Below are 288358 nucleotides of genomic sequence, written 5' to 3' on the forward strand. Positions count from 1 at the left end.
CCTGTCCTCGGAAGTCCAGTGCCGGGAGGGGAAAATGTGTGTTTTGCAAGCAGAAGGAGTTTGTACTCACTTTACCTCAAATAGAGATGAATATACACACAACTGTCAAGCTGCATTGGCCGGGAATCGGACCCAGGCCCCCCGCGTGGCAGGTGAGAACTCTACCACTGAACCATCAATGTTTGGTATGGTGTCTCCTGCACTTTGACTACATTCCAATGCTCTCGAATGCATTTTCTGTCAAATGGCTGTCCGTTGTCGCACTCGTGCGGCTCCAACTCCCAGAGACAAATTCCTTGTGTTTTTGACATACTCGACAAAAAAAGATGATTCTGATTTTGATTCTGCTGATTCTGATTAAATTTACTCTACCTAATCTACTCCGATTTATACTTCCATTCACTCCACTGTAATGTATTCCTCAGAAGTGGTTCGGGTTCATAAACCGTGGCTTTGGGGACACACAATAATGTGCAATAATTACGTATCATTTAAAAATCCATACCTTTGTATCCTTAGCCTCGAGCCAATTAAAAGCACTGATGTGATAACATTGTGCTGTATCACGTGATAATTTAAATATATATATATATATATATATATATATATATATATATATCACCCCCAGTGCACTCTGCATTCTTTTCACAGTCCCCTCATATCGGTGCATCACCTGACAGGAAGGTGTCCTGTGACTGTTGCGGCTCTGCGTGCTCGCAGATCAAATGTTCTGACTTGGCAAAAGACGGGACAGATTGAGAACGATCAAAAGAAAAATACTTTTGCTTGGTTGCTTCACCACCCTCACACATGACACTGCGACTTAACAGACAGCACAACAATTACGTTCAAGTACTGTTCCAGATTCATGTTACAAAATCACAATTCTGTGAATTTTCTGTGTGGTCACCTTTAGAATTGTATATTACGAGAACAACCCCAGATCCGAGTTTCAGAAGATACGTTATGAAGAGAGAGTTGCCAGAATTGCTTCGAAAGTGGTACATACGAAATACAGTACTGAATCTCGGTGTAAAATCTGATCTGTAGACCTGTATCTGGAAAGGTAAACGGAATAAAGGGAACAACTCTTTGTAATTTTGGTGGAAAAACCCTTGAACACCCCAGGCCTTTGACACAAATGAGATGCTTCCTTCTCTGTGGTGTGTTGAATTTACATGCCATTTTTTGGGCTTTAAAAGCAATTCAATTCTTTTCAATGGGGAAAATGGATTTGAGATAGAAGTAAATTGAGTTCCTCTTATTGTTGGAAGCGTATTTTATTATGATCACATATACCGCGCACTTTCGAGTTTACCACGAATGGTCACAGCTTCTTGACAGTCTAGTTCAATCAATCATTCATTTATTTGATATGGACATCACTAAATTATTGGGAAACAAGGCATCCCCTCTCCTTGAGCCGTCACCTTATTGCGGTGGAGGGGTTTGTGTGTCCCAATGATCCAAGGAGCTAAGTTGTCTGGGGCTTCACGCCCCTGGTAGGGTCACCCATGGCAAACAGGTCCTCGGTGAGGGACCAGACAAAGCACGGCTCCAAAAACCCTATGACGAACAAAATATATGGATCAAGGTTTCCCTTGCCTGGACGCGGGTCACTGGGGCCCCTCTCTGGAGCCAGGCCTGGAGGTGGGTGATGAAGGCGAGCGCATGGTGGCCGGGCCCCATGGGCCGGGCACAGCCTGAAAGGGTAACGTTTCCATGGGGTCACCACCTGAGGGAGGGGCCATAGGGGTCGTGGTGCAGTGTGAGCTGGGCGGTGGCCACAGGCGGTGGCCGCAGGCGGGGACCTTGGCGATCCAATCCCCGGCTACAGACGGTGGCTCCAGATGAAGACGAATCACCTTTTATTGTGATGAACATGCATGCATGGACACGAAATTTGTTCTCTGCATTTAACCCATCACAGTGAACATATACACATGTTAGTGGAACACACTGGAGCAGGGGCCAGGGGGCCCCACGGTGGCAGGCGATGATCCTAACCATGGGCCACGGCTGCCACAGAATGTCACCTCTCTGACAGGGAAGGAGCCCGAGCTGGTGTCTGAGGTTGAGAAGTTCCGACTCGATGTAGTCGGACTCGCCTCCACGCACAGCTTCGGCTCTGCTACCAGTCCTATCGAGAGGGGTTGGACTCTCTTCCACTCTGGAGTTGCCCACGGTGAGAGGCGCTGAGCAGGTGTGGATATACTTATTGCCCCCCGGCTCAGCGCCTGTACGTTGGGGTTCACCCCGGTGGACGAGAGGGTAGCCTCCCTCCGCCTTCGGGTGGGGGGATGGGTCCTGAACATGCATGCTGTGTGAAACACAGCATCCACCAAACAGCAGTTCAGATCACCCACCCTTTTTGGAGTCCTTAGAGGGGGTGCTGGAAGCGCTCACGCTGGTGACTCCATTGTTCTGCTGGGGGACTTCAATGCTCACGTGGGCAATGACAGTGAGACCTGGAAGGGCGTGATTGGGAAGAACGCCCCCCCCCCGATCAGAACCCGAGTGTTGTTCTGTTATTGGACTTCTGTGCTCACCATGGATTGTCCATAACAAACACCATGTTCAAGCATAAGGGTGTCAACAAGTGCACTTGGCACCAGGACACCCTCGGTCGCCGTTCGATGATAGACTTTGTGGTCGTGTCATCGGACTTACGGCCGCATGTCTTGGACACTCGGGTGAAGCGCGGCGCTGAGCTGTTAACTGATCACAACCTGGTGGTGAGTTAGCTCCGATGGTGGGGAAGATGCCGGTCCGACGTGGCAGGCCCAAACGTATTGTGAGGGTCTGCTGGGAACGTCTGGCAGAATCCCCTGTCAGAAGGAGTTTCAACTCCCACCTCCGGCAGAACTTCACCCATGTCCTGGGGGAGGCGGGCGAAATTGAGTCCGAGTGGCCCATGTTCCGCGCCTCTATTGCCGAGGCAGCCGACCGAAGCTGTGGCCGTAAGGTAGTCGATGCCTGTCGTGGCGGCAATCCCCGAACCCGTTGGTAAAAACCAGCGGTGAGGGATGCCGTCAAGCTGAAGAAGGCCTGTCAGGCCTTTTTGGACTGTGGGACTCCTGAGGCAGCTGATCGGTATCGGCTGGCCAAGCGAAATGCGGCTTTGGTGGATGCTGAGGCAAACATTCGGGCATGGGTGGAGTTTGGTGAGGCCATGGAGAACGACTTCCGGACGGCGTCTTTGTGTGTCTTTTTAAGCTTCCGTTTTCAAAATATTTACTGAATTGTTTTCCAAACACTCCAATATCATCTGATTAAAGGTCTGATTAAAGAGTGGCCGAGACGCAACTTTTGATACCTCATTTGTGCGTAGAAAATTGTTATTTACGATCCTTTATGTTTGCATGTGCGTGCAGAATAAAATAGCATTTATTATTATTATTATTATTATTATTATTATTATTATTATTATTATTAGTAGTAGTAGTAGTAGTAGTAGTAGTAGTAGTAGTAGTAGTAGTAGTAGTAGTAGTAGTAGGTGGCACGGTGGCCCGACTGGTTAGAGCGTCAGCCTCACAGTTCTGAGGACCCGGGTTCAATCCCCTGCCCCGCCTGTGTGGAGTTTGCATGTTCTCCCGTGCCTGCGTGGGTTTTCTCCGGGCACTCTGGATTCCTCCCACATCCCAAAAACATGCATGGTTGGTTAATTGACTACTCTAAATTACCCTTAGGTGTGAATGTGAGTGCAAGGAGTCGCCTCCTTGATGGTTAGCAGGTCTCCCCTTGTGTAAGTGAGTCGTATAAGGTCTCCAAAGATGGACGAAAAACACAAAAACAAAGACAATACTGGAGAGCGCGTTACGAAGGCGACCACACTGGTAGGCGCCATCTTGGAAACACATATGTATGTGTATGTGTGACTGCACCTCAGTGAACCTGACTGTCAAGCTCCTGAAGTTTGCAGATGACACCACTGTCATCGGCCTCATCAAGGACGGTGACGAGTCGACAGGAAGCGGAGCGGCTGGAGCTGTGGTGCGGCCGACACAACCTGGACCTGAACACGCTCAAGACTGTAGAGATGATCGTGGACTTCAGGAGGCATCCTTCGCCACAGCTGCCCCTCACATTGTCCAGCTGCCTTGTGTCAACCGTCGAGACCTTCAAGTTCCTGGGAATTACAATCTCTCAGGACCTGAAGTGGGCGACCAACATCAACTCCATCCTCAAAAAGGCCCAGAGGATGTACTTCCTGCGGCCTCTGAGAAAGCACGGCCTGCCACCTGAGCTGCTGAGACAGTTCTACACAGCGGTCATCGAATCAGTCCTGTGTTCTTCCATCACAGTCTGGTTTGGTGCTGCTACAAAAAAGGACAAACTCCGACTGCAACGGACAATCAAAACTGCTGAAAGGATTGTCAGTACCCCCCTACCCACCATTGAGGACTTGCACGCTGCCAGAACTAAGACAAGGGCGTGCAAAATCCTCTCGGACCGTCTGCACCCCGGTCACCAGCTCTTCCAGCTCCTTCCCTGAGGTAGGCGCTACCGATCAACGCAAACTAGAACTAGTAGACATTCCAACAGCTTCTTCCCTCTTGCGATCGACTTCTTAAACACCTAATCTATAATTCCATTACAACAAGCTGGAAATTTTTTGACTTGAGTTCGTTGTCACATTTCTGTGGGGCCAATTATGTATTACTCGTGCACTCACTGTAGTTGTCTCGCCATGCTGCACTATTTGCATATACTGGCCACTCATGCCAGAGTAGCATCTGCTCCATTTGCACACTGATTGAGGAGTATGTTACAGATACTCCTCATTTGCACAACCATCATTGTCCCAGATGATCGCACGACTCGTCACTTTAAACCGCATACACTCCTTGAAGTCTCAGCGCCCTTTGCACAATGGTCACTGCACCGGACTATTGCAATATTCGTCATTCGAACTGCTCTAAGTGCTAGAGGACTCTGCATCTTTTTGCACAGTTGTTTTTTGTCAATGTCTTTATCTCTCCAAAGTGTTCTGTAAATTGACTGTCTGTTGTACTAGAGTGGCTCCAACTACCGGAGACAAATTCCTTGTGTGTTTTGGACATACTTGGCAAATAAAGATGATTCTGATTCTGATTCTGAATGGTTGTTTGTTTGTATGTGCCCTGCGATTGGCTGGCAACCAGTTCAGGGTATACTCCGCCTCCTGCCCGATGATAGCTGGGATAGGCTCCAGCACGCCCGTGGCCCGAGTGAGGAGAAGCGGCTCAGAAAATGGATGGATGGATTATTATTATTATATTTTTTGCCATTTTGACAGCCTTTTCTGCCAGCAAGTTGAATTTGCTTCTGAAATGGAGCAGCTGAATATTTGAAGCTGAAATGTTTGGATTGGATATTTTGATGTTAAAAGTAAAATTCAAATTGAGTGTGAAAAAAAAAAGTGTTAATCAAATTGAGAATCTGGTGACACAGATACACTTCCACACCTACATTTCCTCCAACACACACCTCGATCGACAATTCTACTTCCTAAGGCCCGGGACACACAAAAGGATTTTTCCAATCTTAAAAGAGTTTCCATCTGCTACAGACCCCACGGTTGAACATAAAAAAATCAACCCTTTAACAATTTCTGTCATGTTGTGTGCTCCAATAATCTGTAATGCAAAACAACATACATAAGGATTCTGTTCCACCACGGGTCTGGAAACAAATCTGTAGAATGGCGATGTCATCCATAAGGGACTTTCATCCATCCATCAATTTTCTGAGCCGCTTACCCTCACAAGGGTTGCGGGAGTGCTGGAGCCTATCCCAGCTATCATCGGGCAGGAGGCGGGGTACACCCTGAACCTGTTGCCAGCCAATCGCAGGGCACATATAAACAAACAACCATTCGCACTCACATTCACACCTACGGGCAATTTAGAGTCTTCAATCAACCTACCATGCATTTTTTTGGATGTGGGAGGAAACCGAAGTGCCCGGAGAAAACCCACGAAGGCACGGGGAGAACATGCAAACTCCACACAAGCGTAGTAGGGGATTGAACCCCTGACCTCAGAACTGTGACACAGACGCTCCAACCAGTCGGCCTCCGTGCCGCCATAAGGGACTTGCTTTCGAAAATACTTTTTGCTGTCTGGGCAACCCACCCAAAAAAAACATGACATCGGGTAAGAAGTTTGTTTTCATTTGCAGTTGTTTCCTTGTTCCTGAGTCAGAGCGCTATTTGATCGGCTACTTTCTGTTTCACGTCACAATTCACGACGTCATGACTGGGGGAGACGTTGGCTTCCACACGTGGAGATTTTGTAAGAGTCGTAAATATTTTTAGGCCCCGACCCATATCGGTCCCTATATTCTGAACAAATTCACTCTTGACACATCTCAGATTTAAAGCAAAGCAAATTTATATCAGCCATTGCAATTCAAATCCGTCTTTCATGCCAACGACTCTATATGAGATGTATGGATGTTAGGAATGTGTTGCAGTTCTACCTATTTGATGAATGGGCTATCGTCGTTTTCAACTCCTGTGATCGTTATCACCGGTATGAGTTGTCTGCCGGAAACTAACAACCGAGATAACCCCAAAAAGAAGCACTTATGAAAACATAAAACATGGATGTTTCCATTTGAGAAGTCATCACAATAGGACTTCATCAGCATTTCTCAAAATGTGTCAGTCATGCAAAAGCAGCAAACAAGTAGCAATCAGTGAATACAACATTTAGCCCTTGCTCATGTACTGGTAATGAAAATGACATCCTCAACCTCATGACAAACTCAACTGGGGATTGAGTGCTGACAATTTGTGAACAAGCAGGACCAGATCTTGGCACAGCAAAACTGCCACAACAAGTAGCACTTACTGCTAAAATGGGCAGCACCAGATTTGGGTGCAGCAACACTACCCCAACAAGTAGCACTTACTGCTTTAAGAACACAAGTCAGTGCTTCTGTTTGAGTAATCTTGATGACAAATTCGCCCATTCATCTTGGTTGCTGTCAAACACGACTGCACAGAAAAACACCTCCAGAATAACGAAAGAATCTTCGAAACATGCCATTTAACACAACCCCTACAAAAAGCACTTACTGCACAGAAATTTCAAGTCAGTGCATTTGTTTGCGATTTGTTCATGACAAATCTAGAGTGAGAAAAGAATGCGACCACAAATGGATGCTGAAAATCTCATGCTCGTGGCAAGTCAAAAGAGAAAAGCACGTCGAACAGTAAAATGATCAACGATTCTATATGAGGTGATCATACTTTGAGGTCATTGACATTTACCAAATGTAGTATGAAAGCCATAAGAACTACCCCAACAAGTAGCACTTACTGCTTTCAGAAAAAGTCTGTGCTTATGTTTGAGTAATCTTGCTGACAAATTAGGCGATTCAATTCATTGTTGCAAAACATTGGATCGGAGAGAGAAGCGATCGTTGTCAAACATTGGATTGTATTGGAAAACAGCTCCAGAAAAATGAAAGAAACTAACATACCATTCCAAACTACCCCAACAAAAAAGCACTTCCTGCAGGAAAAATTCAAGTCAGTAATTTGTTCTGGGTTGTGTTCATGACAAATCTGGAGTGAGAAAAGAATGTGACCACAAATGGATGCTGAAAATCTCTTGCTAGAGGCAACTCTAAAATGGCCAACGATGCTACATGAGGTGATCATAATTGGAGATCATTGACATTTATCAAACGTAGTATGAAAGCCATAAGAACTACCCCAACAAGTAGCACTTACTGCTTTAAGAACACAAGTCAGTGCTTATGTTTGAGTTATCTTACTGACAAATTAGCCGATTCAATTCATTGTTGCAAAACATTGGATAGGAGAGAGAAACGACTGGTGTCAAACATTGGATTGCATTGAAAAACAGCTCCAGAGAAAGGAAAGAAACTAACATACCATTCCAAACTACCCCAACAAAAAGCAATTCCTGCTGGAAAAATTCAAGTCAGTAATTATCTCTGGTTCTGTTCATGACAAAACTCGAGAGAAAGGAATGCCACATAACCATATAACGGCAATGCGTACGCATATCAAGTTGGTCTTTATCGTTATCACCGGTATCAGTTGTCTACTGGAAACTAACAACCGAGATAACCCCAAAAAGAAGCACTTATGAAAACATAAAACATGGATGTTTCCATTTGAGAAGTCATCACAATAGAAATTCATCAGCATCTCAAAATGTGTCAGTCATGCAAAAGCAGCAAACAAGTAGCATTCAGTGAATACAACATTTAGCCCTTGCTCATGTACTGTTAAAGAAAAGGACATTCTCAACCTCATGACAAACTCTACTGAGGGTTGAGTTCTGATTATTTGTGAACAAGCAGGACCAGATCTTGGCACAGGAAAAATGCCACAACAAGTAGCACTGACTGCTGAAATGGGCAGCACAAGATTTGGGTGCAGCAACACTACCCCAACAAGTAGCACTTACTGCTTTAAGAACACAAGTCAGTGCTTCTGTTTGAGTAATCTTGATGACAAATTCGCCCATTCATCTTGGTTGCTGTCAAACACGACTGCACAGAAAAACACCTCCAGAAAAATGAAAGAATCTTCGAAACATGCCATTTAAGACAACCCCTACAAAAAGCACTTACTGCACAAAAATTTAAAGTCAGTGCATTTGTTCGTTTTTGTTCATGACAAAACTAGAGTGAGAAAAGAATGCGACCACAAATGGATGCTGAAAATCTCTTGCTAGAGGCAACTCTAAAATGGCCAACGATGCTACATGAGGTGATCATAATTTGAGGTCATTGACATTTACCAAATGTAGTATGAAAGCCATAAGAACTACCCCAACAAAAAAGCACTTCCTGCAGGAAAAATTCAAGTCAGTAATTAGTTCTGGTTGTGTTCATGACAACAACATTAATCAAACATAGTATAAAAGTCAACAGAACTACCACAACAAAAAGCACTTACTGCTTTTAGAACACAAGTGAGTGCTTATTTTGGAGTAATCTTGCTGATAAATTCGCCAATTCTTCTTCGTTGCTGTCAAACACGACTGCACAGAAAAACGAAAGATCCTTCGAAACATGCCATTAAACACAACGCCAACAAAAAGCTCTTACTGCAAGAAGAATTCAAGTCAGTGCGTTTGTTTGGGTCGAATTTGCCGATTCAAGTCATTGTTCCAAAAGATTGGATAGGAGATAGAAACAACCCATGTTAAACATTGGATTGCAATGAAAAACAGCTCCAGAAAAATGAAAGAAACTAACATACCATTCCAAACTAGAAAGGAATGCGACCCAAAATGAATGCCAGAAATCTCACTTCGGAGGCAACCTAAAAGAGAAAAGCCTTTAGAACAGTTAAATATTAAAAGCTTCCAGTTGAGGTGATCGTAAATTTATATCATCAACATTAATCAAACATAGTATAAAAGTCAACAGAACTACCACAACAAAAAGCACTTACTGCTTTAAGAACACAAGTGAGTGCTTATTTTCGAGGAATCTTGCTGACAAATTAGCACATTCATCTTGGTTGGTGTCACCATGTTGCATTACCTTGAAAAACAACTCAAGCCAGAAAACAGAAGCTTCCAAACTCACAATTAAACAGTTTGTACATTTGAAGTGATCTCGGCAACAGCTATATAACGGCACTGTGTACGCATATCAAGTTAATCTTGTCCGTATGGCTGCCCAAAAAACAGCACTTAGTTTTTCTCAGTCAAACCAAAGCTCAGGTTCGGGTCAATAAAAACGGACTTTTATGGAAGGTCTTTCTTTTCTTGTGTATTTCTGATTTGTCAATGGATTATTCCTTCCTCGCCAGTCTACCTTCTCCTTCGTAAGGTAGAGAAGCTGTGCATCATGCAATGGTAACCACTTTAAATAGAGATTTCAGCCATTGCAATTCAAATCCGTCTTTCATGCCAACGACTCTATATGAGATGTATGGACGTTAGGAATGTGTTGCAGTTCCACCTATTTGATGAATGGGCTATCGTCGTTTTCAACTCCTGTGATCGTTATCACCGGTATCAGTTGTCTGCCGGAAACTAACAACCGAGATAACCCCAAAAAGAAGCACTTATGAAAACATAAAACATGGATGTTTCCATTTGAGAAGTCATCACAATAGAAATTCATCAGCATCTCAAAATGTGTCAGTCATGCAAAAGCAGCAAACAAGTAGCATTCAGTGAATACAACATTTAGCCCTTGCTCATGTACTGTTAAAGAAAAGGACATTCTCAACCTCATGACAAACTCTACTGAGGGTTGAGTTCTGATTATTTGTGAACAAGCAGGACCAGATCTTGGCACAGGAAAAATGCCACAACAAGTAGCACTGACTGCTGAAATGGGCAGCACAAGATTTGGGTGCAGCAACACTACCCCAACAAGTAGCACTTACTGCTTTAAGAACACAAGTCAGTGCTTCTGTTTGAGTAATCTTGATGACAAATTCGCCCATTCATCTTGGTTGCTGTCAAACACGACTGCACAGAAAAACACCTCCAGAAAAATGAAAGAATCTTCGAAACATGCCATTTAAGACAACCCCTACAAAAAGCACTTACTGCACAAAAATTTAAAGTCAGTGCATTTGTTCGTTTTTGTTCATGACAAAACTAGAGTGAGAAAAGAATGCGACCACAAATGGATGCTGAAAATCTCTTGCTAGAGGCAACTCTAAAATGGCCAACGATGCTACATGAGGTGATCATAATTTGAGGTCATTGACATTTACCAAATGTAGTATGAAAGCCATAAGAACTACCCCAACAAAAAAGCACTTCCTGCAGGAAAAATTCAAGTCAGTAATTAGTTCTGGTTGTGTTCATGACAACAACATTAATCAAACATAGTATAAAAGTCAACAGAACTACCACAACAAAAAGCACTTACTGCTTTTAGAACACAAGTGAGTGCTTATTTTGGAGTAATCTTGCTGATAAATTCGCCAATTCTTCTTCGTTGCTGTCAAACACGACTGCACAGAAAAACGAAAGATCCTTCGAAACATGCCATTAAACACAACGCCAACAAAAAGCTCTTACTGCAAGAAGAATTCAAGTCAGTGCGTTTGTTTGGGTCGAATTTGCCGATTCAAGTCATTGTTCCAAAAGATTGGATAGGAGATAGAAACAACCCATGTTAAACATTGGATTGCAATGAAAAACAGCTCCAGAAAAATGAAAGAAACTAACATACCATTCCAAACTAGAAAGGAATGCGACCCAAAATGAATGCCAGAAATCTCACTTTGGAGGCAACCTAAAAGAGAAAAGCCTTTAGAACAGTTAAATATTAAAAGATTCCAGTTGAGGTGATCGTAATTTTATATCATCAACATTAATCAAACATAGTATAAAAGTCAACAGAACTACCACAACAAAAAGCACTTACTGCTTTAAGAACACAATGAGTGCTTATTTTCGAGGAATCTTGCTGACAAATTAACACATTCATCTTGGTTGGTGTCACCATGTTGCATTACCTTGAAAAACAACTCAAGCCAGAAAACAGAAGCTTCCAAACTCACAATTAAACAGTTTGTACATTTGAAGTGATCTCGGCAACAGCTATATAACGGCACTGTGTACGCATATCAAGTTAATCTTGTCCGTATGGCTGCGCAAAAAACAGCACTTAGTTTTTCTCAGTCAAACCAAAGCTCAAGTTCGGGTCAATAAAAACGGACTTTTATGGAAGGTCTTTCTTTTCTTGTGTATTTCTGATTTGTCAATGGATTATTCCTTCCTCGCCAGTCTACCTTCTCCTTCGTAAGGTAAAGAAGCTGTACATCATGCAATGGTAACCACTTTAAATAGAGATTTCAGCCATTGCAATTCAAATCCGTCTTTCATGCCAACGACTCTATATGAGATGTATGGATGTTAGGAATGTGTTGCAGTTCCACCTATTTGATGAATGGGCTATCGTCGTTTTCAACTCCTGTGATCGTTATCACCGGTATCAGTTGTCTGCCGGAAACTAACAACCGAGATAACCCCAAAAAGAAGCACTTATGAAAACATAAAACATGGATGTTTCCATTTGAGAAGTCATCACAATAGGACTTCATCAGCATTTCTCAAAATGTGTCAGTCATGCAAAAGCAGCAAACAAGTAGCACTCAGTGAATACAACATTTAGCCCTTGCTCATGTACTGGTAATGAAAATGACATCCTCAACCTCATGACAAACGCAACTGGGGGTTGAGTTCTGACAATTTGTGAACAAGCAGGACCAGATCTTGGCACAGCAAAACTGCCACAACAAGTAGCGCTTACTGCTAAAATGGGCAGCACCAGATTTGGGTGCAGCAACGCCCGCGACCCGAGTGCGGAGAAGCGGCTCAGGAAATGGATGGTTGGATTGGAAAGGAGAGAGAAACAACCGTTGTCAAGCTTCTAGTTGAGTTGCTCGCAATTTTAAGTATAAAGGTCAACAGAACTACCACAACAAAAAGCACTTACCGCTTTAAGAACACAAGTGAGTGCTTATTTTTGAGTAATATTGCTGACAAATTAGCACATTCATCTTAGTGGGTGTCAACATGTTGGATTACCTTGAAAAACTACTCAAGCCAGAAAACAGAAGCTTCCAAACACACAATTAAACAGTTTGTACATTGAAGTGATCTCGGCAACGGCACTGTGTGCGCATATCAAGTTAATCTTGTCTGTATGACTGCCCCAACAATAAGCACTTACTGTTGCTCAAAGTCAAGCCAATGCTCAAGTTAGGTCAATGAAACAGACTTTTATGGAAGGTCTTCCTTTTCGAGAATATTCCTGATTTGTCAACCTCATGACAGACTCCGCTGGGGGGTGAGTTACTACAATTTCTCAATGGCCAGGACCAGATCATGGCACAGCAACACTACCCCAACAAGTAGCACTTACTGCTTTAAGAACAAGTCAGTGCTTATGTTTGAGTAATGTTGCTGACAAATTCACCCATTCATCTTGGTTGCTGTCAAACATTGGACTGCACAGAAAAACACCTCCAGAAAAACGAAAGAACCTTTGATACATGCCATTAAACACAACCCAATAAAAAGCACTTACTGAGGTATAATTCAAGTCAGTGCGTTTGTTTGGGCTGTGTTCATGACAAATCTAGAGTGAGAAAAGAATGTGACCACAAATGGATGCTGAAAATCTCTTGCTAGAGGCAACTCTAAAATGGCCAACGATGCTACATGAGGTGATCATAATTTGAGATCATTGACATTTATCAAACGTAGTATAAAAGCCATAAGAACTACCCCAACAAGTAGCACTTACTGCTTTAAGAACACAAGTCAGTGCTTATGTTTGAGTTATCTTACTGACAAATTAGCCGATTCAATTCATTGTTGCAAAACATTGGATAGGAGAGAGAAACGACTGGTGTCAAACATTGGATTGCATTGAAAAACAGCTCCAGAGAAAGGAAAGAAACTAACATACCATTCCAAACTACCCCAACAAAAAGCAATTCCTGCTGGAAAAATTAAAGTCAGTAATTTGCTCTGGTTCTGTTCGTGACAAAACTCAAGAGAAAGGAATGACACATAACCATATAACGGCAATGCGTACGCATATCAAGTTGGTCTTTATCGTTGTCACCGGTATCAGTTGTCTGCCGGAAACTAACAACCGAGATAACCCCAAAAAGACGCACTTATGAAAACATAAAACATGGATGTTTCCATTTGAGAAGTCATCACAATAGAAATTCATCAGCATTTCTCAAAATGTGTCAGTCATGCAAAAGCAGCAAACAAGTAGCATTCAGTGAATACAACATTTAGCCCTTGCTCATGTACTGTTAAAGAAAAGGACATTCTCAACCTCATGACAAACTCTACTGAGGGTTGAGTTCTGATTATTTGTGAACAAGCAGGACCAGATCTTGGCACAGCAAAACTGCCCCAACAAGTAGCACTTCCTGCTAAAATGGCCAGCACCAGATTTGGGTGCAGCAACGCCCGCGACCTGAGTGCGGAGAAGCGCCTCAGGAAATGGATGGTTGGATTGGAAAGGAGAGAGAAACAACCGTTGTCAAGCTTCTAGTGGAGTTGCTCGCAATTTTATATCATCAACATTTACCAAACATAGTATAAAAGTCAACAGAATTACCACAACAAGAAGCACTTACTGCTTTTAGAACACAAGTGAGTGCATATTTTGGAGTAATCTTGCTGACAAATTTGCAGATTCATCTTGGTGGTTGTCAACATCTTGGATTACCTTGAAAAACTACTCAAGCCAGAAAACAGAAGCTTCCAAACACACAATTAAACAGTTTGTACATTGAAGTGATCTCGGCAACGGCACTGTGTACGCATATCAAGTTAATCTTGTCTGTATGACTGCCCCAACAAAAAGCACTTACTGTTGCTCAAAGTCAAGCCAATGCCCAAGTTAGGTCAATGAAACAGACTTTTATGGAAGGTCTTCCTTTTCGAGAATATTCCTGATTTGTCAACCTCATGACAGACTCCACTGGGGAGTGAGTTACTACAATTTCTCAATGGCCAGGACCAGATCATGGCACAGCAACACTACCCCAACAAGTAGCACTTACTGCTTTAAGAACAAAAGTCAGTGCTTATGTTTGAGTAATGTTGGTGACAAATTCACCCATTCATCTTGGTTGCTGTCAAACATTGGACTGCACAGAAAAACACCTCCAGAAAAACGATAGAACCTTTGATACATGCCATGAAACACAACCCAATAAAAAGCACTTACTGAGGTAAAATTCAAGTCAGTGCGTTTGTTTGGGCTGTGTTCATGACAAATCTGGAGTGAGAAAAGAATGTGACCACAAATAGATGCTGAAAATCTCTTGCTAGAGGCAACTCTAAAATGGCCAACGATGCTACATGAGGTGATCATAATTTGAGATCATTGACATTTATCAAACGTAGTATGAAAGCCATAAGAACTACCACAACAAAAAGCACTTACTGCTTTAAGAACAAAAGTCAGTGCTTATGTTTGAGTAATGTTGCTGATAAATTCGCCCATTCATCGTGGTTGCTGTCAAACACGACTGCACAGAAAAACGAAAGATCCTTCGAAACATGCCATTAAACACAACGCCAACAAAAAGCTCTTACTGCAAGAAGAATTCAAGTCAGTGCGTTTGTTTGGGTCGAATTTGCCGATTCAAGTCATTGTTCCAAAAGATTGGATAGGAGATAGAAACAACCCATGTTAAACATTGTATTGCAATGAAAAACAGCTCCAGAAAAATGAAAGAAACTAACATACCATTCCAAACTAGAAAGGAATGCGACCCAAAATGAATGCCAGAAATCTCACTTCGGAGGCAACCTAAAAGAGAAAAGCCTTTAGAACAGTTAAATATTAAAAGCTTCCAGTTGAGGTGATCATAAATTTATATCATCAACATTAATCAAACATAGTATAAAAGTCAACAGAACTACCACAACAAAAAGCACTTACTGCTTTAAGAACACAAGTGAGTGCTTATTTTCGAGGAATCTTGCTGACAAATTAGCACATTCATCTTGGTTGGTGTCACCATGTTGCATTACCTTGAAAAACAACTCAAGCCAGAAAACAGAAGCTTCCAAACTCACAATTAAACAGTTTGTACATTTGAAGTGATCTCGGCAACAGCTATATAACGGCACTGTGTACGCATATCAAGTTAATCTTGTCCGTATGGCTGCCCAAAAAACAGCACTTAGTTTTTCTCAGTCAAACCAAAGCTCAGGTTCGGGTCAATAAAAACGGACTTTTATGGAAGGTCTTTCTTTTCTTGTGTATTTCTGATTTGTCAATGGATTATTCCTTCCTCGCCAGTCTACCTTCTCCTTCGTAAGGTAGAGAAGCTGTGCATCATGCAATGGTAACCACTTTAAATAGAGATTTCAGCCATTGCAATTCAAATCCGTCTTTCATGCCAACGACTCTATATGAGATGTATGGCCGTTAGGAATGTGTTGCAGTTCCACCTATTTGATGAATGGGCTATCGTCGTTTTCAACTCCTGTGATCGTTATCACCGGTATCAGTTGTCTGCCGGAAACTAACAACCGAGATAACCCCAAAAAGAAGCACTTATGAAAACATAAAACATGGATGTTTCCATTTGAGAAGTCATCACAATAGGACTTCATCAGCATTTCTCAAAATGTGTCAGTCATGCAAAAGCAGCAAACAAGTAGCATTCAGTGAATACAACATTTAGCCCTTGCTCATGTACTGTTAAAGAAAAGGACATTCTCAACCTCATGACAAACTCTACTGAGGGTTGAGTTCTGATTATTTGTGAACAAGCAGGACCAGATCTTGGCACAGGAAAAATGCCACAACAAGTAGCACTTACTGCTTTAAGAACACAAGTCAGTGCTTCTGTTTGAGTAATCTTGATGACAAATTCGCCCATTCATCTTGGTTGCTGTCAAACACGACTGCACAGAAAAACACCTCCAGAATAACGAAAGAATCTTCGAAACATGCCATTAAACACAACCCCTACAAAAAGCACTTACTGCACAAAAATTTCAAGTCAGTGCATTTGTTTGGGATTTGTTCATGACAAATCTAGAGTGAGAAAAGAATGCGACCACAAATGGATGCTGAAAATCTCATGCTCGTGGCAAGTCAAAAGAGAAAAGCACGTCGAACAGTAAAATGATCAACGATTCTATTTGAGGTGATCATACTATGAGGTCATTGACATTTACCAAATGTAGTATGAAAGCCATAAGAACTACCCCAACAAGTAGCACTTACTGCTTTCAGAAAAAGTCTGTGCTTATGTTTGAGTAATCTTCCTGACAAATTAGGCGATTCAATTCATTGTTGCAAAACATTGGATCGGAGAGAGAAACGATCGTTGTCAAACATTGGATTGTATTGGAAAACAGCTCCAGAAAAACGAAAGAAACTAACATACCATTCCAAACTACCCCAACAAAAAAGCACTTCCTGCAGGAAAAATTCAAGTCAGTAATTTGTTATATGGTTACGTGGCATTCCTTTCTCTTGAGTTTTATCATGAACAGAACCAGAGCAAATTACTGACTTGAATTTTTCCAGCAGGAATTGCTTTTTGTTGGGGTAGTTTGGAATGGTATGTTAGTTTCTTTCCTTTCTCTGGAGCTGTTTTTCAATGCAATCCAATGTTTGACACGAGTCGTTTCTCTCTCCTATCCAATGTTTTGCAACAATGAATTGAATCGGCTAATTTGTCAGTAAGATAACTCAAACATAAGCACTGACTTGTGTTCTTAAAGCAGTAAGTGCTACTTGTTGGGGTAGTTCTTATGGCTTTCATACTACGTTTGAGAAATGTCAATGATCTCAAATTATGATCACCTCATGTAGCATCGTTGGCCATTTTAGAGTTGCCTCTAGCAAGAGATTTTAAGCATCCATTTGTGGTCACATTCTTTTCTCACTCTAGATTTGTCATGAACACAGCCCAAACAAACGCACTGACTTGAATTTTACCTCAGTAAGTGCTTTTTATTGGGTTGTGTTTAATGGCATGTATCAAAGGTTCTTTCGTTTTTCTGGAGGTGTTTTTCTGTGCAGTTCAATGTTTGACAGCAACCAAGATGAATGCGCGAATTTGTCAGCAAGATTCCTCGAAAATAAGCACTCACTTGTGTTCTTAAAGCAGTAAGTGCTTTTTGTTGTGGTAGTTCTGTTGACTTTTATACTATGTTTGATTAATGTTGATGATATAAAATTACGATCACCTCAACTGGAAGCTTTTAATATTTAACTGTTCTAAATGCTTTTCTCTTTTAGGTTGCCTCCGAAGTGAGATTTCTGGCATTCATTTTGGGTCGCATTCCTTTCTAGATTGGAATGGCATGTTAGTTTCTTTCATTTTTCTGGAGCTGTTTTTCATTGCAATCCAATGTTTAACATGGGTTATTTCTATCTCCTATCCAATCTTTTGGAACAATGTCTTGAATCGGCAAATTCGACCCAAACAAACGCACTGACTTGAATTTTTTTTGCAGTAAGAGCTTTTTGTTGGGGTTGTGTTTAATGGCATGTTTCGAAGGATCTTTCGTTTTTCTGTGCAGTCATGTTTGACAGCAACGAAGAAGAATTGGCGAATTTATCAGCAACATTACTCAAACATAAGCACTGACTGTTGTTCTTAAAGCAGTAATGCTACTTGTTGGGGTAGTGTTGCTGTGCCATGATCTGGTCCTGGCCATTGAGAAATTGTAGTAACTCACCCCCCAGTGGAGTCTGTCATGAGGTTGAGGATGTCATTTTCATTACCAGTACATGAGCAAGGGCTAAATGTTGTATTCACCTCAACTGGAAGCTTTTAATGTTTTACTGTTCTAAGCGCTTTTCTCTTTTCGGTTGCCTCCGAAGTGAGATTTTTGGCATTCATTTAGGGTCGCATTCCTTTGTCTCGGGTTTTGTCATGAACCCAACCAGAACAAATTACTGACTTGAATTTTTCCTGCAGGAAGTGCTTTTTTGTTGAGGTAGTTTGGAATGGTATGTTCGTTTCTTTCGTTTTCCTGGAGCTGTTTTCCAATACAATCCAATGTTTGACAACGGTCGTTTCTCTCTCCGATCCAATGTTTTGCAACAATGAATTGAATCGGCTAATTTGTCAGCAAGATTACTCAAACATAAGCACAGACTTTTTCTTAAAGCAGTAAGTGCTACTTGTTGGGGTAGTTCTTATGGCTTTCAAACGACATTTGGTGAATGTCAATGACCTCAAAGTATGATCACCTCATAAAGAATCGTTGATCATTTTGCTGTTCTACGTGCTTTTCTCTTTTGACTTGCCACGAGCATGAGATTTTCAGGATCCATTTGTGGTCGCATTCTTTTCTCACTCTAGTTTTGTCATGAACAAAAACAAACAAATGCACTGACTTGAAATTTTTGTGCAGTAAGTGCTTTTTGTAGGGGTTGTGTTAAATGGCATGTTTCGAAGATTCTTTCATTTTTCTGGAGGTGTTTTTCTGTGCAGTCGTGTTTGACAGCAACCAAGATGAATGGGCGAATTTGTCATCAAGATTACTCAAACAGAAGCACTGACTTTTGTTCTTAAAGCAGTAAGTGCTACTTGTTGGGGTAGTGTTGCTGTGCCATGATCTGGTCCTGGCCATTGAGAAATTGTCGTAACTTACCCCCCAGTGGAGTCTGTCATGAGGTTGACAAATCAGGAATATTCTCGAAAAGGAAGACCTTCCATAAAAGTCTGTTTCATTGACCTAACTTGAGCATTGGCTTGACTTTGAGCAACAGTAAGTGCTTATTGTTGGGGCAGTTATACGGACAAGATCAACTTGATATGCATACACAGTGCCGTTGCCGAGATCACTTCAAATGTACAAACTGTTTAATTGTGTGTTTGGAAGCTGCTGTTTCCTGGCTTGAGTAGTTTTTCAAGGTAATCCAAGATGTTGACAACCACCAAGATGAATCTGCAAATTTGTCAGCAAGATTACTCCAAAATAAGCACTCACTTGTGTTCTAAAAGCAGTAAGTGCTTCTTGTTGTGGTAATTCTGTTGACTTTTATACTATGTTTGGTAAATGTTGATGATATAAAATTGCGAGCAACTCAACTAGAAGCTTGACAACGGTTGTTTCTCTCTCCTTTCCAAACCAACCATCCATTTCCTGAGCCGCTTCTCCGCACTCGGGTCGCGGGCGTTGCTGCACCCAAATCTGGTGCTGGCCATTTTAGCAGGAAGTGCTACTTGTTGGGGCAGTTTTGCTGTGCCAAGATCTGGTCCTGCTTATTCACAAATTGTCAAACTCAACCCCCAGTAGATTTTGTCATGAGGTTGAGGATGTCATTTTCATTACCAGTACATGAGCAAGGGCGAAATGTTGTATTCACCTCAACTGGAAGCTTTTAATGTTTTACTGTTCTAAGCGCTTTTCTCTTTTCGGTTGCCTCCGAAGTGAGATTTTTGGCATTCATTTAGGGTCGGATTCCTTCGCTTTGTCAGGCAGCGTTTCAAAAACTTAAGTCGAGCTTTACCTCCGCTCCCATCCTTACTTTGCCAGATCTCCAACAGCAGTTTGTGGTAGAATTCGATGCGTCTGATGCCGGAATAGGAGCAGTGCTCTCCCAGAAATCTCTCAAGGATGATAAATTACATCTTTGTGCTTTTCTCTCCAAAAAACTGACTCCAGCTGAGAAAAATTATGACATTGGTGACCGTGAACTGCTGGCAGTCAAGGTGGCTTTGATGGAGTGGAGGCACTGGCTAGAGGGGGCACAGACTCCGTTTTTAGTATGGACAGATCACAAGAACCTTGAGTATATTAAGACTGCTAAAAGATTAAATGCGAGGCAGGCTAGATGGGCTCTGTTCTTTACTAGATTTAATTTCACGCTATCCTACCGACCCGGTTCTAAAAATGGTAAGCCAGATGCTTTGTCACAGATTTTCTCCGAAGAGAATTCTTTGTCCGACCCTCAGACTATTTTGCCCAAGTCATGTTTCATTTCCGCTTTTGTTTGGGACATTGAAACTGTGGTTAAAGGGGCTCTGAAAAACACTCCTAGCCCTGAAGATTTCCCTGAAAACAGGCTTTATGTGGTTCCGACCTTAAGGGGAAGAGTCATCCACTGGGCTCACACGAACCGCACTGGATGTCACCCAGGCATTGCCAAGACTCAATCAGTGGTCGAACAGCGCTTTTGGTGGTCTAATGTTAGGAGGGATGTTATCGATTATGTCAATGCTTGCCAGGTATGTGTTGCCAACAAGCCCTCTCATCAACGTCCTTCTGGACGTTGCTCTGTTCCGTTCATGACAGGAGAAGCATACCGCAAGAAAAAAAGGCACACAGAAATGGAAAAACATGATCACTGTCCATTGTGTGAGAATGGCATTTTCAAATGCAAAGGATGCCTGGCCATTGACATTTCAAAAGAGAGCTTGTCGGGGGATTTCAACCCCGGGACCTCTTGCAGTCCTGCTCTTCGTGAGAAGTATAGCCCGAGACCAACAACCCACACAGAAGAGCAGATGACTTCATAACTTGTCACATGGGCAACCATATGACAAGGAAGCCGATAAACACAGATCTTAAAATACACTGTTGAGCTTCTCTAAGCAAGAATCATACCCATCAACCAAAACATGAATCCTCAATGACCCCTTTACCCACATCCCAAAAACATGCATGGTAGGTTAATTGACATCTCTAAATTGCCCGTAGGTGTGAATGTGAATGTGAGTGCGAATTGTTGTTTGTTTGTATGTGCCCTGCGATTGGCTGGCAACCACTTCAGGGTGTACCCCGCCTCCTGCCCAATGATAGCTGGGATAGGCTCCAGCACGCCCGCGACCCTCGTGAGGAGAAGCGGCTCAAATCTTTACATTCCCATTTCAGGGTCAGGTCACAGCCGCATGACCATTTTAATAAGGATGTTATACTCCCTAATCAGTCATGGCAGACCGTGTGTAAAGAAGGTCCAAAATCATGGTTGCACAAAAATGGACACATACTCAGTGCCTTTGAATTCAAGAAGGACTGGGACCATCACACTGTTCTACAACGTGTCAGGGATGGCTTTTGTGGGCAAATTCCAGATGATGTCATGTAAACACAGACAGACAGATAGATAGAGAGAGAGAGAGAGAGAGAGATAAATTTTCTGAAAACATGGGGATACATGAAGAAGGAGTTGATTTAGGAGGACCAAGGAGAGAATTCTTAAAGCTTCTGATGGACAACGTTGCCAGGTCACCCATGTTTGAGGGGAAGGAAAACAGAAAGAACTTGGCACTTTACAGTACAGTGTTAGGGTTAGGGTTAGGCTTCGGGTTAGGGTTAGGGTCAGAAAGCGCCGATTTCTTGATGGACAACTACTCGGCTTCTCTCCGGATTGCAAATTTTACTGACTTCATCCTGCAATAGTTACAAAAATATATATTAGTTCAGAATGCATGTTTGAAGCTGAACAATGAGTACAGTTGCAGAAAAAACCCGTACATACCTTGAATAAAAACACTTTGCATGGGCACAGGCCGTGTCCCATGCAGCCGCACCATCCCAACTGCATGCATCTTATTTGGACCAAATAGACATGAAAATAATACCTGTAATTGTACAGAATATGTGTGTGTGTGTGTGTGTGTGTGTTTGTGCGCTTAACAGAAGTACTAAACTGTGTTTAAGAAAAGTTTAAACAATGACAATACGCAGTTTGAATATTTAACAGTTTGAATATTTAATTGGGATTTTTTTTCCAGAGAGGGAACCCGCACCATTCAACAATTTGAGAACCACTGCTCTATGCTGTTCATTTATACTTAATTGTTGTCCATGTGACCCTTAAGGTACACTTATTGATGCATTTAAAATTGGGGGAGGGGTGGGGGGAGAATCATCTCCACCCCCCCCCCCCACCCCCCACAAAGCAACATTTGTCATTCCCCCACCTTTCACACCAAATATACATAACTGTCTCCAGATGTTAGATCTATCTTACCCAACATTCTAAAAAATAGACACAAAAGGAATGAAGACGCTGGTTTCTTTTTGGCGTATGGGAGATTGTTCAGATAACAGCCTCTCATCACGCTCTCAATCTCTCCTGTCGCTCCTGTATTTATTTGAAAGAGGGAGGTTTTACAAGACATCACGTACTAAGATACAAGACACAACACACTAAGGGAAGGGTTTCAAGGTGAATACATGGGACTAACACCTGCCACGTCCTTGGTCAAGGCGCCTTTCTCTCTGATGATTTCTGCTGAGTCATCTTCTTGAAGGCGAGACATCTTCCTTTTCTCAAAATCGTCTATAATACTAATGCAAGCTATCCATCCATCCATTTTCTGAGCCGCTTCTCCTCACTAGGGTCGCGGGCGTGCTGGAGCCTATCTCAGCTGTTATCGGGCAGGAGGCGGGCTACACTCTGAACTGGTTGCCAGCCAATCGCAGGGCACATACAAACAAACATTCGCACTCACAGTCACATCAACGGGCACTTTAGAGTCTCCAATTATTGCATGTTTTTGGGATGTGGGAGGAAACCGGAGTGCCCAGAGAAAACCCACGCAGGCACGGTGAGAAACATGCAAACTCCACACAGGCGGGGCCGGGGATTGAACCCGGGTCCTCAGAACTGTGAGGCTGACGCTCTAACCAGTCATCCACCGTGCCGCCGAATGCAAGCTAAGCAAATAAATGATAACTTCTACAATATATTTAACATTTCCCTCCTGTTTATCATGTATTTGCACAAATTCTCATATCATTTTACAGTCACTTCATTTTTTAACTGTAGAATAATTTTTATGAAACAAATACATTTAAACTCAGAGTAAACTTGTCATACATGAATGTTGTAGTTTAAACATCGTAATCACCTGGATCAGGAAAAAAATCAGGTAAAACAACATCATCATCATCGTCATCATTATCAATAATAAAGGATACATCTGCTCCATACGGTTCCATGTGGGTAATTGCTGTGGTGATTAATCTACTGATTAAAGCCCGAATGAATGGGATACAACAACATGAACACAATGTCAGAATGGCTGCAAAAACAGCAATTGATATCAATATTGGTGAAATTAGGGTTTTGTATTTACCAAAAACGTCCATCCAGCTGTCCCACAAGGAGTGTTGATTGAGGGTCCGTAGACCATCGATGGCTCTGGTCCAGCTGCCATCTGAAGCAGTATTGTTTGTTCTCCAAACATACCACAAACACCTCCCTCTCTTGCGAGGAGCATGTCGACAGCTATGCGGTTTTGGAACGTCCTTGAGCTGCTCATGCACAGCTTCCAACCCACTCTGAGTCCAATTTCCTAATCTATGTACATTGAAGTGGATATAGTTTATCCCATCAACATTTTTATTTATCGTACACCACCAGCATATGAAGTATTCAAATCCTCCTGCAACTTGGTCAGCTAATTTGTATTGATTAGGAACCCCACAAGGAACACCGATGGCGTCGATGTATGTTTTATGTTGGATAATTTTGCCTCTGCCAGGATGAATCTCTTTTTTGTCTATGTTCTAGATTGGACAAAAACATTGGTGCCCTTTCCATTAAATCTTGAACAGGCATAGGGTATACTGACACATGCAATATCAAAGTGATAATAGCGCACAATCCAGATATATGTTTAGGTAATCTATCAAACAGTCTATCATCTCCGCACCACCACCAGATGTCGCTCCATGATACTGGCATAAACTTTGGTCCGACTTTTAAGGTTACTTTACACTGTGTGTCGTTCAGTGGTCCTAATTTTTTGCCTTTACTAATCATGTTTATACAAGTAAAATTAGTCGGGGCTACTAAAGTAGAAAACATTGGTTTGTGTTTATCTGCTTTTGTTACGAGATATATAGGATCCCATGATTTACACCTGTCAGTTGGTACAGTAGCGTTCACTAATGGAATAATACAATCTTGTGATAATTGTGCCGGAACTATGCGCAACAAAGGCCTGGGACCCATGCAAACCACACAATCTTTTCTCGTTACATTTGCTGCTTATTCCACCAATAGTAACCAATTGTTATTTTGTCCAAAAACTCCTGTGACAACAAGGAACCAATCATCAGTAGTTATGTTGTTAACCATTAAAATTTGTCCACCTTTCTTTGAAGTTTTCAATGGCATTTCTGGTTTAACACGGTTCCCATAACACAATGCTACTCGGAATTGGGGATCTTTTCCGCCAGAATATGCCCACAAGCTCATCATCAAACACACTGGGTGACTTGATTTGTATTTCAATATTAAACTATGGGCCGTTTTGCTCATGTTAAACTTCTTTCTATGTTCTTTTGCTGTTTTTAGTGAACAACTGGACCAATCATAACCTGTTTCACCAATGAGGTGTTCCCATCCAAAGCCTATACTTGCATACCAGTCATATCCAAATCCCCAATTCTGCCCATTCTCTTGAGCATCATTGGTGAAAGCTGCATATGGAATTATGATTAAAGCAGTTTGATTTTGGGGGGGCACAAAATATTAAACCGGTTTGCCGCGTTTGGAGGCCCACAGTTCTGATCATCAGCTGTACTCCTTTTGATAAGAGTTAATAATTCAAAATTTTCCATTATTGGGTTCGTCATATTGGTCCAGCTGGTAGGTGATTTTCTATCAAAAAAATTGGTTGTATCATTTAGGGTGGGACATCCCATGTACCACATAAACAAAACCAACATCATAGTCGCCAAAGTTGCTTCGTAACAACTTATCGAATCTCGTAACCAACGTGGGTCTACCATTCTGCTGAGTTCTCACTAAACGGGTTGGTGTCTTTTTTCTTCACTGACCAGCAAGCGTTTTCAGAATCTATACATCTGCACCCGCTCCGTTATCAGACTTTTGCTCACCTTCCCTATTTGAGTACTCAGCTGAAATGACTCTTTTACAGTGTGTTAGAAGAACCCATGTATTTCTTTCTGCTATTTTTAGGGCTCTTGGAGTTGTCAATAACATTTGATACAGTCCTTCCCACTTTGGTGAATGCCAGTGCTTCTTTTTGATGCTTCGAATTAGGACCCAGTCTCCTGGTCTAACCAACTTGGTTTCCTGCTGGGAAACATGTTTACTTTCAGCAGATACTTTTAAATCATTTTGTTACTCGAACAACTTTCTCATGTAATCAGCTAAGCTTGTTTCGTCATCAAGTTCCCATTTTTTGTTTAAACAACGGAAGTCTGTAAGGTCTTCCAAAAAATGTTTCGTAAGGTGTTAAACCTGTGGTGCTTGTAATGTTGATGTACATTTTAACGAGGCCAAGACACTGTGTCCATGACCTTCCTGTCTCTTCCATACATTTTTTCAGTCTATTTTTTATTGTCCCATTCATTCTTTCCACTAGACCTGCACTCTGAGGGTGGTAAGCACAATGGTTTTTCAAATTGATGTGGAACATGGTTCCTATTTTATTGATTATTTGATTTACAAAATGAGTCCCATTATGGCTGTAAATGGTTTCAGGTATGCCATATCTTGGAATGATGTCTTTACATAGTGCTTTTACATAGTGCTCTGGTGGTGCTCTGACGGTCTCTACCGGTCGATTTATTACTGCTTCCTGTTCTATTCTCTTCCTTCTCCCCCAATAAGACCACCACATCTTCCTCCTCCTTCTTGTTCTCCAAGACCAACACCACCTCTTCACTGCCACCATGGGGTCACCCAGTCCCTCAATAACCCCTCTGCTAGTGACCTCAACCCCTGATGCTGCTAATCATAACAAAACAATAATAATCATAGCAAGAGTTTTGTTATTAATACATAAAGGCAATCCGTGTAATAAAATGCCATAAATTACACACACACCCAATTGGAGGGTTTACGCTTTATTTTATCAAAGTAAACCTGCTCATTTGTTCACATATCAAATAATATGTAAGTATCCCTTAATTGCTGAAAGTGTAAATCACAGAGTCAGGTCACAGAAACAACAAGAGTCAAAGATGCTTGCAATACATAAGGACGAAAGTATTTCACAATTTTGTATCGCAAATTATTTGGATAACAAATGCATGCTCTGCAAGGTGCAATAGATGGAAAGATTCCCTGACGGGGAGTTGAGTTAATGTGCTCTTTCGCTTTTGGTGGGGCTCTTCTTTGCAAACAAAAAAGCCCATCAGCCTCGTTTCCAAAGAGGGACCTTACGCGTTTGGCGAACATAATCACTACACGACTGAAATTGTTACGCTCATCCTATGTGTTCGCAGAACCAGCAAACTGGCTCGTGAGCTGGCATTGCCGATGCGTTCAGTTGAATTGATGCGCTCGGCATTCGGTGAATGCAGTACAAGGGACTCCTCGTCAGTATCGAGGGTATGCACTTATATCACATTCCCACTGGAAAACGCCCCCTCATTGAGGTGTCACTCGGACTGAGTGGCAAAACATGCCTGTGTTCAACACATTCTTTTGTAGTTGCTGAGGAAATTGAAAAATTTGACCCATCACTTCTACATTTAAGTTTCAAAAGGTAAGTAAATACCAAGAAGAAAGTAAGTTCGCATACTGTTCTATGATGCACCAGAGAGAAGAGAGTACTTTTCATTAAATTATGTTATTTGTGTGTCTCATTGCTCTCAGGCATTTTGTGTCGAAAGAATACAGTACTCTAAAGTATGACAAAAAAAATTAATTCATTTCTGTACATTTGCATTCAAATTGTCAAAATGAAAGCATTTAAAATGATGTTAGGAGTGGGATTTGAACCCATGCCTGAATTCAGAGACCAGAAACCCCATTTAGAAGTTGCTGAACCTTGAGTCTGGCACCTTATACCGCTCAGCCATCCTGACACATGGATTGTGTGGGTTTTCTCCGGGCACTACGGTTTGCTCCCACATCCCAAAACCGCATTGGAGACTCTAAATTGGCCGCAAGTGTAAATGTGAGTGCGAATGGTTGTTTGTTTGTATGTGCCCTGCAATTGGCTGGGAACCAGTTCAGGGTGTACCCCGCCTCCTGCCCGATGATAGCTGGGATAGGCTCCAGCACGCCCGCGACCCTAACGAGGAGAAGCGGCTCAGAAAATGGATGGATGGATGGATGGAAGTTCATTTTATGTATTTTTTGCTCAAGAAAATTAAATTGGCAGTCATTTCCCATAATATCCAAATGTATTGGAGCAATTGGTACATAACAAATTCCGTTTGGAACGCCGCTTTTTCCTCGCATGTATACTATAAAGTGGCAGTAATTAGTCATATTTTATATGTCGTAGCTGTCAGGTGGAATCCCCTCACCTTCAAAATAGCAACTTTTCAAGGAAAAAAAAAAAGAAAATGTTTCCAAACACCACTTTATTAAAATTGGTATGACTATATATCTTATATTGCTGTCATATACTGTATCATTGCATCACATGAAGAACAGTTAGTACTCCAAAATTGTTCCATCACTAATTTAATGTGCTGAAAAATTGCTGATTTATTAAAATGTCATCATTAAAGTGACACAAACAGAGCGAGAGAGTGCCACATCCTTGCAAGCCTCATGCATGAACCCAATAAAAGTAGCTTAATATCCAAAAACTGTATGTGGACATCTTTACTCTGAAAATATGACAACAATCAGTCCATTTTTTTAGATTTTATGGATGAGATTGAGGTGGATTTTTTCGCCTGTGGTTCCGAGTCGGAGGTCACCCGGGAGACCTGCGGATTTCCGTTGAGCATGGGATGAATGAAGACTCCGAGACACTTGCCGTTTGGGATAATTCAATTTATTGAAAAAGTCTGAGTGTCATAACAGCTGCTTACATTGCCAGAACAACGAAAAAGCCCCCGAAAACTCCTGAATCTCAGTTTTTCAAGGTTTAATTCTGTGGGCGTGGAATTAGCCCCTCCCTGGGTGCACCCAGCAGGTGGCCGTTCCTCATGACCATATTTGGAATCACACCCGCCTGCTGGCACCTCACCTTCTAGCTACGCTCACACCCAGTTCCCTGATCTTATAAGATGCAAAACAATCCTCTTTGCAGACCGGGACGCCTGTTGTGAACCCAAGACATGTTACTGTCTGGGCGGAGAATGAAAACCCTAATAAATATACAAATGGTTGAAGGAAGTCCTTTGATGTAGAACTTCAAAGAAAAGATGGTTGGCTTGAATACAGATCTCCAAACATTTGGTCCTTGCAAAGGAACTCGTACTATTGAAATATTCTACAAGATCAAATCAGATCAGCTGCAGTTTTGGGATATTAACCGACGTAACGCGTTTGGCCGGGAGACCCTCGTCATGCGTCAGCTGACATTATGACAAACTCCACGTCTGTCATAAAATGCCACCTCCAGAAACGCCTTTGTGATCTATATGTACATATATACACACACACATATACTATGCATCTGTGGTGCAATCAATTTGAAATTGAGCTGATGTACCGTATAAGGAAATGAATCTGCAACAATGACTTCATGTGGGATGACGTGTGTTGCGGACATGCTTCCCGCAAACTGAGGTGACATAGTGACTCCCCACGGCTCGATAAACGGCATTCTTCAAAGCCGCCCTGCTGTGAGACTGCCCCAAGGAGACGCCTCGTGGACCATAAACTAATTGACATCTACCCTTCAAGTCTGAACTCCCAAGCATCAAAGGCCCCCACCGGACCACCTGTCTCTGAATTGGAACACATGCTGGAACAAGGCGACACCCGCTGGCGTTGAAAGGAACTGCAATCCGTGAACTCTCATTTGATGTTTCACCAAGGATAAATGTCTGTTTTGATATTTGACAAACGCTGCAGAATTATTCCAAATGTAGTTCTTGATGTCTGTGTCAATGTGTCAACTTTACAAGCGCAATTACGAGATTTTGAGAATTGTTTGTCTCGATTTGACTCCAAGCAGCATGAAATGTGATTTGAAGCACAAGCAGTTGATTTGCCAAGACTAAAGTTTAAACTGTCACTCTATAGGCTTGACCTGTGAGGAAAGAATACAAAGTTGAGCGTATTTTATCTTAAGATATGATCTTTACACCACTTTAATCAAAATTGGAGACGAGATTCAATTTGATGGGTGTGGTCCTGTCTGGTCCTCTTTGACACACCAACGGGGTACTTAACCCCTGACTCCCGCCTTCTCTCACTCTCTCGTGTTATTTCTGCTCTCTTGGTTCTTCACTCGTCTTGCGATCAGCTCCCCGGCTACAAACCTTCCAACACATTTCACTATCAGTATTTTCATTCATTACTGTTCAAAAAATTCACCCAGACTTTCAATATGACCAAAAATTACACCATAGAAAACATAGTTCAATGATCAAATTGAATTGGCTCTTGCTCGTTATGTGTCATGTGACTATGATGGCTGAAAGTTAAATATTTAAATATTTAATCAGAAAATGATTCTAAAATTACTATTTTTTTCTGAAGACATCATTTATGAGTCCAGAACTATGGAATTAATGCCCATGTTCTCACCTTTAACTAGTGTTTTGGCACCAGTGCTAATTCTCAACACTCGCCTGCTGGAAGCTTTTAGAAAATATATGGACAAGAAGAAGATACAATAAAAGCTGGTACACAGAATACAAGAATGTAGATTTTTGGAAAGCAGTAACATAGTAATTACTTTTTAGATACAACATTAACATTTTCATTAAAAGCATCTTGATCACTTCTATTCTCACCAGCACACTTTTGTGTCTTAGCCTGACACTTATAAAAGAATCTTTGGCCACAAACTGATCAGGAAAAAGGTTTCTCACCAGTGTGTGTTCTTGTGTGTATTTTTAAGTTTCCCTTCTGAGTGAATTTTTGACCAAAACTGAGCAGGAAAAAGGTTTCTCACCAGTATGTGTTCTTGTGTTTTTTTTAAAAAAATCTCCCTTCTAAGTGAATCTTTTCTGCAAACTGAACAAGAAAAATGTTTTTCACCAGTGTGGGTTCTTGTGTGTCTTTTTAGCTTTCCTTCCTAGAAAATCTTACACCACAAACTGAACAGGCAAAAGGTTTTTCTCCAGTGTGTGTTCTCACGTGTTGTTTCAAAATGCTCTTCTTGGCAAATGTTTTCCCACACTGAGAACATTTCCATTGTTTGTTGTCAGTGTGAAATGTAATGCAGCCCTATGGGGGCACAAGTCAGTGCAAACTGTAGGCCGGTCCCAAGCCCGGATAAATGCAGAGGGTTGCGTCAGGAAGGGCATCCGGCTTAAAACCTTGCCAAACAAATATGAGCGTTCATCCAAAGAATTCCATACCGGATCGGTCGTGGCCCGGGTTAACAATGTCCGCCACCGGCGCCGTCAACCTGCAGGGCGCCGTTGGAAATTCAGCTACTGTGGGTCGAAGTCAAAGAAGAAGAAGAAGAGGTGGAAAGCGGGTTCTTTGGCAGAAAGAGAAGAGGAAAACACAGAGCCTAGAACTGAATGTGGGGACTTTGAATGTTGGGACGATGACAGGAAAATCTCGGGAGTTGGTTGACATGATGATTAGGAGAAAGGTTGATACACTGTGTGTCCAGGAGACCAGGTGGAGAGGCAGTAAGTTCTAGACGTTTAGGGGCAGGGTTTAAATTATTTTACCATGGTGTATTATTATTTTAAAAGAAGAGTTGGCTAAGAATGTCTTGGAGGTGAAAAGAGTATCAGATCGAGTGATGAGGCTGAAATTTGAAATTAAGGGTGTTATGTGTAATGTGATTAGTGGCTAAGCCCCACAGGTAGGATGTGACCTAGAGGTGAAAGAGAAATTCTGGAAGGAGCTAGATGATGTAGTTCTGAGCATTCCAGACAGAGAGAGAGTCGTAATTGGTGCAGATTGTAATGGACATGTTGGTGAAGGTAATAGGGGTGATGAAGAAGTGATGGGTAAGTACGGCATCCAGGAAAGGAACTTGGAGGGACAGATGGTGGTAGACTTCGCAACAAGGATGCAAATGGCTGTCGTGAACACATTTTTCCAGAAGAGGCACGAACATAGGGTGACCTACAAGAACGGAGGTAGAAGCAGACAGATGGATTACATCTTGTGCAGACGATGTAATCTGAAGGAGGTTACCAACTGTAAGGTAGTGGTAGGGGAGAGTGTGGCTAGACAGCATAGGATGGTGGTGTGTAAGATGACTCTGGTGGTGGGGAGGAAAATTAGGAAGACAAAGGCAGAGAAGAGAACCATGTGGTGGAAGCTGAGACAGGACGAGTGTTGTGCAGCTTTTCGGGAAGAGATGATACAGGCTCTCGGTGGACGGGAGGAGCTTCCAGAAGACTGGACCACTGAAGCCAAGGTGATCAGAGAAGCAGGCGGGAGAGTACTTGGTGTATCTTCTGGCAGGAAAGGAGAGAAGGAGACTTGGTGGTGGAACCTCACAGTACAGGAAATCATACAAGGAAAAAGGTTAGCTAAGAAGAAGTGGGACACTGAGAGGACCGAGGAGAGGCGAAAGGAATACATTGAGATCCGACACAGGGCAAAGGTAGAGGTGGCAAAGGCAAAACAAGAGGCATATGATGACATGTATGGCAGGTTGGACACTAAAGAAGGAGAAAATGATCTATACAGGCTGGCCAGACAGAGGGATAGAGATGGGAAGGATGTGCAGCAGGTTAGGGTGATTAAGGATAGAGATGGAAATATGTTGACTGGTGCCAGCAGTGTGCTAGCTAGATGGAAAGAATACTTCGAGGAGTTGATAAATGAGGAAAATGATAGAGAAGGGAGAGTAGAAGAGGCAAGTGTGGTGGACCAGGAAGTGGCAATGATTAGTAAGGGGGAAGTTAGAAAGGCATTAAAGAGAATGAAAAATGGAAAGGCAGTTGGTCCTGATGACATTCCTGTGGAGGTATGGAAGCATCTAGGAGAGGTGGCTGTGGAGTTTTTGACCAGCTTGTTCAATAGAATTCTAGCGGGTGAGAAGATGCCTGAGAAATGGAGGAAAAGCGTCCTGGTGCCCATTTTTAAGAACAAAGGTGATGTGCAGAGTTGTGGCAACTATCGAGGAATAAAGTTGATGAGCCACACAATGTAGTTATGGGAAAGAGTAGTGGAGGCTAGACTCAGGACAGAAGTGAGTATTTGCGAGCAACAGTATGGTTTCATGCCTAGAAAGAGTACCACATGCCTCGAAAGAGTACCCCAGATGCATTATTTGCCTTGAGGATGTTGATGGAAAAGTACAGAGAAGGTCAGAAGGAGCTACATTGTGTCTTTGTAGATCTAGAGAAAGCCTATGACAGAGTACCCAGAGAGGAACTGTGGTCCTGCATGCGGAAGTCTGGAGTGGCAGAGAAGTATGTTAGAATAATACAGGACATGTACGAGGGCGGCAGAACAGCGGTGAGGTGTTCTGTAGGTGTGACAGAAGAATTTAAGTGGACGTGGGACTGCATCAGGGAACAGCCCTGAGCCCCTTCCTTTTTGCAGTGGTGATGTATAGGCTGACAGATGAGGTTAGACTGGAATCCCCATGGACCATGATGTTTGCAGATGACATTGTGATCTGCAGTGAAAGAAGGGAGCAGCTGGAGGAACAGTTAGAAAGATGGAGGCATGCACTGGAAAGGAGAGGAATGAAGATTAGCCGAAGTAAAACAGAATATATGTGCATGAATGAGAGGGGTGGTGGGGGAAGAATGAGGCTACAGGGAAAAGAGATAGCAAGGGTGGAGGACTTCAAATACTTGGGGACAACCATCCAGAGCAATGGTGAGTGTGGTCAGGAAGTGAAGAAACGGGTCCAAGCAGGTTGGAACGGGTGGGGGAAGGTGTCAGGTGTGTTATGTGACAGAAGAGTCTCTGCTCAGATGAAGGGCAAAGTTTATAAAACAGTGGTGAGGCCAGCCATGATGTATGGATTAGAGACAGTGGCACTGAAGAGACAACAGGAAACAGAGCTGGAGGTGGCGGAAATGAAGATGTTGAGGTTCGCTCTTGGAGTGACCAGGTTGGATAAAATTCGAAATGAGCTCATCAGAGGGACAGCCAAGGTTCGATGTTTTGGAGACAAAGTTAGAGAGAGCAGACTTCAATGGTTTGGACACGTCCAGAGGAGAAATAGTGAGTACATTGGTAGAAGGATGATGAGGATGGAGCTGCCAGGCAAGAGAGGTAGAGGAAGACCAAAGAGAAGGTTGATGGATGTCGTGAGGGAAGACATGATGGCAGTTGGTGTTAGAGAGGAGGATGCAGGAGATAGGCTTACATGGAAAAGGATGACGCGCTGTGGTGACCCCTAACGGGACAAGCCGAAAGGAAAAGAAGAAGAAGTTGTCAGTGTGAAATGTCATATAACCTTCCGACTGTTCATCATCATCACTTTCATCAGTGTGAGTATAGTGCGACATCATGTAGTCACTATCTGATTGTGGAGCAAAGAGTCCGTCTGCTTGTGATCCTCCACAGGGGTCTCCATCACCTTCTGTTGTAATGTGTTGACTTTAGCTGCTGCTTGGAGGCTCCACCCCTCTGGTCTCCTCTCTTTGGCCTTCATCTTTAGTCTTCAAAGGGACACCAGTCGAAAGAAACTTGGTGATGTCCTCCTCTACGTCATGTTTGCTATGCGGGTGCTCCTCCGCATTCTCTTTTTCAATGGGAGTGGGCTCCAATTTCTCTTCCTCTTTGATTTGGTGGACCACTTCGTCCTCCATTTCCTTTAATGTGAGGGGACTCTGGCTCCTGCCGCTCAGTACGAAAATCTTCAGTGATGTCTGCAAGACACAAAATGACAAACATACAGTTTGGTAAATCTGTTCTCATGTTGTGTATTCCAGTTAATAGTTATATTTAAGGTTCATATGAAAGACAGATTAGTTTGATATATTGGGAAAAAAATGGACAGGTCAAGAACAACAACAAAATTAGGCTTTACACGATCAGGATTTTGGGGCCGATCACCGATCAGCAAGTTTAAAAAAAACGATAACCGATCACGATCCGATCACAAGATGGAGCAATATGTCTATTTTCATGACTTGTTCATTTATTGTATATACTTGTGTCCTCTATACTGTATCCATCCATCAATCCATGTTATGTTCAGCTTATCCTTGCAGGCGTGCTGGAGCCGTCCCAGCTCAAATCTTTCTCTTGTTTTTTCGACAAAAGTTAAAACACAAATGACCTCTAGGGGGCATTCAAGGATTGGCCACTGACATAAGTTTAGGTCAAATCAACATTACAGGACAGAAATAATGGGTGCTAACTTACTGTAATACATTACTTTAATAAATACCGTTAATGACATGCTTACTGTAACTTTCTCACTGTCACGGCTATATGGAAGGGTTTTGTCCAGAGTTTGAGTCTGACTACGCTCCAACCCCACCCCACCCCAGGCTGCTTTGCTTGAACGCGGCATGCTCCTCGTGTACATTCTTCAGGTGCTCGATCAAATTTGTGTTGAAGCATTTAGATGACATACCCCACGAAGTATTTCAGTTGTGCACAGACTGCAAATAACTTACGTGTGGTTTGTCTGAGACACCGCAAAATAGTCCCACACCGACGATGTGTTTTTTCACCGACAAGATTGAAAAATCTTTATTGGCCGTGTCGAGTAGGTTCCCAAACCACGTGAAGCAATGGAGTGAAAGATAGTGATTGGCTTATGTGGCTGGGTGCATGTTAGTGAGCTCAGCCCCAGTTTGATTCCTGGTTCAACCACCAGAGGTAGCCAAACCAAATTTAGGGCATGATGAGTCGCCAGTTCAAGCAAATGTCTTCTTAACCACGAGAGGTCGCCAAAATCTATGTTCAGGCCATGATTAAGAGTCGCCAGTTCAAACATATGATATCTCAATATCCTTATACTACCAATATCCAATCACAATAAACACACATATTAGAGTCAACAACTTTGAAATCTAATCTGATTAATATTGTTTCCTTAATATACTTTTGATGTATATGTTCTCTGTGATGTACTCCTAAACAAGATCATTTAATACTGAATACATCAAACCTAGAAAGGCTGTTTCACCTTATTTCTACTTCTGTATTACTATTAGACAGATGCTTTGAAACTGCTTTTGTGCAAAGACTGTAACCTGTGTAGAAATGTCACTCTCGAAGCAGAGAGTGACGAAGCAGCACAAGATGTACTACAAAAGACAAGAACAAACCTGTTGAATGCATGAGAGAAATGTATTCACACTAGCCAACGACTTGAATACCTTCTATTGCAGATTTGAAAAGGACACTTTCACACCACACACCCACCCGGCTGCACCCGCGACCACAATCACACCTCTGACTTCTGCGTTAACCATCCATGAACAGGATGTGAGACGCATCTTCAAACAACAGAAGATTAACAAAGCGGCAGGACCGGACCATGTGTCCCCATCCTGCCTCAAAGTCTGCGCGGACCAGCTCGCTCCAGTCTTCACTCAGATCTTCAACAGATCTTTGGAAATGTGCGGAGTTCCATCCTGTTTCAAATGCTCCACCATCATTCCAGTCCCCAAGAAACCTGCAATCTCTGGTCTGAATGACCACAGGCCTGTCGCTTTGACATCTGTGGTCATGAAGTCCTTTGAACGTCTCATGCTGGACCACCTCAAGAGTGTCACAGGTCCCCTGCTGAACCCCCTGCAGTTTGCCTACCAAGCGAACAGGTCTGCGGATGATGCAGTCAACATGGGACTGCACTTCATCCTAGAACACCTCGACAGTGCAGGGACCTACGCGAGGATCCTGTTCGTGGACTTCAGCTCAGCGTTCAACACCATCATCCCTGAACTCCTTTCAACCAAGCTTCTCCAGCTCAGCGTCTCACCTGCCATCTGCCAGTGGATTTACAGCTTTCTGACGGGCAGGACACAGCAGGTCAGGCTGGGGGAGGCCACCTCATCCATACGCAGCATCAGCACTGGGGCGCCCCAAGGTTGTGTCCTCTCTCCGCTGCTCTTCTCTCTCTACACGAATGACTGCACCTCAGCGAACCCGACTGTCAAGCTCCTGAAGTTTGCAGATGACACCACTGTCATCGGCCTCATCAAGGACGGTGACGATTCTGCATATCGACAGGAAGCGGAGCGGCTGGAGCTGTGGTGCGGCCGACACAACCTGGAGCTGAACACGCTCAAGATGGTAGAGATGATCGTGGACTTCAGGAGGCATCCTTCGCCACAGCTGCCCCTCACGTTGTCCAGCTGCCTTGTGTCAACCGTCGAGACCTTCGAGTTCCTGGGAATTACAATCTCTCAGGACCTGAAGTGGGCGACCAACATCAATTCCGTCCTCAAAAAGGCCCAGCAGAGGATGTACTTCCTGCGGCTTCTGAGAAAGCACGGCCTGCCACCGGAGCTGCTGAGACAGTTCTACACAGCGGTCATCGAATCAGTCCTGTGTTCTTCCATCACAGTCTGGTTTGGTGCTGCTACAAAAAAGGACAAACTCCGACTGCAACGGACAATCAAAACTGCTGAAAGGATTGTCGGTACCCCCCTACCCACCATTGAGGACTTGCACGCTGCCAGAACTAAGACAAGGGCGTGCAAAATCCTCTCGGACCGTCTGCACCCCGGTCACCAGCTCTTCCAGCTCCTTCCCTCAGGTCGGCGCTACCGATCAACGCAAACTAGAACTAGCAGACATTCCAACAGCTTCTTACCTCAACGAACTGGCGACGAGAGGGAATGAGACCCGAGGTTAAATACAATCGCTAATTAGGTATGAACGAGGCACAGGTGGTGAAGATGCTCACAGGAGCAGGTGTGTGAGAAACGAGGAAGAGGAAGACAAAACCTGGAACACACACACACACAGACACACACACACACACACACACACACATGAAAATGAAGGCAATGACTGTGGCATCAATCTATCAAAACAGAAACAAATGTGAGCACAATTCATTGACATTTGCACACTTAAATTATGGAGACTGATACCATTGTGTAATGCAATCATAAAATACTGGAGGGGGGATCAGCAGTTGCCCGACGATACAATTCTATCACGATACTTGCGTCACAATTCGATTATTTTTATATGCTCGTATTGCTATACTATTGTTATATTTTGCAATATATCATTTCTATTTTCATTTGTCATGCAATTTATTTTTATTTTATTAACAGAGGGGTAACAACAACTTTATCTGTCAGTACATATACTGTATATGTACAGATAGATCGCTAGATAGACAGATAGATCGATATAGATTACATGCATTATAGGCTAATATTATATAATTATAATATATATAATATTGTCACACAAAATTCTCTGCTGAATGTTACACTGAATGGATTCCCCTCCCCCAACTGAGCGGTGAGTGGTCCTCTGTTTTCACCCAGGGACCCACATTTCATTATTGTTGCAGTCTCAAATGCATCCATCCATCCATTTTCAACACCTGTTATCCTGGTTAGGGTCGCGGGATGCTGGAGCCTATCCCAGCTGATTTCGGGCGAAAGGCGGACTACACCCTGAACTGGTCGCCAGTTGCAGGGCACATATAGACACGGACAGCCATTCGCACTCACATTCACACCGTCACTGAGTGGGAACTGAACCCACACTGCCTGCACCAAAGTCAACCGAGTGTACCACGACACCATCAGTGACAGTCTCAAATCCCACTTTTACAAAATTTAAGACCAAGAAAAGGTATTGTTTAAAAATAGCCTCAGAAAACACATTACATTTTTAAACATAACTATAGTATGCTTTGTTTCATGCTGTGGTGATATTCACATTCTCAAGACGCCATTTCAAAAGAGTTTGACATACCACCTAAAGCATATTGCAAGCCATGATCTCCACTAGCCAGAGGTTGAGCTGCCCTGTGTTTGTTAACGTAGTAAATTAGAGCGTTAGGGTTAGTTAATGGAGGGTTAGGCAGATACGCTTCTCGCCCCATACCTAGAATGTTCTGTCACTCAGTATACGCCTCTGATCAGTACAAAAACATCATCATACAATTTCATTACCGTTACACCCTCAGTCATAGTTTCTGATGCATTCGAAATGTTTTCCAACCTGGGATGCGTGTGAAATAGCTCACTGCACAGGGGGTTACGTGGTCTGTTTCCGACATCGTTCCATTCCGATGTCGGCAACGTAACCTGAATTTGACTATGATTCAGTAGTAAAGTAATTACATAAATTATTTTGACGAAAAACACGTCTAGCCCATAAGGATCAAACGAAAAACAGTAGTGTTATTGAAACTTTTCACGTTATAACATGAAACGTATCATGTTGTAACGTGATAGTGAACCTTTTTTGTGTGGGTGTGGCAGCAATACGCCTCTGTAAAATATACAACAAACTACCGAAAGAAAAAAGCGATTAAAAAAAAACATTTCACAAAGGGAAAAGAAAAAACACAACCTCCTACTATTTCGCCTATTTCACGTATTTCTATTCTAATCCCATGAATTTGTGAGACTGCCTTTAATAGCGGATAAATTGTACCATATAATTAAAACGTTTCCGCCACCCACATTTTATAACATTTTACAGTAAAGGACACACAAATAACAAGAATCTGGTTTTGGATAGAAAAACAGAGGATGATCAAGCATCCCATGCACGGGTACAAGTAAATCAGTGATTCCTATTTCCCTGTATTATAGTCAATCAAAAGATCTGAGCGCACATTTTGTTTCATATTCATATGGGACAGTATTTATATCTTTTTGATATGAAGGGGAACATTAATACAAAACCACATATGTGCCAAAATAATTATATTTTTATCTAGCATACATATAGGAATATTAAAATCCATTCCAGAGTCAGTCCCACACAAGGAAACGCAAGAAAAAAATAAGATACCAGCAGAGGGCGGTAGAGGGTCACGTGCCAGACCCAAACAAATGGGCCAGCAGGTACCCAACAGGTTAAGGTTAAAATCCCAACTATGCCAGTCCATCCTGTCCATTCAACCAAAGTCAATTTAAGATTAGGGCTACAGAGAGCGACTGCATAAAAAGTAGACCTTTGGTTAAGGTTAGAGTAAGATTAGAATAAGGGATATCCCAGTATATTATACCCCTCCAAAAGAAGGGCGCACTAATCATTTGTCCCCTTTTACTTAGGTTTTATTTGATCCTTTAGGTTTCTTTTCAGTTTTAATTTAGTTATGTTTAACCTTTATGTTTAGTTAAACTTTTTAGTTTAGTTTTTGCTTTCCCTTATTTTTTGGTATAGTTGTTTTCCATCCTATGTTTTGACTTACTCTGTTTACCCTTTATTTTGGATTATTTTCATCGTTTTCTTTGGTTTTGTTGATTTAAATTGTCGTTCGGTTTTGTTGATTAAAGTTATCATTTGGAATGTTTAATTTGGCTCATTTGGATCCTTATTTGATTTCTTAATTTTGGTTATTTTTTGCCAAATTTGGTCTCATTTTATCCTTTCAGTCGACTGTCCCATACACAAATTAATGACGCCGTATAAAGAGCGTCATTAATTTATGGTCCGTTCCTCATCTTGTTTGACGAAGACCATAATTTACTGGTTAGAGCGTCAGCCTCACAGTTCTGAGGACCCGGGTTCAATCCCCGGCCCCGCCTGTGTGGAGTTTGCATGTTCTCCCCGTGCCTGCGTGGGTTTTCTCCGGGCACTCCGGTTTCCTCCCACATCCCAAAAACATGCATGTAGGTAGACTAAAGACTCTAAATTGCCCCAAGGTGTGAATGTGAGTATGAATGGTTGTTTGTTTCAACAAACCCGGAGATTGAGATTGGCTGGCAACCAGTTCAGGGTGTACCCCACCTCCTGCCCTGATTATAAAACAAAAAGCAAAAACGACATTTAACGTTTTTGTCATGTTATTAGATAAATATTGATTGTGAACTGTTATATTGCGTTGTATCCACGACAACCTCTTTGGCGGTTTGGAGGTGACGTATTGGAATGTTAAGGTAACTGTGTTTCTTGCTTCAGTAGTAATGGCATTTATCCTCAAATATGGGGAATGCCTCTGTCTCTGCTTTTAATGCCACAAATAGTTGAAGGCACCTTTCAGCATTAATGGTGCCTTGACACATGTGTAAGTTACCCATGCCATTGGCACTAACACGGCCCCATACCATCACAGATGCTGGCTTTTGAACTTTGCGTCCATAAAAGTCCGGATGGTTCTTTTCCTCTTTGGCCCAGAGGACACGACGGCCACAATTTCAGGGGGAGATACTGTCCACTTTTCCATCTTAGACGAGCTCGGGCCCAGAGAAGCTGGCGGCGTTTCTGGGTGTTGTTGATAAATGGCTTTTGCTTTGCAGAAATGTATTTACTGACATTGGATTTCTGACATCGCCACGGTGAATGACTGGTTAGCACATCTGCCTCACAGTTCTGAGGACAAATCCCGGCCCCACCTGTGTGGAGTTTGCATGTTCTCCCCGTGACTGGGTGGGTTTTCTCTGGGCTTTCACATCCCAAAAACATGCGTGGTAGGTTGATTGAAGACTCTAAATTGCCCGTAGGTGTGAATGGTGGTTTGTTTCTATGTGCCATGCGATTGGCTGGCGACCGGTTCAGGGTGTACCCCCCCTCACACCCGAAGATAGCGGGGATAGGCTCCAGCAGCCCGTGACCCGAGTGAGGATAAGCGGTAAAGAAAATGGATGGATGGATGGGTTTTCTGAAGTGTTCCCGAGCCCATGTGGTGATGTCCTTTACACATTGATGTCGGTTTTTGATGCAGTGCCGCCTGAGGGATCGAAGGTCACGGGCATTCAATGTTGGTTTTCGGCCTTGCCGCTAACATGCAGTGATTTCTCCAGATTCTCCGAACCTTTTGATGATATTATGGGCTGTATATGATGAAATCCCCAAATTCCTTCCAATTGTACATTGAGGAACATTGTCCTGAAAGAACACGTCTTTGATGACGCTGTAATGGTTCCGGGCTTCCAACTACACCGAGCGGAACACCAAAGCTAAAACCAAAGGTGGCGGAATATGCTTCTATATCAATGAAAAACGGTGTATCGACGTCTCGGAGCTCAACACACTGCAGCCCAGACTTGGAGTCGCTGTTTTTTTAACTGTAAGCCAGTCTACTCAACCCACGAGTTCGCCTCTTTCATCCTCGCCGGTGTCTACCTTCCTCCCCAGGCTAAACACGAACACTGCACTGCTAACGCTTGCTGAAGAAGTAAACGAACGTGTCCAGCTTTTTTGGAATGTGTTACAGCCATAAAATTCTAAGTTAATGATTATTTGCTAAAAACAATTAAGTTCATCACTTGAACATGAAATATATTGTCTTTGTAGTGTATTCAATTAAATATAGGTTGAACATGGTTTTAAAATCATTGTATTCTGGTTTTATTTATGTTTAACACAACCTCCCAACTTCATTGGAATTGGGGTTGTAGGTCTTGTGGTCCCCACTCCTTACTAGTCGGTAGCGGATAAAAGAACACTTTACCTGACGCTTGATCTCTGCTTAGCGAAGTGTTGATCACAAACGTGTCTCTTTGTTAGCAAGCTAAGCTAAGATAAGCTTAGCTGAGCTAAGCTAGGCCGAGAAGGTTCAACGTGGCAGAGAAGACTCCAACCGGACACGAAGATTGCACAAAAGATGTTTTAGTCCAAAGCAGTGATCAGGGGCGTGCCGCGTCGAGGATTCACAACATTGAGTCCAAATTCCGGCAAATTTGCTGAAGCACGATTGAAGCACGGCAAGAAGGGAAAGGAGATGTATTACCCATGATCATCTTCATCTTCTTCTTCTTTTTCATCTTGTTTATTGGCGGGTGGCATCAAACCTTCAAGATGCATTACCGCCATCTGCTGTGCTGGAGTGTGGGTCAGAATACGTCTATACATATGTATAGTACGAGGGAGCAAAATAAATAAATAAAACCAAATCAACTTTTAGACTATATTCTCTTTCTCAATCCTGTTTCATTAAAAAACTGCCTTTGATCTTAATTTCTTCCGTGTTGAGTACATTTCTAAGATTAAATACGTGAACCCCACTTTACTTCAACTCAACTCTGCGCATCCCTTAACTTATTTCATGCCTTTGACAATAACAAATAACATGTTCAACACTCTCCTCCCTCCTCCACTCCACATTCACACAAACCCGTACAATGCTTCCCAATTAAATGCATTGTCCCATTGAGCCCTGTATGTCCTCATCTTAATCTTCTTATGATTGTGTTTCTCCCCACTGCTTTCATGCCCCCCACCGTCTGCTGAATTTGAGACAAATGCTATCCTGTGTGACCTCCATTCCAAACTGTTTGCCATTCTGTTTTGATTATGTTTTTCACATCAGCCTTGCCTTCACCAATCCCAAAAGATATTCCCAACCGTTCTTCTCGTTTAAGTGCTTGTTTTGCAAACTAATCATCTTTTACATTCACCTTTATTCCTTTATGAGCTGGAACCCACATAAACCTGATGCTCGTCTCTAATTAACTTAATCTATACAATATCTCATCAATCACAAAAAGAAAACATCTGACCTACTTTGCGATACTGTTGGATTTATCTCACCAAACATTATTATGAATAAACACAAAAGGAATGAAGACGTTGGTCATTTTACTCATGAGGAGGGCGCATGGGAGATTGTTCAGGTTACAGCCTCTCAACACGCTCTAAACAATCTCCCCCGTCGCTCCTACATTTATTTGAAAATAGGAGGGTTCTACAAGACATAATGTTCTAAGCATTAAGACACAACACAAAACATAAGACCAGACGACACCTGTCCCGTCCCCGACCACATCCGATCACGTCCTTGGTCAAGGCGCCCTTCCATCAAATGTTGCTGAGTCATCTTCTTGAAGGCGAGACATCTTTCTATCTAAATATTGTCCATAATACTAATGCAAGCTACTAATGCAAAATACTAATGCAAGCTACTAATGCAAAATACTAATGCAAGCTAAGCAAATAAATGATAACTACTAAAATATATCTAACAAATATAATCTTCTTTCGTACAATTTTGATTAAAAAAAATAATTACAACAAATCGAGTTTATATATGTACATTTCAAGATTCCCGTGACCCTTGTGAGGATAAGCGGCACAGAAAATGGATGGATGGATGGATGGATGGATATTTCAAGATGAATTTTAACTATTTATGATTGAATTCGGCGGCACGGTGGCCGACTGGTGAGAGCGTCAGCCTCACAGTTCTGAGGACCCGGGTTCAATCCCCGGCCCGGCCTGTGTGGAGTTTGCATATTCTCCCCGTGCCTGTGTGGGTTTTCTCCGGGCACTCCGGTTTCCTCCCACATCCCAAAAACATGCATTAATTGGAGACTCTAAATTTCCCGAAGGCATGACTGTGAGTGCGAATGGTTGTTTGTTTCTATGTGCCCTGCAATTGGCTGGCAACCAGTTCAGGGTGTACCCCGCCTCCTGCCCGATGACAGCTGGGATAGGCTCCAGCACGCCCGCGACCCTAGTGGTGAGAAGCGGCTCCGATAATGGATGGATGGATATTATTGAATTAGTTTACAGCACGAGGCAGAGTGTGTACTTCAAAGAAAACAGACCAGTAGCGGGGTAAAAAGAAAAAAGTTAAAAAAAAGAAAATAAAAGCTAACTTTGCTACATGCTTTAAATTGGAAACAAGTAACCCATCTGGTAGATAAATGTGAAAAGCCTAAACTTGAAAGTTAGTATCGGACAAACTACAACATGTCCTAGGATTTCTAAAGCGTTAACCTTAGTAATCCATTCATAGCCAACATTCACTCTTGCTTTATTTCTCACCCGTTGCTTTTTTCCTGTGAAAACATTCCAAGTGGTGTGGGGCGGGAGAAAGAGGATTTTTTTTTTCCAGTTGTTGGTGCTCTGTGTGTAAGCTTATCAAGATGCAAGTCATCATTAGGCCAATTATTTGGCTTTGATTTGCAAGTGCAGACTTGAGATATGAGCTCTGTATGGTGGCGGTGAATTTAAATCAATTCACTCCACAATAAGAAGCAGGTTGGCAAATAGCAAACAAGTCATCCAAAAAAGAGGCTTCAAGCAATGAATGCCACTCTCAGTTGATGTTTACTGTCATACTAAACATTAAACAAAGAGGATTACACTTTGTGTATTTAAAACAATTGTTTATGCTAGCTTAATGCCAGCACACAATGCAAAATGCCATGGACAGGCTAACAAATAGCATCAATAGTCGCTATTTCCTTTCACAAAGTTTCCACAAAATAAGCACAAAGAAGACAGTTAAAGTTACTTCTCGCCTCATTGGGTTCTGGGTAAAGGTACAGGGAAACAAAAACTAGCTCTACCATTAATGGCTCTGCTGCGCCTTCCAGAACACTGTCCGACATGCGAGGCGAGTGCAAAGAAGATCAATTGCAGACCAGCTTTCACACACACACAAACTACTGAAAGGCTCTCATAAGGACTACTCAAACACTCTCATATGCACAAGTCTTGCTCTCATTAACACTACTCAAAAGCTCTCATTGATACTACTCAAATGCTCTCATTTACACGACTCAAATGCTCTCATTACCACTACTCAAATGCTCTCATTGACACGACTCAAATGCTCTCATTGACACTACTCAAATGCTCTCATTTACACTACTCAAATGCTCTCATTTACGCTCTCATTTACACTTCTCAAATGCTCTCATTTACACGACTCAAATGCTCTCATACGCACGCGTCTTGCTCTCATCAACACTCCTCAAATGCGTTCACGCGAGCATGTCAATCACATTCTCACACACATCACTGGCATTCACGAGTTCATGTCAATCATGCTCACACATGAATAGTGTCAATCTTTTACTAGGTAGTTAAATTCAAAAAGTGAAATTATAGAGCTGAACTGTACACTGCACGCACTCAGAGTGAAGTATTTCATATTTAAAATATGTATTATTTTGATGATTGCAGCTCATAGCAAACAAAAAAAATTCTCCATATTGAGAAACTAAAATATAACATCAAACGAAATTGTGAATTCATTCAAGAAATAGTGATTTTTCATGTAGAAATTAGGCTGGAATTTGCCCTCTGAAAAGTACTTCAGCGTTTAATCACTATGAGTACTGAAGAAAAACTTTTCAACGATATTCTAATTTATTGAGCGGTACCAATATTAAATAAAGTCATGAAACATTTGACTCTGACTGGAGTGCATAGCTATGATACGAGTTTCACAACGACAATTAAATTCCTTCTTTCTGAAGGGAATATGGAATACTTTATATTCTTATATGTAATTCTATATGTAATAGAATATAAAATAGAGTTTCAGGGTCCAACTAGTTTGGAAGAGGATGTGTATAACAGTATAATCAGATCAGGGGGTAGGATTTTTGTTGCAGGAAACCCCCATCAGGGGTTTTTTGAAACAGATGTCAAAGAAGAAGGAACTGCGGGGAGCCACGATAAACATTGAATGCAGGAATGTGGGCCGGAGTCTGCAGGCGACATCTGGGGGCGACGTCTGGAACCAGATCAGATGGTCATCATTCGACAGAACAACTATGACGTCAGATTAGACCACGGACCAATAAGACGACAGCGATTCCATACTGGCCCGTTTGAAACATTGTATAAGTCTGGGGTAGAATCAGATAGTTTGAGTTCGACTACTTTATCTGTTACGAACCCAGAGCTAGTTACGAACCCAGAGCTCTGCAAATGTTTAGACTCCTCTGTCAGGAATAAATTGGTTGGTTTTTATACATTGTTGTGAACGTAGTTCTTTCACGAAAACGAGCACGCTTGGAACCACGGGAGTAATAGGAGATTTTAAAACACAGGTTCCTTCAAATGGTGACCCTGACATGATCCTGGAAGAACATTAGATAAAAAGACAGAGGAGCGGACAGGAATTCAGTTGGACTGCAAATCTCCCCGGTGCACCGAAATAAAAAAGATGAGCAGAAGCCTGTTTGATTATATCACGAATTCTGCACTTTGGAAATGGCGAAATTTGGGAGACTTGTGGTACAGTTGTTTTGTTGCCAATAGTTAATAAGACGTTGTGTTGTTAAAATTGCATAATTAGAAGTCAGGGTAACAAGGTACCTGACAGACCAGGATCAGAGAAAATCCTGGGAGTAGGGTAACAAGGTACCTACTTGTCCCGTCGTAGACTGACTTGAAATTGGACGCGGTTACAACCAGGTCCGACCCCCAAAAACCGATTTAGAATAAGATGAGTGTGCCACCAAAACTCGGGATTGTGAATTGGACAGTCGAGTGTAGAGGTAATGAATGTAAGTTGTTTCACGTAACAGAGAGGTTATTCTGAAAGGGGAAAAAAAGAGGAAGGAAAAGTTGGATGCTGCAGGGTGGAGAGAGAAAAGAGATTTGAATAAGAAAATAGAAGAGAATGAAAAATTGAGGAGAAAAATTCATGAGATTTGTCTGGTGTGCCCTGCCATGGCAGCCGTTCAGTGGAAAAAAAGAGCGACAAATTCCCCCGCTAAATACAATTGATGGACCTTCCCAAAAACGGCTCCAGTGACGTCACTCTAACCGGCATTGCCGGTCAAGGGAGCTGCTCAAATGGCAGACCAATTGTCGAGGGGAAATAAAACTCCTATCAATTCCGCACAAGCCCACACCCAAAAAGGTGGGTAAATATCCAAAAAATGTCTTTAAAAGATTTTTAGTTTTTACAGAAACGACTGCCCGGACTGGCAGCTGGCGGTGAAATGTGGATTCAAGCGCTGAAGAGGTTGATGGACGGCATGAGCATTTTGGTTCACCAATCGGATGATATTTTGACACGGTCGGGTCTGAATAATGTCGATCCTGAAATTTTATTTGCCCCTTTTGCTCCTATAGTGTTTGCAGTCATCCGCGACATGTTCCTGTCCTCTTCCCCAACAGTGCCGAAGCTTCCGGACTTCAAACCTCTCATGGATCCCAGTTCTCACTTCGAAAATTGCATAAGTATTTGGACAGATAAGACTGGGTCACATCCCTCCCGTTTAAGGGAGGCAAATGTTATTTATAGAATAGCTTTACTTGACACCTTGCCGGTTGAAGTTAGGACTGAACTTTTAAAGACCCTGACCTCATCAAAGGGGGAGATAGCTTCTTTAATTGTCATGTGTCACACCATGTGAAACTTTTTGTCGACAGACAACACAAATCATCAGATGAGGTAAAGGACATGCAGGAACAACTTTTGAAGCTACAATTGGCCCAGGCCCGTAAAGTGGCCATTAAAAAATAAATAAATAAAAAATAAAGGGGTCAACGAGGAGACGAGGCGGGAGTCATGACAGAGTACACCAACAGAGGCAGGGGAAGCCCTTGTCGACCTCCAACGGACCAAGCGTTCTTCAATGGTGGTCAGTATGGACACTGACGATCGCCAATGTACTGTTTACCCAATGATTCAACAGCGACCTCCAGTGGAACCCGGAGAGGCCACACCTCAAAGAGGAGGCTACAAAGCTTCATGAGGGAGAGGTGGTCTCGCCAGTACTACTGCGATGAGGACTGGTCCGAATGCCCAATGAGCCCGGAGCAAGGGGACGGAGGAAAGACAGAGCCTCTTATCCCCGCTAAGGGAGGACGACAACCTTAATGGGCTTTGCAGGGGTGCCCATGAGTCTGCCGATTACAACACCATTAAAGACTGAAATTGCTGGACAGACACATGCACATCAGTTTGTCCTCATGAAAAGTGGGGCTCCAGTGAACCTGATGGGCAGAGATCTGCTTATCAAGACCAGGGCTACCATCCTTTGTAGCCCGGATGGACTGACGATACGGTTCCCCGATGGGACCATGATGAACCTTGGACAGAAGTTGTCCTCCGGATGGAACATGATACAACATGAACTTCCGGAAGCAACTGCTGAGATATATTGGGCCCGACTAAAACCTGAAACAAAGGAGGGAGGCGGCGTCTACTCGGCCTTCCTTCGGTGGAAGCCCTGGATCGACTCTCTTGCCCCCTATCGCCCTCCAATTGATCCCCTCCATCTCACACTGTTTTATGATAAAAATGACGTTTTGGTTTTTAGGGAAGCTTTTGAGTCAATACAGGAAGAAAATTGGAGGCTCAATGGTACCGGTATTTACATAGGAAAACAAGGTGTGGCGGCTGCCTCCACCTTGGCGACAGAGCAGAGTGACTGGTTTATGATGAGCTTGACATCTTTTCCACACATTTCACTTGCACTAGCATTAGGTCATGAGAACTGGGACCCATGGTGAGAAAATGCCATTTGGCAAATGATTGGCCACAAGATCAAATACCCAATGTGTTGTACTCTCCTAGTACTGAATGTTTTTGTATTCAAGGTACCATGGCGGACGGAGGGGTGTTGGAGCATGTGACTTTAGTGCAATTCCATGGCAGAGAGCTCTCGGACCATGAGGACGCCGCACAGCTGTTGAACTCGCTGCCGGACTCACTGTGGTCCGAGTGGCCTGCAGATGGCATCCATGACTCCGGTAACATTCGAGGTAGACCTGACTGCTTTTGTTAACGTGCCGTAGTATCCTTGTAAACAAGAGGCCGTAGAAGATATCGCGGAAACCCAAATTCTGAAATCCCAACGCTTTGGTCCATAAATGAGGTTATGAAACCCTCCGCTCAAGCTGCAGAACTGCTGGCCATTTGCAGGCCACTGGAGGTATCTGAAAGTCAGAGTGTTACTATTTATTAGTGGTGCTGAAAAAAGGACTAATAAATGGATGCTGAAGGAAAATATGTTGTTCAACAGGATCAGTTAACTGACTTTCTCCCTGCAGTAACAGTTGATGTGGTGCGCGACCTCCACGAGGCGGCACCAGATGAAGACAAGCGTAAGTGGCAAAAGACAGGTGCTGAGTATGATGACAAGAACCAGCTGTGGTTTGGCCCGAAAAGAGGACCTAGGAGACTGGTGTTACCTGCAGGGAAGTTCATTCGGTTAATGGTTGAGGAAGCACACGCCCTGACACATGAAAGTTATGTGTCAATGCTGAACAACCTGCACTTTTGGTGGCACCCTGATCTTCTGCGTAAGGTAAAAGATTTTTGTGTTTTTTGTGATATATGTCAAGATTTCAGTGTTTGCCCTACAACAAAGAGGGAATTGCAACACACTGAGATGGGCCGATGCCCGAATGATGTGGTGGTAATGGACAATTCCGACATTGGTGGTCCCAGTCCAAAGCATAAGGTACTTATTAATGATTGTCGACACTTTTTTCTGGATGGCCCAAAGGCTATCCTTGTGCAAAAGAAAACGTGCCGTCTGTCGACAAAGCGCTGGTTAACCATTATATCCCGACGTATGAGTTTCCACGAGTAATCAGATCGGACAAGTGGTTCTACTTGTCCCAAACATGTCCTGCGCAGGCCTCTTTTGCAAAAAAAAAAACGTGGACTAAGTGTGAATGGTATAAATATTCTGTGCGATACGTTTTATAAATTGTGTACACAATATAAAGTAAAGTAAACCTTAGAACGTCGATGAATAAAATTATATGACTATATATGTAAAAATTTATAAAGCGCTTCAAAGGGTACCCATTATATTTATTAACTAAATAAGTAAGGCATACATATTGTATGTATAAATCGGTATGCATATGATATTCTGGAAGATAAATTAAATAATAGATAAATTAAGACGTGTGCCCGGCGGATGTGATCAAGCAAGAGTGCCTGGGATAAAAGCCGGAAAACAGTACGGGAGGTTTTTGGTGTTAGAAAACGCTTCGGAGTTTGAATAAATGACGTGAACGCTGCTATCTGAGCTGGTGAATGGGATTTGATATATATTGCTTCGAGAGTGGCGGCACAGTGGCCGACTGGTGAGAGCGTCATCCTCACAGTTCTGAGAACCCGGGTTCAATCCCCAACCCTGCCTGTGTGGAGTTTGCATGTTCTTCCTATGCATGCGTGGGTTTTCTCCAGGCACTCCGGTGTCCTCCCACATCCCAAAAACATGCATGGTAGATCAATTGGAGACTCTAAATTCCCTGTAGGTGTGACTGTGAGTGCGAATGGTTGTTTGTTTGTATGTGCCCTACGATTGACTAATACGGTATGAGGATTAATCTGTTTGATTGTCTCCCCATATTTAGCACAAGAGCAGGGAGGACAAAGATGATTTTTCCATCTGTCTGGCAAGTAAATTTTGAGGAGGTATATTTATTTGCATTCTGTCTCCGAAGTCAGGATGATTACAACAATTTGTGGACAAACGGAGAACTACTTTTTGAGCAAAAAGGTCATAGCACCATATATAGATTAATAAATACAAGTTAAGTCTTATTGAGGAAATAGCAAACAGAATAATCTGGGATGTCCTTCTGAGACCCAGAGCTCTAAAATTCGCAGGGAATGGGCACCAAATGATTTATGACAGGACACAGGCGTCCTCAGCTGGGGGGGGCCAGCTTTACGACGGGCGTGTGTGAGTTTTACGAGTTTATGGTATTGCAAGGGCCAGGGAGATTTACAATAGGATCGTTTAATTAATGCAATGGATAGAAGCCTGGTCTGTAGTGGTTTAGGTGTTATGGTTCAACCAATAAGTGTGCTGTGTTCAGGTTTGTCTATGTGGTGTATGTGAGAGGACATTCACTCCTGGGTCCAGGTTAATGTTATTGTCTGTGAAGTCTCGCTTGTCTTGTCATGTTAATTGTTTATGTTTTGTGTTTAATGTTTGTGTCGTCTTAATTAAAAGCAGAAATGGAGCACTACTGAGCTGGCTGACAGGAGTAATGAAGGATGTGCTCACCTGAAAGAGACTATAGACCTTTAGTTACCAAGGACAGTGTGACTGACGAGAGAATACGGTCTACAGACTGTTGAATGACTGATTTGTTGAAATAACATTATTTTACAGGACGCCCAGGAGGATGGAGCTTGATAGTGTTATTGTTGTATTGCAGGATGTTGGTGTGCTGACTTAACGCTGATTTTATGTGATTCTTGGTTTATTGAGATTAACACTTTTGTGAGACAAATTCACAATTGGTTGGGGAATAATATCAAGGTTGGGTGACAATTGCCAACTTGTCCCTTCTCTGGAGTATGTATACAGGAATAATGTAGTCCATCCCTTTGGCATGGGTATCTTTTGCAGAGTTGTGATTAATTTATATAAGGGTTTGTTTGCAGGTCTGGTCAGGGGCCCCTCCGACGAAGGAGACGACCTGCTCGTTTGTGTATGGTGTTGTGTGTGGATACTGTGTTTGGGTGTTAAATTAGTCATTTAACAAAGGGGGAAATATGTACATCCTGTATGTCTGATCAACAAAGGTTATAAGCATGACTCTGGTGATCTCCCTGAGTATAGTTACAAGAATCTATTTTGAACCATAGGTTCAAAGCGAACAAGCAGGTGGATTTGTGTTACAGCTGCAAGCAGGTGATTATCCATTCAAACCCGGGATACTGGGAGCCGACGAAGAATAGAAATTGGCGGAGGAAGGACAGGATCAAATTGGAAAGAGGTAGTATGCACTCAGTAACCCCGAGGGACTGACATCCCGTATTGTTGACCTTGTATGATATAACTGGCCCCCGGTGGAGAGAGTGGGGCAAACCAGTAGCGACCTCTGCCAAGATCTGCAGCTGCCGCTGAAAGAGGACGGTGAGACAATGAGCACGCTCGCTGCCTTGATCGACGCCTTTGTATCCCCTTCACAATTTTTTTTTCAATTTGCTGTGTTTAAATTAGGTTTTGCTGAGTATTGTCGTGAAATAGGCTGCAGGTATAGGGGTTGTTGATCTTCTGATTATCAGAAGATCAACTTGGGGGATTGAAGGGAATATAGAATAGTTTATATTCTAATATGTCATTCTATATCTAATAGAATATAATATAGAGTTTCAGGGTCTAACGAGTTTGGAAGAGGATGTGTATTACAGTATAATCAGATAAGGGGGTAAGAGTTTTATTGCAGGAAACCCCCCCCATCAGGGGGTATTTGAAACAGATGTCAAAGAAGAAAGAACTGCTGGGAGCCACTATAAACATTGAATGCAGGAATGTGGGCCGGAGTCTGCAGGCGACATCTGGAGGCGGCGTCTGGAACCAGATCAGATAGTCATCATTCTGCAGAACAACGATGACGTCAGATTAGACCACGGACCAATCAGACGACAGCGATTCCATACTGGCCCGTTTGCAACATTGTATAAGTCTGGGGTAGAATCAGATCGTTTTGAGTTCGACGACTTTATCTGCTAAGGATAAGATAGTTACGAACCCAGAGCTCTGCAAATGTATAAACTCCTCTGTCAGGAATAAATTGGTTAGTTTTTATACATTGTTGTGAACGTAGTTCTTTCACGAAAACGAGCACGCTTGGAACCACGGGAGTAATAGGAGATTTTAAAACACAGGTTCCTTCATTTCCCTTTGGACACATCATGAGGTAAACCGGCGCAGGGGAGTTTAAACCCGACTATCCGGCCATCCTGCCTGCAACGAAAGATTGTAATGCAGCGGTGTTGAAACTCTGCCTTGAGTCAGGAGTAAACACACGTCCACTGCGCTTTAGCCCGAAAGGCACATTTATTCGCCAGAATCCGCGACCGAATAATGGCGTCTCACTCTTGATAGACGAGCCAGCCTTGTACTACGTCATACACGACACGGCTTCTGATTGGCCGACCATTACGTCATATCCGACAGCACTTACACATTAAAAGCACTCATTTTAAATCAATGAGAAAAAGTGTAATTGAAACACAATAATCAACAAGTATACGACATATATACATTATAAATATATATGTATGTACTATACAGTGTAATGCTCTGTAACGCTACTGCTTAAGTTAGGCTTACTATTGCACGTTATCGCTGTTGGTCAATGCCATATTTTATTTTGAAACCACTTTTCAACTCATAAATACACGCTCACATACACGCCTCAAATGTTTGCACACATACACCTCAAACACACTCACATGAACATGTCAGATCTATTCACATACCATCCTCAAATCCATTCATAAAATATACTCAAATCCTTTCACATTTCCATCTCAAATGCTCGCATACATACTTGTGGGAGATTTATTTTAAGATAGGTAGATGGATAGATAGATAGATAGATAGATAGATAGATAGATAGATAGATAGATAGATAGATAGATAGATAGATAGATAGATAGATAGATAGATAGATAGATAGATAGATAGATAGATAGATAGATAGATAGATAGATAGATAGATAGATTGATAGATAGATAGATAGATAGATAGATAGATGTGATCATGGTATGGAAAATATTAACATTGCCCGTTTTATGTTAGAGAAAAGAGGTTTGAACAGTGTTATTACATGTGTATCAGTCCACAACCAAAGGATTGAGAGACGATGGGCAGAGCTCAATAGAGTTGTACCCAGACACTTTATAAATCTCTTTAACTTCATGGAGGAGCATGGGGTACTGGATTCGCTGAATGGACTCCATCTATTTTGCCTGCACTATGTGTGTCAGCCAAGAATTGAAAGAGCAACAACTGAATTTATCAATCAATGGAACAATCATGGCCTCTCTACACAAGGGGGTGGCATGCAGGTGTTATTAACAATGCAGGAATCCATCCAGCCATTAACAGTGTCTTTGATGCTAATAACTACTTTGGCGTTGATGAAGAAGGCCCATTACCTGAACTGCAAACTAATAATAATGTGGTGATTCCAGAAATTAATACAAACATGGATGACATTACTATGAACATGATTCAACAAGTGAACCCACTCAAAAATGATGGTAACCATGGAATAGATATTTTCTGTTCACTTCTGTACTTTGTTCAGTGACTAAACATTGACTATACATCTGTTAAAGAAAACCAAGGGTTTTGTTTTTTTTCGCCCTCTCAAGAGTTTATAGGTCAACTTAATGAAAATTGTCTTATTTTTGTTACAAAAATACTTAAAACAATTTTGTTACTTCTGTAGATTTCTTAGGCATGTGCGTTCACATTTGAGAAAAACATGTTCATGCTCGGCCAAACCCATATGTGTTCCCTAACGCAAAGTCGAACTTCTCCTTAAACAGTTCGTAAGAGGCATATAATGGCAACTTTATGCAATTAATGCACGTGTTGGCAAGAGGGAACAGCGAAAAAGCATCATCATCTCATTGATGAAGGAACGGGACAGAAGGAGTTGGAGTAAAGCCAATAGGTGGTACCACAGATGCTCCTGTTGTGAAGGCCAAGATTTTCTCAAGTTTGGATGGCCCCTCTTCTTCTGTTAGAACAAAACGGTCAGTTCAAGTACTTAAAAATAAATAAAATACACACACACACACACAATAAGGGGGGTGGAATGAATGTGTGTATTTGACCAATAAAGCAAACCTTCTGCATCTAGATAGTAACCACCATCTCCTCAGCAGCTCTCTTGTTGCTCCCTTCTGGGGAGAGACCAATATTGAAAAGATCATCCATCTGGTCAGCAGTCAGTTGGTGTGGCTCGAAGCAGAACAGGGGACGAAAGCCGTCTGGATGTTGTTGAATTTGCTGAAGAACCCCAAGAGTTTTCAGTCCTTCAAAAAATCTGCAAACAATTGCACAAAGCACAACTCTTGTGCAAAGTCAAATCACCCGCTGGTTTCATAGACTTTCATTATATTTTGTGACAGTCGTCTTAAACCGTGCTGGCATACCCGAGAGAGAAAAGTGTACAACAGCTATTACTGCATACCCCTGAAATGGGCCTTGAACCCTGTGAATGACCTGAAACATGACAATGTCATGTACCAGCAGAGCCTTTTCTGTAATCGACTGCATAGGCCTCAAACATCCTGCATTGGCCAAGTAGTCGAGCAAAGGATTTATTTGACTTCTCGAGGTCATCAAGCGTTGTGCTTTCAGATACCTAGCATCACAAGGATAAGCAGAGTGACTTATGGCAGCTTCATACAAGTCTTATTAAATTTTGACAACAGGGCTGGGTGATGTAGCCTTGAGTTTTTATTTTTTAACCCAAAATTCTCCAGACGGGGAGAAAGGCAAAGACATTCAAAACTCTGAAAGTTGCCCTTTAAACGCTACCCTTAAAATTTAAATACTGTGCACAAATTTTCAACAAGAATTTAAATATTCCCTTTAGGATTAATATGTTACTGCAAAACTGTCATTGAATTTAACGAATAAAAGGTGCTGCTTCCAAACAACCTTGTTTCACAAAATGCTTTCCTAACAGCGCACTGTTCCCTTACGTTGCAATAAGTAAAAAGGGAAATGCGCTTTGCTGTCAACACTTGCCAATTCAGCAGTGGTGGCATTCAAAGTAAAAGGTGGGTCGCTTCACCTTTCAAATTGGAAAACGAGAACTTTAAAATGTAAAGTAATTGTAATGCAGTTTAAGATGTAACAACTACCAAATTACCTTTTTTACTTTATCCATGAGTTCGGTGTCAGCTATATCTTCGACATTTGGATTTGCTGAACCATTGACCAAAAGACTAAATAGTACTGGGAAAAGGAAGTTTGGTGGTGGACCTCCATGTACCAAGCTCACTGCAATGGCTCTCCCAGAAAAGTAGTACCAGTCCCCTCTGAGAGCTGCACAATGATCGCAGAAAAGGAAATTTAACATTGAAGAAGAAATAAATTCATCAATTTTTTTTAACCGCTTCTCCTCACTAGGTTCGCGGGCGTGCTGGACTATCCCAGCTATCTTCAGGCGGGAGGCGGGGTACACCCTGAACTAGTCACCAGCCAATTGCAGTACACATAGAAAAACAATCATTGGCACCTACGGGCAATTTAGAGTCTTCGGTGAACCTAGCATGCATGTTTTTGGAATGTGGGAGGAAACCGGAGTAAAGCCAATAGGTGGTACCACAGAAAAGCCATGCAGGCACGGGGGGAACATGCAAACTCCACACAGGCGGGGCCGGGATTTTAACCCCGGTCCCCAGAACTGTGAGGCAGATGTGCTAACCAGTCGACCAACGTGCAGTCAAAACAAATTTTATCCATCCTTCCATCAATTTTCTACCGCTTATCCGAGGTCGGGTCGCGGGGGGCAGTAGCTTTAGCAGGGATGGCCAGACTTCCCTCTCCCCAGCCACTTCATCCAGCTCTTCCGGGGGGATCCCGAGGCGTTACCAGGCCAGCCGAAGGACGTAGTCTCTCCAGCGTGTCCTGGGTTGTCCCCGGGGTCTCCTCCCGGGGGGACATGCTCGGAACACCTCACCAGGGAAGCATCCGGGAGGCATCCGAATCAGATGCCCCAGCCACCTCAGCTGGCTCCTCTCGATGTGGCTCTACTCTGAGATCCTCCCGGATGACCGAGCTTCTCACAATATCTCTAAGGGAGAGTCCTGCGGAGGAAACTCATTTCGGCCGCTTGTATCCGGGATCTTCTTTCGGTCACGAGCTGTGGTTGAGAGTGTCGCCTTTCGGCTTCGCTCCTGCTTTTAGTCCGCATCACTGCAGACCGTGCACCGATCCGCCTGTCGATCTCCCGTTCCATTCTTCCCTCACTCGTGAACAAGACCCCAAGATACTTCAACTCCTCCACTTTTGGCAGAATCTCATCCCCGATCGGGAGAGGGCATGCCACCCTTTTCCGACTGAGGACCACGGTCTCAGATTTTGAGGTGCTGATTCTCATCCCAGCCGCTTCACACTCTGCTGCGAACTGCTCCAGTGAGAGTTGGAGATCATGGCTTGATGAAGCCAACAGAACCACAACATCTGCAAAAAGCAGAGATGCAATGATAATACCGGACCCCTTCTACGCCTTGAAATTCGGTCCATAAAAGTTATGAACAGAATCGGTGACAAAGGGCAGCCTTGGCGGAGTTCAACCCTCACCGGAAACGAGCCCGTATCAGGGGGTTCGGTACCGCATACTCTCGAAGCACCCCCCACAGGACTCCCCGAAGGACACGGTCGAATGGCTTCTCCAAGTCCACAGAACACATGTAGACTTGTTGGGCGAACTCCCATGCACCCTCGTGGACCCTGCCGAGGGTGTAGAGCTGGTCCACTGTTCCATGGCCAGGACGAAAACCACACTGCTCCTCCTGAACCTGAGATTCAACTTCCCGACGGACCCTCCTCTCCAGCACCCCTGAATAGACCTTACCACGGAGGCTGAGGAGTGTGATCCCCCTGTAGTTGGAACACACCCTCGGGTCCCCCTTCTTAAAAAGGGGGACCATCACCCCAGTCTACCAATCCAGAGGCAATGTACCCGATGTCCACGCGATCTTGCAGAGGCGTGTCAACCAGGACAGCCCCACAACATCCAGAGCCTTTAGGAACTCCGGGCGAATCTCATCCAAGCCCGAGGCCTTACCACCGAGGAGCTTTTTAACGACCTCGATGACCTACACCCCAGAGATAGGAGAGCCCACCTCAGAGAACCAGACTCTGCTTCCTCATGGGAAGGCGTGTCGGTGGAATTGAGGAGGTCTTCGAAGTATTCTCCCAATCGACTCACAACGTCCCGAGTCGAGGTCAGCAGCGCCACATCCCCACTAAACACAGTCTTGATGGTGCACAGCTTCCCCTGCCCGAGACGCCGGAGGGTGGACCAGAATTTCCTCGAAGCCGTCCTGAAGTCTTTCTCCATGGCCTCACCGAACTCTTCCCATACCGGAGTTTTTGCTTCAGCGACCACCAAAGCTGCATGCCGCTTGGCCAGCCGGTACCCATCAGCTGCCTCAGGAGTCCCACAGGCCAAAAAGGCCCGATAGGACTCTGTTGGATCTATCTTACCCAACACCTATAAAAATAGACACAAAAGGAATGAAGACGCTGGTTTATTTTGCTCAGGGCGTATGGGAGATTGTTCAGATTACAGCCTCTCATCACGCTCTAAACAATCTCTCCTGTCGCTCCTGTATGTATTTGAAATAGGGAGGTTTTACAAGACATAATGTACTAAGCTACAAGACACAACACACTAAGGGGAGGGTTTCAAGGTGAAGACATAAGACCAACACCTGCCACGTCCCCGGCCACGTCTTTGGTCAAGGCGCCCTTCTATCGGATGATTCCTGCTGAGTCATCTTCTTGAAGGCGAGACATCTTCCTTTCTCAAAATTGTCCATAATACGAATGCAAGCTAAGCAAATAAATGATAACTTCTACAATATATCTAACATTTCCCTCCTGTTTATCATGTATTTGCACAAATTCTCACATCATCTTACAGTTACTTCATTTCGATTTTTAACTGTAGAATCATTTTTATGAAACAAATACATTTACACTCAGAGTAAACTTGTCATACATGAATGTTGTAGTTTAAACATCGTAATCATCTGGATCAGGAAACAAATCAGTTATAGCAAAATCATCATCATCGTCATTATCAACAACCAGGAAAGGATACATCTGCTCCATACGGTTCTCCACGGGGGTAATTGCTGTGGTGATTAATTTACTGATTAAAGCCCGAATGCATAGGATACAACAACATCCACACAATGTCAGAATGGCTGCAAAAACAGCAATTGATATCAATATTGGTGAAATTAGGGTTTTGTATTTACCAAAAACATCCAACCAGCTGTCCCACAAGGAGGTGTCTACACCAGAGTGGTTCTTCATCTTGTGATTGAGGGTCCGTAGACCATCGATGGCTCTGGTCAAGCTGCCATCTGAAGCAGTATTGTTTGGAATGTAGGTACAACATTGTTCTCCAAACATACCGCAAACACCTCCCTCTCTTGCGAGGAGCATGTCGACAGCTAGGTGGTTCTGGAACGTCATTAAAGAGGCAGCCTTGAGCTGCTCATGCACAGCTTCCAATCCACTCTGAGTCCAATTTCCTAATCTCTGTACATTAAAGTGGATATAGTTTATCCTATCAACATTTTTATTAATTATACACCACCAGCATATGAAGGACTCAAATCCTCCTGCAGGCGGCACGGTGACCGACTGGTTAGAGCGTCAGCCTCACAGTTCTGAGGACCCGGGTTCAATCCCCGGCCCCGCCTGTGTGGAGTTTGCACGTTCTCCCCGTGGGTTGCCTGCGTGGGTTTTCTCTGGGCACTCTGGTTTCCTCCCACATCCCAAAAACATGCATGAATTGGAGACTCAAAATTGCCCGTAGGAATGACTGTGAGTGCGAATGGTTGTTTGTTCCTATGTGCCCTGCGATTGGCTGGCAACCAGTTCAGGGTGTACCCCGCCTCCTGCCCGATGACAGCTGGGATAGGCTCCAGCACGCCCGCGACCCTAGTGAGGAGAAGCGGCTCAGAAAATGGATGGATGGATGGAAATCCTCCTGCAACTTGGTCAGCTAATTTGTATTGATTAGGAACCCCACGAGGAACACCTATGGTGTCGATGTATGTTGGATTATTTTGCCCCTGCCAGGACAAATCTCTTTTTTGTCTATGTTCTAGATTGGACAACAACATTGGTGCTTTTTCCATTCAATCTTGAACAGGCATCGGGCATACTGACACATGCAATATCAAAGTGATAATAGCGCACGATCCAGATATATCTTTAGGTAATCTATCAAACAGTCTATCATCTCCACACCACCACCAGATGTCGCTCCGTGATACTGGCATAAACTTTGGTCCGACTTTTAAGGTTACTTTACACTGTGTGTCGTTCAGTGGTCCTAATTTTTTGCCTTTACTCATCATGTTTATACAAGTAAAATTATTCGGTGCTACTAAAGTAGAAAACATTGGTTTGTGTTTATCTGCTTTTGTGACGGGATATATAGGATCCCATGATTTAAACCTCTCAGTTGGTAAGGTAGCATTCATTAATAGAATAATACAATCTTGTGATAATTGTGCCGGAACTATGAGCAACAAAGGCCTTGGGACCCATGCAAACCGCACAATCTTTTCTCGTTACAATTGCTGTTTGTTCCACCAAAAGTAACCAATTGTTATTTTGTCCTGAAACTCCTGTGACAAGGAACCAATCATCAGTAGTTATGTTGTTAACCATTAAAATATGTCCACCTTTCTTTGAAGTTCTCAATGGCATTTCTGGTTTAACACAGTTCCCTTAAAACACAATGCTACTCGGAATTGGGGATCTCTTCCGCCAGAATATGCCGACAAGCTCATCATCAAACACACTGGGTGACTTGATTTGTATTTCAATATTAAACGATGGGCCGTTTTGCTTATGTTAAACTTCTTTCTATGTTCTTTTGCTGTTTTTTGTGACCAACTGGACCAATCATAACCTGTTTCACCAATGAGGTGTTCCCATCCAAAGCCTTTTGTTGCATACCAGTCATATCCAAATCCCCAATTCTGCCCATTCTCTTGAGCATCATTGGTGAGAGCCGCATATGGAATGATGATTAAGGCAGTTCGATTTTGGGGGCCACAAAATATTAAACCGGTTTGCCGCGTTTGGAGGCCATGCCCACAGTTCTAATCATCAGCTGTACTCCTTTTGATACGAGTTAATGATTCAAAACTTTCCATTATTGGGTTCGTCATATTGGTCCAGCTGGTAGGTGATTTTCTATTTAAAAATGTTTTTGTATCATTTAGGGTGGGACGTCCTATGCCATGTATTACATAAACAAAACCAACAACATAGTTACCAAAGTTGCTACGTAACAACTTTGGCTACGATGGTGTTGGTTTTGTTTGTGGTACATGGGACGTCCCACCCTAAATGATACAACCAATTTTTTAGATAGAAAATCACCTACCAGCTGTCTCCCCAATTCTGCCCATTCTCTTGAGCATCATTGGTGAGAGGCGCATATGGAATTATGATTAAAGTATCTTGATTTCGGGGGGCACAAAATATTAACCTGTTTTGCCGCATTTGGAAGCTATTCCCACAGTTCTGATCATCAACTGTACTCCTTTTTTTTTTATTGGGTTGGTCATATTGGTCCAGTTGGTAGGTGATTTCCTATCTAAAAAATGCGTTGTATCATTTAGGGTGGGACGTCCCATGTACCACATAAACAAAACCAACACTATAGTAGCCAAAGTTGCTGCGTAACAGCTTATCGAATCTCGTAACCAACGTGGGTGTGCCATCCTGCTGAGTTCTCACTAAACGGGTTGGTGTATTTTTTCTTCACTGACCAGCAAGCGTTTTCAGAATCTACACATCTGCTCCCGCTCCGTTATCAGACTTTTGCTCACCTTCCCTATTTGAGTACTCAGCTGAAATGACTCTTTTACAGTGTGTTAAATGAACCCACGTATTTCTTTCTGCTATTTTTAGGGTTGTTGGATTTGTCAATAACACTTGATACGGTCCTTCCCACTTTGGTGAATGCCAGTGCTTCTTTTTGATGCTTCGAATTAGGACCCAGTCTCCTGGTCCAACCAACTTGGTTTCCTGCTGGGAAACATGTTTACTTTCAGCAGATACTTTTAAATCATTTTGTTTCTCTAACAACTTTCTCATGTAAGTTTGTTTCGTCATCGAGTTCCCATTTTTTTTTAAACAACGGAAGTCTATAACGTCTTCCAAACAATGTTTCGTAAGGTGTTAAACCTGTGGTGCTTGTAATGTTGATGTACATTTTAACGAGGTCAAGACACTGTGTCCATGACCTTCCTGTCTCTTCCAAACATTTTTTCAGTCTATTTTTTATCGTCCCATTCATTCTTTCCACTAGACCTGCACTCTGAGGGTGGTAAGCACAATGGTTTTTCAAATTCATGTGGAACATCGTTCCTATTTTATTGATTATTTGATTTACAAAATGAGTCCCATTATCGCTGTAAATGGTTTCAGATATGCCATATCTTGGAATGATGTCTTTACATAGTGCTTTTGCCACCGTCAGAGCATCAGGGGATTTTGTTGGGAATAATTCGATCCATTTTGAAAACGCATCTATGATAACCAAACAGTACTTCTTTCCCTCACTTTGACCTAATTCTATGTAATCCATGTGAATGCGTTGGAAATGGTATGTAGGCACTGGGAATTTACTTCTAGTAGGTCGCAATTGCCCTTGCGGATTATGTCGTGCACAGGTCATGCATGCTCTACAATAATTATTTTAATATAAATTGAAACCATAGGTTGTAAAGTGTCGATGTATCTGTGCCACCATCCCTCCGGTTGAGACATGTGACACACCATGGCTCAATATAGCAGCCCATTTGAATAGGTTCTTTGAAGTATTTGTTTCCCTTCTGTGCTAATGTAAATTTCATTTTGTAGTTTTGCACCTTGTTTTTCCCAATAATTGTGTTCTTGTTGTGGACTTTGTTGTTGCATGTCTTTTAGTGTTTGGTCATCTAAGGTTTGTTGTTCAATTTGTTTTTTTAAACCTAAAAATGGTTTATAGGCTGCTTCTTTCGCGGTTTTGTCAGCAAATGCGTTTCCTTTAGAAACCTTGTCAGTGCCAGATGTATGTGCAACACATTTACAAATTGCCACTTTGTGGATGTTGCACTGCGTGTAATAATTGTTAAAGTAATTCAGCATGTGTTACTGGCTTCCCTGTTGACGTAATCATTCCTCTGTTATCCCAATATTGCGCAAACACGTGAACTGTGGAATACGCATATTGGCTATCAGTATAGATTGTAACATCTTTATTTATCATTAGTTTGCATGCCTCGGTTAATGCTACTAATTCAGCAGCTTGGGCAGAGTAATGTGACGGTGGTGACTCAGCTTTTAGCACAATAGTATCAGTTACCACCGCGTATCCTGTTTTTATCTTCCCTCGTTCATCTTTTTTCGAAGAACCATCTCCATATAGAACCTGTCCGTCACTTAACGGTTGATCTTTCAAATCATCTCTACATTTAGCAGTTTGTTCAGCCAATTCCTGACAATCATGCGGCGTGCCTTCATCAGGTCAGGGTGTTAGTGTGGCTGGATTTAAGGTTGTGCATCCCTCAACAGTCAAATGTGGTTGTGACAGCAAGATGGTCATGCAAGATAAATGTCTTGCAGGTGATAAAAACCCCATATTCGTTTGCAATAGGAGAGCAGACACTGTATGTGGGACTTTAAGAGTTAATGGATGAAATAACACAATTGTGGAACTGCTCTCCACTGCCATCGAGGCTGCCACAACTGCTCTTGACACAATGCGGTAATGCACACGTCACACTGTCCAATTTAGTCGAAAAATAAGCTATTGGTCTTAGCTTATCACCGTATTGTTGTGTAAGTACGGAAGTCATGTAATAGCTTTTACAATCTACCATTTGAATGAACGGTTTATTATAATTTGGAATGGCCAGCGGAGTACTGGACACCAAATATTGTTTAATGTCACAGAGGCCGTTTCTGCCTCTGTATTCCATTGAACAGGTGATGTCATTTTAAGGTTGTCTTCATACATTAATTTTGACAATGGTGCAACAATTTCTGCATAGTTTGGAATCCATGCTCTACAATAATTTGTCAGACCTAAAAATGACATCATATGTTTCTTTGTCTGTGGTTTAGGGGCTTTTAAGACTATAGCTTTCCTGTCTTCTAATATAGTCCTTCCTCCTACACTTAAATTTTGGCCTAGATATTTAACTTGCCTTTTACACCATTATTTTTGTTAACTGTATGTCCCTCTTCTGCTAGATGATGCAGTAAGGCCAATGAATCTTTGATGCATGTCTCTCCATCTGGAGATGCCAGGAGAACATCATCTACATTTAGTAAAATTTGGCTCCCTCCTGGGGGAGTGAATTTTGACATGCTTGTTGTCATTACTTGTGAATAAATGGTTGGACTTTCACAGTAACCTTGTGGAAATCTCGTAAATGTATATTTTTTGCCCTCAAATGTGAATGCAAACCAAAATTGACTGTTCTTTTCCACTGGTACAGAAAAGAAGGCATTACTTATGTCCACCACTGCAAACACAGTAGCGTCTGGTCTTAATTAATTTAACAATGTGTGTGGATCTGGTACGCATGCTGCTCTCTGTATTACTGCAGAATTTACTGCCTGTAAATCTTGTACAATTCTCCAACCCACTGAAGGTGGGGCCTTTTTTACAGGGAAAATGGGTGTGTTACATGCTGATTCTGGACACTCCACTATTCTCCTGCCTGAATTAGTGCTTCAATTCCTGGTTTGATTCCTTCACATGCATCTGGTTTTAATGGATATTGACGAATCCCTGGTCTATATTCTGTTTTGGGTCTAATTTGTACTGGTAAAGCCCCTTTAATAAGGCCTACATAAAATGGTCCTGTTGACCATCATTTTTTTTAACTTGTTTTAATATTTCCTCATCATTTTCAGTGAGGATCATTTGGTCTAATCAAACAGGATGCATGTGTTTCCCTTCATCACCCTACATTGTCCAAAACATCGCCTTCCTAATTAGGCCAGTTGATGCACTGTATTCCAGTTTGATTTCTATTTGCTGCCAATCATCTGTCTCCTGTCCTTGTTTTACTAATGTTCCCATATGTTTCCACTGTGACTCATAATCTTTGCACAATGAAATGTGTGGGACACAGTTCCTTTAATTTGTCTGGTAAAATAATTCCTGCCGCGACTTTTGCTTCATTGTCTGAGTACAGATAATCCACAGTAATTTTATCAGGTGTCGCATGTCGTAACTTTTTCTTATATCCATGGTCTTGCCCTGGTGTGTTTTTGTACCACAGAGTTATATGCACCTCATCACCTTTTTTGTTGTCTTCTACTTCCGTTATAAGCTGCAAGGCTGCAGACAACAGGGCTTTTCCCATGTTTAACGGTGGTTTGTCTGAGATATCGATTGTGTCATAGAATGTGATTTCTCTGCTTTCCAGTGTCACATAGAGGTCCTCTCTTTTTAATTCATGTTTTCGTTTCACTACGATATTTCCATTTGATGATGGAATGAGTACAAGTCCTCGTTGGAATAAGCCATCTCTTCCCAACAAATTCACAGGGCACTCCGGGACTTCGAAGATGGGCATTCTACAAGATCTCCCCTGTTGGTCTCTAATCCACACAGGCTCAAGTTCCATGGCAAAAGTAAATTGCCCATTTGCAGATCTAACTATTGCCTTATGTCCCGATAGTTTGGAACCTGGAATCTTTTCTCGACTTGCAGTCCTACATGCTCCTGTATCGCAAAACTTTCTTTCCCATTTCCTAACAAGGTTATTTCAGGTTTTTCAGTGTCCAAACTCAGAATGTCCTGTAAATTGAAATCCACTTCCTCATTCTCTTTAATGATTACACAAGAGGATTTGTTAAATTGGGAAGCAGGCTGGCTTAGTCATGCGGTATTTTGTCCGTATTTTCTTTTATTTCTTTTAGGGCAGTCACGTGCAATGTGACCTTTCTCTCCACAGCACCAACAGCCTGTATTTTCATAACTGCCTCGACCTCTACCATAACTAACTTCCTCTCCCACTGCCTCTGCCGCGTCCTCTAAAATTTGCTCCCCCTCTGCCTTGGTAGTATATTTCTGCTCCTTCGTTGAGGAAGACATCTATCTTCTTTTTTTTTAGTCCAAACACTCTCTGCGTGGAGGGCATGATTAACATATTCCTCCAGAAGGACAGTTGCTAGGTTTATCCAATGTTTATTTACCCATCTTTTAATGTGTTCTCCAGAATTCGCATGTAAGGCATTTTTTAATTGTTGTAGATAAGGGCCCTGGGGATTGGCATTCTCATTCAAGCCGCTGTTTGCTTTAAAACAAGCGGTCATTCTAACCCTATACTCTTCAAAAGGTTCCTCGTCTTTTTGTTTCACCCTACTAATTTCCGTGTAATTTGCCCTTTTGCGGAACCTGGCTGTGGTTCTTTCTATTAAAGCCCTAACTCGATGTTGTAATTCTCTGTCATTATGTGGCATTACAACACCATGGTGTTTTGGGTCCCAATCTCCTCGGCAAAAGTGGCAATCAGACCCCATTGCAGTCATCCAAATTTGTTGAGTTTCTGTTCCATTTAAATGATAGGACTGTCTAAGATTTTCCATTTCCTCAACAAACTTTGTAGGGTGTGATGCCGGCTACGGCCTTTTTCACATCCTCATTAGTCCAGGTCCTATAGGCCAAAATAGTTTATTTGTGGTCCTCTTGTAAGTTTGGATTTACCACCTCAATCATTGGATATAAATCCATGTCTCCCTCGTCTGTGGTTATATTTGTTATTTTGGGAATGGGAGACAATGTTCCTCCCATAGTTTTAGACCAATTCATTTGTGACCCTCCTGATCGTAAAACTCGTTGAGGTTCTGACTCATGAGTTGGAGGAAGTTCATTTGGTGGCAGAAACGGGTACGAGGGTGCTGATGCCTTTTTTCCCTCATTCTTTTCACACCTTTCTTCAACCATCTTTTTCTCGCTAACTCTTACCACTGGTCCTGTCTCGGCATCTTCCTGTCTTTGAAACAACATATCTTTATCCCTACCTGTCTGCCTTTTCTGTTCACTTCCTAAGTCTGTCTTTTTCTTACTTCCTTTTTCTCTTTTCGACACCATGTTTAGCCAGAAGAATAAGTCGTCATATCCCTCTTTTTCTATTTTTGATATTTTATTTTTGTGTCGACATTTTATTTCGTCTCGAAGTTGAACCAATTTTTGCGAATTTAGCTGGCCAGCGAAACCGTATTTGGTTACCCACGTGTTGAAATGTTTTATATTGGAAGGGTTTTGGAGTTGAACATATTTCCAGTCTTTACACGTTAGGCGTTCTTTTGGATCCGTTTTACTGTTATTTTTTCCCATTTTGTGAATTTGGAAGTCAGTTTATTTGCACCTAGAGTGACCTAAATACTGACTTTATTCAAAATGACAGGGTGACAATGAATGTCTGGGTTTTGGTAATCCTCAAGCTTTGGGGATTTTTGCATCTGCTTCCAAACCCAGTTGTCACTTACAATCCTGTCTTATAGATTCATACTTTTACACATTCACACGATACTAGTAACATTTTTACAAACACACGAAAACACGGAATTTAAGTACGTACAGGACTCCGCCGTCCTCGCAGAATTTGTCGGACTCCGCCGTCCCTCTTTTACTTGCCAGTGACTAGTATTACACAAGGTTTATTCTGCCGCAGACTTCTTTGTCACGCAATTCACTCACTCTTTAATCCTTTTTTTTTTTTTTTTTTTTTTAATTTAACTCACCAAAGTCGTCTTCAATCCTGTGTCAATCCTGTCATCAACCTTCAGATCCCAGTTGAGGAGAACGAAGACCAGTCCCGGAAAGGGTCTCACTTGCCGTGGCCACGGTCTCTTAACTGGATGTCGGCTCCACAACTGGAATCCTCGGGTGTATTGACATCCGGCTCGAAGGACCAATTTAATGTTGGATCTATTTTACCCAACACCTATAAAAATAGACACAAAAGGAAAGACGCTGGTTTCTTTTTCTCATGAGGAGGGCGTATGGGAGATTGTTCAGATTACAGCCTCTCATCACGCTCTGAACAATCTCTCCCGTCGCTCCTGTATTTATTTGAAATAGGGAGGTTTTACAAGACATAACGTACTCAGCTACAAGACACAACACACGAAGGGGAGGGTTTCAAGGTGAAGACCTGAGACCAACACCTGCCACGTCTCCGGCCACGTCCTTGGTCAAGGCGCCCTTCTATCGGATGATTCCTGCTGAGTCATCTTGAAGGCGAGACATCTTCCTTTCTCAAAATTGTCCATTATACTAATGCAAGCTAAGCAAATAAATGATAACTTCTACAATATATTTAACAGACTCCTTCTTCAGCTTGACGGCATCCCTCACCAACGGGTTCGGGGGATTGCCGCCACGACAGGCACCGACCACCTTACGGCCACAGCTTCGACCGCCTCAGCAATGGAGGCGCGGAACATGGTCCGCTCGGACTTGATGTCCCCCGCCTAGCCCGGAACATGAGCAAAGTTCTGTCGGAGGTGAGAATTGAAACTCCTTCTGACAGAGGATTCTGCCAGACGTGCCCAGCAGACTATCACAATATGTTTGGGCCTGCCACGTCGGACCGACATTCCACGTACCCTAGAGCCAGCTTCTGTAGCCGGGGGTCGGATTGCCAAGGTCCCTGCCTTCGGCCGCTGCCCAGCTCGCACTGCACCTGACCGATATGGCTCCTCCCACAGTTGGTGAGCCCATGAGAGGTAGAATGAATGCTTTTTGTCTCAAACGTCACCAAGTGTGTCATGCGCAATAGCTCTGAGTAGGTGGCAGTAGCAATTTGAGATGCGCAGCCAACTGTTGGAACCGGAAGTCTTTTTAGTGTCTGACATTCGACTTGACGAATGCATTATTTTTGTCAAGAACAACTTCTAAGTATGTTTACTTTCTATGTTTTTTAATTCGTCCAATCATTTCTCTTAAACCCGAATGGGTGGACTCTGAATTGCCCGTAGACTTGAATGTGAGAGCGAATGGTTGTTTGTTTCTATGAGCCCTGCAATTGGCTGGCGACCGGTTCATGGTGTACCCTGCCTCCCGCCCCGAAGATAGCTGGGATAGGCTCCAGCAGCCCGCGACCCTCGTGAGGAGAAGCGGTAAAGACAATGGATGGATGGAGGGAGGTTTATATGTTTCTTGGTGTTAATGACCTCATTTTCAACTTATTTTATCCTCTCTCGATGCAGCTGTGCATTATTGGTATCCATTTACTGTTTAATCCAATTTAAACTGAAATCCTCAAATAGGAAGCATATTTGTTTATGTATTAGCACACAGTAGCATTTCATCTAGCGTATGTTCCGGCTTGCCCGTTGTGTGTATGGTTGTTCACATGCTCATGATGACACCGTCGCTTGACATAGCGTGCGGGTAAATGACTTGCGTGCTTGCGCCGAGTCCAATTCATACTTACCTGGCAGGGGAGACACCATGATCAAGAAGGTGGTTCACCCAGGGTGAGGCTCAGCCATTGCACTCAGATTGTGCTGACCCCTGCGAATTCTCCAAATGTGGGAATCTCGACTGCATAATTTCTGATAGTGGGGGACTGTGTTCGCGCTCTCCCCTGTTCGTTGGTTGAAAATAATGAGGATGTTGCTCATTATAAAAGCTGGAGTGTGCATCATATGACGCTACGGTACTGCAGTATGAAGTAATTTCTAGCATACATGGGTTTTCCCTGAGTAGTAGAACCAGTTAGTAATGACGAGATGAAGCTTCATAACATCGTAACGCTTCGGTCATTGGTTCGAGTCATGGTGCATTTCTTGATGCTTCATGTGCACACGAAACCACCTGCTGGCCATGTATATAATCACAGGCAACTGTATCTTCGGCCACGTATTATGTGATGCATTGCAATATGGCGTTTGTTGTGGCTCTTGGAAATGACTTATGAATGACAAAAAAAATGTTTGATCAAATATTGTGTCAACATGAAATAATAAAATATTGTTTCAACGTACTCTGTGTGTGTAACTGGTAACGATAGTAATCATATACAGGTAAATCTAAAAAAAATATCGAAAACTCAATTGATTTCAGTACTCATACATATAGAGTCTTTAAACACTTGGCGAAATACTTTTCAGTGGGCAAATTCCTGCCTAAATTCTACATTAAAAATAAATTCTATTGTTTGATAGTAGTTTGTTACGTTATATTCTAGATTCTAGAGGTGGTGAATTTGGAGCTGTTATTAGCTTTAAGATACAATCCTCAAATTATTCATGTATAAAAAAAATTAAATATTTAAATGTGTGTGGTGCATCTATAATATGAGTTTCACTTTTTGAATTGAACTACTTGGTTTGACCTGACTGATTAGAATACATGATATGACTAGAGCGGTGATTTCCAACCTTTCTGGAGCCAAGGAACTTATTATAGAATTCGAAAATCTCACGGCACACCAACAAACAAAAATGTCACAAAAAGTGGATATATTAATTACTGTATGTTTCTTTCTGCCATATAATAGAAGACCATTCATTTGTTCTGTCTGTCACTATGCCTCACTGGCATAAATAGATGAACAAAGATGCATTATTTATTGTAAATATAATTTTTTGAGCATTTAAGTACACAAGTATCAGAATCAGAATCAGAATCATCTTTATTTGTCAAGTATGTCCAAAACACACAAGGAATTTGTCTCCGGTAGTTGGAGCCGCTCTAGTACAACAGACAGTCAATTTACAGAACACTTTGGAGACAAAGACATTGACAAAAAACAATTGTGCAAAAAGATGCAGAGTCCTCTAGCACTTAGAGCAGTTCGAATGACTAATATTGCAATAGACCGGTGCAATGACCATTGTGCAAAGGGCGCTGAGACTTCAAGGAGTGTATGCGGTTTAAAGTGACGAGTACTGCGATCATCTGGGACAATGATGGTTGTGCAAATGTTGCAGATACTCCTCAATCAGTGTGCAAATGGAGCAGATGCTACTCTGGCATGAGTGGCCAGTATATGCAAATAGTGCAGCATGGCGAGACAACTACAGTGAGTGCACGAGTAATACATAATTGGCCCCACAGAAATGTGACAACGAACTCAAGTATATACAGTAAATGAACAGGTCATTTAAATAGACACATTGCTCCATCTTGTGATCGGACCGGTGATCGGTTATCGTTTTTTTAAACCCGCTGATCGGTGATCAGTATGTTTAAGCGCATATGTAATTGTAAATGCCTCTTCTTTTTTTAACAGATATGCGATTAGAGAAAGCAGAAGCGTTGCGAAAATAATGCAGAATTTCAAAGTAAAGAAATCATTCACACCTGACTTTGGAGCAGAGGGTAATGGCAATGCTGTCGTAAAGCAAACTTGTGGTTCAACAGGTTATTGCTGGTAAAAACAACAACCAATATGTTCTTTTTTTTTGACCCTGCAGGCATCTATGGAAGTTTCTTGATTGGGGTGAGGTCAGTGAATGGTCTGGGATTTTATGATTTGGAGAACACCGAACTGATCCGTCGCATTGAGATCCAACCTAAACACGTAAGACTTGTCCGTTTCTCTTTTAATAGGAAACTTGACAAGGTTTTCCAAAAATGACAGTCTTAAATGTCAAGTTTGGTCGGAATGGCCACTTCAACCTGAGTACAGTAAATCAAGAATTTTGAAAGTGGGATGATGGGTTCCGGAAAAATGTAGTTTGTGTCGCAAAAAATTGACTCTTTGGGGAGTGTTTTTGTGTGATATGGCCAATAGAAAAGCTGGCCAAAAACACCTTCAAATTAGAGTGAAACAGTATGACTTTATTAGTTCTCAACATATGACCTGGACACTTTCGTTTCGTCAGCTACTTCGGGAACCCCTTCTCCGGTTGGCCAACAAGTTTTTGTTTAAAATATGCTTGTCGGCAAGTCAAAATGACTGGGACTTTTCCAACGGTGTCACTTGCCCTAAAAACTGCAATTAAATAGCACAAATGGATCATTATTGGTGAGAAGAACAGTGTGGGCAGTACAATAACGAATGTAATCATGCAATATACTAGTTTTTTCATCAATGTACTTGTTATGGAGGGTTTTAGAGGTGTTTGAAGTGCTCATTCCATGTATTTTAGAAAATTCCACAAAGATGCCAACCAGTTATCACATGGCTACTTTCAGGTCTATGTGTTTTTTTTATGAATGTTTTGTAAGGTGGTTTACTAGCAACACATGCAGTCTCATTCTTACCTTTGTATCCCTCCATTTTTATTTTTTGTCCTGTGTGCAGATCTTCTGGTCGGACTGTGATTAGTTGGTCTGCATCGCGACTGAAGAGTCTTTCTTCATCCGTCGATACATGGCTGATAAAGTAGCTGCCTCACAAGAGAACAACAAAGGAGTGACGGAGGACGGCATTGAAGATGCTTTTGAGGTTTGTGTGTATTTCCATTGTTATGAGCCCTTTTATTATGGTACAGTAACCCCCCCCCCCCACACACACACACACATGCTTTAAACGTATTAAAACACACTTTTAAAAGTATTCCTTAGCACATGGTCTTACTCCGTCGTTTACAGTTAAACACCAAAATGTTCAACCAAACCATGCACTGTACATGCACAACCTTCATTAATTTCTTTCTGGTTATGTTTTGTTTAAAGACAATGCTTTTCTGAAATTCTTGACTGTTTAATTTGAATCCCAATAAAATAAAATTAAATGTGTTTCACCTGGTCCTTCATCAGAATCAGTATCAGAATCATCTTTATTTGCCAAGTATGTCCAAAAAACACACAAGGAATTTTTCTCTGGTAGTTGGAGCCGCTCTAGTACAACAGACAGTCAATTTACAGAACACTTGGAGACAGAAAGACATTGACAAAAAAAAAAAAAACAACAGTCACTGAGCAGTAAAGGGTTGCTAGTTATCTGGTAATGCCAGTACATTATTTTTTTTGGTGACAATTGTGCAAAAAGATGCAGAGTCCTCTAGCACTTAGAGCAGTTCGAATGACTAATATTGCAATAGTCCGGTGCAATGACCATTGTGCAAAGGGCGCCGAGACTTCAAGCGAGTAGTGCGATAATCTGGGACAATGTTGGTTGTGAAAATGTTACAGATACTCCTCAATCAGTGTGCAAATGGAGCAGATGCTACTCTGGCATGAGTGGCCAGGATATGCAAATAGTGCAGCATGGCGAGACAACTACAGTGAGTGCACGAGTAATACATAATTGGCCCCACAGAAATGTGACAACGAACTCGTCAAAAAATTGCCAGCATGCTGTAATGGAATTGTAGGTCAGGTGTTTAAGAAGTTGATCGCAAGAGGGAAGAAGCTGTTGGAATGTCTACTAGTTCTAGTTTGCATTGATCGGTAGCGCCTACCTGAGGGAAGGAGCTGGAAGAGCTGGTGACCGGGGTGCGGAGGGTCCGAGAGGATTTTGCACGCCCTTGTCTTAGTTCTGGCAGCGTGCCAAGTCCTCAATGGTGGGTAGGGGGGCACCGACAATCCTTTCAGCCGTTTTGATTGTCCGTTGCAGTCGGAGTTTGTCCTTTTTTGTAGCAGCACCAAACCAGACTGTGATGGAAGAACACAGGACTGATTCGATGACCGCTGTGTAGAACTGTCTCAGCAGCTCCGGTGGCAGGCCGTGCTTTCTCAGAAGCCGCAGGAAGTACATCATCTGCTGGGCCTTTTTGAGGACGGAGTTGATGTTGGTCGCCCACTTCAGGTCCTGAGAGACTGTAATTCCCAGGAACTTGAAGGTTTCGACGGTTGACACAAGGCAGCTGGACAACGTGAGGGGCAGCTGTGGTGAAGAATGCCTCCTGAAGTGCACGATCATCTCTACAGACTTGAGCGTGTTCAGCTCCAGGTGCGTTCATGTTTTCATAAAAGAATTATACCCATCTTCCAAATTCTGCCTGGGTAATCAAACATATGAGCACAACTGTGTTTTCTAATTTACTAAATAAAAGTAGGGCTGTAAATTTCGAAATAAGAGCAAGTATATTAAAAAAAGGATGACTTGTTCAAATAAGACCTTCAGAATAATTATAATACTTCGTTTTGATCATATGGGTAGAAGCAAAATCATGCATTGTAAAAATGCATTATACATAGGTAGAAGGGTTTTCCAGAATTTTTAGGTCAACTTTGGTGCGTATCATACATGGGTGCGCATTATCCATCCATCCATTTTCCAAGCCGCTTCTCCTCACTAGGGTCACGGGGGTGCTGGAGCCTATCCCAGCTGTTATCGGGCAGGAGGCGGGGTACACCCTGAACTGATTGCCAGCCAATCGCAGGGCACATACAAACAAACAACCATTCGTACTCACATTCACATCTACAGGCAATTTAGAGTCTCCAATTCCTGCATGTTTTTGGGATGTGGGAGGAAACCGGAGTGCCCGGAGAAAACCCTTCACAGATGTGTAAGTTACCCATGCCATATGCACTAACACAGCCCCATACCATCACAGATGGTGGCGTTTGAACTTTGCGTCCATACCAGTCCGGATGGTTCTTTTCCTCTTTGGCCCGGAGGACACGACGTCCACAATTTCCCAAAACAGTTTGAAATGTGGACTCGTCGGACCACTGAACACTTTTCCACTTTCCATCAGTCCATCTTAGTTGAGCTCGGGCCCAGAGAAGCCGGCAGCATTTGTGGGTGTTAATAAATGATAAATGGCTTTAATTTTAATAGTAGAGTTGCAAGTTGCACTTACGGATGTAGCGCCGAATTGTATTTACTGACATTGGTTTTCTGAAGTGTTCCTGAGCCCATGTGGTGATATCCTTTACACATTGATGTCAGTTTTTGATGCAGTGCCGCCTGAAAGACATCGACCGTCACGGGCATTCAATGTTGGTTTTTGGCTTTGCCGCTTACATGCAGTGATTTCTCCAGATTCTCTGAACCTTTTGATGATATTATGGACCGTGGATGATGAAATCCCTAAATTCCGTGCAATTGTACGTTGAATGAACCTTGTTCTTAAATTGTTCGACTATTTTCTCACGCACTTGTCCACAAAGAGGTGAACCTCGCCCCAGCTTTGCTTGTGAATAACTGAGCAATTCAGGGAAGCTCCTTTTATACCCAATCATGGCACCCACCTGTTCTCAATTCGCCTGTTCCAAACAGGGTTTGATGAGCATTCCTCAAAGTTCTGTCTTTTTTGCCACCTGTCCCAGCTTTTTTGGAATGTGTTCCGCCATAAAATTCTAAGTTAATGATTATTTGCTAAAAACAATCACGTTTATCAGTTTGAACATTACATCTTGTCTTTGTAGTGTATTCAATTAAATATAGGTTGAACATGATTTGCAAATGGCGGCACGGTGGATAACTGGTTAGAGCGTCACAGTTCTGAGGACCTGGGTTCAATCCCCGGCCCCGCCTGTGTGGAGTTTGCATGTTCTCCCTGTGCCTCCGTGGGTTTTCTCCGGGCACTCCGGTTTCCTCCCACATCCCAAAAACATGCATTAATTGGAGGCTCTAAATTGCCCGTAGGCGTGAGTGTGAGTGCGGATGGTTGTTTGTTTGTATGTGTCCTGCGATTGGCTGGCAACCAGTTCAGGGTGTACCCTGCCTCCTACCCGATAATAGCTGGCATAGGCTCCAGCACGCCCGCGACCCTTGTGAGGAGAATCGGCTCAAAAAATGGATGGATGGATGATTTGCAAATACATGTATTCTGTTTTTATTTATGTTTAACACAACGTCTCAACTTCATTGGAATTGGAGTTGTACAATGTGTCACTTTTTTTTGTTTAGGTTGACAGTAAACTTAAACTTAAGAAGCGGTAAACAGCTTAAAGCTGTTTTTTTTTTTTTTTAATGAATTGTTCACTCTCTGCCTCACTGCTGCTTGTTGTAAAGTGAGTTGAGTTCACTGGCACCACACAGCGCTCGTATCAAATTTTTGCTCGCAAGTCAAAGTATAAAAAGAGCCCAACGACAGCTCGTATCTTGAACATTTCGTAAGTCGGGTCAATCGTATGTAACCGCACTGCAGCGTGGAACAATTTTTTTTTTTTTTCCCCAACAATAATCACTGAGTTGAAACGGGCTTATTCTCCGTCCATTCTGTACATTCATAATACAATTCACCATGACATCACAACAATACTGTACGTTATTCTGGGTGGCAACAAAGCGTTCTCCATTGGCATCACTTGTCAGCAAACCCTTCCATGCCATTTGACCCAGGCAGAGCGATTGAGAACACACACAGGGTGACACGTTTGAATGAATGAGTTTCTTCTTGCGAGGTGTCTCTGATTGGCAAGTCTTCTCCTTTACCGCTGTAGTTTGAATTTGTGGTATTTATTTTTTGTGGTATCCTGCGCATTTATTCTTGAAAAACTTAAGTCGTTTCAAGTTGAAAAGACTGACACGTGTTGGAAGGCCTTCGCTCTATCCACCAGATGGCAGTGTTCCTGTATCTTTGAGAGGATTGTGTGCACGCGTGTTTCTGCGTGTGTGTGTGTGTGTGTGTGTAGGTGTGTGCGTGACTATAGTAGATGTTTGAGAGCTAGCAAATGTTCTGATTTAAACACTATAGTAATAATAAGATGGCTTTTGTATCTTCCTGCCAGATGAAGAAGGCGATTGCTTTCTATTTGACGAATGATAGGGCTACTTGTTGTTCAGCCATTGTCGGTTTACTGGGGATTTCAATAGGGTCTGACCATAGACTGTCTGCAGCCTGAGGCCTTCTCCTTTTGGTTACGTCTCTTCTCTTGGGTACGCCACCGTGTGCATATGTGGCGCCCATGTTGGGGAGGTCGTCGTTCCCATAAAAGGCAATGCATGAGAATGTGACTCACGAGGCTTACCGTTTTGTCAGCAGCAAAGTGTATGCTATCAATACACAACATTAAGACATTGACCAGTTTGGAATGACAGACGTATGTCAGTGGCTGAATAATTGCTTCAGTAACCTTTTTAATTGGCGCCATTTCTATGTCATCACAGTCAGTTGACATCTTGTAGTCAAGTCATCAATGGAGACAGCAACACTGTCGTCTAGCAGAAGGAGGGAGGGCCTTCCCACACGTGTGAATCTTCTCAAGTTGAAACCTGCGTTACGTCCATCCATCCATTTTCTGACCCGCTTCTCCTCACTCAGGTCGCAGGCGTGCTGGAGCCTATACCAGCTATCATCGGGCAGGAGGAAAGGTACAACCTGAACTGGTTGCCAGCCAATCGCAGGGCACATACAAACAAACAACCATTCACACTCACAGTCACACCTACGGGCAACTTAGAGTCTCCAATTCGGGCATGTTTTTGGGATGTGGGAGGAAACCGAAGTGCCCGGAGGAAACCCATGCAGGCACGGTGAGAACATGCAAACTCCACACAGGCGGGGTCGGGGATTGAACCCCGGTCCTCAGAACTGTGAGGCTGACGCTCTCACCAGTCATCCACCGTGCCGCCACAAATGATAAATGCACATTAAAAATGGAGGGGTATCTAGGATATATTTGTGGATCTGAAAAACACATGCAAAGAATTTTGAGCCATATGTCACCCCATAAGAAAGAAAAGATGCCTCTATATTGAAAAGTCCATCCATTTTCTATAGCACTTACTCATGAGGGTTCACATGTGAGCTGGAGATGATCCCAGCTGACATCAGGCAAGAGGTAGGGTACACACTGGACTGGTTGCCAGTCGATGGCAGGACAACTGAGCAGACAAGTCCTCCACAATGTGGTTGTAATTAAGACAATAATGCAATGATGATCATTTCGACTGGTGTACTGGACAGACAAGCTTGTTTGCATCTGGAAAGGGGAGAAAGCCGATCGTGGATGGAAGCACTTGATTGAAGGGCACAAAATGGACCTGGTGGCTTTCTAATTGTTGGTCATCAGGATTTGTTAGCTGATCAGGATGTATTTTTACACACATTGATATCATCATTCATTCAAAAAACCTCTCTCTTCATAGGAGTTGACGCGTCAAGATGCCGTTTGTCTGCAGGTGTTCAAGAAGGAAGAATAAAAGAAGAATTGTTTATGATATTGAGTTACTGTATATGTTTGTGTTTGGCATTAAATAAACTTGATATCCAGCTCTTAAATTTGCATTTCCAGTGTAATTAGTGGACTACTAGAGCAAACAGAATTAAAGAAGAAAAAAAACAGTTGATTTGATATATGGTGATTTGTTGCACATTTGTTACCCTTGGATGGACGGTAAGTGACATGTCGAATCAAGTGCCGTTATTGCTGTTATTTCATATACATTTGTAGTAGCGATGGGCACGGCAGTTCTTTTGAGTGTACTGAATCAGTTCGTTCAAAAGCTTCGTTCGCTGAATCGTTCAGTTCTTTTTCACACAATCATTCAAGTGCTTCCTCGTTCAGTTAGTGATTCATCCCTGAGGTTCACGTTCACGCAACATGTTCACTGAAGGACTATGCGTTGTTGTCACGTATTATAAACTAGGAAAGGCAGGGAGATTGAAAAAAACTAAACTTAAGCAAAGTTATCACCTACCCATCTCTCTCATCAAGCTCTCAAACACCCGGCCGAACAGATTCAAAGATACAGTATTAGATGTAGACATGTAGATGAATAAATAAACTTGTGGTGTTTGCATTACTTTTAGAAATAAACGTGATGAGAAACAAACTGATTTAAAGTATTCATTCATTCATATTCATATTTGAATGAATAATAATGCATAAGAAATAATTGTATATAATACTGTATGGCTGGTCATATTATTTAACCTTGTGCGACCATGAGGACTTTTTCTGCACAATTTGACTATGACGTTTTGAACAAAGACAAATCACTTCAAGAAAAACGCTAAAGGGTCGAAATTTGGCCACACTGTTTTGCACAAGTGAAGCTTTAAAATGCCACCATGGTCCAATTTCCAAGTCATTAGAAGTCAGGAGAGAAAGCATTAGGCCCCATGTTGTGCATACTGCCAATTTGTTTTGCCCCATTGACTCCCATTAATAATCATATTTTTCAATATACAGTAAGCCTGATGTCTTAAAATGCTTCTGCCATTATTTCTCAGTTTGTCATTGTTTTGAGAATGGGGGGAAAAAAATTCAAGTATGCAAATACATTTTCATCCATCAGGCGGCACCAGAGACTGTGCCAAAATGTTCGGGCCTCCGGGCTGCTGCGGAAATGAAGCACAAAATATACAAATTCAATCGCCAGGGGATGAAAAAAAAAAAGCTCAACATTGTGAGGGGTTGAAAGTCCCCCCCCCAAAAAACATTCCAATATGACCGATTTAGGTTAGAACGAATGCACATCTGCCTCACACTTCTGAGGACACGCGTTTAAATCCAGCCTCACCTGTGGAGTTTGCATGTTCTCCCTGTGCCTGCGTGGGTTTTCTTGCACAAAACATGGTAGGTTGATTGAACAAACCTTGAAATTTCCCGTAGGTGTGAATGGTTGTTTGTGAACAGCCTGTGTACCAAAACGATAAAACGTGGGGAAAAAAACTTTATGACTTATTGACCTTTTCAAGGCTCTAATTTCCTCATCAAATATTCCACTTTGAAATTATTTCTGAAAATATGCCAAATTTAGAGTCATGGTGACAACACAATACTGCTTTTATGGTCCATAGAGGGCATACACAATATATATATATATATATATATATATATATATATATATATATATATATTCATTCATTCATTTTCCTCCGCTTATCTGAGGTCGGGTTGCGGGGGCAGCAGCCTCAGCAGGGAAGCCCAGACTTCCCTCTACCCAGCCACTTCCTCCAGCTCTTCCGAGGGGATCCCGAGGCGTTCCCAGGCCAGCTGAGAGACATAGTCTCTCCAGCGTGTCCTGGGTCGTCCCCGGGGTCTCTTCCCGGTGCGACGTGCACAGAACACCTCACCAGGGAGGCGTCCGGGAGGCATCCTAATCAAATGCCCGAGCCACCTCATCTGGTTCCTCTCAATGCGGAGGAGCAGCGGCTTTATTCTGAGCCCCTCCCGGATGACCTAACTTCTCACCCTATCTCTAAGGGAGAGCCGGGATACCCTGCGGAGGAAACTCATTTCGGCCGCTTGTATCTGAGATCTTGTTCTTTCGGTCACGACCCCCAGCTCGTGACCATAGGTGAGGGTAGGAACGTAGATCGACCGGTAAATCGAGAGCTTCGCCTTTCATCTTAGCTCCTTCTTCCCCACAACGGACCGATACAAAGTCCGCATCATTGCAGACGCTGCACCGATCCGCCTGTCGATCTCCCATTCCATTCTTCCCTCACTTGTGAACAAGACCCCAATATATTTGAACTCCTCCACTTGGGGGAGGATCTCATCCCGGATAAGGAGAGTGCACTCCACCCTTGGTCCATCCATGGTCTCAGATTTGGAGGTGCTGATTCTCAGCCGCATCACACTCTGCTGCGAACCGATCCAGTGAGAGTTAGAGATCGTGGCCTGATGAAGCCAACAGAACCACATCATCTGTAAAAAGCAGAGATGAAATACTGAGGCCACCAAACCGGACCCCCTCTACGCCTCGGCTGCACCTCAAAATTCTGTCCATAAAAAGTACGAACAGAATCGTTGACAAAGGGCGGCAGCCTTGGTGGAGTCCAAACCTCACCGGAAATGAGTCCGACTTACTGCTGGCAATGCGGACCAAGCTCTGAGACTGGTCGTACAGGGACCGAACAGCCCGTATCAGGGGGTTCGGTACCCCATACTCCCGAAGCACCCCCCACAGGACCCCCCGAGGGACACGGTCGAACGCCTTCTCCAAGTCCACAAAACACATGTAGACTGGTTGGGCGAACTCCCATGCACCCTCGAGGACCCTGCCAAGTGTGTAGAGCTGGTCCACTGTTCCACGGCCAGGACGAAAACCACAGTGCTCCTCCTGAATCTGAGATTCAACTTCCCGACGGACACTCCTCTCCAGCACCCCTGAATAGACCTTACCAGGGAGGCTGAGGTGTGTGATCCCCCTGTAGTTGGAACACACGCTCCGGTCCCCCTTCTTAAAAAGGGGAACCACCACCACAGTCTGCCAATCCAGAGGCACTGTCCCCGATGTCCATGCGATGTTGCAGAGGTGTGTCAACCAGGACACCCCCACAACATCCAGAGCCTTGAGGAACTCCAGGCAAATCTCATCCACCCCCGCGGCCTTGCCGCCGAGGAGCTTTTTAACCACCTCGGTGACCTCAACCCCAGAGATAGGAGAGCCCACCTCAGAGAACCCAGACTCTGCTCCCTCATGGGAAGGCGTGTCGGTGGAATTGAGGAGGTCTTCGAAGTATTCTCCCCACCGGCTCACAACGTCCCGAGTCGAGGTCAGAAGCGCCCCATCCCCACTATACACAGTGTTGATGGTGCACTGCTTAACCCTCCTGGGATGCCGGATGGTGGACAACAATATCCTCGAAGCCGTCCGGAAGTCTTTCTCCATGGCCTCACCGAACTTCTCCCATGCCTGGGTTTTTGCTTCAGCGACCACCAAAGCTGCATTCCGCTTGGCCAGGGGTCATGAGTTCAATTATCACTGGGGCCTGTTGGCAATCTAAACAACTGCTATTGATTATGTGAAACAGGATAACACCAGCCAAATGCTACACTCTGCAGTTGTCATTGGAACAGCAACCATCTTCGCCTCAGTCAATACTCACAATCTCTGTACCATAAATTACCATTTTGGTCCGACTGAAGGTCAACAATGCATGAACAAGAGTAACTGTATTCCCCCAAACTGACAAATATAAAGTGCTTTTTAAACACACACCTTCTACCAGCCACTACGAGCTAATCTGGGACATATTATTCTGTGGCAACGAAATTAGTGCTTTCACCAAAATGCCAACGCTAGCCTAGACAACAACTGCTTAGATCCCTGGTATAGTAAACCAGTAACTAACTGAGCATGTAAATATGCACAATTCAAGCCATTTGTATTTCTGCTGCATCCATAGCCTTTGCTGCATTTGCATCTTTGCGCTAACTCACAACTGGGGTTTAGTATTTGTTTTATTGTTGTTATCGTTGTGTTATCGTTACGTTATTTATTTTTATTTTCTGATTCTATTGTGATTTCACTTCGACTTATTCGGCTAATGCCAGGACTTTGGGTATCGACTTTCGTGCAATATCATGTGTAAATGTGTGTTGGTAAAACAATTACATTCCTTGAAGCATTGTTTTTTCTTCACAAGCTGACAATGCACTTTTGCCCATTTTGTGGTTGTGAGCTCTTTAACCAAAATGCTAACTTTGGCCTCGCCTGTGTGGAGCTTGCATGTTCTCCCGGTTCCTGCGTGGGCCTTCACCAGGTACTGCGGTTTCCTCCCAAATTGCAAAAACATGCATGGTAGATTAATTGAAGACTATAAATTGCCCATAGCATGTGTAAATGTATTTTGGTATGACAAGTAAACAGCGAGCAACAGTATGGTTTCATGTCTTGAAAGAGTACCACAGATGCATTATTTGCCTTGTGTATGTTGATAGAAAAGTACAGAGAAGGTCAGAACGAGCTACATTGTGTCTTTGTAGAGCTAGAGAAAGATCTATGACAGAGTACCCAGAGAGCAACTCTGGTACTGCATGTGGAAGTCTGGAGTGGCAGAGATGTATGTTAGAATAATACAGGACATGTACGAGGGCAGCAGAACAGCGGTGAGGTGTGCTGTAGGTGTGACAGACGAATTTAAGGTGGCGGTGGGACTCCATCAAGGATCAGCCCTGAGCACCTTCCTGTTTGCAGTGGTGATGGATAGGCAGAGGAATAAAGATTAATAAAGATTAGCCGAAGTAAGACAAAATATATGTGCATGAATGAGAGGGGTGGTGGGGGAAGAGTGAGGCTACAGGGAGAAGAGAGGGTGGGGGACTTGAAATACTTGGGGTCAACCGTCTAGAGCAATGGTGAGTGTGGTCAGGAAGTGAAGAAACGGGTCCAAGCAGGTTGGAACGGGTGGGGGAAGGTGTCAGGTGTGTTATGTGACAGAAGAGTCTCAGAAGAGAATACCTCAAAAACCTGCAGGTCAATGTTTTGTCTCCTCGAATCAAAGCAATGTTCTTGGATTTTCAGGATTCTTGTCCTTGGATTTTCAAAATGCCGTTTGACCATGGCAACTCCCAACATCACACTCCATTGCTCTTATCCAGGCCAGCTGAGAGACATAGTCTCTCCAGCGTGTCCTGGGTCGTCCCCGGGGTCTCTTCCCGGTGCGACGTGCACAGAACACCTCACCAGGGAGGCGTCCGGGAGGCATCCTAATCAAATGCCCGAGCCACCTCATCTGGTTCCTCTCAATGCGGAGGAGCAGCGGCTTTATTCTGAGCCCCTCCCGGATGACCTAACTTCTCACCCTATCTCTAAGGGAGAGCCGGGATACCCTGCGGAGGAAACTCATTTCGGCCGCTTGTATCTGAGATCTTGTTCTTTCGGTCACGACCCCCAGCTCGTGACCATAGGTGAGGGTAGGAACGTAGATCGACCGGTAAATCGAGAGCTTCGCCTTTCATCTTAGCTCCTTCTTCCCCACAACGGACCGATACAAAGTCCGCATCATTGCAGACGCTGCACCGATCCGCCTGTCGATCTCCCATTCCATTCTTCCCTCACTTGTGAACAAGACCCCAATATATTTGAACTCCTCCACTTGGGGGAGGATCTCATCCCGGATAAGGAGAGTGCACTCCACCCTTGGTCCATCCATGGTCTCAGATTTGGAGGTGCTGATTCTCAGCCGCATCACACTCTGCTGCGAACCGATCCAGTGAGAGTTAGAGATCGTGGCCTGATGAAGCCAACAGAACCACATCATCTGTAAAAAGCAGAGATGAAATACTGAGGCCACCAAACCGGACCCCCTCTACGCCTCGGCTGCACCTCAAAATTCTGTCCATAAAAAGTACGAACAGAATCGTTGACAAAGGGCGGCAGCCTTGGTGGAGTCCAAACCTCACCGGAAATGAGTCCGACTTACTGCTGGCAATGCGGACCAAGCTCTGAGACTGGTCGTACAGGGACCGAACAGCCCGTATCAGGGGGTTCGGTACCCCATACTCCCGAAGCACCCCCCACAGGACCCCCCGAGGGACACGGTCGAACGCCTTCTCCAAGTCCACAAAACACATGTAGACTGGTTGGGCGAACTCCCATGCACCCTCGAGGACCCTGCCAAGTGTGTAGAGCTGGTCCACTGTTCCACGGCCAGGACGAAAACCACAGTGCTCCTCCTGAATCTGAGATTCAACTTCCCGACGGACACTCCTCTCCAGCACCCCTGAATAGACCTTACCAGGGAGGCTGAGGTGTGTGATCCCCCTGTAGTTGGAACACACGCTCCGGTCCCCCTTCTTAAAAAGGGGAACCACCACCACAGTCTGCCAATCCAGAGGCACTGTCCCCGATGTCCATGCGATGTTGCAGAGGTGTGTCAACCAGGACACCCCCACAACATCCAGAGCCTTGAGGAACTCCAGGCAAATCTCATCCACCCCCGCGGCCTTGCCGCCGAGGAGCTTTTTAACCACCTCGGTGACCTCAACCCCAGAGATAGGAGAGCCCACCTCAGAGAACCCAGACTCTGCTCCCTCATGGGAAGGCGTGTCGGTGGAATTGAGGAGGTCTTCGAAGTATTCTCCCCACCGGCTCACAACGTCCCGAGTCGAGGTCAGAAGCGCCCCATCCCCACTATACACAGTGTTGATGGTGCACTGCTTAACCCTCCTGGGATGCCGGATGGTGGACAACAATATCCTCGAAGCCGTCCGGAAGTCTTTCTCCATGGCCTCACCGAACTTCTCCCATGCCTGGGTTTTTGCTTCAGCGACCACCAAAGCTGCATTCCGCTTGGCCAGGGGTCATGAGTTCAATTATCACTGGGGCCTGTTGGCAATCTAAACAACTGCTATCTATTATGTGAAACAGGATAACTCCACCCAACTGCTACACTCTGCAGTTGTCATTGGAAGAGCAACCTTCTTCTCCTCAGTCAATACTCACAATCTCTGTACCATAAATTACCATTTTGGTCCAACTGAAGGTCAACAATGCATGAACAAGAGTAACTGTATTCCCCCAAACTGACAAATATAAAGTGCTTTTTAAACACACACCTACTACTAGCCACTACGAGCTAATCTGGGACATATTATTCTGTGGCAACGAAATTAGCGCTTTCACCAAAATGCCAACGCTAGCCTCGACAACAAGTGCTTAGATCCCTGGTATAGTAAACCAGTAACTAAATGAGCATGTAAATATGCACAATTCAAGCCTCATACATTTGTATTTCTGCTGCATCCACAGCCTTTGCTGCATTTGCATCTTTGCGCTAACTCACAACTGGGGTTTAGCATTTGTTTTATTGTTGTTATCGTTGTGTTATCGTTACGTTATTTATTTTTATTTTCTGATTCTATTGTGATTTCACTTCAAGACTTATTCGGCTTATGCCAGGACTTTGGGTATCGAATTTCGTGCAATATCATGTGTAAATGTGTGTTGGTAAAACAATTAAATTCCTTGAAACCTTGTTTTTTCTTCACAAGCTGACAATGCACTTTTGCCCACTTAGTGGTTGTGAGCTCTTTAACCAAAATGCTAACTTTGGCCTCACCTGTTTGGAGCTTGCATGTTCTCCCGGTTCCTGCGTGGGCCTTCACCAGGTACTCCGTTTTCCTCCCACATTGCAAAAACATGCATGATAGATTAATTGAAGACTATAAATTGCCCATAGCATGTGTAAATGTGTGTTGGTATGACAAGTAAACAGCGAGCAACAGTATGGTTTCATGTCTTGAAAGAGTACCACAGATGCATTATTTGCCTTGTGTATGTTGATAGAAAAGTACAGAGAAGGTCAGAACGAGCTACATTGTGTCTTTGTAGAGCTAGAGAAAGATCTATGACAGAGTACCCAGAGAGCAACTCTGGTACTGCATGTGGAAGTCTGGAGTGGCAGAGATGTATGTTAGAATAATACAGGACATGTACGAGGGCAGCAGAACAGCGGTGAGGTGTGCTGTAGGTGTGACAGACGAATTTAAGGTGGCGGTGGGACTCCATCAAGGATCAGCCCTGAGCACCTTCCTGTTTGCAGTGGTGATGGATAGGCAGAGGAATAAAGATTAATAAAGATTAGCCGAAGTAAGACAAAATATATGTGCATGAATGAGAGGGGTGGTGGGGGAAGAGTGAGGCTACAGGGAGAAGAGAGGGTGGGGGACTTGAAATACTTGGGGTCAACCGTCTAGAGCAATGGTGAGTGTGGTCAGGAAGTGAAGAAACGGGTCCAAGCAGGTTGGAACGGGTGGGGGAAGGTGTCAGGTGTGTTATGTGACAGAAGAGTCTCAGAAGAGAATACCTCAAAAACCTGCAGGTCAATGTTTTGTCTCCTCGAATCAAAGCAATGTTCTTGGATTTTCAGGATTCTTGTCCTTGGATTTTCAAAATGCCGTTTGACCATGGCAACTCCCAACATCACACTCCATTGCTCTTATCCTGCCTTTGACTAGTCTAAAACCCAAGGCCTCATAGCTCAGCCGTTAGATCACTGGTCTTGTAAACCAGGGGTTGTGAGTTCAATTCTCAGTTGCACCTGTTGGCAATCTAAACAGCTGCAATATATTAGGTGAAACAAGATAACTCCACCCAACTGATACACTGTGCAGTTGTCATTGGAACAGCAACCTTCTTCTCCTCAGTAAATACTCACAATCTCTGTGCCATAAATTACCATTTTGGCCCAACTGAAGGTCAACAATGCATGAACAAGAGTAACTGTATTTTTTTAACTGTGCTTTTTAAACATACACCTTCTACTACCCACTACGAGCTAATCTGGGACATATTATTCTGTGGCAACGAAATTAGCGCTTTCACCAAAATGCCAACGTGAGCCGAGACAACAAGTGCTTCGATCCCTGGTATAGTAAACCAGTAACTAAATGAGCATTTAAATATCATGCACAATTCAAGCCTCATACATTTGTATTTCTGCTGCATCTTTGCGCTAACTCACAACTGGGGCTTAGCATTTGTTATATTGTTGTTATCGTTGTGTTATCGTTACGTTATTTATTTTTATTTTCTGATTCTATTGTGATTTCACTTCATCTTATTCGGCTAATGCCAGGACATTGGGTCTCGAATTTCGTGCAATATCATGTGTAAATGTGTGTAGGTAAGACAATTCCTTCAAACCTTGTTTCTTAACAAGCTGACAATGCAGTTCTGCCCACTTTGTTGTTGTTAGCTCGTTAACCAAAATGCTAACTTAGGCCTCGCCTGTATGGAGCTTGCATGGTCTCCCGGTGCCTGCGTGGGCCTTCAACAGGTATTCCGGTTTCCTCTCACATCGCAAAAACATGCATGGTAGGTTAATTGAAGACTATAAATTGCCCATAGCATGTGTAAATGTGTGTTGGAATGACAATTAAATTCCTTAAAACCTTTTTTCTAAACAAGCTGACAATGAATTTGCCCACTGTGTTTGTTAGCTAGTGTTAAGGACGTAATATAATGTCAATGTTCAATAGATCATGGAACCTTCAATCGTCCCTTGCGTGTTCGTTTTCTTTGTCCAAAAAGAGTGGAAAAAATAAGACACCAACATGCTGAGTCTCAGGGTGCATTCAATCAACTGTACACCAGAGTGCAGGTTCATTGAATGACACACCTTGTTTATTTGAACTAACTCCTTTTATACACCTCAGAAGGTTTCGTTATGACTGTTCAGCAGAAGGTTTTGATATATGTTTAGCAGAAGGTACCTCTGGCCTTGGATGTTATCAGAAAAGGGGGAGTCACCTTAAAACCATCATCCTTCAGTAATCTAAACTCCTACAAAACTTAATAATGTATTACCCTAGTGTTTTGGAAACGGAACTTAATTGTTTTTTTTCCATTTTGGTCCTACTGAAGGTCAACAATGCATGAACAAGAGTAACTGTATTCCCCCAAACTGACAAATACAAAGTGCTTTTTAAACACACACTTTCACCAGGTACACTGGTTTCCTTCCACATCTCAAAAACATGCAGGGTTGGTTAATTGAAGACTCCAAATTGCCCATAGCATGTTTAAATGTGTGTTGATATGACAATTAAATTCTTTAAAACCTTTTTTCTAAACAAGCCGACAAATGCCGTGTTTGTTAGCTAGTTAACCAAAATGGTAACTCTAGTGTGAAAAGCAAGGCCTCATAGCTCAGTGGCTAGAGCACTGGTCTAGTAAACCAGGAATTGTGAGTTCAACTCTCACTGAGGCCAGAAGTCTAGTTTCACATTTGTTATACATGATGCGAGCCAAGGTGGGAAACCAGCTTTCTGGATTGTCATTTTGAGCGTGTCAAAAGCCATTACGTACTCTGTCATCCCTTGCTAACCACCCATGAGCACTGTGGTTAACAAGCTGATCACAGACATTTCCAAGCTTTGCTCTTCCTTTTTGTAAAATTAGGTGATAGCTCGGGCTCTCCTATCTCTGGGGTTGAGGTCACCGAGGTGGTTAAAAAGCTCCTCGGTGGCAAGGCCCCAGGGGTGGATGAGATTCGCCTGGAGTTCCTCAAGGCTCTGGATGTTGTAGGGCTGTCCTGGTTGACACGCCTCTGCAACATCGCATGGACATCGAGGACAGTGCCTCTGGATTGGCAGACTGGGGTGGTGGTCCCCATTTTTTAAGAAGGGGGACCGGAGGGTGTGTTCCGACTACAGGGGGATCACACTCCTCAGACTCCCTGGTAAGGTCTATTCAGGGGTGCTGGAGAGGAGGGTCCGTCAGGAAGTTGAATCCCAGATTCAGGAGGAGCATTGTGGTTTTCGTCCTGGTCGTGGAACAGTGGACCAGCTCTACACCCTTGGCAGGGCCCTCGAGGGTGCATGGGAGTTCGCCCAACCAGTCTACATGTGTTTTGTGGACTTGGAGAAGGCGTTCGACCGTGTCCCTCGGGTGGTCCTGTGGGGGTGCTTCGGGAGTATGGGGTACCAAACCCCCTGATACGGGCTGTTCGGTCCCTGTACGACCGGAGTTAGAGTTTGGTCTGCATATCCGGCAGTAAGTCGCACTTGTTTCCGGTGAGGGTTGGACTCCGCCAAGGCTGCCCTTTGTCACCAATTCTGTTCATAACTTTTATGGACAGAATTTCAAGGCGTAGCCGAGGCGTGGAGGGGGTCCGGTTTGGTGGCCTCAGTATTACATCTGTGCTTTTTGCAGATGATGTGGTTCTGTTGGCTTCATCAAACCGTGACCTCCAACTCTCATTGGAGCAGTTCGCAGCCGAGTGTGAAGCGGCTGGGATGAGAATCAGCCCCTCCAAATCTGAGACCATGGTCCTCAGTCGGAAAAGGGTGGCGTGCCCTCTCCAGGTCGGGGATGAGATCCTGCCCCAAGTGGAGGAGTTCAAGTATCTTGGGGTCTTGTTCACGAGTGAGGGAAGAATGGAACGGGAGATCGACAGGCGGATCGGTGCAGCATCTGCAGTGATGCGGACTTTGTATCGATCCGTTGTGGTCAAGAAGGAGCTAAGCCGGAAGGCGAAGCTCTCGATTTACCGGTCGATCTACGTTCCTACCCTCACCTATGGTCACAAGCTGTGGGTTGTGACCGAAAGAACGAGAGCCCGGATACAAGCGGCCGAAATGAGTTTCCTCCGCAGGGTGTCCGGGCTCTCCCTTAGAGATAGGGTGAGAAGCTCGGTCATCCGGGAGGATCTCAGAGTAGAGCCGTTGCTCCTTCACATCGAGAGGAGCCAGATTAGGTGGCTGGGGCATCTAATTCAGATGCCTCCCGGACGCCTCCCTGGTGAGGTCTTCCGGGCACGTCCCACCGGGAGGAGACCCCGGGGACGACCCAGGACACACTGGAGAGACTACATCCTTCGGCTGGCCTGGGAACACCTCTGGATCCCCCGGAAGAGATGGATGAAGTGGCTGGGGAAAGGGAAGTCTGGGGGTCCCTGCTCAAGCTACTGCCCCCGCGACCCGACCTCGGATAAGAGGTAGTCGATGGATGGATGGATGGATGGATAGGTGATAGCTCATGAGATAAAATGCTAACAGAAGGTCTCATATCTCAGGGGCGAGAGCACTGGTCTTGTAAACCAGGGGTCATGATTTCAATTCTCACTGAGGCCTACCACCCAGATACAGATCCAATGTTTATGCTAACCATTCTTGAGTTGTGGTTTCTTTGTATTCTAATGGATATTTATTGAGAATTACAATCGTTCAGTCGAATAGAGCAGTTTTTAAAGGGCAATTTCAGAAACAAAAAAAGGAGACAGTGAAAAGGTAGCTAAATAATATAGGAAAATAAGACAACAAAAGATCAAACTCTAGCTGTTAACAAGATGAGGAAAGTAATCGTGTGCAATTACGCAGAATCGAGTGTTGTATGGGGCATTTCTTCTCCACCCTGTGAGGTAAGGATACAACAATATAGGACGGAATTGGACAGGACAGGGACAGGAGTGGAAGCCTGCAGGACAGAGGGGCGTGGACCCGGCTGTACAACTGAAGTGTGGTGGGAGTGGCTATGTAAATTATAAACATCTACAGGACCAGAGTGTTAGCGAGGGGCTACCCAAGAAATTCGCATAGTTCTCAGTCATTTGTTGAAGATGCCTGAGGAATGGAGGAAAAGTGTGCTGGTGCCCATTTTTAAGAACAAAGGTGTTGTGCAGAGCTGTGGGAACTATAGAGGAAAAAAGTTGATGAGCAACACAATGAAGTTATGGCAGAGAAGTATGTTTGAATAACACAGGACATGTACGAGGGCGGCAGAACAGCGGTGAGGTGTGCTGTAGGTGTGACAGACGAATTTAAGGTGGAGGTGGGACTGCATCAGGGTTCAGCCCTGAGCAACTTCCTGTTTGCAGTGGTGATGGATAGGCTGACAGAAGAGGTTAGACTGGAATCCCCGTGGACCGTGATGTTTGCAGATGATATTGTGATCTGCAGTGAAAGCAGGGAGCAGGTGGAGGAACAGTTAGAAAGATGGAGGCATGCACTGGAAAGCAGAGGAATGAAGATTAGCCGAAGTAAGACAGAATATATGTGCATGAACGAGAAGGGTGGTGGGGGAAGAGTGAGGCTACAGGGAGAAGAGATAGCAAGGGTGGAGGACTTGAAATACTTGGGGTCAACCGTCGAGAGCAATGGTGAGTGTGGTCAGGAAGTGAAGAAACGGGTCCAAGCAGGTTGGAACGGGTGGAGGAAGGTGTCAGGTGTGTCATGTGACAGAAGAGTCTCTGCTTGGATGAAGGGCAAAGTTTATAAAATATGGGTGTGGCCAACCATGTACGGGTGGCACTGAATTTTGTAAACACTTTGGTGTTAGCACATGAGCTAATTTCATAACAGAAGGTCTTGTAGCTCAGGGGGTAGAACAATGGTCTTGTAAATCCGGCTTCGTGAGTTCAATTCTCGCTGGGCCTACCACCCAAATACAGATTCTGTGCTTATGCTAACCATTCTTGACTTGGTAGTGTACGTTCTGTGGACAGTTTTGCTGAACATACTAAGGCATCATTTTGCAGCCCTGATGTCAGTCCCCCCATGCTAAGTCATCCCTGCATTATGAGGTTTTCTCAAGTACAAATAACCATATACTGGAACTATCATTCACTATTTGCAAGCACTCCCACCCAACCCATTTCCTCAGCCCTGGTCTTGTAAACCAGGGGTCGTGATTTCAACTCTCACTGGGGCCAGATGACAAGTTATATGGTTTATGGGCTGTAATGCGGATGTTGGTATAGGTACTTCAATGTATCAGTAATCTTCTGTCTTCGTTAGTGCTGTGTTGGCTTGTTCACCGAAAGGATTCCGCGAGACCAAAGAGTGAGGCCTCTTGCCTCAGTAGTACGAGCCATGTGGTTGGGTTAACCAAGAAAATATACTGGAAACAGTGATGTAGTTGTCCTGAGAATACCTCAAAAACCTGCAGGTCAATGTTTTGTCTCCTCCAATCAAAGCAATGTTCTTGGATTTTCAGGATTGTTGTCCTTGGATTTTCAAAATGCTGTTTGACCATGGCAACTACCAACATCACACGCCATTGCTCTTATCCTGCCTTTGACTAGTCTAAAACCCAAGGCCTCATATCTCAGCTGTTAGAACACTGGTCTTGTAAACCAGGGGTCATGAATTCAATTTTCACTGGCACCTGTTGGCAATCTAAAACTGCAATATATTATGTGAAACAGGATAACTCCACCCAACTGTGACACTCTGCAGTTGTCATTAGGTGACTAACATCAACTCTGTCCTCAAAAAGGCCCAGCAGAGGATGTACTTCCTGCGTCTTCTGAGAAAGCATGGCCTGCCACCGGAGCTGCTGAGACAGTTCTACACAGCGGTAATCGAATCAGTCCTATGTTCTTCCATCACAGTATGGTTCGGTGCTGCTACAAAAAAGGACAAGCTCCGACTGGACAATCAAAACTGCTGAAAGGATTGTCGGTACCCCCCTATCCACCATTGAGGACTTGCACGCTGCCAGAACTAAGACAAGGGCGTGCAAAATCCTCTCGGACCCTCCGCACCCTGGTCACAAGCTCTTCCAGCTCCTTCCCTCAGGTAGGCGCTATCGATCAATGCAAACTAGAACTCGTAGACATTCCAACAGCTTCTTCCCTCTTGCGATGAACTTCTTAAACACCTAACCTATAATTCCATTACAACAAGCTGGCAATTTTTTTTTTTATTTTTTATTTTTTTGACTGAGTTCGTTGTCACATTTCTGTGGGGCCAATTATGTATTACTCGTGCACTCACTGTAGTTGTCTCGCCATGCTGCACAATTTGCATATACTGGCCACTCATGCCAGAGTAGCATCTGCTCCATTTGCACACTGTGAGGAGTATCTGCAACATTTGCACAACCAACATTGTCCCAGATTATCGCACTACTCGTCACTTTAAACCGCATACACTCCTTGAAGTCTCAGCGACCCTTGCACAATGGTCATTGCACCGGTCTATTGCAATATTAGTCATTCGAACTGCTCTAAGTGCTAGAGGACTCTGCATCTTTTTGCACAATTGTTTTTTGTCAATGTCTTTGTCTCCAAAGTGTTCTGTAAATTGACTGTCTGTTGTACTAGAGCGGCTCCAACTACCGGAGACAAATTCCTTGTGTGTTTTGGACATACTTGGCAAATAAAGATGATTCTGATTCTGATTCTGAACAGCAACCATTTTCTCCTCAGTCAATACTCACAATCTCTGTACCATAAATTACCATTTTGGCCATCTTGAAAGTCAACAATGCATGAACAAGAGTAACTGTATTCCCCCAAACTGACAAATACAAAATGCTTTTTAAACACACACCTACTACTCGCCACTACGAGCTAATCAGGGACATATTATTCTATGGCAACGAAATTAGCGCTTTTCCAAAAATGCCAACACTAGCCGAGACGTATTTAGTACTTAGATCCCTGGTATAGTAAACCTATAGTAAACCAGTAACTAAATGAGCATGTAAATATCATGCACAATTCAAGCCATTTGTATTTCTCTTGCATCCACAACCTTTGCTGCATTTGCATCTTTGCGCTAACTCACAACTGGGGTTTAGCATTTGTTTTATTGTTGTTATCGTGTTATCGTTACGTTATTTATTTTTATTTTCTGATTCTATTGTGATTTCACTTCGACTTATTCGGATAATGCCAGGACTTTGGGTATCGAATTTCGTGCAATATCATGTGTAAATGTGTGTTGGTAAGACAATTAAATTCCTTGAAACCTTTTTTCTAAACAAGCCAACAATGCAAATGCCTTGTGGTTGTTAGGTCGTTAACCAAAATGGTAACTCTAGCATGAAAAGAAAGACCTCATAGCTCAGTGCCTAGAGCACTGGTCTCGTAAACCAGGGGTCGTGATTTCAATTCTCACTGAGGCCAGAAGTTTAGTTTCACATTTGTAATACATGACGCTAGCCAAGGTAGAAAACCAGCTCTTCTGAATAGTCAATTTGAGCATGTCAAATGCAATGACGTACTCTGTCATCCTTTGCTAACCTACCATTAGCACTATGGTTAACAAGCTGATCATAGACATTTCCAACCCTTGCACTTCATTTTGTAAAATTCGGTAAAAGTTCATGAGCTAAAATGCTAACAGAAGGTCTCATATCTCAGGGGCAAGAGCACTGATCTTGTAAACCAGGGGTCGTGATTTCAATTCTCACTAGGGCCTTGCACCCAGATACAGATTCAATGTTTATGCTAACAATTCTTGAGTTGTGGTTTCTTTGTATTCTAATGGATATTTATTGAGAATTACAATCGTTCAGTTGAATAGAGCAAAGTTTGTGAAGGGCAATTTCAGAAACAAAAAAAGAGACAGAGTGAAAAGGTAGCTAAATAATAGAGGAAAAGATGACAACAAAAGACAAAACTCTCTCTAGCTGTTAACAAGATGAGGAAAGTAATCTCGTACAATGACACAGAATCGAGTGTTGTATGGGGCAGTTGTGCTACCCCCTGTGAGGGAAGGATACAACAAGATAGGACAGGACTGGACAGGACAGGGATAGGAGTGGAAGCATGCAGGACAGGGGGTCATGGAACCGGCTGTACAACTGAAGTGTGGCGGGAGTGGCTATGTAAATTATAAAAATCTACAGGACCAGAGTGTAAGTGAGGGGCTACCCAAGAAATTCACATAGTTCTCAGTCATTTGTCGAAGATGCCTGAGGAATGGAGGAAAAGTGTGCCGGTCCCAATTCTTAAGAACAAAGGTGATGTGCAGAACTGTGGGAACTGTAGAGGAATAAAGTTGATGAGCCACACAATGATGTTATGGGAAAGAGTAGTGGAGGCTAGACTCAGGACAGAAGTGAGTATTTGCGAGCAACAGTATGGTTTCATGACTAGAAAGAGTAGCACATTATTTGCTTTGAGGATGTTGATGGAAAAGTAGAGAGCAGGTCAGAAGGAGCTACATTATGTCTTTGTAAATTCAACCGGAGGAGGAGGTGCCAGCCATGAGGCCTGTTAGTGTTTCAGCTAATGTACTTACAACACCTCATTTTGCAAAATGAAACTTCATGTATTCTGAGATTTAAGTCGACAAAAGGTTGGAAATGTCTGTCGTCAGCTTATTCGCAAGGGATGAAAGCGTACCTGATGATTTTTGACACACTCAAAATGACCATGCAGACACCCACATTCCAACTGTGGATAGCATCATGAATTGCAACTGCGAAAATTGACTTCAGGCCTCAGTTAGAATGGACCTCACAAGCAATGGTTTACTAAACCAGTGATCTAACCACTGAGCTACAAGGCTTTCTTGTGCTGGATAGACTTAGCGTATTCGTTAAGGAGCTAATTTATCTGTCACTGCGGCATGGTTAGCACATCTCCCTCACAGTTCTGAGGACGGGTTCAAATCTGGCCTCGCCTGTGCGAGTTTGTATGTTCTCCCCATGAGCCACGTGGTCCTGCAACGCTATCCACCATGCCGCCTTCGACACCACCTGCTCCAGCAACTAGAAAAATTCGCCATCACCCAGGCCGACCTCAGCGGAATCCCCAGACATCCAAAGCGTTTTGTCGGGGGCTTACTCATTGTTTAGCATAGGAACCTCCACGGTTAACGGCATCAGCTTAAACACGGTTAAGAAACAGATTGGGGCGCTCCGAACTGAAATTCCTAACATTTGACGCAGTATGGAGAGACAAACCGCTAACTTCCAATCGTTAGGCGAGACACTCGAGGGCACTATCCTTGTCCTCAACACTACAGTGTCATCCTGCACCAAACTAGACAGCTGCTGTCGGTGGTTCAAACGGATTATGCTCAAACACATCCATCCATCCATTTTCTGAGCCACTTCTCCTCACTAGGGTCGCGGGCGTGCTGCAGCCTATCCCAGCTATCATCGGGCAGGAGGCGGGGTATACACTGAACTGGTTGCCAGCCAATCGCAGGGCACATACAAACAAACAAGCATTCGCACTCACATTTACCCCTCTTCTCCTAAAAAAAAAAAAAAAAAAAAGACTTTTTTTTCAGCGGTGCGTGTCCACTCCTGTGTATTAAAATAATAAATTGAGTAATCAAAAAGGAGTTGAAGTTTTTCAGCTTTGATATGCTGATGTGCTTCTATTTGAATTCAAAAGATGTATTACAAATGCAGTGGCATGGTGGCCTACTGGTTAGAGTGTTCTGAGGGTCCTCACAGTTCTGAGGACCCGGGTTCAATCCCAGTTCAGCGTGTATGCTCTATTCTGTCTCCAAAGCATTGACAGCCGCACAGGCGCTGTCCCATTTGCTCCTCTTTTGTGTGTTGTTAACGCTGGAGGACAGTGTGCCAAAGATGATTTTCTTGCGTGCCTCTACTTCATTGAGCAACTTCACATTCAGAAAAATAATTTTTCTTCATTACCTTGCTCATTTTCCTTTCTTTCTGATCATGCAGAGATCGGCATCTCAGGTGCAGGGTTCATTTAAATGTGATTAGCATATTCAAATGTGGGCGCGGACAGGGAGGAGTCGGCGACTCCAACATGCATATGTAATAGTTCATGCCTCTTTTTAACAGATATGTGATTAGAGAAAGCAACAGCATATGTAATAGTTCATGCCTCTTTTTAACAGATATGTGATTAGAGAAAGCAACAGAATTTCAAAGATCTGCCCAGCTCGGTGTCCCGTGTGGTCTAACTGTGGGGAAAAAACTTGGCCAAAGTACAGCCGCCCCCATCCCTCCCCCAGTCTCGCGGGCCACTCCAGATTTTAATGCACCACACCACTCAGGGGGCACTTATACACAGAGTATGGCCAATGACCTTCAGTCAGGGATCTGGCAGTCATCGTAGTGCTACTGAGGCCGGGCCCCTCGGGCTGCATGGCTGCTGGCCGTGGGGGCTCCCCTCTCATGCCCCGTAGCTGCTCTCTGGGTTCCCACCCTCCTTATCGTACCATTTGCAGAGGATGACAAATATATGCCTCTGAGTATTGTTATATTATCTGTCTACATCGGTTGCTCCACCGTCTGTATTCAGATATTGTACTGGTTCAGGTCCAGGGAGAGATCCAGACAAATATATGCCTCTGAGTATTGTTATATTATCTGTCTACATCGGTTGCTCCACCGTCTGTATTCAGATATTGTACTGGTTCAGGTCCAGGGAGAGATCCAGGAGATTGTGAAGACTGGACTCTGGGTTGGTGACTGCTTCATCTTCACAAGCTCTGTGAACAGACTCAACTACGTTGTCGGGGGAGAGATTGTCACGATTGCTCACTTGGACAGGTCAGATATTTATGATTGCATTCAAGTCACCTTAAACTTATTTTCAAGTCAGCTCCAGTTGTATGTAAAGTTATAGCAGAACACAGAAATGAGCCATCATTTAAGATGTTCCCTCTCCGTGCAGAACCATGTATTGACTGGGTTACATCCCCAAAGATAACAGTCTCTACCTGGGAGACAAGGAGCTCAACATCGTCAGCTACGCCCTGCTCGTCTCAGTCCTTGAGGACCAGACTGCTGCCATGAGAAGGGACTTTGGAGTGGCTGACAAGGAGCTTCCCACAATATCTAAAGAGCAACGGACCAGAGTGGCCCACTTCCTGGAAAAACAAGTCTGAACTTAGTTCATTATTGGCCTGTCATTACACATTCTTTGATTCCTAGTTGTTCGACCGATTGATGGCTTCCTCTGTGCTTATTAGTTTTTTTTTTGTCTTCTGGGTCTCCAGGGTTTCAAGCAGCAGGTGTTAGCACTGTTGACAGACTCTGAGCACAGGTTTGAGGTGGCCTTGCAGCTGGGAGAATTGAAGCTTGCCTACCAGTGGACGGGAGAAGCAGAGGTAACTTGAGTCCTTTTTTAAGAATACAGTGGTGCCTTGAGTACAGTTCATTTAGTGACCATGTTCGTAAGTTCACATACTTGTATCTCAAATCATCTTTCAATATTACATCTCTTCAGTCATCTTTCCACAAATTAACGAAAATTCCATCAATACATGCATGTCTCTCTGAAAATATATTTTTTTTTAATGTGGAGTCAAAATAAATTTTGACATATTTTTTTTGCTTCAATTTAATGGACATTGTGCCTGTTCTGGTGTTTGCACCACGGCCACCTAGGAGCAGTATAATTCAGACATACGGATATATTGTCCATGGTGCCAGTCAAAACTCAGTAAACTGCAGTAATATCAGTCATTCGTTGCATAGGATGAATCATATATGCCTGCGAGTAAAGGAAGTCCTCGATTTACGAACGAGTTCCTACGCTGGCGACGTAACACGAATTTCTGTGTAAGTCGGCTTTCACCGTTAGTCGAAAGTTGACTCGTTGAAATTTACGGCGAAATACTTCTGTGATGGGTATTGTCCCACGTGATTGTGACAGCAAGCTCAGTGTGTGTGGGCGTGTGCGTCGATGTGTGAGTGAGACGGGACTGCGCAGGCATCGTCCGGCGGGACTGTGAAGGAGCAAGGAGTGCACGGAGGTGCGAGTGTGTGGAGTGATGGCGACCAGGGAAGAGTAGCGATTAGCGGAGGACTCGTTGACGTTGAATGTGCAGAGGAGCTAATAAAGCCATTAAAGCAGCAAATCGGAGCTTTATGCCTTTATTGTTGCCGCCACCCAGCTGAGGGGAAACTACAACATGGCCTTCATGACCTTCCTGCCGGGGAATTAAGTACCCCATGTGACAGAAGACTGAATGGTCCGAAGTTTGCGGTGAAAGTCAATGGTGTAACTGTTGTTCTGTCATCATTTCCACACAGACTGGATCAATGTTTGGAGCTTCTGATCAGAACCAACCGCCTACCCAAAGCTGCTATGCTGGCTCGCACGTACCTGCCCAGCCAGGTGTCCCGTGTGGTCAAACTGTGGCGAGAAAACTCAGATTAATAACATTTAACAAACAGTTAGTGCATCATAAATTAATGGTTCAATTAATTGTGCTGCTTCTTCTGGTGTGCCTCGCTTGGTTACTGAGAGACGGTATAATATAATGATGCAACGAATATTTTGCCGCTGAACATTTTCGGACTCTGCATTTTTGGGTTTTGTGCCGAAAGACTGAAATGAAACGGCAGAAACAGGATGTGGTTATGACTCAAGCAAAAACTGCGGTCAGCATTTAAAAGGATGAAAAGGTGCCTCCATGTTGAGAAGTCCATCCACTTTCTATGGCACTTACTCATTAGGGTTCACAGGTGAGCTGGAGATTATTATTATTATTGACATCAGGCGAGAGGCACGGTGTACACTGGACTGGTTGCCAGTCGATGGCAGGGCAATTGAGCAGGCAAGTCCTCCACAATGTGGTTGTAATTTCGAAAATGATGCAATATTGAGCAGCCATTGCTCCATTGCTATATTGCAGCCATTTGTGAAAATAATTTTGCATTTTATTTGCTCAATGGACACACAACACCCCATATTGAAAGAAAAAACTTTATTGTTGAAATCTTTGCTGATTTATTAAAAAAGAAAAACTTAAATATCACACAGCCATAAGTATTCAGACCCTTTGCTGTGACATTCATGTATTTAACTGGTGCTGTCCATGTCTTCTGATCATCCTTAAAATGGTTCTTCACCTCCATTGGACTCCAGCTGTGTTTTATTATACTGATTGGACTTGATTAGGAAAGCCACACACCTGTCTACATAAGACCTTACAGCTCACAGAGCAAAGGAGAATCATGAGGTCAAAGGAACTGCCTGAAGAGCTCAGAGACAGAATTGTGGCAAGGCACAGATCTGGCCAAGGTTACAAAAATATTTCTGCTTCACTTAAGGTTCCTAAGAGCACAGTGGCCTCCATAATCCTGAAATGGAAGACGTTTTGGACGATCAGAACCCTTCCTCGAGCTGGCCGTCCGGCCAAACTGAGCAACTGGTGGAGAAAGAGCCTTGGTGAAAGAGGTAAAGAGGAACCCAAAGATCACTGTGGCTGAGCTCAGAGATGCAGTCGGGAGATGGAAGAAAATTCTAGAAAGACAACCATCACTGCACCCCTCCAGCAGTCTGGGATTTATGGCAGAGTGGCCTGACGGAAGCCTCTCCTCAGTGCAAGACACATGAAAGCCCACATGGAATTTGCTAAAAAACATGTAAAGGACTCAAAGATGGTGAGAAATAATTATAATTATATAATTATAAGAATTATTTGGTCTGATGAGACCAAGATAGAAATTGTTGGCCTTAATTCTAAGTGGCATGTGTGGAGAAAACCAGGCACTGCTCATCACCTGTCCAATGCAGTCCCAACAGTGAAGCATGGTGGTGGCAGCATCATACTGTGGGGGTGCTTTTCAGCTGCAGGGACAGGACGACTGGTTGCAATCGAAGGAAGAATAAATGCGGCCAAGTACAGGGATATCCAGGATGAAAACCTACTCCAGAGTACTCAGAACCTCAGACTGGGCCGAAGGTTCACCTTCAAAAAAGACGGTGACCCTAAGCACATCAGAATCAGAATCATTTTTATTTGCCAAGTATGTCCAAAAAACACACAAGGAATTTGTCTCCGGGAGTTGGAGCCACTCTAGTACGACAACAGACAGTCAATTGACAAAGAACACTTTTGAGACATAAAGACATTGACAAAAAACAGTCACTGACCAATAAGGGGTTAATAGTTATCTGGTAATGCCGGTACATTATTTTATTTAAAAAAAATATATATATTTTTTTTGACAATTGTGCAAAAGATACAGATGCCTCTAGCACTTACAGCAGTTCGAATGACTAATATTGCAATAGTCCGGTGCAATGACCATTGTGCAAAGGGCGCCGAGACTTCAAGGAGTGTATCCAGTTGAAAGTGACGAGTAGCGCGATAATCTGGGACAATGTTGCTTGTGCAAATGTTGCAGATACTCCTCAATCAGTGTGCAAATGGAGCCAATGCTACTTTGGCATGAGTGGCCAGTATTGGTCAACAACAGATATGCAAATAGTGCAGCGTGGCAAGACTACAATAGTGAGTGCACGAGTAATATATAATTGGCCCCACAGAAATGTGACAATGAACTCAAGTCAAAAAATTGCCAGCATGTTGTCATGGAATTGTAGGTTATGTGTTTAAGAAGTTGATCGCAAGAGGGAAGAAGCTGTTGGAATGTCTACTAATTCTAGTTTGCATTGATCGGTTGCGCCTACCTGAGGGAAGGAGCTGGAAGAGCTGGTGACCGGGATGTGGAGGTCCGAGAGGACTTTGCACGCTCTTGTCTTAGTTCTGCCAGTGTGCAAGTCCTCAAGGGGACCGACAATCCTTTCAGCAGTTTTTATTGTCCGTTGCAGTCGGAGTTTGTCCTTTTTTGTAGCAGCACCAAACCAGACTGTGATGGAAGAACACAGGACTGATTCGATGACCGCTGTGTAGAACTGCCTCATCACCTCCCCTGGCAGTCTGTGCTTTCTCAGAAGCCGCAGGAAGTACATCCTCTGATGGGCCTTGTTGAGGACGGACTTGATATTGGTCGCCCACTTCAGGTCCTGAGAGACTGTAATTCCCAGGAACTTGAAGGTCTCGACGGTTGACACAAGGCAGCTGGACAACGTGAGGGGCAGCTGTGGCCAAGAATACCTCCTGAAGTCCACGATCATCTCTACAGTCTTGAGCGTGTTCAGCTCCAGGTTGTGTCGGCCGCACCACAGCTCCAGCCGCTCCGCTTCCTGTCGATATGCAGACTCGTCACCGTCCTTGATGAGGCCAATGACATTGATGTCATCTGCAACTTGAGGAGTTTGACAGCCGGGTGTGCTGAGGTGCAGTCGTTCGTGTAGAGAGAGAAGAGCAGCGGAGAGAGGACACAACCTTGGGGCGCCCCAGGGCTGATGCTGCGTGTGGATGAGGTGCCCCCCCACCCCCCAGCCTGACCTGCTGTGTCCTGCCTGTCAGGAAACTGTAAATCCACTGGCAGATGGCAGGCGAGACGCTGAGCTGGAGAAGCTTGGATGAAAGGAGTTCAGGAATGATGGTGTTGAACGCTGAGCTGAAGTCCACAAACAGGATCCTCCCGTAGGTCCCTGCACTGTAGAGGTGTGCATGGATGAAGTGCAGTCCCATGTTGACTGCATCATTCGCAAACCTGTTCGCTCGGTAGGCAAACTGCAGGGGGTCCAGCAGGGGACCTGTGACGCTCTTGAGGTGGTCCAGCACGAGACGTTCAAAGGACTTCATGACCACAGATGTCAAGGCGACAGGCCTTTAGTCATAGCTAAAATACCAAAGGAGTGGCTTCAGAAAAACTCCATTTTTGAATGGCCCCTCTGACTGTTTTTGAATGGCCCATCCAGAGCTCCCATTTGAGCATCTGGAGAGCATCTCTGGAGAGACCTGAAAATGGCTGTACACCAATGTTCACGATCCAACCTGACAGAACTGGAGAGGATCTGCTAGGAGGAATGGCAGAGGATCAGAGGATCCCCAAATCCGAAAAGACTTTTGGCTGTGTTAGCTCAAAAGGGTGCTTCTACTCAATACTGAGCAAAGGGTCTGAATACTGATATTTCAGTTTTTCTTTTTTAATAAATCGGAAAACATTTCAACAATTCCATTTTTTTTCTGTCAATATGGGGTGCTGTGTTTACAACCCCAATTCCAATGAAGTTGGGACGTTGTGTAAAACAAATAAAAACAGAATACATGAATTTGCAAATCATCCATCCATTCATCCATTTTCTGAGCCGCTTCTCCTCACAAGGGTCGCGGGCGTGCTGGAGCCTATCCCAGCTATCATCGGGCAGGAGGCGGGTACACCCTGAACTGGTTGCCAGCCAATCGCAGGGCACAAACAAACAAACAACCATTCGCACTCACAGTCACACCTACGGACAATTTAGAGTCTCCAATTAATGCATGTTTTTGGGATGTGGGAGGACACCGGAGTGCCCAGAGAAAACTCAAGCAGGCAGGGCGAGAAAATGCAAATTTCACACAGGCGGGGCTGGGGATTGAACCCCGGTCCTCAGAACTGTGAGGCTGACGCTCTAACCAGTCGCCCACCGTGCCGCCTCACCCTAATCAGACAAGATAATTATTAATGGTTAGTAAACAGATGTTACACTACTAAAATATATATTTGTGGCAGCATTAAAGCTCTTCGGTATATTGAATCTATCCAACATCCATCCATCCATCCATCCATTTTCTACTGCTTATCCGGGTCGGGTCGCGGGCGCAGTAGCTTTAGCAGGGACACTCAGACTTCACTCTCCCCAGCCACTTCATCCAGTTCTTCCGGGGGGATCCCGAGTCGTACACAGGCCAGCTGAAGGACATAGTCTCTCCAGCGTGTCCTGGGTTGTCCCCGGGGTTTCCTACTGGTGGGACGTGCCCGGAACACCTCACCAGGGAGGCGTCCGGGGGGCATCCGAATCAGATGCCCCAGCCACCTCATCTGGCTCCTCTTGATGTGAAGGAGCAACGGCTCTACTCTGAGATCCTCGCGGCTGACCGAGCTTCTCACCCTATCTGTAAGGGAGAGCCCGGACACCCTAGGGAGGAAACTCATTTCGGCCGCTTGTATCCGGGATCTCGTGCTTTCGGTCATGACCCACAGCTCGTGACCATAGGTGAGGGTAGGAACGTAGATCGACCGGCAAATTGAGAGCTTTGCCTTTCGGCTTAGCTCCTTCTTTACCACAACGGACCGATACAAAGTCCGCCTCACTGCAGACGCGGCAGCGATCCGCCTGTCGATCTCCCGTTCCATTCTTCCCTCACTCGTGAACAAGACCCCAAGATACCCCAAGATACTTGAACTCCTCCACTTGGGGCAGGATCTCATCCCCGACCTGGAGAGGGCATGCCACGATGTTGGTGGTGCACTGCTTTCCTCTCCTGAGACACCGGATGGTGGACCAGAATTTCCTCGAAGCCGTCCGGAAGTCGTTCTCCATGGCCTCACCGAACTCCTCCCATTTTGGCTTCAGCGACCACCAGAGCTGCATTCCGCTTGGCCAGCTGGTACCCATCAGCTGCCTCAGGAGTCCCACAGGCCAAAAAGGCCCGATAGGACTCCTTCTTCAGCTTGACGGCATCCCTCACCATTGGTGTCCACCAACGGGTTCAGGGATTCCCGCCACGACAGACACCGACCACCTTACAGCCACATCTCTGGTCGGCCGACTCAGCAATGGAGGCGTGGAACATGGTCCACTCGGACTCGATCTCCCCCGCCTCCCCCGGAACATGAGCAAAGTTCTGTCGGAGGTGGGAGTTGAAACTCCTTCTGACAGGGGATTCTGCCAGACGTTCCCAGCAGACCCTCACAATACGTTTGGGCCTGCCACGTCGGACCGGCATCTTCCCCCACCATCGGAGCCAACTCACCACCAGGTGGTGATCAGTTGACAGCTGCGCCCCTCTCTTCACCCGAGTGTCCAAGACATGCGGCCACAAGTCCGTTGACACGACCACAAAATCGATCATCGAACTGCGACCTCGGTTGTGCTGGTGCCAAGTGCACGTGCGGACCCCCTTATTCTTGAACATGGTGTTCGTTATGGACAATCTGTGACGAGCACAGAAGTCCAATAACAGAACACTTCTCGGGTTCTGATCGGGGGGCCGTTCCTCCCAATCACGCCCTTAAAGGTCTCACTGTCATTGCCCACGTGAGCATTGAAGTCCCCCAGCAGAACGATGGAGTCCCCAGCGGGAGCGCTCTCCAGCACCCCCTCCAAGGACTCCAAAAAGGGGCTCACAACCAGAGAATCAAAAAACAGATAACGCAGGGAGACACGACAAAAGGTCCGTGTGGTATAATCGTACAGAACCTAAATTTGGACAGCGTTCAGAACGGCGGCAAACACGGGGGCAAAAATGAGTAAATATTCCGACGCCCACACACTGTCACGGTGCCCCCTAAAAAGGCTGATGATTACAATGCATGACAGGTGCAGCACCGATGTCAACGGCCACCTTCGCTCACCCAGACACTGCAACACAAAGAAAAACAACTTGAAACACAGGTCCATGGCAGAAGGGGGAGCCACATTATCCTTTCGGGCTGTGCCCGGCCGGGCCCCATGGGTGCAGGCCCGTCCACCAGGCGCTCGCCTTCGAGCCCCACCTCCAGGCCTGGCTCCAGACGGGGGCCCCGGTGACCCGCGGGCGGGCAAGGGAAAACCAACTAAATCGTTTGTCGTTATCATTAGGGTTCTTTGAGCCATGCTTTGTCTGGTCCCTCACCGAGGACCTGTTTGTCATGGGTGACCCTGCCAGGGGGATAAAGCCCCAGACAACTTAGCTCCTAGGATCATTGGGACACACTAACCCTTACACCACGATAAGGTGATGGCTCAAGGAGGGGTCCAAATGAACAGTAAAACCATAGTGCTCATCATCTGGTTGACCTTGGCCAACTCGGAGCACGGCTGAGGCGAAGAAGCAAGTAGGGCGCATCGAGAAGCAGCGGAGGGCCCCGGCAAGCTCCCCGTGGTGCTAGCGGCTGTTGTGTCGTGGTCCTCTCTCGGCACCTTTGAAACGCTTCTCGAAATGACAGCATAATTTTCACTGACATTTAATGCAACTTCAGATGCTAATTCACGACAGGTGAAAATCAAACTTGTCTCCCAAACGGTTTTCAACATCAGTTTTAAAATTATTTTTTTTCACCTTTCATTTCTTTGATGCTTCTTTGCTATGTATTCAAAAAAACAAACAAATACAGATAGAAATATACAGTATTGGATGTAGAGGAATAAAACAAATCTGTTTAAATTTGGAAATAAAAACATGAGAAACAACCTGATCTAAACTATCATATTTTAATGACTATGCATTAGAAATAACTGTATTATATAATCCTGAGGCGGCACGGTGGGCGACTGGTTAGAGAGTCAGCCTGACAGTTCTGAGGACCCGGGTTCAATCCCCGGCCCAACCTGTGTGGAGTTTGCATGTTCTCCTCGTGCCTGCGTGGGTTTTCTCCGGGCACTCCGGTTTCCTCCCACAACCCAAAGAAAACATGCATTAATTGGAGACTCTAAATTGCCCTGAGGTGTGAATGTGAGTGCGAATGGTTGTTTGTTTGTATGTGCCCTGATTGGCTGGCAACCAGTTCAGGGTGTACCCCACCTCCTGCCCGATGACAGCTGGGATAGGCTCCAGCATGCCCGCAACCCAAGTGAGGAGAAGCGGCTCAGAAAATGGATGGATGGATATAATGCTGAATGGCTGGTAATGTTCTTTAACTCATTCACTGCCAGCTTTCCCAGTTAACATGGTTATTTGACTTCAAAAGCCGTCAATGGCAGTGAATGATTTTAAACACTTGAAGTTTGGTGGTTACAATTGAACAAATCACAAAGAAAGGCACAAGAACAAGCTGTCACATTCATTTTACAGTGCACATGAATATGCTGATGCAGTTGGCTGGGCTGGCTCGAGTGCGCAAATACTTCCTGACATGACAAGCTTGAAACGGAATGTATTTAAAATGACATTCAACAACATTAGTAAAGTAGCACAGGGATTCACTTGACAGGCTGAATGCCTCGATCGATTTATTTCATGACAGGACAAGGGAAAGCTGATCATGCTGCTGCTGAAGTTATGGTTTCTCTTGAATGGTTGTGGTTTTAAGGACTGCCTTCGGACAAGTGATGCCGGAAACGCAAAAAATAAATAAATAAATAAATAAAACCCACCATTATGAGTAACGAGCAAAGTAACATGTTACTTTCCCTGAGAAAGTAATTAGACTACAGTTACTACTTCTCACCAACAATAGTTACTTTTGCATCATTAATGTCTCTTGCGAAGTTTTAATCTGAGGGTCCAGGGTTCAAGTCCCTGTTCAGGCGACATAATTCTTCAGAAGTTATTCACTAAATATTCTGCAGGTACTTTCACTCAGACACTTGAACACTTCAAAACACCCAACACGTTCATCTATGCACCACACACTCTCACTTTGACCTTGGGTATCTCGGTCATTCGCATACCAGGCTTTTAATCTGATGTTCTGTCTTGCGAGTACCTGTTTAGTCAAAATTGTTGCTGGCGCTTAACTTGAACCTCGTCTCCTCACCTCACTCCCTCACTTCCTGTAGAGCCTGGATAGCTCAGTCGGTATAGCATCAGACTTTAAATCTGACGGTCAAGGGTTCAAGTCCCTGTTCAGGTGAAATACCTTTTAAGAGGTTGTTCACGAAATATCACTCAGACACTTGAACACTTCAAAACACCCAACACATGTTCATCGATGCACCTCTCCCTTTCTGACTTTGACCTTGGGTATCTCAGTCAGAAGCATACCTGTCTTTTAATCTGATGTTCTGTCTTTCGAGTACCTGTTTATTCAGTGTCGTGTCGCTTGCGCTTAATTTGAACCTCGTCTCCTCAGCTCACTCCCTCATTTATTCTATCTCCTGGATAGCTCAGTCAATTGATCATTAGACTTTTAATCTGAGGGTCCAGGGTTCAAATCCCTATTCAAGTTAGCTGTTCAGGTGAGATAATTCTTAAGCAGTTGTTCACTAAATATCACGCAGGTACTTTGACTCAGACACTTGAACACTTCAAAACACCCACCACATATTCATCGATGCACCTCTCACTTTCTGACTTTGACCTTGGGTATCTCGGTCATTCACATACCAGGCTTTTAATCTGATGTTCTGTCTTGCGAGTACCTGTTTCGTCAGTATCAAATGGTTTGCTTGCGCTCAATTTGAACCTCGTGTCCTCAGCTCACTCCCCCCTTGACTGTAGAGCCTGGATAGCTCAGTCGGTAGCGCATCAGACTTTTAATCTGAGGGTCCAGGGTTCAAGTCCCTGTTCAGGAGACATACTTTTTAAGAGGTTGTTCACTAAATATCACTCAGACACTTGAACACTTCAAAACACCCAACACATGTTCATCGATGCACCTCTCACTTTCTGACTTTGACCTTACAAATTATCATGAGCTGTGCCCTGCAGTTCCCTTGTTGGAGCTTGTGTGGCGCCCCTTTCGCCCTGTCTCTCATCCCAGTAATCAGCACCACCTCGGCCGCGCACTTCTTGTCAATCAGTCTTCGTCATCACCTGCATTGAAGCCTGCCAGATCCAAGATTCCACTGCCAGAGTATTAACGTTCACCCGTGGTACACCGGCTCGCAACTTACATGTAAACTACGCCGGTCCTCGCAATATTTCTGACCTCCTTCCATGTTCTTCCTTGTCCTCAGTGCTCCTTCCGTCTTCCCCGCCTTGCTGACCTCTTCCAACAAGCCATCCACCTGCTCACGCCACCGCCGACTGCTCCCTGTCTCGACGACCCGCCGGTACGCCTCAAGGACCCCCCTTTGAATTTCTTCTCAATCCACCGCTCGCCACAAACTTCTTCAGCCTCCGCCTGCTTCTGCCTCCAGTTGAAATGAACACCGTCGTATCGTGACACAAATATGCAATCCCAATTCCAATGAAGTTGGGACGTTGTGTTGAACAGAAATAAAAACGGAAAAAATTAAATATAGGTCGAACATGATTTGCAAATCATTGTATTCTGTTTTTATTTATGTTTAACACAACATCCCAACTAAGTTACTGGTGGTGTAGTGGTACACTCGCCTGACTTTGGTGCGGGCAGCGTGAGTTCAGTTCCCACTCAGTGACGGTGTGAATGTGAATGTGAATGGTTGTCCGTGTCTATATGTGACCTGCGGTTGACTGGGGACCAGTTCAGGGTGGAGTCCGCCTTTTGCCTGAAGTCAGCTGGGATAGGCTCCTGTTGTCACGTTTGTGGTTTGGGCGAAGGGGAGGAACACAAGGCAAGAACATGGTGGACCCAATTGCAGGGAAGCAGTGAGGCAAGGCAGGAGTGCGGGAGTCTCAAAAAAATATTTAATCTTTCAAAAAGGGCAAACAAGGATATTGGATAAAGCAAAACTACACAAAGTCCCACAACAGATAACAACCAAACCAAAGTAACAAAGAAACACTTGAATATCTAAAACCGGAAACAAACTATGACCTGTGAGGAAGACGTGGACCAGATAGGGACAATGACATACCAGAATGACAACGACAACTGGTGAGTATTACATGGCAAAGACTTCCATACCTCTACAGGAATGTCAAACTGTTTTTCTGGAAAAAAGTGTTCACTACAGCCATTTGCAAAGTCTACCACCATCTGTCCCTCCAAGTTCCTTACCTGGATACCGTACTTACCCATCACGTCTTCATCACCCCTATTTCCTTCACCAACATGTCCATTACAATCTGCACCAATCGCATCTCTCTCTCTTTCTGGGATGCTCAGAACGACGTCATCTACCTCCTTCCAGAATTTCTCTTTCACCTTCAAGGTCACATCCTACCTGTGGGGACATAACCACTAATCACATAATACATAACACCCTCAATTTCAAAGTTTCAGCCTCATCACTCGAGCTGATACACTATTCACCTCCAAGACATTCTTAGCCAACTCTTCTTTTAAAATAACCCTGACTCCATTTCTCTTCCCTATCTACACCATGGTAAAATAATTAAATAACCCTGCCCATTAACTTCTAGCCTTACTGCCTTTCCACCTGGTCTCCTGGACACACAATATATCAATCCTTTCTCCTAATCGTCATGTCAACCAACTCCCGAGATATTCCTGTCATAGTCCCAACCTTCAAAGTCCCCACATTCAGTTCTATGCTCTGTGCTTTCCTCTTCTCTTTCTGCCGAAGAACCCGCTTTCCACCTCTTCTTCTTCGACTTCGACCAGTAACTGTATTTCCACCGGCACCCTGCAGGTTGACGGCGCCGGTGGCGGAGGCTGTTAACCTGGGCCACGACCGATCTGGTCTGGAATTCTTTGGATGAACGCCCATATTTGTTTGGCAACGTTTTAAGCCGGATGCCCTTCCTGATGCAACCCTCTGTATTTATCCGGGCTTGGGACCGGCCTACAGTTTGCTCTGGCTTATGCCCCCCATAGGGCTGCATTAGTTTGTGGTACATTGATGGTTTGTATTCTTATTATAAGCACTTCTAAACACATTTAGGGGAGTCATGGGTTTCCTGTACAGCAAAAAGTGAATTGCATTTAATATTTCGGGAAAGCAACTGAGCACACAAGCAGAACATTTCCTCCGCACATTCTGTGCTTATTATTCATCATCCAAGATAAGGTTCACTACTTTTTTTGGGTTTTTTTTTTTTACATCAGATTTGTTCATTCACAGTAGTTAACGTCTACATCCAGAAATACACAAAATATTACTTCAAAAATTTTCCAAACACTGGAACATATTTTTTCCAGTTCTTGAATCAGAAGCCTCACCATTGTAACCATCCTGGTTGATGTCTCCCAGATTTTCCGCAGCCAGGCCAAACATGGAGTCCTTCTGTCCGTCTATCCTGGTGGGGATGCCCTTGTCCCATTTTCCGGCTTTGTTGACGTCGACATACGTAGCGCCTCAGATTTCGTTATCCTTCTTAATGTACTGAGGCGCTCCCACCACAATGTCCTCACAGCTCTCAAACAACAGGTAGCTGTAGTTTCCTGGAATGTGAATTTTTCGGATGACATTTTACATCTACCTTACTGTACTTATTTATCTTTCTGACGACTTTGACTTGACTGTACTTAAAAGTCATTCACTGCCAGCCTTCTGAGTTAACATGGATATGAGACATCTAAAGCAGTCAATGGCAGTGACATTTGTAGATTTTTCAGGTATTTGTATATAACTGGAGTATTTAGTTCATGACGACATTTTACTTTTAGTCCCTACATTTAAAAAAAGAAGCAGCTCAAAAAGATATCTGTACTTTCTACTCCTTGCTTCTTTTCAGTATGAGGACTCTGTAAGACAAAAAGAGGTCAACTATTTTGTGTGTAAAGACAGGCAAAATGTGTTTGGACCTTTTAATGAAGTACATTTTCATAGTCTGTACTCTTTGACTTTGACTTAAGTCCAAGAGTTGAATGAGTACTTCTAAGTGTCTGGATTTTGACTTAAGTACAGAGTGACGCGTGAGTGCTTCACCGAGGTGGCTGCTGGCAGGAGTGGGGACGAGATCGGGGTTCTTCTCATTTTGCCTCGAAAGGCCCGTCATCGTAAATGCCCATCTCGAGGGATTCTCGCTCCACATTCTGAATTTTTTTGAACTTTTATCCTTGACTGAGTTTGCTGTAACGCCCCGTCAAATTTAAAGGTTAACATCGATCTCTCAGAATTAAATGTAACAAGCAATCACGTATTCATAAGGGTCACCTTTCCAGTTGTATGCTCCAGGAGCCCCAAAGAAGAAGTAATGGTAGTCTTTGTCAAAAGTGGCGGAGAGGCCCTGCTGGCAGGAGCCGAACATCTCGTGACTTCTCGGCCTGCTGTCACAGAAATGCTAGTCTCCTCCGTCCTCGCTGGAGTAAGGATTGATTTTTAAATCCCACGTAGCAGCAGCCAATGATGTCCCGGGATTCGATCGGTGTCTTCACATTGGTCCTGTGCTGATATCGATGGGCACGGGTCTACGTGGGGGATCAAAGAGCAAAATTTAATGTACAGTGATCCCCCCGCTATATCACAGGTTTCGAAGTGATCAATTTTATGGGTTTTTACAGGAGAACTACTAAATGTAATGCCCCTAGCCTTTGGGAAAGGAAAGGCGCAGTTGCATATGCACTTTTCAACTGTTCATTTATGTGTTCAAACACATTCGTAATGTGTTTCAACAGGGTTTTTAATAAGATTAAGTGCTTTTAAATTAGTTTTAATGTGTTTCAAACCTCTGGAAAACTGTGGAAAATAAGTGTTTATGTGGTCTCTCAATACTGCAGTTTCACCGATTGTTGGTGGGTCTGGAAGGTATCCAGGAATTCACTGTACATAAAATTCCACCAGTTTGTGTCCATAGCATAGCAATGGAAGATAATATATATATAAGATATATTATTATTATGATATGATTCATCACTTTTGATCACTTGTTATGTATTGGCTAGAAAAATGTTTTTAGATTTTGTGCTTTGAACTCTGGTCATTTCATTAGGTACACCAGAAAACGCGACGAAGTTGTATATTAACATCTGTATTTACAAAACTCTTGTCACGAATGGAGAGGAGCTGGACCCAAGAGCAGGGGTAGGCAGATAGGTTACGATGAACAGCTTAAAGTAATGGAGGTGCGTTGGCGGGGAGTGGAGGAAGGGACGTGCGGCAGGCAGAGGCGAGGACAGGCGGCGGGGATCTGTTAAGGACGTAATAAAATTGTCAATGTTCAATAGATCATGGAACCTTCAATCGTTTTCTTTGTCCAAAAAGAGAGGAAAAAATAAGACACCAGAGGGCTGAGTCTCAGGGTTCATTCAATCAACTGTACACCAGAGTGCAAGTTCACTGAATGACACACCTCGTTTATTTGAGCTAACTCCTTTTATACGCATAAGAAGGTTTCGTTATGACTGGAAGAAGGTATCTCTGGCCTTGGGTGTTATAAAAAATGGGGGAGTCATATTAAAACGATCATTCCTCAGTAATCTAAACTCCTACTCCTCCTTTCATGGATAACAAAACTTAATCATGTATCACCCAAGTGTTTTGGAAACGGAACTTAATTGTTAGATAATGAAACATAGCTTCATGAGTAAGAAATAGAACAATCCAACAATCCCCATGTTTACATCGTGGAACTATATAACAGACCCTAAGCAGTACTACTCTATGTGGAAGGCAATCAGAGGATATATAAACAACGTAGTCATGAGCTAAGCATTCTTCATAAGGCAGTACTACTCTTGAGACAGGCCAAAAACCTCCCCATATATTGATTTGAGGAGGGAAAAAGAAAAGTCCCGTAACATGCTAAGAGAAAAGACACTGTATATTCATAATCAATAATTATTCCATCTGGACACGACGTCGTCTTGTGTGAGCAGAACTTCAGGAGTAGGAGCTTCTTCGGAGGTCATCAACATCTGTGATTCCGGCTGGTTCATATTCTTTTCCACCACTCCCGAGACCATCTTGACACACAGTGTCCTCGTCCATGGAATAATACAGCATCCGAAAAGCAATAACAAAGTAACAGCAGTAACAATAGCAGTTATTAATGTAATTACAAGGTGTTTACATTTTCCAAACCATGTCGTAGCACAATCTTCCAGGGGGTTGAAAACGCCTGTTGAATCTGCCATTTCATCAGCCAAAGTTTTTAACCCATGTAGGGCTCTTGTTACTTTTCCATCCGGGCTGTGTTGTTGGGAAGAAAAGTACAACATTTTGGACCAAACATTGCACAAACACCATTCTTTTCGGCAAGGATCATGTCAAGGGCCATGCGATTTTGAATTGCCATTAGGGAAGTGGGGGCCAATTGTTCAGCTCAGCCTTCAATGGTATCACTGGTTAAATTTACTGCTCTTTGCCTGTTGAATCATAATTTGGTATTTTATTCGATTCATTATTGCATTATGTTTTTTCTGGCCCTTAATGCCTTTGTCCACCATTTTTTGTGGGGTCCACCTGGCGGTAAAATGGGTGGTTTGTCCCCATGTCTGACACCATGTGTGACGATATGGCAAATTCTGCACGCATCGGGTCTGTACCGTCTGGTCGAAACATAAGTAGATGTCTGTTCCTCTATACGAGCTGTTCTAGCCTCCACAGTTAATCACGTCGCATAAGTCGAAAACATAAGCATTGTTTGTTCCTTCCTTGTGATTAATTGTAATCTGGAATGGTATTCCACATTTGCTTGGTACCCTTTCTCCTGCTACATGAATTGCAGGTCAACTAAATTCCCCTGTTTGCCGAATGCAACTTGAGGCAATAAATGCAACACTAATGAAACAATCACAGTGGTTTGGCAACACGACATTGTGACCTGTGGAACCAGGTAGTCCCTTTTCCTTCAAGTCTCAAAAGTGTTCTCTGTCAATTGACTGTCTGTTGTCGTACTCGAGCTGGCTCCAACTACCGGAGACAAATTCCTTGTGTGTTTTTTGGAAATACTTGGCAAATAAAGATGATTCTGATTCTGGACAATGAAGAAGGTGACTCAAAAGTTGAGCCAGAACCTGGACCAGGAAAAGAAAAAGAAAAACCATGGTATATTACGAAAGGGCTGAGTTTGTTTGTACTATTTACAGACGCTCTGATGGACATGAGCACAATTGGGAGAGTTCTCAACCATGACATATTTGACTGTGCACAGCATTTAGCCAATTTTTGTTTTAAAGTTGCATTCATACATTCAACGACTCCTTTCGTTCGCTACTAGTTCAATTACAGCCCATCCAGCCACTAGTTCCCCATTGTTTTTCCTATAACAACCATCCGGAAAGAACTTTCTCCCTTCCTTCAACTGGTTCCGACAATAAATCTGAGCGACATGCTTTGTCTTTTCTGGCCTTCTCCTCACACTAATGCATTCCTTCAGTTACACCGTCGCCATGTTAGTATTGACAGGTGTAAACTGAATATGCGGTTGTTCTAACAATGATAATATTTAATTTTTCGCTTGTTTGAAAAGGTAAATAGTCGTGAGTTGAATGGAAGCGGTTGTGGAGTGTGTGGTGTGTAGCAGAGCAGGTGCATAAGCACCACACATGCGCATTTCTCGATAAGAGCCGCAGCTGCTGCTGCATACCTCTCGCAGTCAGATGCATGTGCTACTATTGGTTCTAACAAAACATTCATGTGTAGTAGTACCTTTCTTTTGCCCCGTAATAGTTGGTACAAAACTGCAGCGGCAGTGTGAGTTTTGTTCGAGATGTCCAAATGAAACGGTAGTTTATAGTTAGGAAGTGCCAAAGCAATAGTGAGGCGCAGAAAATGGCATTTTGAACCTAGGCAATAAATCCGATGTCAGGTGAAACACTGCCGCAACACCCTTTTGTCCCACAACCATTCTATCAGTTTGTAAAATACCATGTCTGTCTGATAGTTTTTCAAAAATTCTTGTTGATAAATCGTGTTCTCTATCATAGAACAAGGCTACAATGTGGAGGGTCAGGGGGTGGCGGGAATGGCCACAAGGACACAACCCACGGCTTCCACTCCGCAAATGCCTGCAGCACGCTGTCATTTATTTGACACGTGTCGAGCAGTCCCCAATAGATGTCAGCAACAGGAGTCACAGTTTTTTGTCAGGACACATGCTAGCACATGTGTACGCAGGTCTCCTTTGGCCGGCAGCATGGTTGCATCTGGAAACACAATGTCAAGTCCGTGTACTGCACAGACAATGGCAGCATTACATTTCTGTAAAATGTGTCTTCCAAGTAGGTTCACAGGACAAGTCTGATGCATCAGGACCTCATGCATAAATACTTGATCAGCAAGGTTCACTGGTCCAGGGGCAGAAAAAGGTACACATTTCCCCTGCCCTCATCCTGTTGTTTCACCACGTCCTCTGGGCAGCAGGTTGGGACAACAGTTGGCAGTGTGTCCCTTTTGTCCACAGGCATAACAACTGTAGTTACTGTGTGCTTCAGCAGGGCCTTGACAGACACGTGCAACGTGTCCAGTTTTTCCACATGCAAAGCATCTTATGGAGTTCGCGCCACGGGACTGACCCCTGAAACCTCCTCTGACTCCCCCTCTAGTCTGCTGCTGTAGTAGCAAAGTGGCCCACGTCGGGTCCTGCGACAGGAGCTGAGGTGCCATGACAGATCGTGCCTGTTTGTTTTGGGGGGGGGGTTTCTGACACATTTTCTCTGGCAGCGTCTCGTTGCAGTTTTACCAAGGTTTTCTGCATTTGTTCTATCTCACTGTTTTCAGAAGTCTTTTTGTCTATCCATCTTTTCATAAAGTGAAGTCCTGTTAGTTCTGGGTATAGTGAGGAAGTTTGTGGTGCCTAGCGCATATGGTGTTTTTTTATTTAATGTTATTATTTTTGTATTTTTTCAATTTCATCCTCCTTTCTTTCTGTTTTTTATCTTTTGTAATGCCATAAACATGGCATCATCTTTTGGTTCAATCATCCCCACCGATGCAATTACATTCAACACCGTACACAGATCTTGTTCTTTTTCAACGATTTTCGAGTTGACTGCGGATTTCTTAAAGACGGACGTTTTTTTGTTTTTTAGAATTTGTATTTCTACAACTAGTCTGTCTTTTAGACGATGTAACTCAGGAAGCAAAGGCTAAGTCTTTCTGATTTGTCCTTCTTCCTCTTTTTATCGAACCACTTACTTTTTTTCTCTCTTTCCTTTTTCTGTTTCTTCTCCCCTACATACCTTCGTCCCGTATAGTGTAACAGAAACTTTGTGAATTGCCACCTATTCCATCCTTTACCCCCTTCGTGACCTGAATCTCCCAATACCAATTCGGGGTTTCCTACCAATTGACAATGTTTCCTTCCATCATATAAATATGGGGAGAATTCGTAGAAAAGTGAATGTCTCAGTGACAGATATTTCACGTGTGAGAAAGGAAGCTTCTACCACAAGTGGCGCGCCTTTCTCCTTGGGGTTTCCCCACACTTAATACATCTTTTGAATTCACTTCGGAATTCTCCCAACAGTTCTTTCGGCATGTACTAAACATGCCTGAAATAATATTCTACACATAAATAACACTATTAATCTTGTCCTGCAAGACCTTCCCTGGTCTTTCTACCAGAGGGATACTTCACTTCAAATAACCTTTCCAACCTTTGTTGGAGGATTTCTCTGTGTCGCGGGTCACACAAAACTTATGATTAGAAAAAATTCCTTGTCTCGGACTCACAAATAATTTGGTAACTGTCAATGTGCAGAATTTTGTTAAAAAGGTCTCTGCTTACCTTAGTTTATGAAGCGCGCTGTTTGTGAGTCCAGGCCAAGTAGGTGATGACCAAAATGAACCTCTCCTATCGGACAAATCACGATGCATCTGTTAGGGACCCAATAAAATTGTCAATGTTCAATAGATCATGGAACCTTCAATCGTCCCTGCGTATTTGTTTTCTTTGTCCAAAAAGAGAGGAAAAAATAAGACACCAGAGGGCTGAGTCTCAGGGTTCATTCAATCAACTGTACACCAGAGTGCAAGTTCACTGAATGACACACCTCGTTTATTTGAGCTAACTCCTTTTATACGCATAAGAAGGTTTCGTTATGACTGGAAGAAGGTATCTCTGGCCTTGGGTGTTATCACAAAATGGGTGAGTCATATTAAAACCACCATTCCTCAGTTATGTAAACTCCTACATAATTTCATGGATAATAAAACGTAATCATGTATCACCCTAGTGTTTTGGAAATGAAACTTAATTGTCAGATAATGGAACATAGCCTTTATGAGTATGAAATATAACAATCCAACAAAACTCAGTCTTTACCCTGCAATCAGCAATCCACAATGCCAATGCAGCTTCCATTTTCACTATTCTCTTATTATGCGGAGTTACCACACGTTTCGCTTCCTTATTGAAGCAGTTTTGCGGATGTTTGCTTCCTCTTTCTTTATGTACCGCACTGTAGATTCATTCAGGTCGTAATGGCGTGCCACAGATGCATAACTTCTGCCCTATTTTTTCAAATCTAAAAGTTTCACTTTTTCCCTGATGGTCATCATCTTCTTCTTCCTCTTGGGCGCCCCGGAGGAAGCTTTCGCAGGGGCACAGCGCTTCGGCGGCATTGTAAGGGCTTGCTTCACTAATCAAAAAAATTAGCGCTTAAACAAAAAAAGTTATTGCGAACACAACAGCGTGGACGAGACTGGCGAGACACAACAAGGGAAGATGCTGGTTGAGGCTGTAATGATGTGCAGCCAATCAGCTCACGGGATGAAGCCACTTGTGCTCTCGTTGGTCGATGTCGTGCTGGGAACCAATCACGCGCCTTGTATGAGTGCCCGTACAGTACAGGCATGTACAAAGCTTCTGAGTCAACTCATCTCTTTGTTTGGCATGCAAGGAAACCTCTCCCGCGCATCAACATGAAACAACGCGTCTCCGCAATATGGCTGCCGATATGGCTGTATTTATTTATTTTTAAATTATTTTTATTTCTTTATTTTTTTAATGAATATTTTGGAACAACCCGCGAAGCACTGAAGCCGCAAAACGTGAAGCGCCAAGTGGCGAGGGAACACTGTAACCCCAAATTGAGTCACCCGTACTGTTTTAAGAAGTGTATTTTATGAAGGATCACAAATACATTTAACAGTTTACCAGCAAAAGTCAAAGTTTCTTTACAGTCTAATTTCAATCAATAATTCACTTCTTGATATTGACGTCATGAAAACTTTGGACCGAATGCATGCATTGCTCAAAGGAAGTATGGGTCTTAATGGCCCATATTTCACAAACAAGTTCGTTTTATGTATTTTGGCAGTCATTTCCAATAATAATTCTTTTTGGAGCAATTGGGAAAGAACTAATTCGCTTTTGAACACTCCTTTCCGCCAAAATCTATCATTGAAAAGCACTGGCATTGCTGGTGTGGGAAAACGAATGTACTATACTATGAAGTGGAAGTAATTAGTCATATGTTATATATCATAACTGTCAGATGGATCCCCTGACCTTCAAAGTGACAACAATTCAGGAAAAAAACAAAAAACAGCTCGCTTGAGTTTCCAAACACCGTTTTGTTCAAGCTGGTATTACAATACTTCCACACATAAATGTCCTCCAACACGCACCTTGATCGATGATTCTCTTCCCAAAGTCCGGGACACACAAAAGGATGTTTCCAATCTTAAAAGAGTTCATCTGCTCCAGACCCCGCGCATGAACATAAAAAAAATCAGGCGTTTAACAATTTCTGTCGTGTTGTGTGTGGTGTGCTCCGATAATATCAAACGCACAACACCACAAGCAAGGATTCTATAGAATGGCGATGTCTTCCATAAAGGACTTGCTTTGAAACCAGTTTGTCGTCTGGGCAAACCACCTTCATACAAAAAAAACAAAAACATGACATCGGGTGAGCCTTTTTTTTTGTTTGTTTTTAGCAGTTGTTTCCTTCCTGAGTCACGGCGCTTCTTGATTGGCTACATTCTGTTTCACGTCACAATTCACAACGTCATAACTGGGCGAGACGTTGGCTTCCACACGTGGAGATTTTGTAAGTCGTAAATATTTTTCAGCCCCGACCCATATCGGTCCCTATCTTCTGAACAAATCCACTCTTAAGTCATTTCAGATTTAAAGCAAAGCAAATTTATTTATATAGCGCATTTCATTTCATTTCAGTTCAATGTGCTTTCATGATTAAAAGCATTTAAAAACAAACAAACAAATAGCTTGTAAACATTTAAAATAAAGAGAAAAAATAAAAGTACAATTAAAACAGCGTACGTTCTACTGTTTCCGCTTGTTGGCATAATCTCATAGGATAATCTTTTAGAACATCGTCTGGCGTTTGAGGTCCTCGGTGGGGACAGGGCAAAATTGGGACAAAAACAACCTGATTGTCTTTGTGTGTACCAGGCCTAACATGATCTTTCCTTCACCTCAAGTATTGTCTTCATTCCCCACATTCTCTCTTCATTGAAACGATCTTCTCTTGCTAAATGGAGGACACCTTGTCTTTATTTACAATTGAATACAAACTCAATTTCCATGGTGATGCCCCACCATCGCAAACGTCAGCCTGTTCTGCCCACACGGTTCGTTTGAAATGCCCACAGCCCCCCGACAGGCCTGTCGGACTCTCAATTGTGAATGGCGATACTGAAAAAGACTCCGCTGATACAAGTTCGATGAACAAAGACAACTTTATTAGCTAACAAGCTACATGCAGTGTCCGCCAACAACTGCGGCAAGTGCGAGAGTCCCATTCAATATTGGTGGCTCCGAAATCTGGAGGGACACCATGCCTTCTTCTCGTGCCATCATGCGGTCAGCTCCTTCCTGACTCCTAATATGGCCGACTACCTTCTCATAATCTTTGAAGCTCCTGAGGTTACTATCACTGTTTGAAAGGTATCCAGTATTTAATTTGTTTAAATTTGAATTTAATCTTTATTTATCCAGGCAAGGTAATTGAGAACAGATTCTCATTTGCAAGGCTGATATTGGAGCAGACATTATAGTAAAACAAAGCAAAATAAAAGCAAATACAAATACATAGATGAGAAACTGGACAGTGTGATATAGTTACATAATATAGTACATTACAAAATGTATGTCCAGTTTATTCAGGATCACATGCAGTTTTCCATCTTACCCAAAGAGTTAAAAGTTTCCTCACAGTCTATTTCAATGAATCATTTGCTTATTTGAAATAAACATCACAAAAACATTGGATAAAGGAGATGTATTGCTCCAAGTGTTTTAGCACGAGTGCTAATTCTCAACACTTGTTAACAGGAAGCCTTTAAGAAGGTACACTGAATACAGATTTCAAATCAGAGACAAAGTCATTTGTTTTAAGATGAAACATCCTGCCAATGTAAATATTCTCTTTCATCAGGTCCAGGGCTTGACATGAACTTTTTGCTCACCAGCCACTGCGGCTACTGGATTCGCAGAGTTATTAGCCACTCATTATTTTCACTAAGACACAATTTTGTGTTGGATAAATATTACAATTTTTGGAGACTATGATGTTTAGGTTTTCATTATTGGTAAGCCATTATCATCAGCTTGCAAAAAACAAGGGCTTGTAATACCTTTATTTTACATGGGTTTCACTTTCCGCAATGAATGACAAAAAAACTATAACTAATAACGACATCAAGATATTTTTTTTTCGATGTTCCCTTAAGATCCGAAATATCTCAATCGAGACCTCAACAGTCGATGACTTTACTGCTCCCTTTTTATGTTTTTTTTTAACATGTCGATCAGCCATAGAATTTGAAAAATGTCGTTATTTTTGACAAACTAACAAAGAGAAATTACAGGTTTTTTCAACTTCAAAGAGTGTAAGTAAATTGTCGACAGTAAGATAAAAAAAAATAAATACCTAAAAATCGACTTTAGTACAATGTCCCGTAATCCCCACTCCACCTCTGGGGTTAGGTTCCAGATCTCTCGTGTGGCTCTGGCTCAGTAGGTAGATTGGGTTGTCCAGTGACTGAAGGGTTGCTGGTTCAAACTACCGTCTCCCACTGCATGTCAAAGTGTCCTTGGGCAAGACTGAACCTGAATTTGCTCCCAGTGGGCCTGGCGGTGCCTTGCATGGCAGCAGCCACCCATTGGTGAATGAATGTGTGTGTGTGTGAGTGGGTGAATGTGAGGCTTTGGGCCACTATGGTATTGTATAAAAAGTGCAGTCCATTTACCATTTCGTGATAAGTGAGATTCTGCAATTTTGAAAAACCCTATTTAAATCCACAATAGGCATGTTTATATGGCATTTAGGGCAATTCAAACTTTTTAAGGTCTTTGAACACATTTAAAACTATACAAACCCATTTAAACACAATATATTGCAAGAGAGTAAGAGTAATAGATACAAATATTATCCAAACAGTAAAAAAAAATGAGAGCCACAACTGCAATAACACTTACAAAAAAAGTCCGCAAGTGAACTGCGATATAGCGGGGTGTTACTGTACTTGGTTACTTCCACCATTGCAATCACATTTTCAGACTGAAGACTGATTTCACTTGGCATGAACAAATGTTTACTCAACCAGCCTACAAGACACAAAAATTCTCCTTCTCCTCTTTTGGTCCACAAAGTTCCTCCTCGTAGTCTGCTGTCCTTCTTGCACACTTTTTCATACGACGATCACAACATTTTATGACGTGTTATGTATAATTATATGTTAATTATAACACAATAAATAATATGTTCTTGAACTTTTATCATTAGTTTTAACTTTAGGGGTTTACATTATGTTAGATGCTGGCCATGTTGACAGTGTTGCGTGAGTTAGCGTAACGCAAATGTTTAAGGTGAACGTAACAAATACTGTTCTGAATTGGGTTTAATAGTAGATGCAAAACTGCGAACGAGCTAGCCAGGAGTTGAACCTAGTATCTTCTGATCCGGAGTCAGACGCATTATCCATTGCGCCACTAGCCCACGACGATCTTGGGCCCTCTGAAAGCCCTTGTGGATTATTTTTTAACTGTCCCACGCAAACTTCAAACAGCAGCACTAAAGAAGTTATTTCTGGGATTCATTCCTGCCGTGACCCGGATTTTAACCGGGGTTGCTGCGGCCACAACATACTAACCACTATACAATCACGGCTTAGGTTGGCACGAAAGTTGTCTGTCTAAAACTGTTGGCTGCAGGAAGGCTGAAAGGAACCTGCAGGACGCTGAGCCAGGATGACAGTGAAACTGTGAAAGGCATGATAGGCATTAAACTATTGATCAAGTGAATCATCTCAACATCTTATTGTATTGATAAGAACATCAATCAACATTTAATACAGATTACCATTTCAACCGCTTTTATGCTCACATCGTGTCAGGTGATGAAATGTGACATGCATCTCCACTTTATCATATATTTTTTTTTTTTTTATATTTTTTTTACTTCATAAAATAAACATTGAAGCCATAATTTATTAACAATTAGACAGAATCACGATTATGTTTGCAATTTAACATTATGCAGAATCATTTTCATCCTATTACATAATAGACTGAAATTGCTTTCCTGCGTAATGTACTTGACAAAATAAAAAAAATATAGCAATTCAGACAAATTTGGACAAACTGTTCTGGATGTGCACGGTGGACGACTGGTGAACACATCTGCCTCACAGTTCTGGGGACCAGGGTTTGAATCCCGGCCCCGCCTGTGTGGAGTTTGCATGTTCTGCTCGTGCCTGGGTGGGTTTTCTCCGGGCACTCCGGTTTCCTCCCACATCCCCAAAACATGCGTGGTTGGTTGATTGAAGACTCTAAATTGCCCATTGGTGTGAAGGTGAATGCGAATGGTTGTTTGTTTCTATCTGCCCTGCGATTGGCTGGCGACCCGTTCAGAGTGTACCCCGCCTCCCACCCGAAGATAGCTTGGATAGGCTCCAGCAGCCCGCGAGCCGAGTGAGGAGAAGCGGTGAAGAAAATGGATGGATGTTCTGGAAGTGATTTTTTTATAAGTTGGCACTTTCCGACACCCGATTGGCTTGTATGCGATCCATCTAAAGACTATGAATTTAGATGGAGAGGCCCCCGGTGAACATAACCGAAGAGCAATTTTTTTTTGTCCCTCCTGCCTTGCAACAAAGTCCCGAATACAAACCAATGAGCGGTGACCGTGATGTCATAATTTTTGCTGTATACACTGCGTAATACAATTGCCTACCCAGTACGGCAGCCTTAGACACGGCATCTCTACCGGTCGAGTTATTACTGCTTCCTGTTCTATTCTCTTCCTTCTCCCCCAATAAGACCACCACATCTTCCTCCTCCTTCTTGTTCTCCAAGACCAACACCACCTCTTCACTGCCACCATGGGGTCACCCAGTCCCTCAATAACCCCTCTGCTAGTGACCTCAACCCCTGATGCTGCTAATCATAACAAAACAATAATAATCATAGCAAGAGTTTTGTTATTAATACATAAAGGCAATCCGTGTAATAAAATGCCATAAATTACACACACACCCAATTGGAGGGTTTACGCTTTATTTTATCAAAGTAAACCTGCTCATTTGTTCACATATCAAATAATATGTAAGTATCCCTTAATTGCTGAAAGTGTAAATCACAGAGTCAGGTCACAGAAACAACAAGAGTCAAAGATGCTTGCAATACATAAGGACGAAAGTATTTCACAATTTTGTATAGCAAATTATTTGGATAACAAATGCATGGTCTGCGAGGTGCAACAGATGGAAAGATTCCCTGATGGGGAGTTGAGTTCATGTGCTCTTTCGCTTTTGGTGGGGCTCTTCTTTGCAAACAAAAAAGCCCATCAGCCTCGTTTCCAAAGAGGGACCTTACGCGTGTTTGGCGAACATAACAACCACTACACGACTGAAATTGTTACGCTCATCCTATGTGTTCGCAGAACCAGCAAACTGGCTCGCGAGCTGGCATTGCCGATGCGTTCAGGTGAATTGACGCGCTCGGCATTCGGTGAATGCAGGACAAGGTATCGAGGGTATGCACTCATGTCACATTCCCACTGGAGCACACATTGAGGTGCCACTCAGACTGAGTGGCAAAACATGCTTGTGTTTAACACATTCTTTTGTAGTTGTTCGCATACTGTTCTATGATGCACCAGAGACTTTTCATTAAATTATGTAATTTGTGTGTCTCATTGCTCTCAGCCATTTTGTGTCGAAAGAATACAGTACTGTAAAGTATGACAAAAAAAAAATTTCATTTCTGTACATTTGCATTCAAATTGTCAAAATGAAAGCATTTAAAATCCTGTCAGGAGTGGGATTTGAACCCATGCCTGACTTCAGAGACCAGAAATCCCATTTAGAAGGTGCTGAACCTTGAATCTGGCGCCTTAGACAACTCAGCCATCCTGACACATGGATTGTGTGGGTTTTCTCCGGGCACTACGGTTTCCTCCCACATCCCAAAACCGCATTGGAGACTCTAAATTGCCCGCAGGTGTAAATGTGAGTGCAAATGGTTGTTTGTTTGTATGTGCCCTGCAATTGGCTGGGAACCAGTTCAGGGTGTACCCCGCCTCCTGCCCGATGATAGCTGGGATAGGCTCCAGCACGCCCGCGACCCGAGTGAGGAGAAGCGGCTCAGAAAATGGATGGATGGATGGATGGAAGTTCATTTTATGTATTTTTTTGCTCAAGAAAATTAAATTGGCAGTCATTTCCCATAATATCCAAATGTTTTGGAGCAATTGGTACATAACTAATTCCGTTTGGAACGCCGCTTTTTCCTCGCATGTATACTATGAAGTGGCAGTAATTAGTCATATTTTATATGTCGTAGCTGTCAGGTGGAATCCCCTCACCTTCAAAATGGCAACTTTTCAAGAAAAAAAAAAAGAAAATATGTTTCCAGGCACCACTTTGTTAAAATTGGTATTACTATATATCTTATATTGCTGTCATATACTGTATCATTGCATCACATGAAGAACAGTTAGTACTCCAAAATTGTTCCATCACAAATTTAATGTGCTGAAAAATTGCTGATTTATTAAAATGTCATCATTAAAGTGATACAAACAGAGCGGGAGAGTGCCGCATCCTTGCAAGTCTCATGCATGAACCCAATAAAAGCGGCTTAATATCCAAAAACTGGATGCGGACATCTTTACTCAGAAAATGTGACAACAATCAGTCCATTTTTTTAGATTTTATGGATGAGATTGAGGTGGATTTCTTCGCCTGTGGTTCCGAGTTGGAGGTCACCCGGGAGACCTGCGGCTTTCCGTTGGGCATAGGATGAATGAAGACTCCGAGACACTTGCCGTTTGGGATAATTCGATTTATTGAACAAGCCTGAGTGTCATAACAGCTGCTTACATTGCCAGAACAACGAAAAAGCCCCCGAAAACTCCTGAATCTCAGTTTATCAAGGTTTAATTATGTGGGCGTGGAATTAGCCCCTCCCTGGGTGCACCCGGCAGGTGGCCGTTCCTCATGACCATATTTGGAATCACACCCGCCTGCTGGCGCCTCACCTTCTAGCTACGCTCACACCCGGTTCCCTTATCTTATAAGATGCAAAACAATCCTCTTTGCAGACCGGGACGCCTGTTGTGAACCCAAGACATGTTACTGTCTGGGCGGAGAATGAAAACCCTAATAAATATACAAATGGTTGAAGGAAGTCCTTTGATGTAGAACTTCAAAGAAAAGATGGTTGGCTTGAATACAGATCTCCAAACATTTGGCCCTTGCAAAGGAACTCTGACTGTAGTACTATTGAAATATTCTACAAGATCAAATCAGATCAGCTGCAGTTTTGGGATATTAACCGACGTAACGCCTTTGGCCAGGAGACCATCGTCATGCGTCAGCCGACGTTATGACAAACTCCACGTCTGTCACAAAATGCCACCTCCAGAAACGCCTTTGTGATCTATATGTACATATATATACACACACATATACTATGCATCTGTGGTGCAATCAATTCGAAATTGAGCTGATGTACAGTATAAGGAAATTAATCTGCAACAATGACTTCATGTGGGATGACGTGTGTTGCGGACATGCTTCCCGCAAACTGAGGTGACATAGTGACTCCCCACGGCTCGATAAACGGCATTCTTCAAAGCCGCCCTGCTGTGAGACTGCCCCAAGGAGAAGCCTCGTGGACCATAAACTAATTGACATCTACCCTTCAAGTCTGAACTCCCAAGCATCAAAGGCCCCCACCGGACCACCTGTCTCTGAATTGGAACACATGCTGGAACAAGGCGACACCCGCTGGCGTTGAAAGGAACTGCAACCCGTGAACTCTCATTTGATGTTTAACCAAGGATAAATGTCTGTTTTGAAATTTGACGAACTCTGGAGAATTATTCCAAATGTAGGCCTTGATGTCTGTGTCAATGTGTCAACTTTACAAGCGCAATTACGAGATTTTGAGAATTGTTTGTCTCGATTTGACTCCAAGCACCATGAAATGTGATTTGAAGCACAAGCAGTTGATTTGCCAAGACGAAAGTTTAAACTGTCACTCTATAGGCTTGAACTGTGAGGAAAGAATACAAAGTTGAGAGTATTTTATATTAAGATATGATTTTTACACCACTTTTATCAAAATTGTAGACTAGATTCAAGCTGATGGGTGTGGTCCTGTTTGGTCCTCTTTGACACACCCCCGGGTACTTAACCCCTGACTCCCGCCTTCTCTCGCTCTCTCGTTTTATTTCTGCTCTCTTGGTTCTTCACTCGTCTTGCAATCAGCTCCCTGGCTCCAAGCCTTCCAACATTTCACTATCAGTATTTTCATTCATTACTGTTAAAAAAATTCACCCAGACTTTCAATATGGACAAAAATTACACCATAGAAAACATAGAAGTTCAATGAGGAAATGGAATTGGCTCCTGCTCGTTATGTGTCATGTGACATGTCCAAAATGTGGGCAGGCCAAAATCAGAAAATTATTCTAAAATTGGAGGCACGGTGAGCGACTGGTTAGAGCGTCAGCCTCACAGTTCTGAGGACCCGGGTTCAATCCCCGGCCCCACCTGTGTGGAGTTTGCATGTTCTCCCTGTGTCTGCGTGGGTTTTCTCCGGGCACTCCGGTTTCCTCCCACATCCCAAAAACATGCATTAATTGGAGACTCGAAATTGCCCGTAGGTGTGACTGTGTGTGTGACTGGTTGTTTGTTTGTATGTGCCCTGCGATTGGCTGGCAAACAGTTCAGGGTGTACCCCGCCTCCTCCTCGATGACAGCTGGGATAGTCTCAGAAAATGGATGGATGGATTATTCTAAAATTACTACTGAGTCCTCTATACTGTATCCATCCATCCGTTTTCTGTACAGTTTATCCTCACAAGGGTTGCGGGCGTGCTGGAGCCGTCCCAGCTCAGATTATTCTCTTGTATTTTAGACAAAAGTTAAAACACCAATGACCTCTAGGGGGCATTCAAGGATTGGCCACTGACATAAGTTTAGGTCAAATCAACATTACAGGACAGAAATAAAGGGTGCTAACTTACTGTAATTAAATTACTTTAATAAATACTGTGAATGACGTGCTTACTCTAACTTTCTTTGTCCAGAGTTTGAGTCCATTTGACTACAACGCCCCCCCATGCTGCGTTGCTTAAACGCGGCATCCTCCTCGTGTACATTCTTCAGGTGCTCGAACAAATTTGTTGTGTTGAAGCATTTAAATGACGTTCCCCACGACGTATTTCAGTTGTGTACAGATTGCAAATAACTTACGTGTGGTTTGTCTGAGACAATGCAAAATAGTCCCACACCGACGACGTGTTTTTTCACCGACAAGATTGAAAAAACTTTATTGGCCGTCAGCTAGTTACAGTACTGCGCAACAAGACACGTGACAAGGCTAAAAACTAGCTTTTGGATTCATACACGACGAAGACGCGGAGTTAAATGTCTTGTGCAGAGCCGATAAATGGCGTCATTGATCGGATCGGCGACTTATGACATGAAAGCCGATCAGCATAAAATGCTAATTATCGTCTGATACCGGTAACACCGATCAGATCGGCGTAAAGTAAAAAGTCTAAATTAATAAAGTTCACAAAAACAACTAGAACAACAATGTTCCAGTATTTGCCACTAAGAAGTGTAGGTGTTTGCTGTGTCCACTACTCGTCATTGTCGGAGTCAGTCTCGTTGCCGTGTGGCTCCTCAGAAATTATGCCGGCCTTTACGAAAGCTCGAACAACAGTGAAAGCAAACACGTTAGGCCAAGCATCCACAATTCATTCACAAATTGTGGCGTAACTCGTCCGGCGCTGCCTCCTAGTCTTCGTAAAGCTGTGTTCGCCATCTGTCATCCATCGCTCCCACGCCACTCCCAACTTCACTTTGAACGCCCTGTTTACACCGATGTCCAACGATTGGAGTTCCTTCGTCAAGCCTCCCGGTATGATGGCAAGCTCCGAGTTATTGCCCTCAGTCAAATGGTGACCGTAGAGACGATTCTCCCGACTCGGCCCACCTCGCCTTGTTTCAGTGGAAACTCAGCTTTGATTGAACCCGGGTCCTCAGAACTGTGAGGCTGACGCTCTAACCAGTCGGTCACCGTGCCGCCCAAATGTCAACCCAATTATGAAAAAAAATAAAAAAAATAAATCAATAAATTAAACCAATGGCTCTTACGAGATCTATCGCTAGGAGGAAGAATCTTACTAAATCAGAAGGAATCTCAAAGGAAAGGCTCTACATGTTGATAAACAAATCCTGAGAGAGCGTGATAAAAGGCTACTTAATTTTGTGTGGAAAAATTTGCCTCCTCCTCCTGGAAGCCGTCATCTTATCGTGGTGGAGGGTTTGTGTGTCCCAATGATCCTAGGAGCTAAGTTGTCTGGGGCTTCACGCCCCTGGTAGCGTCACCCATGGCAAACAGGTCCTAGGTGAGGGACCAGACAAAGCACGGCTCCAAAAACCCCAATGAAGAAAGAAACAAATGGATCGAGGTTTCCCTTGCCCTCCTCTGGAGCAAGGCCTGGAGGTGGGGCTGGGAGGCGAGCGCAGGGTGGCCGGGCCTGCACCCCTGGGGCCCGGTCGGGCACAGCCTTCCCATGGGCTCACCACCTCTCTTTGCAAATACTTTTCTTTCTTTTTTTTGCAATAAAAACCCACAAAGACAAGATTGCTTCCTGACTTATTCTATCAGTAAAAGATTTGCCAAAACATATGTCACCGTTTTTCTCATTAAATATATTTCCAAAGGTGCTATTGACAGCTAATGACAGCTTCAAGACGTCTCATGTATGAAGAAACTAGTCGGATGCATTGCTCTGGTGTCATTTTGGTCCATTCCTCTACACAAGCAGTCCTCAAATCTCAAAGTGTTCCGTGGGCTTCTTTGATGGACCTTGAGTTTCAGTTCTTTCCATACATCTTTGATTGGATTCAAGTCAGGAGATTGGCTGGGCCATCCGAACAGCTGTTGTTTTTCTTTGAAAACGATTGAGAGTTTCTTGGCAGTATGTTTTGGATCATCCTGTTGAAATGACCACCCATGTTTCTTTTTCATCATCCTCCAAGATGGCAGCAGATTTTTGTCGAGAACGTCTCGGCACATTTACCCATTCATTCTTCCTTCAATAATGTGACGTTTACCAGTCCCATTTTGAGAAAAGCATCCCGACACCATCAAGTTCCCACCTCCGACTGTATGGTGTTTTTAGGGTGATGTGCAGTGCCATTTGTCCTCCAAACGTGGTGTGCATTATCAAACAGTTCAAGTTTGCTTTCATCCAACCAGACTAATTGTCCAAATGTTGTTCAGCAAACTTTAAACAAGTTTTTACATGCTTTTTTTTCCAGCAATGGGGTCGTGTGCGGTGAGCGTGCATACAGGCCATGGCAGCGTACATTACTCACTCTTTTCCTGGTGATAACAGTACCTGCTAATTCCACATCTTTTTGAAAGCTCTCCACAGATGGTCCTTGGATTTTCGACAACTCTTCTGAGTCTTCTTTGCACTCCTCACACTCCTCTGTCAGAAATCTTGCGAGGCAAATTTATGTTGGTAAGATTGGCTTTCTACTTACGTATACTGGCCCCAACCGTGCTCACTGTAACGCTCAGAAGCTTAGATATGTGCCTATTTGTCAATAATCAAACAGCAATCCCATAACTTCATTGTGTGGCTCATCAACTTTATTCCTCTATAGTTCCCACAGCTCTGAACATCACCCTTGTTCTTAAAAATGGGCACCAGCACACTTTTCCTCAATTCCTCAGGCATCTTCTCAGGCGCTAGAATTCTGTTGAACAAGCCGGTCAAAAACTCCACAGCCACCTCTCCTAGATGCTTCCATACCTCCACAGGAATGTCATCAGGACCGACTGCCTTTCCATTTTGCATCCTCTTAAATGCCTTTCTAACTTCCCCCTTACTAATCATTGCCACTTCCTGGTCCACCACACTTGCCTCTTCTACTCTCCCTTCTCTCTCATTTTCCTCATTCATCAACTCCTCTTGTTTGGCCTTTGCCAACCTTTGCCCTACGTTGCATCTTAATGTATTCCTTTTGCCTCTCCTCGGTCCTCTCAGTGTCCCACTTCTTCTTAGCTAACCTTTTTCCTTCTATGATTTCCTGTACTCTGAGGTTCCACCACCAAGTCGTCTCCACTCCTTTCCTGCCAGAAGTTACACCAAGTAGTCTCGTGCCTGTCTCTCTGATCACCTTGCCTGTAGTGGTCTAGTCTTCTGGAAGCTCCTCCTGTCCACCGAGAGCTTGTCTCACCTCTTCCCAAAAAGCCACACAACACTCGTCCTGTCTCAGCTTCCACCACATGGTTCTCTGCTCTGCCTTTGTCTTTCTAATCTTCCTCCCCACCACCATAGTCATTTTACACACCACCATCTTATGCTGTCTAGCCACAGTCTCCCCTCCCACTACCTTACAGTCGGTAACCTCCTTCAGATTACACTGTGTGCACAAAATGTAATCTACCTGCATGTTTCTACCTCCGCTCTTGTAGGTAACCCTATGTTTCGGCCTCCTCTGAAAAAAGTGTTCACTACAGCTATTTCCATCCTTTTTGCAAAGTCTACCACCATCTGTCCCTCCAAGTTCCTTTCCTGGATGCCGTAGTTACCCATTACTTCTTCATCACCCCTGTTTCCCTCACCAACATGTCCATTACAATCTGTACCAATCATGGCTCTCTCTGTCTGGGATGCTCAGAACTACTTCGTCGAGCTCTGTCCAGAATTTCTCTTCCACCTCTAGGTCACATCCTACCTGCAGGTCATAGCCACTAATCACATTATACATAACACCCTCAATTTCAAGTTTCAGCCTCATCACTCGATCTGATATTCTTTTCACCTCCAAGACATCCTCAGCTAAATCTTCCTTTAAAATAACCCCGACTCCTTTTCTCTTCCCATCTGCACCATGGTAATATAGTTTAAACCCATCTTCGACCAACAGTAGCTGAATTTCGGACATTGCTAACCCTGGCCGATCCAGTACGGAATTCTTTGGATGAATGCTCACATTTGTTTGGCAAAGTTTTAAGCCAGACGCCCTTCGTGACACAACCTTCTGCATTTATCCGGGCGTGGGTCCAGCCTGCAGTTTGCACTGTCCCCCATCGGGTTGCATTAAGAGAGGCTCAAACCCAGGTCAATGCAAATCATAGTCAATGTTGAGAAACACATGACCAAACAGGTTTAAGGATTAATGTTTCCTGAGCGGGAATTGAACCCGGGCCACGACCGTGAGAGCACCATATCCTAACCACTAGACCACCAGGGACTTCTGGTGTAGTCAACGATTGTTAATCTCGACAATCCCTAAATGGGTAAAAATTCAAAGATTGACAGATCTTTTCAGTGGAGCACGACTTTCCAGCAGCACGACGACAGGTGGGCACTGTGGGAAAATGGCAAAATATTGCACCGAGCAGACCATGCATTTGTTATGCAAATGATTTGGTACACAAAATTGTTAATAACTTCAGTACTTATGTATTGCAAGCACTGTAATTGGTTGGCGACCAGTTCAGGGTGTACCCTGCCTCCCGCCCGAAGATAGCTGGGATAGGCTCCAGCATGCCCGTGACCCTTGTGAGGGTAAGCGGTCCAGAAAATGGATGGATGGATGTATTGCAAGCATTGTAGATTCTTGTTGACTCTCTGACCTGACTTTGTGAATTATACTTTAAGCAATTCAGGGATACTTACATATGATTTGATATGTGAACAAATGAGCCGGTTTACTTTGATATAAGAAAGCGTAAACCCTCAAAGTGGGTGTGTGTCGGTGTGCAAGTCTTCCAGTCTTCTGGAAGCTCCTCCCGTCCACCGAGAACCTGTCTCACCTCTTCCCGAAAAGCTGCACAACACTTGTCCTGTCTCAGCTTCCATGGTTCTCTTCTCTGCCTTTGTCTTCCTAATCTTCCTCCCCACCACCAGACTCATCTTACACACCACCATCCTATACTGTCTAGCCACACTCTCCCCTACCACTACCTTACAGTTGGTAACCTCCTTCAGATTACATCGTCTGCACAAGATGTAATCCACCTGCGTGCTTCTACCTCCGCTCTTGTCGGTCACGCTATGTTCGTGCCTCTTCTGGAAAAAAGTGTTCACTACAGCCATTTGCATCCTTTTTGCAAAGTCTACCACCATCTGTCCCTCCAAGTTCCTTTCCTGGATGCCGTACTTACGCATCACTTCTTCATCACCCCTATTACCTTCACCAACATGTCCATGACAATCTGCACCAATTACGACTCTCTCTGTGTCTGGGATGCTCAGAACTACTTCGTCTAGCTCCTTCCAGAATTTTTCTTTCACCTCTCGGTCACATCCTACCTGTGGGGCATAGCCACTAATCACATTACACATAACACCCTCAATTTCAAGTTTCAGCCTCATCACTCGATCTGATACTCTTTTCACCTCCAAGACATTCTTAGCCAAATCTTCTTTTAAAATAACCCTGACCCTTTCTCTTCCCATCTACACCATGGTAAAATAATTTAAACCCTGCCCCGAAACTTCTAGCCTTACTGCCTTTCCACCTGGTCTCCTGGACACACAATATATCAACCTTTCTCCGAAGCATCATGTCAACCAACTCCCGAGATTTTCCTGTCATAGTCCCAACATTCAAAGTCCCCACATTCAGTTCTATGCTCTGTGCTTTCCTCTTCTCTTTCTGACAAAGAACCCGCTTTCCACCTCTTCTTTCTGAATAGTCCACTCATTCCACACTACCATAGCATATTTCTGCTCCATACTAGTGTTTGCGCCAGATCTAGGGTAAGCTGAGCAGCAACAAGTGGCACACAGATAGTCTTTCCTGTGTAGCCAATAAACTACGGTGGACAGACTGCGGACAAACAACAGGATACGTTAATCAGTCGGCCACAGTCTTGACTTCTGAAGCTGCGCATACCGCTCTGTTCCACAGCGACACTTACAGCACCATCTGCTGGTTTGGTATTGTATTAACTCATAACAATAAAAACATTGGTAAATCACCCAGAAAATTAACGGGGTGTCTAGTAATAGTACATGTCAGGTTGTGCTGGGTAGTAGGGGATTGGGTACGGTACACAGGCAAACATCATGTTTTCCATGCTTGGTAAGATGGCTGTCCAAACTGGTTATAGGTGAGAATTTCCCTCGGTTTCACTGTTCAGATTGATCTCCGTGCTGTTGTGATATCCTCATGTCCATGTGAATCTGACACATTCTCACATTGTTCACCTGAAGTAGCCGTTTCCAAATCATTGTTTTCAACAGTCATAGTTTCATTGACATTGTCCCTTTCATCGGTCTCGTTCGGTATAACATCAGCTGGAATTGTGACAATAGGTGCTGGTCTTGGCACTGAATGAAGTGCGCCAGCTGGGATTGACATGTTTGGGTTTTGCACAGCAACTCGGGGTGATGTGCTTGGTTTTGGCAGTGATTGAGTACTTCACCTTAAGGGTTTACATTCAGGGGCTGCAGCTCTGAGTTCATGGTCTGAGGTTGAGTTCTGTATCATTGATTCACAGGTACACAAGACCAGTGATATGTGTATTCCTCTGTATTCTGTCCTGTTCAGTTTATATTTTGAGTCTGGTCTTCTTCCAGTGTCATGAACGGAACAGAGGCTAGGACCCAAAAATGCAAGACTCCAAAACAAATGGACAGTTTCCAAAAAGAGAGGTTTAATAGACGGGCATAGGTCGGTACACGGGCAGGCAATCCAAGAAGGGCAACAGTATCCAAGAACATGAGGCAAAGAGGCAAGGTCGATCATCGGAACAGGGTCAAAGTCTTACTGTGAGTCTGTGTCAAGGAATGCTGGAACGTGACGACAAGGTACAACGAACTGGCAACGAGAGGGAATGAGACACGAGGTTAAATACAATAGGTAATTAGGGTGAACGAGGCACAGGTGGTGAAGATGCTCACAGGAGCAGGTGTGTGAGAAACGAGAGAGGAAGACAAAACCTGGCACACACGCACACACACACACACACACATGACAGTACCCCCCCCCCCCCCCTTAACGGCCGGCCCCAGACGGCCCTGGGGCCCCTGGATGCGCAACGTGGAAGTCCCGAATGAGCGAATCATCCATGATAAACGCAGACGGTACCCATGAACGTTCCTCAGGCCCATAGCCCTCCCAGTCCACCAGATATTGAAACCCCCTCCCCCTCCGACGAGACGACAACAGCCGCTTCACAGCGAAGACAGGGCCCCCATCCACAAACCGGGGGGGAGGAGGGGGCCTGGAAGGCGGGACCAGAGGGGACTCCCGGGCTGGTTTGAGTAGGCTGACATGAAAAGCAGGGTGGACCCGCATCGACCTTGGGAGCCTCAGCTTCACGGTGACAGGGTTGATGATCTTTGTGATGGGGAAGGGCCCAACGAACCTGGGAGAGAGCTTCTTGGACTCCACCCGGAGTGGAATATGTTTGGTCGAGAGCCAAACTCGCTGACCCACTTTGTAGTTCGGGGCCGGTGTCCTCCGACGGTCAGCAGCGGCTTTGTAGGACCGTCCCTGGCGCAGCAGCATCTGTCGGGCTTGCTCCCAGGTCCTCCTGCAGCGTCTCACCAAGGTTAATGCCGCTGGAACTGTGGACTCAGGGGCTATGGCAGGAAACAGAGATGGTTGGTAACCATGCACAACGTGAAAAGGCGATAGACCAGTGGATGCAGAGGGGAGGGAATTGTGGGAGAATTCGACCCAAACCAATTTCTGAGACCAGGATCGCAGATCCTGTGAAGCGAGACATCGGAGCCCCGTCTCCAGGTCCTGGTTCAGCCTCTCGGTTTGGCCGTTGGTTTCAGGATGAAACCCAGATGACAGACTGACGGTAGCACCTATGAGATTGCAAAACTCCTTCCAAAATTGCGAAATGAATTGGGGACCCCTATCAGACACCACATTCTTGGGGAAACCATGGAACTTGAAAACCTGATTAATCATCACCTCGGCAGTGTCTTTAGCTGAGGGGAGTTTTGGGAGTGCAATGAAGTGTGCCATCTTAGAGAACCTGTCAACAACTGTAAGAATGGTGGTATTGCCTTTAGAGGCCGGTAATCCTGTCACAAAGTCTACGGAAATGTCTGACCAAGGACGTTGTGGTATTGGCAGGGGTCGCAACTCCCCAGAAGGACGTTGATGAGAGGGCTTGTTGGCAGCACATACCTGGCAAGCATTGACATAATCAATAACATCCCTCCTAATATTAGGCCACCAAAAGCGCTGTTCGACCACTGATTGAGTCTTGGCAATGCCTGGGTGACATACAGTGCTGTTCGTGTGAACCCAGTGGATGACTCTTCCCCTTAAGGTCGGAACCACATAAAGCCTGTTTTCAGGGCAATCGTCAGGGCTAGGAGTGTCTTTCAGAGCCCCTTTAACCGCCGTTTCAATGTCCCAAACAAAAGCGGAAATAAAACATGACTTGGGCAAAATAGTCTTTGGGTCGGACAAAGAATTCTCTTCGGAGAAAATGCGTGACAAAGCATCTGGCTTACCATTTTTAGAACCGGGTTGGCTGTCACTTTCAGGTTTTATGTCATAAAGTAGGTCAAGTGGTAATCTTGGCATTCTGCCATACAGGAGAAAGAATGGTGAGTGCCCAGTTGATTCACGTCGAGTATAATTGTACGCATGGAGGATGTGTGGTAAATGTTCTTTCCACTGTAATTTTTTTCTTCCTGTAGGGTGCGTAACATTTGTAGGAGGGTTCTGTTCAGTCTTTTCAATGGGATTTCACAGTGGTTAATAGGGAGTTGTTCAAGGATTAGCTATCCCCGCTAACTGTTGGAGTCTCTGGAATAAGCTGTTTTTTAATTCTCTGCCCTGATCATGGTGGGTGTTTTCAGGATATCCAAACTTTCCAAGTTTTCAGGATATCCTTTTGTGAAGTTATGAGTGAAAATAAAAAAAGTGTACAGCAGAGGGAGCTGGGAAGCATTTTTAAGCAATAAAAACTGCAAATGTGTGTAAAACTCCAACCAAAGCTTTGGGATTCAAACCACTGCCTGTAACAAGCATAAACGGGTGAGTTTTACTCTAAAATGCAAGAGAATTTACTTGGAAAGCATCCTTTTTTGAAGTTATGAGTCAAAATAAAAAAAGTGTACAGCAGGCGCTGGGAAGCATTTTTAAGCAATAAAAACAGCAAATGTGTGTAAAACTCCACCCAAAGCTTTGGGATTCAAACCGCTGCCTGTAACTAGAATGAAGGGGAGAGTTTTTCTCAAAAAAGTAAGAGAATTTACTGGGAAAGCATCCTTGGTGAAGTTATGAGTGAAAATATAAAAAGTGTACAGCAGAGGGAGCTGGGAAGCATTTTTAAGCGATAAAAGCTGCAAATGTATGTAAAACTCCAACCAAAGCTTTGGGATTCAAACCACTGCCTGTAACTAGTATAAAGGGGAGAGGTTTACTCTGAAATGCAGGAGAATTTACTTGGAAAGCATCGTTTGTGAAGTTATTAGTCAAAATAAAAAATGTGTACAGCAGGCGCTGGGAAGCATTTCTAAGCAATAAAAACTGCAAATGTGTGAAAAACTCCAACCAAAGCTTTGGGATTCAAACCATTGCCTGTAACTAGTATAAAGGGGATAGTTTTACTGTAAAAAGAGAGAGAATTTACTGGGAAAGCATCCTTTGTTAAGTTATGACTTACAATAAAAACAAAAGTGTACAGCAGAGGGAGCTGGGAAGCATTTTTAAGCAATAAAAACTGCAAATGTGTGTAAAACACCAACCAAAGCTTTGGGATTCAAACCACTGCCTGTAACAAGCATAAAGGGGAGAGTTTTACTCTCAAATGCAAGAGAATTTACTTGGAAAGCATCCTTTTTTGAAGTTATGAGTTAAAATAAAAAAAGTGTACAGCAGGCGCTGGGAAGCATTTCTAAGCAATAAAAACTGCAAATGTGTGTAAAACTCCAACCAAAGCTTTGGGATTCAAACCACTGCCTATAACTAGTAAAAAGGGGAGAGTAATACTCTAAAAATCAAGAGAATTTACTGGGAAAGAATCCTTTGTGAAGTTATGAGTTACAATAAAAAAAGTGTACAGCAGAGGGAGCTGGGAAGCATTTTTAAGCAATAAAAACTGCAAATGTGTGTAAAACTCCAACCAAAGCTTTGGGATTCAAACCACTGCCTGTAACTAGTAAAAAGGGGAGAGTTTTACTCTAAAAAGCAAGATAATTTACTGGGAAAGCATCCTTTGTGAAGTTATGAGTCCAAATATAAAAAGTGTACAGAAGAGGGAGCTGCGAATCATTTTTAAGCAATAAAAACTGCAAATGTGTGGAAAACTCAAACCAAAGCTTTGGGATTCAAACCACTGCCTGTTACTAGTATAAAGGGGAGAGTTCTACTCTAAAAAAATAAAGAGAATTTACTTGGAAAGCATCCTTAGTGAAGTTATGAGTCACAATAAAAAAAGTGTACAGCAGAGTGAGCTGGGAAGCATTTTTAAGCAATAAAAACTGCAAATGTGTGTAAAACTCAAACCAAAGCTTTGGGATTCAAACCACTTCCTGTAAGTAGTATAAAGAGGAGAGTTTTATTCTAAAAAGGAAGAGAATTTACTGGGAAAGCATCCTTTGTGAAGTTATGAGTGAAAATAATAAAAAGTGAACAGCAGGCGCTGGGAAGCATTTTTCAGCAATAAAAACAGAAAATGTGTGTAAAACTCCAACCAAAGCTTTGGGATTCAAACCACTGCCTGTAACGAGTATAAATGGGAGAGTTTTACTCTAAAATGCAAGAGAATTTACTTGGAAAGCATCATTTGTGAAGTTATGAGTCAAAACAAAAAAAGTGTACAGCAGGCGCTGGGAAGCATTTTCAAGCGATAAAAATTGCAGTTGTGTGTAATACTCCAACCAAAGCTTTGGGATTCAAACCACTGCCTGTAACTAGTATAACGGGGAGAGTTTTACATAAAAAGCAAGAGACTTTAATGGGAAAGCATCCTTTGTGAAGTTATGAGTCAAAATAAAAAAAGTGTACAGCAGGCGCTGGGAAGCATTTTTAAGTGATAAAAACTGCAAATGTGTGTAAAACTCCAACCAAAGCTTTGGGATTCAAACCACTGCCTGTAACTAGTATCAAGGGGAGAGTTCTACTCTAAAAAGCAAGAGAATTTACTGGGAAAGCATCCTTTGTGAAGTTATGAGTCAAAATAAAAAAAGTGTACAGCAGGCGCTGGGAAGCATTTTTAAGCGATAAAAACTGCAAATGTGTGTAAAACTCCAACCAAAGCTTTGGGATTCAAACCACTGCCTGTAACTAGTATAAAGGGGAGAGTTTTACTCTTAAAATCAAGAGAATTTACTGGGAAAGCATCCTTTGGGAAGTTATGAGTTACAACAAAAAAGTGTTCAGCAGAGGGAGCTGGGGAGCATTTTTAAGCAATAAAAACAGCAAATGTGTGTAAAACTCCAACCAAAGCTTTGGGATTCAAACCACTGCCTGTAACTGTTATCAAGGGGAGAGTTCTCCTCGAAAACGCCTGAGAATTTATTGGGAAAGCATCCTTTGTGAAGTTATGAGTCAAAATAAAAAAAGTGTACATCAGGCGCTGGGAAGCATTTTTAAGCGATAAAAACTGCAAATGTGTGGAAAACTCCAACCAAAGCTTTGGGATTCAAACCACTGCCTGTAACTAGTTTCAAGGGGAGAGTTTTACTATAAAATGCAAGAGAATTTTCTTGGAAAGCATCCTTTGTGAAGTTATGAGTCAAAATAAAAAAAGTGTACAGCAGGCGCTAGGAAGCATTTTTAAGCAATAAAAACTGCAAATGTGTGTAAAACCCCAACCAAAGCTTTGGGATTCAAACCAATGCCTGTAACTAGTATAAAGGGGAGAATTTTACTCTGAAATGCAAGAGAATTTACTTGGAAAGCATCCTTTGTGAAGTTATGGGTTCCATTAAAAAATGTGTACAGCAGAGGGAGCTGGGAAGCATTTTTAAGCAATAAAAACTGCAAATGTCTGTAAAACTCCAACCAAAGCTTCGGGATTAAAACCACTGCCAGTAACTAGTATAAAAGGGAGAGTTTTTCTCCAAAAAGCAAGAGACTTTACTGGGAAAGCATCCTTTGTGAAGTTATGAGTCAAAATAAAAAAAGTGTACAGCAGGCGCTGTCAAGCATTTTTCAGCAATAAAAACTGCAAATGTGTGTAAAACTCCAACCAAATCTTTGGGATTAAAACCACTGCCTGTAACTAGTATAACGGGGATAGTTTTACTCTCAAAAGCAAGAGACTTTAATGGGAAAGCATCCTTTGTGAACTTTTGAGTCAAAATAAAAAATGTGTACAGCAGGCTCTAGGAAGCATTTTTAAGCAATAAAAACTGCAAATGTGTGTAAAACTCCAACCAAAGCTTAATGATTCAAACCACTGCCTGTAACTTGTATAAAGGGCTGAGTTCTACTCTAAAAATGAAGAGAATTTACTGGGAAAGTCTCCTTTGTGAAGTTATGAGTCAAAATAAAAAAAGTGTACAGCAGGCGCAGGGAAGCATTTTTAAGCGATTAAAAACTGCAAATGTGTTTAAAACTCACAAACCACAACCTCTAACTAGTATAAAGGGGAGAATTATACTCTAAAAAGCAAGAGAATTTACTGGGAAAGCATCCTTTGTGAAGTTCTGAGTCAAAATATAAAAAGTCTCCAGCAGGCGCTGGGAAGCATTTTTAAGCGATAAAAACTGCAAATGTGTGTAAAACTCACAAACCACTGCCTGTAACTTGTGTAAAGGGGAGAGTTTTACTCTAAAAAGATAGAGAATTTACTCGGAAAGCATCTTTTGTGAAGTTATGAGTGAAAATAAAAAAAGTGTACAGCAGAGGGAGCTGGGAAGCATTTTTAAGCGATAAAAGCTGCAAATGTGTGTAAATCTCCAACCATAGCTTTGAGATTCAAACCACTGCCTGTAACTAGTATAAAGGGTAGAGTTTTACTCTAAAAAGCAAGAGAATTTACTGGGAAAGCATCGTTTGTGAAGTTATGACTTACAATAAAAAAAAAGTGAACAGCAGAGGGAGCTGGGAAGAGCTCCTCGGGATAAAATCGTAAAACATTTTCTCAGCCGCAGTTCTGCCAGACTTATTTCTTGTTGGATAAACTTGCGTAAAACGTGTGAAATTATCTACCAAAATTAATATGTATTAATCACTGCCTTCATTTGGTTCAAGATGAAGATAGTTAATTGATACAAGTTCAAATGGAACACTTGTTTTGATTGAACCCATCGGAGCTTTGTCTTGAACACAAGGGTGTTTTTGTTTTAAACAAATGCATTGACGGATAACGTAATCTTCTATTTCTCTCTGCATGTAGGGCCAATAGAAGCGTTCACTCACGAAGTGAATGACTTTGTCAGCACCTACATGTCCCAAATCATCATGCAAATGTTTCAAAAGAGTTTTTCTCAGTTTTTCAGGAACAACCAACTGTTTTCTCAGTTCAGCACATCTATGTCAGTCCCTTTTCAAGTTTTAGTTTGTTCCATTGATGAATGAGTCTCCTTGTATTTCGTGTCATTTGTCTCTTATCCTTTTCATTTGTATTCCATCCTCTCTTTTTCAATTGTATCACCACTTGAGATTGCAGCATCCTCTTTTTGAGCTGCTCTGACATTTTCAGGTGAGAGGACAGGAGTTCCTTCAGAGATTTTGTAACTGAGTTTAACTTTTTTGATTTTGACACTGAGTTTAACTGTAAAGTGGCAACCCTTCACTCTCTTTCATTGCTTTCACTGGTGACAAGCGCTATAGAAAATGTATGTCTGGATAATGCAATAATTATTCAAATGTATTTTATTATTTTCAAAAAATGTCAATATAATTTACATTGACTGTTATGCATCACTGGGTCACTTGAAAGAGCTTATATCTAAATCTATATTATAACAGATAACAAGAAATTACTCAGTGAAAAAACTACTCAAGTACGGAGTAAGTAGTGAGTAACTTCTGATTTATTTCTAAAGATAGAGTAACAACGTCAGATAAAATTAAATAAAAATAACTCAAGAAAATATAAATTTGCAAATTAAAAAATTTATCAGAATCAGAATCAGAATCATCTTTATTTGCCAAGTATGTCCAAAACACACAAGGAATTTGTCTCTGGTAGTTGGAGCCGCTCTAGTACAACAGTCAATTTACAGAACACTTTGGGGACATAAAGACATTGACAAAAATCAATTGTGCAAAAAGATGCAGAGTCCTCTAGCACTTAGACCAGTTCGAACGACTAATATTGCAATAGTCCGGTGCAATGACCATTGTGCAAAGGGCGCTGAGACTTCAAGGAGTGTATGCGGTTTAAAGTGACGAGTAGTGCGATCATCTGGGACAATGCTGGTTGTGCAAATGTTACAGATACTCCTCAATCAGTGTGCAAATGGAGCAGATGCTACTCTGGCATGAGTGGCCAGTATATGCAAATAGTGCAGCATGGCGAGACAACTACAGTGAGTGCACGAGTAATACATAATTGGGCCCACAGAAATGTGACAACGAACTCAAGTCAAAAAATTGCCAGCTTGTTGTAATGGAATTATAGGTTAGGTGTTTAAGAAGTTGATCGCAAGAGGGAAGAAGCTGTTGGAATGTCTACTAGTTCTAGTTTGCGTTGATCGGTAGCGCCTACCTGAGGGAAGGAGCTGGAAGAGCTGGTGACCGGGGTGCAGACGGTCCGAGAGGATTTTGCACGCCCTTGTCTTAGTTCTGGCAGCGTGCAAGTCCTCAATGGTGGGTAGGGGGGTACCGACAATCCTTTCAGCAGTTTTGATTGTCCGTTGCAGTCGGAGTTTGTCCTTTTTTGTAGCAGCACCAAACCAGACTGTGATGGAAGAACACAGGACCGATTCGATGACCGCTGTGTAGAACTGTCTCAGCAGCTCCGGTGGCAGGCCGTGCTTTCTCAGAAGCCGCAGGAAGTACATCCTCTGCTGGGCCTTTTTGAGGACGGAGTTGATGTTGTTCGCCCACTTCAGGTCCTGAGAGATTGTAATTCCCAGGAACTTGAAGGTCTCGACGGTTGACACAAGGCAGCTGGACAATGTGAGGGGCAGCTGTGGCGAAGGATGCCTCCTGAAGTCCACGATCATCTCTACCGTCTTGAGCGTGTTCAGCTCCAGGTTGTGTCGTCCGCACCACAGCTCCAGCCGCTCCGCTTCCTGTCGATATGCAGACTCGTCACCGTCCTTGATGAGGCCGATGACAGTGGTGTCATCTGCAAACTTCAGGAGCTTGACAGTCGGGTTCGCTGAGGTGCAGTCGTTCGTGTAGAGAGAGAAGAGCAGCGGAGAGAGGACACAACCTTGGGGCGCCCCAGTGCTGATGCTGCGTGTGGATGAGGTGGCCTTCCCCAGCCTGACCTGCTGTGTCCTGCCCGTCAGAAAGCTGTAAATCCACTGGCAGATGGCAGGTGAGACGCTGAGCTGGAGAAGCTTGGTTGAAAGGAGTTCAGGGATGATGGTGTTGAACGCTGAGCTGAAGTCCACGAACAGGATCCTCGTGTAGGTCCCTGCACTGTCGAGGTGTTCTAGGATGAAGTGTAGTCCCATGTTGACTGCATCATCCGCAGACCTATTCGCTTGGTAGGCAAACTGCAGGGGGTCCAGCAGGGGACCTGTGACACTCTTGAGGTGGTCCAGCACGAGACGTTCAAAGGACTTCATGACCAAAGATGTCAAAGCGACAGGCCTGTAGTCATTCAGACCAGAGATTGCAGGTTTCTTGGGGACTGGAATGATGGTGGAGCCTTTGAAGCAGGATGGAACTTCGCACATTTCCAAAGATCTGTTAAAGATCTGAGTGAAGACTGGAGCGAGCTGGTCCGCGCAGACTTTGAGGCAGGATGGGGACACATGGTCCGGTCCTGTTGCTTTGTTAATCTTCTGTTGTTTGAAGATGCGTCTCACATCCTGTTCATGGATGGTTAACGCAGAAGTCAGAGGTGTGGTTGTGGTCGCTGGTGCGGCCGGGTGGGTGTGTGGAGTGAAACTGTCCTTTTCAAATCTGCAATAGAAGGTATTCAAGTCGTTGGCTAGTGTGCTATTGTTCTCAGCTTGGGGGGATCGTCGCTTGTAATTAGTCAGCGATTGGAATGCACGCCAGACTGATTTCGAGTCGTTCGCGCTAAACTGTTTTTCCAACTTTGCTGCATAGATCCTCTTTGCAATGTTAATTTCTTTAGTAAGCTGGTTTCTAGCTCGATTATACAGGGCCCTGTCCCCGCTCTGATATGCATCTTCCTTAGCTTGGCGAAGCTGCTTAAGTTTAGCAGTGAACCACGGCTTGTTGTTGTTGAATGTCCGAAATGATTTTGTTGGTACACAAACCTCTTCACAGAAACTGATATAGGATGTGAAGTGTCCGTATATTCATCCAGGCTGCCAGCTGAATTTTCAAAGACACTCCAGTCTGTGCAGTGTAAACAGCTTTGAAGTTCCATCTTTGTTTCATTGGTCCACTTTTTGACTGTTTTCACTGTAGGCTTCGCACATTTAAGTTCTTGCTTGTACGTCGGTATTAAATGAATTAAGCAGTGATCAGACGAGCCCAGGGCTGCACGAGGTATAGCACGGTATGCGTTTTTTACCGTAGTGTAGCAGTGGTCTAAAGTATTATTTTCCCTGGTAGGACAGTCGATGTGCTGCTTGTATTTAGGGAGTTCGTGGTTGAGTTTAGCTTTGTTAAAGTCCCCGAGAATAATGAGGGGTGAGTCAGGGTGTTTTTTTTCAATTTCATTGACTTGTTCGGCGAGCGTTAGCAATGCGTTAGCAATGCGGCGCTCGTGTTAACAGCGACTCCAAATGCGGGCTGCAGTGTGTGCTGAGCACCGTGACGTCCGTACACCATTTTTCGTTTATATGGAGGCATATCCCGCTGCCCTTCGTTTTTCCCGATGATTCCATGTCGCGGTCCGCTCGATGAATGTTGAAGCCGGGAAGCGTGACGGCGCCATCGGGTACAGCGTCGCAAAGCCAGGTCTCCGTGAAGCACATGGCCGCGGAACGTCCGAAGTCTTTACTGGTCTTTAACAGAAGATGAAGCTCGTCCATTTTGTTGGGTAGGGAGCATACATTCGCGAGGTGGATCGACGGGAACGCCAATCTGTGTCCTCTCTTGCGGAGTTTCACCTGAATGCCGGCTCGTTTTCCTCTGTGGCGCCGCTTCGACTGAAGAAGCTGTTTGCTGACGAGACTTATTGATCAAGTGTGTGTGTTTGTGTGTGTCAGAGAGAGAGAGAGAGAGAACAGAACGTACCCCAAAGGTAGACTACACCGATTTTTATCGGCTGATCAGTATCGGCCGATATTTAGCATTTTAGGCACTCCAGTTTCCTCCCACATCGCAAAAACATGCTTGGTAGGTTAATTGACAACTCTAAATTGCCCGTAGGTGTGAATGTGAGTGTGAATGGTTGTTTGTTTGTATGTGCCCTGCGTTTGGCTGGCAACCAGTTCACGGTGTACCCCGGCTCCTGCCTGATGATAGCTGGGATAGGCTCCAGCACGTCCGCAACCCTAGTGAGCAGAAGCGGCTCGGAAAATGGGTTTTCTTCAATCGAACCTTCTTCATTTCCGCCTGATCCGGAGGAAGACCACCCCCAAAGACCAGCTGATCAGCGTTCGTGAGTCGACACTGCAATCCTTACTATGATGTACAACATCAGTGCGTAATAATTGTGGGGAAATTACTAGCTTCATACGAAATCCCACCTTTGCCTTCTCTCGATCTGACTCAATGCATTAAACGCTCACACGCTCATTGAGTTTAGCCCAGCGACCACACACGATGTCCTAATTTCCATTTTCGTATGACTTATTCTTTCTTTCGTTTTCCCTGAGTGTTATTTCCTTGTTGTAGTTTGTAGTTGTGTGTTGCATTAAATATACTATAAAATTCCAATCATGGTCGTATTTTGTGTGTTCTGAATTTAAGTAAACCTCTGTAACCTTGGACTCAAAATGTCATAGAGTGTAGCAACCTCCAGATTCTGAGACTGATTAAAAAGGTTTGTCACCATTTTGCCGAAAGTTAAGCTTGAAAAATTTGACGTGGTGCCCTTTTCGAGACCTTAGTTTGATTTTTAACAATTAAATCAAAATTACGATAAACCGGAAGTTACGCAAACATCGCTCCTGGCTTATTATTTTATCCTAAATTACTTACAATTCTTATTTCATACATAATTACGATATTATTGGTGCCCCGAGTGAGGAGATTTCAAGTTTTGAATTCAGAACACACAAAAATGAAAGATATTTTCAGTAAGATTGACACATCGCCCACCATCTTGTGTGTGGTATGTCTTAACGTAATCTGTGTTGAGCAGCATTCTATATCGTAGACACAGTGTTGTGGTGCTTGCAAACGTGAAAAAACTAAGATTAGCCTTTCAGTAAAACTCGAGTGTTAATTCTTTTGTGTGGGGTAAAACACATGGCATTGTGTCTCTCTGCTTTGTGAATTGCAACCACGAGGTTCGCCATGTGGTCGTTCGCGTAACACTTTGAGGCTTCTGTCGCCCGCCATCATGTGGCTCTTCTTCGGTGGGTCTGTGTGCTCGACTGCCACCTCATGGACGTTTGCGTCATGACGTAACCTTTGACCCCCCCTCAAAGTTAGCCATTAGCCACCTACCCGCGAGCAAGCTACTGTCGATCACCTACAAAGACGCCCGACCAATCGACGATTGTTACTTTGGGAACAATAAACTTAGCTTGTTTGTCGCACCACATTATGATTTTCTGTTGTTTTACGACTGCTTTTTTGACTAGTTTGAACCACGCTGCGTGCCGCGAGCCACCACACTGTCCCGCAGCCTAGGGTTCCTTGTAACATAGCAACCGCTACCCCGCCAACTAGCCGCTAAGCTACCGCATATGCCGATCGCTGCGATTGCTTTTATGAATTGAAAGGCTTCCGTTTGCGATCGCTTTCAAAACACAGAGAGCCGCGATTGCTTTCATTAAATTAAAGGTTAATTTTCTATTTTTCTCTCATTTGCAAAACAGCTAAAGCCATTCAATCCAACCGCACAACGATCGCGATTGTGATTAATTTAAACGTTCCCGTTGTCGCTCGTTTGCTTAAACACAACCGCTACAATTGTACGATTGAAGCATTGTGCCTTTTTTATTTTTAACCAATTTTGAGACTTACAACTTTCGTACGCCTTATATTCTTTCTTTCGTTTACCGTTCGTGTAATTTACTTGTTGTAGTTTGTAGTTGTAGTTGTGTGTTTCATTAAATATACCATAAAATTCCACTCATTGTCGTATTTTGTGTGTGTTCTAAATTTAGGTAAACCTCTGTAACCTCAGACTCAAAATGTCGTAGAGTGTAGCAACCTCCGGATTCTGAGACTGATTAAAAATGTTTGTCGTCATTTCACCTAAAGTTAAGCTTGAAAAATTTTACGTGGTGCCCTTTTCGAGACTTTAGTTTGATTTTTAGCATCCATCCATCCATCCATTTTCTGAGCCGCTCCTCCTCACTTGGGTCGCGGGCGTGCTGGAGCCTATCCCAGCTATCATCGGGCAGGAGGCGGGGTACACCCTGAACTGGTTGCCAGCCAATCGCAGGGCACATACAAACAAACAACATTCACACTCACATTCACACCTACGGGCAATTTAGAGTTCCCAATTAATGCATGTTTCTGGGATGTGGGAGGAAACCGGAGTGCCTGGAAAAAACCCACGCAGGCACGGAATGGAGAATGGTGGATCTGGATGCCTTTGTGCTGGAACAGTTTTGCTGTGCAACAGGGGAGTTTGAAATACTCCCTCTGCTTATTTTTACATTTTTAAATTATTCTGGACGGAATGGTGGGTGACTGGTTAGAGCGTCTGCCTCACAGTTCTGAGGTCCGGGGTTCAATCCCTGGCCCCGCCTGTGTGGAGTTTGCATGTTCTCCACGTGCCTGCGTGGGATTTTTCCGGGCACTCCGGTTTCCTCCCACATCCCAAAAACATGCATGGTAGGTTAATTGACAACTCTGAATTGCCCGTAGGTGTGAATGTGAGTGCAAATGGTTGTTTGTTTGTATGTGCCCTGCAATTGACTGGCAACCAGTTCAGGTTGTACCCCGCCTCCTGCCCGATGATAGCTGGGATGGGCTCCAGCACGCCCACGACCCTAGTGAGGATAAGCGGCTCAGAAAATGGATGGATGGATGGAATTATTCTGATGTTTATTGAAAATGTAGCCGTAGAGAAAATGATTTTAAGGGACAGACAGAGTGGACAAGGGGACGAGGGGTGAAAACCACAGGAGAACAATAATGAGACAGTCTAGATAATCGAACACAAGTAACATTACAAGTCATTTGTAGATTGGGGGCGAACACCCGGTGAGGACATGCAATATCTAACCCAGAGAACACATGAGAGGACAGAAAAGGGCAGGACAGGATGTATAAAATGAGCAAGGCAGTGCTACTGTCGAGTGGTGCGGTGGGATTCTTTTTTAGTGTCTAAATACCTGTAAGAACGTATGAGTTGATATGTTCGTATAACCTGTGTTGTTATTATACGTTGTTATACGAGCCCGACTGAAGCGCCCCGACTGAAGCGCCCCGACAAGTCCCAAGGGGAGGTGCACTACCACAGGAAGGCGGGGCCAAAAAGGGAGGGGGGGCATACCCCCAACCCTCCGCGGCCCAACAACCGGAGTGGGAGGGGCCGGCCCCAGGAGCCTCACCAAGAGAAATGTGAAAACCCACCACTCACCCTATTACTATGGTTACAAGGTCCCTGACTGGCAACTATTATCCCTGTACCATGAATGTGTGTGGTGGTGTTTAGTGCATTAAAATTGGAGAAACTGGTGGGGGTGAGGCAAGATGGTCACAGGGCAATAATGATGTGCCTCCGTCACCCCCAGCCCACAGCTAGTAGAGGTCTGTACAACGCGAAGAGGGGGGACAGGAGAGCGAGAGCGAGAGGGAGGGTATTTTAAAGCAAAGCAAAACTTCTTTCCAACATTAAAACTATTTCATCATTGTATTCCACCCAGTTTTAGCGTTGCCGGGAGAGAAGTGATGGGCACGGCAGTTTTTTTGAGTGTACTGAATCACTACAATCAGTTTGTTAAAAGATTCGTTCAGTTCTTTTTCAAAGAATCATTAAAGTGCTTCCTCATTGAGTTCATGATTCAGCCCTGAGGTTCAAATTCACTCAACACGTTCACCGAAGGACGATGCATTGTTGTTGTCACGTATTGTAAACAAGGAAAGGTGGGGAGAAAAAAAAAATTAAGCTATCACCAACCCATCTCTCTCTCAGCAAGCTCTCGAACACCCGGCTTCGGTTGTGACTTGTGAACGTCCATGCAGCGAACCTCGCTATCGCATATATCAATCCATGTCCCCTCTACATCCGCACAGGCTCCCGACGGCCGGTGAGACTTGTCTGCATTCCACCGCGCCGGGTTCAATCCCTGGCCCCGCCTGTGTGGAGTTTGCATGTTCTCCCCTGCGTGGGTTTTCTCAGGATGTGCCCCAAAAAGGAACCGCTTGTTTTGGGGAAAAATGGATTTGCCGCTGGAGTCATGGAGGCCGCCACCGCGCTTGTGACTGGCGCTGTTCTTGTTTGGCTGCCAGGTGGAATTGTGGTAAATGTGGAGAGCAGCGCCGGTACTGTCGGCCGCCACCGTGCTTGCGAGTGGCGCCGTTCACAGTGGGGGTTGCTGTGCAGAATTGGCTGCAGGTGGTCGGGGGGTAGCTGAGGCACTTAGGAACGTGGCAGACGTCTGAAAATTCATACACACTGGCCTCTAGCACGGCTGATGCAGGATCTGAAGTTTCAGCCCCCTCGCTCGAAGTGTTGGGGAGATACTGGCCAAAATGCAATGTATTCGGCCTAGCGCTTCGCCAAAGCCTGTTAGGGGGCTTCTGTGTCACTTAGGAATGTGGCAGACGTCTGAAAATTAACAAGCACCAGCTGCTGGCACTGCTGATGCAGGATCTGAAGTTTCAGCCCCCTCGCTCGAAGCGTTGGGGATATAGCAGCCAAAATGCAGTGGAGAGTGGCAGTGGCACGGTACTCGTTTGGCTGCCAGCTGGAATTGTGGGAAATGGAGTGGACGGCAGCGCCAGCATCGAAGGCAGCATCCAAATGCAGAACCCCCATTCCGACGTGTTCTCACCTGACTGCTCATTGACAATGATGATGATGAAAGCGTTGTCGAGCAATTCCACTCAATGAAACCATTTATTTCACAAAATGAAGTACACAGTCCATTTTTAATGGTTCAAAAACAGGTTGGTTGTGACAGACAATTTAAATAACATGCTTGAGATGAAGGCAACCGGCAAAATACCATCTTTCATACATGTGAATAAAAAGAGGTTGAAAAAAAAAAGTGCTTTCACACCCAAAAAACAACAAGCCACGCCCGCCGCCGGGCAGCACTCTGATGCAGAGGCAATTGGTTGATTCCTCATTTTGACGACCCCAAAATGCAGTGGAGTACCCCGGACTTCCCAGCCTGTAATGGAAGTGTACAAGATTTTGATTCCTCCAGAGGTGCCCCAAAAAGTGGAGGAGTGTCCCATTCGGCTTCGGACGGGTCCGGGAACTTGTCCCAGCAAAGCTCCTGGTATCTTCTCGGGTCACCCAGAGCATCTCCCAACAAGTCCCAGCATGGATCCCATAAAGTAGCAAAGTGCCCCGTCCAGAGCTCCGGAGCTCACCCAGATCGGTAAAAGTGTTTGATTCCTCCAGAGGTGCCCCAAAAAGTGGAGGAGTGTCCTGGGAACTTGTCCCTGCAAAGCCCCTCGTATCTTCATGGGACAGACCCCCAAAAGTAACAAAAGTCCCCAAAAGTAACAAAGTACCCCTGACGGAGCTCCGGAGGTCATGCAGAGCATCTTGCACTAAGTCCCAGTAATGTCCCAGCATGGATCCCAAAATGTGAAAAAGTACCCCTTACGGAGCTCCGAAGGTCACGCAGATCCCAAAATGCCCCAAAATCCCTCGAAGTGCCCCCGTTTAACCCCCAGAAGTGCCACTAAAAGCCCTGGAAGTGCCCCCAAAAAGTACCCGGAGGGTGCCCCAAAGTGCGGCAGAGTACCCCTGATTAAGACCTCCGAAGCCACCCCGGCAGCGTGGAAAAGTATCCGGAAAAGCGGGTAGCTGTTAAAAGATGGTTTGCAGAGGTCTCTTGTGTCCAACAGCCGGTGCTGCACGAAACCATCCCGCCGCGGTTCCCCTAAGTGCCCTGTGCCCCAAAATGAGGGTTCCCCAGGGTGTCCCCACGTGTCCCCAATTCAAATGTGTTCACTTGGGGCACCGTGCCCCAAATTGGAGTCAAAAAGTAATGCGAAAAACTCACAAAGTACGCCAAAATGTTGCCCCAAAATGTTCCGGTCCCTCTCGCGCACCGTGTGATCAAAAATCTTCTTCACCTCCATGGAAAAAGAAGAATATGACACACAGACGGCTGACCGTTTCTCCCATTCCGCCGTGGCCCACGAGAGCGCTGACAGCCGATGAGGTAGGCAATTTTAGCGTTGTCAGTGGACTATGACTGTGGTTGCTGTTCAAACACAAGTGAACACTGGACCAAAAAGGCGCGACAAGACCCTAGATTGCCGTCGTAAGGGGCTGGTGCGGTTACGTATGGTTCACGCATTACATGGGTGAGGTGGGAGCTGTGGATGCTGCAGCAGGCAGCTCTGCGCAAGGTTGGAGTGAGACAAATTGATTTTGGAGGGATGTGAGAGCTTGTGAGAAGTCACGTACCATTTGAGTCAGCAGGGTGAGGGCTTGGTCGTGTTGTTCCAAAAGCATGCTCTGTCCGGTAACTGTTTGGCGAAAGGGAGCCATGTCCGCTGGGTCCATGACGGGCCAGATTATGCTGTCAGGATTCAGGTTGCAAGTTGGACACAGATGCAGAGAGGACAGGGAGGTGAGCTTGTGAATAACGGTTTATTGCAGCTTGGAAGCGAACAAAGGAACTCCGAGAACTAAATCCGGGATTGGCAGGGTTCCAACGAGGACCGTTCTGGCAGGGTAGGAGTCCGTGTTGTTGGTGGGCCGCAAGAGGTGAGCACTGGTTTGCAGGGAGCAAGGCAGACGAGGTGTTAGAATAAATGTACATTTGTTATCCCATATTTACTCTTATAGTATTTTCAAAGCATGCATTTAGCAGTAAAATGTTGATTGTATCATAAAAGTTGACATTGTCTGTGAAGAGGACTGTGCCCTCATCAAAAGATAGCGGCTGGAACATTTTGCCGTCGAAGGTTGGAGCAATCAGCGCTGATGAAGCACACATCTGCATCTGCGCAATGAGTCATATATGTGATTGTTTTACATTGCTGCTGTGTGTGTCCTTATCTCAAGATAGCAGCAGCAACGTCTGTGTAACTAGGAACTGCCCTGAGAAAATAAAAAGAGAGGGATCGGCAGAGTGTGCTCAGAGTGGTAGGAGATTGTACCTGCGAACAACTCTAACCGTTCTCCTCGCGAGTATATAAACCATCTCTTGTCTTCTTTCCTTGTTTATTGTTTATTAAATGTTCCAGGTTGTTTGAACCTGACATTAACTCACGACAAACGATTTGACCCTATGACGCCAAAATGATGTCTGGCAAATTAGATTTTTTTGAAATATCTTCCATGTAGTGTGACATGTCAATGACAACTCTCCGGCAGCGCAATTTGACGGAGACCAGGATTGTGTATTGTGACCGGCGCATCACTTCCCTGGCTTGCCGTTGACAAAATACCGTTGTAAACATTGATTCTCATGCACAAATCAATGTTTACCGAAGCTTTCGGGCATGATTCAACGGAACGACGGCATGTTTACGTACAACCGTATGTGCTTGCGCTTGCAAGGGTACATAACATTTTGTTGCCTGCTTGCGAGCCGTATCGTATGAAAAGTATGTGAACATACCTCAAGCAATCCTTCAACGAACGTTCTCTCCCGAGCACCAGTGACGAACAGGTTTTTCCTCATTTTGTCCCCCCCACAGTCGCTCACACGCACACACAGAAACAAGACATTAGCACGGCGCATTGTTGTTGTTGTCACCATCGTAACGAGTGTGTCCCGTCGCGTTGACCGGTGACACGTTTTCTGCTTCCAACCTCTCGGACAGTGTTTTGACTTGACAAGATAAAGAAGAAGAAGAAGCCCAGTGATGGTAAAAGACGGGATAGGATGCTATTGAAATAAATGTCTCAGTCGTGTCTGCCCGAGAAACGGCAAGATTTGATGGCAGTGGTCTGACATCGTGTCATCGGGAAAGACCAAATGTGTCTTGTAGCCTGATCCAGCCATGAGACAACCCGAACAGCCCTGTTGCTGGCGGCTGCCGGATATTTGTCAGACAGTAAAAGAGTACATACCAACGACAATGACGAGAGAGCAGAGTGGCGGAGCGGAAGCGTGCTCGCCCTATAATCCCGAGGTCGATGGATATATCTGAATCTCGTTCTCTGTTATCGTATGTCTGCTCATAGGATGTTGTGGATCTGCTGTCATTTAACGTCTTACTCTTAGTGAGAAATATTGTGCAATTAAGACTTGTCAACTCATTGGCTGAGGCCCACGGGTATGGACCCTTTCCTCAATTCACTTCTTACTGAAAAAAAAAATCTTCATTTATTCGCTGTTCTGTCAATTTAAAATCACTGTGTAAGTACCCATAAAGGTGGCACGACAGTTCAGTGTGAAAGACAAAGGTAATGACATTAAGGCAAATACAAACGCCTTGTCGGAGCCAATGAAAAATAGTTAAGACATTCACTATATTGACAAGGAAGTGGCAGTGGTGTGATTTGAACCCACGCCTCCTGAGAAACTGGAGCCTTAATCCAGCACCTTGGACCGCTCGGCCACACTACCTGAAAAGCCCATCTTTGTAAGTGGAATTTTATTGGGAAATGTAAGCCCGACCAAGGAAGTAAATGGGATCCCCGGCATTCCCTATCATAGCCAACATTGACATGAAAAATGTGGAAAGCAGAGCTCTGAAATCATTTAAGCCAACAACTGCAATTCATTGGCTGAGAGAATAATCTTCTTATGACTCGATCAAACAAAAGGATTTTATCCCCGATATTGGCCCGATTAGCTATCGCAGCCGATTTTCCAGATCGGGTCCCGACATATGTCAGGAACGACAAAACTTCTTGGAGTGTGACATAAGCCACGACAAACGATTTGGCCCTACGATGTCAAAATGTCTGACAAATTGGATTTTTTTTCGATATCTTCCGTGTCGTGTGACATTGTCAACGACAACTCTCCGGCAGCGCAACTTGACGGAGACCAGTAGGATTGCATATTGTGACCAGTGCTTCGCCTCCCATGGTTGCTGTTGTCAACATACTTGCGCGCCGTTGTTAACATTTATTTTCACGCACAAACCAATGTTTACCGAAGCTTTAGGACATGACTCGACGGTACGCCGGCATGTTTACGTACAACCGTATGTGCTTGCGGTTGCTAGGGTACATAAAATCTTTTTGCCTGCTTGCGAGCCGTTTCGTATGAAAAGTATGTGAACATACTTCGAGCAATCCTTCAATGAACGTTCTCTCCCGAGCACTAGTGACGAACACGTTTTTCCTCATTTTGTAATCCACAGTCAATCACACGCACACGCACACACAGAAACAAGACACTGGTGCGGCGCATTGTTGTTTTCGCCACCATCGTAACGAGTGTGTCCCGTCGCGTTGACCGGTGACACGTTTTCTGCTTCCACCTCTCGGACAGTGTTTGATTTGACAAGATAAAGCCCAGTGATGGTAAAAGACGGGATAGGGTGCTATCGGAATAAATGTCGAGTAGTGTTGCCACTCTCTGCCCGAGAAACGACAAGATTTGATGGCAGTAGTCTGACATAGTGCCATCAGAATCAGAATCATCTTTATTTGCCAAGTATGTCCAAAAAAACACACAAGGAATCTAACCCCCAGCCTCACCTGCTGTGTCCTGCCCGTCAGAAAGCTGTAAATCCACTGGCAGATGGCAGGTGAGACGCTGAGCTGGAGAAGCTTGGAGGAAAGGAGTTCAAGGGATGATGGTGTTGAACGCTGAGCTGAAGTACACGAACAGGATCCTCGCGTAGGTCCCTGCACTGTCGAGGTGTTCTAGGATGAAGTGCAGTCCCATGTTGACTGCATCATCCGCAGACCTGTTCGCTCGGTAGGCAAACTGCAGGGGATCCAGCAGAGGAACTGTGTCGCTATTGAGGTGGTCCAGCACGAGACGTTCAAAGGACTTCATAACCACAGATGTCAACGCGAGAGGCCTGTAGTCATTTAGACCTGAGATTGCAGGTTTCTTGGGGACTGGAATGATGGTGGAGCGTTTGAAACAGGATGGTACTTCACACAGTTCCAGAGATCTATTGAAGATCTGAGTGAAGACTGGCGCGATCTGGTATGCGCAGACTTTGAGGCAGGATGGGGACACATGGTCTGGGCCTTGGTGAATCTTTTGTTGTTTGAAGATGCGCCTCACATCCTGTTCGCGGATGGTTCACGCAGAAGTCGGTGGTGTGATAGGGGTCGGTGGTGCGGCTGAGTGGGTGAGGGGTGTGAAAGTGTCCTTTTCAAATCTGCAGTCGAAGGTATTCAAGTCGTTGGCTAGTGTGCTATTGTTCTCAGCTTGGGGGGATCGTCGCTTGTAATTAGTCAGCGATTGGAATGCATGCCAGACTGATTTAGAGTCCTTAGCGCAAAACTGTTTTGCCAACTTTGCTGCATAGTTGCTCGTGTTAATTTCTTTAGTCAGGTGGTTTTGATTATACTGGGCCCTGTTCCCCGCTCTGATATGCGTCCTCCTTAGCTTGGTGAAGCTGCTTAAGTTTGGCAATGAACCACGGCTTGTTGTTGTTGAAAGTGCGAAATGACTTTGATGGTACATTCTTCGCGCATTTAATTTATTGCCTGTACATCGGTATGAAGTGAATTAAGTTGTGATCAGACGAGCCCAGGGCGGCACAAGGTATAGCACGGTATGCGTTTTTTGGCATAGTATAGCAGTGGTCTAAAATGTTATTTTCCCTGGTAGGACAGTCGATGTGCTGCTTGTATTAAGGAAGTTCATGGTTGAGTTTAGCTTTGTTAAAGTCCCTGAGAATAATGAGGGGTGAGTCCGGGTGTTTTTTGTTTTCAATTTCGTGAGCGTTAGCAGTGCGGCGTTTGTGTTAGCTTGAGGCGGAATATAGGCGCCAGCCAGAATGAATGATGCGAACTCACACAGGTGAGTAGAATGGCTTACAGTTCAAAAACAGCGACTCCAAATGCGGGCTGCAGTGTGTGTTGAGCTCCGTGACGTCCGTACACCATTTTTCGTTGATATAGAAGCATATCCCTTTTGTTTTCCCCGATGATTCCATGTCGCGGTCTGCTCGGTGAATATGGAAGACGGCGCCATCGGGTACAGCGTCGCAAAGCCAGGTTTCCGTAAAGCACATGGCGGTGGAACGTCCGAAGTCTTTACTGGTCTTTATCAGGAGATGAAGCTCGTCCATTTTGTTGGGTAGGGAGCGTACATTGGATTGGATTGACGGGAACGCCAATCTGTATCCTCTCATGCGGAGTTTCACTTGGATGCCGGCTCGCCTCCCTCTGTGGCGTCGCCTCCGCCTCCATGTGCTGAAGACCGCGGACGTCGCTCCGGTGAGTAACTCGGGGAAAAAACTGAGCGGATTTGCGAAAGTTGATGAAAGAAAGTCCAGAGTAGCCTCCTTGATGGTTAGAAAGTCTCCCCTTGTGTAAGAGAGTCATGTAATGTCTCCAAAGACGAACGAAAAACACAAAAACAAAAACAATACGATAGAGTGCGTAACCGAGGCGACCACACTGGAAGGCGCCATCATGAATCGGGAAAGACCAAATGTGTCTTGTAACCTGATCCAGCCATGAGACAACCGGAACAGCCCTGTTGCTGGCGGCTGCCTGATATTTGTCAGACGGTAAAAGAGTACATACAAACTACAATGACAAGAGAGCAGAGTGGCGCAGCGAAAGCGTGCTGGGCCCATAACCCAGAGGTCGATGGATCAAAGCCATCCTCTGCCATTGTTTAACTGCTATCATTTAACGTCTTACTCTTCGTGAGAAATATTATGCAATTAAGACTTGTCAACTCATTGGCTGAGGTTCACGGGTAATGACCCTTTCCTCAATTCACTTTTTACTGAAAAATAAAATCATCCTTTATTCACTGTTCTGTCAATGTAAAATCACTGAGAAAGAACCCACAAAGTTGGCACGACAGTACAGCGTGAAATACAGAAGTAATGACATTTAGGCAAACACTTTCAGGGGAGCTAATATTTTACGGCGACAAGCAAACAGTCAAAAGAGAACGGCAAAGAGCTCGACTTTTTTGTGGCACAAAAATACGTATTGTCCCAAACGCCTTGTCGGAGCCAATGACAAAATGGTAGGAAATAAACGATATTGAAAAGGAAAAGATATTTGAACCAACATCTCCTGAGAGACTGAAGTTTAAATCCAGCACCTTGGACCGCTCGGCCACACAACCTGCAAACACCATCTTTTTAGTTGGAATATTTTGGCAAATGTAAGCCCGACCGAAGGGAAGCATAGTGTTATGGGATCCCCGGCATTCCATATCATTGCCAACCTTGACATGAAAAATGTGGAAAGGAGAACTCTGAAATCATTTAAGCCAACGACTTAAATTCATTGGATGAGAGAATAATCTTCTCATGCCAAGATCAACCAAAAGGATTTTAGCCCCGATATTGGCCCGATTAGCTATCGCAGGCGATTTCCCAGATAGGGCCTGACATATAATGTCACTGTGTCAGTACCCATAAAGGTGGCACGACAGTTCAGCGTGAAAGACAAAGGTAATGACATAAAGGCAAATACTTTCAGGGGTGCTAATATTTTACAGCGACAAGTTAAACAGTCCAAACAAAACGGCAAAGAGCTTGACTTTCTTGTGGCCGAAAATATCTATTGTCCCAAACGCCTTGCCAATGACAAAATAGTAAGACATGAACTATCTTGACAAGGAAGGAGCTGTGGTGGGATTTGAACCCACGCCTCCTGACAGACTGGAGCCTAAATCCAGCGCTTTGGACCGCTCAGCCACACTACCTGAAAACCCCATCTTTATATTTGGAATAGTTTGGCAAATGTAAGCCCGACCGAAGGGAATTATGGTGTGTTATGGGATCCCGGCATTCCATATCATTGCCAACCTTGACATGAAAAATGTGGAAAGGAGAGCTCTGAAATCATTTAAGCCAACAATATCAAGTCACTGGATGAGAGAATAATCTTCTCATGCCAAGATCAAACGAAAGGATTTTAGCCCAGATATTGGCCCGATTAGCTATCGCAGCCGATTTCCCAGATAGTGCCCGACATATGATGTCGGGAACGACAAAACCTCTTGTAGTGTGACATAAACCACGACCAACGATTTGGCCCTTCGACGCCAAAATGAACTGGCAAATCTGACTTTTTTGGATATCTTCCAGTGCAGTGTGACATCAACGACAACTCTCCGCCAGCGCAACTTGATGGAGACCAGTCGGATTGCATATTGTGACTGGCGCATCGCCTCCCGTGCTTGCCCTTGGCAACATACTTGCGCGCCGTTGTTAACATTTCTTCTCACGCACAAACCAATGTTTACCGAAGCTTTAGGGCATGATTCGACGGAACGCCGGCATGTTTACGTGCAACCGTATGTGCTTGCGCTTGCTAGAGTACATAACGTTTTGTTGGCTGCTTGCGAGCCGTATCGTATGAAAAGTACGTGAACATACCTCAAGCAATCCTTGAATGAACATTCTCTCCCGAGCACCAGTGACGAACAGATTTGTCTACATTTCGTCCCCCCCACAGGCGGCACGGTGTACGACTGGTTCGAGCGTCAGCCTCACAGTTCTGAGGATCGGGGTTCAATCCCCGGCCCCGCCTGAGTGGAGTTTGCATGTTCTCCCTGTACATGCGTGGGTTTTCTCCGGGCACTCTGGTTTCCTCATGCTTGGTAGGCAACTAAATTATTGGACTATTTTGGAATTAGTACATAGAGTAAGATATCGAATTGATTTGATCGTTGGTGGTCAAGACAATACGATACGAATACTGGAAATTAAAGAACGAAATATGTAAAAATGAAGACACTTTTGTCTTTTCTGTTTAAAAATACTCACACCCAACTCAGCTCACACTCCTTTTATTTCTTTTTTGGTCACACTTTTTGTCAGAAAATGTTCTGTGTCCTGGCAGTCCCAGTCGCAAGCACCGCTACTGTAATTAGTTTGCATCAGTGTCACAGGAGCGGCACGGTGGCCGACTGGTTAGAGCGTCAGCCTCACAGTTCTGTGGACCCGGGTTCAATCCGCGGCCCCGACTGTGTGGAGTTTGCATGTTCTCCCCATGCCTGCGTGGGTTTTCTCCGGGCACTCCTGTTTTCCTCCCACATCCCAAAAACATGCATAAATTGGAGACTCTAAATTACCCGTAGGTGTGACTGTGAGTGCGAAAGGTTGTTTGTTTGTATGTGCTCTGCGATTGGCTGGCAACCAGTTCAGGGTGTACCCCGCCTCCTGCCCGATGACAGCTGGGATAGGCTCCAGCACACCCGCGACCCAAGTGAGGAGAAGCGGCTCAGAAAATGGATGGATGGACAGTGTCACAGACCAACTACTTTGTGAATCGAGCTGTGGCCGTTGTACGTTGCCATCCGCACACACCGCTGTGATTGGTCGCCGGTTCAAATAACCAGTGATTTATTTTTTATTTTTTGTGTACAAGTTGTCACATGATTGTTAAGTTAGATAAATATGCTTTCAAATAACGTAAAGAATGAATACTGTTGCCAGTGAGTGTATATGAAGTGCATTGCAGTATTATTATGGTCCACATTGAGTCGCCATTTTCACATGCATTTTCAACACAGGTACAATGCAGAAATGTGTAAATGAATGTGTGTTTATTGCTCTGTCAAAATCACTATATAATCACAGTGGATTGATCCTTGATCCTTTATCATTTGAAGTCATTTGGTTCAGTACGGCATTTGCTCAAAACATCGTGATCGGACATTTAAACAGCAGTAGAAGCAAGTCCTCTGTAACAGACATAAAGACATCGTTACACAATTGAAAACTTGGACACTTGTACAGTTGAACAATTTTGATGTAGTGGTTTGAAAAAGTGATTGATCTGGAGACAGTGATGTAAATTTGGTGTGAAAGGTGGGGGAATGACAAATGGAGATGATTCCCCCCCATCCCCCAATTTTAAATGCATCAATAAGTGTACCTTGAGGGTCACAGTGGACAATAATTAAGTAAAAATGAACAGCATAGAGCAGTGGTTCTCAAATTGTTGAATGGTGCGGGTTCCTCTCTAGTGGTACCTGAAAAAAATCCCAATTAAATATTCAAACTGCGTATTGTCACAGCGGTTTCAACTTTTCTGAAAGACAGTTTAGTTCTTCTGTTAAGCGCATGCACACACACACACACACACACACACACACACACACACATTCTGTACAATTACAGGTATTATTTTCATGTCTATTTGGTCCAAATAAGATGCATGCAGTTAGGATGGTGCGGCTGCCTGTGCCCATGCAAACTGTTTTTATTAAAGGTATGTACGGGTTTTTTCCGCAAACGTACTCATTGTTCAGCTTCAAACATGCATTCTGAACTTATATGTATTTTTTTTACTATTGCAGGATGAAGTCAGTAAAATTCGCAATCTGGAGAGAAGCCGAGTAGTAGTCCATCTACAAATCGGCGCTTTCTGAGTTCACTCACCTGAGTGCCCATTTGAATGACTTTGGGATGATAATGAACAGCACCGAGCATACTGAAATAAATGTGAGTTCATAAATGACGACATTGGGGCCACTCAAAAGGCAGCGGCCTATTTCTGGTCCCCATCTGTTAAGGTCCCATTCTCTATGTAGTATGGCCGAAAAGTCGGGATGTCCCAGGGAAAACCACCTAATTTTAGCATTACCACAACCATATTATTGACACACATTTTAAAACGATTGCATAAGTGTACTACCACTATATAAAAGTATCGTTTATGATTATGCACACTATTTTACAATGTATTTGCTAGCAAAACAAACCAATTTACCTATTTAAAATTCGAGTCCCAAACAGAGCACGGATAAATCATTACTCACCCAATTACTACACTTCATTTTAATAATAGTTTGTTTTCCTATGCAATCCTCTTTGAAGGAGTCTGGGCTTTTAAACTTTTGCACATATCTTTATATGTCTACACTACAAACAGGGTTTGGAGGGTAACCGTGACTTTAAAGATAGATGGGTAGAGAGATGGATAGATTTGCTTGCTAATGAATAGATAAATAGACGGACGGACGCATAGTTAGCTAACCTTTGCATATACCTGTTTGTTATAACAAGTGAAATGAAAACAAGAGACAAATTAAGCAGAAAATCTTTGCAGTTCGGGGTAAACAGAGACTTTTACTGCCCACATCAGCAAGTGCATGGATGATGTCACCACCACGAAGTCCATCACTGTCCGTGCTAATCAGAACCCATGGCTGTTGGGGGAGGTCTACAGACTACTGAAGGTCCGCAACACGGCTTTTAGATCTGGGAATGAAGAGGGCCTGAGGACAGCCAGGGCCAATTTGTCCCGTGGTATCAAGGAGGCCAAGAGGGAGTACTCCAGGAAGATCGCCCACCGCTTCAGTGACAGCAGTGACACCAGGAGTCTGTGGCGTGGTATTCAGACCATTACGGACTATAAACCCACACCACAGACCTGCGACAGCTCCACCACCCTGCCAAATGAGCTAAATGACTTCTTTGCTCACTTTGAGGCACACAACAGCACTCCTGCACACAAGACTCCACCCTCCTGGTGACCGAGTGCTGACACTGCCCTGGGACAGCGTGAAAAGATCTCTCGACAGGATCAACACACGAAAAGCCCCGGGCCCAGATAACATACATGGTCGTATTCTGAGGGACTGTGCAGCTGAACTCACAGATTTCTTCACAGACATTTTTAACACCTCCTTGAATCAGGCTCTTTTCCCCATGTGCTTCAAAGCCACCACCATCATCCCAGTCCCGAAGAAGTCATCTCCCTCCTGCCTCAATGACTACCGTCCGGTGGCGCTCACCCCCATCCTGATGAAGTGCTTCGAGCGGCTAATCATGCACCACATCTTGTCCTCCACCCCCCCCCCCCCCCCGCTCCTTGGACCCCTTCCTCACCTGCAAAGTCCTCCGCATAGCGGGGGATGCCACCCATCCATCACACAGCCTCTTCAGTCTGCTGCCATCAGGCAGGAGACTGCGGAGTCTCCGGCCCAGGACGAGCCGACTCAGTTTTATTCATAAGGCCTCTCAGGAATCTGAACTCTCTGCCTGCTCTGCCCCCTCTACCTCTTCTATCCTTTGCCCACCTGAACTCTGACACCCCACAAACATGCACATGCACATGCACACACATTCACGCACCGATTACCGATCGCAGCCAATTTCCCAGATCGGGTCCCGACATATGTTGGGAACGACAAAACTTCTTGTAGTGACATAAGCCACGACAAACGATTTGGCCCAATGACGCCAATGAAGTCTGGCAAATTGGATTTTTTTTGGGATATCTTCCGTGCAGTGTGACATATCAACAACAACTCTCCGACAGCACAACTTGACGGAGACCAGTAGGATTGCGTATTGTGACCGGCGCATCGCCTCCCGTACTTGCCGTTGTCAACATACTGTTGTTAACATTTCTTCTCACGCACAAACCAATGTTTTCCGAAGCTTTAGGGCATGACTCAACGGAACGCCGGCATGTTTACGTGCAACCGTATGTGCTTGCGCTTGATAAGGTACATAAGGTTTTGTTGCCTGCTTGCGAGCTGTATTGTATGAAAAGTACGTGAACAAACATCAAGCAATCCTTCAATGAACATTCTCTCCCGAGCAACAGTGACGAACATGTTTTTCCTCATTTTGTTCCCCTACAGTCACTCACATGCACATGCACACACAGAAACAAGACATTGGCGCGGCGCATTGTTGTTGTTGTCGCCATCGTAACGAGTGTGTCCCGTCGCGTTGACCAGTGACACGTTTTCTGCTTACACCTCTCGGACAGTGTTTGACTTGACAAGATAAAGCCCACTGATGGTAAAAGACGGGATAGGGTGCTATCAGAATAAATGTCGAGTAGTGTTGCCACTGTCTGCCCAAAAAACTGACAAGATTTGATGGCAGTCGTCTGACATAGTGTTAAATATATTTTAGAAGTTATCATTTATTTGCTTAGCTTGCATTAGTATTATGGACGATTTTGAGAAAGGAAGATGTCTCGCCTTCAAGAAGATGACTCAGCAGGAATCATCAGAGAGAAGGGTGCCTTGACCAAGGACGTGGCAGGTGTTAGTCCCATGTCTTCACCTTGAAACCCTACCCTTAGTGTGTTGTGTCTTGTAGCTTAGGACGTTATGTCTTGTAAAACCTCCCTATTTCAAATAAATCCAGGAGCGACGGGAGAGATTGTTTAGAGCGTGATGAGAGGCTGTAATCTGAACAATCTCCCATATGCCCTCCTCATGAGAAAAATAAACCAGCGTCTTCATTCCTTTTGTGTCTATTTTGTATAATGTTGGGTAAGATAAATCCAACATTTAATTGGTCCTTCGAGCCGGATGTCAATACACCCGAGGATTCCAGTTGTGGAGCCGACATCCAGTTAAGAGACCGTGGCCACGGCAATTGAGACCCTTTCCGGGACTGGTCTTCGTTCTCCTCAACTGGGATCTGAAGGTTGACGACAATCCATAGGATTGAAGACGACTTTGGTGAGTTAAATTTGAACTATTTTTTGGAAAAGACGATTAAAGAGTGAGTGAATTGCGTGACAAAGAAGTCTGCGGCAGAATAAACCTTGTGTCATACTAGTCACTGGCAAGTAATAGAGGGACGGCGGAGTCCGACAAATTCCGCGTGGACGGCGGAGTCCTGTACGTAGTTAAATTCCGTGTTTAATAAACCTTGTGTAATACTAGTCATGGGCAAAGTAAAAGAGGGACGGCGGAGTCCGACAAATTCCGCAAGGACGGCGGAATACTGTACGTACTTAAATTCCGTGTTCCGTGTTTTCGTGTGTTTGTAAAAAAATTACTAGTATCGTGTGAATGTGTAAAAGTATGAATCTAAAGACAGGATTGAAAGTGACAACTGGGTTTGGAAGCAGATGCAAGAATCCTCCGCCCCGTGTGGGTAGAAGCTTGAGGATTACCAAAACCCAGACATTCATTGTCACCCTGTCATTTTGAATAAAGTCAGTATTTACTGTCACTCTAGGTGCAAATAAACTGACTTCCAAATTCACAAAATGGGAAAAAATAACAGTAAAACGGATCCAAAAGAACGCCTAACGTGTAAAGATTGGAAATATGTTCAACTCCAAAACCCTTCCAAAATAAAACATTTAAACACAGTGGATAACCAAATACGGTTTCGCTGGCCAGCTAAATTCGCAAAAATTAGTTCAACTTCGAAACGAAATAAAGTGTCGACACAAAAATAATATATCACAAATAGAAAAAGAGGGATATGACGACTTACTCTTCTGGCAAAACATTTAGCGTTGAAAAGAGAAAAAAAAAGAAAAAAAATTGAATTGAATTGGAACTATTTTGGTCAATAGGACCTGGACTAATGAGGATGTGAAAAAGGCCGCAGCCGGCATCACACCCTACAAAGTAGACATTGTCCAGTTTGTTGAGGAAATGGAAAATGTTAGACAGTCCTATCATTTAAATGGAACAGAAACTCAACAAATTTGGATGAGTGCAATGGGGCCTGATTGGCACCTTTGCCGAGGAGATTGGGACCCAAAACACCATGGTGTTGTAATGCCACATAATGACAGAGAATTACAACATCGAGTTAGGGCTTTAATAGAAAAAACCATAGCAAGGATTCCGCAAAAGGGCAAATTCCACGGAAATTAGTAGGGTGAAACAAAAAGACGACGAACTTTTTGAAGAATATTGGGTTAGAATGACCGCTTGTTTTAAAGCAAACAGCGGCTTGAATGGGCCCTTATCAACAACAGCTTAAAAAATGCTTTACATGCGAATTCGAAAGAACACATTAACAGATGAGAAGATAAACCTTGGATAAACCTAGCAACTGGCCCTCTGGAGGAATATGTTAATCATGCCCTCCACGCAGAAAGAGTGTTAGGACAAAAAAAAAAAAAAAGAAGATAGATGTCTTCCTCAACGAAGAAGCAGAAATATACGATCAAGGCAGAGGGGGAGCAAATTTTAGAGGACGCGGCAGAGGCTGTGGGAGAGGAAGATATGGTAGAGGTCGAGGTAGTTATGATAATACAGGCTGTTGGTGCTGTGGAGAGAAAGGCCACATTGCACGTGACTGCCCTAAAAGAAATAAAAGAGAATACGGACAAACAACCGCATGACGAAGCCAGCCTGCTTCCCAACTTAACAAATCCTCTTGTGTTATCATTAAAGAGAATGAGGAAGTGGATTTCAATTTACAGGACATTCTGAGTTTGGACACTGAAAAACCTGAAATAACCTTGTCAGTCAATGGGAAAGAAATCAAATTTCTTTGCAATACAGGAGCATGTAGGACTGCATGTCGGGAAAAGATTCCAAGTTCCAAACTATCGGGACATAAGGCAATAGTTAGATCTGCAAATGGGCAAATTACTTTTGCCTTGGAACTTGAGCCTGTGTGGATTAGAGACCCACAGGGGAGATCTTGTAGAATGCCCATTTTCGAAGTCCCGGAGTGTCCTGTGAATTTGTTGGGAAGAGATGGCTTATTCCAACTTGGACTTGTACTCATTCCATCATCAAATGGAAATATTGTAGTGAAACGAAAACATGAAATAAAAAGAGATGACCTCTATGTGACACTGGAAAGCAGAGAAATCACATTCTATTACACAATCGATATCTCAGACAAACCACCGTTAAACATGGGAAAAGCCCTGTTGTCTGCAGCCTTGCAGCTTATAACGGAAGTAGAAGACAATAAAAAAGGTGATGAGCTGCATATAACTCTGTGGTACAAAAACACACCAGGGCCAGACCCAGGATATGAAAAAAAGTTACGACATGCGACACCTGATAAAATTACTGTAGATTATCTGTACTCAGACAATGAAGCAAAAGTCGCGGCAGGAATTATTTTTCAAGACAAATTAAAGGAACTGTATAAAAATACAAGTGTCCCACACATTTCATTGTGCAAAGATTATGAGTCACAGTGGAAACATATGGGAACATTAGTAAAACAAGGACAGGAGACAGATGATTGGTAGCAAATAGAAAACAAACTGGAATACAGTGCATCAACTGGCCTAATTAGGAAGGCGATGTTTTGGACAATACAGGGTGATGAAGGGAAACACATGCAGTATTCTGCAGTAATACAGAGAGCAGCATGTCTACCAGATCTACACACTGTTAAATTCATTGAGACCAGACGCTACTGTGTTTACAGTGGTGGACATAAGTAATGCCTTCTTTTCTGTACCAGTAGAAAAGAACAGTCAATTTTGGTTTGCATTCACATTTGAGGGAAAATAATATACATTTACTCGATTACCACAAGGTTACTGTGAAAGTCCAACCATTTATTCACAAGTAATGAGAATAAGCATGTCTAAATTCACTCCCCCAGGAGGGAGCCAAATTTTACTCTATGTAGATGATGTTCTCCTGGCATCTCCAGATGGAGAGACATGCATCAAAGATTCATTGGCCTTACTGCATCATCTAGCAGAAGAGGGACATAAAGTTAACAAAAATAAATTGCAATTGTGTAAAAGGCAAGTCAAATATCGAGGCCATAATTTAAGTGTAGGAGGAAGGACTATATTAGAAGACAGGAAAACTATTGTCTTAAAAAATCCTAAAGAAACATATAATAATAATTTTTAGGTCTGACGAATTATTGTAGAGCATGGATTCCAAACTATGCAGAAATTGTTGCACCATTGTCAAATTTAATGTATGAAGACAACCTTAAAATGACATCACCTGTTTAATGGAGGACAGAGGCAGAAAAGGCCTTCTGTGACATTAAACAACATTTGGTGTCCAGTATTGCGCTGGGCCTTCCAAATTTAATGATCAAACATTCATTTAAATGGTAGATTTTAAAAACTATTCCATGACCTCCGTACTTACACAACAATAAGGTGATAAGCTAAGACCAATAGCTTATTTTTCAACAAAATTGGACAGCGTGACGTGTGCATTACACAAGTATTGTGATAAGCTAAGCAGTTGTGGCAAGCACTTGATGGCAGTAGAGAGCAGTTCCACATATTGTGTTATTTCATCCATTAACTCTTAAGGTTTCACATACAGTGTCTGCTCTCCTATTGCAAACGAATATGGCGTTTTTATCACCTGCAAGACATTTATCTTGCATGGCCATCTTGCTGTCACAACCACATTTGACTGTTGAGCGATGCACAACCTTAAATCCAGCCACACTAATACCCTTACCTGATGAAGGCACGCAGCATGATTGTCAGGAATTGGCTGAACAAGCTGCTGAATTTGTAGTATTAACCGAGGCATGCAAACTAATGATAAATAAAGATGTTACAATCTATACTGATAGCCAATATGCGTATTCCACAGTTAATGTGTTTGCGCAATATTGGGATAACAGAGGAATGATTATGTCAACAGGGAAGCCAGTAACACATGCTGAATTACTTAAACAATTATTACACGCAGTGCAACATCCACGAAAAGTGGCAATTTGTACATGTGTTGCACATACATCTGGCACTGACAAGGTTTCGAAAGGAAACGCATTTGCTGACAAAGCCGCGAAAGAAGCAGCCTATAAACCATTTTTAGGTTTAAAAAAAACAAATTGAACAACAAACCTTAGATGACCAAACACTAAAAGACCTGCAACAACAAAGTCCACAACAAGAACGCAATTATTGGGAAAAACAAGGTGCAAAACTACAAAATGAAATTTACATTAGCACAGAAGGGAAACAAATACTTCCAAAGAACCTATTCAAATGGGCTGCTATATTGAGCCATGGTGTGTCACATGTCTCAACCGGAGGGATGGTGGCACAGATACATCGACACTTTACAACCTATGGTTTCAATTTATATTCAAAGAATTATTGTAGAGCATGCATGATCTGTGCACGACATAATCCGCAAGGGCAATTGCGACCTACTAGAGGTAAATTCCCAGTTCCTACATACCCCTTCCAATGCATTCACATGGATTACATAGAATTAAGTCAAAGTGAGGGAAATAAGTACTGTTTGGCTATCATAGATGCATTTTCTAAATGGATCGAATTATATACTGTGGGCATGGCCTCCAAACGCGGTAAACCGGTTTAATATTTTGTGCCCCCCAAAATCAAACTGCTTTAATCATAATTCCATATGCGGCTCTCACCAATGATGCTCAAGAGAATGGGCAGAATTGGGGATTTGGATTTGACTGGTGTGCAACTACAGGCTTTGGATGGGAACACCTCATTGCTGAAACAGGTTATGATAGGTTCAGTTGGTCATTAAAAACAGCAAAATAACATAGAAAGAAGTTTAACATAAGCAAAACGGCCCATAGTTTCATATTGAAATACAAATCAAGTCACCCAGTGTGTTTGATGAAGAGCTTGTGGGCATATTCTGGCGGAAAAGATCCCCAATTCCGAGTAGCATTGTGTTATGGGAACCGTGTTAAACCAGAAATGCCATTGAAAATTTCAAAGAAAGGTGGACAAATTTTAATGGTGAACAACATAACTACTGATGATTGGTTCCTTGTTGTCACAGGAGTTTCAGGACAAAATAACAATTGGTTACTATTGGTGGAACAAGCAGCAAATGTAACGAGAAAAGATTGTGTGGTTTGCATGGGTCCCAGGCCTTTGTTGCGCATAGTTCCCGCACAATTATCACAAGATTGTATTATTCCATTAATGAACGCTACTGTCCCAACTGAGATGTGTGAATCATGGGATCCTATATATCCCATAACAAAAGCAGATAAACACAAACCAATGTTTTCTACTGTAGTAGCACCGAATAATTTTACTTGTATAAACATGATAAGTAAAGGCAAAAAATTTGGACCACTGAACGACACACAGTGTAAAGTAACCTTAAAAGTCGGACCAAAGTTTATGCCAGTATCACGGAGCGACATCTGGTGGTGGTGCGGAGATGATAGACTGTTTGATAGATTACCTAAAGATATATCTGGATTGTGTGCCATTATCACTTTGATATTGCATGTGTCAGTATACCCTATGCCTATTCAAGATTTAATGGAAAGGGCACCACTGTTTTTGTCCAATCTAGAACATAGACAAAAAAGAGATTTATCCTGGCAGAGGCAAAATTATCCAACATAAAACATACATCGATGCCATAGGTGTTCCTCATGGGGTTCCTCATCAATACAAATTAGCTGGACCAAGTGGCAGGAGGATTTGAATACTTCACTATGCTGGTGGTGTACGATTAATAAAAATGTTGATGGGATAAACTATATCCACTTCAATGAACAGAGATTAGGAAATTGGACTCAGAGTGGGTTGGAAAGCTGTGCATGAGCAGCTCAAGGACGTTCCAAAACCGCATAGCTGTCGACATGCTCCTCGCAAGAGAGGGAGGTGTTTGTGGTATGTTTGGAGAACAAACAATACTGCTTCAGATGGCAGCTGGACCAGAGCCATCGATGGTCTACGGACCCTCAATCAACACTCCTTGTGGGACAGCTGGATTGACGTTTTTGGTAAATACAAAACCCTAATTTCACCAATATTGATATGAATTGCTGTTTTTGCAGCCATTCTGACATTATGTGGATGTTGTTGTATCCCATGCATTCGGGCTTTAATCAGGAGATTAATCACCACAGCAATTACCCCCATAGAGAACCGTATGGAGCAGATGTATCCTTTATTATTGATAATGATGACAATGATGATGATGATGATGTTGTTTTACCTGATTTGTTTCCTGATCCAGGATATTACGATGTTTAAACTACAACATTCATGTATGACAAGTTGACTCTGAGTGTAAATGTATTTGTTTCATAATAATGATTCTACAGTGAAGAAAAAATTGAAATGAAGTGACTGTAAAATGATATGAGAATTTGTGCAAATACATGATAAACAGGAGGGAAATGTGAAATATATTGTAGAAGTTATCATTTATTTGCTTAGCTTGCTATGAGTATTATGGACGATTTTGATGAAGGAAGATGTCTCGCCTTCAAGAAGATGACTCAGCAGGAATCATCCGATGGAAGGGCGCCTTGACCAAGGATGTGGTCGGGGACGTGGCAGGTGTTGGTGCCATGTCTTCACCTTGAAACCCTACCCTTCGTGTGTTGTGTCTTGTAGCTTAGTACATTATGTCTTGTAAAACCTCCCTATTTCAAATCAATACAGGAGCGACGGGAGAGATTGTTTAGATCGTGTTGAGAGGCTGTAATCTGAACAATCTCCCATACGCCCTCCTCATGAGAAAAAGAAACCAGTGTCTTCATTCCTTTTGTGTCTATTTTTTATAATGTTAATAGAAATATAATATAAATGTTAATATAAAAATATAATGTCGTGCGATAATCTGGAACAGTGTCCATTGTGCAAATGGTGCAGATACTTCTCAAGCACATGAGTGGCCAGTATTGGTCAACAACAGATATGCAAATTGTGCAGAGTGGCGAGCCTACTACAGTGAATGCACGAATAATGTATAATTGGCCCGACAGAGATGGGACAACAATCTCAAGACAAATTGGCAGCATGTTACAATGCAATTGTAAGTGAACTGTTTAAGAAGTTAACGGCAAGCGGGACGAAGGTGTTGGAATGTCTGCTAGTTGTAGTTTGCATTGTTCGATAGCACTTCCCTGGGGGAAGGAGCTGGAAGAAGACAATTATATATTACTCGTGCACTCACTGTAGTTGTCTCGCCACGCTGCACTATTTGCATATCTGTTGTTGACCAATACTGGCCACTCATGCTAATAGCATCTGCTCCAATTGCACACTGATTGAAGAGAATCTGCAACTTTGCACAATAAACATTGTCCCAGATTATCGGACGACTCGCTTGAAGTCTCGGCGCCCTTTGCACAATGGTCATTTCACTGGCCTATTGCAATATTAGTCTTTCGAACTGCTCTAAATGCTAGAGGACTCTGCATCTTTTTGCACAATTGTCAAAAAAAAAAATGTACTGGCATTACCAGATAACTAGCAACCCGTAATTGCTCAGTGACTGTTTTTTGTCAATGTCTTTATGTCTCAAAAGTGTTCTCTGTCAATTGACTGTCTGTTGTCGTACTAGAGCGGCTCCAACTACCAGAGACAAATTCCTTGTGTATTTTTTGGAAATTCATGGCAAATAAAGATGATTATGTTTCTGAAGAGTTGGTGACCAGGATGTGGAGGGTCCGAGAGGATTTTGCATGCTCTTGTCTGAGTTTTGGCAGCGTGCAAGTTCTCAAATTCTCGAGTGTGTTTACTTTTCAAAATCTATGATCTGATCACACATTTGTAGTGTTGAGAATGAGTTCGGATCATCCACACACAAAAATCCAAAATAGACCAGCCAACAATTGGAGAATAAAGATGACGCGATCCGCTCGAGATATTTTTAAGTGAAATATGATATTTTTTAAATATAAAATGTTGCTTTTTCAGGTAATCAAGTGGCTTACGGCCATACTACCCTGAGAGCTGCCCGATCTCAGAAGCTAAGCAGGGGCGGGCCTGGTTTGTACTTGGATGGAAGACCGCCTGGGAATACCAGGTGCTGTAAGCTTTTTCACTTTAGATTCTCGTGGAATCGTTTTCTTATCGGTGGTTGACCAAAATTATAATGCAGTTATTCGCTCTCTTATGACTTACCGTCTCTTTATTAGGAGACAAAACCTTCACGTACCTTTTTTAAACATCCCCTTTCTCCTTTTCCGACAGTAAAAAAAAAATTAAATCTGTACACACATATATCCACATATATATATCTATATATATCTATATATATATATATATATATATATATATATGTATATATATATATATATATATATATATATATATGTATTAGTATCACGTGATACGTCACAATTTTATCACATCAGTGCTTTTAATTGGCTCGAGGCTAAGGATGCGAAGGTATGGATTTTTAAATGATACGTAATTATTGCACATTATTGTGTGGACCTCAAAGCCACGGTTTATGAACTCGAACCACTTCCAAGGAATACATTACAGTCGAGTGAATGGCAGTATTAGTGGGAGTAGATGAGATAGAGTAAATTCAATCAGAATCAGCAGAATCAAAATCAGAATCCTCTTTATTTGCCGAGTATGTCAGAAACATACAAGGAATTTTTCTCCGGGAGTTGGAGCCCCTCTCGTGTGACAACGGACAGCCATTTGACAGAAAATACTTTGGAGACATAATCACATTAGACCAAAGTACGGAGAGTCACTGAGCAATGAAAGGTTACCGGTAATGTGGTCATGTCGATGCAAATTTTGTGTTATTTTTTTGACAATTGTGCAAATGATGCAGAGTCCTCTAGCAATTTAGAGCAATTTGAAATGACTGATCGAGCAATAATCTGGTACAGTGACAATTGTGCAAAACGTGCAGAGACTTCGAGAAATTTAAGCAGTATAAAGCGAATTATAGTGCGATAATCTAGAACAGTGTCCATTGTGCAAATGGTGCAGATACTTCTCAAGCACATGAGTGGCCAGTATTGGTCAACAACAGATATGCAAATTGTGCAGAGTGGCGAGACTACGACAGTGAATGCACGAATAATGTATAATTGGCCCGACAGAGATGTGACAACAATCTCAAGACAAATTGGCAGCATGTTATAATGCAATTGTAAGTAAACTGTTTAAGAAGTTAACGGCAAGCGGGACGAAAGTGTTGGAATGTCTGCTACTTTTAGTTTGCATTGTTCGATAGCACTTACCTGGAGGAAGGAGCTGGAAGAAGACAATTATATATTACTCGTGCACTCACTGTCGAAGTCTCGCCACGCTGCACTATTTGCATATCTGTTGTTGACCAATACTGGCCACTCATGCAAGTAGCATCTGCTCCAATTGCACACTGATTGAAGAGAATCTGCAACATTTGCACAATAAACATTGTCCCAGATTATCGCACGACTCGCTTGAAGTCTCGGCGCCCTTTGCACAATGGTCATGTCACCGGACTATTGCAATATTGGTCTTTCGAACTGCTCCAAATCCTAGAGGACTCTGCATCTTTTTGCACAATTGTCAAAAAAAAATGTACTGGTATTACCAGATAACTAGCAACCCTTAATTGCTCAGTGACTGATTTTTGTCAATGTCTTTATGTCTCAAAAGTGTTCTCTGTCAATTGACTGTCTGTTGTCGAACTAGAGCGGCTCCAACTCCCAGAGACAAATTCCTTGTGTGATTTTTGGAGATTCATGGCAAATAAAGATGATTATGTTTCTGAAGAGTTGGTGACCAGGATGTGGAGGGTCCAAGAGGATTTTGCATGCTCTTGTCTGAGTTTTGGCAGCGTGCAAGTTCTCAAATTCTCGAGTGTGTTTACTTTTCAAAATCTATAATCTGATCAGACATTTGTAGTGTTGAGAATGAGTTCGCATCATCCACACAAAAAAATCCAAAATAGACCAGCCAACAGTTGGAGAATAAAGATGACGCGATCCGCTCGAGATATTTTTAAGCGAAATATGATATTTTTTAAATATAAAATGTTGCTTTTCAGGTAACCATGTGGCTAACAGGCCAAACTACCCTGAGAAGGCTCGTTGTGTGGTCGAGTGGCTGCAGGTGTGGAGGTTTGGCACAGCTGCACTCGTTAGTGGAGCATGAGCAGTACAGGCAGCAGGAGCTCTGTGCTCCTCCGGCTACCTGTTACTTGTGTTTTTTGATTGTTTTTTTGGTTTTTGCTTTTTTTCTTTGTGACCTTTTTCCTCCTCCCAGCTTCCTGCTGTGGAGGAGTGTTTTGTCTTAATTGTTTTTCACCCCTTCAGGTCGAATGGACGGATTGGTTGTTGGTCAGGACAGGCTTGGAGACATGAGGCAGGTGAACAAGATGGATTCGGGGCGAGGAGAAGGTTTGACGGGTTGCAGTGGTTTGGTGAATAAGAATGTCGTGAGAAAAAGGTATGAGAAAGATTTAACATTGATTCTTGAAATTGACAATGGTGATGCCATTACTCCAATAATATTAATTGGGGGAACGGCTGAAGTATGTAGGAGCATTACAGCATCCAGGGTTATTGCAAAGGATAAATATGAAGTCACTGTTAATTCTGTTAATGCGAAGGAGAAACTGCTTGATGGATTTTGTATTGGGAGTGCCAGAATTAATGGCAGGGAAGTTGCCTCTGATGAGCTGGTTGTTTCTTTTATGGGGCTGCCATCTTATATCGAGGATGATGATATCCTGGAGAAACTACAGGCTTGGGGGTCTCAGCAGTCTCTGAGGTGAGGAGGAGAATGTGGCCGGGAATGGACATCGCGGACGGCACAAGGTTTGTAAAGGTGAAATTCACCCCCACTGTACAGTCTCTGCCTTACTCGGCTAGTTTTGTCACAGCGGCAGGTCCGGAGTACTTTCGTGTTATTCACTGATCGACAGGTTAAAGTTTGTCGAGGGTGTCTCTCTCCCAGCCATGTGTACAGGGACTTGTCCCGAGTTTCTGTGTAGGAAGTGTGGAGTCCAGGGGCATTATGCCCGCGAGTGTCAGGTGCCCAATTCGCAAAGGTGTGCTCCATGCAGGCAATATTTTCCTCTCTGTGTTTGTGAAAAGGGGAAATTAGATGGTGGGATCCCTTGTGCCCGGGCTGCTGATGCCAAGTCCTCCATCCTCGCTGTTTCGTCTGGATCGCTGGCTGCTGGTCTGGGGGAATCAACTATTCTGGTGGAGGCGCCTGTGACGGTGGGGGCTGGAGGTATTGTTCCTTGCCCTACTCCTGAACGGGGGGGAGGGGAAGAAATCCCTATCCCTGATGCCGGGGTGGCAGAGGCTGAACCTGAGATGGGGGTGAGTGCTGGGCCGTCTCCACTCTCTGCCCCTGAACAGGAGGAGGAGACTGTTGAATTTAGGCTTACTCCTTGGCCGACGATTAAAAGTCCTAAGCGGAGAAAAGAGCAAATACAGTCTGTGTCTTCGATTCAGAAGGGAGGCGCCTCACAGAACAGTGAGGGGAGGCATCAGACTGGGCTCTCAGGAGGGGATGTTTCGATTGAGAGGCTGGCGCGTTTTCCCGTGTCACAGCTATTGCCCCCTCGTGTCACCTGTTCGTCTGCCACCCTAGAACCAGTCCTGGACTCAGATGAGGGCATGGAGGTTGATGTGATGGAGCGGAAGAAACGGCAATGTGAAGGCACTGGAAAGGGCGGGCTTAAAAAATGTAAGTAGACTCGACGAGTCCATCTTTTCTTTTTTGCTTATGATGAATTTTCTTCTGGTGTCAGCAAATGCCTGTGGTCTTCGTAGTGACCATAAAATTCACAACATTATGTGCCACACCAAGTGGGATATTTTGTGCTTGCAAGAAACTTGGTGGGAGGGCGAGCACATTAAGAAAATAGAAAATATGAAGCTTGGTTCGCTTCACGTGGCATTAGGCACATCAAGATCTTGTGGGGTTGCCATTTTGACGAAATGCGGCCCCTTAGGTTATCCCACCCCAGTGCATGCTGACAATCAGGGGAGATTCATTGTGGTAGAATATGATGGACCGTTGAAGTTCCGGTTGATAAACATTTACGCTCCCAATGTGGAGTTAGATAGGAGGGACTTTTTCCTGCATGTATTCTCCTTTGTGACTGATAGAACCTTGTTGATTGGTGATTTCAATACATATCTCAGTAAACTGGATGTCAGTGTAAATAATGTTTTTAGGACTGATGTTAGCAGGAATTGTCTTTTAGATCTGATGACCGGTAGTAATATAGTTGAAATCTGGAGGACTTTAAATCTAAGTCGGCCAGTTTTCTCCAGGGCGCAGGTTGTCCAAAATGAACTGAAGCAATCACGCATCGATCTCTGTTTAACATCAGCCTCTCTTGTGCAGAATCTGGACAGGCCAGTGTACACATGGTCGAGTCAGGGTGACCATGCGTTCCTCTCCATGAACTGGTACTTGGGGGAAGTCGGAGGACCGGAGAAGTCGGAGGACCGGCGGGCTTTGGGTGCTAAACAACTCCCTTCTGAAGGATGATTGCTACGTTTCCAGGGTGAGCGGGCTCCTTGGCTTGGCTGAGATAGGAGCTTGAATGTGTTGACAACAGTTATAGACTGGTGGGAGAGTTTTAAAACGAGGATTAAAAAGATAACTATAAGCTCCTGTAAGAAGAAAAACTGGTTAGAGAAATTGGAGGAGAGGGCTGTAAGAAATCGGTTACTGGAAATTACGACAGCTGCCGCGCATCGGCAAGGACCAGTAAACCCTGAGCTGTTCTTGCTGAGGAATAAATTGGAGTTAATGGAAATTAAGAAATGTAGAGGTGCGGTCCTTAGGGCGAGGGCGCAATACGCAGTGTAAGGGGAACGTTCCACTGCTTTTTTCTTTGGACTTGAGAAAGCAAAACAGAGTAAGTCCTATTTTAATTCTTTAGTGTTGAGAAGTTAAAATAAGGTGCTAACGGATGTAGGGGACATTTTGGAGGAAGTAGAGCGTTTTTACAGAGATTTATTTGCGTCATAACGCACCTCAAGTAATAATGCTCTGGAGGCAGTTGGTGCTTTAAATAAGGCTTTGACCCAAGAGGATATGGAATGGTGTGATGCTCCCATCTCTGAAGCAGAAGTGTTTTGCGCGATATTGTCATTGAATAATCACAAAAGCCCGGGGAGGGATGGAATAACTGCTGAATTTTACAAAGCGTTTGTAAGCCAACTCACGCCCATATTGCATAGGGTTTTTACAAGTATGCAGACATTCGATCGAGTTGCCCCGACTTTCAGCGAAGGAATTGTCGCACTGATTTTTAAACAGGGGGACCGTACAAATCTTGGTAATTACAGGCCCATTAGTTTGTTGAACAGTGACTACAAGGTCCTCGCGAAAGGTTTTAGCGAATAGGCTTAAAGTGGTGATAGGCAATATTATTTCAGAAACACAAACATATGGTATACCACGCAGGGAAATTGCTGACACAATTTTGACTCTGAAATATTTGATCAAACAGATGAATGACACGCGTGGGATCCATGAATACATTGATTTTGAGAAAGCATTTGACAGAGTTGAGCATGATTTCTTATTGTTGGTTTTGAAGAAGTTTGGTTTCGGTCAAATCTTCATAGGATGGATTCAGAGGTTATATTTGAGTGCTTTTAGTAGGATTAAAGTCAATGGGTTGCTGACGGGCCCTGTGAGGCTGGGGAGGTCAGGTGAGACAGGGATGTCCCTTTGTCCTCACTACTTTACAGCCTTGTGGCGGGACCGCTGGCTGCCATGCTCAAGCAGAATAATGATATTCGGGGTATTCTGACACCAGAAAACAATGAAGTTAGAATTCTTCAATATGCAGATGACACAAATTTGTTAGTCAGGGATGTAGAGAGTCTTAAAATGGCTCTCCATGAACTGAATGTTTACTGCCAGGCCTCTGGCGCAAAGATAAATACTAATAAGATGACTATGGCTGTGTTTGGTGCGTCGCAGGCTACTCCTAGCACCTGGGGTTTTCGTGAGGCCGGGAACAGCTCCAAAGTTCTGGGAGTCTTGTTGGGTAAGCTTGCGGAGGTATGTAATAGGAAAACATGGGAGAACATTTTGAATAAAATAGAAAGTCAACTTAACGTATGGAGGTTGAGAAATCTAACCCTGAAAGGTAAAGTCCAAGTGATAAACGCTTTGTGTATTTCAAAGTTGGTACATGCCCTGACTGTTACTGATTTGCCTGGTGACATTTTGAGTAAGCTCAAGGCAATTTTCAGCCGTTTCATGTGGAAGAGAGAAAAGGGTCTGGTGAGTCATGCTACGCTGATAGGGGATCATGGAGCAGGTGGTTTGGGGTTGATTGACATAGACACGAAGAAGAAATCTTTACGGCTAAAAATCATCAAAAAATGTTTGGACTTGTCCTTCACAGCCCCTGTGGAAGGACTTCGTTATACCCACCCTGCGGGGGTTGGGGCATTTTGGTGACTATAACTTATGTCAAATGTTGCCGAGGTCATTGTTCCCCGCCCAAGATCCTTTTGAGAGGGAGGTTCTGGAGGCATGGTGGTCGCTCAGGCCATGGGTGAGAGCAGAGCCAAAGTCGCTGCAACAATTGCTGAAAGTTCCGCTGAGGTTCAACCCCGATCTCATGGGCGGAGGGCCAGGGAGTGGGGAGAGAATGTTCAGCGATACCTTTGAGAGGGCAGGAATAAGAACTATTGGGGATTTATAAGATGGGAGCGGGAACTATGACATTGTCAGGGTTCGGACTCTGTTCCGGTCGCGGGGAGTCCTCTTCTGCAGAGCGTTTGTTTTGCGCTTGGCTGGAAGAATCAGGGAATCCATACTCCGGAATTGGGGGTCTTTTCTGGAGGGTTCATCCTCTGGAGGGGACCCTGGGGGGGGAGTGGGATGTAGGTTTTGTGCTGGTCGACGGGACAAGGTTTTATGGTTTGTCGGAGTGTCGCACAAAACGACTTTACAGGGTTTTAATAGCCGGAGTGTTCCGGAGACCTGCAGCGGAACGCACATGGACACGGACGTTACCCTGCACTGACCATGACATCCATCTGGGCCAACATGTTCAATTGGTATACCACCGCACCAAAGGTCAGTAATACTGACTTCAAATTACGACACAGAATCATTTTCCCTTGCACAACGCTCAATGCAATTTCTCCTCGCGTTTATAGCAGGGACTGTATGGTGTGTAAAGAGGCACCCGAGGACTACGAACATCTTGTCCTCGGGTGCAGAGCCGTCCGTGAGTTCCGTTCTAGGTTGGAGGATCTCCTCGCAAGGAGGCTGGGCCTGAGGCTCCCCCCCCCGGTGGCACGTGAGGCTTGTGATCATAATGTCGGGTTTTTCCTTTTTGGTTTCGTCTCTTTCTCGTCGTCATTATCATTGCAGGCCATCAATAGACCAGCGATCCGGTTACTTCTGTCCATTGCTCGTCACACAGTCATCGTCACGAGGAATATCGACTTGGATGACAAGGGCACCGGCAATCATTGGGCGATCTTCAAGGCTCAAGTTGAATCCCACTTCACTCTCCTACATGCCTGCTCTGCCAGCCGTTTTGTGGACTGTATAGCAAAAAACAATGGCCTTGTGAGAGTTTCGCCGACTGGTCACCTCACTTTTTGCTTTTAGTTTTTTGATTACATGTACATATTGAAAATAATGAATTTTTTTGATAAAAAAAAAAAAGAACTGCCCGATCTCGGAAGCTAAGCAGGGGCTGGCCTGGTTAGTACTTGGATGGGAGACCGCCTGGGAATACCAGGTGCTGTAAGCTTTTTCACTTTAGATTCTCGTGGAATCGTTTTATCGGTGGTTGACCTAAATTATAATGCAGTCATTCTCTCTCTTATGACTTACCATCTCTTCACGTACCTTTTTTAAACATCCCGTTTCTCCTTTTCCGACAGTAAAAAAAAAAACTAAATCAGCACACATATATATATATATATATATATATATATATATATATATATATATATATATATATATATTGTTGGATATATTGTAGAAGTTATTTATTTGCTTAGCTTGCATTAGTATTATGGACAATTTTTAGAAAGAAAGATGTCTCGCCTTCAAGAAGATGACTCAGCAGGAATCATCTGAGAGAAGGACGTGGCCGGGACGTGGCAGGTGTTGGTGCCATGTTTTCACCTTGAAACCCTCCCCTTAGTGTGTTGTGTCTTGTAAACTTAGAAACCTCCCTATTTTCAAATAAATGCAGGAGCGACGGGAGAGAACCGCATGACTAAGCCAACCTGATTCCCAACTCAACAAATCCTCTTGTTTAATTATTACAGAGAATGAGGAAGTGGATTTCAATTTACAGGACATTCTGAGTTTGGACACACAAAAAAACCTGAAATAACCTTGTCAATAAATGGGAAAGAAATGAAATTACCTTGTGATACAAAAGCATTCCAAACTGTCGGGACATAAGGCAATAGTTAAATCTGCAAATAGGCAAATTACTTTTGCCATGGAACTTGAACTTGAGCCTTTGTGGATTAGAGAGAGTTCTCCCTCAGGGGAGAACTTGTAAAATGCCAATTTTCGAAGTCCCGGAGTGTCCTGTGAATTTGTTGGGAAGATATGGCTTATTCCAACTAGGATTTATACTCATTCCATCTTCAAATGAAAATATTGTAGTGAAACGAAAACATGAATTAAAAAGAGACAACCTCTATATGACACTAGAAAACAGAGAGAGTACATTCTATTATACAATCGATATCCCAGACAAACCACCGTTAAATATGGGAGAGGCCCTGTTGTCTGCAGCCTTGCAGCTTATCACACAAATAGAAGATAAAAAAAAAACAATGATGAGCTGCATATAACACTGTGGTACAAAAACACGCCAATGCAAGACCCAGTATATGAAAACAAGTTACGACATGCGACACCTGATAAAATTACTGTAGATTATCTGTACTCAGACAATGAAGCAAATGTCGCGGCAGGAATTATTTTACCGAACAAATTAAAGGAACTGTATAAAAATACAAGTGTCCCACGTATTTCACGTATTTTACTGTCGAGGTGTTCTAGGATGAAGTGCAGTCCCATGTTGACAGCATCATCCGCAGACCTGTTCGCTTGGTAGGCAAACTGCAGGGGGTCCAGCAGGGGACCTGTGACACTCTTGAGGTGGTCCAGCACGAGACGTTCAAAGGACTTCATGACCACAGATGTCAAAGCGACAGGCCTGTAGTCATTCAGACCAGAGATTACAGGTTTCTTGGGGACTGGAATGATGGTGGAGCGTTTGAAACAGGATGGAACTTTGCACATTTCCAAAGATCTGTTGAAGATCTGATTGAAGACTGGAGCGAGCTGGTCCGCGCAGACTTTGAGGCAGGATGGGGACACATGGTCCGGTCCTGTTGCTTTGTTAATCTTCTGTTGTTTGAAGATGCGTCTCACACCCTGTTCATGGATGGTTAACGCAGAAGTCAGAGGTGTGGTTGTGGTCGCGGGTGCGGCCGGGTGGGTGTGTGGAGTGAAACTGTCCTTTTCAAATCTGCAGCAGAAGGTATTCAAGTCGTTGGCTAGTGTGCTATTGTTCTCATCTTGGGGGGATCGTCGCTTGTAATTAGTCAGCGATTGGAATGCATGCCAGACTGATTTTGAGTCGTTCGCGCTAAACTGTTTTTCCAACTTTGCTGCATAGATCCTCTTTGCAATGTTAATTTCTTTAGTAAGCTGGTTTCTAGCTCGATTATACAGGGCCCTGTCCCCGCTCTGATATGCATCTTCCTTAGCTTGGCGAAGCTGCTTAAGTTTAGGAGTGAACCACGGCTTGTTGTTGTTGAATGTCCGAAATTATTTTGTTGGTACACAAACCTCTTCACAGAAACTTGCTTGAAGTAGGATTGCTTGAAGTATGTTCACATACGTTTCTTACGAAACGGCTCGCAAGCAGGCAAAATTGTTTTATGTACCCTAGCAAGCGCAAGCACATACGCTTGTACGTAAACATGCCGGCGTTCCGTCGAATCATGCCCTAAAGCTTCGGTAAACATTGGTTTGTGCTTGAAAATAAATGTTAACAACGGCGCACAACTATGTTGACAACAGCAATCACGGGAGGCGAAGCGCTGGTCACAATATGCAATCCTACTGGTCTCCGTCAAGTTGCGCTGCCGGAGAGTTGTCGTTGACATGTCACACTACACGGAAGATATCCCAAAAAAAATCCAATTTGCCAGACATTTTGACGTCGTAAGGCCAAATCGTTTGTCGTGGCTTATGTCACACTCCAAGAAATTTTGTCGTTCCTGACATATGTCGGAACCCGATCTGGAAAATCGGCTGCGATAGCTAATCGGGCCAATATCGGGGATAAAATCCTTTTGTTTGATCTCGGCATAAAATGATTATTCTCTCAGCCAATGAATTGCAGTTGTTGGCTTAAATGATTTCAGAGCTCTGCTTTCCACATTTTTCATGTCAAGGTTGGCTATGATAGGGAATGCCGAGGATCCCATTTACTTCCTTGGTCGGGCTTACATTTCCCAATAGAATTCCACTTACAAAAGATGGGCTTTCCAGGTAGTGTGGCCGAGTGGTCCAAGGTGCTGGATTAAGGCTCCAGTCTCTCAGGAGGCGTGGGTGCAAATCACACCACTGCCACTTCCTTGTCAATATAGTGAATGTCTTAACTATTTTTTCATTGGCTCCGACAAGGCGTTTGTATTTGCCTTAATGTCATTACCTTTGTCTTTCACGCTGAACTGTCGTGCCACCTCTTGGGTACTTACACAGTGATTTTAAATTGACAGAACAGCGAATAAATGAAGATTTTTTTTTCAGTAAGAAGTGAATTGAAGAAAGGGTCACTTCCCGTGGGCCTCAGCCAATGAGTTGACAAGACTTAATTGCACAATATTTCTCACGAAGAGTAAGACGTTAAATTACAGCAGATCCACAACATCCTATGAGCAGACATACGATAACAGAGAACGAGATTCAGATATATCCATCGACCTCGGGATTATAGGGCGAGCACGCTTCCGCTCCGCCACTCTGCTCTCTCGTCATTGTCGTTGGTATGTACTCTTTTACTGTCTGACAAATATCTGGCAGCCGCCAGCAACAGGGCTGTTCGGGTTGTCTCATGGCTTGATCAGGCTACAAGACACATTTGGTCTTTCCCGATGACACGATGTCAGACCACTGCCATCAAATCTTGCCGTTTCTCGGGCAGACACTACTTGACATTTATTCCGTCTTTTACCATCACTGGGCTTATTCTTGTCAAATCAAACACTGTCCGAGAGGTGGAAGCAGAAAACGTGTCACCGGCCAACGCGACGGGACACACTCGTTACGATGGTGACGACAACAACAATGCGCCGTGCTAATGTCTTGTTTCTGTGTGTGCGTGTGAGCGACTGTGGGGGGACAAAATGAGGAAAAACCTGTTCGTCACTGGTGCTCGGGAGAGAACGTTCGTTGAAGGATTGCTTGAGGTATGTTCACGTACTTTTCATACAATACGACTCGCAAGCAGGCAACAAAATGTTATGTACCCTTGTAAGCGCAAGCACATACGGTTGTATGTAAACATGCCGTCGTTCCGTTGAATCATGCCCGAAAGCTTCGGTAAACATTGGTTTGTGCATGAGAATCAACGTTCACAACGGCGCACAAGTATTTTATCAACGGCAAGCCAGGGAAGTGATGCGCCGGTCACAATACGCAATCCTGGTCTCCGTCAAGTTGCGCTGCCGGAGAGTTGTCGTTGACATGACACTGCTGGGGTTGGGTTGCAGAATACTAATAAGAATAACTGTCCCTCGTAATGTTCTTGACAACATTTTTAAAATGTAGAAATTCAAACAAATTGGGACAAATTGTTCTTGAATTTAAGTTTTATAAGTTGGCAGCTTCCGACACCCGATTGGTTTGTATGCAATCCATCCAAGGACTACGAATTTAGATGGCGAGGTCCCCGGTGAACACAACCGAAGAACAAGTTTTGTTCGTCCTGCCTTGAAACGAAGCCCCGAATACGAACCAATGAGCGGTGACCGTGATTTCATCATTTTTGCTCTTTACACTGTATGCGTCATACAATTGCCTCCCCAGTACGGCAGCCTTACACAAGGCATCTCTACCGGTCGGGTTATTGCTGCTTCCTGTTCCATTCTCTTCCTTCTCCCCCAACAAGAGCACCACATCTTCCTCCTCCTCCTTGTTCTCCAAGACCAGCACCACCTCTTCACTGCCACCATGGGGTCACCCAGTCCCTCAATAACACCTCTACTCGTGACCTCAACCGCTGATGCTGCTGTTTATCATAACAAAACAATTATAATCTTAGCAAGAACTATGTTCTTAATACACAAAGACATTCCATGTAATAAAATGGCATAAATTACAAGCCGACACACACCCACTTTGAGGGTTTACGCTTTCTTAAATCAAAGTAAACCTGTTCATTTGTTCACATATCAAATAATATGTAAGTTTCCCTTAATTGCTTAAAGTGTAATTCACAAAGGCAGGTCAGTGAGACAATAAGAATCAGCGATGCTTGCTGGCATGCTGGAGCCTATCCCAGCTATCTTTGGGCGAGAGGCAGGGTACACCCTGAACTGGTCGACAGCCAATTGCACTGCTTGCAATACATAAGGACTAAAGTTATTAACAATTTTGTGTACCAAATCATTTGCATAACAAATGCATGGTCTGCTCGTTGCAATATTTTGCCATTTTCCCACAGTGCCCACCTGTAGTCGTACTGCTGGAAAGTAGTGCTCCACTGAAAAGATCTGTCAATCTTTGAATTTTGACCCACTTAGGGATTGTCTTGATTAACAATTGTTGACTATACCAGAAGTCCCTTGTGGTCTAGTGGTTAGGATTTGTTGCTCTCACCGCTGTGGCCTGGGTTCAGTTCCTGCTCTGGAAACCTTAATCCTTAAACCTGTTTGGTCAAGTGTTTTTCAACATTGACTATGATTTGCATTGACCTGGGTTTGATCCTGTTAGATATATTTTAGTAGTTATCATTTATTTGCTTAGCTTGCATTAGTATTTTGCATTAGTAGCTTGCATTAGTATTTTGCATTACTAGCTTGCATTAGTATTATGGACAATATTTAGATAGAAAGATGTCTCGCCTTCAAGAAGATGACTCAGCAACATTTGATGGAAGGGCGCCTTGACCAAGGACGTGATCGGATGTGGTCGGGGACGGGACAGGTGTCGTCTGGTCCTATGTTTTGTGTTGTGTCTTAATGCTTAGAACATTATGTCTTGTAGAACCCTCCTATTTTCAAATAAATGTAGGAGCGACGGTGGAGATTGTTTAGAGCGTGTTGAGAGGCTGTAACCTGAACAATCTCCCATGCGCCCTCCTCATGAGTAAAATGACCAACGTCTTCATTCCTTTTGTGTTTATTCATTATAATGTTTGGTGAGATAAATCCAACAGATCCTCTCTTAATGCAGCCCGATGGGGGGCAGTGCAAACTGTAGGCTGGTCCCACGCCCGGACAAATGCAGAGGGTTGTCTCACGAAGGGTGTCTGGCTTAAAAGTTTGCCAAACAAATGTGAGCGTTCATCCAAAGAATTCCGGACTGGATCGGTCATGGCCAGGGTTAGCAATGTCCGAAATTCAGCTACTGTGGGTCGAAGATGGGTTTAAACTATATTACCATGGTGTAGATGGGAAGAGAATGGAGTTGGGGTTATTTTAAAGGAAGATTTAGCTGAGGATGTCTTGGAGGTGAAAAGAATATCAGATCGAGTGATCAGGCTGAAACTTGAAATTGAGGGTGTTATGTATAATGTGATTAGTGGCTATGCCCCGCAGGTAGGATGTGACCTAGAGGTGGAAGAGAAACTCTGGACAGAGCTCAACTAAGTCGTTCTGAGCATCCCAGACAGAGAGAGTCGTGATTGGTGCAGATTGTAATGGACATGTTGGTGAGGGAAACAGGGGTGATGAAGAAGTAATGGGTAATTACGGCATCCAGGAAAGGAACTGAGAGGGACAGATGGTGGTAGACTTTGCAAAAAGAATGGCAATGGCTGGAGTGAACACTTTTTTCAGAGGAAGCAGACACATAGGGTTACCTACAAGAGCGGAGGTAGAAGCATGCAGGTGGATTACATTTTGTGCAGACGGTGTAATCTGAAGGAGGTTACCGACTGTAAGGTAGTGGGAGGGGAGACTGAGGCTAGACAGCATGGGATGATGGTGTGTAAAATGACTATGGTGGTGGGGAGGAAGATTAGAAAGACAAAGGCAGAGCAGAGAACCTTGTGGTGGAAGCTGAGACAGGACGAGTGTTGTGCGGCTTTTTGGGAAGAGGTGAGGCAGGCTCTCAGTGGACAGGAGGAGCTTCCAGAAGACACCAAGTAGGCAGGAGACTACTTGATGTAACTTCTGGCAGGAAAGGAGTGGAGACGACTTGGTGGTGGAACCTCAGAGTACAGGAAATCATAGAAGGAAAAAGGTTAGCTAAGAAGAAATGGGACACTGAGAGGACCGAGGAGAGGCAAAAGGAATACATTGAGATGCGACGTAGGGCAAAGGTAGAGGTGGCAAAGACCAATAAAGAGTTATATGATGACGTATGCCAGGTTGGACACTAAAGAAGGAGAAAAGGATCTACACAGGTTGGCCAGACAGATGGATAGAGATGGGAAGGATGTGCAGGAGGTTCGGGTGATTAAAGATAGAGATGGAAATATGTTGACTGGTGCCATAACTGTGCTAGCTAGATAGGAAAGAACACTTCGAGGAGTTGATGAATGAGGAAAATGAGAGAGAAGGGAGAGTAGAAGAGGCAAGTGTGGTGGACCAGGAAGTGGCAATGATTATTAAGGGGGAAGTTAGAAAGGCATTAAAGAGGATGCAAAATGGAAAGGCAGTCGGTCCTGATCACATTCCTGTGGAGGTATGGAAGCATCTTGGAGAGGTGGCTGTGGAGTTTTTGACCGGCTTGTTCAATAGAATTCTAGCACGTGAGAAGATGCCTGAGGAATGGAGGAAAAGTGTACTGGTGCCCATTTTTAAGAACAAAGGTGATGTGCAGAGCTGTGGCAACAATAGAGGAATAAAGTTGATGAGCCACATAATGAAGTTATGGGAAAGAGTAGTGGAGGCTAGACTCAGGACAGAAGTGAGTATTTGTGAGCAACAGTATGGTTTCATGCCTAGAAAGAGTACCACAGATGCATTATTTGAAGTTATGGGATTGCTGTTTGATTATTGACAAATAGGCACATATCTAAGCTTCTGAACGTTACAGTGAGCATGGTTGAGGCCAATATACGTAAGTGGAAAGCCAATCTTACCAACATAAATTTGCCTCGATCAGGTGCTCCTCTCAAGATTTCTGACAGAGGAGTGTGAGGAGTGCAAAGAAGAATCAGAAGAGTTGTCGAAGATCCAAGGACCAACTGTGGAGAGCTTTCAAAAAGATGTGGAATTAGCAGGTACTGTTGTCACCAGGAAAAGAGTGAGTCATGTACGCTGCCATGGCCTGTATGCACACTCACCACACACGACCCCATTGCTGAAAAAAAAAGCATGTAAAAAATGGTGACGTGTTTTGGCAAATCTTTTACTGACAGAATAAGTCATGAAGCAATCTTGTCTTTGTGGGTTTTTATTGCAAAAAAAGAAAGAAAAGTATTTGCAAAGAGAGGTGGTGAGCCCATGGGAAGGCTGTGCCCAGCCGGGCCCCATGGGTGCAGGCAGGGCCACCCTGCGCTCGCCTCCCAGCCCCACCTCCAGGCCTGGCTCCAGAGGAGGGCCCCGGTGACCCGCGTCCGGGCAAGGGAAACCTCGGTCCATTTGTTTCTTTCTTCATTGGGGTTTTTGGATCCGTGCTTTGTCTGGTCCCTCACCGAGGACCTGTTTGTCATGGGTGACGCTACCAGGGGCGTGAAGCCCCAGACAACTTAGCTCCTAGGATCATTGGGACACACAAACCCCTCCACCGCGATAAGGTGTCGGCTTCCAGGAGGAGGAGGCCTATTTTTCCACACAAAATTAAGTAGCCTTTTGTCAAGCTCTCTCAGGATCTGCTTATCGACATGTTGAGCCTTTCCTTTGAGATTCCTTCTGACTTAGTAAGATTCTTCCTCCTTGCGATAGATCTCGTAAGAGCCACTGGTTTAATTATTATTATTATTATTTTTTAATTGGGTTGACATTTGAGGTGCATCTTGTGCTGTGAACCTTTGTTATTGATATACCAAAGTATCGCACTTCTTTTTTTTTATTGTGGATGCTATACAGTTCAGATTTTGCACATTCTTTAAGAGCCATGAGTTCACATTTGTTAATATTCAAGCATAAACCAGAAGCCCTTGAGAATTCCCAAATTACATTAAAGGCTGCAGAGATTTGGCTTTCATTTTTCCAAAAACGTGGTGAATCATCCGCAAGTTGAGTCAAGATAATTTTTTTACCAAGGAGAGAGATACCTTCAGCAGCACTATTTTTAATATGATATGCCATGAGCTGTGCCACTGTCAAAAAAAGATAGAGAGGTGCAGGACAACCCTGTCTTATACTTCTAGAAAGCTCAAATCTAGGGGATCTGCTACCTGATCATTTAATGGAGCTATTGCTGTTCTCATAGAGGGTTTTAATGGCTGAGCAAAAATAATTACGAAAGCCAAATTTATTTAATGACTGCAATATGAACTGATGCTCCACTGTATCATATCATAAAATTTAAGAATAAAATAAAGCCATTATCCTCCAGAATTTAAGAATAATCCAAAATGTCAATAACTACCGTATTTTCATGACCATAAGGCGCAGTTAAAAGTCTTAAATTTTCTCCAAAATGGACGGGGCGCCTTATAATGCGGCTTGCCTTATGTGTGCACCAAAATCTGTAAATGTTGTTGTGTGACTTTGATGAGCGCTCCGCTTGACTGACTGGGAGCATTTCCTGCCAACACGCTGCTTATATACAGGAAAGGCGGATGTGACTGAGGACAGCATGCGGACGTTAAAGGGGGAAGGGTGCGCGTGAAAGAGGACGGAGGACGCTAAAGGCACGCCCCCAGTAGGTATATAGCGCCGGTATGTGCATTGTGCAAAACACCATCGGTTTGGCTAAGGACCCCCGAAAATGGCACCTACGAAGAGACACGCTGACGAAGCACAGTTTAAACTGCAAGCTGCTCATCCTGCACTTGAAGGGCTTTGCGCACCGGGTCTGAGTCTGCTGGGTCCATGTTATGGCCAGTTCGTTCTGTCATGAACAGAACAGAGGATAGGACCCAAAAATGCACGACTCCAAAACAAATGGACAGTTTCCAAAAAGAGAGGTTTAATAGATGGGCATAGGTCGGTACACAGGCAGGCAATCCAAGAAAGGCAACAGTATCCAAAAACATGAGGCAAAGAGGCGAGGTCGATAATCAGAACAGGGTCAAATCTGACTGTGAGTCTGGGACGTTGTTAGATATATTTTAGTAGTTATCATTTATTTGCTTAGCTTGCATTAGTATTTTGCATTAGTAGCTTGCATTAGTATTATGGACAATATTTAGATAGAAAGATGTCTCGCCTTCAAGAAGATGACTCAGCAACATTTGATGGAAGGGCGCCTTGACCAAGGACGTGATCGGATGTGGTCGGGGACGGGACAGGTGTCGTCTGGTCCTATGTTTTGTGTTGTGTCTTAATGCTTAGAACATTATGTCTTGTAGAACCCTCCTATTTTCAAATAAATGTAGGAGCGACGGGGGAGATTGTTTAGAGCGTGTTGAGAGGCTGTAACCTGAACAATCTCCCATGCGCCCTCCTCATGAGTAAAATGACCAACGTCTTCATTCCTTTTGTGTTTATTCATTATAATGTTTGGTAAGATAAATCCAACATTAAATTGGTCCTTCGAGCCGGATGTCAACATACCCGAGGATTCCAGTTGTGGAGCCGACACCCAGTTAAGAGACCGTGGCCACGGCAATTGAGACCCTTTCCGGGACTGGTCTTCGTTCTTCTCAACTGGGATCTGAAGGTTGACGACAATCCACAGGATTGAAGATGACTTTGGTGAGTTAAATTTAAAAACAATTTTTAGGGAATTTTTTTAAAGAATGAATGTATTGCGCGACAAAGAAGTCTGCGGCGAAATAAACCTTGTGTAATACTAGTCACTGGCAAGTAACTGATGGACGGCGGAGTCCGACAAATTCCGCATGGACGGCGGAGTCCTATACGTGCTAAAATTCCGTGTTAAAATAAAAGAAAAAAATAAAGGACGGCGGAGTCCTAGACGTACTTAAAATTCCGTGTCTTTGTGTTTCCGTGTTTCCATGTTTTCATGTGTTTGTTAAAACGTTACTAATATCGTGTGTGTGTGTGTAAAAGTATGGATGTAAGAGACTGGATTGTAAGTGACAACTGAGTTTGGAAGCAGAGGCAAGAATCCTCCGCCCCATTTGGGGTAGAAGGCCTCGTAATCATCTGGATCAGGAAACAAATCAGTTAAAGCATAATCATCATCATCATCATTATCTTTATCATCAAACAGTAATGGATACATCAGCTCCATACGGTTCTCCATGGGGGTTATGGCTGTGGTGATTAATTTACTGATTAAAGCCCGAATGCATGGGATACAACAACATCCACAAAATGTCAGAATGGCTGCAAAAACAGCAATTGATATCAATATTGGTGAAATTAGGGTTTTATATTTACCAAAAACGTCCATCCAGCTGTCCCACAAAGAAGTGTCTACCCCAGAGTGGCTCTTCATCTTGTGATTGAGGGTCCGTAGACCATCGATGGCTCTGGTCAAGCTGCCATCCGCAGCAGTATTGTTTGGAATGTATGTACAACATTGTTCTCCAAACATACCACAAACACCTCCCTCTCTTGCGAGGAGCATGTCGACAGCTATGCGATTCTGGAACGTCATTAAAGAGGTAGCTTTGAGCTGCTCATGCACAGCTTCCAACCCACTCTGAGTCCAATTTCCTAATCTCTGTTCATTGAAGTGGATATAGTTTATCCTATCAACATTTTTATTAATCGTACACCACCAGCATATGAAAGACTCAAATCCTCCTGCAACTTGGTCAGCCAATTTGTATTGATTTGGAACCCCATGAGGAACACCTATGGCGTCGATGTACGTCGGATTATTTTGCCCCTGCCAGGACAAATCTCTTTTTTGTCTATGTTCTAGATTAGACAAAAACATTGGTGCCCTTTTCATTAAATCTTGAACAGGCATAGGGTATACTGACACATGATATATCAAAGTGACAATAGCACACAATCCAGATATATCTTTAGGTAATCTATCAAACAGTCTATCATCTCCGCACCACCACCAGATGTCGCTCCGTGATACTGGCATGAAATTTGGTCCGACTTTTAAGGTTACTTTCCACTGTGTGTCATTCAGTGGTCCTAATTTTTTGCCTTTACCAATCATGTTTATACAAGTGAAATTATTTGGTGCTACTAGAGTAGAAAACATTGGTTTGTTTTTATCTGCTTCTGTTACGGGATATATAGGATCCCATGATTTACATCCCTTAGATGGTACAGTAGCGTTCATTAATGGAATAATACAATTTTGTGATAATTGTGCCGGAACTATTCGCAACAAAGGCCAGACGTGGAAACAAGGAATGCTGGAACGCGACGACAAGGTACAACGAACTGGCAACGAGAGGGAATGAGACACGAGGTTAAATACAATAGGTAATTAGGGTGAACGAGGCACAGGTGGTGAAGATGCTCACAGGAGTAGGTGTGTGTGAAACAGGGGGAGAAGACAAAACCCGGAACACACACCCATGACATTTTCCATGTATATTTTGGATTCATTTGGGCAACGTTGTGTTTTTTTTCTCTCCATAGTTTAATCGTTAGTTGGTGTCTAAAAGTTTTTTTTTTTTTTTTTTTTTTTACAAGATACAGCAATTGTCTTTGACCCTCGCCGACTGCAGCAAAAACGCCGCTACGGGGTTGACCGATTAAAAATTGTACGTGTATAGCAAGGACGTACTCTACCCAAAATTCAGCCCGGAGTTTAGATGGAGCGGTCCCCGACAACCGAGTTTTTATTTTTTTGCCCCCTTCCTGCCTGGCATCGAAGCCCCAAATATTAACCAATGAGCGGTGACCGTGATCCCGACTAGACCATCCACCAACATCCCCCGGACTCACGGATGTGGTGTCCTTGAGCAAGACACTTATACCCCGGGCGCTTCAGCTGCCCCCTGCTCCAGTGTGTTCCAGTAACATGTGTATGTGTTCACTGTGATGGGTTAAATGCAGAGAACAAATTTCGTGTGCATGCATTCATGTTCATTACAATAAAAGGTGATTCTTCTTCTTCTCCAATAAGACCACCACATCTTCCTCCTCCTCCTTGTCCTCCAAGACCAGCACCACCTCTTCACTGCCACCATGGGGTCACCCAGACCCTCAATAACCCCTCTGCTAGTGACCTCGACCCCTGATGCTGCTGCTGCTAATAACAATGATCAGCATCATCAAAATAATCATAACAAGAGTTATGTAGTTGATACACAAAGGCGATCCATGTAAGATAATGGCATTAACCATGCACGCACGCACAAGCACACGCGCGTGCACCCACAGTCACTCACATACCCACAACGACACGCGCGTGTGCGTCCACAAACAGTCACTCGCACACGCATGCAAACACTTACACTCACAGACACGAATGAATGAATAGGTTCGTCCAGATCGGTGCTGGCGTTGCGAAGTGTGAGAGATGTTTCAGAGATTTATTTTTACATTTTAATCTTTTTATTATATTATTAACCAACTCTATTGGCATCCCTATAAATAAATCTCTCTCTCACACTACCTCTCTCTTTAAACAACTCTCTGACTCCCTACCTCTCTCTTTATAACCCTCTCTCTGTCTCTCTTGAAAATATTTGTTTAATCTCTGTTTCTTCATTAGATGAGACCAATTCGATTGGTTTGTCTACGTGGCGTGTCGATCCCGATGCGCATTATTTTCCTGAAAAAGGTCATCACATTTAACATGGACATTTCTCTTAAAGGGATGAAATATGTTTCTAACATTGTTGCCCCTTCATATACTGTACAAAAAAAAAGTGCCCCAAAACTTAAATCCTTGTTGTTTTTTTTAAGCTAATTTAAATGTGTTTGAAGATAAGTTGTCACGGTTAGTAACCAAATGGTATTACAGTGGACCCAAAAACACACAGACAGAGGAAGCTCTGAGAAGGGGACTTATTGAGGATAGCGTGGGGTCAACAGTTCCAAGGCCGAAGCTGGGTCCTTATGAGCTCGGAATGTGCAGGAGACTGGTGCGTTAGCAGGTAATTGAGCTTGGCGGTGCGGTTGGGGCGGGCATCATAGCAGGAGGCAGAAGGATGAAAACAACGAGTTAGTTCAGGCACGGGTAATCAGAGAATCTTTCTAATGAACAGGAGCAACGAGCCGGCCGGTGTACCGTGTAGGAGCGAGAATACTCTGGCGCTGGAACACTGAAACTGGCGGTCTTAAGTGCAGGCTGTGATGAGTGCCGATTGAACTCAGGTGAGCAGGCGAGGAGGTGATGAATGGTGGAGAGTGAGAAAAAAAGACGAACAAAGCACCAACCACACTACAGAGGAACTACAAAGCACAGATCATGACGTAAATGCTGAAAATGTGCAAAGACAGAACAATGTAGTCCTGAATTGTTGAGATGTAGCTTAAGACTCTTTTTCACCTACATTTTCCTGATTTTGTGGGCGGGGATAAAACATATCCTCATGACATCAAGAGTGTAAACTTTCTGTCCCCCACTATATAAACACCTACCACCCTTATTCCATGCAGTGGCCATTTGGCAGAATTGCCACTTCCTCATTCATAATTGACCCAGTTTTACCAGGACAGCGAACCCCGAAGTCCAATTTGTTTGTTGTTCTTTGGGCGAACATAACTACCTTCTGGCCACATGCACGTTGTTGCGAGGCAGCAGCAGCGAGCTGCACAGGATCCGCCACCCTACAGCCCGACACCAGCTCGACCGCGATTAGAATACATGGCCACAATCCGTCAACCACTCACATCGTGGGTGAGGAGGAGGGGGAAACAATCATCCGGCTGCAGCCACCAAAGGCTACAACTTGGCGGCTGCAGGCCCGTATCACTGCGCAAACGCCCGTATCACTGCGCAAACTACGGATGATTCCCCCACCACCTCCTCGCAACCCATCGTGGCTGATTAGTCTCCCTCCCTCACCTACCATCTGCTCAATTTCACCTGAAACAAAGAGGCTGAATGACTCTCTGCAGCCCGTAATGTGTGCCTTGTATTACTCCTCTTTGGCACTGCTTGCAGACAGAGGAACAGCGAATTAACGATAGAAGTTTTTGATTGATAGCTGGAGGCGGGATTTTCAGAGCACCCAGAAACAGGTCCACAGCATCTGGAAGCTCAAAGAATGTTTCTATTCTTGACCATTTTGAAGCCTGATTTCACATACTTTGTGATTTTTTCTTGAAATCCATTCATTCATTCATTGTTCGGCTTGTTAACATTCCTCTTTTCTGTGGTGTGTCAAATTTACAAGTGCTTTTATGGGCACTTTAAATCTAATCTTAACTTTCGATCTAAATTTCAGCAGGCAGTACTCATTGAACCTTTTAAATCTTCCAGGATGGAGTTGAGGTTAAGGTGGTGCTTTGGAGGGAGGCCGTTCTCCCACAAATAGCAATGGGTCAAAAAAGCCATTGTGACCCACCTCAAGGGGAACGACATCTCCCCTTATGTCTATTAGTTAAACACAACTGACTACTCTGAAATAAATGTGAGTACATTCCATGTCGTTCAAATATCGTAGATACAGAAGGGACATTTTACATTTTGATGACATTTTAGAAAAGCTGTCCGCACCCAATCCGCTAAATATATATCAGCATAAGGAGGAGAATATTTCCTACCCATCTCACAGATTTGAAGATAGTGTTTGCCATTAAATTCATTTCGGGATCGAGTGATTTCCAATAGTTGTAATATTTCTTTATCCGGACATTGTGCTTGAGGGGAGTTTTGCAAAGCTTTTCTCACAGCTTGTAACCCTAGCTCAGTATATAAGGAATCTATATCAATTGAGAAAAGGAAAGTCTCCTTCGTCACAGATATGTTTCTCAATCTTTCAACAAACTCTTATGCATCCTTTATATAACTAGGATGTAATTGTGCTAAGGGGTTGATATATCGATCGATGTATTCTGCAATTAGATATGATTCGAATCCATAATCGCTGACTATTGGCCGGCCAGTTGGTAACTTAAAGGGGACTGTTCAAGAACTAGGGTCTTTATGTATTTAGGTAATAAGTAAAAGAGTCCAGGACGCAGTTCATCCGGGCCTAGTAAATGAAACATTTGTTTATTTGTCAAGGACTTTTTTTTGCTTCAAATCCATAATAATATCCTTCACCTTTTTTTGAGTTTGAGGTTGTATAGACTGTGGCAAAGGTACATAAGTTGTATTATTGAGCTGTCTATCAGCTTCCATCCATCCATCCATTTTCTACCGCTTATCCGGGTCGGGTCGCGGGGGCAGTAGCTTTAGCAGGGACGCCCAGACTTCCCTCTCCCCATCCACTTCATCCAGCTCTTCCAGGGGGATCCCGAGGCGTTCCCAGGCCAGCCGAAGGACGTAGTCTCTCCAGTGTGTCCTGGGTCGTCCCCGGGGTCTCCTCCCGGTGGGACGTGCCCGGAACACCTCACCAGGGAGACGTCCGGGAGGCATCCGAATCAGATGCCCCAGCCACCTCATCTGGCTCCTCTCAATGCGGAGGAGCAGCGGCTCTTCTCTGATATCCTCCTGGATGACCGAGCTTCTCACCCTATCTCTAAGGGAGAGCCCGGACACCCTTCCTGAAACTCATTTCGGCCGTTTGTATCCGGGATCGCGTTCTTTCGGTCACGACCCACAGCTCATGACCATAGGTGAGGGTAGGAACGAAGATCGACCGGTAAATTGAGAGCTTCGCCTTTCGGCTTAGCTCCTTCTTTACCACAACGGACCGATACAAAGTCTGCATCACTGCAGACGCTGCACCGATCCGCCTGTCGATCACCCGTTCCATTCTTCCCTCACTCGTGAACAAGACCCCAAGATACTTGAACTCCTCCACTTGGGGCAGGATCTCGTCCCCGACCTGGAGAGGGCATGCCACCCTTTTCCGACTGAGGACCATGGTCTCTGATTTGGAGGTGCTGATTCTCATCCCAGCCGCTTCACACTCGGCTGCGAACTGCTCCAGTGAGAGTTGGAGCTCACGGCTTGATGAAGCCAACAGAACCATATCATCAGCAAAAAGCAGAGATGCAAAACTGAGGCCACCAAACCGGACCCCCTCTATGCCTTGGCTGCGACTAGAAATTATGTCCATAAAAGTTATGAACAGAATCGGCGACAAAGGGCAGCCTTGGCGGAGTCCAACCCTCACCGGGAACGAGTCCGACTTACTGCCGGATATGCGGACCAAACTCTGACTCCGGTCGTACAGGGACTGAACAGCCCATATCAGGGGTTTCAGTACCCCATACTCCCGAAGCACCCTCCAAAGGACTCCCCGAGGGACACGGTCGAACGCCTTCTCCAAGTCCACAAAACACATGTAGACTGGTTGGACGAACTCCCATGCACCCTCGAGGACCCCGCCGAGGGTGTAGAGCTGGTCCACTGTTCCACGGCCAGGACGAAAACCACACTGCTCCTCCTGAATCTGAGATTCGACTTCCCGACGGACCCTCCTGTCCAGCACCCCTGAATAGACCTTACCAGGGAGGCTGAGCAGTGTGATCCCCCTGTAGTTGGAACACACCCTCCGGTCCCCCTTCTTAAAAAGGGGGACCACCACCCCAGTCTGCCAATCCAGAGGCACTGTCCCCGATGTCCACGCGATGTTGCAGAGGCGTGTCAACCAGGACAGCCCCACAACATCCAGAGCCTTTAGGAACTCCGGGCGAATCTCATCCACCCCCGGGGCCCTGCCACCGAGGAGCTTTTTAACTACCTCGGTGACCTCAAACCCAGAGATAGGAGAGCCCGTCTCAGAGAACCCACACTCTGCTTCCTCATGGGAAGGCGTGTCGGTGGAATTGAGGAGGTCTTCGAAATATTCTCCCCACCGACTCACAACGTCCCGAGTCGAGGTCAGCAGCGCCCCATCCCCACTATCCACAGTGTTGGTGGTGCACTGCTTTCCTCTCCTGAGACGTCGGATGGTGGACCAGAATTTCCTCGAAGCCGTCCGGAAGTCTTTCCCCATGGCCTCACCGAACTCCTCCCATACCCGAGTTTTTGCTTCAGCGACCACCAGAGCTGCATTCCGCTTGGCCAGCCGGTACCCATCAGCTGCCTCAGGAGTCCCACAGGCCAAAAAGGCCCAATAGGACTCCTTCTTTAGCTTGACGGCATCCCTCACTGTTTGTGTCCACCAACGGGTTCGGGGATTGCCGCCACGACAGGCACCGACCACCTTACGGCCACAGCTCTGGTCGGCCGCCTCAGCAATGGAGGCGTGCAACATGGTCCACTCGGACTCGATAACATGAGCAAAGTTCTGTCGGAGGTGGGAATTGAAACTACTTCTGACAGGGGATTCTGCCAGACGTTCCCAGCAGACCCTCACAATACGTTTGGGCCTGCCACGTCGGACCGGCATCTTCCCCCACCATCAGAGCCAACTCACGACCAGGTGGTGATCAGTTGACAGCTCCGCCCCTCTTTTCACCCGAGTGTCCAAGACATGCGGCCGCAAGTCCGATGACACGACCACAAAGTCGATCATCGAACTGCGACCTAGGGTGTCCTGGTGCCAAGTGCACGTGTTGACACCCTTATGCGTGAACATGGTGTTCGTTATGGACAATCCGTGACGAGCACACAAGTCCAATAACAGAACACCGCTCGGGTTCTGATCGGGGGGGCCGTTCCTCCCAATCACGCCCTTCCAGGTCTCACTGTCATTGCCCACGTGAGCATTGAAGTCCCCCAACAGAACAATGGAGTCCCCAGTGGGAGCGCTCTCCAGCACCCCCTCCAAGGACTCCAAAAAGGGTGGATACTCTGAACTGCTGTTTGGTGCATAGGCACAAACAACAGTCAGGACCCGTCCCCCCACCCGAAGGCGGAGGGAGGCTACCCTCTCGTCCACCAAAATCTAATAATTTAGGTGGGTGTGGTGTAGGAATAAAGATGAGACCTCTTTCCAATAAATGTTTTTGGGCCCCAGTCAGTTTAAATGAAGACCAAAATACCATTACGTTTGATCCGTGGGGGTCTGTCTCATTCAGCCAATGCTCCAAAATCCTTTGGGCCGTCTGTTCTGTCCAGTGTACTGGATCCCGTATATCTACTTGAAATCTAAGGCAAGTCAATTCCGTCAATTTTTTTTTTTTACTATTGTTTGATTCAATAGTTCAATTAGCTCTTATTTATCACCCTCCAACCTGTCCGATTAATTGATCACGGGTTCAAAAATTTCTGCATTTGGAAAATTACTCCTCGTTGGTCTCATCAAATGTTGAAGTTGTTTATCTGTCGTGGATGATCACAGGCCTTTCAAACAATTATTTAGTCCCACAGATAAAATGACTTTTCTGACCTTGTGGTTCGGTTGTAATTTCGCAAGAATTTATTGAACATGATAGAGTTGAGCCCCAGGAAAGCTGTCTCTGCATTTCTGAGTCTTCAAAGGAAGGAATAAGAGCCAGCTTAGAGTCCCCAATAATTAATAGTGGTTTATCAGTCTACAAATTCCAATCTTTTACTTTTCTATCCGTGTTGCAATGTCGGAACGGTTCCTTTCGTACGAGTGCGCAGGACATCATTTAATCCCAAACCTTCATTCCAGGGTTCGGCTCAGATCGGGAAATGTGTAAATCCATAAGACTTTGAAACATATCACCCTTCATCACATCTGCCTCGCCCGCTGGGCTGACCCTCTCAGGTGAAATTTGCTCAAAATTCCTTTGTTGTTGTTGTATTTCTTTGTGAGTCTCACTCTCAATCGAAATGCCTATCTATCTATCTATCTATCTATCAATCTATCTATCTATCTATCTATCTATCTATCTATCTATCTATCTATCTATCTATCTATCTATCTATCTATCTATCTATCTATCTATCTATCTATCTATCTATCTATCTATCTATATATCTATCTATCTATCTATCTATCTTAAAACAAATCTCCCACAAGTATGTATGCGAGCATTTGAGATGGAAATGTGAAAGGATTTGAGTATAATTTATGAATGGATTTGAGGATGGTATGTGAATAGATCTGACATGTTCATGTGAGTGTGTTTGAAGTGTATGTGTGCAAACATTTGAGGCGTATTTGTGAGCGTGTATTTATGTAAGTTGAAAAGTAAGTGGTTTCAAAATAAAATATGCCATTGACCAACAGCGATAAAGTGCAATAGTAAGCCTAATTTAAGCAGTAGCGTTACATAACATTATACTGTATAGTACATACATTTATATTTTTAATGTATATATATTGTATACTTGTTGATATTGTGTTTCAATAACGCTTTTCCTCATTGATTTAAAATGACTGCTTGAAATGTGTAAGTGCTGTCGGATATGACGTAATGGTCGGCCAATCAGAAGCCGTGTCGTATATGACGTAGGACTAGGCTGGCTCGTCTATCAAGAGCGAGACGCCATTATTCAGTCGCGGATTCTGGCGAATAAATGTGCCTTTCGGGCTAAAGCACAGTGGATGTGTGTTTACTCCTGGACTCAAGGCAGAGTTTCAACACCGTTGCGTTACAATCTGAAACGTATCAGTTTTTTTAATTTGCTTTGAGCTGCAATCATCAAAATAATACATATTTTAAATATGAAATACTTCACTCTGAGTGCGTGCAGTGTGCAGTTCATCTCTATAATTTATCTTTTTGAATTGAACTACCTAATGTAAGATTTACACTGTTCATGTGTGAGCATGATTGACATGAACTCGTGAATGCCAGTGATGTGTGTGAGAATGTGATTGACATGCGCACGTGAATGCATTTGAGTAGTTGATGAGAGCAAGGTGCGTGCGTATGACAGCATTTGAGTAGTGTAAATGAGAGCATTTGAGTCGTGTAAATGAGAGCATTGGAGTCGTGTAAATGAGAGTATTTGAGTCGTGTAAATGAGAGCATTTGAGTCGTGTAAATGAGAGCGTAAATGAAAGCATTTGAGTAGTGTAAATGAGAGCATTTGAGTAGTGTAAATGAGAGCATTTGAGCAGTGTAAATGAGAGCATTTGAGTAGTGTCAATGAGAGCATTTGAGTAGTGTCAAGGAGAGCATTTGAGTAGTGTCAATGAGAGCTTTTGAGTAGTGTAAATGAGAGCATTTGAGTAGTGTAAATGAGAGCATTTGAGGAGTATGAATGAGAGCATTTGAGTCGTGTAAATGAGAGCATTTGAGTCATACCAATGAGAGCAAGACTCGTGTGAATGAGAGTGTTTGAGTAGTCCGAATGAGAGCCTTTCAGTAGTTTGTGTGTGTGTGAAAGCATTTGAATAGTAAGTGTGAGAGCTAATCCTGAATAATGTCCCTAATGGCCCCTCATACTCAAGGCATCCAGCACACTATGCTTGGAGTCGAACTGCCACACTCTGCTGCTCCACATCTTCTCGCTGGGAACAGACTTGACATCAAGAATAGAAACGGGGGTTTAATTTCTCCGTGACTCATTGGTTTATGGGTATGATTCTCGTTTTGGGTTCGAGAGGTTCTGGACGAGCCCTCCTTCAAAACATTGTTTGTAATCTATCTGTTGCATTTTTAACTACCTTGTCAAACAGTGGCCCATGTGACAAGATATGAGGTCACGAGCTCCTCAGTGTGGTTTGTTGTTCTTGAGGTATGATTCTCACTCTGGGTGTGAGCGGAAAAGGCCTCAATTTCAGTGCCGTCACACGGTGGCCCATGTGACGAGTAACGCGGTCTACTGTCCATGCTGTGGCTCGTTTGTCTAGAGGTATGATTCTTGCTTCCGGTGTGAGAGGTTCTGTGTTCAATTCCCGGATGAGCCCACCTAAGGAAACAACTGTGGTGGCTGAGTATACTGCAATTTTAAAAGTGTGTCCTCTCAAGGTGGCCTGTGTCACAAGTAAAGGGTCCATTGAGGATTCATGTTTTGGTTGATGGGTATGATTCTTGCTTTGAGAAGCTCAACAGTGTATTTTAAGATCTGTGGTTATCGGCTTCCTTGTCCTATGGTTGCCCATGTGACAAGTTATGAAGTCATCTGCTCTTCTGTGTGGGTTGTTGGTCTCGGGCTATACTTCTCACGAAGAGCAGGAGTGCAAGAGGTCCCGGGGTTGAAATCCCCTGACAAACTCTCTTTTGAAATGTCAATGGCCAGGCATCCTTTGCATTGAAACTCCCATTGTCACACAATGGCCAGTATGACAAGTGATCATGTTTTTAATTTGTATGTGCCTTGTTGTTCTTGCGGTATGCTTCTCGATTAGCTGTGGGTGTGAGAGGTCCAATTTTCAAGTCCCAGAAGAGCCCTTTTTTAAATGTTGACCAGCAAGAGTTATTACTGCTTTGCATCTGGCACTCCAAATTTCCTGAATCTCAGAGTGAAAGATACTGATTTAATTGCACAACGTGACTGGCAGACTCACATCTAACTGGTTGATGGGGTTGTTTTACTTTCTGAGCAACTGGGTACTGGGTTGGTGCCAGTGGTGTGTGTGGTTTCCCCCGTTGGTCTAGGCAGAGGTATTATGGGTCAAATGGAATCTGGAATACTTCTTGTACCACCACGACTCTGGGTCTACTTTCCAAAACACGGATGAGCCATTTGTTTGAAGTCAACTCATAAAAATGTAGTACTGTTAAGGCCTCTCTACCCCACAAAATTCTTGACTGGTGACTACTTGTCTTTGAATTGAAGGTTTACTGGGCACCTACAGATGATGTCTAGCGAGGAGCGGTATCTGTCTTTTTCCTCGACAGTTTCCTCCAAAGCCTTTTTGGCCTCTTGACTTTCCTTCGGGTGGCACGGTAGATGACTGGTTGGAGCGTCTGCCTCACAGTTCTGAAGTCTGGGGTTCAATCCCCGGCCCCGCCTGTGTGGAGTTTGCATGTTCTCCCCCTGGCTGTGTGGGTTTTCTCCAGGCACTCCGGTTTCCTCCCACATCCCAAAAACATGCATGGTAGGTTAATTAACAACTCTAAATTGCCTGTAGGGGTGAATGAGAGTGCAAGTGGTTGTTTGTTTGTATGTGCCCTGCAATTGGCTGGGAACCAGTTCAGGATGTACCCCGCCTCCTGCCCGATGATAGCTGGGATAGGCTCGAGCATGACCGCGACTCTAGTGAGGAGAAGCGGCTCGGGAAATGGATGGATGGATGGATGGATGGACTTTACTTCGTTACTTCCTGGATCCTCGCCTCCAGTTCCGTTCTGGCCCAGTCGCTCTGCTGCAGCCGAGTATGCAATGCTAGCTCCAGGGACGCCTCCAAGTGGGCACAAAAGTCCTGGAAGACTGAGTGTCATTTTGACCACAAAGTGGAACAATTTGTGACAGTATGAGGAAAAGAGGGTCAGACCTGAGTTTGTTGCTGGTGCTTTGGTGAGGGCACCCTGCACAGCCATAAGGATGGTGTTCCTCTGTGGAGAAAAACCACAAAGACCTTTAGACGCACCACTATCGCCTTCACTAGAAACCAGCTGGAGATTCATTGTGGACATTGTTAGACTGTGGATATTTGTACACAATGCGCACTTTATGATGAGATGAGATTCGTCCGGAGTTCCTCAAGCCTCTGGATGTCGTAGGGCTGTCCTGGTTGACACGCCTCTGCAACATCGCGTGGACATCGGGGACACTGCCTCTGGATTGGCAGACTGGGGTGGTGGTCCCCCTTTTTAAGAAGGGGGACCGGAGAGTGTGTTCCAACTACAGGGGGATCAGACACCTAAGCCTCCCTGGTAAGGTCTATTCAGGGGTACTGGAGAGGAGGGTCCGTTGGAAAGTTGAATCCCAGATTCAGGAGGAGGAGTGTGGTTTTCGTCCTGGCCGTGGAACAGTGGAGCTGTCACGAACGGAACAGAGGATAGGACCCAAAAATGCACGACTCCAAAAAAAATGGACAGTTTCCAAAAAGAGAGGTTTAATATCCGGGCATAGGTCGGGACACAGGCAGGGAATTAAAAAAAGGCAACAGTATCCAAAAACATGAGGCAAAGAGGCGAGGTCGATAATCGGAACAGGGTCAAGTCTTGACCCTGTTCAAGACTTGACCTATGAGTCTGTGACGTGGAAACAAGGAATGCTGGAACGCGACGACAAGGTACAATGAACTGGCGACGAGAGAGAATGAGACACAAGGTTAAATGCAAGGGGTAATTAGGGTGAACGAGGCACAGGTGGTGAAGATGCTCACAGGAGCAGGTGTGTGTGAAACAGGGGGAAGACAAAAACTGGAACACACATCCATGACAGTACCCCCCCCCCCCCCCCGCCCCCCTTAACAGCCGGCCCAGGTGGCCCCGGGGCCCCTGGATGCGCAATGTGGAATTCCCGAATGAGCGAGTCATCCATGATAAACGCAGACGGTACACATGAACGTTCCTCAGGCCCGTAGCCCGCCCAATCCACCAGATATTGAAACCCCCTCCCCCTCCGACGAGACGACAACAGCGACTTCACAGAGAAGACAGGGCCCCCATCCACAAACCGGGGGGGAGGAGGGGGCCTGAAAGGCGGAACCAGAAGGGACTCCCGGGCTGGCTTGAGTAGGCTGACGTGAAAAGCAGGGTGGACCCCCATCAACCTTGGGAGCCTCAGCTTCACAATGACAGGGTTGATGATCTTTGTGATGGGGAAGGGCCCAACGAACCTGGGAGCGAGCTTCTTGGACTCCACCCGGAGTGGAATATGTTTGGTCGAGAGCCAAACTCGCTGACCCACTTTGTAGTTCGGGGCCGGTGTCCTCCGACGGTCAGCAGCGGCTTTGTAGGACCGTCCCTGGCGCAGCAGCATCTGGCGGGCTCGCTCCCAGGTCCTCCTGCAGCGTCTCACCAAGGTCAATGCTGCTGGAACTGTGGACTCTGGGGCTATGGCAGGAAACAGGGATGGTTGGTAACCATGCACAACGTGAAAAGGCGATAGACCAGTGGATGCAGAGGGGAGGGAATTGTGGGAGAATTCGACCCAAACCAGTTTCTGAGACCAGGATCGCGGCTCCTGTGAAGCGAGACATCAGAGCCCAGTCTCCAGGTCCTGGTTCAGCCTCTCGGTTTGGCCGTTGGTTTCAGGGTGATACCCAGATGTCAAACTGACGGTAGCACCTATGAGATTGCAAAACTCCTTCCAAAATTGCGAAATGAATTGGGGACCCCTATCAGACACCACATTCTTGGGGAAACCTTGGAACTTGAATACCTGATTAATCATTAACTCTGAAGTATCTTTTGCTGAGGGGAGTTTCGGGAGTGCAATGAAGCGAGCCATTTTAGAGAACCTGTCAACAACTGTGAGAATTGTGGTATTTCCTTTCGGGGCTGGTAATCATGTCACAAAGTCTAAGGACGTTGTTGTATTGGCAGGGGTTGCAACTCCCCAGAAGGACGTTGACGAGAGGGTTTGTTAGCAGCACATACCTGGCAAGCATTGGCGTAATCGATAACATCCCTCCTAACATTAGGCCACCAAAAGCGCTGTTCGACCACTGATTGCGTTTTGGGAATGCCTGGGTGACATACACTACGGTTCGTGTGAGCCCAGTGGATGACTCTTCCCCTTAAGGTTGGAACCACATAAAGCCTGTTTTCAGGGCAATCTTCAGGGCTGAGAGTGTTTTTCAGAGTCTCTTTAACTGCAGTTTCAACGTCCCAAACAAAAGCGGAAATGAAACATGACTTGGGCAAAATAGTCTTAGGGTCGGACAAAGAATTCTCTTCGCAGAAAATACGTGACAAAGCAGCTGGCTTACCATTTTTAGAACCAGGTCGGTAGGATAACATGAAATTAAATCAAGTGAAGAACAGAGCCCATCTAGCTTGCCTCGCATTTAATCTTTTAGCAGATTTAATATCTGTAACATTTGCACAACCATCATTGTCCCAGATGATCGCACTACTTGTCACTTTAAACCGCATACACTCCTTGAAGTCTCGGCGCCCTTTGCACAATGGTCATTGCACCGGACTATTGCAATATTAGTCATTCGAACTGCTCTAAGTGCTAGAGGACTCTGCATCTTTTTGCACAATTGTTTTTGTCAATGTCTTTATGTCTCCAAAGTGTTCTGTAAATTGACTGTCTGTTGTACTAGAGCGGCTCCAACTACCGGAGACAAATCCCTTGTGTGTTTTGGACATACTTGGCAAATAAAGATGATTCTGATTCTGATTCTGATTCTGATATACTCAAGGTTCTTGTGATCTGTCCATACTAAAAACGGAGTCTGTTCCCCCTCTAGTCAGTGCCTCCACTCCATCAAAGCCACCTTGACTGACAGCAGTTCACGGTCACCAATGTCATAATTTCTCTCAGCTGGGGTCAGTTTTTTTGAGAGAAAAGCACAAGGATGTAATTTACCATCCTTCAGAGATTTCTGGGAGAGCACTGCTCTTCTTCCAGCATCAGACGCATCGACTTCTACCACAAACTGCTGTTTGAGATCTGGCAAAGCAAGGATAGGAGCGGAGGTAAAGCTCGATTTAAGTTTCTGAAAAGCTGCCTGACAAAGCGGGTTCCATACAAAATGTCTGTGTGGCGAGGTAAGATCATGCAAAGGAGAGGCTATAGAACTGAAATTTCTGATGAATTTTCTGTAGAAGTTTGCGAACCCTAAGAACCTTTGTACATATTTGCATGACGTGGGAGGAGGCCAATTAACAATGGCATCGACTTTGCAAGGGTCCATTTTGACTTCACCTTGAGCCAGGACGAAACCCAGAAAAGAAACGGACGCCTTGTGCAACTCACATTTCTTAGCCTTGACATATAGTTGATTCTGCAGTAACCGCTGCAATACAGAGCGGACATGAATAATGTGAGTGTCCTCATCCGGGGAGAATATCAAAATGTCGTCCAAATAGACAAAAAAATACACATTCAACATGTCACGCAGGACATCATTGACAAGGTTTTGGAAAACAGCTGGAACGTTAGTAAGTCCAAAAGGCATTACCAAATACTCACAGTGTCCCGTTGGTGTGTTGAATGCTGTTTTCCATTCATCCCCCTCCCTTATCCTGACTAGATGATATGCATTTCTTAAGTCCAGTTTGGTGAAAATCTTGGCTCCCTCCAGGAACTCAAAGGCGGTGGAGATGAGAGGAAGAGGGTACCTGTTTTTTACAGTTATCTCGTTGAGACCCCGGTAATCGCTACTGGGTCGCAGGGTCTTGTCCTTTTTGTCCACAAAGAAAAATCCTTCTCCCGCAGGGGATGAAGATGGGCGAATGATCCCGGCTGCCAGTGATTCTTCCACATACTCCTTCATGGCCTTGTGTTCCGGCCCTAAAAGAGAGAACAACCTCCCTCGTGTGGGTGTGGTTCCAGGCAGCAAGTCAACAGCACAGTCATAAGGTCTGTGGGGTGGAAGGGATTTGGCCTTGGACTTGGAACAAACGTCTTTAATGTCATGGTACCAGGTGGGCACTTGAGACAAGTCAGGTTCAGAGTCAATAAATGCAGGTGTATGAATCTCTTGATCTGGAGAGCATTGTGTCACTTTAGGAAGAACCTGGGTAGGGTCTTACTTAATTAAATTTAGACTCACCTCTCCCGTGCCCTTGCTACCGGCACCGGCAACTTTGAGGTGACAGTTACTCACGGAATGACCCAACTGACCGCAGTAGAAGCTCCACCCTTACCTCAGCCGGCGTTGACGTTCCTCAGGGGAGAGACGGAACCTGCCCAGTTGCATGGGTTCATCCGTGGGGAAGCTAGCCAGTGGGTTGAGACCGGAAACAGGGGATCTGCATTGGTTTGGCTGGTCACGAGGCTCATCCTCCAAGTGCAGGGTGATGCAGCCCTCCGCTGATCTCCATCCAGCTCGCGATCCAAAAGTCTCTTGTCGATTTTTACGGTGAGAGCGATGAGTGTCTAAGTCGGTCGGCAGGTCTAGCGGGACTAAATGATCATAGACAGCGGGGGATAGTCCTTGAAAAAAGGCATCGAGTAGCGCCCGATTATTCCACTGACTCTCAGCTGCTAGAATGCGAAACTCAATCGCGTAATCTGACACCCTGCGCTTGCCTTGTTGTAAGGTGACAAGGGAGCGAGCTGCCTCATGATCTGGTGTGGAAAATGTAAAAATTTGCTCCATAGTCTTTATGAAAAAAGCCCACGAATGACACGCGGCGGAATTGCGGCTCCATTTTCAGCAGTAGCCCACGCCTCCGCACGACCAGTCAGGTGGGAAATGACGAAAGCGATTTTTGCCCGCTCGGTGGGGAAGTCAGCTGCCTGCAGCTCAAAGTGGAGTTCGCACTGAGTGATGAACGGCTTAATGTTCCCAGAATCTCCAGAGAACCTCTCCAGTCGAGAGAGCTGTGGGCAGACAGCAGCGGAGGGAGCAGGTGGCTGCATGGTGACTGCTTCACATGGAAATGTTGGTACCGTGGTGGTATCGGGTGTGGTGCCAACTGGTTCTTTCTCTTGAATCATTTTCATAAGAAGTTCAAACTGCGAGGCCACCTGTCTCATCATATTGTCCTGATGCCTTGACAGTCCCTCTAGATGAAGGTGGAGGGCAGCAAGCTGCTCATTCTGCTTCGAGAGGCGTTGACCCTGCGCTTGAAGGGCTTTGCTCACCGGGTCTGGGTCTGCTGGGTCCATGTTATGGCCAGTTTGTTCTGTCATGAACGGAACAGAGGATAGGACCCAAAAATGCATGACTCCAAAACAAATGGACAGTTTCCAAAAAGAGTATAGTCATATAATTTTATTCATCAAAGTTCTAAGGTTTACTTTATATTGTGTACACAATTTATAAAACGTATCGCACAGAATATTTATACCATTCACACTTCGTCCACGTTTTTTTTTTACAATAGAGGCCTCCGCAGGACATGTTTGGTACAAGTCGAACCACTTGTCCGATCTGATTACTCGTGGAAACTCATACGTCGGGATATAATGGTGAACGAGCGCTTTGTCGACAGACGGCACGTTTTCTTTTGCACAAGGATAGCCTTTGGGCCATCCAGAAAAAAGTGTCGACAATCATTAATAAGTACCTTATGCTTTGGACTGGGACCACCATTGTCGGTTCGGTCCATTACTACATCATAAATTCGGGCATCTCAGTGTGTTGCAAGTCCCTCTTTGTTGTAGGGCAAACACTGAAATCTTGACATATATCACAAAAAACACAAAAATCTTTTACCTTACGCAGAAGATCAGGGTGCCACCAAAAGCGCAGCTTGTTCAGCATTGACACATAACTTTCTTGTGTCAGGGCGTGTGCTTCCTCAACCATTAACCGAATGAACTTCCCTGCAGGTAACACCAGTCTCCTAGGTCTTCTTTTCTGGCCAAACCACAACTGCTTCTTGTCATCATACTCAGCACCTGTCTTTTGCCACTTACGCTTGTCTTCATCTGGCCCCGCCTCCTGGAGGTCGCGCATCACATCAACTGTTACTGCAGGGAGAAAGTCAATTAACTGATCCTGTTTAACAACATATTTTCCTTCAGCATCCATTTATTAGTCCTTTTGTCAGCACCATTAATAAATAGTAACACTCTGACTTTCAGATACCTCCAGTGGCCTGCAAATGGCCAGCAGTTCTGCAGCTTGAGTGGAGGGTTTCATCACATCATTTATGGACCAAAGTGTTGGGATTTCAGAATTTGGGTTTCCGCGATATCTTCTACGGCCTCTTTTTTACAAGGATACTACGGCAAGTTAACAAAAGCAATAAAAATCCTACTCCCTGATCTGATTATACTGTTATACACATCCTCTTCCAAACTAGTTGGACCCTGAAACTCTATATTATATTCTTTTACATATAGAATTACATATAAGAATATAAAGTATTCTATATTCCCTTCAGAAAGAAGGAATTTAATTGTCGTTGTGAAACTCGTATCATATCTATGCACTCCAGAGTCAAATGTTTCATGACTTTATTAAATATTGGTACCTCTAAATAAATTAGAATATCGTTGAAAAGTTTTTCTTCAGTACTCATAGTGATTAAATGCTGAAGTACTTTTCAGACAGCAAATTCCAGCCTAATTTCTACATTAAAAATCACTATTTCTTGAATGAATTCACTATTTCGTTTGATGTTATATTTTAGTTTCTCAATATGGAGAATGTTTGTTATTTGCTATGAGCTGCAATCATCAAAATAATACATATTTTAAATATGAAATACTTCACTCTGAGTGCGTGCAGTGTACAGTTCATCTCTATAATTTCCCTTTTTGAATTGAACTACCTAATAAAAGATTTACACGATTCACGTGTGAGCATGATTGACATGAACTCGTGAATGCCAGTGATGTGTGTGAGAATGTGATTGACATGCTCGCGTGAACGCATTTGAGTAGTGTTGATGAGAGCAAGACGCGTGCGTATGAGAGCATTTGAGTCGTGTAAATGAGAGCATTTGAGAAGTGTAAATGAGAGCGTAAATGAGAGCATTTGAGTAGTGTAAATGAGAGCATTTGAGTAGTGTAAATGAGAGCATTTGAGTAGTGGCAATGAGAGCATTTGAGAAGTGGCAATGAGAGCATTTGAGTAGTGTCAATGAGAGCATTTGAGTAGTGTAAATGAGAGCATTTGAGTAGTATCAATGAGACCTTTTGAGTAGTGTTAATGAGAGCAAGACTTGTGCATATGAGAGTGTTTGAGTAGTCCTTATGAGAGCCTTTCAGTAGTTTGTGTGTGTGTGAAAGCTAGTCTGCAGCGGCGCACTCGCCTCGCATGTCGGACAGTGTTCTGGAAGGCACAGCAGAGCCATTAATGGTAGAGCTAGTATTCGTTTCCCTGTACCTTTACCCAGAACCCAATGAGGCGAGAAGTAACTTTAACTGTCTTCTTTGTGCTAATTTTGTGGAAACTCTGTGAAAGGAAATAGCGACTATTGATGCTATTTGTTAGCCTGTCCATGGCGTTTTGCATTGTGTGCTGGCATTAAGCTAGCATAAACAATTGTTTTAAATACACAAAGTGTAATCTTCTTAGTTTAATGTTTAGTATGACAGTAAACATCAACTGAGAGTGGCATTCATAGCTTGAAGCCTCTTTTTTGGATGACTTGTTTGCTATTTGCCAACCTGCTTCTTATTGTGGAGTGAATTGATTTAAGTTCACCGCCACCATACAGAGCTCATATCTCAAGTCTGCATTTGCAAGTCAAAGCCAAATAATTGGCCTAATGATGACTTGCATCTTGACAAGCTTACACACAGAGCACCAACAACTGGAAAAAAAAATCCTCTTTCTCCCGCCCCACACCACTTGGAATGTTTTCACAGGAAAAAAGCAACGGGTGAGAAATAAAGCAAGAGTGAATGTTGGCTATGAATGGATTGCTAAGGTTAACGCTTTAGAAATCCTAGGACATGTTGTAGTTTGTCCTATACTAACTTTCAAGTTTAGGCTTTTCACATTTATCTACCAGATGGGTTTCTTGTTTCCAATTCAAAGCAGGTAGCAAAATTAGCTTTTATTTTCTTTTTTTTAACTTTTTTCTTTTTACCCCGCTACTGGTCTGTTTTCTTTGAAGTACACACTCTGCCTCGAGCTGTAAACGAATTCAATAATAAATAGTTAAAATTCATCTTGAAATATCCATCCATCCATCAGTCAATTTTCTGTGCCGCTTATCCTCACAAGGGTCACGGGAATCTTGAAATGTACATATATTAACTCGATTTTTTTTAAATTATTTTTTTTAATCAAAATTATACAAAATAAGATCATATTGTAAAAAAAAAAAGCTAATAACAAATATAGTTTATTGTATATCTTTTTATCTCAAACGATTAAAATTCCTGACATGCAATTGATCTTTTTGAAAAATGTATATAAAATAAGTATTATCATTTATTAAATTTTTATTCTTTTTTGTTTTTGAAATATATTTATATATGTATTGAAAACTAATTATACAATTTATTATATTTTTATTTTTCAATTTTTAAATCCTCCAAATGTAATTAGTTTAAAAATTGAAATATTACTCATATTTAACTACGTATATTTCTTAATTTGTATTCGTATATTTTGAGAATTTTTCAAAGATAAAAAGAATGTAAACATTTTGGCCTTTAAAGAGTTAGAATTCATCTAATACAATAAAACGTATATATATATATATATATATATATATATATATATATATATATATATATATATACATATATGTATAATTTATAAAATTTCTATTATTAATAAATATTTATTTTAATTTTTTAAATGAAATACTCTCCAAACAAACTCCCCTGACATTGAAAAATTTACATTTTATATCATAATGCAGATTTTATTCCATTATTGTATATATATTTTTTAAATTCATTTTTGTGCTTTGTTTAATAAAAAACTATGGAGTTATGTAAACATAATGGCCATTAAAGGGTTAAACTTCCTCAAATATAATCAATCTTCATCTTGAAATATACATGTATTCCTTATATTTTATTATGAGATCCAAAGATGTGAATGATTATTTGCTAAAAACAATAAAGTTTATCAGTTTGAACATAAAATATCTTGTCTTTGTAGTGTTTACAATTATATGTAGGTCGAACATGATTTGCAAATCATTGTATTCTGTTTTTATTTAATTTTTTAAATTTTTTTATTTTTAATTTTTTATTAATTTTCTGTTTAACACAACGTCCCAACTTCATTGGAATAGGGGTTGTATTTTTTTGGTCGTCACCCTTGGTTTTCACCCAGACAGCCCGGGTTTGACTCCTGGTATGGGAACATCCCCTGAATGCTTTCATTTTGGCCTGATTTGATGAAAATTTAAAAATTTGAAAATACAGAATTTCAAAAAGACTAAGTTGAAGCAAGACCAGCTAGTCCATGTGTTCCCTGTGGTCTCGCGGCAAGGTTAGTGGTTTTCACTGGTCTACGACTCCTGGTATGTATCCTGAATTACTTTGTTTTGGCCTGATCGTCTTGCGAAAAAAAAAATCCTGCTTGAAAGAAAGTACAGAATTTTTTTTTAAAACGTTGAGGAAACAGCGACATGAATCCCATATAGTCTAACGGTTTGGATTTGTGTTTCTCACCCCGGTGGCCATGGTGTGACTCCCGGTATGGCAATGTGCCCTGAATCTCTCCTCAACTCTTCAATTTTGATGTTAATAGACACCCAGTATGGTAACATTCCACGAGTTCAAGTATGGCATGAATCTGCAGCCAGGCCCGAGTCCCAGTACAAGAACATTTGTTTACCCTGAATTCCACCAATTTGGCTTGAACATGCAAAAAAGAAAATAAATAAATAAATCTAAGTGTGCGCTTGGGTTAACATTCAATATTTTGGAAAGAAAAACAAAGGACTGTCCCATATGGGTAAGCGGTCAGCATTTGTGGTTTTCACCCAGGTGTCCTGGTTTTGACTCCTGGTATGGGAATGTCCCCTAAATTCCACCATTTGGGCTTTGATCTTCATGCAAAACATTTCCAATACTTTGCACTTGAAAAAAATAATGAGAATTTTGGAGTGAATAAGTGGTCGAGACACCAACAGGATTGGATGGTTTTCACTGGTCTCCTACTCGCGGTATGGGAATGGAACCTGAATTATTTAGTTTTGGCCTTATGGTCTTACGAAAAATCGGGCTTGAAAGAAAGTGAAGAATTTTTTAAAGATAAAGTTGAAGTCACACCACTATATGGTCGTGTGGTCAGGATTCCTGGTTTTCACCCTGGCAGCCCGGGTTTGACGACCATTTTGGGAATGTTCCTTGAATCACTTCTGCTCTCTACCATTTAGACTTTGTCGTATGGTAACTACCTCAGTTCCAGTATTATGGCATGGATCACCCAGAGAACCAGGTCCGACTCCCAGTATGGTCTAGTGGTACGCTCGCCTGACTTTGGTGTGGGCAGCGTGGGTTCAGCTCACACTGTGATGGTGTGAAAGTGCATGCGAATGGTTGTCCGTGTCTATATGTGCCCTGCGACTGACTGGTGACCAGTTCAGGGTGTAGTCCGCCTTTCGTCTGAAGTCAGCAGGGATAGGCTCGAGCTCCCTGCGACCCTAACAAGGATTCCCCTCCAGGTATGGAACGTTCCCTGTATTCCACCATTTGGACTTTGATCTTCATGCAGAAAATTTCCAACATATTACGCATGGAAAAAAAGACTTCGAATGAGCGGTCACCGTAATTTAATCATTTTTGCTGTATCCACTGCGTAATACAATTGCCTACCCAGTACGGCAGCCTTACACACAGCATCTCTACCTGTCGGGTTATTGCTGCTTCCTGTTCCATTCTCTTCCTTCTCCCCCAATAAGAGCACCACATCTTCCTCCTCCTCATTGTTCTCCAAGACCAGCACCACCTCTTCACTGCCACCATGGGGTCACCCAGTCCCTCAATAACCCCTCTGCTAGTGACCTCAACCCCTGATGCTGCTGCTAGTCATAACAAAAAAATAACAACCATAACACGAGTTATGTTCTTAATACACAAAAGCAAACCATGGAAGGAAATGCCATAAATTACACAAACACAGACTTGGAGGGTTTACGTTTTCTTTTATCAAAGTAATCCCGCTCATTTGTTCACGTCAAATAAGATGTAAGTATCCCTGAATTGCTCTCGTGCTATATGTTAGCAAGACCAGCAAACCGCCTCGCTGGCATTGCCGATGCGTTCAGGTGCAGTGACGTGCTCGACAATCAGTGAATATAAGGTAATAGACTCCTTGTTAGTATAGTGGACCGGACAGTGAGTTGAGTTCATGTGCTCTTTAGCTTTTGGTGGGGGTCTTCTTTGCGGGAAAACAATTAAAAGGCGAACACTATGTTTCCAAACAGGGACATTACGCGTATTTGGTGAACATAACAACCACTACAGAACTGAAACTGGTGCTCTCATGCTATCCGTTAGCAGGACTAGCAAAGCGCCTCGCTAACTGGCATTGCCGATGCGTTCAGTGCATTGACGTGTGCTTGACACTATGTGAAAGTAGGGCAAACGACTCCTTGTTAGTTTCGGGGACAGTATCTCTGCCTGTCACGCGGAAGACCGGGGATCGATTCCCCGACGGGGAATTGACCGCCTGTGCTGTTCAGCTTTTCGTGTGGCTCTTTGTGGGAAAACACAAAACCACATCAGCCTCGTTTCCAAAGAGGGACCTTACGCGTGTTTGGCGAACAAACCAACCACCACACGACTGAAACGGTTGCTTTCGTGTCATGTGTGAGAAGGACTAGCCAACTGCCTCGCTTGCTGGCATTGTCGATGCATTCAGGTTCATTGACGTGTGCTTGACACTAGGTGAAGATAGGGCAAAAGACTCCTCCTTAGTATAGTGGACAGTATCTCCGCCTGTCACGTGGAAGACCGGGTTTAGATTCCCTGACTGGGAGTTTAGTTCATGTGGTCTTGAGCTTTTGGTGGGGCTCTTCTTTGTGGGAAAACAAAAAAGCCCATCACCCTCGTTTCCAAAGTGGGACCTTACGCGTGTTTGGCGAGCATAACAACCACTCCACGACTGAAACAGTTGCTCTCGTGCAATCAGTTAGCAGGACAAGCCAACCGCCTCGTTAGCTGTCATTGCTGATGCGTTCAGTGCATTGACGTGCGCTTGACACTAGGTGACGGTAGGTGAAAAGACTCCTGGTTAGTATAGTGGAAGGTATCTCCGCCTGTCACGTAGCAGTCAGGGGTTCGTTTCCCTGACGGGGAGTTGAGTTCATGCTCTCTTTAGCTTTTGGTGGGGCTCTTCTTTGCGTGAAAACAAAAAAGCTAATCAGCTTTGTTTCCAAACAGGGACCTAACACGTGTTTGGCAAACATAACAACCACGACACGACTGAAACTGTTGCTCTCATGCTATCCGATAGCAGAACCAGCAAACGGCCTCGCTGGCATTGCCGATGCGTTCAGGTGCATTTGTGGGATTTTGTTTTTTTCAGTAAGAAGTGAATTGAGGAAAGGGTCACTTCACGTGGTCTTAATTGCACAATATATAAATGATAGCAGTTCCACAACATCCTATGACCAGACATACGATAACAGAGAACGAGCTCCATATAGCAGAGGATGGTTTCGACCCATCAACCTCTGGGTTATGGGCCCAGCACACTTCCAGTGCGCCACTCTGCTCTCTAGCCATTGTAATTGGTATGTAACCTTTGACCGTTTGACAAATATCAGGCAGCCGCCAGCAACAGGGCTGTTTGGGTTGTCTCATGGCTGATGTCTTTCCCGATGTCACATGATGTCTTTCCCGATGACACGATGTCAGACAACTGCATTCAAATCTTGCCATTTCTCGGGCAAACACTTCTCGACATTTATTCCGATAGCACCCTATCCCGTCTTTTACCATCACTGGGCTTTATCTTGTCAAATCAAACACTGTCCGAGAGTTGGAATCAGAAAACGTGTCTCCGGTCAACACGACAGGACACACTCGTTACGATGCGCCGCGTCAATGTATTGTTTCTGTGTGTGCCTGTGCGTGTGAGTGACTGTGGGGGGACAAAATGTGGAAAAACTTGTTCGTCACTGGTGCTCGGGAGAGAACGTTCATTGAAGGATTGCTTGAAGTATGTTCACCTACTTTTCATACGATACGGCACGCAAGCAGGCAACAAAACGTTATGTACCCTAGCAAGCACAAGTACATACGGTTGCTCGTAAACATGCCGGCGTTCCGTCGAATCATGCCCTAAAGCTTCAGTAAACATTGGTTTGTGCGTGAGAAGAAATGTTAACAACAGCGCGCAAGTATGCTGACAACGGTAAGCACGGGAGGTGATGTGCCGGTCAGAATACACAATCCTACTGGTCTCTGTCAAGTTGCGCTGTCGGAGAGTTGTCGTTTATATGTCACACTACACGGAAGATATCAAAAAAAGAACCCAATTTGCCAGACTTCATTGGCGTCGTAGGGCCAAATCGTTTGTCGTGGCTTATGTCACACGACAAGAAGTTTTGTCGTTCCCGACATATGTCGGGACCCGATCTGGGAAATCGGCTGCGATAGGTAATCGGTGCGTGAATGTCAGAATCAGAATCAGAATCATCTTTATTTGCCAAGTATGTCCAAAACACACAAGGAATTTGTCTCCGGTAGTTGGAGCCGCTCTAGTACAACAGACAGTCAATTTACAGAACACTTTGGAGACAAAGACATTGACAAAAAACAATTGTGCAAAAAGATGCAGAGTCCTCTAGCACTTAGAGCAGTTCGAATGACTAATATTGCAATAGACCGGTGCAATGACCATTGTGCAAGAGGCGCTGAGACTTCAAGGGGTGTATGCGGTTTAAAGTGACGAGTAGTGCGATAATCTGGGACAATGTTGGTTGTGTAAATGTTACAGATACTCCTCAAACAGTGTGCAAATGGAGCAGATGCTACTCTGGCATGAGTGGCCAGTATATGCAAATAGTGCAGCATGGCGAGACAACTACAGTGAGTGCACGAGTAATACATAATTGGCCCCACAGAAATGTGACAACGAACTCAGTAAAAAAAAATTGCCAGCTTGTTGTAATGGAATCATAGGTTAGGTGTTTAAGAAGTTGATCGCAAGAGGGAAGAAGCTGTTGGAATGTCTACTATTTCTAGTTTGCATTGATCGTAGCGCCTACCTGAGGGAAGGAGCTGGAAGAGCTGGTGACCGGGGTGCGGAGGGTCCGAGATGATTTTGCACGCCCTTGTCTTAGTTCTGACAGCGTGCAAGTCCTCAATGGTGGATAGAGGGGTACCGACAATCCTTTCAGCAGTTTTGATTGTCCGTTGCAGTCGGAGTTTGTCCTTTTTTGTAGCAGCACCAAACCAGACTTTGATGGAAGAACACAGGATTGATTCGATGACCGCTGTGTAGAACTGTCTCAGCAGCTCCGGTGGAAGGCCGTGCTTTCTCAGAAGCCGCAGGATGTACATCCTCTGCTGGGCCTTTTTGAGGACGGAGTTGATGTTAGTCGCCCACTTCAGGTCCTGAGAGATTGTAATTCCCAGGAACTTGAAGGTCTCGACGGTTGACACAAGGCAGCTGGACAACGTGAGGGGCAGCTGTGGCAAAGGATGCCTCCTGAAGTCCACGATCATCTCTACAGTCTTGAGCATGTTCAGCTCCAGGTTGTGTCGCCCGCACCACAGCTCCAGCCGCTCCACTTCCTGTCGATATGCAGACTCGTCACCGTCCTTGATGAGGCCGATGACAGTGGTGTCATCTGCAAACTTCAGGAGTTTGACAGTCGGGTTCGCTGAGGTGCAGTCGTTCGTGTAGAGAGAGAAGAGCAGCGGAGAGAGGACACAACCTTGGGGCGCCCCATTGCTGATGCTGCGTGTGGATGAGGTGGCCTCCCCCAGCCTGACCTGCTGTGTCCTGCCCGTCAGAAAGCTGTAAATCTACTGGCAGATGGCAGGTGAGACGCTGAGCTCGAGAAGCTTGGATGAAAGGAGTTCAGGGATGATGGTGTTGAACGCTGAGCTGAAGTCCACGAACAGGATCCTCGCGTAGGTCCCTGCACTGTCGAGGTGTTCTAGGATGAAGTGCAGTCCCATGTTGACTGCATCATCCGCAGACCTGTTCGCTTGGTAGGCAAACTGCAGGGGGTCCAGCAGGGGACCTGTGACACTCTTGAGGTGGTCCAGCACGAGACGTTCAAAGGACTTCATGACCACAGATGTCAAAGCGACAGGCCTGTAGTCATTCAGACCCGAGATTGCAGGTTTCTTGGGGATTGGAATGATGGTGGAGCGTTTGAAACAGGATGGAACTTCGCACAGTTCCAGAGATCTATTGAAGATCTGAGTGAAGACTGGAGCGAGCTGGTCCGCGCAGAGTTTGAGGCAGGATGGGGACACATGGTCCGGGCCTGCCGCTTTGTTAATGTTTTGTTGTTTGAAGATGCATCTCACATCCTGTTCATGAATGGTTTATCGCAGAAGTAAGAGGTGTGATTGTGGTCGCGGGTGCGGCCGGGTGGGTGTGTGGTGTGTAAGTGTCCTTTTCAAATCTGCAGTAGAAGGTATTCAAGTTGTTGGCTAGTGTGCTATTGTTCTCAGCTTGGGGGGATCGTCGCTTGTAATTAGTCAGCGATGGGAATGCATGCCAGACTGATTTAGAGTCATTTGCGCTAAACTGTTTTTCCAACTTTGCTGCATAGTTTCTTTTTGCAATGTTAATTTCTTTCGTCAGCTGGTTTCTAGCTCGATTATACAGGGCCCTGTCCCCGCTCTGATATGCATCCTCCCTAGTTTGGCAAAGCTGCTTAAGTTTAGCAGTGAACCACGGCTTGTTGTTGAATGTGCGAAAAGATTTTGTTTTTAAGTGAATTAAGTGAATTAAGTGAATTATTAAGTGAATTAAGCAGTGATCAGACAAGCCCAGGGCTGCACGAGGAATAGCACGGTATGCGTTTTTTACCGTAGTGTAGCAGTGGTCTAAAGTATTATTTTGTGTGTGCATGTGCATGTGCATGTTTGTGGTGTGTTTGTGGGATGTTTGTGTGTGTGTGCATGTGCATGTTTGTGGGGTGTCACAGTTCAGGTGGGCAAAGGACAGAAGAGGTAGAGGGGGTGAGCGGGCAGAGAGTTCAGATTCCTGAGAGGCCTAATGACTAATACTTCGTCAGCGAGTCCTGGGCCGGAGACTCCGCAGTCTCCTGCCTGATGGCAGCAGATTGAAGAGGCTGTGTGATGGATGGGTGGCATCCCCCGCTATGCGGAGGACTTTGCAGGTGAGGAAGGGGTCCAAGGAGCCGTGGGGCGAGGGGGGGTGGAGGACAAGATGTGGTGGATGATTAGCCGCTTGAAGCACTTTATTAGGATGCGAGTGAGCACCACCGGACAGTCGTCATTGAGGCAGGAGGGAGATGAATTCTTCGGGACTGGGATGATGGTGGGGGCTTTGAAGCACGTGGGGAAAACAGCCTGATTCAAGGAGGTGTTAAAAATCTCTGTGAAGAAATCTGTGAGTTCAGCTTCACTGTCCCTCAGAACACGACCATGTATGTTATCTGGGCCCGGGGCTTTTCGTGTGTTGATCCTGTCGAGAGATCTTTTCATGCTGTCCCAGGTCAGTGTCAGCACTCGGTCACCAGGAGAGGGTGGAGTCTTGTGTGCAGGAGTGCTGTTGTGTGCCTCAAAGTGAGCAAATAAGTCATTTAGCTCATTTGGCAGGGTGGTGGAGCTGTTGCAGGTCTGTGGTGTGGGTTTATAGTCCGTAATGGTCTGAATACCACGCCACTGACTCCTGGTGTCACTGCTGTCACTGAAGCGGTGGGCGATCTTCCTGGAGTACTCCCTCTTGGCCTCCTTGATGCCACGGGACAAATTAGCCCTGGCTGTCCTCAGGCCCTCCTCATTCCCAGATCTAAAAGCTGTGTTGCGGACCTTCAGTAGTCTGTAGACCTCCCCCAACAGCCATGGGTTCTGATTAGCACGGACAGTGATGGACTTCATGGTGGTGACATCATCCATGCACTTGCTGAAGTGGTCAGTAAAAGTCTCTGTTTACCCCGAACTGCAAAGATTTTCGACTTAATTTGTCTCTTGTTTTCATTTCACTTTTTATAACAAACAGTTATATGCAAAGGTTAGCTAACTATGCGTCCGTCCGTCTATTTATCTGTTCATTAGCAATCAAATGTAGCCATCTCTCTGCCCATCTATCTTTAAGGAAACAGTTACCCTCCAAACCCTGTTTGTAGTGTAGACATATAAAGATATGTGCAAAAGTTAAAAAGCCCAGACTCCTTCAAAGATAGGAAAACAAACTATTATTAAAATGAAGTGTAGTAATTGGATGAGTCATGATTTATCCATGCTCTGTTTGGGACTATAATTCTAAATCGGCAAATTGGTTTGTTTTGCTAGCAAACCCATTGTAAAATAGTGTGCATAATCATAAACGATACTTTTATATCGTGGTAATCCACTTATGCAGTCATTTAAAATGTGTGTCAATAATATGGTTGTAGTAATGCTAAAATTAGGAGGTTTTCCCTGGGACAGCCCTACTTTTCGGCCATACTACATAGAGAATGCCCGATCTCGGCTGATCATGTAAGGGGCCTTAACAGATGGGGACCAGAAATAGGCCTCTGCCTTTTGAGTGGCCCCTCTGTCGTCATTTATGAACTCACATTTATTTCAGTATGCTCAGTGCTGTTCATTGTCATCCCAAATGCATTCAAACGGGCACTCAGGTGATTGAACTCAGAAAGCGCCGATTTGTAGATGGACTACTACTCGGCTTCTCTCCAGATTGCAAATTTTACTGACTTCATCCTGCAATAGTTAAAAAAATACATATTAGTTCAGAATGCATGTTTGAAGCTGAACAATGAGTACAGTTGCGGAAAAAGCCTGTACATACCTTTAATAAAAACAGTTTGCATGGGCACAGGCAGCCGCACCATCCAAACTGCATGCATCTTATTTGGACCAAATAGACATTAAAATAATACCTGTAATTGTACAGAATGTGTGTGTGTGTGTGTGTGTGTGTGTGTGCGTGCGTGTTTGTGTCTGTGTGTGCGTGTGCGTGTGTGTGTGTGTGTGTGTGTGTGCGCTTAACATAAGTACTAAACTGTGTTTAAGAAAAGTTGAAACCGCTGTGACAATACGCAGTTTGAATATTTAATTGGGATTTTTTTTCAGGTACCACAAGAGGGAACCCGCACCATTCAACAATTTGAGAACCACTGCTCTCTGCTGTTCATTTATACTTAATTGTTGTCCATGTGACCCTCAAGGTACACTTATTGATGCATTTAAAATTGGGGGGGATCATCTCCACCCCCCCACCCCCCACAAAGCAACATTTGTCATTCCCCCACCTTTCACACCAAATTTACATCACTGTCTCCAGATCAATCACTTTTTCAAACCACTTCATCAAAATTGTTCAACTGTACAAGTGTCCAAGTTTTTAATTGTGTAAGAATGTCTTTATGTCGCGGCACGGTGGACGACTGGCTAGAGCGTCAGCCTCGCAGTTCTGAGAACCCGGGTTCAATCCCTTGCCCCGCCTGTGTGGAGTTTGCATGTTCTCCCCGTGCTGGAGCCTATCCCAGCTATCATCGGGCAGGAGGCGGGGTACACCCTGAACTGGTTGCCAGCCAATCGCAGGGCACATAGAAACAAACAACCATTCTCACTCACAATCATGCCTACGGGCAATTTAGAGTCTCCAATTAATGCATGTTTTTGGGATGTCGGAGGAAACCGGAGTGCCCGGAGAAAACCCACGCAGGCACAAGTCTCTGCTAGGATGAAGGGCAAAGTTTATAAGACCGTGGTGAGGCCAGCCATGATGTACGGATTAGAGACAGTGGCACTGAAGAGACAACAGGAAGTAGAGCTGGAGGTGGCGGAAATTAAGATGTTGAGTTTCGCTCGAGAAGTGACCAGGTTTGATAAAATTAGAAATTAGCTCATCAGAGGGACAGCCGAGGTTAGATGTTTTGGAGACAACGTTAGAGAGAGCAGACTTAGATGGTTTGGACACATCCAGAGGAGAAATAGTGATTATATTGGTACAAGGATGATGAAGATGGAGCTGCCAGGCAAGAGAGCGAGAGGAAGACCACAGAGAAGGTGATCAAGGACTCCAAAAAGGGTAGGTACTCTGAACTGCTGTTTGGCGCATAGGCATAAACAACAGTCAGGATCTGTCCCCCTACCCGAAGGCGGAGGGAGGCTACCCTCTTGTACCACCAAGGTACAGGCGCCGAGCCGGGGAGCAATAAGTATACCAACACCTGCTCTGCGCCTCTCACCGTGGGCAAGAGAGTCCAACCCCTCTCGAGAGGACTGCTACCAGCCCAAGCTGTGCGTGGAGGCGAGTCGACTATATCTCGTCGGAACTTCTCGATCTCACACACCAGCTCGGGCTCCTTCCCTGCTAGAGAGGTGACATTCCACGTCCCTAGAGCCAGCTTCTGTAGCTGGGGATCGGATCGCAAAGGTCCCCGCCTCCGGCCACAGCCCAGCTCGCACTGCACTCGACACCGATGGCGCCTCCCACAGGTGGTGATCCCAGGGAAAGGGGGACCCACATTACCCTTTCTGGCTGTGCCCGGCCGGGCCCCATGGGTGCAGGCCCAGCCACCAGGCGCCCGCCTTTGAACCCCAGCTCCTGGCCTGGCTCCAGAGGGGGGCCCCGGTGACCCGCGTCCGGGCAAGGGAAACCGGAATCCATTTATTGTACTCGTCATAGGGTTTTTTGGAGCCGTGCTTTGTCTGGTCCCTCACCTAGGACCTGTTTGCCATGGGTGACCCTGCCAGGGGCATAAAGCCCCAGACAACTCCTCGGATCATTGGGACACACTAACCCCTACACCACGATAAGGTGACGGCTCAAGGAGGGGATAAACATTGAAGCCATCATTTATTAACAATTAGACAGAATCATGATTATGTTTGCAATTTAACATTATGCAGAATAATTTTGACTGCATTACATAATAGACCAGCACCACTTCTTCACTGCCACCATGGGGTCACCCAGTCCCTCAATAACCCCCTCTGCTTGTGACCTCAACCCCTGATGCTGCTGCTTATCATAACAAAACAATAATAATTTTAGCAAGAGTTATGTTCTTAATACACAAAGACAATCCATGTCAGAAAATGCCATAAATTACACACCTACACACACACACTTTGAAGATTTACGCTTTCTTATATCAAAGTAAACCCGCTCATTTGTTCACATATGTAAGTATTCCTGAATTGCTTAAAGTGTAATTCACAAAGTCAGGTCACAGAGACAACAAGAATCAACGATGCTTGCAGTACATCCATCCATCCCTCCATTTTCTGTACCGCTTATCCTCACAAGGGTCGCTGGCAGCCTGGAGCCTATCCCAGCTATATTCGGGCGAGTGGCATGGTACACCCTGAACTGGTCGCCAGCCAATTGCAGTCCCTGCAATACATAAGGACTAAAGTATTGAACAATTTTGTGGACTGGAGGAACCTGTGTTTAAAATCTCCTTTTACTCTCGTGGTTCCCAGCGTGCTTGTTTTTGTGAAAGAACTACGTTCAGAACAATGTCTTAAAAAACAACCAATTTATTCCTGACAGAGGAGTCTATACATTTTGCAGAGCTCTGGGTTTGTAACTATCCCTATCTTATCCTTAGCAGATAGAGAAGTCGAACAAAAAACTGATTCTACCCCAGACTTATACAATGTTTCAAACGGGACAGAATGGAATCGCTGTCGTCTGATTGGTCCGTGGTCTAATCTGACATCATCCTTGCTCTGCAGAATGATGACCATTTGAGCTGGCTCTAGGTGTCGCCTCCAGACGGCGTCCCACATTCCTGAATTCAATGCCTATAGTGGCTCCCTGCAGTCCTTTTCTTCCTTGACATCTGTTCTTTATTTTTTACTTTCCTGCAATAAACTCCTACCCCCTTATCTGATGATACTGCAATACACATCCTTGCTGAGCTTCCAAATTAGTTACACCATGAAACTCTATATTATATTACATAAAGAATTACATATTAGAATATAAAGTATTCTATATTTCCTTCAATCCCCCAAGTTGATCTTCTGATAATCAGAAGCCATCATTTATTAACAATTAGACAATTAGACTGATAATCAACAATTAGACTGATAATCAGAAGATCAACAACCCCTATACCTGCAGCCTATTTCACGACAATACTCAACAAAACCTAATCTAAACACAGCAAATCAAAAAACTTAAGAAGGGGATACAAAGGCGTCGATCAAGGCAGCGAGCGCGCTCATTGTCTCCACGTCCACTTTCAGCGGCAGCTTCAGATCTTGGCAGTGGGGGTTCTTCCCTTCAAAGGCCTTGAGCGCAAACCTGAGGACAAGACTCCTGAGAAATTAATAAACACACACCAGTCACGCTCCCAGGTGAAATCCGCCATTTGAGTGATTTCCTGCTGAGAGAGAGAGGCTTGATCACAGTGGGGGTTATCATAGAAACCAATGCACAAGTGCCTGTCCATCCACTCCATAGCAAATGACTGTTTACTGCCCCCTGGACCAAGTCATTATTCAGGTCATATCCCGTCACTTTGGAGGTTCGAAAAACCACTGGATCCGCATTTTTTGATACTGGTACTTTCGCAAATTTTCTCATTATCAGACAAGATGAACTTTTTGTCGGTGGTATCCAATTAATAATAGTCTGTCCTCGGGGATTGGCCCCTGAGACATCTATACCCAAGGTCAACAGTACGGGGTGTCTGTCCCCCGGGGTTACCGAGTGCATCCAACCTCTTTCCAATTTGATCCTGTCCTTCCACCGCCAATTTCTATTCTTCGTCGGCTCCCAGTATCCCGGTTTCGAGTGGATAATCACCTGCTTCCAGCTGTAACACAAATCCACCTGCTGGTTCGCTTTGAACCTATGGTTCACCGGACACCGGCCAGCTCCCCCATGTCCTGTACTCAAAGCGCACAAGTAAATATTGTGTCCCGCCGGATTGGTATACCGTCCTTTCCCCCAATGTGTAGTTTAATTCTAGGGCCCCTGTTGGCTTAACGGTCCTCTTGGTCACTCGTTCTCCTTGTATTGAAGGCATTCCAAAATAGATTTCTCTAACTATAATCAGGGAGATCACCAAAGTCATGATTATAACCTTCTTTGACCAGACATACAGGATGTACATATTTCCCCCTTTGTTAAATGACTAATTTAACACCAAAACACAGTATCCACACACAACACCATACACAAACAAGCAGGTCGTCTCCTTTGTCAGAGAGGCCCCTGACCAGACCTGCAAACAAACCCTTATATAAATTAATCACAACTCTACAAAAAATACACGTGCCAAAGGGATGGACTACATAATTCCTGTATACATACTCCAGAGAAGGGACAAGTCGGCAATTGTCACCCAACATTGATATTATTCCCTTACCAATTGTTAATTTGCCTCACACAAGTGTTTATGTAAATAAACCAAGAATCACATAAAATCAGCGTTAAGTCAGCACACCAACATCCTGCAATACAACAATAACACTATCAAGCTCCATCCTCCTGGGCATCCTGTAAAATAATGTTATTTCAACAAATCAGTCATTCAACAGTCTGTAAACCGTATTCTCTCGTCAGTCACACTGTCCTTGGTAACTAAAGGTCTATAGTCTCTTTCACGTGATCACATCCTTCATTACTCCTGTCAGCCAGCTGAGTAGTGCTCCATTTCTGCTTTTAATTAAGACGACACAAACATTAAACACAAAACATGAACAATTAACATGTCATGACAAGCGAGACTTCACAGACAATAACATTAACCTGGACCCAGGAGTGAATGTCCTCTCACATATACCACACAGACAAAACTGAACACAGCACACTTATTGGTTGAACCATAACACCTAAACACCCAACTCCTGCAACCACTCAGCTTGCATTTGAAGGTTGTTAGGTTTGAAAGAAATATTACCATCACTACACTAGGTCTTCCTCCTCAGTAAAGCGATATTATAGTAAAAGCGAGTGACAATTTAAAATAGCGCAGGCTAATAATTACCGTAACCAACTGTTAGCCTAAGTCCCCTAATTCCCAATATTACATCCGCCAAATTCTCAAATCAAGTCACCCTCCACCACTACAGACCAGGATTCTATCCATTGCATTAATTAAACAATCCTATTGTAAATCTCCCTGGCCTTTGCAATACCATAAAATCGCAAATCTCACACACGCCCTGTCGTAAAGCTGCCCCCCCAGCTGGGACGCCTGTGTCCTGTCATAAACAATTTGGTGCCCATTCAGAATCAGAATCAGAATCAGAATCATCTTTATTTGCCAAGTATGTCCAAAACACACAAGGAATTTGTCTCAGGTAGTTGGAGCCGCTCTAGTACAACAGACAGTCAATTTACAGAACACTTTGGGGACATAAAGACATTGACAAAAAACAATTGTGCAAAAAGATGCAGAGTCCTCTAGCACTTAGAGCAGTTCGAACGACTAATATTGCAATAGTCCGGTGCAATGACCATTGTGCAAAGGGCGCTGACACTTCAAGGAGTGTATGCGGTTTAAAGTGACGAGTAGTGCGATCATCTGGGACAATGTTGGTTGTGCAAATGTTACAGATACTCCTCAATCAGTGTGCAAATGGAGCAGATGCTACTCTGGCATGAGTGGCCAGTATATGCAAATAGTGCAGCATGGCGAGACAACTACAGTGAGTGCACGAGTAATACATAATTGGTCCCACAGAAATGTGACAACGAACTCAAGTCAAAAAATTGTCAGCTTCTTGTAATGGAATTATAGGTTAGGTGTTCAAGAAGTTGATCGCAAGAGGGAAGAAGCTGTTGGAATGTCTACTAGTTCTAGTTTGCATTGATCGGTAGCGCCTACCTGAGGGAAGGAGCTGGAAGAGCTGGTGACCGGGGTGCAGACGGTCCGAGAGGATTTTGCACGCCCTTGTCTTAGTTCTGGCAGCGTGCAAGTCCTCAATGGTGGGTAGGGGGGTACCGACAATCCTTTCAGCAGTTTTGATTGTCCGTTGCAGTCGGAGTTTGTCCTTTTTTGTAGCAGCACCAAACCAGACTGTGATAGAAGAACACAGGACTGATTCGATGACCGCTGTGTAGAACTGTCTCAGCAGCTCCGGTGGCAGGCCGTGCTTTCTCAGAAGCCGCAGGAAGTACATCCTCTGCTGGGCCTTTTTGAGGACGGAGTTGATGTTGTTCGCCCACTTCAGGTCCTGAGAGATTGTAATTCCCAGGAACTTGAAGGTCTCGACGGTTGACACAAGGCAGCTGGACAACGTGAGGGGCAGCTGTGGCGAAGGATGCCTCCTGAAGTCCACGATCATCTCTACCGTCTTGAGCGTGTTCAGCTCCAGGTTGTGTCGGCCGCACCACAGCTCCAGCCGCTCCGCTTCCTGTCGATATGCAGACTCGTCACCGTCCTTGATGAGGCCGATGACAGTGGTGTCATCTGCAAACTTCAGGAGCTTGACAGTCGGGTTCGCTGAGGTGCAGTCATTCGTGTAGAGAGAGAAGAGCAGCGGAGAGAGGACACAACCTTGGGGCGCCCCAGTGCTGATGCTGCGTGTGGATGAGGTGGCCTCCCCCAGCCTGACCTGCTGTGTCCTGCCCGTCAGAAAGCTGTAAATCCACTGGCAGATGGCAGGTGAGACGCTGAGCTGGAGAGGCTTGGTTGAAAGGAGTTCAGGGATGATGGTGTTGAACGCTGAGCTGAAGTCCACGAACAGGATCCTCGTGTAGGTCCCTGCACTGTCGAGGTGTTCTAGGATGAAGTGCAGTCCCATGTTGACTGCATCATCCGCAGACCTGTTCGCTTGGTAGGCAAACTGCAGGTGGTCCAGCAGGGGACCTGTGACACTCTTGAGGTGGTCCAGCACGAGACGTTCAAAGGACTTCATGACCACAGATGTCAAAGCGACAGGCCTGTAGTCATTCAGACCAGAGATTGCAGGTTTCTTGGGGACTGGAATGATGGTGGAGCGTTTGAAACAGGATGGAACTTCGCACATTTCCAAAGATCTGTTAAAGATCTGAGTGAAGACTGGAGCGAGCTGGTCCGCGCAGACTTTGAGGCAGGATGGGGACACATGGTCCGGTCCTGTCGCTTTGTTAATATTCTGTTGTTTGAAGATGCGTCTCACATCCTGTTCATGGATGGTTAACGCAGAAGTCAGAGGTGTGGTTGTGGTCACGAGTACGGCCGGGTGGGTGTGTGGAGTGAAACTGTCCTTTTCAAATCTGCAATAGAAGGTATTCAAGTCGTTGGCTAGTGTGCTATTGTTCTCAGCTTGGGGGGATCGTCGCTTGTAATTAGTCAGCGATTGGAATGCACGCCAGACTGATTTTGAGTCGTTCGCGCTAAACTGTTTTTCCAACTTTGCTGCATAGATCCTCTTTGCAATGTTAATTTCTTTAGTAAGCTGGTTTCTAGCTCGATTATACAGGGCCCTGTCCCCGCTCTGATATGCATCTTCCTTAGCTTGGCGAAGCTGCTTAAGTTTAGCAGTGAACCACGGCTTGTTGTTGTTGAATGTCCGAAATGATTTTGTTGGTACACAAACCTCTTCACAGAAACTGATATAGGATGTGACAGTGTCCGTATATTCATCCAGCCTGCCAGCAGAATTTTCAAAGACACTCCAGTCTGTGCAGTCTAAACAGCTTTGAAGTTCCATCTTTGCTTCATTGGTCCACTTTTTGACTGTTTTCACTGTAGGCTTCGCACATTTAAGTTCTTGCTTGTACGTCGGTATTAAGTGAATTAAGCAGTGATCAGACGAGCCCAGGGCTGCACGAGGTACAGCACGGTATGCGTTTTTTACCGTAGTGTAGCAGTGGTCTAAAGTATTATTTTCCCTGGTAGGACAGTCGATGTGCTGCTTGTATTTAGGGAGTTCGTGGTTGAGTTTAGCTTTGTTAAAGTCCCCGAGAATAATGAGGGGTGAGTCAGGGTGGTTTTTTTCAATTTCGTTGACTTGTTCGGCGAGCGTTAGCAATGCGGTGTTCGTGTTAGCTTGCGGTGTAATATAGACTCCAGCCAGTATAAACGATGCAAACTCACGTGGCGAGTAAAATGGTTTACAGTTCAAAAACAGCGACTCCAAATGCGGGCTGCAGTGTGTGCTGAGCACCGTGACATCCGTACACCATTTTTCGTTTATATGGAGGCATATCCCGCCGCCCTTCGTTTTCCCCGATGATTCCATGTCGCGATCCACTCGATGAATGTTGAAGCCGGGAAGCATGACGGCGCCATCGGGTACAGCGTCGCAAAGCCAGGTCTCCGTGAAGCACATGGCCGCGGAACGTCCGAAGTCTTTACTGGTCTTTAACAGAAGATGAACCTCGTCCATTTTGTTGGGTAGGGAGCGTACATTCGCGAGGTGGATCGACGGGAACGCCAATCTGTGTCCTCTCTTGCGGAGTTTCACCTGAATGCCGGCTCGTTTTCCTCTGTGGCGCCGCGTCCGCATCCATGCGCCGAAAACCGTGGTCGCCGCTCCGGTGAGTAACTCGGGGAAAAAACTGAGCGGATTTTCGAAAGTTGGTGACAGAAAGTCCGGAGTAGCCTCCTTGATGGTTAGCAGGTCTCCCCTTGTGTAAGTGAGTCGTGTAAAGTCTCCAAAGACGGACGAAAAACACAAAAACAAAGACAATACTAGAGAGCGCGTTACCGAGGCGATCACACTGGTAGGCGCCATCCCTGCGAATTTTAGAGCTCTGGATCTCAGAAGGACATCCCAGATTATTCTGTTTGCTATTTCCTCAATAAAACTTAACTTGTATTTATTAATCTATATATGGTGCTTCACTCTTACCCTTTTGCTCAAAAAGTAGTTCTCCGCTTGTCCACACATTTTTGAAATCAACCTGATTGAGGAGACAGAATGCAAATAAATATGCCTCCTCAAAATGGACTTGCCAGACAGATGGAAAAATCCTCTTTGTCCTCCCTGCTATAGTGCTTGAAGGGAATATAGAATACTTTATATTCTAATATGTAATTCTCACTAGTTTGGAAGAGAATGTGTATTGGAGTATAGGAGTATATTGCAGGAAGGCCCCCAGCGGGGGGTATGTGGCCCTCATCAGGGGGTATTTGGAGACAGATGGCAAAGAAGAAAGGAACTGCGGGGAGCCACTATAAACATTGAATGCAGGAGACATCGGCAGGCGACGTCTGGACCCAGATCAAATAGTCATCATTTGGCCGAACAACGATGACGTCAGATTACGGACCAATCGGACGACAGCGATTCCACACCGGCCTGTTTGAAACATTGTATAAGTCTGGGGGAGAGCCAGATAGTTTTTGTTCTACTACTGTATCTGCTAAGAATAAGTTAGGGTAGTTACGAACCCAGAGCTCTGCAAAATGTATAGACTCCTCTGTCAGGAATAAATTGGTTGCTTTTTATACATTGTTGTGAACGACGTTCTTTCACGAAAACGAACACGCTTGGAACCACGGAAGTTAGGAGATTTTAAAACACAGGTTCCTTCATGCTGAATCTGGGGAGACAAACAAACAGACTAATCCTCATACCATATTAGCCATTCTCAAAAACATGTACTCCACACATTTCCCTTGTACATGATGCAAATTAGGCACAGTCTCATGACGTATGTAGCATAAGTAGCAACTCAACTTGACACCTCTGGCATATCCTTCACTTCTGTGAATGAAAATAGTTGCTTGTAGTAGTACTATACTGTCACTATACTGCATCAATTTAATATTGTAAGGATGTCTTTCGTTGACTGGCGTACCTCGCGTAATTTTCTTAATCCGGTTTGCCACAAACAGGAACTTCTATGTATATCTACTTACAAAAATCACAGAGTCTCTTTATATTCGCAATTGCAGTCTTCCAGCCACTCTGTAAGAAAACACAAAAAATGACTCCCTAAGACACACAAGTTAACGCATTTTTCATTACTTTGCAAGCTATGTCAAAGCTCTTCTTCTAGGCACAAACAAGATTAAAGCCATTTTATGCGTTAATGTGCTTCTCACAATCTTCTATCACTTCAAGTGCTCTTTAAGCATCCATCCATTTTCTGAGCCGCTTCTCCTCACTCGGGTCGCAGGCGTGCTGGAGCCAATCCTAGCTATCATCAGGCAGGAGGCGGGGTACACCCTGAACTGGTTGTCAGCCAATCGTAGGGCACATACAAACAAACAACCCTTCGCACTCAGTGTCATGCCTATGGGCAATTTAGAGTCTCCAATTTATCTTCCATGCATGTTTTTGGGAAGTGGGAGGAAACCGGAGTGCCCGGAGAAAACCCACGCAGGCACAGGAAGAACATGCAAACTCCACACAGGCGGGGCCGGGGATTGAACCCCAGTCCTCAGAACTGTGAGGCTGACGCTCTAACCAGTCGTACACCGTGCCGCCACTCTCTAAGCAATATATATCAAATCCCATTCACCAGCTCAGATAGCAACTTGCACGTCATTTATTCAAACTTCGAAGCGTTTTCTGACACCAAAAACCAACCAGTACTGTTTTCAGGCTTTTATCTCGGGCACGCAGAGCCGCTCTGGTCCGCTCTGCTGACCCGGAAATAGAAAGTCACGATGCCACTCTGGCTTGATCACATCCGCCGGGCACACGCCTTAATTTATCTATTATTTAATTTATCTTCCAGAATATCATATGCATACCTATTTATACATACAATATGTATGCCTTACTTATTTAGTTAATAAATATAATGAGTACCCTTTGAAGCGCTTTATAACTTTTTACATATGTAGTCATATAATTTTATTCATCAAAGTTCTAAGGTTTACTTTATATTGTGTACACAATTGAGAAAACGTATCGGACAGAATATTTTTACAATTCACACTTAGTCCACGTTTTTTTTTTTACAATAGAGGCCTGCGCAGGACATGTTTGGTACAAGTAGAACCACTTGTCCGATCTGATTACTCGTGGAAACTCATACTTCGGGATATAATGGTTAACCAGCGCTTTGTCGACAGACGGCACGTTTTCTTTTGCATCCAGAAAAAAGTGTCGACAATCATTCATAAGTACCTTATGCTTTGGACTGGGACCACCATTGTCGGTTCGGTCCATTACCACCACATCATTTGGACATCGGCCCATCTCAGTGTGTTGCAATTCCCTCTTCGTTGTCGGGCAAACACTGAAATCTAGACATTTATCACAAAAAACACAAAAATCTTTTACCTTACGCAGAAGATCAGGGTGCCACCAAAAGCGCAGCTTGTACAGCATTGACACATAACTCTTATGTGTCAGGATGTGTGCTTCCTCCTCCACTAACCACACGGACGTTAAGACCAGTCTCCTAGGGCCTCTCATCGGGCCAAACCACAGCTTCTCCTTGTCATTATACTCAGCTCCTGTCTTTTGCCTCTTATGCTTGTCTTCCTCTGGTGCCGCCTCTTGGAGGTCACGCACCACATCAACTGTTACTGCCGGGAGAAAGTCAATTAACTGATCCTGTTTAACAACATATTTCCTTCAGCATCCATTTATTAGCCTGTTACTTTTTCAGCACCATTAATAAATAGTAACACTCTGACTTTCAGATACCTCCAGTACCCTGCAAATGGCCAGCAGTTCTGCAGCTTGAGCGGAGGGTTTCATCACATCATTTATGGACCAAAGTGTTTGGATTTCAGAATTTGGGTTTCCGCGATATCTTCTACGGCCTCTTGTTTACAAGGATACTACGGCAAGTTAACAAAAGCAGTCGGGTCTACCTCGAATGGTACCGGAGTCACGGATGCCATCTGCAGGCCTCTCGGACCACAGTGAGTCCGGCAGCGAGTTCAACAGCTGTGCGGCGTCCTCATGGTCTGAGAGCTCTCTGACATGGAATCGCGCCAAAGTCACATGCTCCAACATTCCCCGTCTACCGTGGCACCCTGAATACAAAAACATTCAGTACTAGGAAAGTACAACACATTGTATTTGACCTTGTTGCCAATCATTTGCCAAATGGCATTTTCTTACCATCGGTCCCAGTTCTCAGGCTTCATGACCTAATGCGAGTGCAAGTGAAAAAGTGTGGAAAAGATGTCAAACTCATCATAAACCACTCACTCTGCTGTGGCGTCAAGGTGGAGGCAGCTGCCACACCTTGCTTCCCTATGTAAATACCTTTACTATTGAGCATCCAGTTTTCCTCCTGTATTGACTCAAAAGCTTCCCTATAAACCAAATCGTCATTTTTATCATAAAACAGTGTGAGATGGAGGGGATCAATTGGAGGGCTGTAGGAGGCAAGAGAGTCGATTCAGGGCTTCCACCGCAGGAAGGCCGAGTAGACGCCTCCACCCTCCTTGGTTTCTGCAGCGGTCGCTTCCGGAAGTTGCATGCAGTGGACGATTTTCCACTCTCAGTTCATATCATCAGTCCGTCCGGGCTACAAAGGATGGTAGCCCTGGTTTAGATAAACAGATCCCTGCCCATCAGATTCACTGGAGGAAGGACAAACTGATGTTCCTGTGTCTGTCCAGCAATTTCAGTCGTTAATGGTGTCGTAATCGGCAGACTCATGGGCACTCCTGCACAGCTCATTCAGGTGGTTGTCTTCCCTTAGCGGGGTTAAGAGGCTCTGTCTTTCCTCCGTCCCCTGACGCCGGGCTCATTGGGCATTCGGACCAGTCCTCATCGCAGTAGTACTGGCGAGATGGCTTTTGTTGCTGTGGAGCCCGCTGCGGATGCTGTTGCCAGGGTGACGGGCTGCGTCCACCTCTGCCGTGTGGAGCTCTGTAGCCTCCTCTTTGAGGTGGGGCCTCTCTGGGTCCCACTGGAGGTCTCTGTTGCATCAGTGGGGGCGCATTACAATACAACTGTCCATACTGACCACAATTGAAGCACACTTGGTTCGTTGGAGGTCCATTGCCTCCGTTGGTGTCTCCCCTGTCACGACTCCCGCCTCGTCGTTGACCCCTGCGCCATCCACATCTGCTTTTCTGCTTCCATTTTATTTTTATTTATTTAATTTTTAATGGCCACTTTACGGGGGCCAATTGTCGCTTCAAAAATTGTTCCTGCATGTCCTTTACCTCATCTGATGATTTGTGTTGTCTGTCGACAAAAAGTTTCAAATGGTGTGACACATGATGATTAAAGTAGCTATCTCCCCCTTTCATGAGGTCAGGGTCTTTAAAAGTTCAGTCCTACCTTCAGCTGGCAATGTGTCAAGCAAAGCAATTCTATAAATAACATTTGCCTACCTTAAACGGGAGGGATGTGACCTTGTCTTATCTGTCCAAATACTTACGCAATTTTCAAAGTGAGAACTGGGATCCATGATAGGTTTGCAGTCCGGGTGCCTCGTCTCGTCGGCTCGGAGAGCGGGAACATGTCACGGATGACCGCAAACATACGTCAGCACACGCCAGGCTCATGTTGTCCATCAACTTTTTCAGCCCCTGGATCCAAATTACACCAAAAGCAGCCAGTCCGGGCAGCCGTTTCTGTAAAAAACTCAAAATCTTTTAAAGACAAATTTTGTATGTTTACCCACCTTTTTGAATGCGGGCTCCTGCGGAATTGATAGGAGTTTTATTTCCCCTCAACAATTGGTCTGTCATTTGAGCAGCTCCCTTGACCGGCATATAGGGACGTCACTGGGGCCGTTTTCTGGAAGGTCCGTAAATTGTATTCAGCGGGGGAATTTGTAGCTCTTTTTTTCCGCTGAACAGCTGCCATGGCAGTGCACACCACACAAATCTCATAATTTTTTTCTCCTCAATTTTTCATTCTCTTCTATTTTGTTATTGAAATCTCTTTTCTCTCTCCACCCTGCAGCATCCAACTTTTCCTTCATCTTTTTCCCTTTCAGAATAACCTCTCTGTTACGTGAAACAACTTACATTCCTTTTTCTTTTCCACTTTGCCCACACACTTCTTAATCCTGCTTGTTTCTTTTTCTGACTTTCTATTTCAATCCACAAATCCTCCAATGATTTATGGTAATCACTCTGACACATATCACATTCATTACCTCTACACTCAACTGTCCAATTCACAACCCTGAGTTTTGGTGGCACACTCATCTTATTCTAAATTGGTTTTTGGGGGTCCCAAAATCCCCGTCTACCGAAACGTTACAATTTGAAACCACGTCCGGTTTCAAGTCTATACATTTTGCAGAGCTCTGGGTCCGTAACTATCCCTATCTTATCCTTAGCAGATAGAGAAGTCGAACAAAAAACGATCTGATTCTACCCCAGACTTATACAATGTTTCAAACGGGACAGTAAGGAATCGCTGTCGTCAGATTGGTCCGTGGTCTAATCTGATGTCATCGTTGCTCTGCAGAATGATGACCATTTGAGCTGGCTCCAGGTGTCGCCTCCAGACGGCGTCCCACATTCCTGAATTCAATGCCTATAGTGGCTCCCCGCAGTCCTTTTCTTCCTTGACATCTGTTCTTTCTTGTCTCCAGATACACCCTGATTGGGGGGGGGGGGGGGGGGGGGGGGGCTTTCCTGCAATAAACTCCTATCCCCTTATCCGATTATACTGCAATACACATCCTTGCTTACCTTCCAAACTAGTTACACCATGAAACTCTATATTATATTATATTACATATATAATTACATATTCGAATATAAAGTAGTCTATATTTCCTTCAGTACCAAATAATTTGGATAACAAATGCATGGTCTGCTCGGTGTAATATTTTGCCATTTTCCCACTGTGCCCACCTGAAGTCGTGCTGCTGGAAAGTCGTGCTCCACTGAAAAGATCTGTCAATCTTTGCACATTTAGGTTCACATCCGTTGTGGGGGCAGGGGGGCCGAGACGACCCGGTGAGGGATTGTCTAGATTAACAATTGTTGAATACACCAGGAGTCCCTGATGGTCTAGTGGTTAGGATTCGGTGCTCTCACTGCCGTGGCCTGGGTTCGATTCTCGGTCAGGGAATGTTAATCCTTAAACCTATTTGTTCATGTGTTGCTCAGCATTGACCTGGGTTTGGTCGTCTCTTACTGCAGCCCGAGGGGGGGCACAAGCCAGTGCAAACTGTAGGCTGGTCCCAAGCCCGGATAAATGCAGAGGGTTGTGTCACGAGGGCATCCGTCTCAAAACTTTGCCAAACAAATGTGAGTGTTCATCCAAAGAATTCCATACTGGATCGGTCGTGGCCAGGGTTAGCAACGTCCGAAATTCAGCGATTGTGGGTCGAAGATGGGTTTAAATTTTATTACCATGATGTAGATGGGAAGAGGAATGGAGTAGGGGTTATTTTAAAGGAAGAGTTATCGAGCCAACCATCTTTTCTTCTTATTTCTCCATCAATGGAATTCCTACGGCCATTTGAAGAAAGGAAACAAGGAAACAAACAAAGTGAACATATGCAATGCAGCACTCTGAATTGGGTTTAACAGCATATGCAAAGCTGCATATGAGTTAGCCAGGAGTTGATACTGGAATCTTCTGATCCATAGTCAGATCTGTTATCCATTGCGCCATTTGCCCCAGGAAGGTTTGAGCCCTCTGCAAGTCCCTGTGGAGGACTTTCACTGTCCCAGCAGCATGGCGCAAAAAGCAACTGCAGGAGTTCGCTCTTGCCGTGAACCGGATTTGAACCGGGCTTGTTGCGGCCACAACGCAGAGTACTAACCAATATACGATCATGGCTTGGGTTGGTGGAACCGATCTCTCAAAGTGTTTTCTGCCATTTTGATGCGTAATGGGGACCAATGCGCTAAAACCACATGTGAATAACCCAACACAGCTATAAATGGAAAATGTGCTGTAATGTGAGGATCATTTGAGTGTTTGCCCCTCATTCAGCTGTTAAATGTGTAACAACAGTATTTGTGCAGACGACCTCAAGTTTCTTCCTCTGTCCTCCTTTGTTGGGGCTGCCACGTGGGAGATAGAACAAGGGGTCAAAAGGGCTCAGAGAACCCAACGGGATCCCAAGACTGCACTTCCAGACTAGCTTTTCGTCCCCAATTTCACACGCCCTGAAGTACTTCAGTGGGCCCACAACTCCAACTACATTTGGAAGGATGTCAGGGCTCGGTCAGCCGAAAGAAACAAGCGGTTGGCGGATCTTCGTCGCTCCCCCTACGCCTGTATACAAGGTGGCTCAGATGGTTTGGCTCTCCTCCCGTAACCTTTCTCTCCAGACCAAATCACGGAAGCTCACGCCACGCTACATTGGTCCTTTTCCAATCACTAAAGTCTTAAATCCCACCACTGTTCAGTTCTCTGAATTCCACCATTTGGGCTTTAACATCATGTCGAAAAATTCCAGTTTGGGGAAATGTTCAATATTTTGGAAAAAAAAACAAAAAAAACAAAGGGTTTTCCCATATGGTTAAGCCGTCAGGTTGCTTGGTTCTCACCCAGGAGGCCTGAGTTTGACTCCTGGTTTGAGAATGTTTGGGAATAATGTAGTCCACTATTTGGGCTTCGAAAAACTGGCAGACCAACGTGTCCCATATGGTCTGGCGGTCAGGATTTCTGGTTTTCATTGGTCTCCTACTCCCGATATGGGAATGTAACGTGAATTCTTTTGTTTTGGCCTGAGCGCATCAACTGGAAAGAAAGTATAGAATTTCAAAAAATAACTTGAAGACCCAGTGTCATGTGTCCCATATGGTCTAGTGGTGAGGATTCCTGGTTTTCACCCAGGTGACCTGGGATCGACTCCCGGTGTGGGAATGTTCCTTCAGCCTCTCCTGAACTCTCCAATTTGGATTTTGATTAACACTTGCTATGGCAACGTTCTCTTGATTCTGGTAGTGTGGCATGGATATTTATCCCAGCTATTTTTTTACCCTGCATTCCACCAATTTAGCTTTAACATTCATCAGCAAAAAAAAAAAAAAAAAAAAAGCGGTTGGGGAAATGGTCAATATTTTGGGAAAAAAACCCAAAACAAAACAAAGGAGTGGCCCATATGGGCAAGCGGTCAGGATTTGTGGATTTCACCCAGGTCTCCTGGGTTTGACACCCAGTATGGGAATGTTCCTTGAATCTCTTCTGAACTCTATTTTTGAGACTTTGTCACCTGGAAAAGTAACATTACCTGACTTCCAATATTACGGGATGGATCTTCACCCAGGGAACCAGTTCCAACTCCAAGAATGAGAGTGATTTTTTTTACCCTGCATTCCACCAATTTGGCTTTAACATTCATGCAGAAAACGACCGATTGAGCTCGGGGAAGCGTTCAATATTTTGGAAAAAACAAACAAACCAAAGGCGTTTCCCATATGGGCAAGCAGTCAGGATTCCTGGTTTTCACCCAGGAGGCCAGGGTTTGACTCCGGGAATGGGAATTTTCCCTGTGTTCCACCATTTGGAATTTGATCATCATTCCAACATATGGCGCTTTGAAAAAAAAGCACAGAATTTTGGAAAGAATAAGTGGCAGAGAAACCAACACATGTCCCATATGGTTTGGCAGTCTGGATTTCTTATATTTCAATAAAGATTTTAAACTTTCATCCACGAATTTGAAAAGCTGGCATATATTTATAATTATGTCGCAAAACATAGCAGTTTTTCAACATGTCAGGATGAGCGAGCGGTCTAAGGTGCCAGACTCAAGGTTGAGTACCTTCTAAATAGGATTTCTAGTCTCCGAATGGAGGTGTGGGTGTGAATCCTGCTCCTGACATGATTTTAATTGCTTTCATTTTGACAATTTGAATGCAAATGTTCAGAAATCCACCCATCCATACGTTTATCTTTATGTTGTCTTTGTCTTTTCTAAAAGCCTCCCGTGGACAAATGTTAAGAATTAGCACTGGTGCCAAAATCCACAAAGTAATGCATGCCTTGTTTTCCAATAATTTATTGATGTCCATATCAAATAAATGAAGGATTGATGGAACAAGACTGTAACGAAGTTTGTGGTAAACTGTAAAGTGTACAGTACATGTGATCCATAATAAAATACGCTTCTTCGAACAGTGAGAGTGACTCAATTTACTTGTATCTCAAATCCATTTTCCCCATTGAAAAGAAGTAAAATGCCTTTAAAGTGGCACTCAGCAGGCCTAAAAAAATGGCATGTAAATTCGACACACCACAGGGAAGAGTAATGTTCACAAGCCTGCCAAATTTGAATGAATAAAACAAATCGCTAAGTATATGAAATCAGGGTTCAAAACTTGAATAATAAGGGCCACCCCTCATCTCTCAGACGCTTTGGGTGTGTCGAATTGATGAGCCAAAAGGAATTAATTTTCCTGGGGGGGGGGATAACTTGTACAATGTAAAATCATGTGAGGAGGCTCAATTTAAAAAAATGAATGTTTATTGTGGACTGTAATCAATAAAATAAGCACACAAGTCAACTTACTCTCATTGTCAGTGATATAATGTCAGAGCCAAACACGGCACCTGACAACAGCGGGACGGTTGGAGGAAGCCCGAGTAGTTAGACAGTCGGCACTGCCCCATTCACTCGTATCAAGTTACCCACAAAGCCATGTTGTCTCTGTTGAAAGTTTACAAAACTATATGACGTATCCATATGCGTTTTCAAAATATCAATGCATCGCTTGTTTATTTGCAAATTTTTTGAGATCTTAAATAACGTCACTAAACTGTTCTGTAAAATCGAGGCATCCGGCGAAGACGCATCATCAGATAGAGCCATCGTTAGCTTGCTAACTGCATGCTGGAGTGGTAAATGGGCCTTGTTATGGAAGCTAAGCGCAGCTAACTCACAACTGAGCAGCACAGCCAAACGAAACAACATTATTAGTTATTATTACATTATTTTATTTACTTATATTTGTATATATATATATATATTAGATATATCTATATATATTATATGTATTATATATATATAATTTTATATTATTTATTATTAATTATGAAACAACATCCATCCATCCGTTTTCTGAGCCTCTTCTCCTCACTAGGGTCGCGGTCGTGCTGGAGCCTATCCCAGCTATCATCAGGCAGGAGGCAGGTACACCCTAAACTGGTTGTCAGCCAATCACAGGGCACATAGAAACAACCAACCATTCGCTCTCACATTCACACCTACGGGCAATTTAGATTCCCCAATTAATGCATGTTTTTGGGATGTGGGAGGAAACCGGAGTGCAAGCATCTTTGACTCTTGTTGTCTGTGACCTGACTCCTGTGATTTACACTATCAGCAATTAAGGGATACTTACATATTATTTGATATGTGAACAAATGAGCAGGTTTACTTTGATAAAATAAAGCATAAACCCTCCAAGTGGGTGTGTGTTTAATTTATGGCATTTTCTTACACGGATTGCCTTTATGTATAAATAACAAAACTGTTGCGATGATTATTATTGTTTTGTTATGACTAGCAGCAGCATCAGGGGTTGAGGTCACTCGCAGAGGGGTTATTGAGGGACTGGGTGACCCCATGGTGGCGCTGGTCTTGGAGAACAAGGAGGAGGAGGAAGATGTGGTGCTCTTATTGGGGGAGAAGGAAGAGAATGGAACAGGAAGCAGCAATAACCCGACCGGAAGAGATGTCGTCTGTCAAGCTGCCGTACTGGATAGGCAATTGTATTACGCAGTGTATACAGCAAAAATGATGAAATCACGGTCACCGCTCATTGGTTAGTATTCGGGACTTCGTTGCAAGGCAGGAGGGACAAAAAACATGATGGATTGCATACAAGCCAATCGGGTGTCGGAAAGTACCAGCTTATAAAACAATCACTTCCAGAACATCCATCCATTTTCTTAACCGCTTATCCTCACTAGGCTCGCAGGCTGCTGGAGCCTATCTCAGCTATCTTCGGGCGGGAGGCGGGGGTACACCCTGATCCGGTCGCCAGCCAATCGCAGGGTAGATCGAAACAAACAACCATTCGCGCTCACCTTCACTCCAATGGGCAATTTAGAGTCTTCAATCAACCGACCACGCATGTTTTGGGGATGTGGGAGGAAACCGGAGTGCCCGGAGAAAACCCACCCAGGCACGAGCAGAACATGCAAACTCCACACAGGCGGGCCGGGATTTAAACCCCGGTCCCCAGAACTGTGAGGCAGATGTGCTAACCAGTCGCCCACCATGCACTTCCAGAACAGTTTGTCCAAATTTGTCTGAATTGCTATATTTTTTTAATTTTGTCAAGAACATTATGCGGGAAAGCTATTTCAATCTATTATGTCATAGGATGAAAATTATTCTGCATAATGTTAAATTGCAAACATAATCATGATTCTGTCTAATTGTTAATAAATTATGGCTTCAATGTTTATTTTATGAAGTAAAAAAAATATGATAAAGTGGAGAGTGACATGCATGTCGCATTTCATCACGAGACACGATGTGAGCATAAAAGCGGTTGAAATGGTAATCTGTATGAAATGTTGATTGATATTCTTCAATACAGTAAGATTTTGAGATGATTCACTTGATCAATAGTTTAATGGCTATCATGCCTTTCACATTGTTTCACTGTCGTCCTGGCTCAGCGTCCTGCAGGTTCCTCAGTCTTCCTGCAGCCAACAGTTTTAGACAGACAACGTTCGTGCCAACCCAAGCCGTGATTGTATAGTGGTTCGTACTCTGTGTTGTGGCTGCAGCAACCCTGGTTCAAATCCGGATCACGGCAGGAATGAATCCCAGAAGTAACTTTCTTTAGTCCTGCAGTTTGAATAGTTTGCGTGGGACAGTGAAAATAATCCACAAGGGCTTTCAGAGGGCCCAATACCATTGTGGGATAGTGGTGCAATGGATAACGTGTCTGACTACGAATCAGAAGATTCTAGGTTCACAGTTTTGCATGTGCTATTAAATCCAATTCAGAACAGTATTTGATACGTTCACCTTAAACATTTGCGTTACGCTAACTCACGCAACACTGTCAACATGGCCAGCATCTAACATAATGGAAACCCCTAAAGTTAAAATGAATGATAAAAGTTCAATAACATATTATTTAGTCTCTTATAATTAACATATAATAAAACATAACACGTCATAAAGCAGACTATGAGGAGGAACTTTGTGGACCAAAAGAGGAGAAGGAGAATTTTTGTGTCTTGTAGGCTGGTTGAGTAAACATTTGTTCATGACAAGTGAAATCAGTCTTCAGTCTGAAAATGTGATTGCAACGGTGGAAGTAACTAAGTACAGTAACCCCCCGCTATATCGCAGTTCACTTGCAGACTTTTTTTGTAAGTGTTATTGCAGTTGTTGCTCTAATTCTTTTTACTGTTTGGATAATATTTGTATCTATTACTCTTACTCTCTTGCAATATATTGTGTTTAAATGTGTTTGGATAGTTTTAAATGTGTTCAAAGACCTTAAAAAAGTTTTGATTGCCCTAAATGTGCCGAAGCGCTGTGCCCCTGCGAAAGCTTCCTCAGGGGCGCCCAAGAGGAAGAAGAAGATGATGACCATCAGCAAAAAAGTGAAACTTTTAGATTTGATCAAAGAGGGCAGAAGTTATGCATCTGTGGCACGACATTACGGCGTGAATGAATCTACAGTGCGGTACATAAAGAAAGAGGAAGCAAACATCTGCATAACTGCTTCAATAAAGAAGCGAAACGTGTGGTAATAAGAGAATAGTGAAAATGGAAATTGGCATTGTGGATTGCTGATTGCAGGGAAAAGACAGTGAGTTTTGTTGGATTGTTATATTTCATACTCATGAAGCTATGTTCCATTATCTGACAATTAAGTTTCGTTTCCAAAACACACGGGTGTACATGATAAAGTTTTATTTTCCATGAAATTATGTAGGAGTTTACATTACTGAGGAATGGTGGTTTTAATGACTCCCCCATTTTGTGATAACACCCAAGGCCAGAGATACCTTCTGCCAGTCATAACGAAACCTTCTGTGTATAGGAGGAGTTAGCTCAATAAACGAGGTGTCTCATTCAGTGGACTTGCACTCTGGTGCACAGTTAATTGGATGAAACCTGAGACTCAGCCCTCTCGTGTCTTTATTTTTCCCTCTCTTTTTAGACAAAGAAAACGAACGCGCAGGGACGATTGAAGGCTCCATGATCTATTGAACATTGACAATTTTATTGGGTCCCGAACAGATGTTAATTTTGGTCATCACCTACTTGGCCTGGACTCACAAACAGCCCACTTATGAACTAAGGTAAGCAGAGAGGCAGGGGAAATTAGTAACTTTTTCTGCCCCTGTACCAGTGAACCTTGCTGATCAAGTATTTATGCATGAGTTCCTGATGCATCAGACTTGTCCTGTGAACCTACTTGGAAGAGACATTTTACAGAAATGTAATGCTGCCATTGTCTGTGTAGTACACGGACTTGACATTGTGTTTCCAGATGGAACCATGCTGCCGTGTGTGCTTGACACGAGGTGAAGTTAGGGTAATAGACTCCTCATCAGTATAATGGAAAGGAGACCTGCGTACACATGTGCTGGCATGTGTCCGACAAAAAACTGTGACTCCTGTTGCTGACATCTATTGGGGACTGCTCGACACGTGTCAAATAAATGACAGTGTGCTGCAGGTATTTGTGTAGTGCAAGCCGTGGGTTGTGTCCTTGACACGTACTGTCCTATAGTGGACAGTGTCTCTGCTTGTCACGCAGAAAATCAGGGTTCCATTCCCTGACGGGGAGTTGAGTTCATGTTCTTTTTAGATTTTGGTGGGGCTCTTCTTTGCGGGAAAACAAAAAAAGCCCATAAGCCTTGTTTCCAAACAGGGACCTTACACATGTTTGGCAAACATAACAACCACTCCACGACTGAAACTGTTGCTCTCATGCTGTCCGTTTGCAGACCAGCAAACCGCCTCGCAAGCTGTCATTGCCGATGCGTTCAGGTTCATTGAAGTGTGCTTGACACTAAGTGAAGGTAGGGCAAAGGACTCCTCGTTAGTATAGTGAACAGTATCTCCGCCTGTCATGTGAAAAATCAGGGTTCCATTCCCTGATGGGGAGTTGAGTTCATGATCTCTTTAGCTTTTGGTGGGGCTTTTCTTTGCGGGAAAATAAAAAAGCCCATCATTATGTTTCCAAACAGGGCCATTACGCGTTTGGCAAACATAACTACCACGACACGACTGAAACTGGTTCTCTTGTGCTATCCGTTAGCAGGACCAGCAAACCGCCACGCGAGCTGGCATTGCCGGTGCCTTCAGTGCATTGATGTGTGCTTGACACTAGGTGAAGGTGGGGCAAAAGACTCCTCGTTAGTATAGCGAACAGATTCTCAGCCTGTCACGCGGAATACTGGGGTTCGGTTCCCTGATGGGGAGTTGAGTTCACGTGGTCTTTAGTTTTTGGTGGAGTTCTTCTTCGCGGGAAAAAAAAAGCCCATCAGCCTTGTTTCCAAACAGGGACCTTCCGTGTGTTTGGCGAACATAACAACCACTACACAACTGAAACTGGTGCTCTCATGACTGGGGTTCGATTCCCTGATGGGGAATTGTTTTTAAAAATCAGTGTCATGGCAGGTAAATTAGTTGCTCAGCAATAATCTTTTCCAGCACTTTGGAGATCAGTGGAAGGATGGCAATGGTCCTGTAGTTGCTGGCTGTCTCCATCCCCAATTTGTGGACGGGTGGGACGACTGCCATCTTCCACATTTGTGGGAATTCATTTGATCGTAGTGAAAGGTTAATAAGATAGAGAATGGGTTCTGCTCGATCAAACATATGGCCCGCGGGGCAGAACCGGCCCACCAGGGGGTCCAATCCGGCCCATGTGTATGGAGAAAACATTCACTGCTATTTTTCAATAAAAAGTAACTTTGGTTGGAAATTTTGTCCACTGGAGGCTGCATTGACAACACTTATATGACATTGTTGTACTTGTGAAGGCCAAACGATGCCAAGTTTCAGGAGCACACACATATAAAATGGTGTGCCATGTTCACACTACAATTCTGTGAAAATAAATACCTCCTGTAGAAATGTGTTAAGTAATTGAAAATTACACAATTTTCAGTTAAAAACTTCACTTCAAAAGAGGCTGGTTTGTTGGAAGCTTTTTTTATTCCCCTATGCACAGCCACAACTGAAATTTTAATGTATACATATACACAAGATGCATAACTGAATGGTGCACGCTCACTGATTCATAATACTGTTGAAATAATTTTGGGTTAAAAATTTGCAACAATAATGAATAAATGTGAATATTTTCCCTCAGTACTTGTAATTATTGGACCAAAACATTGGGGAAAGTTTTGAATAACCCTTGAATGATTTTTAAGCCACAAATATTGTGGTCCGGCCCGCTTGAGATCTAATTGGGGTGAATGTGGCCCGCGAACTAAAATGAGTTTGACAACCCTGTTCTAGATGAACCAACATCGTCCTTGAATCGAATCAGCAATCACGAAACAGTTGGTTGAACAAAACAGGTTAAAGCGGGTTGTAGTCTGTTCAGATTCATTATCAGCATTATTGTCCTTAAAAAAACATGGTATTGCAAAGTGGGTCAGATGTGTTCTTTTTGTGATTGATGAGATATTGTATCGATTAAGTTAGTTAGAGACGAGCATCAGGTTAATGTGGTTTCCAGCTCATTAAGGAATAAAGGTGAATGTAAAAGATGATTAGTTTGCAAAACAAGCACTTAAACGAGAAGAACGGTTGGGAATATCTTTTGGGATTGGTGAAGGCAAGGCTGATGTGAAAAACACAATCAAAACAGAATGGCAAAAAGTTTGGAATGGAGGTCACACAGGAGAGCATTTGTCTCAAATTCAGCAGATGGTGGGGGGCATGAAAGCAGTGGGGAGAAACACAATCATAAGAAGATTTAGATGAGGACATACAGGGCTCAATGGGACAATGCATTTTATTGGGAAGCATTGTACGGGTTTGTGTGAATGTGGAGTAGAGGAGGGAGGAGAGTGTTGAACATGTTATTTGTTATTGTCAAAGGCATGAAATAAGTTAAGGGATGCGCAGAGATGAGTTGAAGTAAAGTGGGGTTCACGTATTTAATCTTAGAAATGTACTCAACACGGAAGAAATTAAGATCAAAGGCAGTTTTTAAATGAAACAGGATTGAGAAAGAGAATATAGTCTAAAAGTTGATTTGGTTTTATTTATTTATTTTGCTCCCTCGTACTATACATATGTATAGACGTACTCTGACCCACACTCCAGCACAGCAGATGGCGGTAATGCATCTTGAAGGTTTGATGCCACCCGCCAATAAACAAGAAGAAAAAGAAGAAGATGAAGATGATCATGGGTAATACATCTCCTTTCCCTTCTTGCCGTGCTTCAATCGTGCTTCAGCAAATTTGCCGGAATTTGGACTCAATGTTGTGAATCCTCGACGCGGGACACCCTGATCACTGCTTTGGACTAAAACATCATTTGTGCAATCTTCGTGTCCGGTTGGAGTCTTCTCTGCAACGTTGAAGCTTCTCGGCCTAGCTTAGCTCAGTTTAGCTTAGCTTAGCTTGCTAACAAAGAGACACGTTTGTGATCAACACTTCGCTAAGCAGAGATCAAGCGTAAGGTAAAGTGTTCTTTTATCCGCTACCGACTAGTAAGGAGTGGGGACCACAAGACCTACATCCCCAATTCCAATGAAGTTGGGACGTTGTGTTAAACACAAATAAAACCAGAATACAATGATTTTAAAACCATGTTCAACCTATATTTAATTGAATACACTACAAAGACAATATATTTAATGTTCAAACTGATAAACTTTATTGTTTTTAGCAAATAATCATTAACTTAGAATTTTATGGCTGTAACACGTTCCAAAAAAGCTGGGCACGTTCGTTTACTTCTTCAGCGAGCGTTAGCAGTGCAGTGTTCGTGTTTAGCCTGGGGAGGAAGGTAGACACCGGCGAGGATGAAAGTTCTCTGGGCCCGAGCTCGTCTAAGATGGAAAAATGTTCTGTGGTCCACATTTCAAATTGTTTTTGGAAATTGTGGACGTCGTGTCCTCTGGGCCAAAGAGGAAAAGAACCATCCGGACTGTTATGGATGCAAAGTTCAAAAGCCAGCATCTGTGATGGTATGGGGCCGTGTTAGTGCCAATGGCATGGGTAACTTACACATGTGTCAAGGCACCATTAATGCTGAAAGGTGCATTCAACTATTTGTGGCATTAAAAGCAGAGACAGAGGCATTCCCCATATTTGAGGATGAATGCCATTACTACTGAAGCAAGAAACACAGTTACCTTTACATTCCAATACGTCACCTCCAAACCGCCAAAGAGGTTGTCGTGTATACAACGCAATATAACAGTTCACAATCAATATTTAGCTAATAACATGACAAAAACATGAAATGTTGTTTTTGCTTTTTGTTTTATCATCAGGGCAGGAGGCGGGGTACACCCTGAACTGGTTGCCAGCCAATCGCGGGCACATTGAAACAAACAACCGTTCATACTCACATTCACACAATTTAGCAATTTAGAGTCAGTTTTTTAGGGCAATTTAGAGTCTTCAATCAACCTACCACGCATGTTTTTGGGATGTGGGGGGAAACCGGAGTGCCCGGAGAAAACCCACGCAGACACGGGGAGAACATGCAAACTCCACACAGGAGGGTTTGAACCCGGGTCCTCAGAACTGTGAGGTTGACGGTCTAACCAGGAAATTATGGTCTTAGTCAAACAAGATGAGGAACGGAACATAAATTAATGACCCTGTTTATACGGCGTCATTAATTTGTGTTTGGGACGGTCAACTAAAAGGATGAAATGAGACCAAATTAGGCATAAAATAACCAAAATTAAGAGATCAAATAAGGATCCAAATGAGCCAAATTCAACATTCCTAAGGATAACTTAAATCAACAATACCGAAGGACAATTTAAATCAACAAAACCAAAGAAAAGTAAGTCAAAACATAGGATGGAAAACAACTATACCAAAAAATAAGGGAAAGCAAAAACTAAACTAAAAAGTTAAATTAAACATAAAGGTTAAACATAACTAAATTAAAACTGAAAAGAAACCTAAAGGATCAACTAAAACCTAACTAAAAGGGGACAAATGATTAGTGCGCCCTTCTTTTGGAGGGGTATAATATACTGGGATATCCCTTTTTCTAATCTTACTCTAACCTTAACCAAAGGTCTACTTTTTATGCAGTCACTCTCTGTAGCCCTAACCTTAAATTGACTTTGGTTGAATGGACAGGATGGACTGGCATAGTTGGGATTTTAACCTTAACCTGTTGGGTACCTGCTGGCCCATTTGTTTGGGTCTGGCACGTGACCCTCTACCGCCCTCTGCTGGTAGTTTATTTTTTTCTTATGTTTCCTTGTGTGGGACTGACTCTGGAATCACTGATTTACTTGTGCCCGTGGGATGCTTGATCATCCTCTGTTTTTCTCACCGAAGCCAGATTCTTGTTATTTGTGTTTCCTTTACTGTAAAATGTTATAAAATGTGGGCGGAGGAAACGTTTTAATTATATGGTACAATTTATCCGCTATTAAAGGCAGTCTCACCAATTCATGGGATTAGAATAGAAATATGTGAAATAGGCGAAATGGGAGGAGGTTGTGTTTTTTCTTTTCCCTTTGTGAAATGTTTTTTTTTTAATCGCTTTTTTCTTTCGGTAGTTGTATATTTTACAGAAGCGTATTGCTGCCACACCCACACACAAAAAAAGGTTCACTATCACGTTACAACATGATACGTTTCATGTTATCACGCGAAATGTTTCACGTCATAATGTGATAAATTTCACGTTATTACATGAATAATTTCATATTATAACGTGAAAAGTTTCAATAACACTACTGTTTTTCGTTTGATTCTTATGGGCTAGACGTGTTTTTCTTCAAAATAATTTATGTAATTACTTTACTACTGAGTGTGAGACAAAGTCAAATTCAGGTTACGTCGCCGACATCGGAATGGAACTATGTCGGAAACAGACCACATAACCCCCTGTGCAGTGAGCTATTTCACGCGCATCCCAGGTTGGAAAACATTACGAATGCATCAGAAACTATGACTGAGGGTGTAACGGTAATAAAATTGTATGATGATGTTTTTGTACTGATCAGAGGCGTATACTGAGTGACAGAACATTCTTGGTATGGGGCGAGAAGCGTATCTGCCTGACCCTCAATTAACTCACCCTAACGCTCTAATTTACTACGTTAACAAATACAGGGCAGCTCAACCTCTGGCTAGTGGAGATCATGGCTTGCAATATGCTTTAGGTGGTATGTCAAACTCTTTTGAAATGGCGTCTTGAGAATGTGAATATCACCACAGCATGAAACAAAGCATACTATAGTTATGTTTACAAATGTAACGTGTTTTCTGAGGCTATTTTTAAACAATACCTTTTCTTGGTCTTAAATTTTGTAAAAGTGGGTTTTGAGACTGTCACTCATAGTGTAGTGGTACACTCGGTTGACTTTGGTGCGGCAGCTTGGGTTCACTTCCCACTCAGTGACGGTGTGAATGTGAGTGCGAATGGTTGTCCGTGTCTATATGTGCCCTGCGACTGGCGACCAGATCTATCTGTACATATACTGACAGATAAAGGTTTTGTTACCCCTCTGTTAATAAAATAAAAATAAAGTGCATGATAAATGAAAATAGAAATGATATATTGCAAAATATAACAATAGTATAGCAATACGAGCATATAAAAATCATCGAATTGTGACGCAAGTGTCGTGATAGAATTGTATCGTCGGGCAACTGCTGATCCCCCCTCCAGTATTTTATGACTTGTAACATTTTTAGATTGCAACACAATTGCATTACACAATGGTATCAGTCTCCATAATTTAAGTGTGCAAATGTCAATGAATTGTGCATACATTTGTTTCTGTTTTGATAGATTGATGCCACAGTCATTGCCTTCATAGATGACAGCAGTCTGGCTGGCTACATCCTAATATATGGAGATCGCATCGCAGCAAGACGCTTCTGTTTGGAAAATAAAGGTGCAAATAAAGGAACAAGAGAATTAAAAATAATTCACTGCTTGAAAAACTAAAGAAAAAGATGGGTGTTGGGAATGAGGATAATGAAAGTGATCATGAGGAGACTACAACGGCAAAGCGGAAAAGAACCTACACAAAAAACAACAAATGGGCTCAAAAGCTGACCAGAAAAGTTGAGTTGGGGTGGATTCGTGAAGGTAAACAATGAAGGAAACGCAAAGGATGGGGAACGAGGACACTTGGTGTGTCCAAAGAGTCCAAAAAAGCTGACATGTTGCAGTATGCTAAAGACATTTTCTTTCCAAATGGAAAAAGTAGATTTGGAAGATGTGAAGCATTCAGTTATGACATATTAGACTAGCAAGAGGAAGCTGTACTTGATGAAGATATCACAATTGGAGACCAATACAAAGTACTAAGAATGGGAGTGTTAATATTTTACCTTTGCACTAATAGACTGGTAGACTCTATTGCGGAAAGCTCTGATGCAAATATTGACCTCCAGCTGAGAGACACACATGAAGATGATCTTCAAACCATTGTCATTCAGTTGGCTGATTTGAAGGAGTAAGATGCACATGTAATTTCTGACACATCTGAGGTGATGATCGGCCCTTTCCTTGGAGAACCCATGGCATGTCAGCTGGATGACTCTTTGATACATCAACCCATCCTCCAGTTTGAAGTAGATGAGCTGGCCATCCCATCAGTCACTCCTACCGCATTAAGCACAGCAACATTCAACACTCCAGACACAGTGTTAGATATATTAAATTTGAGGGAGAAAATATATTTTTACTAGATTACCACAAGGTTACTGTGAAAGTCCAACCATTTATTCACAAGTAATAATAACAAGCATGTCTAAATTCACTCCCCCAGGAGGGCGCGACATGCAAAGATTCATTAGCCTTACTGTGTCATCTAGCAGAGGAGGGACATAAAGTTAACAAGAATAAATTGCAATGGTGTAAAAAAACAAGTCAAATATCTGGTACATAATCTAAGTGTAGGAGGAAGGACTATATTAGAAGGCAGAAAAGCTACAGTTTGAAAAAACCCTCAACCACAAACAAAGAAACATATGATGTCATTTTTAGGTCTGACAAATTAAGGGAGAGCATGGATTCAAAACTATGCAGAAATTATTGCACCATTGTCAAAATTTATGTATGAAGCAAACCTTAAAATGACATCACCTGTTCTATGGAATACAGAGGCGGAAAAGACCTTCTGTGACATTAAACAACATTTGGTGTCCAGGGCTGCGCTCGGCCTTCCAAATTTAATGATAAAACATTCATTCAAATTGTAGATTGTAAAAGCTATGACATGACCTCCGTACTTACACAACAATACGGTGATATACTAAGAAAAATGGGCTTATTTTTTGACTAAATTGGACAACGTGACGTGTGCATTACTGCATTGTGTCAGAGCAGTTGTGGCAGCTTCAATGGCAGTAGAGAGCAGTTCCACGATTGTGTTATTTCATCCATTAACTCTTAAGGACCCACATACAGGGTCTGCTCTCCTATTGGAAACCAATATGGCGTTTTTAACACCTGCAAAATATTTATCTTGCATGGCCATCTTGCTGTCACAACCACATTTGACTGTTGAGCGATGCACAACCTTAAATCCAGCCACGCTAACACCCTTACCTGATGAAGGCACGCAGCATGATTGTCAGGAATTGGCCGAACAAACTGCTGAATTAGTAGCATTAACCGAGGCATGCAAACTAAAAATAAATAAAGATGGTACAATCTATACTGATAGCCAGTAAGAGGGTTCCACAACAAGAACGCAATTCAAAGTGCAAAACTAAAAAATGAAATTTACATTAGCAAAGAGAAAAAAAAAAAAAAAAAAACTATTCAAATGGGCTGCTATATTGAGCCATGCTGTGTCACATGTCTCAACAGGAGGGATGGTAAGACAGATAAATCAATATTATACAATTTATGGTTTTAATTCCTATTAAAATAATAATAATAATAATAATAATTTGTAGAGCATGTATGATTTGTGCTAGGTATAATCCACAAGGCAATTTGAGGCCCAGGAGAGGAATATTGAATTAAACCAAAGTGAAGGAAAAAAGTATTGTTTGGTTATCATAGATGCATTTTCTAAATGGATCGAATTATTCTCAACAAAATCACCTGATGCCCTGACGGTGGCAAAAGCACTATGTAAAGACATCATTCCAAAATATGGCATACCTGAAACCATTTACAGTGATAATGGGACTCATTTTGTAAATCAAATAATCAATAAAATAGGAACCATGTTCCACATCAATTTGAAAAACCATTGTGCTTACCACCACCCTCAGAGTGCAGGTCTCGTGGAAAGAATGAATGGGACAATAAAAAATAGCAGAAAGAAACACGTGGGTTCATTTAACACACTGTAAAAGAGTCATTTCAGCTGAGTACTCAAATAGGGAAGGTGAGCAAAAGTCTGATAACGGAGCGGGAGCAGATGTGTAGATTCTGAAAACGCTTGCTGGTCAGTGAAGAAAAAAGACACCGACCCGTTTAGTGAGAACTCAGCAGAATGACACACCCGCGTTGGTTACGAGATTCGATGAGTTGTTACATAGCAACTTTGGTTACTATAGTGTTGATTTTGTTTTGTGGTACATGACGTCCCACCATAACTGATACAACGCATTTTTTAGATAGGAAATCACCTACCAACTGGACCAATATGACCAACCCAATAATAAAAAATTTGGAAGCATTAACTCGTACCAAAAGGAGTACAGTTGATGATCAGAACTGTGGGCATGACCTCCAAATGCGGCAAAACAGTTTAATATTTTGTGCCCCCCAAAATCAAGATACTTTAATCATAATTCCATATGCGGCTCTCACCAATGATGCTCAAGAGAATGGGCAGAATTGAGGATTGGTGAAACAGGTTATGATTGGTCCAGTTGGTCACAAAAAAATAGCAAAAGAATATAGAAAGAAGTTTAACATAAGCAAAATGGCCCATAGTTTAATATTGAAATACAAATCAAGTCACCCAGTGTGTTTGATGATGAGTTTGTGGGCATATTCTGGCGGAAAAGATCCCCACTTCCGAGTAGCATTGTGTTATGGCAACCGTGTTGAACCAGAAATGCCATTAAAAAACTTCAAAGAAAAGTGAACACATTTTAATGGTTAATAACATAACTACTTATGATTGGTTCCTTGTAGTCACAGGAGTTTCGGGACAAAATTCTATTTTAGTAGCACCGAATAATTTCACTTGTATAAACATGATTAGTAAAGGAAAAAAAACAAAATAGGACCACTTAACGACACACGGTGTAAAGTAACCTTAAAAGTCGGACCAAAATTTATGCCAGTATCACGGAGCAGCAGCTGGTGGTGGTCCGGAGATGATAGACTGTTTGATAGATTACCTAAAGATCTGGATTGTGAACTATTATCACTTTGATATTGCATGTGTCAGTATACCCTATGCCTGTTCAAGATTTAATGGAAAGGGCACCAATGTTTTTGTCCAATCTCGAACATAGACAAAAAATAGATTTATCCTGGCAGAGGCAAAATTATCCAACATAAAATATACATCAACGCCATAGGTGTTCCTCATGGGGTTCCTAATCAATACAAATTAGCTGACCAAGTTGCAGGAGGACTTCATATGCTGGTGGTGTACGATTAATAAAAATGTTGATGGGATAAACTATATCCACTTCAATGTACAGAGATTAGGAAATTGGACTCAGAGTGGGTTGGAAGCTGTGCATGAGCAGCTCAAAGCTACCTCTTCAAGGACGTTCCAAAAGCGCATAGCTGTCGACACACTCCTCGCAAGAGAGGGAGGTGTTTGCGGTATGTTTGGAGAACAAACAATACTGCTTCAGATGGCAGCTTGACCAGAGCCATCGATGGTCTACGGACCCTCAATCAACACTCCTTGTGGGACAGCTGGAGGGGCGTTTTTGGTAAATATAAAACCCTAATTTCACCAATATTGATATCAATTGCTGTTTTTGCAGCCATTCTGACATTTTGTGGATGTTGTTGTATCCCATGCATTCGGGCTTTAATCAGTAAATTAATCACCACAGCCATAACCCCATGGAGAACCGTATGGAGATGATGTATCCATTACTGTTTGATGATAAAGATAATGATGATGATGATGATGATTTTGCTTTAACTGATTTGTTTCCTGATTCAGATGATTACGATGTTTAAACTACAAAATTCATGTATGACAAATTTACTCTGAGTATAAATGTATTTGTTTCATAAAAATGATTCTACAGTTAAAAAATCGAAATGAAGTGACTGTAAGATGATATGAGAATTTGTGCAAATACATGATAAACAGGAGGGAAATGTTAGATATATTGTAGAAGAATCATTTATTTGCTTAGCTTGCATTAGTATTATGGACAATGTTTAGAAAGAAAGATGTCTCGCCTTCAAGAAGATGACTCAGCAGGAATCATCTGAGAGAAGGACGTGGCCGGGACGTGGCAGGTGCCATGTTTTCACCTTGAAACCCTACCCTTAGTGTGTTGTGTCTTGTAGCTTAGTACGTTATGTCTTGTAAACTTAGAAACCTCCCTATTTTCAAATAAATGCAGGAGCGACGGGAGAGATTGTTTAGAGCGTGTTGAGAGGCTGTAATCTGAACAATCTCCCATGCGCCCTCCTCATGAGTAAAATGACCAACGTCTTCATTCCTTTTGTGTTTATTCATTATAATGTTTGGTGAGATAAATCCAACACACAGCATATACAGGTGATCAAGCAAGTGATTCTACAGCTCTCCATGCTCTTGAATGTGTCATCACCATAAAATTTCACAGAGTCCATCTTCTGGAGGAAGTTATTAGCCAGTTTAAGGATGCAGCACTGCTCAAACACCACTTAAAATACACTTACATCGATGAAAAAGGAGCTGATGCAGATGGTGTTTCAAGGGATGTCAATGCTGCATTTTGGACAGAGTTTATGGACCACACAGCTGAGGGGGAGGACGTTAGAGTTCCAACACTGTCTCCTAGATGGCAAGAAGAAGAGTGGAAATCCATTGGCCGAATTCTGCTGAAAGGATATGAAGACCATGGATACTTTCCTTGTCGCCTTGCCCCTGTTTTCACAGTGGCACTTATTTTTGGTGAGAATGAAGTGTCAGATGATATGCTCTATGAAAGTCTCATCATGCACATAAGTCAATCAGATCGAGATCTGATAACCATTCCCTTAAAAGATGATCTTTCAGATGAGGACAAAGATTAACTGTTAGATTTTCTGGACCGCTTGGATGTAACAACTCTTCCGACAAAAGAGAATTTGAAAGCCATCCTTCTAAAAGTGGCACACAAGCAGTTGATCCAAAAACCAAGATATGCTGCAGAAAAAAAATCATTAATTGTGAGCACCCCCCTAAAAGAAGCATTTGTGAACCCACAAGATCTCTTACAAATGTATCAGGATAAAAAGCCAACAACAAAAAAGCTTTTGAAGCTGCTGACAGCATCTCCTACGAGTCAAGCAGAGAATATAAACTTGCGTTTTCTGCAACAGTACATCAGAGGACTGGATGATGCAAGACTTAGAAAATTGGTAAGGTTTATCACAGGGTCAGATATTATCTCTGTTGACAAGGTTGAGATCCTGTTCACACCAGCAGATGGACGAGCAAGACGTCCAGTAGCTCATACCTGTGGGCCAGTTCTGGAACTGCCATGGACACACACTTCTTACCCAGAATTACGCACTGGAATGGATAGCCTACTTGTTGCTGAAAGCTCCTTTCAGTTCAGCATTGTTTACGTCAGTAATACAAGTAAATTACTCTTTCAGGGACTAAGCCACAGTGAGAATTACTGACTTAACAAGATGTTTACAGATACACAAAGCTGTTTATCCACCGTGTTCATGCAGAACATACCTGTTCCTTTTAAAGTTGTTACCTGTTGATTACCGGAAAGCAATAACTACGAGGTGGTAATTTTGTCACGTTTAAGTTAAACCTCACCAGTCTGGTGATACACTGTTTTGTGGAGACACAATTTGTGATTGGTGTTCTGCATGTTGTGACCAAAATCCAAATGTCTTTGAAAATAATTACACAGCTTCAAATGGGGAACTGAATATTAATTCTTGGGTTATTTTATTTGTAATCATGATGGGTGCGGCATGAAGACCTATCCCGTTGGTTCTTTAGAAATGAGAAATGTTGAAAAACAAGTACAGTAACTTCATCTCAAAAATGTTTCATTTTCTAATCTCTAGTCATTTGTTAAATAATTTGACTTTTTCATTTTAGCAGTTCACAAAAAGTTTTCAGTAAGTGACTATAACATTCCTGATTAAAAAAAAACCAACAACTTTCAAATTGATCCACATTGGAGACATCAGTTGAAAAATACCTGTGGTAACATCCATCCATCCATTCTCTTAACATCTCATCTGCTGTGGTGGCTGAGAGCAAGAAATTTTCTGTCATTATAAGGCAGCACAAGTTGAATACAGTCATCACATGATATGGTCCTCTCTGGTGGCATTCTTGTTAACAGGCCTGCACTGCCTCATGAGAGACCTGTTTTAGTTTATCTTGTCCTCCAAAGAGATGAGTGACGGTGTACAACAAAATTGGACACCCTCTTGGAGCTACTGTATTTCTGCTGTTGCGGATAATGTGGGTATTCCACAAACCTGCTGCAGCTCTTCCTGCAGAAGAAAAAGACATTAACAGTGAGAATGACAAATAATACATGCTTTCTATTTTGCGTCAATATGACACATGCAAACATACTGTATATACTGTAGTGTCTTCTTGATGAAAGGGGTGAATGGGTGGTGGTAAATGGCATTTATTTCACACAGTCAAAAAAATTCAGGAATTATCCAAACTATAAACAGCTGTTTTTGAAGGCCTAGCATGTAGTGACTTGATGTATAGAGAAAAAGAAAAAGGGAGTGAAGGAGGCAGAAGTGTAAAGAAGGAGAGGAAGACAGGAAGGAGAGATTGACAGACTACAAAAAAACATTTAAAAATAGAGCATTGAAATAAAATACACAAATAATGGTCTAGGCATAGGGAACAAAACAGCTCAAAAGAATTAGATATGGGACAGAGTAAAGGAGTGCTTAGGAGAGGAAGGAGGAAAGGTGAACAGAATAAGGAGGTAAAAACAAGCCCAAGCCCGTGAACGTGAATATTTACATTCATTCAAAGGGAAAGTATATATAAGACGAGCGGGGGGGAGAGAGGGACATACAAACATGCAGCAACTATACAGCTGGCTAGATAATGACACTTATTTATATATATACATGATACCTACCTCTATGACGTTCAGGCAATTAAACAATACAAGCTGTTTGTCCAAGAAGTCTCCCAAAAATCTGTCATTGTCTTTGAGTTCCTGGAGACGCTTGATACAGAATAGAGCATGATGCCTTCTCAAAAAGGCCCACCGGCTTTCAATCCTCTGATTGTGATTGCTGGACCTAGAAATGAAGCAGTGACCGACGTGGCGATCCATATCCGTACTCCAGTGTAGGAATCTGCATCTCTGCCACTGTGACGTTTTCTGTCCCGACTCTGCTCGAATTCTGGGAGGTGTCCCCATCCTTTTCTCAATTTCGGATATGGAATAACCAGCGATGATCTTGGGGTTGCTGTTTGTTGAATAGACATGGAACCAAACCATGAGCCTTGAAAAGCCATCAATCGCTCCATTGATGCAAAGACCAAAAGGCTTTAGTTTGTCGTACGAGTCAACATGCCACATACAATTTGGCCCAGGGTTAACGTACGTACGTCGGGTCAAGCGGTTTCTCCGCCTTTGTGAAACACCACGGGGGTCTAAAAACTTAAGCAGATGTCTCACTGTACTCTGGGTCACAACATACCCAGTTTGGATGCAGTGGAGATGGTGTAGTTTGTATCCGTGGAGCCTTCCGTGCCCCTCCAGCTGATCGATTAGAAATGACGCTACCTCCAGGGGGTCCGACTGATTCCGCCTCCTGTACAGTCCCATACAGTTTCAAGATGGCGCCTACCAGTGTGGCCGCCTCGGTAACGCGCTCTCTAGTATTGTCTTTGTTTTTGTGTTTTTCGTCCGTCTTTGGAGACCTTACACGACTCACTTACACAAGGGGAGACCTGCTAACCATCAAGGAGGCTACTCCGGACTTTCTGTCACCGACTTTCGAAAATCCGCTCAGTTTTTTCCCCGAGTTACTCACCGGAGCGGCGTCCGCGGTTTTCGGCGCATGGATGCGGAAGCGGCGCCACAGAGGAAAACGAGCCGGAATTCAGGTGAAACTCCGCAAGAGAGGACACAGATTGGCGTTCCCGTCGATCCACCTCGCGAATGTACGCTCCCTACCCAACAAAATGGACGAGCTTCATCTTCTGTTAAAGACCAGTAAAGACTTCGGACGTTCCGCGGCCATGTGCTTCACGGAGACCTGGCTTTGCGACGCTGTACCCGATGGCGCCGTCACGCTTCCCGGCTTCAACATTCATCGAGCGGACCGCGACATGGAATCATCGGGAAAAACGAAGGGCGGCGGGATATGCCTCCATATAAACGAAAAATGGTGTACGGACGTCACGGTGCTCAGCACACACTGCAGCCCGCATTTGGAGTCGCTGTTTCTGAACTGTAAACCATTTTACGCGCCACGTGAGTTTGCATCGTTTATACTGGCTGGAGTCTATATCACACCGCAAGCTAACACGAGCGCCGCATTGCTAACGCTTGCCGAACAAGTCAACGAAATTGAAAAAAAACACCCTGACTCACCCCTCATTATTCTCGGGGACTTTAACAAAGCTAAACTCAACCACGAACTCCCTAAATACAAGCAGCACATCGACTGTCCTACGAGGGAAAATAATACTTTAGACCACTGCTACACTACGGTAAAAAACGCATACCGTGCTATACCTCGTGCAGCCCTGGGCTCGTCTGATCACTGCTTAATTCACTTAATACCGACGTACAAGCAAGAACTTAAATGTGCGAAGCCTACAGTGAAAACAGTCAAAAAGTGGACCAATGAAGCAAAGATGGAACTTCAAAGCTGTTTAGACTGCACAGACTGGAGTGTCTTTGAAAATTCAGCTGGCAGCCTGGATGAATATACGGACACTGTCACATCCTATATCAGTTTCTGTGAAGAGGTTTGTGTACCAACAAAATCATTTCGGACATTCAACAACAACAAGCCGTGGTTCACTGCTAAACTTAAGCAGCTTCGCCAAGCTAAGGAAGATGCATATCAGAGCGGGGACAGGGCCCTGTATAATCGAGCTAGAAACCAGCTGACTAAAGAAATTAACATTGCAAAGAGGATCTATGCAGCAAAGTTGGAAAAACAGTTTAGCGCGAACGACTCGAAATCAGTCTGGCGTGCATTCCAATCGCTGACTAATTACAAGCGACGATCCCCCCAAGCTGAGAACAATAGCACACTAGCCAACGACTTGAATACCTTCTATTGCAGATTTGAAAAGGACAGTTTCATTCCACACACCCACCCGGCCGCACCCGCGACCACAACCACACCTCTGACTTCTGCGTTAACCATCCATGAACAGGATGTGAGACGCATCTTCAAACAACAGAAGATTAACAAAGCAACAGGACCGGACCATGTGTCCCCATCCTGCCTCAAAGTCTGCGCGGACCAGCTCGCTCCAGTCTTCACTCAGATCTTTAACAGATCTTTGGAAATGTGCGAAGTTCCATCCTGCTTCAAACGCTCCACCATCATTCCAGTCCCCAAGAAACCTGCAATCTCTAGTCTGAATGACTACAGGCCTGTCGCTTTGACATCTGTGGTCATGAAGTCCTTTGAACGTCTCGTGCTGGACCACCTCAAGAGTGTCACAGGTCCCCTGCTGGACCCCCTGCAGTTTGCCTACCAAGCGAACAGGTCTGCGGATGATGCAGTCAACATGGGACTGCACTTCATCCTAGAACACCTCGACAGTGCAGGGACCTACGCGAGGATCCTGTTCGTCGACTTCAGCTCAGCGTTCAACACCATCATCCCTGAACTCCTTTCAACCAAGCTTCTCCAGCTCAGCGTCTCACCTGCCATCTGCCAGTGGATTTACAGCTTTCTGACGGGCAGGGCACAGCAGGTCAGGCTGGGGGAGGCCACCTCATCCACACGCAGCATCAGCACTGGGGCGCCCCAAGGTTGTGTCCTCTCTCCGCTGCTCTTCTCTCTCTACACGAACGACTGCACCTCAGCGAACCCGACTGTCAAGCTCCTGAAGTTTGCAGATGACACCACTGTCATCGGCCTCATCAAGGACGGTGACGAGTCTGCATATCGACAGGAAGCGGAGCGGCTGGAGCTGTGGTGCGGGCGACACAACCTGGAGCTGAACACGCTCAAGACGGTAGAGATGATCGTGGACTTCAGGAGGCATCCTTCGCCACAGCTGCCCCTCACGTTGTCCAGCTGCCTTGTGTCAACCGTCGAGACCTTCAAGTTCCTGGGAATTACAATCTCTCAGGACCTGAAGTGGGCGAACAACATCAACTCCGTCCTCAAAAAGGCCCAGCAGAGGATGTACTTCCTGCGGCTTCTGAGAAAGCACGGCCTGCCACCGGAGCTGCTGAGACAGTTCTACACAGCGGTCATCGAATCGGTCCTGTGTTCTTCCATCACAGTCTGGTTTGGTGCTGCTACAAAATAGGACAAACTCCGACTGCAACGGACAATCAAAACTGCTGAAAGGATTGTCGGTACCCCCCTACCCACCATTGAGGACTTGCACGCTGCCAGAACTAAGACAAGGGCGTGCAAAATCCTCTCGGACCGTTTGCACCCCGGTCACCAGCTCTTCCAGCTTCTTCCCTCAGGTAGGCGCTACCGATCAACGCAAACTAGAACTAGTAGACATTCCAACAGCTTCTTCCCTCTTGCGATCAACTTCTTAAACACCTAACCTATAATTCCATTACAACAAGCTGGCAATTTTTTGACTTGAGTTCGTTGTCACATTTCTGTGGGGCCAATTATGTATTACTTGTGCACTCACTGTAGTTGTCTCGCCGTGCTGCACTATTTGCATATACTGGCCACTCATGCCAGAGTAGCATCTGCTCCATTTGCACACTGATTGAGGAGTATCTGTAACATTTGCACAACCGACATTGTCCCAGATGATCGCACTACTCGTCACTTTAAACCGCATACACTCCTTGAAGTCTCAGCGCCCTTTGCACAATGGTCATTGCACCGGACTATTGCAATATTAGTCGTTCGAACTGCTCTAAGTGCTAGAGGACTCTGCATCTTTTTGCACAATTGTTTTTTGTCAATGTCTTTATGTCCCCAAAGTGTTCTGTAAATTGACTGTTTGTTGTACTAGAGCGGCTCCAACTACCGGAGACAAATTCCTTGTGTGTTTTGGACATACTTGGCAAATAAAGATGATTCTGATTCTGATTCTGATTCTGATGCACTTTAAATTACGTCTGAGAGTACGCATACTTATTTCAAGGCCGTCCACTGAGCTCAATAACTGTAAAATCTCACCATGTCTCAACCCAAACATGAAATAGAACTTCATCAAATCATTTAAATGAGCCGAGCTATCCATTCTGCAGACACACACCGTTTTGAAGCAATAACTTCCGGTTCAGGTTGATGGCGAAGCCAATTCTGCGAAGCCCTATGAACGTGTATCTTCTTTTTCAGTCTTAACTCTTTTTGAACACTCGGACTTATTTCTGTTAAGTATTATAGAAAAGCAGCGTAGATATATAACATTGATATTTATAAAACACAAAAAGCAATATATAATATATACGCAATATATAATACTTCACTCGTCTTGCGATCAGCTCCCCGGCTAAAACCCTTCCAACATTTCACTATCAGTATTTTCATTCATTACTGTTCAGTAAATTCACCCAGACTTTCAATATGGACAAAAATTACACCATAAAAAACAGAGAAGTTCAATGACGAAATGGAATTGGCTCCTGCTCGTTATGTGTCATGTGACATGTCCAAAATGTGGGCAGGCCAAAATATGGCTGAAAGTTAAATATTTCATCAGAAAATTATTCTAAAATTGGTGGCACGGTGGGCGACTGGTTAGAGCGTCAGCCTCACAGTTCTGAGGACCCGGGGTCAATCCCCGGCCCCACCTGTGTGGAGTTTGCATGTTCTTCCCGTGCTTGCGTGGGTTTTCTCCGGGCACTATGGTTTCCTCCCACATCCCAAAAACATGCATTAATTGGAGACTCTAAATTGCCCGTAGGTGTGACTGTGTGTGTGACTGGTTGTTTCTTTGTATGTGCCCTGCGATTGGCTGGCAACCAGTTCAGGGTCTACCCTGCCTCCTGCCCGATGACAGCTGGGATAGGCTCAGAAAATGGATGGATGGATGGATTATTCTAAAATTACTACTGAGTCCTCTATACTGTATCCATCCATCCATTTTCTGTACAGCTTATCCTCGCAAGGGTTGCGGGCGTGCTGGAGCTGTCCCAGCTCAGATTATACCCTTGTATTTTAGACAAAAGTTAAACCACCAATGACCTCTAGAGGGCATTCAAGGATTGGCCACTGACATTAGTTTAGGTCAATATTACAGGACAGAAATAAAGGGTGCTAACTTATTGTAATTAAATTACTTTATTGCAATTAAATTACTTAAATAAATACTGTTAATGACATGCTTACGCTAACTTTCTTTGTCCAGAGTTTGAGTCCATTTGACCACGCCTCCACCCCCCCCCCCCCCACCCCCCCAGCTGCGTTGCTTGAACGCAGCATCCTCCTCGTGTACATTTTTCAGGTGCTCGAACAAATTTGTTGTGTTGAAGCATTTAAATGACGTTCCCCACGACGTATTTCAGTTGTGTACAGATTGCAAATAACTTACGTGTGGTTTGTCTGAGACAATGCAAAATAGTCCCACACCGACGACGTGTTTTTTTACCAACACGATTGAAAAAACTTTATTGGCCGTCACCTAGTTACAGTACTGTGCAACAAGACACGTGACAAGGCTAAAAATAAACTAGCTTTTGGATTCATACACGACGAAGACGCGGAGTTAAATGTCTTGTGCAGAGCCGATCAATGACGTCATTGATCGGATCGGCGACTTATGACATGAAAGCCGATCAGCATAAAATGCTAATTATCGTCCGATACCAGTAACACCGATCAGATCGGCGTAAAGTAAAAAGTCTAAATTAATAAAGTTCACAAAAACAACTATCAGAACTATAACAACTATGTTCCAGTATTTGCCACGAAGAAGTGTAGGTGTTCGCTGTGTCCACTACTCGTCATTGTCGGAGTCAGTCTCGTTGCCGTGCGGCTCCTCAGAAATTATGCCGGCTTTTACGAAAGCTCGAACAACAGTGAAAGCAGACACGTTAGCCCAAGCATCCACAACTCGCCCGGCGCTGCCTCCTAGTCTTAGTAAAGCTGTGTTCGCCATCTGTAATCCATCGCTCCCACGCTGCTCCCAACTTCACTTTGATCGCCCTGTTTACACCGATGTCCAACGATTGGAGTTCCTTCGTCAAGCCTCCCGGTATGATGGCAAGCTACGAGTTATTGCCCTCAGTCAAATGGTGACCGTAGAGACGCTTCTCCCGGCTCGGCCCACCTCGCCTTGTTTCAGTGGAAACTCAGCTTTGATTGAACCCGAGTCCTCAGAACTGTGAGGCTGACGCTCTAACCAGTCGGCCACCGTGCCGCCCAAATGTCAACCCAATTATTAAAAAAATAAAAATAAATAAATTAAACCAATGGCTCTTACGAGATCTATCGCTAGGAGGAAGAATCTTACTAAGTCAGACGGAATCTCAAAGGAAAGGCTCTACAAGTCGATAAACAGATCCTGAGAGAGCTTGATAAAAGGCTACTTAATTATGTGTGGAAAAATTTGCCTCCTCCTCCTGGAAGCCGTCACCTTATCGTGGTGGAGGGGTTTGTGTGTCCCAATGATCCTAGGAGCTAAGTTGTCTGGGGCTTCACGCCCCAGGTAGCGTCACCCATGGAAAACAGGTCCTAGGTGAGGGAACAGACAAAGCACGGCTCCAAAAACCACAATGAAGAAAGAAACAAATGGATCGAGGTTTCCCTTGCCCTCCTCTGGAGCAAGGCCTGGAGGTGGGGCTGGGAGGCGAGCGCAGGGTGGCCGGGCCTGCACCCATGGGGCCCGGCCGGGCACAGCCTTCCCATGGGCTCACCACCTCTCTTTGCAAATACTTTTCTTTCTTTTTTTTGCAATAAAATCCCACAAAGACAAGATTGCTTCCTGACTTATTCTGTCAGTAAAAGATTTGGCAAAACATATGTCACAATTTTTTCCTCATTAAATATATTTCCAAAGGTGCTATTGACAGCTAATGACAGCTTCAAGACGTCTCATGTATGAAGAAACTAGTCGGATGCATTGCTCTGGTGTCATTTTGGTCCATTCCTCTACACAAGCAGTCCTCAAATCTCAAAGTGTTCCGTGGGCTTCTTTGATGGACCTTGAGTTTCAGTTCTTTCCATACATCTTTGATTGGATTCAAGTCAGGTGATTGGATGGGCCATCCGAACAGCTGTTGTTTTTCTTTGAAAACGATTGAGAGTTTGTTGGCAGTATGTTTTGGATCATCCTGTTGAAATGACCACCCATGTTTCTTTTTCATCATCCTCCTAGATGGCAGCAGATTTTTGTCGAGAACGTCTCGGCACATTTACCCATTCATCCTTCCTTCAATAATGTGACATTTACCAGTCCCATTTTCAGAAAAACATCCCCACACCATCAAGTTCCCACCTCCGAACTGTTGGTATGGTGTTTTTAGGGTGATCTGCAGTGCCATTTGTCTTCCAAACATGGTGTGCATTATCAAACAGTTCAAGTTTGCTCTCATCCAACCAGACTAATTGTCCAAATGTTTTTCAGCAAACTTTAAACAAGTTTTTACATGCTTTTTTTTTTTCAGCAATGGGGTCGTGTGTGGTGAGTGTGCATACAGGCCATGGCAGCGTACATTACTCACTCTTTTCCTGGTGACAACAGTACCTGCTAATTCCACATCTTTTTGAAAGCTCTCCACAGATGGTCCTTGGATCTTCGACAACTCTTCTGAGTTTTCTTTGCACTCCTCACATTCCTCTGTCAGAAATCTTGCGAGGCAAATTTATGTTGGTAAGATTGGCTTTCTACTTACATATACTGGCCCCAACCGTGCTCACTGTAACGCTCAGAAGCTTAGATATGTGCATATTTGTCAATAATCAAAAAGCAATCCCATAACTTCATTGTGTGGCTCATCAACTTTATTCCTCTATAGTTCCCACAGCTCTGCACATCACCCTTGGTTCTTAAAAATGGGCACCAGCACACTTTTCCTCAATTCCTCAGGCATCTTCTCACGCGCTAGAATTCTATTGAACAAACCGGTCAAAAACTCCACAGCCACCTCTCCGAGATGCTTCCATACCTCCACAGGAATGTCATCAGGACCGACAGCCTTTCCATTTTGCATCCTCTTAAATGCCTTGCTAACTTTCCCCTTACGAATCATTGCCACTTACTGGTCCACCACACTTGCCTCTTCTCCTCTCCCTTCTCTCTCATTTTCCTCATTCATCAACTCCTCGAATTGTTCTTTCCTATCTAGCTAGCACACTGCTGGCACCAGTCAACATATTTCCATCTCTATCTTTAATCACCCTAACCTCCTGCACATCCTTCCCATCTCTCTGGCCAACCTGTGTTGATCCTTTTCTTCTTCTTTTGTGTCCAACCTGGCATACGTCATCATATAACTCTTGTTTGGCCTTTACCAACGTTTGCCCTAAGTCGCATCTCAATGTATTCCTTTTGCCTCTCCTCGGTCCTCTCAGTGTCCCACTTCTTCTTAGCTAACCTTTTTCCTTCTATGATTTCCTGTACTCTGAGGTTCCACCACCAAGTCGTCTCCACTCCTTTCCTGCCAGAAGTTACACCAAGTAGTCTCCTGCTTGTCTCTCTGATCACCTTGCCTGTAGTGGTCCAGTCTTCTGGAAGCTCCTCCTGTCCACCGAGAGCCTGTCTCACCTCTTCCCAAAAAGCCACACAACACTCGTCCTGTCTCAGCTTCCACCACATGGTTCTCTGCTCTGCCTTTGTCTTTCTAATCTTCCTCCCCACCACCATAGTCATCTTACACACCACCATCTTATGCTGTCTAGCCACAGTCTCCCCTCCCACTACCTTACAGTCGGTAACCTCCTTCAGATTACGCTGTCTGCACAAAATATAATCTACCTGCATGCTTCTACCTCCGCTCTTGTCGGTAACCCTATGTTTCGGCCTCCTCTGAAAAAAGTGTTAACTACAGCTATTTCCATCCTTTTTGCAAAGTCTACCACCATCTGTCCCTCCAATTTCCTTTCCTGGATGCCATACTTACCCATCACTTCTTCATCACCCCTAATCCTTAATCAGGTTTAAGGATTAATGTTTCCTGAGCAGGAATTGAACCCGGGCCACGGCCGTGAGAGCACCAAATCCTAACTACTAGACCACAAGGGACTTCTGGTGTCGTCAACGATTTTCAGGCAAAATATTGCATCGCAAAATATTGCACCCTGCCTCCCGCCCGAAGATAGCTGGGATAGGCTCCAGCATGCCCGTGACCCTTGTGAGGGTAAGCGGTCCAGAAAACGGATGGATGGATATATTGCAAGCATCGTTGATTCTTGTTGTCTCTCTGACCTGACTTTGTGAATTACACTTTAAGCAATTCAGGGATACTTACATATTATTTGATATGTGAACAAATGAGCAGGTTTACTTTGATATAAGAAAGCGTAAACCCTCAAAGTGGGTGTGTGTCGGTGTGTAATTTATGGCATTTTCTTTCTGACTTTTTTTTAGTGCTGTTTGAAAAGTTTACGTGGGACAGTGAAAAACATCCACACTTTCGTAGGTCTAGTGGCGCAATGGATAACGCGTCTGACGACGGATGAGAAGATTCTAGTTTCAACTCCTGGCTAGCTTGTGTGCAGCTTTGCATGTGGTATTAAACCCAATTCAGAATGCTGTATTTGTTACGTTCAGTTTAAATGTCTGCGTTACGCTAACTCATGCAACGTGGTCAGGTTGGTTGTTTTAAGAGAGAATTTGGGAAATGAAGAGAATACTTGAGGTGAAGAAAAGATCATGTTAGGCCTGGTACACACAAAGACAATCAGGTTGTTTTTGTTTCAGTTTTGCCCTGTCCCGACCGAGGACCTCAAATGCCAGATGTTTTAAAAGATTATCCTATGAGATTATGTCAACAATAGGAAACAGTATAACGTACGCTGTTTTAATTGGACTTTTATTTTTTTCCCTCTTTATTTTAAATGTTTATAAGCAGTTTTTTTTCTTTGTTTTGAAATGAGTTACCTTGTGTATTACCTTGTCCTCTCAGTGTCTCACTTCTTCTTAGCTAACCTTTTTCCTTGAATGATTTCCTGTACTGTGAGGTTCCACCACCAAGTCTCCTGCTCTCCTTTCCTGCCAGAACATACACCAAGTACTCTCCTGCCTGCCTCTCTGATCACCTTGGCTGCAGTGGTCCAGTCTTCTGGAAGCTCCTCCTGTCCACCGAGAGCCTGTCTCACCTCTTCCCGAAAAGCTGCAAAACACTCGTCCTGTCTCAGCTTCCATGGTTCTCTTCTCTGCCTTTGTCTTCCTAATTTTCCTCCCCACCACCAGAGTCATCTTACACACCACCATCCTATGCTGTCTAGCCACACTCTCCCCTACCACTACCTTACAGTTGGTAACCTCCTTCAGATTACATCGTCTGCACAAGATGTAATCCACCTGCGTGCTTCTACCTCCGCTCTTGTCGGTCACCCAATGTTCGTGCCTCTTCTGGAAAAAAGTGTTGACTACAGCCATTTGCATCCTTTTTGCAGAGTCTACCACCATCTGTCCCTCCAAGTTCCTTTCCTGGATGCCGTACTTACCCATCACTTCTTCATCACCCCTATTACCTTCACCAACATGTCCATTACAATCTGCACCAATCACGACTCTCTCTCTGTATGGGATGCTCAGAACTACTTCGTCAAGCTCCTTCCAGAATTTCTCTTTCACCTCTAGGTCACATCCTACCTGTGGGGCTTAGCCACGAATCACATTACACATAACACCCACAATTTCAAGTTTCAGCCCCATCACTCGATCTGATACTCTTTTCACCTCCAAGACATTCTTAGCCAAATCTTCTTTGAAAATAACCCTGACTCCATTTCTCTTCCCATCTACACCATGGTAAAATAATTTAAACCCTACCCCTAAACTTCTAGCCTTACTGCCTTTCCACCTGGTCTCCTGGACACACAATATATCAACCTTTCTCCTAATCATCATGTCAACCAACTCCCGAGATTTTCCTGTCATAGTCCCAACATTCAAAGTCCCCACATTCAGTTCTAGGCTCTGTGCTTTCCTCTTCTCTTTCTGCCAAAGAACCCGCTTTCCACCTCTTCTTCTTCTTTGACTTCGACCCACAGTAGCTGAATTTCCAATGGCGCCCCACAGGTTGACGGCGCCGGTGGCAGACGTTGTTAACCCGGGCCACGACCGATCCGGTATGGAATTCTTTGAATGAACGCTCATATTTGTTTGGCAAAGTTTTAAGCCAGATGCCCTTCCTGACGCAACCCTCTGCATTTATCCGGACTTGGGACCGGCCTACAGTTTGCACTGACTTGTGCCCCCCATAGGGCTGCATTATTGAGTTACCTTGTGTATGAAATCCACTATATAAATAAATGTGCTTTGCTTTAAATCTGAGATGTGTTCAGAGTGAATTTGTTCAGAATATAGGGACCGATATGGGTTGGGGCCGAAAAATATCTACGACTCTTCCAAAATCTCCACGTGTGGAAGCCCCAGTCATGACGTCGTGAATTGCGACGTGAAACAGAACGTAGCCAATCAAACAGCGCTCTGACTCAGGAACATGGAAACAACCGCAAATAAAAACAAACATCTTACCCGATGTCATGTTTTTTTTGGGTGGGTTGCCCAGACAGCAAAAAGTATTTTCCAAAGCAAGTCCCTTACGGCGGCATGGTGGCTGACTGGTGAGAGCGTCTGCGTCACAGTTCTGAGGTCAGGGGTTCAATCCCCTACTCCGCATGTGTGGAGTTTGCATGTTCTCCCCGTGCCTTCGTGGGTTTTCTCCGGGCACTCCGGTTTCCTCCCATATCCAAAAAACACGTATGGTAGGTTGATTGAAGACTCTAAATTGCCCGTAGGTGTGAATGTGAGTGCGAATGGTTGTTTGTTTATATGTGCCCTGCGATTGGCTGGCAACCAGTTCAGGGTGTACCCCGCCTCCTGCCCGATGATAGCTGGGATAGCCTCCAGTACTCCCGCGATCCTTGTGAGGGAAAGCGGCTCAGAAAATTGATGGATGAAAGTCCCTTATGGATGACATCGCCATTCTACAGATTTGTTTCCAGACTCGTGGTGGAACAGAATCCTTCTGTTTGTTGTTTTGCATTTTAGATTATTGGAGCACACAACATGACAGAAATTGTTAAAGGGTTGATTTTTTTTATGTTCAAGCGTGGGGTCTGAAGGAGATGAAAACTCTTTTAAGATTGGAAAAATCCTTCTGTGTGTCCCGGGCCTTTGGAAGTAGAATTGTCAATCGAGGTGTGTTTTGGAGGAAATTTAGGTGTGGAAGTATATCTGTGTCACCAGATTCTCAATTTGAATGACACTTTTTTATTTATTTTATTTGTTTTTTTACACTCAATTTGAATTTTACTTTTAACATCAAAATATCCAATCCAAAAATTTCAGCTTCAAATATGCAGCTGCTCCATTTCAGAAGCAAATTCAACTCGCTGGCAGAAAAGGCTGTTAAAAAAAATATAATAATAATTATCCATTTTCTGAGCCGCTTCTCCTCACTCAGGCCGCGGGCGTGCTGGAGCCTATCCCAGCTATCATCAGGCAGGAGGTGGCTATCATTGGGCTACACCCTGAACTGGTTGCCAGCCAATCGCAGGGCACATACAAACAAACAACCATTCGCACTCACATTCACACCTACGGGCAATTTAGAGGAGTCAATTAACCAACCATGCATGTTTTTGGGATGTGGGAGGAAACCAGAGTGCACGGAGAAAACCCACGCAGGTACGGGAGAACATGCAAACTCCACACAGGCAGGGGCGGGGATTGAACCCGGGTGATCAGAACTGTGAGGCTGACGCTCTGACCAGTCGGGCCACCCTGCCGCAGCATCATCATCATCATCATCATCATCATCATCATCATCATCATCATCATCATCATCATCATCATCATCATCATCATCATCATCATCATCATCATAAATGCTATTTAATTCTGCAGGCACGTGCAAACATAAAGGAACGTAAACAACAATTTTCTACGCACAAATGAGGTATCAAAAGCTGCGTCTCGGCCACTCTTTAATCAGATGATATTGGAGTGTTTGGAAAAAAATTCAGTTAATATTTTGAAAACGGAAGCTTAAAAAGACACACAAAGACGCCGTCCGGAAGTCGTTCTCCATGGCCTCACCAAACTCCTCCCATGCCCGGGTTTTTGCCTCAGCAACCACCAAAGCCGCATTCCGCTTGGCCAGCCGGTACCCATCAGCTTCCTCAGGAGTCCCGCAGTCCAAAAAGGCCTTACAGGACTCCTTCTTCAGCTTGACGGCATCCCTCACTGCTGGTTTCCACCAACGGGTTCGGGGATTTCCGCCACGACAGGCACCGACGACTTACGGCCACAGCTCCGGTCGGCTGCCTCGGCAATAGAGGCGCTGAACATGGGCCACTTTGACTCAATTTCCCCCGTCCAATTTCCTTCCCTGTCAGAGAGGTGACATTCTGTGGCAGCCGTGGCCCATGGTTAGGATCATCGCCTGCCACCGTGGGGCCCCCTGCTCCAGTGTGTTCCACTAACATGTGTATGTGTTCACTGTGATGGGTTAAATGCAGAGAACAAATTTCGTGTACATGCATGCATGTTCATCACAATAAAAGGTGATTCGTCTTCATCTGGAGCCAGCTTCTGTAGCCGGGGCTCGGATCGCCAAGGTCCCCGCCTTCGGCCACCACCCAGCTCACACTGCACCGCGACCCCTATGGCCCCTCTCTCAGGTGGTGACCCCAACCTTTCAGGCTGTGCCCGGCCCATGGCGCCCGGCCACCAGGCGCTCGCCTTCGTCCCCCACCTCCAGGCCTGGCTCCAGAGAGGGGCACCAGTGACCCACGTCCACGCAAGGGAAACCTTGATCCATATATTTTGTTCGTCATAGGGTTTTTGGAGCTGTGCTTTGTCTGGCCCCTCACCGAGGACCTGTTTGCCATGGGTGACCCTACCAGGGGCGTGAAGCCCCAGACAACTTAGCTCCTAGGATCATTGGGACACACAAACCCCTCCACCGCGATAAGGTGACGGCTCAAGGAGAGGGGATGCCTTGTTTTCCAATAATTTTGTGATGTCCATATCAAATAAATGAATGACTGATTGCACTAGACTGTCAAGAAGCTGTGACCTTTCGTGGTAAACTCGAAAGTGTGCGGTATATGTGATCATAATAAAATACGCTTCCAACAGGAAGAGGAACTCAATTTACTTCTATCTCAAATCCATTTTCCCCATTGAAAAGAATTGAAATGCTTTTAAAGTGGCACTTAGGCAGGCCCAAAAAAGGGCATGTCAATTCAACACACCACAGAGAAGGAAGCATCTCATTTGTGTCATAGGCCTGGGGTGTTCAAGGGTTTTTCCACAAAAATTACGAAGAGTTGTTCCCTTTATTCTGTTTACCTTTCCAGATACAGGCCTACAGATCAGATGTTACACCGAGATTCCGCATTGTATTTCGTATGTACCACTTTCCTAGCAATTCTGGCTACTCTCCACACTTGAAAACCTTGTTGCCTTCATAACGTATCTTCTGAAACTCGGATCTGGGGTTGTTCTCATCTACAATTGTAAAGGTGACCACACATAAAAGTCACAGAATTGTGATTTTTTTAACATTAATCTGGCACAGTACTTGAATGTAATTGTTGTGCTGTCTGTTAAGTCGCAGTGTCATGTGTGAGGGTGAGGAAGCAACCTAACAAAAGTCTTTCTCTTTTGATCGTTCTAAATCTGTCCTGTCTTTTGCCAAGTCGGGACATTTGATCTGCGAGCACGCAGAGCAGCAACAGTCACAGGACACCTTCCTGTCAGGTGATGCACCGATATGAGGGGACTGTGAAAAGAATGCAGAGTGCACTGGGGGTGACACACACACACACACACATATATATATATATATAAATATATATATATATATATATTAGTATCATGTGATACGGCACAATATTATCACATCAGTGCTTTTAATTGACTCGAGGCTACTTTAGATTCTCGTGGAATCGTTTTCTTTTCGGTGGTTGACCTAAATTATAATGCAGTCATTCTCTCTCTCATGACTTACCGTCTCTTTCTTAGGAGACAGAATCTTCACGTACCTTTTTTAAACATCCCGTTTCTCCTTTTCCGACAGTAAAAACAAAACAAAAAACCCATACACACATATCTATCTATCTATCTATCTATCTATCTATCTATATATCTATCTATCTATCTATCTATCTATCTATCTATATACATATATGTATGTATATATATATATATATATATATATATATATATATATATATATATATATATATATATATATATATATATATGTATATGTATATATTAGTATCATGTGATACGGCACAATGTTATCACATCAGGGCTTTTAATTGACTCGAGGCTAAGGATACGAAGGTATGGATTTTTAAATGATACGTAATTATTGCACATTATTGTGTGGACCCCAAAGCCACGGTTTATGAACCCAAACCACTTCTGAGGAATACATTACAGTGGAGTGAATGGCAGTATTAGTAGGAGTACATAAGGTAGAGTAAATTAAATCAGAATCAGCAGAATCAAAGTCAGAATCATCTTTTCTTGCCGAGTATGTCAAAAACAAACAAGGAATTTGTCCCCGGTAGTTGGAGCCGCACGAATGCGTCAACGGACAGCCATTCGACAGAAAATGCATTCGAGAGCATTGGAATGTAGTCAAAGTGCAAGAGCCACCATTGGTGGTTCATTGGTAGAATTCTCGCCTGCCATGCGGGAAGTTCGGTGCCGATTCCCGGCCAATGCAGCTTGACCATTTTGTGTATATTACTCTCTATTTGAGGTAAAAGAGTTCAAACTCCTTCTCCTTGCAAAACACAAGTTTTCCCCGACCGGTACTGGACGACCGAGGACAGGAACAAAGTGTTTGTTGGTCACATCTTGTCAGAAGTGGGTCATATGCGTAGACTTTGCGAACGTAATTCACCAACTTGGCGCGCTTGGCCAGCCTCATAAATATCCCTTGTGTTGTTTCATGGAAGTGTAAGGCAGAAACAATGATAACACCCTAGTTGTACCAATTTTTGTTGGACTGGAAAGCCAAGGAGAGGAAACAGACAGTTTTTGTCAGTCTAATCACACAAGAAGCAGAATTTCAACCCGCATACCCGTAGATCTTACAACCTGAATGGAGTTGCTTGGACTGCTCAGCCACTCCGACAGACTTCGATTGTGTTGTTTTTCATTGCATCATAGTTTTCTGATGTTTATATGCATGCCAGTGCCTCTGACTTACTGACTCAATACTCATCTGAAATGTAGGAATCCAAGACAAGAGCATGAGAATGAAGACAAAGTCTGTTGACAGAAAATGGGTCACTCGGACTTTATGTCCCCTGCTTCCCCTGGGACATGGACAAAGTTTTGCCGGTTGTGGGAGTTGAAGCTCCTTCTGACTTGGGACTCTGCCAGACATTACCAGCACACCCTCACAATACGTAATTCTCTTTCAGGTCGAACTGACATCTGCCCCCAACATCAAAGCAAACACACCACCCAGTGGGAATCAGATTGCAGTTCCACCCCTCTTTTGACCCCAGTGTCCAAGAAATGCGGCAGCAAGTCCGATGACATGACCATAAAGTTGATCATCGAACTGCGCCTTTAGGTTGTCCTGGTGTCAAGTGCTCATCTGGAAACCCTTATGTGTGAAGATGGTGTTCATTATTGACAGTCTTTGATGAGCACATTATTCCTATAAGTAAGCACCACTTGGGCTCAGATTGGGATGGCGTGAGGGGGCGTTCGCCTTTATCAAGCCCTTCCGGGTCACATTGTCACTCGCCATGTGAGCATTTAATTCCAGCAGCAGAGGTGCACTCACAAAAAGGAAATAATAGACAGAATGAATTAGAAGAATTCGAATTAGAAGGATCAAAGGGTCCGGGTCTTTATTCACCCCGGGGGGTCTGCTCATCCGGTGGGCGACCCGTTCGAGAGCATTGGAATGTAGTCAAAGTGCAAGTGCCACCATACCAAGCATTGGTGGTTCAGTGGTAGAATTCACGCGGGAGGCCCGGGTCCAATTCCCGGCCAATGCAGCTTGACCGTTTTGTGTATATTAAGCTCTATTTGAGGTAAATGAGTACAAACTCCTTCTGCTTGCAAAACACACATTTTCCCCTCCCGTTACTGGACCACTGAGGACAGGAACCAAGTGTTTGTTGGCCACATCTTGTCAGAAGTGGGTCATATGCGTCGACTTTGCGAACGTAATTCACCAACTTGGTGCGCATGGCAAAATTTTGGAGATTACGCGAGGGACCTCTTCTGAATTTTTCTTAAACCCCAGTGTGAACACTGGACATTACTGCAGTGCTGTCATAACACTGCCCAATACAGGCAGTGTAATCAATGTTATATTTACTGAGAGTCTTTGATCATAGCAAAAAGGTGACTGTGTCTCAACCATCATCTGGCGTGAAATGGAGAAATCCTTCCACGACATCATTTTTCACATCGTGCACCACCTCTGAGTTCATGGTCTGAGGTTGAGTTCTGTTTCATTGATTCACAGGTACACAAGACCAGTGATATGTGTATTCCTCTGTATTCTGTCCTGTTCAGTTTATATTTTGAGTCTGGTCTTTTTTCAGTGGTAATTGACTGGTAACAGAAGATTTCTGTGCAAAACACTGATATTTGAAGCTCCTGTTTCTGCTCAAACTTGGTAAACAGGTCAATTTCCAATGTTTTTAACAACATAGTGGATGGACTTTTTCCAATAAGGTCTTAGTTTTCCAGGTCCTCCGCGTTCTGAGAGATTCCTGACCAGTACTCGGTCTCCAAATTGTAAAGGAATGCCTTTTGTGTGTTGCTCATAGTACTTTTTCGCTTTAGCTGAGCTTTTCTAGCTATTTTCTGAAGCTATTTTGGATGCTTTCCGCAGTTGCGAAGACCATTTATCAGCATACGCTTGTTTTGTTTGGCTGTCACTTTCAGGTTTTATGTCATAAAGTAGGTCAAGTGGTAATCTTGGCGTTCTACCATACAGGAGAAAGAATGGTGAGTACTCTGTTGATTCGCGTCGAGTACAATTGTACGCATGGAGGATCTGTGGTAAATGTTCTTTCCACTGTAATTATTTTCTTCCTGTAGGGTGCGTAACATTTGTAGGAGGGTTCTGTTCAGTCTTTCAATGGGATTTCACGGTGGATAATAGGGAGTTGTTCAAGTATTAGCTATCCCCGCTAACTGTTGGAGTCTCTGGAATAAGCTGTTTTTTAATTCTCTGCCCTGATCATGGTGGGGGTTTTCAGGATATCCAAACCTCGGGATAAAATCGTAAAACATTTTCTCAGCCGCAGTTCTGCCAGACTTATTTCTTGTTGGATAAGCTTGTGTAAAACGTGTGAAATGATCTACCAAAATTAATATGTATTCATAACTGCCTTCATTTGGTTCAAGATGAAGATAGTTAATTGATACAAGTTCAAATGGAACACTTGTTTTGATTGAACCCATCGGAGCTTTGTCTTGAACACAAGGGTGTTTTTCTTTTAAACAAATGCATTGCCGGATAACGTAATCTTCTATTTCTCTCTGCGTGTCGGGCCAATAGAAGCGTTCACTCACGAAGTGAATGACTTTGTCAGCACCTACATGTCCCATATCATCATGCAAATGTTTCAAAAGAGTTTTTCTCAGTTTTTCAGGAACAACCAACTGTTTTCTCAGTTCAGCACATCTATGTAACAGTCCCTTTTCAAGTTTTAGTTTGTTCCATTTATGAATGAGTCTCCTTGCATTACGTGTCATTTGTCTCTTATTCCTTTTGTTTGTGTGTTGCATTAAATATACTATAAAATTCCACTCGTGGTCGTATTTTGTGTGTTCTGAATTTAAGTAAACCTCTGTAACCTTGGACTCAAAATGTCATAGAGTGTCGCAACCTCCAGATTCTGAGACTGATTAAAAAGGTTTGTCACCATTTTGCCAAAAGTTAAGCTTTAAAAATTTGACGTGGTGCCCTTTTCGAGACCTTAGTTTGATTTTTAACAATTAAATCAAAATTTCGATAAACCGGAAGTAACGCAAACATCGCTCCTGGTTTATTATTTTATCCTAAATTACTTACAATTCTTATTTCATACATAATCACAATATTATTGGTGCCCCGAGTGAGGAGATTTCAAGTTTTGAATTCAGAACACACAAAAATGAAAGATATTTTCAGTAAGATTGACACATCGCCCGCCATCTTGTGTGTGGTATGTCTTAACGTAATCTGTGTTGAGCAGCATTCTGTATCGTAGACACAGTGTTGTGGTGCTTGCAAACGTGAGAAAACTAAGATTAGCCTTTCAGTAAAACTCGAGTGTTAATTATTTTGTGTGGGGTAAAACACATGGCATTGTGTCTGTCTGCTTTGTGTATTGCAACCACGAGGTTTGCCATGTGGTCGTTCGCGGAACAATTAGAGGCTTCTGTGGCCCGCCATCTTTGCCATCCAAAGACATCATGTGGCTCTTCTTCGGTGGGTCTGGGTGCTCGACTGCCACCTCATGGACGTTTGCATCATGACGTAAATTCTGACCCCCCCCTCTCGAAGTTAGCCATTAGCCACCTACCCGCGAGCAAGCTACTCACGATCACCTACAAAGACGCCCGACCAATCGACAATTGTTACTTTGGGAACAATAAACTTAGCTTGTCTATCGCACCACATTATGATTTTCTGTTGTTTTATGAGTGTTTTTTCGACTAGTTTTAACCACGCTGCGTGCCGCGAGCCATCACACTGTCCCGCAGCCTAGCGTTCCTTGTAACATAGCAACCGCTACCCCGCCAACTAGCCGCTAAGCTACCGCATATGCCGAGCGCTGCGATTGCTTTTATTAATTTAAAGGCTTCCGTTTGCGATCGCTTTCAAAACACAGAGAGCCGCGATTGCTTGCATTAAATTCAAGGTTAATTTTCTATTTTTCTCTCGTTTGCAAAACGGCTAAAGCCATTCAATCCGATCGCGATTGTGATTAATTTAAACGTTCCCATTGTCGCTCGTTTGCTTAAACACAACAGCTACAATTGTACGATTGAAGCTTTGTGCCTTTTTTATTTTTAACCAATTTTGAGACTTACAACTTTCGTACGCTTGATATTCATTATTTCGTTTACCGTTAGTGTAATTTACTTGTTGTAGTTTGTAGTTGGAGTTGTGTGTTTCATTAAATATTCCATAAAATACCAGTCATTGTCGTATTTTGTGTGTGTTCTAAATTTAGGTAAACCTCTGTAACCTAGGACTCAAAATGTCGTAGAGTGTGGCAACCTCCGGATTCTGAGACTGATTAAAAAGGTTTGTCGTCATTTCGCCTAAAGTTAAGCTTCAAAAATTTGACGTGGTGCCCTTTTCGAGACTTGAGTTTGATTTTTAGCAATTAAATCAAAAAGTAACGCAAACGTTGCTCCTGGCTTATTACTTCATCCTAAATTAATTACAATTCTTATTTCATACATAATCGCTTAACTGTTATATTTTACATGTTCATATATTCCTTATCAGGTGCTTTTTACTTAAATCCACACAGTATTTATTTAAAAAAAAAAAAAAAAGGTTTTAAACATTGCATTGACTTGCTTATAGGGGCTGCCATGCTTGAAGTCTTTTCACCCACACACTTGCAAATTCGCAAGCATTTGGCATATGTTCATCAATTCCGGCTTTTGTAACACTCTACTTTAGTGGTGGAGCTTGTGTTATACAAAGGCGAACGTGGGTGAAAGAACAGCACATGAAGAGCGAAAAGCTCCAGAGGAATCCTTCTTCAGCCGCGCAGCTCCAGTCCATGACACATAACTGTTTTCACTCACCCTTATCACCACTTATCCCTCCGCCAATGCCACTCCTTTCGTATAGCCCTCAAACATGAAATAATAAGACAGGTCCATCCAAATACAGGCATCAATGTAAAGACAAATCATCTTGCAATACGAAGAAAAACATTGTTAGTAAATAGCTTGATATGTATTTGATTTATTTACATTACTGATAGCTGCATGTTTTACATCTCAGGCATGGTGGACACATCATCGAAAGACTGAATCCATTGCTCTCAGCAATCTCTCAGATGACACGATTCATTAAAAAAAAAAAGTTTTCTTTTTAAACCTGTTCTGTTAAGCTGCTTGGCCTTGAAGAATGGTGGATCTGGATGCCTTTGTGCTGGAACAGTTTTGCTGTGCAACAGGGGAGTTTGAAATACTCCCTCTGCTTATTTTTACATTTTTTAATTATTCTGGGTGGAATGGTGGGCGACTGGTGAGAGCGTCTGCCTCACAGTTCTGAGGTCCGGGGTTCAATCCCCGGCCCCGCCTGTGTGGAGTTTGCATGTTCTCCACGTGCCTGCGTGGGATTTTTCCGGGCACTCCGGTTTCCTCCCACATCCCAAAAACATGCATGGTAGGTTAATTGACAACTCTGAATTGCCCGTAGGTGTGAATGTGAGTGCGAATGGTTGTTTGTTTGTATGTGCCCTGCAATTGGCTGGCAACCAGTTCAGGGTGTACCCCGCCTCCTGCCCGATGATAGCTGGGATGGGCTCCAGCACGCCCGCGACCCTAGTGAGGCTAAATGGCTCAGAAAATGGATGGATGGATGGAATTATTCTGATGTTTATTGAAAATGCAGCCGGAGAGAAAAGGGTTTTAAGGGACAGACAGAGTGGACAAGGGGACTCGGGGTGAAAACCACAGGAGAACAATAATGAGACAGTTTAGCTATTCGAACACAAGGAACATTACAAGTCATTTGTAGATTGGGGGGGAACACCCGGTGAGGACATGCAATATCTAACCCAGAGAACAGTTGAGAGGACAGAAAAGGGCAGGACAGGATGTGTAAAATGAGCAAGGCAGTGCTACTGTCGAGTGGTGCGGTGGGATTCTTTTTTAGTGTCTAAATACCTGTAAGAACCTATGAGTTGATATGTTCGTATAACCTGTGTTGTTATGAGTGATCCCAGCACAAATAATTAAAGTCTACAGTGTTTCTATTCATACACACCGGCAGCTGGCACGGCTGATGCAGGATCTGAAGTTTCAGCCCCCTCGCTCGAAGTGTTGGGGAGATACTGGCCAAAATACAGTGGAGAGTGGCAGTGGCGCTGTACTCGTTTGGCTGGAATTGTGGGAAATGGAGTGGATGGCAGCGCCAGCATCGAAGGCAGCATCCAAATGCAGAACCCCCTTTCCGACGTGTTCTCACCTGACTGCTCATTGACAATGATGATGATGAAAGCGTTGTCAAGCAATTCCACTCAATGAAACTATTTATTTCACAAAATGAAGTACACAGTACATTTTTAATGGTTCGAAAACAGGTTGGTTGTGACAGACAATTTGAATAACATGCTTGAGATGAAGGCAACCGGCAAAACACCATCCTTCGTACATGTGAATAAAAAGACACCCAAAAAACAACAAGCCACGCCCGCCGCTGGGCGGCGCTCTGATGCAGAGGCAATTGGTTGATTCCTCATTTTGACGACCCCAAAATGCAGCGGAGTGCCTCGGACTTCCCAGCCTGTAATGGAAGTGTACAAGATTTTGATTCCTCCAGCGGTGCCCCGAAAAGTGGTCGAGTCCCCCGAGCCGCATCGGCCACAGTGTACAAGTATTTGATTCCTCCAGAGGTGCCCCAGAAAGTGGAGGAGTGTCCTGGGAACTCGTCCCTGCAAAGCCCCTCGTATCTTCATGGGACAGACCCCCAAAAGTAACAAAAGTCCCAAAAAGTAACAAAGTACCCCTTACGGAGCTCCGGAGGTCACGCAGATCCCAAAATGCCCCAAAGTCCCTCGAAGTGCCCCCATTTAACCCCCGGAAGTGCCACTTAAAGCCCCGGAAGTGCCCCCAAAAAGTAGCCGGAGGGTGCCCCAAAGCGTGGCAGAGTACCCTTGATTAAGCCCTCCGAAGCCACCCCGGCACCGTGGAAAAGTATCCAGAAAAGCGGGTGGCTGTTAAAAGATGGTTTGCAGAGGTCTCTAGTGTCCAACAGCCGCTGCTGCACGAAACCATCCCGCCGCGGTTCCCCTAAGTGCCCTGTGCCTCAAAATGAGGGTTCCCCAGGGTGTCCCCACGTGTCCCCAATTCAAATGTGTTCACTTGGGGCACTGTGCCCCAAATTGGACTCAAAAAGTCATGCGAAAAACTCACAAAGTACGCCAAAATGTTGCCCCAAAATGTTCCGGTCCCTCTCGCGCACCGTGTGATCAAAAATATTCTTCACCTCCATGGAAAAAGAAGAATATGACGCACAGACAGCTGACCGTTTCTCCCATTCCGCCGTGGCCCACGAGAGCGCTGACAGCCGATGAGGTAGGCAATTTTAGTGTTGTCGGTGGACTACGACTGTGGTTGCTGTTCAAACACAAGTGAACACGGACCGAAAAGGCGCGACAAGACTCTAGATTGCCGTCGTAAGGGGCTGGTGCGGGTACGTATGGTTCACGCATTACATGGGTGAGGTGGGAGCTGTGGATGCTGCAGCAGGCGGCTCTGCGCAAGGTTGGAGTGAGGCAAATGGATTTTGGAGGGATGTGAGAGCTTGTGAGAAGTCACATACCATTTGAGTCAGCAGGGTGAGGGCTTGGTCGTGTTGTTCCAAAAGCATGCTCTGTCCGGTAACTGTTTGGCGAAAGGGAGCCGTGTCCGCTGGGTCCATGACGGGCCAGACTATGCTGTCAGGATTCAGGTTGCAAGTTGGACACAGATGCAGAGAGGACAGGGAGGTGAGTTTGTGAATAACGGCGGTCTGGCAGGGTAGGAGTCCGTGTTGTTGGTGGGCCACAAGAGGTGAGCACTGGTTTGCAGGGAGCAAGGGCAGATGGCAGACTAGGTGTTAGAATAAATGTACATTTGTTATCCCATATTTACTCTTATAGTATTTTCAAAGCATGCATTTAGCAGTATAATGTTGATTGTGTCATAAAAGTCTGTGAAGAGGACTGTGCCCTCATCAAAAGATAGCGGCTGGAACATTTTGCGGTCGAAGGTTGGAGCAATCAGCGCTGATGAAGCACACATCTGCATCTGCGCAATGAGTCATACATGTGATTGTTTTACATTGCTGCTGTGTGTGCCCTTATCTCAAGATAGCAGCAGCAACGTCTGTGTAACTAGGAACCGCCCTGAGAAAATAAAAAGAGAGGCATCGGCAGAGTGTGCTCAGAGCGGAAGGAGTTTGTACCTGCAAACAACTCTAACCGTTCTCCTTGCGAGTATAAAAACCATCTCTTGTCTTCTTTCCTTGTTTATTGTTTTTTAAATGTTCTAGGTTGTTTGAACCTAACATTAACTCATGACAAACGATTTGACCCTATGACGCCAAAATGATGTCTGGCAAATTTGATTTTTGTTGGATTTATCTCACCAAACATTATAATGAATAAACACAAAAGGAATGAAGACGTTGGTCATTTTACTCATGAGGAGGGCGCATGGGAGATTGTTCAGGTTACAGCCTCTCAACACGCTCTAAACAATCTCTCCCGTCGCTCCTGCATTTATTTGAAAATAGGGAGGTTTCTAAGTTTACAAGACATAACGTACTAAGCTACAAGACACAACACACTAAGGGTAGGGTTTCAAGGTGAAAACATGGCACCTGCCACGTCCCGGCCACGTCCTTCTCTCAGATGATTCCTGCTGAGTCATCTTCTTGAAGGCGAGACATCTTTCTTTCTAAACATTGTCCATAATACTAATGCAAGCTAAGCAAATAAATGATAACTTCTACAATATATCTAACAATTTTTTTGAAAAATCTTCCATGTAGTGTGACATGTCAACGACAACTCTCCGGCAGCGCAACTTGACGGAGACCAGGATTGCGTATTGTGACTGGCGCATCACTTCCCTGGCTTGCCGTTGAAAAAACTACTTGTGCGCCGTTGTGAACATTGATTCTCATGCACAAACCAATGTTTACCGAAGCTTTCGGGCATGATTCAACGGAACGACGGCATGTTTACGTACAACCGTATGTGCTTGCGCTTGCAAGGGTACATAACATTTTGTTGCCTGCTTGCGAGCCGTATCGTATGAAAAGTACGTGAACATACCTCAAGCAAGCCTTCAACGAACGTTCTCTCCCGAGCACCAGTGACGAACAGGTTTTTCCTCATTTTGTCCCCCCACAGTCGCTCACACGCACACACAGAAACAAGACATAAGCACGGCGCATTTTTGTTGTCGTCACCATCATAACGAGTGTGTCCCGTCACGTTGACAGGTGACACGTTTTCTGCTTCCACCTCTCGGACAGTGTTTGATTTGACAAGAATAAGCCCAGTGATGGTAAAAGACGGGATAGGATGCTATCGGAATAAATGTCAAGTCGTGTCTGCCCGAGAAATGGCAAGATTTGATGGCAGTGGTCTGACATAGTGTCATCGGGAAAGACCAAATGTATCTTGTAGCCTGATCCAGCCATGAGACAACCCGAACAGCCCTGTTGCTGGCGGCTGCCGGATATTTGTCAGACAGTAAAAGAGTACATACCAACGACAATGACGAGAGAGCAGAGTGGAGCAGCGGAAGCGTGCTCGCTCTATAATCCCGAGGTCGATGGATATATCTGAAACTCGCTCTCTGTTATCGTATGTCTGCTCATAGGATGTTGTGGATCTGCTGTCATTTAACGTCTTACTCTTAGTGAGAAATATTGTGCAATTAAGACTTGTCAACTCATGGGCTGAGGCCCACGGGTATGGACCCTTTCCTCAATTCACTTCTTACTGAAAAAAAAATCTTCATTTATTCGCTGTTCTGTCAATTTAAAATCACTGTGTAAGTACCCATAAAGGTGGCACGACAGTTCAGTGTGAAAGACAAAGGTAATGATATTATGGCAAATACAAACGCCTTGTCGGTGCCAATGAAAAAATAGTTAAGACATTCACTATATTGACAAGAAAGTGGCAGTGGTGGGATTTGAACCCATGCCTCCTGAGAGACTGGAGCCTTAATCCAGCACCTTGGACCGCTAGGCCACACTACCTGAAAAGCCCATCTTTGTAAGTGGAATTTTATTGGGAAATGTAAGCCCGACCAAGGAAGTAAATGGGATCCCCGGCATTCCCTATCATAGCCAACCTTGAAATGAAAAATGTGGAAAGCAGAGCTCTGAAATCATTTTAGCCAACAACTGCAATTCATTGGCTGAGAGAATAATCTTCTTATGCCTAGATCAAACAAAATGATTTTATCCCCGATATTGGCCCGATTAGCTATCGCAGCCGATTTTCCAGATCGGGTCCCGACATATGTCAGGAACGACAAAACTTCTTGGAGTGTGACATAAGCCACGACAAACGATTTGGCCCTACGATGTCAAAATGTCTGGCAAATTGGATTTTTTTTTTTTAGACATCTTCCGTGTAGTGTGACATGTCAACGACAACTCTCCGACAGCGCAACTTGACGGAGACCAGAAGGATTGTATATTGTGACCAGCGCTTGCTGTTGTCAACATACTTGCGCGCCGTTGTTAACATTTATTTTCACGCACAAACCAATGTTTACCGAAGCTTTAGGGCATGATTCAACAGAACGCCGGCATGTTTAAGTACAACTGTATGTGCTTGCGGTTGCGAGGGTACAAACAATCTTTTTGCCTGCTTCCGAGCCGTTTCGTATGTGAACATACTTAAAGCAATCCTTTAAAAAACACGTTTTTCCTCATTTTGCAATCCAGTCAATCACACGCACACACAGAAACAAGACACTGGTGCGGCGCATTGTTGTTGTCGTCACCATCGTAACGAGTGTGTCCCGTCGCGTTGACCGGTGACACGTTTTCTGCTTCCACCTCTCGGACAGTGTTTGATTTGACAAGATAAAGCCCAGTGATGGTAAAAGACGGGATAGGGTGCTATCGGAATAAATGTTGAGTAGTGTTACGACTGTCTGCCCCAGAAACGGTAAGGTATGATGGCAGTAGTCTGACATAGTGTCATCGGGAAAGACCAAATGTGTCTTGTCGCCTGTTCCAGCCATGAGACAACCCAAACATCCCTGTTGCACATACCAACTACAATGACTAGAGAGCAGAGTGGCACAGCGGAAGCGTGCTGGGCCCATAACCCAGAGGTTGATGGATCGAAACCATCCTCTGCTATTTTGAGCTCGTTCTCTGTTATCGTCTGTCTGCTCATAGGATGTTGTGGAGCTGCTGTCATTTAACGTCTGACTCTTTGTGATAAATATTTTGCAATTAAGACTTGTCAACTCTTTGGCTGAGGCCCACCGGAAGTGATCCTTTCCTCAATTCACTTCGTACTGACAAAAAAAATTGTCCTTTATTCACTGTTCTGTCAATTTAAAATCACTGTGAAAGAAAAAAAAAAAATCACCCATAAAGGTGGCACGACAGTTCAGCGTGAAAAGACAAAGGCAATGATATTAAGGCAATGATATTAAGGCAAACACTTTCAGGGTAGCTAATATTTTACGGCGACAAGCAAACAGTCCAAACAGAACGGCAAAGAGCTCGACTTTTTTGTGGCCAAAAATATGTGTTGTCCCAAACGCCTTGTCGGAGCCAATGACAAAATGGTAGGATATTCACGACATTGAAAAGGAAGTGGCGGGATTTTAACCCATGCCTCCTGAAAGACTGGAGCTTAAATCCAGCACCTTGGACCGCTCAGCCACACTACCTGCAAACCCCATTTTTGGACAAGGAATTTTTTGATAAATGTAAGCCCGACCGAACGGGAAGTATGGTGACAAAACCTGTAGTGTGACTGTTAAATATATTGTAGAAGTTATCATTTATTTGCTTAGCTTGCATTAGTATTAGGGACGATATTGATAAAGGAAGATGTCTCGCCTTCAAGAAGATGACTCAGCAGGAATCATCAGAGAGAAGGACGTTGCCGGGACGTGGCAGGTGTTGGTCCCATGTCTTCACCTTGAAACCCTACCCTAAGTGTGTTATGTCTTGTAGCTTAGTACGTTATGTCTTGTAAATTTAGAAACCTCCCTATTTCAAATAAATACAGGAGCGATGGGAGAGATTGTTTAGAGCGTGATGAGAGGCTGTAATCTGAACAATCTCCCGCCCTCCTCATGAGAAAAAGAAACCAGCGTCTTCATTCCTTTTGTGTCTATTTTTTATAACGTTGGGTAAGATAAATCCAACATTAAATTGGTCCTTTGAGCCGGATGTCAATATACCCGAGGATTCCAGTTGTGGAGCCAACATCCAGTTAAGAGACCGTGGCCACGGCAATTGAGACCCTTTCCGGGACTGGTCTTCGTTCTCCTCAACTGGGATCTGAAGGTTGACGACAATTTGAATGAGAGTATAAATGGGAAATGGGAAACCACTAGGTTTTTCATTCCATACCAAAACAGTGGGAAAGTAAACGGTGGACTTTTGTGGATGCAAAGGCAAGAATTCTCCACTCGAAAGAGTTGAAGTAAGAATTACCACAGAAAGTAAATTTGAATCACCGTCCTACTGAAAAGAGACAGTATTCTTGACTACCCTAGGTAGTATTACACTGAACCAAATTCTTTCCGGGACTGGTCTTCGTTCTCCTCAACTGGGATCTGAAGGTTGACGACAATCCACAGGATTGAAGACGACTTTGGTGAGTTAAATTTGTAATTTTTTTAGGAAAAAGGACGACGGAGTCCGACAAATTCCGCGAGGACGGCGGAGTCCTGTACGTACTTAAATGCCGTGTTTAATAAACCCTGTGAATACTCGTCAATGGCGGGTAAAATAAAGAAACTAGGAAAGTTTCGTGGCGTCGTAGTTAAATTCCGTATAGGACGGCGGAGTCCTCTAATGAGCTGTTGACAGACGTAGTTAAATTCCGTATAGGACGGCGGAGTCCTCTGACGAGCCAGTGTGAATGAAAACTGTTTGAATGAGAGTATAAATGGGAAATGGGAAACCACAAGGTTTTTCATCCATCCATCCATCCATCCATTTTCTACCGCTTATCCGGGTCGGGTCGCGGGGGCAGTAGCTTTAGCAGGGACGCCCAGACTTCCCTCTCCCCAGCCACTTCATCCAGCTCTTCCGGAGGCATCCCGAGGCGTTCCCAGGCCAGCCGAAGGACGTAGTCTCTCCAGCGTGTCCTGGGTCGACCCCGGGGTCTCCTCCCGCCTCCCCGGTGAGGAACACCGGGGAGGCGTCCGGAAGGCATCCGAATCAGATGCCCTAGCCACCTCATCTGGCTCCTCTCAATGCGGAGGAGCAGCGGCTCTACTCTGAGATCCTCCCGGATGACCGAGCTTCTCACCCTATCTCTAAGGGAGAGCCCGGACACCCTGCAGAGGAAACTCATTTCGGCCGCTTGTATCCGGGATCTCGTTCTTTCGGTCACGACCCACAGCTCATGACCATAGGTGAGGTTAGGAATGAAGATCGACCGGTAAATTGAGAGCTTCGCCTTTCGGCTTAGCTCCTTCTTTACCACAACGGACCGATACAAAGTCCGCATCACTGCAGACTCTGCACCGATCCGTCTGTCGATCTCCCGTTCCATTCTTCCCTCACTCGTGAACAAGACCCCAAGATACCTGAACTCCTCCACTTGGGGCAGGATCTCATCCCCGACCCGGAGAGGGCATGCCACGCTTTTCCGACTGAGGACCATGGTCTCAGATTTGGAGGTGCTGATTCTCATCCCAGCCGCTTCACACTCGGCTGCGAACTGCTCCAGTGAGAGTTGGAGCTCACGGTTTGATGAAGCCAACAGAACCACATCATCAGCAAAAAGCAGAGATGCAATACTGAGGCCACCAAACCGGACCCCCTCTACGCCTTGGCTGCGCCTAGAAATTCTGTCCATAAAAGTTATGAACAGAATCGGCGACAAAGGGCAGCCTTGGCGGAGTCCAACCCTCACCGGGAACGAGTCCGACTTACTGCCGGATATGCGGACCAAACTCTGACTCTGGTCGTACAGGGACCGAACAGCCCGTATCAGGGGGTTCGGTACCCCATACTCCTGAAGCACCCTCCACAGGACTCCCCGAGGGACACGGTCGAACGCCTTCTCCAAGTCCACAAAACACATGTAGACTGGTTGGGAGAACTCCCAAGCACCCTCGAAGACCCTGCCGAGGGTATAGAGCTGGTCCACTGTTCCACGGCCAGGACGAAAACCACACTGCTCCTACTGAATCTGAGATTCGACTTCCCGACGGGACCCTCCTCTCCAGTACCCCTGAATAGACCTTACCAGGGAGGCTGAGCAGTGTGATCCCCCTGTAGTTGGAACACACTGTAGTAGGGGACCACCACCCCAGTCTGCCAATCCAGAGGCACTGTCCCCGATGTCCACGTGATGTTGCAGAGGCGTGTCAACCAGGACAGCCCCACAACATCCAGAGCCTTTAGGAACTCCGGGCGAATCTCATCCAGCCCCGGGGCCCTGCCACCGAGGAGCTTTTTAACTACCTCGGTGACCTCAAACCCAGAGATAGGAGAGCCCGCCTCAGAGAACCCACACTCTGCTTCCTCATGGGAAGGCGTGTCGGTGGAATTGAGGAGGTCTTCAAAGTATTCTCCCCACCGACTCACAACGTCCCGAGTCGAGGTCAGCAGCGCCCCATCCCCACTATACACAGTGTTGGTGGTGCACTGATTTCCTCTCCTGAGACGTCGGATGGTGGACCAGAATTTCCTTGAAGCCGTCCGGAAGTCTTTCTCCATGGCCTCACCGAACTCCTCCCATACCAAAGTTTTTGCTTCAGCGACCACCAGAGCTGCATTCCGCTTGGCCAGCCGGTACCCATCAGCTGCCTCAGGAGTCCCGCAGGCCAAAAAGGCCCAATAGGACTCCTTCTTCAGCTCGACGGCATCCCTCACCATTGGTGTCCATCAACGGGTTCGGGGATTGCCGCCACGACAGGCACTTACGGCCACAGCTCCGGTTGGCCGCCTCAGCAATGGAGGCGTGGAACATGGTCCACTTGGACTCGATGTCCCCAGCCTCCCCCGGAACATGAGCAAAGTTCTGTCGGAGGTGGGAGTTGAAACTCCTTCTGACAGGGGATTCTGCCAGACGTTCCCAGCAGACCCTCACAATACGTTTGGGCCTGCCACGTCGGACCGGCATCTTCCCTCACCATCGGAGCCAACTCACCACCAGGTGGTGATCAGTTGACAGCTCCGCCCCTCTCTTCACCCGAGTGTCCAAGACATGTGGCCACAAGTCCAATGACACGACCACAAATTCGATCATCGAACTGCGACCTAGGGTGTCCTAGTGCCAAGTGCACTTGTGGACACCCTTATGCTTAAACATGGTGTTCGTTATGGACAATCCATGACGAGCACAGAAGTCCAATAACAGAACACCGCTCGGGTTCTGATCGGGGGGGCCGTTCCTCCCAATCACGCCCTTCTAGGTCTCACTGTCATTACACACGTGAGCATTGAAGTCCCCCAACAGAACAATGGAATCCCCAGCGGGAGCGCTCTCCAGCACCCCCTCCAAGGACTCGAAAAAGTGTGGGTACTCTGAACTGCTGTTTGGTGCATAGGCACAAACAACAGTCAGGACCCGTCCCCCCACCCGAAGGCGGAGGGAGGCTACCCTCTCATCCACCGGGGTGAACCCCAATGTACAGGTGCCGAGCCGGGGGGCCATAAGTATACCCACACCTGCTCGGCGCCTCTCACCTTGGGCAACTCCAGAGTGGAAGAGAGTCCAACCCCTCTCGAGAGGACTGGTACCAGAGCCCAAGCTGTGTGTGGAGGTGAGTCCGACTATATCTAGTCGGAACTTCTCGACCTCACACACCAGCTCGGGCTCCTTCCCTGCCAGAGAGGTGACATTCCACGTCCCTAGAGCCAGCTTCTGTAGCCGGGGATCGGATCGCCAAGGTCCCCGCCTTCGGCCACCGCCCAGTTCACACTGACCCCTATGGCCCCTCCCACAGGTGGTGAGCCCATGGGAAGGGGGACCCACGTTACCCTTTGGGGCTGTGCCCGGCCGGGCCCAATGGGTGCAGGCCCGGCCACCAGGTGCTCGCCTTCGAGCCCCACCACCAGGCCTGGCTCCAGTGGGGGGGCCCGGTGACCCGCGTCCGGGCAAGGGAAAACGAAGTCCATTGTTTGTCGTCATCATTAGGGGTCTTTGAGCCGTGCTTTGTCTGGTCCCTCACCTAGGACCTGTTTGTCATGGGTGACCCTGCCAGGGGGATAAAGCCCCAGACAACTTAGCCCCTAGGATCACTGGGACACACAAACCCCTCCACCACGACAAGGTGACTGCTCAAGGAGGGGAAGGTTTTTCATTCCATACCAAAACAGTGGCAAAGTAAACGGTGGACTTTTGTGGATGCAAAGGCAAGAATTCTCCACTCGAAAGAGTTGAAGTGAGAATTACCACAGAAAGTAAATTTGAATCACCATCCTACTGAAAAGAAACTCTGTTCGAGACTACCCTAGGTAGTATTACACTGAACCAAATTCTTTCAAATGGGGAAAGGAAGT

The 288358-nt window shown here is 44.1% G+C and overlaps 9 non-coding genes and 2 pseudogenes across 9 annotated transcripts; 8 read left to right on the forward strand and 3 right to left on the reverse strand.

Annotated features, from left to right (window-relative positions):
* Positions 1-47614: 47614 nt before the first annotated feature.
* Positions 47615-149260, forward strand: LOC133398152 (coatomer subunit beta'-like; annotated as a pseudogene).
* Positions 69043-69206, forward strand: LOC133398155 (U1 spliceosomal RNA). The gene has a single exon (XR_009767763.1). It is a non-coding gene; the product is annotated as a U1 spliceosomal RNA (small nuclear RNA).
* trnat-agu (transfer RNA threonine (anticodon AGU)) lies at positions 87790-87862 on the forward strand. The gene has a single exon. It is a non-coding gene; the product is annotated as a tRNA-Thr (tRNA).
* trnak-uuu (transfer RNA lysine (anticodon UUU)) lies at positions 107310-107385 on the forward strand. The gene has a single exon. It is a non-coding gene; the product is annotated as a tRNA-Lys (tRNA).
* Positions 149261-152833: 3573 nt separating the features above from the next.
* trnal-aag (transfer RNA leucine (anticodon AAG)) lies at positions 152834-152915 on the reverse strand. Its single transcript has one exon. It is a non-coding gene; the product is annotated as a tRNA-Leu (tRNA).
* Positions 152916-157076: 4161 nt separating this feature from the next.
* trnal-uag (transfer RNA leucine (anticodon UAG)) lies at positions 157077-157160 on the reverse strand. The gene has a single exon. It is a non-coding gene; the product is annotated as a tRNA-Leu (tRNA).
* Positions 157161-170811: 13651 nt separating this feature from the next.
* LOC133398156 (5S ribosomal RNA) lies at positions 170812-170921 on the forward strand (annotated as a pseudogene).
* Positions 170922-181380: 10459 nt separating this feature from the next.
* Positions 181381-181462, forward strand: trnal-aag (transfer RNA leucine (anticodon AAG)). Its single transcript has one exon. It is a non-coding gene; the product is annotated as a tRNA-Leu (tRNA).
* A 52920-nt stretch (positions 181463-234382) lies between these two features.
* Positions 234383-234454, forward strand: trnae-cuc (transfer RNA glutamic acid (anticodon CUC)). Its single transcript has one exon. It is a non-coding gene; the product is annotated as a tRNA-Glu (tRNA).
* A 1680-nt stretch (positions 234455-236134) lies between these two features.
* trnae-uuc (transfer RNA glutamic acid (anticodon UUC)) lies at positions 236135-236206 on the forward strand. The gene has a single exon. It is a non-coding gene; the product is annotated as a tRNA-Glu (tRNA).
* Positions 236207-281811: 45605 nt separating this feature from the next.
* Positions 281812-281893, reverse strand: trnal-aag (transfer RNA leucine (anticodon AAG)). The gene has a single exon. It is a non-coding gene; the product is annotated as a tRNA-Leu (tRNA).
* Between the last annotated feature and the right edge of the window lie 6465 nt (positions 281894-288358).

The sequence above is a fragment of the Phycodurus eques genome, unplaced genomic scaffold (genome assembly GCF_024500275.1).
Source record: "Phycodurus eques isolate BA_2022a unplaced genomic scaffold, UOR_Pequ_1.1 contig_24, whole genome shotgun sequence".
Taxonomy (NCBI): Eukaryota; Metazoa; Chordata; class Actinopteri; order Syngnathiformes; family Syngnathidae; genus Phycodurus; species Phycodurus eques.